Source organism: Parus major, chromosome 3, assembly GCF_001522545.3.
Source record: "Parus major isolate Abel chromosome 3, Parus_major1.1, whole genome shotgun sequence".
NCBI classification, from domain to species: Eukaryota; Metazoa; Chordata; class Aves; order Passeriformes; family Paridae; genus Parus; species Parus major.
Window position 1 is genome coordinate 57,866,147 of NC_031770.1, and position 207,355 is coordinate 58,073,501.

General features: G+C 38.2%; 1 protein-coding gene across 10 annotated transcripts; it reads right to left on the reverse strand.

Moving 5' to 3' along the window:
* Positions 1-10,260: 10,260 nt before the first annotated feature.
* On the reverse strand, positions 10,261-155,366 carry EYA4 (EYA transcriptional coactivator and phosphatase 4). 10 transcript variants are annotated; one of them, XM_019006195.1, is made up of 20 exons: positions 155,057-155,366; positions 137,444-137,545; positions 79,030-79,079; positions 58,350-58,474; positions 57,151-57,219; positions 52,105-52,197; positions 46,350-46,416; positions 44,289-44,431; positions 43,986-44,108; positions 43,042-43,121; positions 42,466-42,646; positions 36,938-37,074; positions 35,647-35,730; positions 27,736-27,825; positions 21,588-21,646; positions 21,319-21,479; positions 19,078-19,192; positions 17,189-17,310; positions 15,902-16,002; positions 10,261-14,276 (listed from the first exon to the last, which is right to left on the reverse strand). In XM_019006195.1, the coding sequence occupies exons 2-20, from the start codon at positions 137,474-137,476 to the stop codon at positions 14,196-14,198; spliced, it is 1,914 nt and encodes a 637-aa protein (XP_018861740.1). In that variant the 5' UTR covers positions 137,477-137,545; positions 155,057-155,366; the 3' UTR covers positions 10,261-14,195. The 10 variants fall into 10 exon arrangements, with proteins under 10 accessions (XP_018861740.1, XP_018861738.1, XP_018861739.1 ...); XM_019006193.1 differs by having other exon boundaries at positions 42,484-42,646; positions 43,986-44,129; XM_019006194.1 differs by lacking the exon at positions 15,902-16,002 and adding an exon at positions 16,042-16,142 and having other exon boundaries at positions 42,484-42,646; positions 43,986-44,129.
* Between the last annotated feature and the right edge of the window lie 51,989 nt (positions 155,367-207,355).

Consider the following 207,355-nt stretch of genomic DNA (forward strand, 5'->3'; position numbering starts at 1 on the left):
CCCATGCCCATGCCCATGCCCATCCCCATCCCCACGCCCACGCCCATGCCCATGCCCAGGGGAGGCGGGCGCAGGGAGCTCCATCAGCCGGAGTGCGGCGTCGGGAGATGGCAGTGTCTGCCCGGGGCCAGCAGCTCACACGGCTGAGGCAGCACAAACCACAGCCACCGCGGGGATCGGCTCCTCCTGCCCAGAGACACCCTCAGCTCCAGCTGAGTCGCGGCGATCAGCCTGTGCTTTGTCCCGCACTGGAGCATCTCTCCCGCTTCTCCAGCAGTCAGACTGCCTGCCCACCCCCTGCTCCTCACACCTCGGGGTCAGGACCTACACCGGCCACAGAGAAGTTACTGAAATTACTCCTTCTGAGCTCTGTGCTGGTGACACGGAGGACTGAAAAGCTGACTCAAAGCAGAAGTACATGCCTGGGAGCAACCTGTATGAAAAATAAAAAAAAATAGGGGAAATAGACTGCAAACACTCATAGGCTTCACTATTTTAGGCAAGAACAATCACACTGCTGTTCACCTGTCACCCATGATGGTCCATCTCTGCTACCAGGGGCTGAATGACAGGAGAAATAACTCATGTTTTTCTGGGGGGGTTCAGTGTGAAGCACGAAGGGAGGCTGACATTGTCCATCTCAGCACTAGCCCATGGCTGGAGAAGACAACTGCTTTCAAGCATCACAGAAGTTCAGAAACTAATACCCAAAGTATTCAGCTTATACCCCAAGGGCTACTGCAAAAAAAAAGGCTATGTGGATCTCAAACCTTGACCTGCACCTGCCCCAGCTCCACTCTGTGCTTTTCCCATCCCAGTTTCATCCCCACAGCTGTACACCTGATTCAATTTGGCAGTAAGGAGGGGCTACACTTCCCAAACTCTTCTCCCTCATTATCTGGTCCCATGTCACATCTCCCACACCCTCAAGTCCCAGGGACTCATAGGGTGAAAGGGGGTGTGTCCCTGGGACCCTCTAGTTTAGCTTTCCTTGAAGAACAATAACAATAACAACAACACATTTTTGCCAAGGTTTTTCCTTTCTTCCTGAAATTATGTTTCAAAAGCAAGAAATTAATCTCTGGATTTGCCTTCTACTGTCAGTTCCTTCACTCCTCTTAAACAGCTCTGGACTCAGCTTAGTTGGTCAGAGCATGGTGTTGACAATGCCAAGGTTGTAAGTTTGATCCTTGTATGGGCCATTCACTGGAAAGCTGGATTCAGTGATCCTTCTGGTTCCCACCCAACTCAGAATATTCTGTGATTCCACAGATAGTCCAAGTCATCTCTGAGAAACAGAACTGGCATTTTTCTGACCGATACCAGTCTACTAGTGTGCCCAGAAGGTGAGTGGATGCATTAGTGTGTGCTTGCACTGTTATTTGTTTGATGTCTGAGCTGGCAAAGCATTTCAAAAAGTTCTGCGCTGAAACATTATGACAATAAGCATCACAACAATCAATTCTTCTTCCACAACAAAAAGTTGTAATCTGTTTTCCATTTGTGTCAATGTGTTTGTGTCTGAGACTGCACAGTGGTGAGGCCAGAGGATCTAGGGACTTATAAAACATTTATCCAAAACTTGTATGGATGTCTTCCATTGAGACAGTTGCTCAAAAATGTGTTATATCCTATGAGTACAAATTCTATTCACTGTTTCAGAACACCTAGGTATCTGCTACTACCAATAATTTTTAGTCATCTTCCAGAATAAAATGGGAAATGAAAAAACATTGTAACAACTGTGAATTTTGTAAAGTAACCCCAGAAGTGTTGAAACACTGCAGCTGACATTGGTTTGCTGTTCTTTCCACCAGTTTTACCAAAGTGCTGAGTAGGAAAGGCTTCAAGAAGTCACTATAGCTAGAAACCTCTGGAGAAAGGAGGCATTCAGTGCTATCCTATTTTTCATGAAAAAACTGAATATATCTGGCCTCCCATCTCTCTTCAGCCCAACAGATGCTCTTGATCAGTTGAACTAAAGTTTGCTGAAAGATGCACTAGCACTATCAAAGTCTTTTGGAGACCATCAATTGCTGTGAATAATGCTATGACCAGGCCTATTTAAACAGCTGAGGTCCAAGGAATTTGTGAATACCAGATAGCTATGAGATTGTCCTACCAGCTCCATTTCACTTGTTTCTTCTAGAATGAATCAATACAGAGCAAATTTTCCACCCCAAACAGGTGTATAAAAAAAGACAGGGCCACAGCTTGCTTGAGGTTGCTTACAATGTTTTGCACAAAGTCTCTCTGCAGGAAGAGCATGGGAATGCTGGCTCTTTTTGTTAAGCTGGGGAGAATGTAAGAACGTTTTGCAGATAGCTGAATGACCCACTCTCAATATGCTATGACCTCAGTAGAAAAGAAACTCATTCATGGAAAATACTGTGTTTTAATTTTGGCTTCTTTGAAAATCCGGTCCTGGCTCCAGGGAGCTTATGGAATGTCTCCTGGCATTGTCTCTATGGCCAACTCATTGCTCGTCAAGCACAGGGTGGTAAAGTTGCAGAGATCCCAATCTGTCCATTTATCTCTGCCTGTTCTAATGTTGAGAACTGGAAAAGCCACACACACTGCACTGCAAACTCCTTGGACCACACTCCTGCCATCTCTGAAGGCTCTCTTCTGTAGGCAACAATAGTTCTGGTTTGCTGATAAATTATGCAATTTATCTGAGACATAAATTTGGCTTACAGTGGAAGCATTTGCCTGGCTGAGAGGCATACTGTATCAACAAATGCACTTTTTGGATTGTCTGCCATCACTGAAGTCATCATCTTGCAGCTCAGGCCAAATGTTACAGTGCACGTCTTCCCTCATCCCTCAAACAAATCACAAGACTGCTTACACAACTCTGAGAAACTTTCACTGCAGACAGCATGCTGTGGAGCTGACACTTGGGTAATGTTACACATGCATAATCTCAGTTTATTGGATGACCATCAGCTTTAGAGATAGCAATTCCAGGAGGTTTTCTCAAATAACTCTCAGACACTTGCTACCTCTCAATTAATGGGGTCAAGCGGCACAATCTTTTCAAATGGCCTCCAAAACATTATTGCCACATTCTAGGTGATGTCTGAGTAGTCCTAAAGGTGTGCTAATCCTGAGACAGAATGGATCTTTAATCCCCTGCCATGGTTTTACCCCAGCTGAGCCCCATGCTCACTCCTCCACCAGCTGGACTGGGGAGAGAATCAGAAGGGTTAAAGCTGGAGAACTCATGGTTCAGATAAAGACAGGCTAATAGGATAAGCAAAAGCCATGCACACAAGCAAAGCAAAAGAAGGCACTAATTCCCTACTTCCCATGGGCAGGGAGGTGTTTGGCCACCTCCAGGAGACAGAATTCCAGCCCCATCACCTGCGAAGATTACTTGGGAAGACAAAGTCCATCCGTCCAAATATCCCTTCCTTACTCCTCCTCATATATTATATACTGAGCATGATGTGATATGGTCGGGAATATCCCTGTGGTCAGTCAGGGTCACCTGTCCTGGCTGTGTCTATTCCCAATTTCCCATATACCCCCAGCCCCCTTGCTAGTGTGGCATTAGAAAAGGAGAAGCAAAAGGCCATGGCTCTGTGTGAGCCCTGCAATAGCAAACACATCTCTATGCTATCAACCCTATATTCAGCACAAAGCCAAAACACAGCCCCACACCTGCCACCGTTAAAAAAATCACCCCAGCCAAAACCAGCCCATCTCTTAACCACTAAATTTGCTAAATCATTATTAAAAGGTTATTCTTTGGCATCCCTCAATCTCAGACTGCAAGGGCCATCATAAAACAGCTGAAAATCTGTCTAAATAACTGGATCCAATGTTCTGTGTTGACTGGAAGCAGCTAACACACTCATCAATAGAATGAAATGTCTAACATTGGTTTTAAAAGAAAAACAATAATCCTGACATAATGCAAATGCTTGATTATAATTAAGATATTTTTTAATGCACGATAGTTATAAAGCAGACTAGGAAGTGCATTAGGAACTAGTCTGAAAATAAACTGTAAAAATGCTGTATGAACAGAGATACTCCATCAGTAAATGTCAAGAAAGGGTGAAATATCTAAATGTTTATTTCAGCTATCCCAGGCATCTTTGCTGACTGCAGAGCTATGCACTACAGAATATTCAAGAAAATAAATCTCATGAAAGGTGGGAGGAGGAAGAAGGGATCAGGAAAAATGCACTACCATTGCCAAGTACAATTACCCTGTTCTGACATGCCACTTGATATAAGTAGGCAGACTAGATCTCCTGGATAGTTGGTCTAATCAGACCTGATATGGACAAATGCAGGGGAAATAGGTTTATCTGGAGAAATGATTGCAAGCAGGCAAGTGGAGAGTAACCTTTCACACAGCTACAGCTTTGGAACTCCTGATGGTGCTCCAAGCATCTGCTCACATCTGTAGAAAATAAGGCAGTAGTCTCTTTTTTGGTCAGCCTTATTACACTGAAGAAGCCAAACATAAATGACAGTAGGTGGGTTTTCCAAACCAGGCATCAGTGTTACATAAAACTAAGCTGCTGTGAAAAGGGAAGTAGCTGATCAGCTATGGAATTGTAAGCTGGACCATGAGAAAACCTCTGCATCGGGGAGTAATCTACACACTGAAAACCACCGAGGAACTCTGGATTAAGTACAAAGGTGGAGAAACAGGAAAGAAACGTATCAGCCAGGATTACACTAGAGAGTCTGCTGTGTTATTCAGTTTGATGTTCCCAACAAAGCAAATATCAACACATTTGTTTTGTATTTTATTGTTTTAATAAATGCAACACTGTGACAAGAGTTCTGGCTTCTTCTATTCATTATGTTATCCTGAAATCCACAATGATAAAAACTCTGAAAACACCAACTCTCCAGATGACAGAACATTTTGGAGACAGATTGCCAGTTTACTGCTGTGAGAGTCAAGAAAGACTTCCAGTTACAAGGCTGGGAGTATAATGTGATGATTTATCATGACAATATTTTTCTTGTAATGCATCCCAATATTGAAATCCATGGTTACCAGAGATAAAGAGGTTCACCCTCTTTTAATTCAGAAATATGCCAAAACAATGTCATCCACTTCTTTATGCACCTCATCTTCTTAAAACCATTTAAAAGGAACTATTGTCCCAGAGCCCAGTGGCTGCTTTCTATAGCCAGATGTTTTGTTCTGTGGTGTTATTGTATCACCACAGAGGTCACTGTTATTGCATCACTGCAGAGATCACTACCACAGTCTTCATAGCAGAGACAAGATTCCTTTACTAACCCCAGTGGTCAATTTGACTGCTGAGTGTCTGTAGATTTGCATACTCGAATGAAGTATGAAGACCTGCTGGCTCTGATATCTACAGGTGCAAGACAAAATATTTAAACTCACAACTACCACTGGAATTACAAGGAAAATTGAAAATCAGTGAAGACAGCCAGCTGAAGAAAGTAAGGAACATGTTCTCCAGATATTTTCCAGCATAAAACCACAGAGTGGAGTCCAATTGTTGTTCAGCAGGGGTGGGGACAAGAGAAAGCTAGCAATTAAAGGTTTATATGTTCTACCAATCTCTGTGAAAGTGGTTGAAACATGAGATAGAAATTCAGTTTATCAGCTCATATGTAAAGGAGTGTTATTTCTTCTTAAGATTCAGAGCCCTTTCATTACAGATTTACACCAATCTCTGCAAATGGAGCAGAATGGAAAATTTCAACAACGATTAACAAAGTCTCATGGGGCCCTGGACAGAGAATAATAGGTACAGGATTTATCAACAGGTAAGGGCAAAGAGTTGAGATTAATTTCAGGTGTGATTCATATCCTGCCATGACGTGTCAAAAAAACCCCACTTAGTGCCTCAATTACCCGTGTGTTAGAACAAAGTAACAGCATCTCTCCTCTCACCAGGGAAGAAGGAAACTGTGCCTGTCTCCCCGAGAGCTCTCACCCAGGCTTGCTCAGTGGTAGAACACTGCAGCTCTTGGTGGGATGTAGTGGGACAAGCAGCATGAATGGGATTTACCTGAGAAGCAGAAGGGGGATGTAGCAGCAGAACCTGCCTGCCACTGGGTTTCATTTGCTCCATCCTCACTGCCACATGCCCAGGGAATGACTCTTTCCCTAGCAGCAGCTGCCAACAGCCAAGGGGGAGGCCGCTGCAATACGTGATTTATGGTGAATTTGCACTTACTATTGCATGGCATTGAAGCACACAGACTCCACAGCATTTTGTGTGGAGATTGCTGGGTGATGAATAGGCTGAGAAAGGCCAGGCAAACAGTATTATTGTAACACTACATAAATACAGGTTTTTTTCCTTTAACATTAAAACACCTGATTTCCTTTAGCATTGTAAACACGTCACTTTATTAGGTCTGGGAGAGCTGATGAATTTAAAGTCATTTTCAGCAAACAAGTGGCAGCCTTTCTGCTTTTTAGATGGAGGTGAAGGAAAGCAATGTTTATCCTGAAAACATATGAAGCAACAAAAGGGACAGGAGAAAGCTGTTGCCTGCACTGAATTTTCTTATAGACAAGAGCCACCCAGGTGGTATTAGTGCAAAACTGTTAGAAAACAGGAGAATGACAGGACATAATCTCTTGAAACAGCTGGCACTGTCTCAATGTTTCGTAGCTAATAAATTTAGCTTTCAGGAGGAAGTTCAAATAAGCTGCATTCACTAGTTTTTTGAGAATGAAAATGAATACATTAATTGTGTACAATGTTACCGTCTGCTAAATGTGGTAATTTTGGCGAGGGATTGGCAATTTCTTTGCAGACACAAAGTTTAACCCAAGTCTTTTCAACCATAAAATTACTGCCCTGTAAAAGGACAGATAAATGTCTAAGCAAGTGCCTCATTACTGTCAAAGCAATGATTTATTGTTTCATTTTACTGTTGTGTTTTCCTGGCTATTAGAATGAAAGTTGAGTCAGCCTTTCCATTACAAGTAAACTTCCTTTAAGGAACTGAAGTTTGACCAGAGAAGAAAACTCACTTGTAAGCATTTAGGTAAAGAGGAAAAATAAAAACACTGGCAAGTGCTTGGATACCTTTTGGGGTGAGCAGTTCTTGACCTCTTGAGGACCCAAAATAGCTGTTTGTTTTCCTCTGTGAATAGATGCCTCCCAGCTAGGATACCTGCTCCACCGAGAACCGGCTCAGTTTAAGGAGGACATAAAAGCAACTCAGAGAGAATCAGCAAAGCACTGGGAGCTGCAGCCCTTGCTCGCTGGGAGCTACACCCAGATGTGATGCAGCCTGCATCATTACCTCTCCCCAGTGGAATGGTGGCAGGCAAGGTTGTGGTGGGCAAGGTGAGGGTCCAGGTGAGTGGGGTGACTTCTCCCCTTGAGAAGGGATCTGTGCAGAATTGGCTCTTTCCCCTTTCAACTGGTCGTGGGGGCCAGGTGCCTGCACTGCATCTACTTCAGCCACCAGGCAGTTCCATGTTGAACATGACTATGTTCCTCATCAAGACTATTCAGAGCTTGTAATAAATTCATTTTAGCTCCCAGTGAGTAACTGGGGAGGTTGGGCTTCGCTAATTACCCTACCTCCATCAGCTGCCATACGTCAGTGGTCTGTGGTGATTATTGAGAACAGGACTGCATTTCATAAATCAGTGTGTATGTGCCATTTGACTGGAGCAGCCCTCTGCACTTGGCACCATTTTTCTCTCTCTCCCATTTTTTCCCCTCCCTGTTTTGTTTTACATTTTCATTTTAAACATGAGTGATCATGAGGCACAGATCTCATTAAGGGCTTCTGGTTTGCATGAGCTGCAGAGGTATAACACATGCTCCAGTCATGCCTTGCGCCATAAAACCAAATCAAACTAAAAGCTTTCCATGTGAGAAAGATAGCATTTGAGGCTAATGCACCCTTATAAAAATAACACTATAGGCTGTTCATAGGATATGCTGGTGACATACAGGCAGAGGCCTCCCCTGGCACCAAACATCCCCTGCACAGAGCAGTCCCTTAGAGTGGTTGGGTGGGAATCTGGCTGCCAGCCACAGCTATCCCAGCACCACCCAAAAAAAAACTTGTGAAGAAGTCCTCCTGCTAAGTGCCAGGTGTGTGCTCCACTATTCAGGAGGTTCACAATAATAGACATGATCTCCTTATGCTTTTTTATTTTCCTTTTCTCCACTTATCTTTCCTTATTTTTTTTTTCCTGATTTTAGAAACATTACTCTTCACAATTGGACCAAATTAGTACCATTTTGAGACAGAAAGCTAAAAAGCCAAGACCCTAATCCAGACAAGTTGAAAGGAAAGAACAGGGGCATGATATGTCAGCTGGGAACCACAGTCATCAGACTCCTGCAATGGCTCAGACTGTTTTTCTGGCTGATGTGGTGGGCCCTTGATTCACTCTTTCTCTAAATAGGACTAGAAATGTTCCGTTCATTGACATTGGTGTGTGCACTCCCAAAACACATTTTGGTTTAGATGAGTCAACAATTTCTAATATTTTCCAAATAGCTCCAGTTGTTTTTGTTTTTTTCATGTAGAAAAAGTGTGTGCTTCCTGGTGAAGGGCACAGTAGATTGTATAGCAGTGTAGGAAACATGAATCACTTTCCATTTGCCTCTCTGCTGCACTCCATTCTCCCAGACACTATGAGCAAGGCAGAAAAATTCAAGCTCCATTCTAGCCTGACTCCTTCATGTAATTCCTACAAATCCTCTCCTTCTTACTTATCTGCTCTCTTGCTATATGTTACTGAAACCTAACTCATCCAGAACATTTGAGAAATGTTTTTTTGTGTGCCAAAGGAGTTTCTTTGCTTGTCCACTTAAAAGATCAACTTTTGAAACTTTCTGGTGTTTTCTTCTTTTCTATCCTGACTTCCCAACCAGAAAAACAAATTCTTCATTTATTTTTTTTTTTCCATTAGTTATTTCAAGCTAATAAAATAATGAATATTTTCATTCCTTTGAAAATCAGACCTAGAAATTTTTAGAAAAACTGACACGGAAAAACAAACTTGTTATGTTTTGACTTTCTCAGAATTCCTTCTACTGTCTGGGCTTTTGGAAAATCAAAAAAGTTCTCCCAAACTTATAAACATTTCCAAAATACTTCAAAATCCATTATTTATTTGGGAAAAAAAAGAAAACTAATCAAACAAGTCAACCCTAAAGTGCATTTTTCTGGAGGAGTTTTATAGGTAATGAATAATGACAAAGAAGCATTTTTGCACCCAAATGAGGAAGAGTCCACCCATAAATGTTCTCAGTATGATATTTCTGCTTTAGTTCACCACTGTGAATATTATGTGCAAGGCACAATGTGAGCCATTTAGAGAACTGAGTTTCTCAGAAACTCATTTTCATTTAATGAGAAATAAAGTTAATGTTGTTCTATCACCCATTTTCTGGCTACCTTTTATCTCACTCTTCTGAAATGTTACTGAGTGGCTCTCCTCTGGAGTCACACACAAGCCCAGTTGGGAGACACACTGTAAAACTGTTTACTTCGGATTTGTCTGCTCAGTAGATGAGATTTCTTTGTATTCTGACCACTTGATTTTTGATAATCTTCCTTTTTGTTCCTAAAACTAAGACAGCAGATGTACTTACAGAACAGCTGTGTTTGTGAGACATGCTTTAATCCCTCCCCTTGCAAAGAAGCCCACTACTCACAAGCTGCTTCTTGTGGCTGAATCACTGTGCCGACCAAGGCTCTTCCACTCACCATGTTGTTCCCAAGATCATAATGTCACATCTAAGTGTGCTGACAATTCTGTGATCCCTCTCTGGCCTCTGCTAGCAGACTGGAGTGACTGCCTCCTCTAAACAAAATTCAGAAAATGAAGTACTGCTCCCAAAAACATTTAGAGTTTCATGAGGGTGATCTTCAACTGGAAAGGCTACTTTTTCCTCAGGAACCCAGTCTGTCTCCTGAACAACCCATGGCCTTAAAGGTATTAGCATAACATCAGTGAGTAAACTTGCACAGGGATTTAAATACGTGTACTGTGTGTCTACATCATCTAATTGTTTTTTTCTGTACTTTGTCTCAAGGAGACTGCAAAAAAGCTGCTAATTGTCTCAGTCTGCATCTGGAGCAAGGCACAGTTGACAGGTGAGCCAGTGTCTACCAGACCACTCAGGGCTTCTCCAGAAGCTCAGGGCTTCTCCAGGCATGAGCGACAAGGGCAGTGTGGACGTCACTCACAGCTCACACTCGGCTCCTGTAAGATACACTCTGTGTCCTTAAACCACAAACCAAACGACTTACAACATTGTATAGTGCAGAAAATGACACTTCCAAGTGTATTTATTGAGAAATAGTAACGATGTACATAATTTTACAAGCTTTTAATTTTAATTTACATTTTTCTTAAATTAGGTAGGCCCTAATAAACTATAATCTGCTAATACATGACAGAGACCCTTGGCTTTACATCTCCAAATGCTGCTACTGCTGGGATTTTGGCTAATGTCACTTCAGCTCCTCTTCAGAGATACTAAATACCATATTCATTTACAGCATATGCCTGGTGTCAATCCTATAAAGCAGAGATGACTTTTGAACTGAAACCCTGGATCTGGATACAACTTCACTGCTAAAACCTAGTCATCCTATTGTGGGTCAAGTCTATATTCTCCACAAACTCTGCAGTTCCAAAGGGATGTAAGATTTCATCTGCCCCAAGAGGAAGAGTACTTATAGAGTACTTATAGAATAATTATTGAGGACTTTGATTTGGCCTCATCTCCCTTGTCAATGCTTACACTGGAATACACCCTGCATCTGTTTCAGATGCAAACACTGCTGCTCACACTGGATTCGAATGGGAACAGATCTGGGAGCTAGCTGCTACCTCTATCTTTGTGCACAATCTCCACAGGCATCTAAAAATAAGCGTAATTTTTAGGTTTTATCTGCCCTCTTTCACTGAATTGCACAGTTATGTCTGAGGTACTATACCATGACTGCGATCACACAATATTTGTATTTTGCAAGCTGACCACTCAAATGCCTGATGAAGGTTCTATACTGAGAACTGCTAGAATATCAGCAAAAGGCATTTTATTCTATATTTCATTTGCCTAAAATACTTGCAAATGGGACCTTGTGCTCAATCTTGGTTGTTGAGGAGAGGCTGAAGGGAAGGTTGTTTCTGATTAAAATGCTTCTGAATTAAAATGCACTCAATGTCAAAGTGACCAACCTTCAGCTTCATCTTCTTAGACCCATCTGGAACAGTCTGGCATGACTGCCTCTGCCTTGGTTATTTCCTCCTCTATATTGTTCATGCAGGAAAATATATCAGACTAATTTCTCTCTACAAGGCAGGCATGTACTACACAATTTTATTTAAAGATATATAGCAATTTTTGCTTAGCAAGAGAGTATTCATGCTCTGAAATTTTCTTTTAGAGTTTTAATATTGTGAAGCCTTTTGAGCTACATCCTTGAGTTTTCTTTGGATACATGTTTGTGTGGATTACTTGTTTTAACAATTAACTTTCACTATGGTAGCACACAGAACCATGCCATGCTCTGTAAAACTTCCCTCCTTTTGCCTCCTCTCTAGAAGTCCATATATTAATTGAGCCATATCTGCCACAGAAAGCTAAGCACAACTCCAATGAAGGCACTGCAAACCTTTAATAAGAACCAACGGCTGTTGCTGGGCTACTTTTTGTTCTTACATCTGATTAGGAAAAGAACACTGAAAAGATGAACAAATAACTTGAGAAATAATATTACTTCATGCATTTAAATAACACCATGACATGTCAAAAAAAAAAAGAAAAAAAAGAAAAGAAGAGAAAAAAGCTAGTTAACCATACAAATTTTTTATCATGTCTTTTACATTGAGATTTTTATGCAATGCTGGAACTTGAGAAGGTTTCAAAGTTCTTTCCAATTCCACTAGAAACTCCTTTTTTCCCCACCTGAAAAACTACAAAAAAAGCTGTACTACAGGTTTTTATGACACGTATTTCCAGGTACTGAAAATATAAGGAAGGTATGCATAATTTTTTTTTTTGTTTTGGACACAGAAATCTATCACCCAAATATCTACCTAGTCTACAGTGATTTCATATGTAGTGAGTCTCATGTGGTGGCTTTAAACTGCCCAGTGATAAAAAATTACTGTTGTGTGGTGACTCGTATATCCAATTCCAACACAGCAAAGAAATCTATTTTTTTGAATTTATAGAGGAGTTTCACCTCGGACTTGTAGAGGCTCCAGGCTTTCACCTACCAAGCAACTTTATTAAAACCTCAACAAAGTTTAAATGAGCAAAGTTACTACCTGGTAACTATGGCAGATGATGGCTTTAGAGCACAAAGAGGGAAGATTTTCACCTCAGTACTGTGCTTGTGCAGACATCCTGGATTTGCCTTTAGCATCTTCTCTTGCAAACACCTCTTCACACAGTCAGTGCACATGCAGCCCCAGGTGTCTCCACATACAGTGTTAAAAACTGAAAAAATAGTTTCCATCTTCTGCCATGAGAGACGAAGCACTTGCTGTTGTTTCAGAGTGCTCAAGGTGCACATGGAATATTAAGGGCCCTGTGTGCAATGTGGATTTTGCTCATTTTCCATAGCTGAAAAGTAGCATGTTCAAAACTTGCAAGATGGATTGTTGTATGGACCGTAACTTTTAACAGAAAATATGGAAGTTAAGGTGATACATTTCTCAAAGCTTCTTCATGAAAATCGCTTCCTTATCCTCTCCTCAGATGCCTGACATGCTACGGAAATTTCTGATTCAAAAACATTTAGGGTTGTCCCTGTGTAATTTTGCTGAGCAATCAAAAATAGATGTGAAAAGTCATGCTGACCCAAAACAAAACACATGAAAAAGTGGAACAGAATGGAAAAGCTACCAAAATGCTGTTTTCTTTACCAAAGTGGACTGTTCTCCTGAAACGGACAATGTCATCAAGCCAGCAATTTCAGCAGCTTGTTTTGATCCTGAATACGCTAAATGTAGCATCATTTCCAAATCTGACTGATGAGAGCTTCTTTAGTAATTTTTCATTCCCAATGAACTTGTGTTTTACTCCCCATCTGGGATTAACTCCAAGTTTTCACTTTCTAGTAATGCCACCTGAACACCTTGTCTGCTGGGTGTACTGTTATACACAGCAGATGTACATATGTTGTATGGCTTTCAGTGGACATGGTAATGAATGAATATGGCTCTTAGTTCTCTTGCTGGAGAATCAAGAAATGATGTTGAAGATGTTAAACACTGTTTCTTCTTTTACCTTTCCAGGTAGCGGTCCCCAGTATCAACCTCCCAGTACATTCTTAACCTTTCTCAAAAAATTAGTGGAATTATTCAGAATCCAAATAAAAACACAAACTTTCCTTTATTATTTTTTCTCACTGCAACAAATACTTAAATTCTTTGGTGCAGCCCTGCTCTTTGATTTCTTTGAATTTCAAATTTGGTCATGTCAAAAATTATCACAAAGGTTTTTTTGTTTATCTACATAGTTTTTAACCAAAATTACATTATAACACACAAACACAGTCTTCTCTTTAAGGCACAACACATCATATGCACATTCTGTTTGCCAAACTTATAAAAGAGACAATATTATATAGCCCTTTCCCTCCCCTGCCCGCCCCCCGCAAAAAAAAAATGAAAGAAAAATTGCATCCACTTCCAAAATCAGCTGCTAATAAAGTCACAGTAAATTATTTTCATCAATAATTTACACAAATTACAGGTCTAGACAGGATTGTCATTATACAGTCTGAGTGCATTCCAATTCAGATTTTTTGGGTTAGGTAGGCTAAAGTCTGGTTCAAACCTCAGTGCTGAGAATATATCCCATTTTGAGGAATGTTGTTGAACACCACCTTGTTGGCTGGAAAATGCGCTTTGGTGCTTTGCCAGTTTGAGTCCTTTGTTCACTCCTGTCAGGGCTCACTTGGTGTGTACCAGCAACCTCCACAGTTTTAATTCATTTAAAAACGTTGCATATATAAGACCATAGAGCTTTCTTACGTAGCACTAATGTTTTAACTTCATTCAGCAATCTGAATTCTTCAATTTGGAATTTTTAATTCCAAGTATTTCTTCCCTTCTTAAGACAATTCATATGTGTAAAGCCAGAGGCATTGAATCACACATAAAAATTCAGTGTACTTGAAATATATATATATATTTATATATATATAAAAGGATCACCAGCTTTAGAACACAGTTACAAATACTCTAGTTCCAGTGCTTGATGGAGAGCCAAGAGGTCCGAATGACTGGATATCCTCCAGAAAGGCATGTTGTGCTGTGTTTGTTAGAGGAGGGAAAAGGTCAGGAAAGGTGAACACGGTGACGCGGGGCGGCATACGACACACCACGAGAGTTAGAGATTACCAGCACCTAATTTACGCCACTGTGCTTCTGGATTGATTTTTGTTATTCAAGTACTGACAAAAATCAGGCCAAAACAGATCTGAGCTTAGTAGCTCAACTGAAGTTAAAATAGTTAGATGACAGCCTTTCTTAAGAGTTTCTTTGGAAAATGCCAGTTACTTATTAAGAGCTACTTGCTTATTGTTAGCATGCAAGCCCATACAAAGGAGCATTAATAGGAAATACTTTGATGCTCCCCTTATTTGACTGCAAAATACTGAATCATCATTTAAAGAACTGTAGGACTTCCATGAAAAGATGCTTCTCACTCAACACATCAAGACAGAGCTAATTACACTTTTCTCCATCCAGGCAGAAAAAGAAATCTCTTTGGATAAGAAAATAACACATTTCTAGTTTAAAAAAAGATAATTTGTGCTGCAGAAAACATCAGCATCTGTGAGAGATGCAGGTATATGAACTATTCCCCTTCAATAATTCATTAAAATGGAAAAAAAAAACAAACACCCCATACTTCCATGTCGTGCTTAGATCTATTTGAAATGTGCTATATTCATCCATATCTCTGAATTCTACATCTATCCATGCAATATAGCCAATGTTAAGGTAAAAGCATGCCCAACCAGAAAGCACACAATCCAACCACCACTGTTTAGCAAAAATTATAAAGGACCCATCACCAGTACTGCACCTATATTAAGGAACCATTTGGAATGAGCATTTTGGTTATTTCCATTTTGTTTCCACTCCAACTACAATACTAAGAGAGTGCTTTATTTTGCTCTTCCTAGCACAGCAAGATTTACATAACTGGTCCTGTACAGACATTGTGAGGCAATATTTTCAATTTCTGCACACTTCCAGGGGTTATACTGGGAAGCATGGCACAAATTACTCATTTGATCTGTTTCTGAACATTAAAAACTTCTCTCCTGAAATTAGACTTGAATTATCATGATAATGAGGAAAATAGGAAACAGTTCTTTTTTGGAAACATAGATTTGGTGCACAATCTCTGCATTGTGTTCTTTTTCCTTTAGCAGATATGTCTTTCTTGAAGCATTTTTTTCCCCATATTTCCTCCAGTAAACTATGGATCTTTGTCTTAGCAAAAAATATTGCACAGTTCTTAGATGTTTTCCACATTATCTATAACACCTCTATTGAAACATCCCCAATTTCAGCATTTTAAGAAAAAGACCACCCAATCATTGTATCATAACTCTTTCTAGCTCTTCTGCTTATCTTTTAATTTGCTTGAAGTTTGTCAGACATTTTTGCTGCATTTTTTTTCCATCTGTTTTAAAAATAATTTTCTGGGGTTTTTTTGTTATTTTTTTTTTCAGAGTGAAGTGAATCAAATGCTAGAATCCAAATGGTTCATTTTAATCTAAGTGTTGATCTCATTATGCTCTCATTGGCTTGCATCTGTGGACTGAAATTATTTGTCATTTTGTGCAGCAGTGACAGAAATGCAAACAGGAAGGCTTGCATTAGTAGCTATGTATCACACCAACATTTCAGAAGACAGGTTACCTTTTTTGCTGCCTGTTCTTCTTCTACACCATCCCCAATTACAACATATACTACTTTTCTGCCAAACCTTTGCATTATTCGTTCAAAGCAACTTTCTTTTCCTGGAAGATAAATGAGATAAGAGTTCAGAGTGAAGTTACCTGATTAGCTGCATGTTCCTCATCTCGGCCATCTCCAATCACAACATAAGTTATGTTAGTGCCAAATCTGGACACTATACGCTCAAAACAGCTCTCTTTGCCTGAAAAACAATGCACTATTAATTCAACCTATCACGTGAGTTATGGTGAAGCCTTAGAGAGGAATTTTACAGTGGTAAGACATTGCTACTATTGCTTTTATGATGTTTTGGGATTTAGAGCCCCATTTGGTAAGAAGCAATGGGCTCCCCCAGTAACACTAAAATGTTTCAGGCAAAACTTGATCTCTCAGGAAAGCCGCTAAGATAAGAAATTAGCAGCACTGCAAAAATGAATAGGTTAGTGAATGAATAATTGAATTTAAATATTTCCCTATGATTGCAGTAATATTCTTACAAGGAGAGTAGAAATTTTAATTCTAATGCATCTTCAAAAATGAGTGATGTAGTGATGAAAAGACTTAATTAAACAATGACTGAGATAGTAGTTTTGCCTGACACTGTTGAATATGCACCACTTTTTTCCCTTGTGAAAATAATTTAGGAAACATATTGCAGTGCCTTTGTCAGTGAAGCGACACATTCCATGCTATAAAGGTTGTTGTAGGCATAGAAATGAAGCATTCCTGAATTGATGATTGGTAAAATCTGCAAAACTATCAGTCATTGCATCTGCATCTGCTGCATCACATTTCACTGGCATGACAGCTTCTCTTGGTTTACAGTTTTGGATGCAATTTCCAGAAACCATACATTCCCAAACTGTAAGGCACAAAAGGCACAGGGTTGTGAACAGAATGGGGCAGTGCCCTTTTGTTACCCAGCAACACAGGTTCTGATAATAACAGCTGTCATTCCCATCACTGACATACAATGCCTCAGGAAAAGGTTTGTGAAGCTGTGGCCTGGCTTGCATAGAGCTGAGGGTCAGAGCAGAGGCTAATTTAACACAATTTCTGCTCAGATTTGAATTCACAAAAAACTTTTCTTCATTCTTTTCTGCAAGTTTTTTGCTATCTGCACCATACTGAAGAGTTTCTGAGGCTTTTAATCAGCATCTCTATTTGGAATACGTCCGTTACTGGGGAAAAAAATAAAAAATTGGTAATGCTGTGCAGTCAGAATGGATGAAAGAATAATTTTCTTACCTATTTTGGTTGCACTGTATATATTTTCAATGGGAAAAGCTCCTCCTAAACTGTATAGTAGAACTTTTGCAAGTGCTGGGATAAGCTGGGTTGTTGTTACCAACACGTTTACACAATTACTCCTAAAATGAGAGAAATAGTTTAAGTTTAAATAGTTTTAAAACAGTACCCAAATGTTGATGAGGTGAACCAGATGTGGAGAACACATTAAGGATCCCTCAACCTTTACTTTCACTCCCACAGTACAGCTGCTCAGCACCGTCACTTACAGAAAATGTACATAAAACCCCATGTGAAATCCTTAAAAAATATACAGGACTGATTTGTAGAAAATATTCCACAATGGCTTATGAAAACCAGGTCCTTGAAGATGGGTCTAGTAAAATATAGACATTTAAGACAACCAACAATCTCCAAAACAAAGTATTTGAATGCTTTGAAAACATAATTTTCACACTGGCAATTAACTGTCAGTAGCTACCAGCAAAATAAAAGTTAAGAGAATGCAAAAACATAATTTGTTACTCTTTTATCTATTTTTTATCTACTCTTTTATCTACACATTTCTCTTTGGAATGGAATCGCTTTCCTCATATTTCAAGAGTAAGAGTATCTCTGAAGAGAGGGAGAGATTAGAATGATCATGTTAACAAGCTAGCATTGAATGGTGAGGATGAAAACTTGAATGGAGAAGCTGTGCAGGCCAGAGAACTCAGAGCTGAGCTACTTTAGCACTCATAGGCTGGAACATGAGCATGACCATGATGTGGACATGGAGTTGAAAGTAAATACTTGTCAGTTTTCCCTCTGGCATTTTCACAAATTCCAAGCAAGGCTGCTATTTTCACCTTTATGTATCTCAATTTCCTGTTAGTAACGTATCAGTAATGTTTAGTTGACTCACAAGTAGCTTCTGAAGGTTTATAGTTGAAGTATTCTTTGAAGACATGACAAAAGACTATTATTTAACAATCCTGAGTGGAGGGTAACAGTTTTCCAGACTCATACACCAATGCTCAACCAGCCTTCATAACCAAAAATCTCTCTGAAGACTAACAATTCAGAAAGAAATGCAGAGGTAAACAAAACAGCTTGCACAAATTTGTTATTTTGTTTCTCCTGAAGTGTTTTACACATTGTTAAATAAACAATTAAGAGATAAGCATATTACAAAACTTATGTTGAAAATAAGTGCCATTTTGTGCCATTCCAAGTTTGTTCTTTCCACTTGACACTGAGACTCTTCCCAGACATGTTCAGAAAACAAGATGACTTAATGTTGTTTTTTTGTGGTTTAGAAACAAATTTTAGGTTTTTTTAGGATTTCTGGAAAGATACATATTGCATGGCTTCCAAAGTAACAGCAGGCTTCACAGTTTTATTGTTTCAGAGGAACAATACATTTTATGTCTCAGTATTGGGAATTCAGACTTTTAACTCAGTTAAAAGAGATTCTTCCTCTTCTGAGAACTCAAGACTTATACCAAGATATGCTGGTTTGCTTGGAAGGACAGAAGAAAAATGCCCTTATGTTCTGGTACCTATACAGTATTTAGTATACACATTGTGAATAGGCACAAACATTGAAGGACAGAACAGAGAGCTGTGGAGTTCAGAGAATGCTGTTCACAAGGTAATAAATTAAAAGCTCAGAATTCTACAATACCCTTTCCATGTACACACATTTGAGAAGACATTTCATACTATCTTTAGTAAATGCTGGAATGAGGATAAACGAAACCACTTTCCAATTTTCCTGTGTCCTATTCAAAAGTCATAGGTAGACCTGTCCTGTTCTTTAAAAGTGCTAATTTATTGTAATCTAAAATGTAAAAAAATATCCATTACATGTCTAGAAACTCTTTTTTACAGCAGACTCAGATACATACCTTGTGCTGATAATCGATAATGATTTAAGTGCATTTGTTAGCCAGGAGTCTGTCAGAGCTTCAATCTCTGCTCTTAATTGCAACCATGCATCTCTTTTAGCGGGACCCAGGAGTCCTTATATGTAAGAGAAGTGAGAAAAATAGAATTAAATTCTGTATCAGATAGAGTTTATGGTCATTGTTTCTATTTTAAATTTCACTACAGCTTGAAAAAAATATCAAAGAGAAAATCTGTTATCTTCAACAATCAGGAAATCCCAGGTTTTATTTGTTCTTCACTGTATCAAGGAATGTCAGATAGTATTTCAGATAATAGTAATAATTTGAATTTCTTTATTATCAGGCTGTATTTCAAAATATTCCTTTCAGAAACACGTATTTTTTAAACCAGCTCCTCCCACATACATTATTCTCAAATTATCAGTGGCAGTGACAAGGAGATCCATGTGATCAGTGGCAGTGACAAGGGATCAGAGGTGAAGATGGTCACAAAAGAAGATAATGTAGAATAAACTGGCCTTTGCAGTACCTGCTTTTGCTTAAAACTGCCCTACTTATGACTCTGCATATAGTGTATATAACCTCAGGTTATACATACAGAAATGTATTTGCTTGCTGATGGCTTGCTCTTCATGTCCTGTCATAGTTGGTTCCTTTTACAGCATTTACAGCCTGAAATGGCTGCACATCTTATATTCTCATATCTTAGTTAGTCCTTACCAGTTAGTCCTCAAAATCTCTTTTTGGGTATAAATTATTAGACATTTAAAATACCCAGCCTATTGAATGCTGAGACATGAATTTGTTGGAATCAAGGTATTATAAATGTAGACTTGGTCATGGAAGAGAAGGGAAGGAAATAGGCTTCCTGACCTTTAGTATCCCTCTTCTCTTTCACACCCTATGCTGCCAACAAGTGACGATGACTGTCTTCAAAAACTCAAAATAACCTATACATATACATGGATTAATCTTGCCTTCTGATACTTTCTAGCAGCTCTTTAGAAATAAACAGATACATAATGAGCTAGGAAAATTATTAAAAAGGCTAAGATGTGGAGGACAAATGAATAAACCTTTCCATTAAGGATGGCTTATTTTTCAGATGCAGGATATATGGGAGACAATAAAAACCTTAATCCAGTGCACCATATATCTTCACTCTTTTTTGCAATGTTTTGCTCCTCTCAGTGTGTTTCCCTCTGCTATGCTCTTGGACATGTTCTCTTATAGTGTTAAAGGTTTTATGAAATGCAGCAACTTTAGAATCTTAGATGCATTAGGAGATATCAGAAAAAACAGTAAACTTTTAGTTAACCCTGTTCCAAGAATTATTAATACATAAAAGCTCTATTGACACCAATGAAGGGCAAAGTAGGGCAAGTGAAAGTCAGCCCTCTACTACCACCCTTTGGTCCTATTGCTTCATCCTGTGGTAAGGAAAGACTGAACTACTAAGAGAGAAAATAGGTGACTGTAGCAATTATTGTAGACTGCTAAGTATTCCCTGTCCTCACAGTCTATTGTTGAGGGTGTCAGTTGACACATTCCCCTCCTCAGAAGAAGGCTGGCTGTCTCTGAAAGTCACACAGGACTCTCCAGAACAGATTCTTTTGGCTCTTCTGCTTGATTGCCTACAATCTGCTGGTGCAGATATAAGGGAGTGCATGAATTAAAACTGTAACAGCAAAATTCTTGTCCCAGATGAGATTTAGACTTATTGGAGAAAAAACTGTAAGCTACAGAGTCAACAAAAGTGGCTACTGGCATGGGAGTAATAGAATTTTCTTGCATCCACTGGTGAAAACAGACTAGCAGGTACCCAGCAGAAAGTTCAGGTGACAGTGTTGTTACTGACCAGATCATGAAAATATATGATGGAAATGGCCATCCACAGAAAATTTGTGCTGTGAAATGATACAATATGTTTCCTGGAAAAACACAAGATCTGAGGGAGAATAAGTGGTTCAACAAATAAGTAAGGTAAGACTAGCTGGCTCTGAAGGAAGAGAACGGAATCTGTGGAAGCTAAATGGAAGCTTGCTCGGTTTTCCTCACTGCATTTCCCTTGCACAATGGCATGTGCTTTGCCATTACAGTCAGTAGCTTTCAACAGCCCATGGTTCAGTCACATCACTCTCCATTCCCCCTGTGGCTTCCCAGGCTCCTTCCCTGGGTGGCAGCTCATCACCGTGCAGCTTAGAGTGATCAGCATTCAAAGTCTCTGGCAATTGAACTCACCTCCGATGTTGTTCTTGTAAGTATTATACAACTCTTTTACTCTTCTGTAACGGAAAGCCAGCTTCCTCATCCAGTCAACCCCTCCTCTTACACCTGTTGGCAGACAAAGGTTTGCACTACTTGCAGCTGCATGGAAGCCATCAGTTGCAAAACTGTAGGTACTGCAAACACCCAAAATACAGTAAAAATAAATACAATGTATTCCTGTAAATGCTCAAATTATTTCATCTTAAAAAAAAGAAAAAAAGAAAAGAAATTGTGTATCTTACCTTAGGTCTTGTCCATTATCATCAGACGAAACATCATCTATATGAACTTGATCACATTCCTGTTAGAAAGAAGAAAAATGACCCAAATGACAAATTTATCTCACAAGAGAGGGCAATCACCATTCCTGGAAGTGTCCAAAAGGCATGTGGATGTGGCATTTGGGGATGCGGTTCATTGGCGAGCACGACGGGCTGGGCTAATGGTTGGACTGGGTGATGTTAGAGGTATTTTCCAACCCAAATGACTCTGTGCTCACCACAGCCTTAATACAGACGAAAAAGTGACAGGTGCAGACCACTGACTGCACCAGAAGATGGCAGCCTGTGCACACCCACAGTTTCCTACTGCCATTAACATCTTAAAAAAAAGTGTAATCTTCAACTCCTACATAGTCTAAATCACTAGTTAAAATAGACCTTTAGAAAAGTAATATGCAATTTTGGTGTGATTTTGGGGAGTAAAATGATTTTAACTGTAAAGCCACAAAAACTGCAAATCTCATTCACAGTCTCCCTAGTATACCAATACTTGAAAATCCTATAAACCTTTTTTTCTCACTCAGTAAAAGCAATTGACGGTGAACCTTAACAAAACTTATGTTAACATAACTTATGTTAAGACACCCATCAGGTTCTTCTATTAATTCATGTGAGTGCCTTTGGCTGGAAAATCACATATAATCAGGAATCCTACAGAACATGATTATTTCCTGGCTTTGGAAGGGATGGAAGCAACTCGAGGGAGCTGAGGCACACTGGAAAAATTAATTCCCCTCCAGGATGATTTTATAATTGGGCAGCTATCAAATATCCTTATCTGCACAGTGGTTACAGCACAAAGATAAGAAATTGTGGTGAACACAAAAGTAAATATCTAAATCAAGGCATCATGCATCATATAATTGTTTTCTGTAGTTACTTGAACTAACATCTTAACCCAAAGACACATCTGAAATTCAGTGTCCATTTAAGACAGCACTTAATTCAAGCTCTCTGTGACGTGCAGGGGTATGTTGCTCTAAGTTTCCAATCTTTGTCTCACAACAGTGGTAAATTGCACAGATAAAGGATAAATCTGAACAGAGGAGCAATTTCCAAATGTGTAAGTCACAAGTTTCTAGAGTGTGAATTTAGGGAATTATCATTTCATCTTTCTCCTTTGTTTGCTTTGCAGTGAACAAAAACTTAAGAGACTTTTACTTGCATGAACCAAGTTGTTAAAAAAAAGGGTAATTTTGTATAAAACAAATACATTTCATTTAATATTCAAATACATGATTTCATTGCATCACACAAGCAATCATAATTTAAAATATCAGGTCAAAGCAAAAAAGAAAAGAGTTGCCAAGCTCTGCTCATGTGGCTTAATCCAGTAAGACAGGATAATAGAGCTGTGTTCAAGGAACAGGAATGAAGCATTCTTCCTCTCACTGGAGAAATAATTTTTTTTTAGTTCTATTTGAGGAGATTATCTCTAGCTGTAGAGTATTTTAAAGAAGCTACTTTTGGATCTAAATAGCAGGTGAAGAGAGAAAGTAAAGGGAATGTAGCAGCTGAAATAAAAGATTAGTTTCTTTATTCATCATTTACATGCCAGAAAAAGATACAACTATGCTTCACCCAGTGAAGCAGGAACTCAAAAATCAGACAAAAAGCCCTACTGGGGAAAATCCTGACTCTCTATTTTGCAATACCTGGACAATATCTAGCTTCCTAATCATCTTCACAGATTTCCCTGGAACAGGTGGAAGTGTTAAATTAAAAAATTTGAAAACCATTCCTGTGGATATGAAGATGTACTCATTAAATGAAGGGCATACAAAAGCCTTGATGGATATGGAATGTCTGCTGCTGTTTGGGTTTTGTTAAGCCTTTCAGCTTCATTGTTCCAGCCTTGAAAACTCTAAGTTACTGTTCTGCTGATACTTTCATTATTAAGTTAAATATGAGCGGGCGGCAAAGGCTCAGCCGTTTAATTTTTTCTGTCACACAGTTCATTCACTGTGATTCTGTGATTGACTCCAGAAACAGGATGAGGGGACCATGCAGTTTTCTGATTACTCACCCCCTTGTCCCTGCAAGAAGGTTGTTAACTAAACAGGAGATCAAACCCCAACAGCACTCTCCAATTTCCTCCTTTTCCCCTTTCTCTTCTCCTCTGGATCTATGGCTCCTCTCCTCTCTACATGCTGGCAATACATTTTCTGACCAACAAACAAGCTCAGGTGCCCATCACCCCTTGTCTTCTTTTACTTTGTTGTCTTGTTTACTCATCTACTTCAACTAAGACATTTACCTTTTACGAACTCACTTACATGGTGTGGAAAAACTTGCCATAAACAAAGCAGGGAGTTTGAGCAGATTTGACATAGTTCTCCACTTTTCTCAAAAGAAACAGGAAACTGCTGGCACAACACTGCATCTGAGTTTGCTTGTAAATGATGCCAAACAGTTATAGGAAAGAAGGAAAGAAAGCAAGCTCTCTGTCAATTTAAATATTAAGGTAAAGTACTTTTCACATCAGCTACAGTACTGGTTAAGCTCAAGTCACAGTGGCTGTCAGTGCAATGCCAAAACTAAGAAACATAAAAATACACTTTGTATTAGAGCAAACACAGGAAAGGAATCAAGGTATAATATCTAGCTTTTGCTTGAAGCAATGCTAATTTAAATTATATCTAAGTGCAGTCAATTCTTTGCAGCAATTTTTAGAGCCTGAAAATTTGAGAGTAAAGAATCAACACATCATCCATAACACTTATCATCCTGGACTGGACAGTAATTTCATTATTCAGTAAAAACACTGACTTACCACGCTGAACACAAAACTATTATTAATGAATATGAATGCATATTCAGCACTATGCTTTCTTAGGCTATACAGAAAACCCCTTTTAATACATATGACTCAGTCTCAGTTAAAACTAGTTTTACCTGCCTACAAACTTCTGAGACTTAGCTAAATCCTTTTTTAAATTTATCATTTCTATTTCTAATGAGAAAAAAAGGGAAAAAATCTCTTTAAATATGGTAGAATAATGATAAAAATGGAAATATAACTCACTTTGTTTGAAATGAATACTCTTTTTTTTTTCTTCATTGACCTGAGAGTGGAGTGGAATAATGGAGTTGGAAGATTCATGTCTGAATTACTATTTGCAATTTCCATAAATTTTTCTTGGTGTGCATAATAGGCCTTACCAACATTTCTAAATACTGTCTTAATACTGAGTTATGAAAAAAGCCTCGATTTTATTCCTCACCTGGTTGAAAAAAGAATGCCTCAGTTTGGCAATTATTATAAACCTGAGTCCCATCTCTAAGCATTGTTTAGGCACGTGAAACTTCTGGAACACCAGACTCCTATTTTCATGGCAAAACACCAACTGCCCTCCCAAGCAATACTTCTCAAGCTAACTAAAATTTATACCCTGAGAATGCAATAGCTGGAGAACAGCCTAGCCTGAAATAAAAGTGCAGCTTGGCTGATTAGAACATGGGTTACTGGGTCAGCAGGGAACGTCTCAGCAGATCGGAATTTCTGCATCAGCAGTCCTTGCAGTGAGACAGATTTGCATAGAGGAAGGAAAACTTTATTTTTGTATGTGATAACTTCAACAACTTGGTTATTATTCCTAGAACCCACTATGTGATGTTTGTAACCAAGAAAGACAGGGGAAAAAAAGGAAGTTTAGAGGATGTAGCGACTGGAGTACATATAACAGGAGTACTGGTTCAGGAGTACTTAACAGCTGTCTTGTCCAGAGCCACGAGGTTTACTGTGGGCTGAAGATGAAAGCAAGTCAGAAGGTACAGGACCTGTGGGATCACCACCAAAAAAGTGACATGATGAGCAGATAAGCAATCTACCTGCCTAGAGAATAAAGGCCTGTCTCACTCCCTCCAGTGAGAACTGAAGGTCTGCTGTCTTGATGGCCATGCTCATCAGCAGCCCAGCACTCATTTCTGCTCCTCTGGGGGAGGACAGAAAGAGGAGGACAGAGGAAGAGAGATGGGGAGAGGAGGGGAGGTCCCAAGTCAGACTCTGGGAATTCTCAGAATTCATTATACATTCATCATGCAGATGCAGTGTAATATTCAGTAATGGCCATGTTTCTCTGCAAACAGATTTAAACAGACAGGTTTATTCATCAGCACGTTAAAGGATGTCTCTACATACCTGGGCACTTTATCCTACTTGCTAAGAACATAGAAAATTGCTGGTCTTTTCACACATACCGAAATGTATGCATGTAACTCATTTCAGCACATGAACTTTGGAATTTTGGTAATTTTGTCCAAGAGTTTTGAGACTAAGATGAATTCTGGGCCATAAAATACTAAATTTCTTGTAGAAATTCTGGCTATTAAACACATATATAAATTGCTTTTAATCAAATCAAACTGATTGATTTATGAGACTCTCTAAGACTGCTCCCAAGTAGTATTTTTTGATTTATATAAAACTGGGAACTGTTCAAGCTCTGGAATGAGCTGGCATGTCAGTTTTTGGACAGTGTATTAAAACCATCCTATGAAGATTAACCAAAATATAATGATCCACCTATGACAGCTGAACTTGTGGTCTAGAGACAAAATAAGTAATGAAAGGAATGAAGTTTTGTGGCCATAAACAAGAATAAAGAGTCATGGAAAGAGGGCAAAGCTCCATTTTGCTGAACTCTTCCATCTGAACTCAGCACAACATTGAAGAGCAGATTCTACAGAATGTCTTAAATTTTATTCATGCCACATAAAATCTGAATATGCAGGGGGCAAAGGTCTGCTAAAAAAAATAAATTAAGAAATGCTTTGAAAAATTTATTTGGAATCTCTCCCTGGTACAGGACACCAGGAGACATTCACTGAATTTACTTGCATTGTCAAGAGATGCCTCACTAGGACTGCAATAAAGCAAACACTGGGAAAGGCATGTCCAGGGCTTTACCTTCTTAAGTTTCTGCTGCTGCAAGGACGAAGTGCAGTTCAGATGTGGGGTTAAGTAGATTCCAGTTTCTTGACTTAAAAAGAGCTAAGAATAAATGAGTTCTGCAAGGGATGACTAAGACAACCACAGACTGGTATCTTCTGCTTTTCTTACTGATGAAAGAACTACTTCATGAAGGAACAAAAGACAAAATCAACATCCCAGTGGATAGAAAAAATTTCACTTATCTTTATTTTGTCTCTTCACTCACCAGAGACCTTTCTCTGGGATTCTAAACAAAACCTCAAAGTCCTCCAGCTCCCATTCATGGCAAGCATCTGTCCATGGAGGGAAGTTTTGTATCTACTCTGAGTAAGAAAACAACCAGCAGAAGGTCTGAAAAGCCCCTAGGTTAATTTCAAAACTGTTTTTCTACCCCATGTCTTGACACACACCGTTGTAGGCTGTCACTGTCCATGTTAACAGATTCGGACTCTAAGAGTGAAATAAAAAGCCTGTGAAGCCCAGCTGACAAGCCTGGTTCCCAGACCACTGTCCCTGTGAGAGTCCATCCATTCTGACAGGTGAGCTGCCCACAGAGGGCACTTCCTAGGAAGAGGTCTCTCTCTTTTCTGACCAATTGCCAAATTATATTCCCTGGGTATATTGTGACAGCACATTGGCTGCCTGGTTACCTTGGGAAGAGACATCACTGATCAGGACACCTATCACAGTCCCAGCTCTCTGGTGTTGCATTCCTTGAGGTAAATGAAGAATATTCTACATTTGAATGAGTAATAGGGGCCTGTAGCCAAAAGGCTGCTCAGGTATATCAAGAGAAGAACAGCCCCTTCTGGTCAGATGAGGGCACCCACTGAAAGCAAATGAATATAGAGAACTTCAAGGGAAGAATACAAGGCATGTATGTTACCACCCTGGAGATGACAGCACACAGCTTTACACACATGGAAACCAAAAAAGATGTCTACAGGACAAAGAAAGGAATGAGTAGTTTACAGATTCTCTCTCTCACTGAGTTTCACAGAAGGACTCTGGTGCTGCTGGAAGTCAATGCCACCTGGCTAACCTCTCTCTGCTTAGAGTATGACAAACCCAAAGACCACACAGGCAGAAATGTCACACAAAATAAACACTAATGCACAACAAAGCCACTAAGTTAAAAATCAGGAATACCAGTGCTAGCATTCCTTTGACTCTTACCTCTAAATCATTAAAAAATAAATGTGTGTCAGCAAGATTAAAAATCATTTCTTCCATTCGCAGTCCAAGGGTCACTGCCATGGGTGGATCCTTAAAAAAACAAAAAACAAGGTTAGCCAATTACATATCTCTAACTTATATTAGAATTACTTTAAAAATTGAGGTAAAAAAAGTGTTTGTAAACAAAAATCAACACTGTAGGGAATTTCTCTGAAATCCAGTATTAAGCTATTTTAATATAATTCTATAAGAAGACACTGCTGAACCTCTGTTTGTGAAAAAATTCTGAGAGCTGTGGATGTTGAAAATTTTTTTTTTTTTTAAAGCTGAGCAATTTGCAACCTGGCTGAACTGACAAGAAGAAACCCAGTGGCTATAAACATATACATGAATATAAACATAAACAATTATAAAGACTGAAAATAGGGACAGCGCTTTTCATAAAAGATGTATGCAGGAACATACACTCCTGTGGAAAGCATGTATAAGTTTGTTGTTTGCTACAGATCATCCCTTCATTGCTGATGAAACACAGGAATCCTGTCCCTGGATAAGATAAATTCAAAATGTTGCATTTGTTTGTGGGTTGTCTTTCACACTATCAAATTGCTCTGCCTCAGCAAGACCCCACAAACCTAGCAATCTGCAATAACACTGTCTGAGATCATTAAGCTAAGGCAAGATAATTAATTTAACTTTTCTAGGTCTGCTAGGAGACAGGTAAAGCAGATTTGTGTTTCCTTACATTTGGTTTAGAGTAACGGTCTCTTGATGCTTTGCCTTCCCACCAAAAAGCATGAAAAAAAATTTAAAAATTGATAATTTAAATTCTGATTGACAAGAACAAGTTTTCAGAAATCCTTTTTTAAATACCTTGAGATTTAAAGTCTAAATATTTACCAGCATGTAGCAACAAAATTTCACAAAACCTCAAATGACCATTTGTTTGCATTAGGATGAAAGGCTTCCCAACCAGGATCAGACACTCACTACTCCAGGGCTTTGCAATGACAGAATAAAAGATGGTTTTTGCATTCAAGCACTTAATAACTAATGGTAAAATCTGAAACACTGACCTACTTTGACTCTTGCTCATGAAAAAGTCATACTTGAAGGGGAGAACGTTATTCAAGAAGTTGTAATGATCCAAAGTTAAACCCAATTCTCTGGCAGTGAAAGGAAATATTTTTATGCTGACCCTTGAACTGGCCTAGACTACCTTTCAGATTCAAAAAACAAATGCAGTGCCCATGAACAGGATTTTATCCATTCTGTCCTCTGTAGTGTGTTCACTGGATTTGAAAGTCACAGGGCTGGAGGCAGCACCAAGTGCAAAGGTCAGATTTCCAAGAGGATGATTAAGGAACATCACTGACAAATTAGAAAAACTCACGTTAGGCACCGAGAACATGAATCACCAAAATACCCTGGACTCATGAGATTCCTAATCAAGCCATAACGCTTTTATCAAAACGTCATCACATATAAACACGTGTTTGTATCTTTCATTTGTGTTTCTTTTCTGTGTATTGTAAACTATAAACCTCTTCTCCCTAGATACAGTATAACAGAGAGTATTTGCAATATGTGTTTTTACCTCAGTTCTATGAACACAAAGGCATGTGCATAATTTTATGCACAAGTGGTAACTCATTATTATTTAAATAAGTTATTTGCTGGAGTACTTCCAAAACTGGAATCTCAGACTTAATTCTCAGCCTCTCTTTTACCCCTTTCTAGGCAGAAGCAGACTTGAACACAGAAATTTCCTATAATGTTTCTGTTATAATTCAATTTGTTTTTACAGAAACTACCAACTATGCATGAAAATTTCCTGCCTTACTTAGTATAGTTGAAAGATGTAAATGTGACAAAGCTCTTACGATTTTCTTATTAATAGTAGTTTTGTAACCAATTATGCCTATTACTATTAAAATTGTATTTCCTACATTCCTGTTTTGACAAAGGCATGAGAAGGCTATTGCTAGGCACAGTACACAAAATAAAATAAAGCAAAGCAAAGGGAATTAATTTCAGTGTAGCATAAAATCACTATGGGATCTCCCTGTAACAACTTCTGCTAGGGAGAATTGCTGGAATTGAATTCTCAAGATATGAACAATTCTTCCCTTAACAAATTGGTCAAAACTTTGCACTGCAACTGTTTAACAAGAATTAAATATCATGTTCCATCCAGCTCTTGCCAAGTTCTTTCCTTCACATACAAAAATAGACAAGAAAGCAGATTTGTAAGGGTCGTGTCTTGTGGTTTTCTAGTGTTTGCACAATATGGAGGAACATGACAATCACCATTTTACTGTCTTGGAAAGCCTTGTTTCTAGCCTGAAACAGAAGTTACAGACTGATTCAAGTGGCACAAAGGACTGGGTATTGAAAAGAAAAGAAACTTACACTTGATACAGATCTTAGCACAGCAAATTGAAAAACTTAGTAAGAGGCAGACTGAACTTCTGGCAAAATTGTATTTTGCGCTACTCTGCACAAGCACACACAACAGAGGGAAAAATGATTAAAAAAATATCTGGAAGTTTTCCCCAGATAATTCACAGAACAAAGAACAACTCTTTGGCCTGCAGAGGTATGATGTTAGCCAGATATCATTAGTATGCAGAAGAATCAAGACCAGCTACAACACTTCTGTACACCTAAATACAAATTACTTAAGTTATGTTAGGATGAAGGCACTAAACTGGAGCCAGACTGTCTGTCTGTGGACTTCTGTACCAGACTGGTCCATCCATTGGAATGCCTTCTGGGAGACTAGATAAAAATATCCTGGGAGGACCAATACTTAAATGTTTTGATCAAGAGGAGAGTAACTGGAATAAAGCCCGAAAAGCTGAGTGTCCATTAGTGGAAGAAATCTATTTAATACTGTCTTGGAATGTCAGGTTTCAGCACATGTTCAAAATAATTTCATTTCTTGGGAAAAAAACGGCAAACTCCAAACTGACTTTAATAAAACCTTGCAAAACAAAGAGATAAATAGACTGACAGGTAGATTCATTGTGAAAGGAATTTGCATGCGTGAAGCCCTAAAAATAAGAGAGAAAACAAGCAAAGTTTTAAGAAGCGATTTTCAACAGGTGGCTGTCTTGAACAGATTTAAATCAAAACTGACTTGGGAAAAAGTGGAAATGCTCAAGTTGAGTACCAGTAATTTAGCTTAAAGAGACTTCTCTATATTTTGCAGGAGTCTCAGATTTAAGTTCAGCCCTCACTCTCACTTGACCCAGGAGAAATTCATATGGGTGGCAATGGAGGAAGAGAACACATCTCTTCTTAATAACCATAGCTGGTGGCTGATGAAGGAAAACTCACGTACTCCATAGGGAGTTTCTGTTCCACGCTCTCTAGAAGGCAGTAGGAAAATCAACTCAGAGGTCTCAGACAAGGAGGGAGTGAATGGAGAGGACAACTGGAGGTGATGAGAGATACACTATTAATACAGGTGGACAAGAGAATATTTATGAGTGAATTTGGGAATGTCATCATGGCTGTTAATGGTGACAAAGTTTTTCTATTTAATGACCAGACAAGCAGACAGTGAGCAGTAAAAAGCTTCTGAGCCATTTCCAGAGAAGAGCACAAGGTTAATGAGGCTTCCCTGACAATCTTCTGTCATTTGCAATGTTAAAAAAATGGCAAAATATGATCATCAAATGTGGATTTCTTTTAATATTTGCACATGGAAATCACATTCTCTGTCTTCCAAGCTCGCAAAGGAACTCTATTCTTTTTTTTTAAATGGTTGCGCTTTGAGTCACAGCATTTATCTGGGAATCCTTGCCCTCTGGATTGACCTGGGAGAAATGAATGAAATATAAGCGCTTGGAGCTAGACAAAAGTCCAGCTTAATCATCCTTCAAACAGAAAGTATAACTGGAATGCAATGGAACAAAGAATACACACTGTTCACAGGGACTAAGAGTGTACCTCATAAACTTTTAAGAGTTGATGACATCTCCTAACACATGTCCTGTCACATCAACAAATGCTCACTTAAGAGCTCAGCATTGTACAAAACCATATCTGTCAACTGGTGCTCAGCTGCAAAAACCATCATCATCCACACAAGTCATAATATAACAGCTCCAATGCCAATGTTCACAATTTGCTACCGCAGTAAATAATTAAAAATAGAAGTGTACTGGTTTCATGAAGTACAATGCAGATGATCAAATGAGCTGAAAAGTGAGAGGTGATCTTACTGGAAGGCTGCACAGTTTCTCTGAAACCTAACACAGGTGTAGTGTAGTTTTTATTCTCTTTCTATGTTAGCCCAGTAGAATAACCAATATGCCAGAGAGAAACAGCCATGGGTAGAAAACAGCATGGAATATTCTTCTGGGAAAGCTTTATGTTTTAAATGTAGAAGTTTAAATGTAGAGATTTGGCCAGAATTTACTCTGGCCAAATTCTGGCCAAATCTCTCCCAGTTCAGTTGGGTTTAAAGATATACTCTATTTGGACCCAGATACGCAGAAGCAATTTCCCCCATTTTTAAATGAGATACTTACAGCTGTATCCTTCAGCAAATCATTAATTCTGTTTTAACATGGCTATTACAAAATTTTGACATCAAATAATTTCCTAGAAAATTTTGACATGAAATAATTATCATACCATGTGAAGTGCTGACCAAGTACATATCTAGGAGAGTGTCTATTCTCAGCTTCATAAATCCTTAGGCATAAATCAGAAATCTGCTCTTCTCTCGACAAATACACAACCTGAAACTTGACTAGTGGATCCAGACCTTCCAAATATCTCTGCCAATGGAAGCCTCCTTGCCTAAGGAGATGCTGGTTTGACTTTCCTTTTTCTCTTCTACTCCAACCACTTGTGAAACTGTAGAAATCTTTTGAAAGTGTTTATTTCTGGATACAACTGCAGCTCTCAAGTGCTCCTGCACTCACATGTGGATCCCTATGCCAGGCCATAATATGCTGCACCTCCTCTCACTGCATCCCTCTGCAGCCTGAACTGCAGCAGAACAGAAGGATTAGAAGATTGATTTCTGGGTTTTTTTAGACGGGTACTCAAAGAAACAGGAAAAAGCTGGAGAAAACAAAGAATGAAAGTACTCATATCCACAAGTACATGGGAAAGAACTGAATGTTACTTGCTTGTTTGTATATTCCCACTAGCTCTAAATTCAGCATCTCACTCCTTCTAAGTATAAAGTGAGAACACTTGGTATGAGAACTTGCCTTCCCTTAAAGCAGTTTTTGCTTTGAAGACACACTATTCTCATGCAGAAAATTAAAAATGAAAGGGAAAATTCTGCTTGTCCTGCAAGGTTTGGTTTTTTTTGTTTTATTTTTATGGTTTCTTTTTTTGTGATTTTTCTTGATTATATTATACAAAATGGGCTCATGAAATGTATGTGGAAGAACTAGGTACTCACAGCTGAGCATCTGTGTGACATTAGGTGCTTTTGCTTTCTAAAATTAGAGAGCAAATTACCACAGTTAAATAATTTATTATCTCCACTATATTTAGGTTTTTTCTTCATTGTTAGGCAACTATTTTATACTACCTTTCCAAGACAAACAGCTCTCTCAGTAATTTTGAAAGACATATGCGCTAACAAGACTTCTGTTGACAACCTCACAATTCTTGAAGCATTTACTCTCATAGCAACTTAATTCTCGTAACAATCCAATCTTCAGTCTGGATTAAGACCATGTACAAAGGAAATCATATGCATAAAAGATAGGGACCATATGTGCCAAACATGTCATGTATCAGAGACTGAGTGAATTCTATCTGTGGGAGTCTTCACTTCTCCCATTTCTAACCTCTTAGGCACTTATGCTGAGACATATCCCACCTTCAATTTAGGCAGCACTACAATGACATGCAAAAGTTAAAGCCTACCCATTATAAGCTCTTCCTGTATTCCCTGCTCTAGCTTCCTTGCAGTCAACAATATTTATATTTGACTTTCACTGATGATAATAACTCATCACAAATGTTCTAGGTAAATGTGGCAATGACAGTCACTGCAGGAAGGAAAAAGTCTACTATTTTTATTTTACAGGGTCTGGAGATGAATACCTTTCTCTACTTGTGTGGATAGAGAGAAAATACAAAAGAAAAAAGATGGTTTTACTTAAGAACTTTGTAATTCCTTTCACTGAAGCACTTTTTGCTTCATTGTCATCCATGATATTTGTTTACTGTCTCAGCAGTATAACTACATTAATTTCACTAACCCTTGAGACACTTTTAGTTTATATAAGATTTTATCTGCTATCAGTACTACTGTGTGTAAATATGCCATTACTAATATACCAAGAGAAATGACATTTCTGTTACCGTTTCCAAGACAGTTTTCAAAGTTATCCACAGATATTTTTTGAGTTACAAAATGTGATCTGACTTTTAAAACTATGTGTTACAGTTGATTCATAAAACATCCAAAGGGCACAATCAAAAAAGAATGAAAGGAATAACTTTATCACTCTGACAATTCAGCAAGTCCTGTGGTAGTCTACAGGTCACTCTCAGAGTGATACAAAAGTTATGTTTCTCTCTTGTTTTGATAACTATTAGCTAGAAATGGTTCTGACAAAGTCACTGTTGTTACAATGTCTGAAAAACAGCAGAAGAGGATTTCTTGACAGAGTACTGAAAAGTGCACACATCTGTGAAGCTGCAAAGCAAGGAAGGCTGTTTTTTACAAGAGTACCTATCCTTATCTTATCGTTCCAGAAATTCAGATTTTGCACTTGGCCTGTGACTTTTCCTATTAACTTTCTTTTTTAATAACCACAAAAGGTTGATTTCATGAAAGACTGGCTCATCTCCAGTTATATTCCACAGGCTCTGGCTTTGGACTTTTCTAACCCACTGGTAGAGGAGGGAATTGTGAAAAGCATTTATATAATATACTGTTTCTCACATCCTTTTTTCAAGCATCTGATTCTGGCTGGAATAAAGATGCTGAAAACATGCTAAACAAGCCCCTTATCTGAGACAATATGGTTATGTTCTTAAAAAGAAGCACCTTTGCATTAATTTCACTTGAATAGCACAGCACAGAGAAAACGACGTATGTATGTGCCAACATCTCCTTTATCCATTTTCCTCCTTCCTTGTTTTGATTTTTTTGTTTTATCCAGGCCTTTACCTCTCCCATTGGTCTGCTCCTGTTGCTCCACACCAGACCCCTCTCACCTTGTCCAAGCAGCCATTCCCTGGACTGCCAGCACCAGCCCTAGAGCTCCTGCTCCTGCAGTCTGCCACTGCCTCGCTTTGCCTCCCTCACTCTTCTTCCTGCTCTCCCACTCACTGCTCTGTGACCTGAACTCCTTTTGGACTCATTGGAGGAGAGAGGATGCTTAAAACCACCTGGGAGAGGGTTTCACTCTCAACATTACTCACCCCAGAGCCAGCCAAGGGAACCAAAAATTCAGTGAAGAGGGTGGGGAGTCAAAGAACAACATCTGCAGCTGGCATTGAAGTAAGTTCAGACTCTTACCCATCCTATTCATACATTTCCTGGTAAATTCACACACCAGCCCAGTTTGTTCCTTCTTTCTTTGCTCTTCCAGATACTGCCAGTTATTTCCACTTCGGCACTTCATCTATTATCTCCCTGCTATGTCTCTTCCAACACACATCAGGAACCTCATCCTTGTTCCTCTATAAATTCTCCTCTCATTTGCAGCATTTGCTTCAACCCTGCCTCCTGCATTGTACTTAGGGTCTGTGTCTCATTTCTCTCCTTGACTTCTTCACCATGAAACCCTCTGAAAATGGGGTTTACTGTACACTTTAACTTCACCCATTAAAGCTATAAAGAACACAGAGGTGAAAAACACATTCACAGTCAGGCCAGATAGGTGCAGTGAATTGACACAAAATTCACAGCTCACATACCTTGCCATACTTCTGTGCATACGATCCTGTAAGCAGCGAATGAAAAACTATGATTGTTTCATCCAAATCCCAAACAAATACACGCTGAAAAAGGAATTGAGGAAAATATTATTGAACAAATAACATCACAGTCCCACCACCCCACCACCCCCATTAAGGCTAAAAGTCAACTGAGTCTTAAAAGTCTAACCAAGTACTTATGAACTGAGCAGATTTTCTCTGAAAATCAGCAATAGTAGTGTATCATGCATGATAAAAAGCCAAAAAGCAATAAAAAAAGGTAAAAAGTAACTTTTTAAACTCTTCAACTATTTCTTACTTGTTCTATAGAAAGCTTTTCACAGAAGCTCTGTAATACAGATTTCAGAATGTAATGGGTCAAATAATTGTAATGGATAATCAGTACTTTCAGATACTTCTCTGCAAGTCTTAGTGATTCAAGATTCTTTTTATATCTACCATTTAACTAAAATCTTGGGTAAAAGTGCTATATGCCACTGCCATGTAGAATTTAAATAATACTGTAGGACAAAATCAATTATTTTAACTCAGTTTCTTTCATTAAATTTCACTCATTTTGATTATCACTGGAAAAATAATAAAAAAACAAAACCCAAGCAACCAAAAGAAATGCTGAAATTTAAGAAGTTAGTTTCTTCACTGGAAAAATGAAATCCTTTGAAAAAAAAAAAAAAAAAAAAAGGTATGTTTCTGTATAAAAGCAGTGGCATTTACAATAATTTCTTAGCCCTGCAGAACACCCTGCTACCCCAGGAGGGGCCATGTGGTCAGCCAAGTTCCAGCACCAATTTTGTGTTCTGCTGTAGCCAGGGCTGGTCAGTGAAGGCAGGGCAGTGGGGCAGGCCAGGGCTGCTGGCTCTCTGCGCTGCTCTGGTGGCAGCAGGGGACACACAGCATGGGCAGGCAGCACAGCTGGTGCCACAGCTGGAGTGTGACACACACAGGCACTCTGCTTCCTCCTGCTGCTCCTGCCACTGCAAGGCACCGCGTGGCCAACACGACTCTGCTGCCAAAAGTCACCTCTGATCACACTTTTGAGTGCAGATTTGTGGTTCTATTGCACAAGATAGACACGTAATGCAGAACGGTAAAGTCTCGTTGTGCATTTGGATTAAAACAGCTACTGCTCTCTGTTACATTCAGATAGTGAGACTGAGCCCATGATGTCTTCTAAAATGCTTTAAGCTATTTTCACAGCTGCAGTATTCAGAATTTACACTTCATCAGAGGAAACCTCCACATTAACATTGATCAATTACCACAGACATACCTCCAAGTCACTGTCCGGAGGGGGTGATGGATTATTCTTCCGCCCTCTACCCCGAGACTTTGACCCAGAACTCCTACATGTTCTCTCATCAAGATCTTTGATTGGCGTGGAGGGGCTCTGCACTGTGTCAAACTCCCCTGTAGAGTCAACCATTCATGTAAAAATTAGTGCTGGACTTTTAAATAATTAACTTATTTTTCCTCAAGGTTCAACACGTCTGTATGCAAACATAATGACAGGAGACATGTAAAAACGTTGTATAAAAAGAATGTGGTTTGTCTTATGTAGATGGAATCAGTAGATGTCACACACACTTCTGACTTTACCAATGAAACACTATAAACCTTAGCAGAATAAGAAAAAATTAAAATGACACATATACATGTGCACATGCACAAATACACACCAGCCCAGGCAAAATATCAATATAGGCAAGAAAGATGTATTTCAGAAGTCACACTAATGGATTCTCAAAACATGAAGTGCTTTATAATTAAAGTAGTCAATTCCCCATGTTTTCAGTTCAGCTACACTTATTTCCAAATCCTGCTTTACTTTTACCAGAATTCACTTGGGCACTCATCCATGATCCAGAACAGCCTGGCAGCTTCCACCTTCATGTTCTCCTCCCATGTCACACATCTTTACTAAAGTTCACTTTTTTTTTCTTCACCATACCTCAGCCCACAAGTTGTCAGAGGAAAGTCATAATATTAAATGCAATATTCTGGTTAGTACCTGAAAGGGGATGAAGTTGTACTTGCTGTGTTCTGATTGCCTTTCTCTAGGTCTGAGGCATTGTGGGCTGTCACAGAGATGTGCTGGAAGGGCCTTTGATCTGGTATGGCAGAGCTGGTCTTAACCACACTCCAGCCCATCCCTGACTTACCCATTTAAGCTTAGCATCTTTAGCTTTCAAAACTCCTAGCAGTAAAAGCAGTTTGGCTAGGTTCCCAAGTGATAAAAGACAAAAAAAGCCCAACCCTCCTACATCATTTATCCTATTAATAATGGCTTGTTTTTTCTCCACTAAAGGAGGAGAGGGTACAGCTTTGATCTGACATCTACTACAGATTTTGATTCAAGTTAAGTCCTTGAGCTGTCTGTGAGCATTTCTGGGCCATGGGTAATAATTGTTAGAAGAGCTCATGATGGCAAATATGCAGAATAAATTAACACTTGTTACAAACATTTCCCAAAAATCATCTATGATGCATCTGATTTTGAGTTTGAATATGATTTTTTTTTCATTTTTGCTACAGAGCATCGCTGAGTGTCCAGCAGATGAAGGAAATTGATTTTTTTGCTCTGTTCTGAACTTGCAAGACCACATCTGAAAAAACACGCAAGTCCCCAAGCAGAAGAGAGATATTGTCCAACTGGAGTTAGTCCAGGTGAGGGAGGCTAAGTGACTTTTCATGGATGTATGCAGAGAAAGGAGAAGACACACAGGCAGACATCCCTACAGAATGGGGAGAGAGACAGTTCTTGTTGACTCATCATTTCTATTCCCAGCATGGTGTTGATGTCAGCAAGGTCACAGCAGGCAGTGAAGCAATCAATAAGGATCACATTATCTTGGCTCCTTCCCCATAAGAACAGCAAAATGTACTTGGGTAATTTCAAATGTAAAGAAGCATCCAAATCAGAATCCTTATGCAGCAAAAACCTACAATGGCTTTGAAATAAGTTCTGAGTGTGCAAGAGCTCTTTGCAAAAATTATTTCCTAGATTTTTCTGTTGGATGGAAAAATTGTCCCAGACCAAACCCCCAGAAAGAAAAGGCAAAAACTAAGAAAGTGAAAATGAATGTTTAAATTCTTACCACAGAAGTCTTATTTATAACACTGCAACGTATTACAACAAAATCAAGACTAATTTTCACAGTAATGTATTAAAACATCTGTTCTCAATGACTGTGTTTATTCTAATCTACCAAAAATAAAATATAACCCCCTGCCCCCCTCCCCCTCCCCACCCTGTTCTAAATCTTCTCTGGAATTGCCCAACAACTGAAGTAAATAACTCCAGTTTTCATTTAGCATTAGCCATTACCAGTTGCTCTAGGCTTCTGCTTGGGCCAATGCTGTACATGATGGCATAATTATCTATTAATCAGTACTGTAACTAATCGCTGTTCCTTGTAAAATCTAGATAGTTAAAGCCAACTTTATTTCATTACACTAATCTCTAAATCAGAATGAGCAGCTGTCTCTTACTTGAGTGCAAGGTATGCATCTATTTTAGAACTGCAGAAGTCAGTGGTGCTTGTTTTTTAAACAACTGTAGGCTTAACTGCTTGATTTGCTTTTTACCAACAGCAGCCTAAAGGAGAAACTGCACTTTCCTTATCCTCTGTGTTTTTGAAATGAGGTCAATGCTGATAAAATGAAAACTTATTAAAAATTCAGCCCTGCAACATAAAAGAATGTGAGAAATTCTATTACCAATGAGTACTGAAAACATTACAATCATGAAAAGCTCCTACTGCAGCTCCGAATAGACAGAAATTTTAATTACAATATTTGAATTTTTTTAGCTTTTTCAATAATCAACACATGCCTAATAAATATACCTCATAGCCTCTTCACACTGGGACTGTGATCAGTGCCAGTGATCCAAGTAAACAGGAAGAAAATGTTAAAACCAGAATATAGAATGACCTATTTTTCACAGATGTTCTTACACATACACTTGAATATGAAGCTTTTCATGCTTTTCATGCTGTGGAGACCTTGCAGCAGCTTCAGCTAGAGGACAGGGAATTACAGAACCAAATTACAAAGGGAATTACAGCACCCCATTACAAATGGAGGTGGTCTTTCATATCTAGGACATTGTTTTCCACCTCTAGTTCAAAGATGTGAACATCCCCTCCTCCTTGTTAAAACACAGTTCTACAACTTAAGAAGGAAAAAAAAGAGTTTGTACAGTCTGAATATAAACCTAATGCTATCTCCCAGAAAAGCTGCACAGGGTGACTTCATTGTGGGTACCAAATTAAGCTTTGCTGCATCCCAGTAATGGAACAGGAGCTAATATCCTACAGTGATTTGCCTCCCCTAGCCCTGGATATATAACAGCAAGGTGCCTTCACATGAAGCTTTTATTCAGGCCTATATTCTCTGCTAGAGTTTTATTTGTTCCAGATTAAATGTACTCATGTATTCATCAAATATACTCAAGTCTATCTTATCTGCTGAGACCACACCTCCCAGTCCGTCTGAATTATCCCTGTCTGAGATGAAGTGCCCTTAGAGATACCCATTTATCTCACAAATACTCTGTGGTAATGAGCGTATTTTGAAAAATCTTAATATAAGTCAGGCTTTCAATGCAAACTCTGAAGAGAAGTTCCTGAAGGAGCTGAGCATTACACAGCTGAGCATTACACAGATGTGGAATGGATTAATTTCTGAGCCACTTCATATCTTCCTTATGGATTGACTTTTGCAACATATCCTTACCAGACAGAGCAGCCAGAAGACAGCTTCAACATTACAAGCCTGCTTTTTTTTCCTGACTTGTAGTTATGCTTGTCATGAATAGTAGAAAGAGTAAGGTCTATTTAATTTTCATCTCATTTTCTTTACATGGTCAATAAATAAGGCTTTAGGTGATAGTGACTCTTGAGCTGATGGAGCTTTATTATGAAAATGAGAAATCCTGTATGTGCAGATACTATTAGAGGCTTTGATTAGATATATGAATTAACAGCCAGTACAGATGTCAGGAGAATGAAGCGCCTTGCTGTGTTTAGTCTTAGGATTTTGCTGGAGTAAGTCTTAAGGACTTGTTTGACAGCAAGTGAACATGGTGAGTGCTAAAGAACTGCAGTTTGATCTGTGATATCTGAAATTATCTCCAAGACGCTGTTCCTCACCAATGGAAATTTATTTTTACCGTGACACAGAAGGGCACAGGCATGTCATGCATTCACTAAGTGGGTGTTTCACTCTCAGCAGAGGGTCGCATGATCACCGCAACGCTTCACAGAAGTAAGGAGCAGATGGGGGCAGATTTGTTAAACTCAGAAGCACAACCCAATTCTATTCAATACTAAGGGTACTTATAATAATACATGATACGTTTACACAGCATTTCTAGGAAACAAATACCTAGGGGAGAAACAACATGGGAAACTGTCTGATTTTCTCAAATAAGAATATGAAGGAATAACAAAGCAGAAAGTAAAAGTACACAGTTATCAAAACATAACTTGTAACTTGTGAGTACACTCTATTCTCGTTTAAAAATTCTTTACATATGATTTGTGTCTGTCATAGATATCCTCCACCTGTTGAAATTTCACTTGATTTCACATTACCTTTACGTTTTTCCTGGACTTGCATTCTGAGACTACTGAATGACATTACACTTTTCATCAAAAATCAAGATAATATGTATCTCTCTAACACCATTCCATATCCATATCCATATCCATATCTATATCCATATCCATATCCATATCCATATCGCACCCCAAACACACACCCACAAACACATGCACTGTTACACTTTAAAAATCAGCTTGAGGAAAACATCTGGGTAGGAAAAATTTCAACCAATTTAGTTAAAGTTCCAGTATTTTTAGCAAATTTGAGCAGATTATATTATGTCTGAGTCCCTGCTTATGCTTTTCTACACAGTGTTACCTTTCCTTTGTACAAATTCATGACAACAATACGTTAGTCTTTCTACTGTATTTTTCAGTAAGATGGTGCATTTATTAGGAAGATTTATGCAGTAAGGTGATTTTGTGACTAAAGCATTAACTCCTCCCTATTCAGAGCCGAACCCAAAATCCAGTTTGTTAGTCTTTTAATGCTCACAGTCTGTGGGTGTGGTAGACACTGCCCACACTGGCTGAGTGAAGCTGGTGACCCTGAAAGAGATGGCTCTTAAGACAAAGAAAAATGCTGAAGAAAAACGAAGAACTGCCACTACCCTCCAGGGATGTTCTAGGAATACAAGCAGCAGGCCACTGTGCTGTGGTGGCTGTGCACAAGAGGGCAGGGCTGGGCAGGCAAAGGGAGCCTCCTCATGTCTCCTTTTAATGCTCTTCTTGCAAATTCAACTAGTTCAATATAATTTTTTTTTTTTTTTATGGTGCTAGCAACTTATTTCTCTAGTCTTGGTTACTTAAATTAGTGAACTAGAGAGCATGGCTTGTAAACATTTGAATAAAGCTCAAGGGCTCTTTCCAGCATGGCAGAGGCATAATTAAATTAAAAATGGTATCTTGTTTTAAATTCTTTACAGCAATACCTCAGAATGTGTAGGTGGAAACAGCACTGTTCCACTGCCAGTGATACTGACAATCATCTCAGTCTGCAAAAAGTTTTCTTTAGTTAGCAAACAAACTGGACAGGTTTCCTAACTAAACAGTAAAAAAAGCTTATTTTGGGCAGTTTACATCACAAAGTTTTCTGAAAGGCACAAACTTAAAATATCAATATCCATGTAAGCTGAATATGGAAATCTTGTCTTTATAAAAACAGCAAATAAAATACAAAAATTGTTTTCACCTGAATGTAGATCTGTACCTGGTTGACTAGTCAAGCCAGGGAGAGAGTCCTGTAATTGGTAGGTTGATGATGATGAAGTGCCATCAGCCGTGTTGTTTGAGGTCATATATGCACCATATGTTGATGCTGAGTAATACTGTGCATACTGATTTTGGCCAAAAGCTGTGTATGATGGATAATCCTGAAACAGCAGATGCAGCAGAGCACCCAATTAATACAGTAATGAGTGACTTTTTCCCAATTAAATATTTCTAAGTGTACAATCATATGACTTTTGCTAGTGTTTTGAAGGCTTGGTTTAGTTTTGTGTTTTTTTGTTTTTTTTAAATTTAAGAATAGTTACTGTTTTTAATTTAAAGGTATTTACTAAAAAAACTACAGGGAAGCTGCTGAAATATTTAAGTGCTAAAATATGTAACTAGGCTTCCAGTAAGATTTTGATAATTTTCCACAGAAAATAGCATTGAACCACAGTAAGTCTCACTCAACATAACAGATCTAAATTAAAATAACATGCTATCTCTGGTTTATATAAGTTCTTTTGTAACTGGCAAATAAAAATGGCAATATTCATACCTGTTGTGAACTACTGAAGTTTGTAGAATTTGAAACAGAATTGTTTGAATAAATAGTGGACGATGGTGTGAAACTAGAACCTAAAATTAAGAAATACAATTAACTGTGAGAACTTGTTTGTGAATCAAAATTCTAATTAGAATATTCCATGTTAAGATGCAGATAAATCAGAACAAAAAAGCAACTTTTATTTTCCATTAGAAGCATAAAACATTGTAATGAAACTTTAAAAGAAATTAAAAGCTACTTCCACGCATAAGAGCATACATTCCTCTTCACACCATGCAAGGAAGATATCAGCAGTAAGTCATCTCACCAATTTAGAAAGTGTTTTTCAGTTTATTGCATTCTCACCTCTCCTCAAACACAGTTTTTTCTCTTTTGCCTTCATTTTTAATACCTTAGTGTTACATTTGCGAAACAAAAACCTTTTCGAAAGACTATATCCGGGTGTTTTTAATCAATCTGTAATGAGGCATGTCCTTGTTTTCAGCATAAATCAGATGATTCACATTGTAGCTTGTAATATGCAGAAGATTAACCATTGTATAAGAAGCTTAAAAATTATCCAAATAAAATAGGTTATCGATGATCAGAGGGTAATCAAGGAATTATTAACTGACTAGTAAATGAAAGAATATCAAATAAGGAGAAATTCTAAAACATTATGTTCATCCAAGGAGAAACAAGTATCAAATTATGTCATACTCAGGAACACAGAAACAAAGAGTCTTGTATATATTAGTAAATATAACAAATGCTTCCAATCCTGTCATTGAAAAAATTAGTGGATTTCACTCTACTAAAAAATCCAAAAGAAGGTGCAATTAGGGACTGCATTCCATGACCAGATCTAAACTAACAGAGAATCAAAATGAATATGCATACTCCTATTAGCACTGGAAAGAAATACTTAGCTTTAAATTTTAGAGGTGGCTACTCACCTGGCATCTGGTAAGAGTAGGGTGTTTGGCCTGGCTGTGGGGTGGAAAACCCTGGGCTGTAACTGAGGCACCCGCTCTGCAGTGGAGATTGGGTCTGCGAGAGCCCACTTTCCGTCTTGATGCCTGGCAACATTACACCCAAATCTGTATAAGAAATTAATTTTCAACTGATTCTTTAAAATATTTTGTTACAGTTGGGAAAAACAAAAGAGAAAGCAAAAAAAAAAAAACAACCAAAAAACACCATTCCAGTCGGCATTGCTTTTAGTTCTACGTAAAGTGAAGTAAGAAGTGGTCAAATACCGTAAGTGGGTAAGCTGTAGGGCTGTCCTGTCTGGGAATAGGCTGTATAGACCGCTGGCTGCTGCATTCCTGAATACTGGGTTTGTCCGGCATAGGCAGACATTGTTTGAGCTGCTGGTGTAGAAAGAATGTGCGGATAGGGCCTAAATATCAGGAAAAATAGCATTACTGTGGCAACAAATACTTTGTATGTTGATTCAAGCAATAAAGTAAAGAAAAAGGTTTAAAGATGTCCAAAGGCAGTTCATTATTCTGCCAACTGCTCCTCTTCTGGGATTTATTCCATCCCCCACTGAAATAAGCTGAAAGACACTCTGTCCCACATTCCCCAAGGCACAGTGAATATTTTATGTTGTCCCATCACTACAATTTAATTCTTAAGCTACTGTGTCCACTTTGAGGTGGGCTGTGCCACTGCTGCATGCCTTTATATGGATTTAACCTCTTTCAGCTGAGATCAGAATGCTTCAATTAGAAAAGCCCCCACACTTTTTTAATCCAGTGGAGTGAAACTTGGACTAGAAGAATAGAGGAAACACAGAGGCGAATGCTGAATCTAGTACATTATGTCATCTGTGTAGGTTCTGCTTCAACAGACATGTAGCTTCAATGGGAGATGGATCCTACCCATCGAGAGCAGCATGAAAAATACTGACAGCAATACTTCAGTAACCAGATGGGCTTTAAATGTTCGGAAAATATGGGCTAGGAAAATAGAATGGAAATAAAAATGGTCTTTTATTTATGAATACTGAGGTTTTATAGAGAGATTGAATAAAATCAAGTTTAAATTTTTTGCCCTCCAGAGTTGCAAAAATATACAGAGAAACATTTTTCTTGGATTGTTTTGTAAGTCAAATAAGACTTTATGGACCAAAAGTTGAATAAACACACTCTGCAGAATTACGCTAACTGAAACCTAGCCATTAAAAGCCATGACTAAATTTCAGATTCCAATTTTTAATTTTTTTTTCTTTCTAATTAATTCAGTACAGTTGGCAGCATTTACTATCAGAAAAGGATTACTCATTAATTTAGGTGCCAAAAAATTGTAACAGTAGATTAAAGATTCTATTAAACCTTGTAATGTATTTGGCTGAAGGTATGTAATATAGTTTGCCAAAACCTGTTTTAAGTGGAATGATTGCTCTTACTTCAGGCACCTACTTTCTGTATTAATAAATTTTGGCTAATATCAGATGATTGCAAATTTGTTAAAAAAAAACAACTTGAAAGAGCCTAATTGGCTCTTGAATCTTTAGATTTCTCTGTACCAAAGTCACACCGATAGCTGTATCAAATACATGGAAACAACATACTGGAATCAAGAACCCTTGTACACAACACTGATCACAGGAGAAGCAAACTAATATACTGCCAACTGCAGCAGTTTCATACAACACCTTTGGTGTTTCTTCCTAAAGTTCCCACTCCTGGATTTGTGTGATTGCCCAAGAGTCAATTTCCCCCCCAACAAAAAAAAAAAAAAAAAAAAAAGGCATGAAAAAATTTTCTATTTCTAACAACATCCGTTGGCTTAAAAATAATAAGATTAAAAGCTAATCCAATTTATTTGATTTTTAAATCTTATGATATCAGAGAGGGACAAGGAAAGGGTGGTTCATGATTGAGGAATGTTTGGAAGCGTTTGGCTATGCTAGCCGTGGAAGGGTCAGGGACAGGGTTACCCCCTCAGTATGCAACTTGTGCATGCAATTGTGAGTTCTATATATAAACTGACTTCTTCAAAATATATCTGTATATATTCCCCGCACATGCTGTTAATATGCTGATGTCTGAGAATGCAATAGTCTGATTATTTTACTTGTGTGCTGATATGCAAGGGTATTTCGTGTGCAGCAATACTGCACAAAGCAGGATCTTACTCTGTAGACACACGAGGAAAAAAAAGTTGGAGAAGGAGCCAGTACTTGAGTCAGTACCATGGCTTAAGAATTTTCCTTTTTCTCTGTTTCTCCTGCTGAACACTTGTTTGCAACAAACCACAAAACTGCCCACAGCCAAGGTCTATAAAAGAGTAGAAGAGGTGCAGACACTAACTTGGAGGGATATATCTGTGGAGAGTACTGGTGCGCTGATCTGGGACTGTAGCCACTACTTGTTATTACTGCAAAACAGAAAACAAGAGCACAGCAGTTAGAAACACCAGGAGACCTACACAGGCACACAGTGTGAACTAAAGCAGCAACATTAACAGAGAAGCCCATTGAAATGGACAGTTTTCAAGGAGGCAGACGTCACCAGAACTGCAACATGTTAAAAAAATTTTTAAAAACTCCCAAACTTTTTACTGTTGTACAGAACTCTTTAGTTAGCATGGGTGTGTCACGCTTCCTCAACTTGACTGTACACTGCAGAGGCATGTATTTCATACATTACCTGAAATCCACACACTGTGGATCTTTCAAATTTGCAAGTTGTATTAAAAAAGGTAGTTAAAAAAGAATCTTGTGATTTAACATATTTCATGGGATTGAAATAACATACACATACCTTCATAGTCTCACATTAACAAGAACTTAGATTTTAACACTGGATAGGAAAAGCATGTTTTATATGGTTGTGACTAATTTTAGTTAGGTTAGGTGATGGAAGATACTGGATTGAGCACTAGAAAGCAACTAACTTCCATTATAAACAGGCCAAATAGAATATAATCCCTAACAACAGCATTTTTATTTTAAAGTATGCATAAACAGTCCCGTTCAGTAGCCATCCAAATTGTGTGTATCTATATACTATTCACAGCTGCATTCTTCCAAGTAAGCTAACAGAACAATAGTCATAACCCATTAAAATTTCATCCAGAAGCAGTGCTCACACTGGATTAATTCCAAGTGTTTGGAAGTTTCCCTTTCCTTTAGCCATCTGTCTTGACTAAGACAGATGTATTCCAAATATATGTACTCTAAAGTGTTGAACCAATCCCTTCAGAGCAAATCCATACTGGGCAAACATACAGAGTGTCTTTATTAGGCCATCTGCTGTTCATTCACTTCTCAAAAGATTAAAGAAGTACACAATGAAGCACTGGAATTTCTTTAGTCTAATCAATCATAGTTGTACTTCAAAGTGTACCCTCTTCCTGAGTTATTCATAATGGTAGTAGAAATGAACATTTAGAACTTTATAAGTGACAAATAGGTTTAGGTTTCTAACTATTTTATGAAACATGATACATTTCTACATCCAGCCCCAATTAACATCTCTCAGATCTATTGCTTTGAACATACACAGAACTTCATATTTTTAGAGATAGTTTAAATGCATTTAGAATGTGCAGGACTTAAAAGGAAAATACAGTAGAAGAAAAACAATTAACTTCTTTTTAAAATGTGCAGTTAAGTATGGTTTGAAAGTAGAGAAGAATTGGATAATAACTTTTAAAACATGTGCCATTAGATTTTATAAAACAGTTTCTGTTTGAAAAGATACTGAGGGTTTGCCTGTGATGGAAATCTGCTAAATTTAATTTTGTGTGGATATCGTTTTTGAGGGTTTTTTTGAGAATACCTTTCTGTGGTTTGCTCCACAGAGCAATCCGCTACGTGTGCAGGCAGCTATTCCCAGACAAACCTATAGCTGTTTCTATCAACATAACTGGTTCACACAACTCTAAATAATGCTCTTGGTTATTTAAGGCTTGATGAGTAATTAGCCTTCCCTGTTGTAGCTCTGTGACCTTTCTAAAGACAAGCAATAGCAGCAGAGTGACCTTGGTGGTTCTCAGGGCAAGGAACTTTTGGGATCCATTATCGGCTTATCAGACCCTTTTTGCTATACTGCTTTACTTTTTGTATGCTCATTTGCTGGATGAGAGCTCAGTCAATTAATCAATTTGGTTAAAGCACATTTACCATGCCACTCTACCTTACATAAACTACAAAAAAATTAATGACTATTCATTTCAATCACTTGAGCTATCAAAACCTAACACTTTTCAGCAAAAACTATCCTGCCTGCCTTTTAATTCTTTCTGCATATGCCTTATTTTTTAAAATTCAGACAAGAAAATAAAATACTTTTGGAATGTGTCTGGTTTTAAATTTCCTTGGTTTCATCCCAAATTTTCCTTGATAATACTACCAGGAAGAGGAAGAGGCAAGAGCAAAAAGTCCATTCTATTCACTGTTTCTCTGTAGCTTTTTCCAGCAATTTGTCCACTACATTTGAGACTGTGAGATGTTTGAGAAACACAGGTGTAAGGCCTAGCATAAGAGAACATTATGACTGAGTGGAGCTTGTGGACCACACCTGTATCTCACAGATGAAACTACTAATTTTAAGGGTCATCAAACTTTTAACAGCTTTGGCTGCTGGATAGCCAAACATCTCCTAACATCTCCCTTCTCTCAGGACTGCTGGCAGTGGAGGAGATGGTGGAGGCAGGCTGCTGTGGGTTTTGTGGCACTTTATACAGGCATTATATAAACGGGGCTAAATGCTCTTTTGTGTTGCTAAAAAACTGTTAAGAAAACCCCAAAACTGTTTATTCTCTGAAAAATTCAAATATTCCTAAGACTTCACCACTTGAAATTACTGGAGGAATGCCCTTCAGGGCAGGTATAAGACCCTTGATCTCTCCAGTCCCAATTAATGTTATTTCACAGAGGGGGCAAGCTGACAGCCAGCTCTTACTCTCTTAGTTCAAGTTACTCTCTTAGTTCAACTGGCCAAGGTGATTGTGGAGGGTTTAAATGGCCATTAACTGTTTTAATTGCATGTTCAGTATATTAAAGTGGGCTGGAGTTTTGCATTTTTTCATTACACATCTGTAAAATTCTGTGCAAAAAGGTTAGGTTAAAAGGACCTCATTTAAGTACCATCATAATCTCTATGCATTAGGGAGGTTATGTAGGTTAAACAGCAGTGACATTCCCTAGCTTCACCTTTATGGCCTTCAGAAATTGTTTCCTATATCTAAAAACTGTATTCTATAACATGTGTGTAATAAATGCTAAATAAAAACGATTAGAACATCACATACCTCTCTCTCCACTCCACTAAAATGATAAAACTGTTCTCAAATTAATCCACTATTGTAAGCAATATATACACACTATTACAGTACAGCAGCTTCAACGAATTCACAGTGCATGAAAATCTCAGTAGAGGGCTGTGTGCCTCTCCCAGGCCTGTGAATGCCCAGCCCAGTGAGAGTGTGCTGCAGAATCACAGAGCTACAAACTGAGGACACTAATTACCAACATTTCCTCCTTGAAGGAGGAGGAAGGGGGATGCACAGTGTGACTCCTCACCTGCCCAGAGGCACAGATTCTGCTGGGGCAGCTCTGCAGCACAGGGGAACCGGGGCCCTCAGCATGAGCTGCAACACATGGGCTGCAGCCCTGAATAGGATCCTGCCAATCCCAGTAGCCAGGGCAAGGCCACCAGGGCAACTGCCACTCTAAATTCAAGAGAACTACGTGCTTTATCCTCTTAGCTTTTCAACCAGTAGTTCACCAAATCACAGTTTTCTGTGAAGTCTAATCCGTCTCTCCTGCCCTATTCCTCACACAATCTGTTTGACCATCACTTACAGCTGGTCATTAGGGCCAGAGATGACTATTTTACACCCCACAGGGCTTGTTGAGCCTTCTGCTCAGTTCCAGGGTAGGTCATGTGTTTTGATTGCCCTTGGAGCAGGGAAATCAATTTTAATGGGCAGAGTGTTTGAAGGAGAGGATTTCTGCATGGCAGGCTCTCAAATGCATCTCAGCACCAGCTCTCTTTTCACCCATATCTCATTTCATAATACACAGAAAAGTGCTGGCATCATGACTTTGCCATAGTTGGGAGGAACACATATATGTCCCTCATTTTCAGGAAAACACAAACTGTTTTCAGGAAAAAACAAACTGTTCAGTGTTGGGCCTTGTTACGCATTTTTTCAGTCGCAGGTGGCTCATCTGAAATGACATCTGTCTACTACTCAGCATTTACTGTCTTTGGCAGTACTAAACTTCCCAACTAGCCAGTTAGGCTAAAAACTCAGAGAAATCCTGGTTTTGCTGAGTTTTTGCTGCTCTTTAGCACTTTTCCCATAAAATTAGAGCAAAAAAACATTGTCTGATTTGGGAGTACAAGTAAAAGACAAACGCTGAAGTAACATCTTCAATCTTTATGAAAGGCTGAGTGTGTTGTCAGGGCAGCTCTGTGTCCCACTCTGATGATGAAGACTGCACGTCACCTAGACAGGCAGACTATTGATTTCCCACTGAGAATGACTGCACTCATTTAATACTTCAGTTTGTGTACTAAATTGAGAACCAGGTTTGTATTTCCATTGAATACACAGGTGGCTAACAGGCGAAAAAGGATTATGCAAGGCTCAAATTCCTGCCTTTTTTTTTCTTTTTTTTTTTTTTTTTTTTTTGAGGCACCAACTTTCCAAACATCTAAAGTGTAGAGATTTCAAAACTTCTTTTGAAGTCAGTGGAAGCTGACGGGTGAGTGGCACCTGGGGAAATCAAGCTGTTACTTGGTTGTCTAAACCTGAGCTGAAGGCTACAATTCTTGGCACTCCAATGTTGCCTTAGAATACAACTCAGCTGCCTTAAATACAGGGCAGAAGCTGATAAAATTACAGCAACAATGAAAAAAATAATATAAAATGTTGGATATTTTATGATTTGTAATCATTAGTAATGAATTTTTAGCACTGAGTAAAAACAGAGTGAAAGACTAAATTTTAGGCCAGACTATTTAATATTTTATGGAACTTTTTAGCCTTTAATCTGAGGAGCCTCTCAGTATAATTATAATGAGGAAAATGTTTTCCTTTTTCTGATTAGAAACAGCAAACACTCTAAAGCTCACAAACTACCTTTTCTTCAGGAATGAAATTAGTTATGAATACCTTTCTGAATAATCAACTTCTAGATTTAACTGATGGCTAAAATACAATTCCAAAACCCAATTTTTTTTTAAAAAAAATAATTACACAGGAACATTCTGATTTCCAAAATATTTTAAATAGGGCTTGACAACCTAACTCTACCAAATTAATAGCAGCATCAGTGTGTACTGGTGACTTGTGACTTTGGTGACATTTCAGTCAGACCATTACTGAACTGGTATTTCCAGCTGCAAAGCTTATTCTTCCTCCACTCCTTTTTAATATTATTATTAGCAGGATTCAACTTAATGATTTGAAGGCTGATTATCTGTACTTTTCCACAGTTCATCACATTTTAATAATTTATAGGATCTACTTAAACCACTGTTTGTTTGAATTTTTGAGAAGTAATTGAAGCTTGTGATTATTTAAAACAAAACTATTTTATTGGAAAGGAAGTAGCTCATCCCAGTGGAAAGAGACCAACACAGCAAACTGGTCAGTGTTTAAACTAACACAATGCTAACAGGAGTAAAAGGATTAGCACTGAGGTATAAACCTTAATATTTGAAACTGTTCAAATTAGCTTGGCTGTTACAAATACAATCTCATTTTTTTATTTCTAAATAAAATATCATACAAGACTAACACTCAGAAAAAACATCTACAGTACCATCATAACAGTATCATTTTTAAGACTTTTGCAGACAGCAGTGGTCTTAGGCATCATTATTAGGTATGCTTTAAGATCACACATCATGTAAATTTCTGAGTTGCATTTACAAAAATGAAAAAGCTATTATTTCTATTACGATTATTATTATTATTAGGTACAAAATACTATAATATTTTATAGTAACTTTGCAGAGATTGCTTCCATGCAAATGTTCATTAGTGAGGGTTATAAATGCCGCATTAATGTGCATCTAACAAAATGTCATTTTATTATGGCTTTACCTGACCCAGTAAAAGTGTCAAGCGATGCATCTCCAGTTGTTGTTGTTGTTTCACTGTTGTTCATGGGTTCTGTTTTGACTGCAAGAAGAGACACTACATAGAAGAATAAGTAGACATGAGATTTTACTTTTAGATTTGTACTGGAGCACTCATACCAGTCTCACTAGTGGCAGTCCAGCTCAAACAAGCACACATGCAACCTCTTCAACCTTCTCTCTAGCACCATACTGAGACAATCGACAGGAATCTGACAGGAATGCCCATTTATCTGCACAGCTCTGCATCTGTACATTCATCCAGCTATTGGTTTTAGCAACTGGAATATCTTCTGGGGAGATTTCAACCTAAATCTTATTGATTCTAACAATTTCCTAAGAGTAGCACAGAGGAAGGAAACATTAGCTGTCAAGGGATATAACACATAACAAAAATAGTTCTGCCTGACATGTAAAACTATTATAATATGGTTTCATGCTAATACAGAAGCAAATTACTTTCACAGTGCCAGCATGTTGCCCTTCCCTTTCCCCTTTTATAGGGTCTGTGGGGGCCTTTTTGAGCTGGGTCACCAGCAAGCAGTTTTCCATAACTGAAGAGAGAAGTTGGAAAGAAAAAAAAGACAAAGAGCTGGAGTAAGACACAAATGATAAGTCAGCTTCTTACTCAGAGGTTACAAAACAGTTTGGTCTAGTCCAAACTCAAATTTATTTCTTAGGGCTCGTCATGCACTCTCTTACCATCCAAGCTGTAATTGAAAGCACAAAAAGCACCACAGAGGCAATACAGATTTTGTAATTTAATATGTTACCTGGACAGAACATTCGGCATGGACTTTTGTAGTGAAATTTGGGAACCGCCCATCCAATTGATGTGGTAAAAACAGCAGTAGGGAATAAACTGCAGCTCCAGTTAGCTATCTGACTGGCAAATGCAGAAGCCTCAGCATATTAATGCAATTTCCTCATGAAGGTCAGTTAGGGCTGGGCATGGACAGTCATCACATGCTTACAGATATCACAGGTTGGTGCCCAGCAGCACAGATTGAAGGGGCAATGAAGACCTGCACAAGCAACGACCACAGCTGCATGTCAGGCATCCAGATTGTGAGGGCACAGCCTGGGATTTGTGAAGAAGCCTTTGATGTGACAGCCAGCCTGGCAGAGCCCCCCAGCAGGTCTAACACATGCCAAGGAAAGGCATTCTCTGCCAGCTGGTTACCTGACGCCTCTGAGAGGCCTCAGCTAAGCTGTCCAAAGCTCCCATCTGTCAACATCACTGCATCCACATTTGACTGCACTGGCAACAGTATGGGAAAGGGAGGAATTTCATGTTTCTGAGCTGGCAATGTATTTAAAAACTGTGGCTCAGATTCAAGTCACCTAAATCAAGAGTATAAAAGGTGCCTACTAGTCTCCCTTTATGTCTAGATGAGATAGAGAGGCACTCCCAGAGGCTGATTCAGTCCAAGGACAGCCTGAGCTGCCCTCTAGCTCACTCATACAGACTGCAGAGGAAAAGGCAGTGCATGAGGTAAATAAAGGATTTAGTTTCCTCATTGCAAAAATGTCCAGAAAACTCCTACAGACCCATTCTGCTATTCTTCCCTGTGGCTGTGAGCACTGCGATTTGTTGATCAGAAATTGCACCAGTAAAGCTGCCTGTGACAAACCCTCTGTGAGTTACCTCTCCTACAAAACCACATCCCATTTCCACTCACATACTGCCTAATGCATCTTACTTCAGGAAGTCACATGGGATGCTGCTGATGTCAACAACTGTACAAGTGACCTGCACTGAATTCAGAGGGACACCAGTTTGGATCAAGCAGGAGAAATGGGGATGCATTTATCTCTGTGACTAGTAGAGTGCCCTCCAGCATTACTGGTGCACCAGTGCCAAACAAACCAAGTAACACCTTCTGGTTTCAGTTACATAGCTGTACCTTTCCATTTACTGTCTGAGAGTAAAAAAATTTTGAATGTAAACCTCTTTTCATTATTGCTTCTGTTTCATTAAACTACCATGTAGTCTCCCTGCAAGCAGCAGGATATTATTTCAATATGGAATCATTAGGGAAGAATTTTAGCCACATTTTTTCAAGTTGTGTATTCCTCATTTTGCTAGCTACTACCTTTTCATTAAAAAGAAAAAAAAAAACAACAAAAAAACTGGGACAAAACCAACCCAAAATGAAAAAAGTCATTCTCAAGAGTATTAGAGTAATCAGTCATTCCCATTTCTAGAATTATTTGAGAAGGATGTGATTTTATTTTCATCATATCAATAAAACATATCAAGAAAGAGTTCATGGGTCGTTTGTCACAAAATGATGGCCTCCAATAAACTTCTCAGTCACGTGGAACATGTGTTGTTGCACAAAGTACCAAAAAGTACCAAAAATATCTACATTAATTTATTTGCTGATTACTGCATATGGATGCCTCTGTGTACTTCTGTAAAGTCTGGGCATCTACCTACATGAAAAAAAGTACTTTTTAGTACCTTTATCTCTTTCTGTTCAAGAAGGTATTTCACTATTCTCCATAGTGAGCTACAAATGTTCAGTTTTGCATCCAAGAAGACAGTATGTGTTTAACTGTGTTTAACAAAAACTTCAGTCATGAATTGAAATGTTTACTTTAGAATTGTGTCTAGATCTGGTTAATGCCAGCTGCACTGCACTGCCATCAGCACGAATAGACACCATCTCTTTTCTTTCCCTGTCAAGCAAATAATCTAAAACAAAAGAAACTCTCCTGTACTTGAGGAAAAACATTTTATTGGCACTGAGTTTTGTTGGAAAATACCTATAGAAAGTGTTGTATATATGTGCTTGATTTTAAACAGTTCTACATTTCTGCATTCAGATTTTATGACAGTAAGGAATTCCTCAAGGTCCTTCTTCAGTGTAGCTAGAGATTTTCACAAGTACCTATTTTTCTTTATGTTGTATGTCATTAAATGAAGAGGGGGAAAAAAGCACAAAGCTAACAGGAAAAACAAAATGTTCTAACCTCAGTTCAAGAGAGCTGTTTTTTGTTGCTGTTTAACATATTGAAAGAGTGAAAATAAAATGAAAAACAATCTCTAACTGGAAATACATTTGAGTGCTGCTACCAGTGAAGACTTCCCCTGTTCTGCTTTCAGCTGGGACAGAGCAAGCAGCTGTGTGCTGCTTAGTTGCCAGCTGGCCTTAGACCATGACAACACAGTGAGAGAGCAGAGCTACCAACACCATCAGGTGCTGAGGTACACGATGTACAAGGAGACACAAGAAGCTGGGCTTGTTCTGTCCTAGGAAGAGGAGGCTGAGGGGAGAGCTCGCTGCTGCCCACAGCTATCTGATGGGAAGGTGCAAAGATGACAAAGAACAAAGGCACACACGTCAAAAGGTGCCCTGGGAAACAACAGGTGGGAACAGACACAAGCTGCACTAAGGGAAAAAAACCAATTAGATGTAGGAGGAAAATTCAGTGCAAGGCCTTGAGTGACATGATCTAACAGCAAAGTTGGCTCTGCTCTGAGCACTGCTTGGCCCAAATGACCTCCAGGGATCTTGTCCAACTTCATTATTTTAAGGCTAACTCAGAATACAGCTCCCAACAAGCAACAGCCTCTACAATATACCTTGATAAAAGGATTTAGCAGATCAAAATGACTGCTGCTCTTCTGACCCCTTTTTTATTTTCTCTAAAGTATTCCTCTATGTTAAGGACTGAAAATGAATGCAGAGTTTTAGGGGCAAGAGGTGCTAATACTATGCATGAAGGAAGACAAGCAAGTGCAACAGAAGTTACAGCAAACAAATTTGATTTTAAAAGCTCGTGTAAATCAAAAAACCCCACAGCTTGTCATAGGAATGATTTTCCTCTTTCTTTTAGCAAGCCTTTAGAGTTTTCCTGGGAATATACTCAACCAGAAGCACAGTTCTAAGCATTCTACTGCCTATGGAAAGTCATATTTAATACAAGTAACACACTGTATTTCCTCATTACTAATAATTAGTACTTAAATTGTTACCTTCCATGTTTACCTGAACGTGCTGAAATGAGGTGCAGACCAAGTTACCTCAGTCTTTCTTAAACTTAAAATCTTGTAACTGAGGAGAAGCATTCACATGGAATGTCCTATTCTAGTGCAAATGATCTTTTGTGCTCATCAACTTTTTTAGTTTTTTCCTTTCTCTCTCTCTTTTTCTTTCTTTTTTTTTTTTTAAATTTTCTTTGCATATATATGTTTTACAAATGACAAGCTAATTCTGAGGCATTTCTTAAAAGGGCAAGTTTTTGAAATCTTCCTAACTTTAGTCCAAGCCTGCACAATTTAAGCACCTTTGTAAAGACTTGCAGAGAAACATAGTGATGCATGTTTGCACCTATGATTAATCCTATATGTACTGCAATAATGTCACATATAGAATTATTATTAATCCTTAAAACATATGACAATTAATAATACGTGTCAGGAAACTCATAAATGAAAACAACAGCTTGGAAAATTTGGCCAAAATTTCATAAAGTGGCAAGTTACATGTGGCAGCACATTAGACATAAGGTTTGACTAATAATGAAAGCCTCAGTAGGAGTAAGAACAATACTGTCAGCCTTGACTTGTGCTCAGGTAATCATGCAGTGCTCTACTTAAAAACAAATGAAAAGCAAATGGGCATTCTGTCAAAATTCCATCTGTCTGATTTCCACCAATGCTGACTCCTGGCAATTCCCAGCAATGCTGAACACCACGAGACAATCCCAGTCACTCAGAGCATGTAGACAGCTAAGCTAATTATAAGCGGGTTAAATTCTCCTTGCTCATCAAATGACTTTCAAAGCATCGTAAGATAACTACTTGTTGCAACTTCCTAACAGTTTTCTGCTTGTGGGAAAAGCCTTTGAGAAAGGGTAGGAAAAAACTGCTTGGGGTGAGGGGGAGCCCCCTGAGAACTCAAACTGCATGAAAAAAGACGGGAGCAAACGCAAAGAGATGTCACACAGCAGTCATGGGGACACACCACACACGCATGCACTGTACCAGGGTCTCTCATACTTGTTGCAGAGGAGGGAGTACTGCAACTCAGCAACCAGTCTGCAGTGTTTAACACAGTCATGTTGTCTCCTGAGAACAGGAATGGTAACAACAGTTCATTCTCCCAATGTCTGTTCAGTGTAAATGAATAGTCTTCAAGGCAAATCAGTGTTTTGGCACTCTAAGTCAAGCCTTTTAACATAATTGTATTGGTTTTATGGGTATTATTTTAACTGGCTTATTTATGCACATTGTATAATATAGTGGCATCCAGTTACTAGTGTTCTTTAAAAGCATGCTTTAAGTTTTCTCTTTATTCTGGAATAAGGATTCTGTTTAAAAATATGGTTCAGCCCTTCTTTGCAGAGCTCAGTTACCCTCCCAGGCACATCCACTTTTTATTGACATTGACAGACTCTATTTAAATAGAGTAAATGAATAAAATACTCTACCTTGTGGCCAGAAAGAGCAAACCAAAAAAATTTTCTTAGTACCAACTGTTAAAATATACACTGATGTATGAACTCTAAAAAAAAACCTCTAGTTTGACTCATATCCATGGTGTAACTTTCATGGACTGCACCTCAGAATGTGGCACCCTGCCTCCCACTATGGCAGAATTGGTTATCTGAAAGCATTGGAATAAAAAATGAAATCTGTATTGTGGTTGCATGTCCCTACAATATCACCTCTGGCAGTGAGAACCAGCTACTGCTGAGGAAAATCTAACAATCTCTTCATTAGAAACTTTCATTACCTCCCAAGAATTGAAATTCCTCAGGAAAAAAAATAAATAAATTACCCAAGCCTAATTTTGATGCACTTCTCGATAGTAATTTTAATTTAACAGAAATGCATGTAAGTCAGGGTATAAGAGTAAATTATAACTCATCAAGGAAGTATGACACAGGAAAATACAGTTTATTTTTTAAGTTACCAACTTAAGGTATAAGCAAACATTTAACACCATATTCAAATCAACCATTCAAAAATTTTCCTTATTTCACTATAGTACCTTGTTTCAGTTCTGCCTCTTATTTCAGTTGGTGCAAATAAAAGAAACGATGTTGGAATTAGAAATGTACACTTGTATGATTGCCAATTTTTTATAACTCTTGTTGGATTTTATAAATATAGTCATTCTTGAAATTATGGTAAAAAATGCATAAGACTAAAAACTAGCCAAAACTTTCTGTGTGCCAGCTGTGTCTTATACTTACCTCCTGTTCCATTTGTTGTGACTGATGTGCTACTGAGATTAGATTTATCCAGCTTGGAACTACCTGGTGCATCACTGCTTCCAACAAGATTATGAGGACTGGCTAGATCCTGCATTTCCATAGACCTGTTAAAAAACAAGGTGACAGAATTAATGCACTGTGATACTATCTAAAATAATCTGCTTTTTCTATAATATTTTTATTTATTTATTTATTTTTTGATATGGAGAGTTTGCAATTCATCCAGGTTAACAAATCAGCACAGGTTCCTTTGACATCTTTGCATTTTGCCAAACCTAGGAAAACAGGTAGGAGCAACAATGCCACTATTTTCCCCTTTTCCTTTAGGTATTATGAAGTGACACAGGCCTATGAAACTGCCACTGAAACACACTACAGAGTTTGTGCATAAGGTAGTGCACATATATGGATGGGCAGATAAATGAACAAATTCAGGTATACAGATATTTCTGAGGAAAATAGAGAAATTAGGTGAAAAGTCAAGCGTTACACAGAAAGCTAGAACAGGAACTTCTGCCTCTCATTATGAACCACCAGCAGTTACTGCACCCACACTAAATTACAGGAACAGACCATACAAGTGAATGAACAGAACTTTCATGTACATCTGGAAAATTCTTCACTCCTACAAATGTGTATATTCTTCTTGGATCACTTGATATTTGTTTTCTTCTCTGTAATTTCTGGGAAGCTTGCAAAATTTCAAGTGGATTCAGACTGCAATGAATTCCAGCATCACAATTACACTGAGGGCCTGTAGATGGCTTTCATGCAGCGACAACAGATCTGCCTTTCTCAGACAAAGACAGAGCAGAAAAGGAACATTTCTTGTTAGACCTGTAATTGCAATCCAATTTGCAGTGTGTGCTCTCGCCTATTCCTTGCTTCATTTATATATTAATTACACAGATTTTTCTGCCCCCAGAGAAACAATTTTGCTATATATAAGCAAAGTTGCCAGCCCATCTGTAACAAGAGAATGATTTACCATATGTATACTCCAAAGACCAACAGAAAGATTGTCTTACAGAGGATGTAAAAGCCCAATTAGATTGTAGAAGGCTGAGATGGAGAGGAAAGAGACGAGCAGTTGGAATGGTTCAGTAAAAACAGCTCCCAGGTATTCATATTCTGACCAGGACAATCAATGGAAAATCGTTAAGGGCAACACCCAACATCTTAAAAATTTGTTTCAAGTTTCACTTTGAAATTGCCTGTCTTCTGTGCTCCACACATCCTCTTCTCTGCAAAAACAAACAAATAAAACCCCACTACCTTTCCATCAAATAAGGGTCTGCTGACTGAATCTGGTGTTTTTACACCTCAAGAAAATGAAATTATCTGGCTTCTGTGCTCCTAGTTCTGCTGATCTGCTGGATGATTTACTCCCTCACATTACCTGCATTTAATCCAAGATAGCGATTCAGAGCTTTCATGTCTTGAATATATTTGAGAAAATGTAGCAAATACTCTATCTCAACTGGCAAAATAAATGAAAGCTTTACCTGAAGCCATATGAAGCCAAGAATCCCACTTACTCAAGTATATGCCTGAGTCAACAATGAGATGCACTGGCTACGCTGCTGGCAGGATAGCCTGCCCAGCAGCACTCTGGATGAGCAGGAAAAAACTGCAGGCTAAACATCAGCAGGTGAGAATTCTACAGCCATATTCAAGGAAATACAAAGGCATAAACTGAGATTTGAACTGCACTGAGCCCAATTTCTTCATCTAATTGTGTATGCATTTCTACACATCTGTCAGCAGTGCATTATATTTATTGTCTACTGGAAATGTGATCAGTGTTAGATGAAATAAAATGAACTCAGGTTGTTTACAAGTCTGCCAGGTTTTGTTTAGTACTTTCTGTACAAGTATAGCAGCTAAAGGTTAAAAAAAGTCTAAGATTTTCCATCTTGTATGTATTTAAGGGAGCAGAAGAATGCTACACAAAATAAACACTGCGTAGTTCATTGCATATACAGTGTAATGCTCCCCACGTGTTCACTTGGCAGTTTTAAATATCAGGACTTCCTGTTGAAGTACGATCAACACACAGATACCTAATGGGCAGTTCCAGCTTAGAAAGTTCACATGTGGATTTTTCCTCTTGGTTTGTGTGAAAGTTACAATAATTTTTTTTCAGGCAACCACATATCGCTGCCACAGGTGCAAATATTTCAGCGGCATTTTAGAAGCAAAATCACTCATTCACCTACCCGGTCTTTTTAAGAAGTATCCATTTTAACCACTTTCCACAGTCAAATGAATCACATTTTCTTAATCAAATAATTATTTTTTTTAAATCAGAAAACTAAGTCCACTAACTCTTATTTTCTTGGCAAAGAATATAAACAACCAAATTTTGGTAAAATTAATACTTTTTGTTCCAAACTAGCATGAAAACTTCTATGCAGAGAAGTATTTTTATTGTCCTAATTTATTTTCTGTAACAAATGGCATCCCATCCACAGACATGGCAAGTTAATTAGCTAAAACTATTTTTAAAGTAGTGCCTTCAAAAATAGACTTTTTTTCTGCATGAGTAAAAGACATCTTGTACTTGTTGGTAGTCTATGAAGAATAAAAAAGGATATCCAAACCAATAAAAAGTTTCACAAAACCATGTGTATACATTGTATTATCCTGGGTGCTCCATCCTGTGTGAACAAGCAGAGGGATTACTTTAATATATCCCTATGTGATTTATTTACAGAAATGCTCATGTTACCTTCTGTGTAGTGTATATAATTCAATTCACTTTTCTGGATGCATTTAGTTTACCTTTAGCTAAAAAATTCTCAGGAAGATGTAACAGACTTACTAAAATCTTATCTTCAACTGAATGGAGGATTCAGGAAAAATGTTTAGTAAAATGGGCAAAATAATTCCAACATCTTGAATTCATTTTGTCAAACTAAATGTTTATCACAGTCCTGCTTTCACTGACTTAATCAGAAGCAGGTTCAGGTTCAGTATGTGCTTTCCTGCACTAAAAAAAGTTTCAAAGAAATCTCTGAAGGAGTAATTAATACTTCTAAGTTTATGCAGCTATTTATTAAGACCCCTTTCTACTAAATGCAGTATGTTCCAATTCCAGATGGAATAAAGTTTATTGTTAAAGGTGCTTAAAAAAAACTACACTGTACAATTTTATTTTACGTATTTCATTTCTCTGCCAGGTACATAAGTGAGCTTTAGTTCTCCCCCTCCTTTGTCTCCAACTGCTTTTTAGAATAATTAAGTAAAATTCTACATTATATAAAAAGATACATTTTGTCAGGAAATGGATTGTTTGCTAAGAAGATTTTTTATTTATCTTTTGACTGTTTGAAGAAGGTTTGCATTATTTTCAGCTTCCGAGCAAAAAACAGAAACCTGGCAAGACATATTTGTCTTTTATTCTGCTTTGGCTGGGCTTAAATTCTTTGAAAGTTGGTATTTGCACATGCTTAGTGGATCATTTCAGAGGCTTACTGGAAAAGTCTCTAAAACATCCCATTTCACAGAACAGTCTCCCAGATCTCAGTGCTCCAAGCACTCCAAGCTGTGGACAACCTTACCCAACTGAAGAAGGTTTGAATCAAAAATATGTCTGTGGGGGACTCTGGGCCCTGCCCATTAGAGCATATTCTGTTCCCCAGCTTGAAGTTACATCTTTTCAAGGGTTAGCCTATGCTCAGAAGTGCATGAAGGAACAGCATCCAAAGAGACAAATTCCTCCCTCTCCACATCTTTACAAGTGTGGATGAGCAGAACTTGTGCCCCACCCCAGACCACCAGAGTGCAGAGCCCAGCACCATAACTCAACCTGGCAGAGGAAGGTGCAAGTAGGATTAATTATGATTGCCCCATTTGACAACCTCATCTCTCTATTTCTGTACAGCTTTCATTTCTGTTGTTTTAAAGGTAAAAAGCTCAAGCCTTGCTTCTACATAATTTTAAAATTCCTCTTCCCCCTGCCCCTTCATTACAATCACATATTTATTTTTTCACTGCTTTCCTTCAGCAGACATAAAATTTATTTTCAGAAAATCTGGGTTGCTATAACTGTGTTATCCATCTGCATTTACAGTTTAACTATTATTAAGGTGGACTAAGAGCTGGGTCCTTCCACAGCTTGTAACTCCATTGATTATTTATGAGTTCTACAAGTAGAACATATTTACATAACTTTCTTGAAAGAGACTATTTTAAAACCTAAGACATAGTTTTAAAACGTAAACTTTTTGCTTCATAATCCAGTTAAAACTTTTTTTACCAACAAGATTGAAAGTATGAAATAATTTAACAAAGATTTATAAAAGAATAAATATTCTAACATGAAAACAAAGTACTTCAAATCCCAGCCTAACCAGAACATTTTACAAATACCAATTCCTTTGTGCAGAATTTGAAGTAAATCCAAATTACAGAAGAACTGAAAGAAGAATTACATAGAGGCTACTGAAAATTAAAAAATTTAATTTAGCTTGTAAATAATCATAACAAAAATTTTTAAAGTATTTACAATTCTTTGATAGGTAATTCACCACATACATTTCTTTAGCAGAATCTCACTAAACTTCACTGAGGCAAAAAATGCACATAAGAATTATAATGATAATGATGTTATTGTTATTGTTATTATTATTGTTATTGTTACTACTACTATTATTATTGTTATTTTAGTTTCTCCCCTGCTTTTCTAGTATCCCTCCTGTTGTAACACCAATTCTTGAAAACATTCTGTAGTTTCTCACAGAATCCTGGAATCTTGTCCATTTAAGTTACCAGCTACCCTGGAGGTTCTGAAACTAAGCAAACAGGGACTTTCACTTTATTTCTTTAAATTAACTTAAACTAACTTTATAACTTAAATTAATTTTAAGTGCAATAGGAAAGTTGGATAACAGAACTGTTCAAACTTGGCTAAATCTGTTTCCTACTGGTATCAGCTCAGCTCTCAGACCAGCTACACTGTTGTTTTAAAGACAAGTGGATTCATTTTTTTTCTTTTTCCCACATAAATTTTTTTAGGCAGATCTTTCAGCAATGTTCTGAACAGGACAAGTGAGCTCACCTGTCTTTCACATGCAGTCTGAACTAGTTCATACAAGCCTTTATTCTGACAAAAACAATCAGAATGGATGCACATACACAAATGTCATTCTCCAATCTTCATAAAGTCTGCAATAAAGTTTAAATCAATCAATAATTTAGATAACACCACAATTATAAAGTGGTGGGTTTTTTTTGGTGTTTTGGGGTTTTGTTTTTAGGTTTGTTTTTTTTAAAAAAAATTACATTCATAGTTATACCAGATATTTTCATGTTTACTTGCACCCACAAGAACAGTAATTCAATTAAAAAGAAGTTACACCAGCCCTTCAAAGGCTACAGTGGGCAGCAAGAAAGAGGGTGAAGAGAGATAGATTCTGGATGATGGACAGTTTTCCAGGGAATATACTGTTGTATACAACATGTACACTAACACACAGATACATCCAATCTTATAATAATTCTTTGGTGCTCAGTATACACAAAAACACGTGTTTAAGTGTATACACAACGAAAAACTTCCCACCTCCTTTCCAGGGAAGATTTCCATCAACAGTGCAACAAAACACACAGCCAAAAAAAGCTCCTCAAATACATAACATTTCCAATTATTTTGTTAACTCCAAAACACAAGTTAATATTTTCTTTTCCATGTGTTTTACACTGTTTATTGCAGCCTTTGTCATTTTTTTGTCACTGTAAAAGTTAAGGAAGGAAGAGCACAACCAATGAGATAAATTTGGTCCGTTGAGACAATTACTCCTCTTGTTTTCCCCAGCTCATCAAGCCCTCCTCTAGATCTTCTTAATCTTAGTAGATGGCCAAAATAGCAGAACTTTTGCTATTCTAGGCACAATGTCCCAATAGCTGCTCCTCCAACACACAAGATCTGGCAGCTTGCCAGATTTAAAATCAAATAATAGCACTGGACGCTTCCCATTCTCTGTGAGGCCTCCTTTCTTAACTTGTAAAGCAATACAGTGTTAAGAAGCAATAAAATAATGTCATGTTATATCAATAAAACCAGAAAATGCTCCTCAGTTTTATTTTTATTACTTTTTTTCTTCTTTTTAGCAATACAGAAATCGAGTGCTAAACTTTTTGCCATCATTTGGGGACAGAAGAAAGATTATATCTGTGTAATTTCTGCTTCTTTTGTAAGTACAGTGTCAACATTCATATTAAAAAAAGTAATGGGAAGAGGCAAAAGTAAAGTCACATTGATATTCCAAGAATAAAAATACTTCCATCAATCTACAACCACTGTCAGACAGAGGGTATCAAAGAGAGGCACCCTTAGTGAAACAAAGAATTAAAACATCCAGGTTTTTCTACCGTGTTAAGAAATACCACATAGGTAATAAAAAAATAAAAATTATCACAAAGTTGAGCTTTGCAAAACTGTAAATATAAAGTAAGGGCTGTACTAGACTCCCCTATCCATTATTCATTACAAGCTTGAGTATCCCCATGCAGCTTCCCAGCACATGAGTCCAAGCTCACAGGAAAAGCACCCATACCCAGATATTGCAATAAATGCACTCTGGGGAGGGTCCTTCTAGTACAACAAAACAATAATTTGAGGAAAATTCAAAAGTGCCTGAATTTGTTTAATAGCTTTTTCCATCCCAAATAAACTGCTTGTCTTACAGAGGATGGGACTCCTTAGGTAAATCTTTGGGGCATGAAGGAGCACAAGCTGTGATTGTATCTCAGTTTTGCTTTCCTGCCTATTGTTCTTCACTTGGCTATTCAAGCCTAATACCAGGAGAAAAAACCCTCATGCAGACAGTATTACTTTACAGGAGCTGTCTGACAGGCAGACAGTGTCAGTGCCTGGGATGCACTTGATGCAGAGGGCTCAGCTGAGAAGGCGGGCGAGCAGGTTTGGTGACAAAGGCCGGCATTGTAGCTTGGCCCCTTACTCCATTCACTTCCAGAGAAAAAGACATTTCTTTTAACAGCACTGCAGCTTCTCCCAACCCCCATTCCCATTTCCCCAGTTAAGCTTTTGCTATCACACTCCCTTTTTTTGACCCTGTGCCACCTTGAGCTTTTCTGTGCTTCCTAACAATTAGGTGTCAGACATTTTTTGGCTTTATTAAACCTATGCTTCCCTCTTTTCTCACTGCAGAACAACTGCCAAAGGCTGAAGCTTTTGTTGATCTAGTATATGACTACTGCTTTAGTAATCAGCTGATATTAATTTCTCTTACTGAAAAGGATATATGTATTTGCTCTTTGTGACTCTAGTGTGAGGATAAGACTAAATACTGTGGAAGATAATTGCTTTAAAAATCAAGTTTATTTTTGTCAGAAAAGAAAATCTGGTATTTTCTTCTTGTGCATAAAGGAAAGTTTAGTTTTGCTCTTACAATGATTAAACACACCAATGAATTTAGACGGCTTGGATTGTTGTGCTATATAATTGCTGAAAACCATTATTTGCTTAAAAGTCAGTAACTCTACGGTTTCCCTTGTTTCTGATTGACTGAGACATTTTATTTCAGTTTAATGTCATTTAATGTGGTTTCCAGAAAACCACAGAAAACTGTCTATTCTAGTGCAGTTCAGTCAGCCACAAATCCACATTACAATAATTTTTCACCACTTTCTGACTTTTATTGGGGATGAATGTCATTTACCTGTCACAATTAAAATGTAAAATGTATTTAAATGTAAAATTAATTTGGATTTAAACACTTTTGAATAAAACTTAGAATACCTAGGAGCCATTTCTTGATTCTCCTGTTAGACACGTAGCCGACTTGTCCAAAGCCAACAAGGATTGAAATAAAGAAATAAAAATCAAGACAAATCAGGAGAAGTGGAACATACTGAGTTATTCACCTCAGCACAGACTTCCAGCTCACCCCCTCTACGCTCACGAGATTGTTCAATTACAGAACACAGATTCAGAGTAGGGAAATAGGCAGGCTGACACTGAAAAAGTAAGTAATGGGAGGTGCTTTTTTTCCATATGCTCCTCTTCCACATCATCTCTCCACTCTGAAGTTTATAATTGGTTTGAGCTGATGAAAGCAAATGATAATTTCATATAGGAAACTGTTCCATTCTGATATGATAGACTGATGCACACACAAAAGGCAAAGCTGTGCAGAACAATACCTTCTGGCCAGCTGGATCCCAGCCTTTGGGATCTCTTTTCTGGGCTACCCTAATGTGACAGCCACAGTTTTGATGGGATGCAATTTTAGCTCGGGGTTTACACTCCATGCACTGGAGGAAGTATCCTCAAAGAGGTAACAGGGTGTCTGAACAGACAATTCCCATCTTCTCAAGGAAAAAGGCAGTTGGTTCCAGGAGAAACGACTCCAGGAGCCAGAGAGAGAATATCTAAACTAGTGAGTGTCAAGGACTAGGGACTGAAGGAATAGCAGAAAGAGGGACTGAGTGCTCAGTTCTTTTACTCCACGTAGACACCAGCCCATCCCAAGCCTGGACATGTGAACAGAAAGCACATAAAGGTACACAGGCACCTGCTACTTAACAAAATACAAACAACAAACCCACAAGCAAACAAACAAACAAAACAAAATACTAAAGCAGGTTCTGAAGTCCTTATGTGAGTATTGAAGTAAATCAAAAGTGATAATAACAGCACATTTCCACAGGGAGCTGTCAAGTATCCAACTTACATGAAATATAAACTACCAGCTTACAGATACATAAAATCTAAATGCAAGTCTTTGGATCACAGGGACACATTTTCAAAGAGTACTTCACCCAACAGCTTCTGATCGCTTCCAGATGTGACGGGCACTTGCAGATGCTGTGGTTCTGACAACATGATGTGCTGTGTCATAAACAAATAACAAACACTTCTGTGGAGATGGCTGGAATGCAAACAGCAAGTCTGTGGCCTTCCCCCCTCTATGCCACAGCTTCTGCAGAACAACTGTTCAGAGTCACATCTGAAAAATCTGCTGGAAATTTCAGAGTCTCCTCTATATCTCTGAGAGGTGACCTGGTTGGACATATGGAACAGGCAACAAACCCAGTGACTGAAGGATCTCACAGTCTTTCTTTGGTGGTTTTGAGTCTGATTTGTGCAACAAAGACTGTTTCTCATATACACAGAGGAATGTGGAGATGATCAGCTCTGCCAATTACCATTGGTATTATTGCTAATCTGCCCTTTGAAAAACACAGCCTTCAAAATGACACTGCTCACTGCAGTGATAACACTATGAATTTAAATATAATAATGTCAACTGTATTCATGTTAGACAATATTTAAGCAAGTATAAAATTGGAAAATCAGGGATAAAAGGCTCTGATTTTTGTTGTTGGCTTCAGTTCAACCTGGAAGGCATGATTTAATAGTGAACTCATAGTTTCATTAAAAAAAGAGCAACGGGTGGGTTGTGTCTGACTCATCCTAAATTGAGATGTCTGTTATATTTCAAACTATTTATTGTAACATGGTTCTTCTTCACAAGGGAATGTCCAAAGCAAAAGAAGATCTTTCAGGTGTGCTGTATTAAGAGTGACCATACCCCATTTCAATGCAATTTCTTTAGCCACCAGTACAGGGGCCTTACAAGAACTTCATCAGCTTCCAGAAAGGATGACTTACGATGACAGACTAGGGAGAATACAGGAGTTGCCAAAAACTTGTAGCTTTCAGGCTCTAGTCATATTTTAATGCAAACATTCTGAAACTTCTCTTGGTAAATACAATATACAGAGAGTTACTGGCAAGCACTCTTAACGTGGGAAACATTAACACATCTCACTTTTAACAGTGAAGTTCCCACTATAAGTTAAATCTGATCTGAATCTTGGCTCCCAAGACAAATATTCTGTAGTTTACCTCATGTGGAGCACATTATATTTGGCTCCAAAACAGTTTGTGTCAAAAGCAATTATTTCTGTTCTCTAATAGCAGTCCCAACAATGAGTTTGGTTTTAGAATATAAAACAAAATATATACAACTTGCTGACTGCCTGATGCCTTAACTGCTCCAGCATCTGATCACTGCAAGGTGTAGCTGGGCACAGCCATTTGGGATGGCAAGGTACACTAGGTATGCTGCACACATCCCTTGTCATTTTTCCCAGGATGACTTTATTGCCTGGCAGAATCTATAAGAACTTTGCATTACTGATTATACTCAAAACAAATTCCATTTTTCTGAGCAAGAGAGAGAATGATGCTCTGATAAATCCAGCGATTCTGGCTGTTCTTTACAACTGATATAAAATGACTACACTTCATTTTGCTTTGCTGTTTGATTTCCCAAAGTTATTTTATAATTTGAAACTTAAAGCATACACACCTTTTTCATTTGGGGTGAAGTAGGTGATTTTTCTAAGAGTTAATAAATACGTGCCGCTGAGAACTCTGGGGCACAGTTCCCCTCCCCTGAATTATCCCCTTGGGCCACAAGAAGGGGCAGGTAGCAGCTGCAAATCTGTAACACCTCCATTTCCAGCTCAGCCTGTATGCTGATAACCCAACCCCCAGGCCAGGGCATCCCTGCCTACCTGGCCAGAGCCACAGGAGCAGAGCCAGCACTCCAGCCCTCACTGGCCCAGCACACACACAGCAGCCCTGGGAACCAGCCTTTCTGCTGGTTACCCTCCTTTGTATCTCCCTCTGGTCAAAACACAGCTTACACCGAATGGTTGGATCTCACCAGGACTTCTGACATAATGCTTAGCCTTTAAAAATCATTAAATATCCATTCTGTCCAAGTACTGAGGGAAAAACAAGGTAGCGGGGAACAAGCCCTACTGTGCCATTGGCTTTTATGTCTACCCACGTCCACATTGCAGATGCAAGAGTGGAACTTTCCTGCATTTAGCACAGGTTCCCCACTAGGTCCCCAAAAACCTGGTTTGTGAGAAGTGGCGGGGTGCAGGATGTTCATAACAACATGATTTGCTTTTTATAATACATTTATTCTTGGTTCTCAGCTAATGTTAAAATATTGCTGTTGGGAAACATGGTATAATAATGAAATGCTAAGAGGGATGAATGTGCTCCTCTGGTACTATTTTGAGAAAGTCGTGAAAAGCACTACAACTTGGAGAGCACAGGGGTTTATTTTCTATTTAATTTAATCTACATAATTAGAAGGAAAATAAGACATAAGCCTGAAATAACATAGGAATAAAACATGATCTTATGTCTAGTCACCTGCCAATTATTTCTACACTGAAAAGCAAATAAAATCCCAAAACCCTTAAAAATTAAAGTGACAGAGATTTAGTTGTAAATTGAAACAGAACTTAAACGGAATTCACCAAACAGGATGTTCTCCCTCTCTGCCCTCTTCTGCACTCATGCCACACAATAAATAATTCTGTTAAAAAGTTGATCCATGGAATTGCTTTATTTATTTGGGCACTGCATACGCCTTTCTCCATAGGTCTGCCAAACATACCTTCCCAGAGACTTGCTGCTTCAGTCCTGGGCCTCTCTTAAATGGCAGACACAAATCCCCTATGAATTAGATTGAGACCATCGTGCTAATTTTCACGTTTAACCAAAACCAGATTTAAACTTATGTTTTCAAAGGTGGATGGCTAGTGGAAGGCAAGTACATTTCATGTTTTAAGGGGAGGTAAAATTACTTCTGCTCTACAAATGACATTAAGAAATTCCCAAAGAAATTTGACGATGATACGAACTCAGATCACAGTAAATTATATCACTTGGCAGCTAAACTGGAGAACTAAGTCCAGAATTGCCAACAAAAGTCAAGACACACGTTTAGATATATGGAAAGCTTTGAGATGACTAACAGAAAGGAGCCTGCACAGGCATCTTGTGAGACCCATAAAGAACCTTATCAATTTGTGGGGTTTTTTTTAAATAAAAGTGTTCAAAAGGAGAAGATAGAACAGCCAGACCATCTGCAATGTAACCACATAAAAGACCCCTGGGCAAATCCAAACCCATTAGCAGAAGTGCTTGACAAATCTGCCAAAGAACCAGATGCTGCTTATGGAGGAGCCTCTTTCCCTCCTCGTCATCTGGATCCTCTGACTTTGTTCCCAGAGGAGAACACTGACTAGTGCTTAGACTAAGCTGTGTGTGGAGGGAGCTGAGGTACAGAACTGCTCTCTGATAACACTGCCTAACATAAGCAGGGGAGGCAAAGCCTAAAATACTACAGCAGGCTTAACACACATTTGTGTAATGTGTGGAAGATGTACATGGTAGAAAAAAGGAAAGCAAACTTGCAATTACCTTATTTACATGTGGTCTTACCTTATTTGCATATGGTCTCTTTTTATCCAGATATTTTTTGTTCATTCTTGTCCTTTGCTGTGATAGAGTTAATTTATTCTCAGTAGCTGTCACAGTGCTGTTTTGGATTCAGCATGAGAATGTTTTTGTTTTGGTAAGTCCTGTTTATCCTAAGTCAGGGACCTTTTTCTTTTGTGTCTCATGCTCTGCCAGTGAGGAGGTATGCAGAAAAGGCTGGGAGGGAGCATAGCTGGGACAGGTGACCTGAATGAATGGGCCAAAGGAATATTCCATATCATGGAATATCATGCCCAGTTTATGAACTGGAAGAGTTACCCAGAAATGGAGATTATCTGGGGTCTGGGATGGGGTCTGGCATTAATCAGCAAACAGTGAGAAATTCTATTATGCATCACTTGTTTGTACTTTTTTTTTCTTTTTATAATCATTATTATTATTATTTACTATGATTAGATATTCTACTTTGTTTCAATTATTACACAGTTTTATCTCAAGCTACAAGTTTTATTTTGATTCTTCTCCCCATTCCACTGGGGTGGGTGTGTGGAGGGTGAAGTTGTGTGGTGGTTTATAGGCATAAACCATGACAATTCTATTTTTATTTTCTGCTTTCTACTTTTTCTATAATGACTGATCAGAGCCAAGTAGAATGGTAAAGAGATGAAATCTGGTATGTTAAATATGAGCACAGCACAATAAAAGCATGCAGTTGCATGGTGCTAGCTAAATGCTTACTGAGTACATAGGACTGACTGACCACATTTAAAATGTGAAACATCTAGCCAAGAAATTACACTTAAATGTATTTGAGGGGAAATGTGATTCACATAAATAGCAAACCAATCTCAGAACAGGTGATTTGGATCTCAATGGCCATTTTCTTTTTATTGTCTACATTCTTCTCAGAACTTTTTCAGGAATATTTGAAATGCAAAGTAGCTGGAATCAAATACTTCTACTATTCAGGCTCACCAATGCTAAAATATATTTAGAGTATACAAGAGGTCAAAGAAGCTGGAATGGTGTCTGAATTAGTTCCGTGTACTGCTGTAATGTGATATGACAGAGCGAAAAATAGACCACAGGAGAAAGAAACAGAGCTCCTTCTCATTGTGATTACATGTGCTGAACGTGTAAGAAGGACAAATACTGTTATTTTTATGTCTCAAAATCCAGTTAAAATTTTAGGATAAGGTTCTAAGAGACTACTGGATTAAGCAAAAACATTTGTAGGTGTAATCCTAGGTTATCTTCTTTCACTCAAAACCAGTATTTACCTTATCTAAGATATTACTGCATATTCAACAATTATAAGTTTGATGGATACATTAATTACTCCATAAATCCTGCTCTCTTTAGCAAACTCAAAAATCACAAGGCAGTTTGATCTCCAAAATCTCCAGATTACTTCCACTAAATCTTCTACTAACACTTCTTGTTTATCTATTTTTTTCAATGTGGTGATAAAAAAAAAATAAATTGTTCAAAACTTAGGTTTTATTGCTTTCATTCCAAAGTCTCACTCATCATCAACTCAGGTTAATGGAAGTCTTAACAGTGACATGATCTGGCTTTGGATCACAGGGATAAATTATTAATATCACAGAAAGTATGTTATGCCCAATATTAACAAAAAACCCCAGGAATTTTTAACACACATGAAATATAAAAAATAAATTACTTTTATTGTTATAAGCCATGGGGATCTGTTAATACAAACCATTAAAATACTTCCCTGTGATGTCATCAGTTACCATGTATTTGCACTCTAAATAGATTACTGTAATTTCTGTAAACATACCATATATATTTTTAGAACTTTTTGGGGGCTTGATCCAGAGCCAACAAAAACTGATGGGCAGACAGTGACCAGCTCCAATAGGCCTTGGGTAATCAGAAGACTGAATTTCTAAAATCAAAGCATGAGAACATCAGTGTTCAGAAGGCAGAGAGATACCAAACACACTGATCTAAAAAAAGGAGAGACTTTCATTGCCTGAAAAACCACCTGAAATTAAAATTCACATAGCAAGGCACTACTCCTTGTAGGATTGTCGTGCAAATGTCATGGTTGCTGTGTGTCACACAGTTACACTTATGTGAAGCATCATCTCCCAGCCATGTTACTTTGATTGATTCCAACTGCCTAAGTGGCATGCAGACTAATGCACCAAAACTTTAATAAGTACCAGATTTGTACAAAACATTCTCTGCAAGCTAAGTCTGTGTGTCCCAGAATGTAGTCTTTATGAGAAATCTTATTCCACAATGTAGTTAGTTCAAAATTGGAAAATTGTTGTATGTTTTTTGTCAGTCACTGTCTTGACTGAATAGTTTGGGCTTGATCCTGCCAAACATTTCTCTTAGGTAAAGTGCTTGTAACTGTAGTGGCCTCATTAACATGAATGCTATACTCTGGCATATACCATCCTTCTTGCTGATTAGTTTTTCTTCCAGTCTCCAAAATTACTTGTGACAATCTTTCAATTTAATTATTCTGTCTTTTCCTAGAAAATTTGTTTCACTGTGTCTGTTCCTCCTTATAGTCTGCCCCATGCCCAAAGGATACCAGAAGCCAGTCAAAAAGTTTTTTTTCCTGGCTAAAGATTAATCTTATATTTGCAGGTATTGTCTTCTGGAATTGATCAGTTTTGCAGAAAAGGTGAATCTGTAAAATTGAAATAAATATTTTCGTTGCCTTTGGTCATACTGCATGTCTAGTTGGTCTTACAATAAATCAGCTGAGTAAGAGGTGATTGTTGGTGGAGTCTGCATGGTTTCTCAGAAGAGGGGTACAGTAAGATGTCAGTAGAAAGAAGTTCAAATGAATGGCATTTCAGAGGTGTCTACCTTACACGTCTACTTCAGGATGAGAGAAATCTCACCTTCAAAGTCTAAATCAGAGTCCTCTCAATAACTCATTTCCTCAAATGAAGCCTAGTTATCATGTCATTGTGATCTACAGATTATTAAGTATGGGATACAGTGGAGCTACACTTCTGATTCAGGAAAGCATTATCCGCTGGTCAAGATAAACTACATATGGTTCACAAGACAACACATCCTGACCTTCTAAAAATCTTCTAAGATATGGATGAGAAGAAAACTAGGGAGCGTAATGTGTTTAAACAACACATATAGAAGCCAGGTAGACTAGTTTGCTCGTTTTTACTGTACAACCAATACTATTTATTTTTCTATTATAATTGCTGAAACTTTAATCACAATTTCCATACCTATTTCTGGCTTTTCTTGCTCAGCAGCTCAATTGCAAACTCCTCTTTACTATGTAATGCTGTCCATCTCTTGAATTGCAAATGAATGGGAAAGTACTGCTGATTCTACTCTACTAGGAGCGTGTATGCAGATGGACAACTGTTTCCAAAGTCATGGAAAAGGCATGAAAGCTTCATCACAGAATCTACCAGATGCCTGCAAAGCTTGGATTTGGGCTCGGGAGTTACAGTGTTAGATCTGGTAAATATGGGCCAGTCAATGCCTGACTGAAAGAATGAACCATCACTGTGATCATTCTGAGATAAGACTGTTATGGTCTTGTTGAGGGAATTAGCTGGTGGAAGAAATCTCAGGTGTATTATAGTGTATATATATATATATATATTTATCATTGAAACTGATGAGAATTAAACATGATGATTCAGTTGTCTGGAATAAGATACAGAAGATACATGTTACTTTTATTTTATTTTTTTTTTAAGTGTATGAATGGTCATGGAAACACTGTTTGGTAAAGCGTACATGCAGCATTAGCATAGCTCAGATACAGTGAACATAGTGAACATTGCATCCACAACAGTGTGCCCAAACTGCAGAAACAAACTTTGGTCAAGTGAAGTGAATCAGAAAACTGTGGCAGCTCTCACTGACATGCAGTACCATTTATTTACTTGTGAATGCATTAATGACTAATTGTCTCTGCATGTGTATGTGCACTCTGTATCCTGACCAATGAAAAACCATGAGTAGGTATCAAAATGAGACCAGTGAGAAAATGTGAAAGCTTACTTCTCATTCAAAAGTTTTAAGAGAGACTTTTAAGATGAAACAGAAACAGGAATTCATATCTTTTAAATCTTACTTTGTGGTGCACATGGAAGTGTGGGTGTTGAAGAACAGAACAGCAATCATCTGATGAACAGCTGCAATCTATGCTAAGAACCTCACTGAAACCCATATTAAGTTGAAATATTGGAGGCCTTTCTAAACACATAAAAAATCTCTGTGTGCTTTTTTGGATAACTGCTTTATCTGACAACTTGATCTGTGCATATGATTCAATATTTACCAGTGATCATCACCAGTGAATTTGTAGTTTGGTAACACATAGGGATGAACCCTATCTAACTGGTATCAATGCAGTAATTGTAGTGGCCCTGACTTACACTCTTCTTACAGCATCTGATAAAGTTTTAAATGGGAGGATTTATTTAAGACTGGCTCCATTTCCTTTTCCCTTTACTTTTAGAATTTTTTTTATAAAGTATGCAAAGGAAAAGTCAGGAAGAATGGATATTACTGGAAATATTGGATCCACAGGTTTGTAGTAAAAATCATGATATAAAATGGAGGGTTTCTTGTTCTACAGGGCTTAATTTTAACTTACTAATGGAAAGACTGCCCTTCAGCAAATACACAAGTAATGCATTTTTGACACTATGTATCATAAGTAATCCTAAATTGATTTGTCAGCTAACTTTTATCCCTAACTTACAAAACTACTCATCAAAACCTTCAAGATTTCCCTTTCTTCCCATACATAGCTTCATCACAACATAAATATCAGAGTTTAAAAAGGGAAATTATATTAAATATTCAGTCATTTTCCTTTACCCTTGCAGGAAAAAAAAAAGAAACTGTGTTAAAACTGTCAGAAAAATCTCTTCATCCTGCTGCAGTCTTCCATCCTCTCCAGACGGCAAAAAGAACATGATTTTTTTTTCCTATAATCAGTGAACTTTGAGGAAGCAGTAGAAGACCCTGCTAAATTTCCATCTGCAGTGACTTCTTCCTCCTCATTTCAGTTCTTTCCTCCCTATTTCATTTTATAGCCCAGAAAAAACAATAATTGCTCTCCTACCTCTGTTCCCGACATGATTTTGGTCTTACAGTGGAATCACTGGCAGGCCTGGTGGTATGAGAAGGAGAATTTGGGGGTAGGAGAGATGCATTCATCAAGCAGACTGCTATCTCAAAGAAAGATGCTGCCCTGGGATGTGTGGCCAAATAAAACATGCTGTTGCTGGGTGTGAGTAGGAACCTGGGACTTCTCATTCATCATTTTACCAGACTTCAGAATCATACATTTTCTAGCATTTCCCCAGGTCACATGGTATGAGGTTTTAAGTGTAGCCTACAGGTTTTAGAGCAACAAAATTCTTCCTTATTAGAATTAAAATGGCTTTTTTCTTATTTAAGTAAGAAGGAAGGTTGTTAATAAGTGCAAACAAGTTAACTTTCAAGCACTGCACTAGACTTCAGCAATTCTTGCATGACATTAAATTTCACGTAGGAGCTGTTCAGCACACTGGGGATTGATAACATTTTGAAGATACTTGTCATGTATGAAAAATAAGAGCAATGCATGTTTGTAGTCTCTGAACACAGGAACTTCTCTCCCATACCTTGCTAGTGAATTTGATACAAAGCCAGAATGTCAGAGCTGTCCACCACGCTGCTCCTGACTGCTCCAGACTCGTGGTGGAACAGCTGGCAAGTCCCAAGTATTCACTGCTTCTCTGTGACACACCAGCACTCCAAGAAAGCATTCTGCATGACTGGACAACTACCCAGGCTTGCAGGGTGAATATAATTTTTACTACATTTTACTATAGAGTTATGAAGAAATAAGATGGGTACAGCCACAATACCACCACTGTAAGGTACAATGCTATCACCTAGGTATAAAAGAAAGTATTCATAACCCCTTCACAGGGATCTGATAAAAAGAAACTCCCAACAAACTATGACAGAATTTGTAAGACAAAGTTTGTGAATCAAAATGTCTGTCAGTGACATTGAAGAGTCATATGTTTCCTTTTGTGCTGCTCACCGTAACTTTAATTCATAACTACAGATCCCTCTCCTTTTGTGCAATTTACCTGTTTGTTAAGACAACAATCACTTTAAATAAATGCTGGCAAGGTTGATTTTTACTGTATGTACAGCTGGTCACTTCTGAAAAGCATTTTTTATATGCTGCATAGGTTAGTACATCCCTTAAAAAAATTTAGTAGTCACATCTGCAGTTTGAATGTTTCTTTCTAAAAGACAAACCCAGGCCAAGCAAGACAAAGAATCTGCTGATACACACATGTCACTCCAAAAATTCTCCTGACAAAGTTCCCACACCCAATTTAATTACTTCCCTACTGTAAAAACACTTTCCATCTGCATTTATTGTAATAGTTTCAAATCCAAAACTAACAGACTATAAAGCTAGCTAAATAAATGAATGATATTGGCCTTAGGTCCCAAGCCAGGAGCTATTCTGTAAGGCTGTGTGTCTCCAGCATTCATTTTTATGCTGATGTTTCATTTTATGTGCAGTGTTTTCACTTAAGCCTTGTTTAGAGAAGAATTACCTTGCTCCAGGCTCTAAAGTGTGATGTGCCACACAGAGCCCTCTAGTGCTGTTCCAGACTGAGTTCTGTAAGAGATTCCCCTCCAAGACCAAAAGTCATATCGCAACCAAAAAATCCCACTTCAGGCTGTATACACAGCATTGCATATGCTCAGGCTAATTTCAACACTGCTAACTCTCCAACTGAGGCTGCAGAGCTCAAAATGAAAAGTGTTTCTGTTTTAAAATGCACTTCAAAAAATGAAACTACCTGATTGACTATTTGCAACATGGGCTCTCTTGCATGATCAGGAGAAAAAAAAAAGTATCTTACTCCTCAGACTCAGCATGAAGAATTCAACTACAGCTTGTAAGAAATTTCCTGATGTGCAGAGATAGTAAAAGTACATCGCACTCTGGGTCCTCAGGTTTGTTGCAGTTTGTTTTTATCACACTTTTATGAAATTACATCAGACTGGAATTCATTGTTTTTAAAGGCTGAGACACAATAGTCTCATTTGGGCAATCATGACACTTAAAACTACATACTTGTATATGAGTGTTATGCTAAGTTAGGATTCTCCGTGGTGTCAAAATACTCAGAAAGAATTTGAACTTTATAATAAATTTTAATCCAAAGCAGCAGCACAGCAGATAATTTTTTCATTTAGAAGTTACAAGTACTGAAGGGCAAAACATGTTTCCACTGAAGACCAGGTCAAAATTGCTACTGACTACACTGAAAGTATACTTGGACAAGAGAACTCTCTTTTCCCTTTTCAGTTCTTAGCAAACTAAATGAAAAAACATATTAATAACAGACATGAGTTAATCAGAGAAATTCAGATCGTGCACAGTGCAGCTCAAGCCACAGATAATAACAACCTTGGATATTGCAGGTGACCCCGAGAGGTTCCTGCTGCAATAATTAAGAAACATAGTAAGGATGGGTTTGGGGGCCAAACTTAGAATTATTTAACTTTTCTGAGTTTTTAGTGACAATGTTAGTGAAACGTCAAGTTTATTTTGTGGCTCTCCCCACACAATAAAAGCTTCTGAGTTTTTATGACACTGAAATAGTTTTCTATACAGAAGCAAGACAAAGACAAAAAGCACTCACTAAAAATTGAAGACAACTATCCACCAGTTTACTAACCACCAGGAAGACGTGCATCTAAAACAGCTACTACTTCACTAGCTCAAAATTATCCATACGCATACATACATGTGTGAAACATAGAAGTTAAATCCATTTACCTCTTCCCCATGTACATGAAATTACAAAATATTATGCTGGAAATGAATGTATGTCTTCTTCCCAGCTGATGAACATAGCATGCTTTTCACATGTGAAAACATAAATATTTTTGATAAGGGCAAGTTTTACCAAATAAACAATTAGTTTTTCACACTGGAAATAAACCATATTTTCAATAAACTGCAAGACTCAGTTATGCAGAAAATGGATAACTGAAGAAAATGAGGTCTGATCACACATGTTTCCCTACACTATTTAATAGTTGGGATTTTTTTTTTTAATTGAAGGTGACAATTTCATTGAATGTGACAATTCAGTGTTACAGCATCATCTAAACTCAACAACCCAGACCCTAGGTTGCATCTTTGACTGGGAAAAGGGAAAAAAACCACCTTTTCCAGAGTGAAAACCATTACAACCACTCATTCTTTGCAAAATGTGACTCCAGGGTTCTGATGCTACAAATCCACAGCACAGCTCAGCCTCACTCTCCACCACCATGCCACAGCCAGTCGGTGTGGGCTCCCCAGTACCGTACCTGGGATTCTGCGGCTCTGAACCATCGGACTCTGGACACGGCTTCTTTACCTGCAAAAGCAAAGCAGTGCTGGTTACTCTCACTTGAAACACCACTTCCTGTTGCTCCCCGTTCACGCACTTACAGCAGAACTTACAGCGGGTCCTGCTCTGCTCACCGTGATCTCTATAAAATATTTCCCGCACTTTACAGCAGCGGTTTGCAGTACTAAACAGTGTGTTTCATTATTATCCCATGAACAGCTGCCAACTGCACTTCCCCAGGCTCCATTAGTAGGTAAAATGTTCAGCTAAAATAGCTTGGGGAGTAGTCTTAACCAGGAACAAAGAAACCAAAGAACCAGGTTCCCCACTTTGAAATGAGAAAGCCATACTGTTCTCAGCTTGGCCAAGAAACGTTTCCCAAACTGATACTGCTTCTGTTTCCTGCTAAAGCTCAAAATAATAAACACCAGGTTCTGGGGCAAAGCACCCCGTTAGTTAAATAATTCATACGGTATTTTTAATTTTGTGAATCTGCTAACTGTATGTTAACTGTGTTTTCCTATTGCATCAATGAACACATGCACTGTTTTCACTCATATTTAAAATATATGAGTACGTCAAAGGAATGTTAGCTTCCAATTTGATCTCCACAATGCTGTAGGCTGATTGGAGGTCATAAAATCCATCACTGTAAAAAAAAAAAAATATATAAAACTGTTCTCTTGCAGACTTGGTATCTCCTTGGGATCTTCATGATTTCCAGCAAAAAATTTAATTGTACCTTCTGGTAATCTAAATTACGTGCATTTTCAGCAGAGGAAAAAACATTTTACTCACTAGCTCGCTAATGCAAAATCCAGGGCTCTGTGGGAGGTTTCAAAGCTCCAGTTTTAAAGCCACCTAGAAATATCACTCACTGAAGCTCACTTGGAGTGAGACACAATAAAAAATACATTCCCTTTACAACCAGTAAGTTCAACGACAAGTTTCAGGATACCTTGCATCAAGAAACTCTCCTATACTATTTTGCTACTCTAAAAGTATTTCAGAGGAAATAAAATTGTGACTTTGACTCACTTCTATTGAAGTTATTGACAAATGACAAAACACTCACCAGGCCCAACAGAAAAAAAGGATTAGACTAATGCTAAATATTATATATATATATATATATATATATATATATATAAAATCCCTCAGCTGAATGCCATGCAATGTCACTCATAGAGATGAGCCGCTCACAAAGCATGAGACACAGTCAGGGCTCACAGAAACCCAAACTTGACAGGCACTATTTCATAAACATTCAGGTGCAAACATCATTGCTATAGTTTTATGTTAATCACATTGTTTTTAAAGTAGCGTAACATCTGAAATACAATAAAATGCTTCAGATATATAAGCACATGACCATCTACCATGAAAAATGCCTTTGTGTGCATTATTCAGGAGTAGTTTGTCTCAACTGAGTCACAGAGGATTTGACAAAAAAAAAAAAAAATTCATTTCACATATAAAACATAAATTAAACTTATTGAAAATGTAACTTAGTTGGAGCTATAAAATACAATAACACATAATTAAATGAAATACATAATTAATTAAATACATAATTAAAATTAGTTAGAAAAATAAGTATATGTCTACTACCTATATAGTATGAACGGTAACAGAGCTGCTTTTTCCATGTCCCTTCAGCATATTTTTGCTCTCTCCTTGCTCTTAAATTTACTGGCATTCATACATTCCTTTCCAATTTCTTTGCTGTTCTGTGGTTGCCACCAGTAGCACCGTCTGTCACATTTGCACTGGGGCTCAGATCTCACTCCCCAGGTCAGGAAAGCTCAACCACTTTTAACCAGTTGAACCAGCTACTGGAGAGTCTGTCACCCAAACCTCCCAACATCCAGATTTTACAAAGTGATGGCATGTCCTGTGGTGGGTCACTACTACAGAAGCCCAGAGATAATGGCAGCACACATTAGCATAATCTGAGCACTTTTAATATACAAAATATATTAAGACCCCTGGTTTTCCTGGCCAGGGATGTGAGATGCACTAGATAGATACTCACAGACGAGTTTTCCTACCACAGCTCACACTACTACTGCATTTTGTTTTGACCGGCATTACAAAGCAATCAAAATATCTGAAAGATCATGCTTTACCTGTATAAATTAACATTAAACATTAAATTAATATTAAACATTAAAAAAAAACCAAAAAACCCAACTGATAAATTTTGATAAAAGTTGAAAGGTCACAGAAGAAAAGCCACTGACCAATTGTATCGAAGTGACTCATTTCCTGTGTGATGAAACAAACTTGGAGAGGAAAAAAGTGAATATTTTTTATTTAAGAATATTGCAATAAAAGCAAAATACTTTAAAATACTTAAAAAAGAATATGTCAGGTTTGCTGGTTGGCATATAGATGATGCAGTTCATCTATGATCATTATCTGAAGAAATGTACAGAAGCACAGAGTATAGATTTGTCTCTTCCTCTGAGACTAAATGTAAACTTTATTGTGTATCTTTAGGGTCCCTCTTTGAGAAAAGAGACTCAATAAATAAAAATGTTATTTCTTAAAGGACGAAGAGGCATGGGATTTTCTTTCAAGTGGTCATATGGAATGAACAACATTTCTCTTTAAGGCTACTCAAGTAGCAAAACAAATTCTGTTATTCATAAAATTATGCCACCCTTGAAGGTGAACAGAAAAATCACTGTGAAAATGTATGATCAAAGACTAAATATTGTTTCCTTTGTCTTCAGCTGCACTGTTTTACCTCTTAATCTGCCTTGCTGACTGTTTTCAAAATAATTAACTTTCACTAACACCACATTTATTTACATTCTCATGTGTTAAATGCTATAAAAAGAATCTTTTTCTTTACTCCTGCTCTGTTTTCCTTTTCCCCCCTCTCCTTTTCCTTTTCCCCCCTCTCCTTTTCCTTTTCCCCCCTCTCCTTTTCCTTTTCCCCCCTCTCTGTTTACACAGGCTTTCTCACCATTTTAGTTAAATGCATGTTGAGAATCATTCACAAGAGTAAGATTCCAGTTTCAGTTTGAATGCCGTTGAATTGCACTGAACTTTTCTACTCTGGTTGCCTGCTACAAAATGTTTGAAAAGTTTCAGCTAAAAACATTTAAATACAAATATTTCTGAGAACAGGCTGTTGTGCTCATGTTTTGAATGTCACGTCATTTTGCTGCTGATTGGCTTCAGTGCCTGAAAATTGGAGGCAAAATTCCAAAACTGAAAGGGGAGGGGGAGAGTTACCAGTACCCAGGAATTATAATTTCTGTGAAATAGTGCCCACATTTATTTCAGTTTGTAGGATTCTGAAAGGCCTGTTGTCACACTGTTGGTGAAGTCCTCTTGCAGTCTGGCTCCTGAATTTCTGAAGACCCTATCTGCATTGAATATTCCTCATCTCAAAAATGCCGGTGCTGAACACACTTTAGGATTACTTCTGACTGCCAGGAGAGCCCCCTGCCATCAGGAAATTTGACATTATCAAAATTGTCCCCCCCTTGCTTTGTCAGTTCCATCTCCCACTGCACAGTACCCAGGGTACAGGGTATCCAGGCAGTACCCTGAAAGAAAAAAACAACTCTGTAGACTCAAATGAAGGGAAGAAAACCAGAAAAAAATACAAGGAAAGAGAACAGAAATCAGGGGACAAAAGAAGAGTGGGATCTCCACAGCGGCAAAACTGCTCATACTGTGAAAAGCGCTCATACAAGTGAAAAGAATGTGACAGATGTAGGGGTGTGATGTGGACAGTAGAAGAATATTGGGACTGGCTGAGATGGAACACCACAGTTTGTTCCCCTCTCTTCTAGCTTTGGGACTAACACCACAAAAACAAGCCTAAGCTTCATCAGATACCTGTGAAACTCATTACAAAAGTCATTAGTGATGAGTCTGTCCAGAGCAATGGACTAGTTCTGCTTACTGCAGCTGTACTGAAGACCTAATCCTAAAAGGATCCAAGCTGGGAAACTACACTTTGTGTATAAATGTTACATTTATTTAAAAAGACAGAAGTCCCATTTTGCTTAAACTTTTGTTAAAAATAATCAGTTATATACAATTTCTACCTTCTCCTCTGACTTGGTTCATCAGAATTCAAATATGAACCCTGTCCAAAGTGTCTGATAATTTGAGGTCACAGTGAAAAAGAGATACATTTATTCGGCAGCAAAGAAGTGTAATATGATAAATATTTACATGATGAAGGATTTTATATTAATTGAGCTTTGAATGCTTCATGTTTAACCAGGATTTAGTGAGGAACATTAAAAGAAAAATCTAACTATGCATTCACTGAAAAAAAAAGAGACACCCCCTGGAAAGCCTAGGATGTCAGGTAATAAGATCTGTACCATAATGCGTAAGAGGCTGAATTTCCACAGGCCATATTAATTCTGGCATTTCCTTGCTTCTGATGTTTTTCTTTGCAACATTAACATCTTTTAACATGATTTTATTGGACCCCATTACACTAAATGTTAAACCATGAAATGGTCCTGCTCCATGAGGTGTTCTCACACGCACACACTGGTGGTATTAAACTTGTAATGCAACACAGGTGAGAAATCCCTTCTAACACTTACAGCTGAAAAATCTTGCCACATCAGCACTAAATTATTCTGGCAATGAATCTGCTGAGTTCCCTCATCTACTGACCAATTATGGCCTTGAGGATTCCTCTTAAATCAGTAGGGTTGCAACAATGTTGAGGAGAGCCTGCAATGCTTTGGGGAAGCAGCTGTGCATGGTGGAACTGTGGAGGCTCTAACATCAAGGAGAGAAGAATGAAGAATGAAAAGTACTTTTTGAAGACCTAAGGACAACCTCAAAGCACATCTTTGTGTTTGCTCTGCCTGTGTGGTTGCTCTGGAGTATGAGCAGAGCAAGAGCACTTCAGCTGCCTATATGACTCCCTACAGCAAATTACTCTGGAGAAAGCTGACCCATCTCTGCTTGCTGTCCAGGGAAGGGACTATGTCTGCAGAACAACTCCAGCAGAGGATGGAGCAGACAGGTGAACAATTTGGTGGAAATATCAGGTAGAAGAAAGAATATGACTCAGGATATTAGTGACACTACAATGAGAACGAATAGTAAAGAAAAGCAGCTCTCATCAAATATTTTTTAGATGTGATAGTTTAAAAACTGACTTTCATAGTTTTTACATGGAGTTTTATAACTATCTTGACAACAAAAAATCTTAGCAGAGACTGACTTTACAATGCCTTTGTATAGATCATTTGCCAAAGATTTCCTTTGCTGCCATGATGTCATTGATATGACAAAACACATAGTATCATTTGCCTGCCCAAAAATAAAGGGGCAAAGGCTTGCTTACAGATAGTGTTGGGATTTAGTCTCAAATTATAGCCAGGCAGAAAATATGCAGCCTTTTAATTTAATTTTAAAAAAACCAAAAACACAACAAAAATTATTGAAAATTAAGCAGTTTTTTGATGACTGAATTCAAATAATACTGCAACTCTGTATGTTCAATGAAGCTTCAACCAAATCTCAGTGAAGCTTCTGCAAAATCAAACATCTGAAAAGAATTCTAAATAATCCCAAATTCTGAACTAATTTTTTCACAGTAATTTACTATTCTGCCAAACTTCCATAAATCTCGTAAGGATTTCACTTAAACCTATTCGATGGTCTCTTCTGTTTTCTTAGTAATGAAATCATTATGCTGCCAACTACAATTGACAACTCTAATCAAAACAAGGTTGAGGTTTAAATACACTTTAAAAAAAAAAAAAAGTGAAAATTATTTGAAAGTTTTGAGTATGAAAGCAGACTGCCAATGCTGACCTTTGCATTTTATGTAGCACTGTAGAGGAGACTTCATATTCAAAGATATCAGATATGTTTCTGTGCCTCTAAGGGGTGAGAGCAAGGGACGGGAACAAGGAAAGTCACTGCTGTTCCACCATCACTTGTTTCCCATGCAAACCTTTCCTGAGACAGATTTTTCCCTCAATGAAATGCATCATTCCTGCCTCTCCTCCCTCTTGCCAGAGTAGTACAGCAGTAACTCTGGTCTGTACCACTGTGAGATGGACATCTAACTTGCAAGGAAAACTAATCCAGAAAGGAAATGTTTAGTATTAACTACCTATAGTTCAGGCATCTAAATCAGCCTAGGCTTGTCAGATAAGGCTTCCTTTACATCTAACAAAAAGATGCAGATGTACTTCACTGGTCCTAGAGTAGTCATCCATTTCAGACAGAAGGGAATTACACCAAATTACCTTTGAGTAATGGCTTCTACTCTCCACTTACCTGCTGAAATGCAGATGGTTGGGAAACACTGAGGAAATGGAATGGTGCTGCAAAAGAGAGAGGGACAAAGCCTGTGTGTCTCATGATGTCCTTCATGAAATCCTCTCTGTTGGTGGCACCGATTATAACAAAGGAGAGAGATGGCTCCCATGGAAGTTGCATGTTTTAGAGCCTCAGCTCCTTTGAACCAGTCACTGAACTTGATAATTTTAAGAAGGAGCTATGACTTTAAAAGTATAGTATAATCTCAAATTCTTCTACTTCTTGAGATGACAATTTTCACGACTTTCACAATGTTTTGGATTTTCTGTACAAATTGCTGCCAATAACAGTGTGGACAAACCAGGAACCAGTCCATGCACAGCCCAAAGAGCTGCAAAGAGGCATTGCATTTCCTTTAGGTCTTATTTCACCAGGCTGGAATGATGAGCAGTGACACACCAGAGCTCTTGCTGGTGTGCGCATTACATACACATTGAAATTAACGGGAATTTAATCAACCCAGGTAAATGCCTTTTTCATACTTCCAGTGAGACTATAACTGTTTCTTTTGGGCACACTGCAGTCTTACCATTGACACTAGCCTTTGTAAAACATAAATCAGAAAGCTATATCCAGTATAAAACTCTATTTCTATAGAGAGATTTTAGAGAATTAAGGTATCATAAAGATGACATGAACTGACAAAATCTGAGACAACTTTACCTCCTTAATTTTCTTATTCATATGCTATCATTGGGGACTAAACATTCCTTCCTTGGTAATTTCTTGCTAGTGGAACGTGTTTGTTTTTGCAACATGACTAATGGGTTCACACAGTTCAGAACTCTAAGCGTCTTTAAAATCTTTTATACCTGCAAACATTTTTAAAACACATTTTAAATTGCCTTTGGCACAAGCACACTAAAAATATCAGAGGGTGTAACAGTCAAGTCATAATTTAAGCAATTGGAACCTGTAAAGCACTAACTTCTACATTTCAAAAATAATTTATGCATGCACTGTGGGAAAAACTGGCATTCTTTTTTCTTTTTGTTTGTTTGTGTACAATGAAAGAAGGAAATATGCCTTCCCTTAACTGGTGGGTCAGGCAGGGCAAATGCCACACTACAATGGCACTTTTTGTTTCAGCCTGGGTTACCTAATAGCTCAGAGCTCACAGAACACTTTTTCCCTGCAGCTGGGGGGGATGGGCCTGGCTCCCTTTGAAAAAGAAAAAGAAAGAAAAAAGGGAAGGGAAAAGAAGGTAAGAGAAGAAGGAAGGAAGGTATTAGCTCCCTATGGATGCTAACTGTGAAGCAGGGAGCACGGTGAGTGTGGAAATTACAGGCCACACAACTTTCTCAGTCTCACTTGAGAAAGTGGCCTGGGAATTCATAAGGAGGAATTAAAGCAATCCTCAGAGACAGAAAACAACCTTGCGGGTGCTGTTTGTCTGTTCCTTGTTTTCTTGCAAGAGAAAGTCGAGGGGTGGTGTACCCCACTTACCAATGATAGTGATGTGTTAGTTTACTAACTGATAAGAGTTTTCTTTTATGTACTTTCACGTATTGTTCTATAAAAAGGCCCTGAAGTAATAAACGGAGAGAAATTCTCCTGATCGACTCCACAAGAGAGTCTGTGTCGTTCTTCTCACCGTTCCCAATCGAGCGACAGCTCCCCATTCAGATGCTCCAAAGGCCAAAGGTTTGGAAACTCCACCAGCCTGGAGCTCATTTATCAAAAAATTCAGATTCAGGAAAAAATACTAAAGCACTAACACTATTTTTCTCTCATTCTCTTTTCTTTTTCTTTCTCTCATGTTATTTTCCTAGCTCTCTCCCTTCCCCCCACCCCCACCATCTCTTAAGAAATGCCCACTCCAACCAAAACACAAACCTTTGGCTTTTTTCTGCCTTTTCAAATCAGCATTGCATCTCACTGAAGCTGAATCTGCAAGTTTACCCTTGGTGTCTTCGTGGTACCTCCAAACTGGCTGTCAGCTAGAAGACACCATTCTTAATCTAGAGATGGAAAAATGCTTACTGTTTTTACCCCAGTTATGTTCCCATAATCTCCTCCAGTTTTGTTGCAATCGCACCTTTTTTTTTAAGTGTTTGCTTTTTAAATATCAGCATTCCTAGATCACATTGATTAATTTTCAGGAAAAAACATACTGAAATGCAGGAAAACAGCTATGATGTGCATTGCTTTCTCTGTTTCATCTTGTGATTCTTCAGCTCCACAGAAATATTGTAAGCAAACTAGGTGTATCAGAACTGCTTTGGAGGTATCATTTAATACTCAAAGGAATACCAAGTCATCTCCTGTTATATGCATAAAATTCGGAGCCTCCTCAGAAAACTTGAACTTATTTTCTTTCCTTCTGCTTTTCAAAACCAACGAGGGCCAACAAATGCAAAGAAAAAAAGAGTAAACTTTGAAGCTGAAATTTAAAGCAATGAAAGTCAGGAAGTTCAAAAGTTAATGTTCCTATGGCTGTGTTAACTTGGCCATGTTGCAAATAGATCATGCAAATACTTCAAGCTATTTTGTTAAGGGCCTATAGTACTGTGCCATAAAGCATAATAAAACATGCTGTTTCCTTTTCATGTGGAAACCAATTTGTATGAGGAACAGTACAGTGTATTTCTACTGCTGATGCAGACTTCTCCACCACAAGTCAAGTATCTCTGCCCCAAGGCACTTCTCTGTTCTGACAATGCTGGTGTCTCATTGGAATCCAGCTTCCCCTTCTTTCGTTTAAGAGCTTACATGCTGACCCCCCTCCCCGCAGGAACAAAGGACAACTTCTCTCCTGACTCGTTTGCCTCATCAGAAAATAATCTGTCTTTCCCCTTGAGATCAAAGAACACTTGTCACAACGTTTCCATCCCTCACTTAGATGAAATTCAAACAAATGGCCTTGTCGATCATCTCTTCCTTTCTGTTCTTCACCATCCTGGTTTTTACCAAGAAGCATATTGATACCCCAGTGCAGTAGAAAACACAATCCTACATCTATTAAATAATCAAACACTCATCCTCACTACAGATGATGAAATACATACATGTAAAATATTCTGATTTAGCAAAGAATTTCTTTTACTCTCCTTGAACTTTTTGTTTGTCTTCTGTGTTTTTAATATACATATTGCCATGTGCTAATGTTAAAGGAGATCAGCCCCCAGAAAATGTGCCTTCTTCTTGGTTATATTTCTTAGCTCCACTGAGAGCTAACCCACCAAAGCTGGGTCAGTGTTAAGTAAGCAATGTCTGAAAAACCATCACTTTCACTATCCTCTCCGTCTTGGACAAGCATACTCATCAGTTGCATTCTTCAACTCAGAGCTAGGAGACTTTAAAGGCAAGGATTGTGGTTTTGAACTATATTCAAAAACCTCAGGAAAAGGAAAACAGCTCTAATGTGTTCACAATACCCTTACTTGATGTGACCTTTGTACTAATTAATTTTCAAGCACTAAAGTCTTCATAGAAGTACAACCTGCTTAAGAATGAATGAATACCTGACTCAGATCATGGTCTGACAGAATGGGATGGAATAGTTTGGATACACTGAAAGCATTGTATATGGATTCAGCTACATGACAACTTGATTTATTTGCAATCCAAAATAAGTTCCTAGGTTGAGGTTTGAATTATTCCAGACAACACAGTAAGCTCTTCCTACAAGCCCTTCCAAGTTTAGCCGCTTGTTCACTGGTGCCAATTTTGCTCAGACACTTTTCAGCCAACTTTTCTTCATTTTTGGTCTTACCCAAGCTGTATAAGCCAGATGTAATGGTAGGAGACCAGTTATTACCTGCAGCGTCTGCCAGCATAATCCACCCTGTGTGACCTGTCCATCACACATATGTCATACGGAATCAGAGGTAATGTTGCACACATCCTTCAGAAAGGGCGAGAAACTACTGCAGATGTTCAGTACACTTCTTAGTGTGCAGCTAGTAAGAAGGACTCAAGACACTTCTGTGTTTTTTGGATCCTTCTTCATCTCTCAGGAGAGACAACCATATTCGACTGACTGTTGTGAAGTCGAGTACCAGAAAGATGCGAAAACTTAACTGAGCATTATTCACAGATAATTAAGAACATATGGCATCTTCATTATCTAAATGTTGATAATTTTTGTCATTAAAAATACCAGTTATTCACTGCACTCCTTTACAAGCTTGAAAGGCAAGAGTATGTTTATGCTGAGTACGTGTATGGAAACCTGAGAATGTAAACAGGCTCTTTGTGACCAACTGTAATGACTGCAGAGTGAGATCCAGTTCTGCCAAATTCTGCATGGGCAAATTCTGCACAGCTGCCTGAGGTGATGCTGTATTCACTCCTCCAGCAAAGGGCATTCCCTGAGCAGAGGGGTTGTCAAGCTTGAGACAAGCCCACAGAGATTTAAGCTTAGGCCTAAATCGGATTGTGGTGGTTTGGCCGTTTACTGGCAATGCAACAATTCAGAATAATGAAGGTAAGTCTGAATATGCCTTTGTAGGACAGGAGGCTCAATTAATGCCAAGAAGCAACAGGTGGACAGAGCAATAAGACAGGTTGGAAGGAGATGAACACGGTAATATGAGCAGGTAATATGAACATGATTTTAGCCCAGCACCTGCCTACCTATTAACAGCTGGCAGAGTCCTGTAGGCATTGTGGAAGATGGGAATTATGCTAAAACAATACTAAAATAAAGTAAAACTAAAAGAACCCCACCATAAAGCCCCAGCAATAAAAACTCTTCTGCTATTCTTTTAGATAGCTTTTCTCCTGGTAGTAGATCAAAGGTATTCAGCTATAAATATCTGACTTTTCCACAGATAGTATCTATGAACCCGATCATGAACAAATAATTTGGTCTGTGAAAACAGCCCAAGCTGAAGTCATCAGCTAATTGTACAACACTAGTGTTTTTTGCACAATGGACTGAGGCCATTCCTGCTCAAAGTGTATACAAATGACTAATCTAAAATTATTTTTAAAAAGCATGTTCAAAACTTTTGAAAAAAGTGGAAGGAGAAGGTAATAAACAAGTGCACATCATAGTCTACCTAGAAAATTACCAATCAAATCTCCTGTACATTTACAGTGAACAGCTGTGCTTTTTTCTAGCTTCATACATTTCTGTTCTCCCACATTACTGAAGCTAATTTGTTTAGAATTTTAGCAACAATTTCTAGCAGCTGTTGTAACAATTATAAACTATATCAAATAACTAAGAACTTCAGCAACCTATTTCTCTCATAGTAAGGATGCAAAAGATTATTTGCCGTTCCAACTACTTGATAGTGAAAATGAAATAATCAGTTTTTTGTTGCCCAGATGTTATCCAACTTGTGAAAAAATAATTTGTTAGAGGTCAGATAAAAGGACACACAATGCTGAAGCGTAAAATCCCACAAACATTGGATATAAACTAAAGATCTATTCACATGCATTTGTATCATCATCAGGGAACCAAATCTACTTTGTTTATGGTTACTTTAATTTTCAGTGCCTTTTTTAAATGTCAGTAAAACTGAAGAAAATGCTGTTAGGGAATGAGTCTCCCTTTTTCTTTTTTTTTTTTTTTTTAGGGGTAAAGTTAGCAAAGGCAAACCACAGTAAAATTCTTTCAACTAAATACGTAATAAGCACCACAGGAACAAACTCCCATGTAGTGAGACTACTTTTTATACATATGATTTAGATTTGATTATTCAAATATTAATGAACATTTACAACACAACAATTATTAAAAACCCTGTTAATATTGTAGGGTTAAAATGTCATTCAGGGAAATTAATCATAAAAGGATAAATTATTGATAGTATCTATACACAGGAATACAGCATGCATTTGGTTGTATACTAGTAACAACAACAGCCACAATTAGAAATCACATTAAGAATATTTAATTTTAGTGTTGTCACTTGCATTATGCTGTAGTTTCAAGCGCTAGCCAGAATAGCTGTATTTACAGCATAAGGCATGTAAATAAATCTCAAACTATCAGCTAATAATATATTTTTCATTATTAGCCAAGAGGGACAACATCAGAGGCAATATAGCTCATAAAACACTGCTCCAAGAAAAGAACCATTTGACAGATCATATTTCAGCTCACATGTAGGCCAATTTTGTCTCTTTTTCAGGTTTGAAAATTTGACTGTTAATATCTCACTATAGATCTTTAGTATATCCAAAGAGATTTTCATTTTTTTTATTATTAATACTGCTATACTACAATGTATAATTTTAAAATATTTGAAAGTATGCTTTTATTTTAAAGGTGTTTTATATAGAAAATAGTTGAACTAGCTTTCCAGAAGCAATCAATTAATTTTGTCGGGCCTTGTTTTTCCAAATTCATACCATTTTGTTTATATTTGATGTCGTCCAGTAAATTCTTTAGCCAGCAGGCAATTACTTGGAAAAAGGAATTCTTCCAATTTATTTTGGATGGTTTTATATACCCATCTCAAGTATTAAAGAAAAAAAAAAAACCTTTAGTTTAGGAAAATATAACAACCAAGATTCCCTAAACTCTCGAAGCATCCAAAACAAAAATAAAGAGACAGCTTCATAGTGATGGATGAATTTCATGTACCCAGGGCAATGTCCAGGACTTACAATAAAGCATATTTTCAACACATCTGCAGCCATTTCTCCCACAAGAGTCTGCATATTTGCCCCTATTCCAGACAAGTGAGCAAGTGTCCTTTGTCTCCTGCTCAACATGCCAAATCTCCTGCATCTTTCGACTCTCCTCCCTTCTCTCCTGTCTCCCCAACCTGATCCTGGAATGTTTTGGCCACGAGGTTAAGAAAGATTCCCCCATTTATCACAACTGCCAAGCACAACAGGGTCACAGTCCCAGCCCCAGTGCTATCACTTAGCTAATCCAGCCCCAGCACAGGCATGAAACTTCAAAGATATTTTGCCACGGGCAAAAGTTAGTCCTTATTTGCTTTAAAATCCAAGTATCAATCAAGTTAAACTGTGCTTCAGTGGAGCTAACAGTCTGAATGTTCAGAGCAACATGGACATTTGGTTCTTAGCTTCGGCTCTAATTGAATGCAGAGCTCACCTGGGATAGCAGCACAAATATTTCAAGTACAGCAAAAATCTCATAATGGGACAATTCCTTTTATCCATGCAAACACCCTCGATAAAAAGAATTGTTCTTGTGTAAAAACACAAAAGAACGTTCTGGTGCATATGAGCAAATAAATACAGAATACACAGAGAAAATCTGTTTATGTTAAATCACTTCAGATTTTTTTACCTTCCTAAGGCTTTATTATGAGTTATACCAGATGAGCAGCCAAACTTATGTGATTGTAAAGGTTAATGACTTTTAAATATGCCTGAAATTAATGTGAAGAACAATTATGAATTTACTGTGAAAACAAGCAAAATACTTCTATTCAATATCTAGGAAATAAATAGTCAATTAACCCTAGATAAAATAATATGTAAATTTTACTATCCTGGGACTCTGCTTAGAGATTTCTGTTCAACCTAATGCAAACTTTGCAACAATTATGCTTTTTAAGTCAATCCAGGTTCTTAGTCAAAGTGTATTTTTAACTGCATCCTTCTAGAGCTAAAAAGGGATCCATCTTAATATCAGCTTTTAAGAAAATCTTCATCTTTTCTGCAGATATTTACTTATAATTGAATACTGTTTAGTTATGTATTAATTCAGAGCAATGACTGAGTGTTGCAAAGAGAAATAAACCACACAAATAATATCTTTCCTGTTAAGCTATTACTGAAATGTATATTATTTATTTTTTCCAGGAATATGATTGAAAATATCTTTAATAGAATAAAATATAAAAAGGAAGCAAGTAGCATATTAGCTACAGCATTAAATTCTGCAAACTGCTCACGTACCCTTTGTACATAAATTTAATACAGCCATGATCTGCTTTTATTTAAAAATACTGAAACATGTTAAATTTTTAATCTCTTGTGAATAAAATTCACTAAATAAGTTTTACAATTCAAAGTTTAAAACTGAACAAAGTGTGAATTATTTCCTCCAGTCTCCCAAAGTAGTAAATTCAATAAAATGACATATGACTCTTTGCAAGGACAACAACAGAAAAGAAAAAATAAAAATTATACGTAAGTAAGTGAACGAGACAGTATGCAGTGTGGTTTTTCATCTGCTTCTTCTATTTAACAGAATGTACAGACATTTTCACAAACCACATTCTGTTTAAGAAAATAACCTTGACTTCTAATTTCTGCAACAGATGAATTAGCTTCCTTGTATGCACACTCTAACACACACATATATATGTGCATGCATGATCACACAAACATACAAACATATCGATGTCTACCAAAGCCAAATTCAAGTTCTTTTGCTTGATATTATCTACATTCACACAAGGTTGCTGCTATTTGATTTGCTGTACAATTTAACAAGATATACTTTTACAGATCTCAAATTATCTTGGAAAAATGCTTTGGCAAGAACTGTTTTTTAATTCAGGAATTCAAAATACTACTAGGTTTATCCACTCTTTTCAAATTTACTTTAGAAAAAATTTTAACGGCACAAAAGTTACTGAGAAAGTCAAAAGCTGTTCAGCTGAAATGTATTTCAGAAAATAGTGAACAGACCAAGAAAAGAAACATGTAACTGGATCCTGCTGCTTGCTGCTTACCAGACCACAGGCACAAAATCGAAGAACTTACTGGCTGCAAGAATTTATCATACCTTTCTTCCAAAGATGTTCCCTACCTATTACAGATCCCTGTGGCTGTAAATGCCTGTTTACAGCTGGACCAAATTGCCTTGCACTTTCTTTCCTGGGACTTTGCTTGCTGCTCTAGGATAATAAAACAGCACTCCCAGAGCGAACCCCGGCTGAGTTTCCCTGAATGAAACAGACATTTAAGGAGCAGAAATCCCCATGCCAGCTCCCACCGTGGCCTCTGCACTGCTGCTCTTGCTGCTGTGCGGACCTCACGGCAGGGAACAGTGTCTGAGTACAACAGCAGCACATGCACATGGGTCCCCTGAAGAAAGCTTTAATCACAATATATTCACCAAAAAAAATGGTATATTCAATTGCAAAGTGCATTAAAAATAATAGATGGCATTACAGAGACAGTAAACGTTGGAGGAGGTAGGACAGATACTGTAGCATATTTGCACTTCGGCATGATTTTGTTCCAAATGCATGTCTAATCAACATAGGAATTAAATAAAAGAATTTGAATTAAGTACTAGAAAAAAAATTGGGTCCACAGTTTTTGTAGTTTAGGGATAATTAATTTGAATTCAGCTTATGTCTAGACACCTGTCTTAGCCCACTGGCCTTTAAGTGTCTCTTATAAATATGTTGTACTATGTATATGTATTATTGAATAATACACCAAGGAACTGCTCCCAGACATAATATTTGCAGCACATTATAGAATGACACATTTTATTTCTTACAGTGCAACGTCCTGTGGTAAACAAAAGCTGCTCCTGAAAGAACCTGATGGATGAATCCAGTCCTGTGATCTATCTAAACTCCTGCACTCTAGAGCCACCACAAAGACCTTCCTCCAAAACCAAGTTTGAAACTGCTATTACAGGAATTAAAATCAAATCTCCTTTTCAGAACATAATCTGAATGAGAATCAATACCCATCTATATTTCCCATTTTATCACAAAACAATACTAGCATCGATATTGCAAATTAAAATCTATCAAGACCTTACCTCAGTAGTCTCTGAAGAACAGAAACCAATTCCCCAGATATGCAAAGTCAGTTTCCAGGACAAAAAAAAAAGAAGAGAATATCTGTTATGTTTCACGCTAAATAACTTCCACTGCAGAGCAGCTAAGGTGTGCAAGCAGGTTTTCGGCACCAAAGAGCTTTTGTATCGGTCAGCTAGGTTTTTTTAAACTCGGGAAAACTGAAGACATTTTCTTCTCCCTTGAACTGTCACACCGAGCCTAGCACAGCCCAGTTACTTAAGTTAACTAGGAGGAGATCTAGATAGTAAACAAGCTTGGCTCTGTCCAATGGCTTTCCACACCCTCCTGTTTATAGTAAGATGACTTGCATTCAGAGGTCACCCCATCAACAGCTCCTGTCTTTCAGTGGGTATCTAATGTGCTGCATTTATCCCAAGGCTCTTTTAATGAAACCACCTTCCTGGTCCCTGCTCACCTCCTGTCGCTATGACACATCTGCTCCTTATTGTGTAAAGCCCTATTAAGTGTTAAAATATACAGAAAAGTCATACCTGGGCATATACTCTGCAAGTAATTCAGGTATTTATAAGTGCTTACCTTGTCTGTGAATATTAGCAACAGAAAGTCTTTTTCAAGATCAAAGAATTTTGCCAGCGACATTCATCTTGTGAATAAAAGAAATTCAAGAGGAAGGAAGATGGATGTCATTGTTTGATCTGGATTTAAAACTTTTACAAATACTCCCCAGAAGGATAATGCATGTGTCTGTGCCAGATAATATTTACTTGAATATGTTAACATGCTGGAAACAAGAGATGAGGAGTGTCCTCGAGCTCTGCTGTAAAATGATACAGAGCCAAGAAAAACAAGGGTCAAGTGCCAGGACCCCAGTGAAAACACCAAGTCAGTTCTGGGCTGAAAGAATACATGGAATTGATGGTTCTTACAAAACACAGTACAACCACAGCAGTGTAGAGCCTCCTAGCTATCATTTTTTAGGCAAACAAATGCTACTGGTTACAAGAGGTTTGTGATCCAACTGGCAGTTGTTGTTTTCTTCATTCAGCATTGCAAATCAAAAGAACAAACCACCTGCAAATTGCTTATCACAACAGATAGAGCTAAATTAGCTGTATCTTAAAATAGGGACAAGAAAATGGCGTTTAGTATTTTCCTTCAAAAGTCTTACAAAAATAAGAACTCCAAATTTCCACCAGTACTTTTCCTCACTCTTTAGCCATCGGGCAGTGCTAGGAAGTTCAGCCTTGTTTCAGTGGGGATATGAAACTGAAGATGGCACTCTCTCCCCATGCAAACACAAGCCTGACTACTGCTCAGAAATGCTCTTTGAGTGAAAGTTACACCTGTAGCACATTTTCAGCACCATTTTTTGTCACCGCTACAGCATCAAAATGACAGATAGCAGCTTGGCTCTGCTAAAGCTAATAAAACAAGATTGATGAACTGGGCTAGAAAGCCATGTCAGTTCAGATTAGGATATTTGTGCCATCATTTAACAGGTTCCATGCTTTATTATTAGAATGGAAAGTCAGGACTGTAAGGACCACAAATAAATGCATCAATCCAGATGCCAAAAAAAGGTACCTTTTTTTGGTACTTAAACCATCATTAAGACTTAATGAAGTTTAAATACAAAAGTTTTTCTCATGTGAAATCTCACTCTACTTTTAAAAAACACTTGCACTTAGAAATACAATATATTTCCTTAAACAGGTGCCTGTCAGATGCTATAATCTCATGCACTGAAATCCAAGCAATCCTCACTTTACTGCATTATGTGGTATAAATGAAGGTCCACCTCTTTGACAATGAAAACCCACTGAAGCATATTTAAAGTACTGAGGAGAACATAATCAGCTTTCAAATGTTGTTCTTGACATTAGCTTTGGGCATAACCTCATTCTTAATTGCTGAAACAACACGTCAGATGTGGAAGGTGGCTAAACAAGATTGGTTGGAGTTTTCAGTACCAAAAGAAAGGAAACAAAGGAAAAATCTATTGCAGAAAATGCTGCTGAAGACTGAAAACACCAGGGTGTACATGAACAGAGGGCCCCAAGGCTCTAATCCTATTCAATGAGTTGCAGAGAGTTCTCAGAGTAGTAGAGAGTCATCACAGTAGCAGAGAAAGAGCAAAATTTGTCTCTTCTCCCAGGCATCAGGCAGAGGAAAACCACCCTGGGCTTGGGCTCCACCAACAGTTAAGGAGCACACCACCTCTCCCTCCACTCAACCCTGTGTGCAGGAAGTCCTCACTCAGCAGCTTCAATCCAAAGCAGACTGTTTGCCACTCCCTGCCACCACTTCACCTCTATATTCCTGTCTTCTGTCGCACACAAACACTGAGAATGAAAGGACCAAAGAAACAACTACCAGCCATCCTCCTTTTCCCAGTTACACAAGACAACTTTATTGTTTCTCAGCTCTGGATGCCTGGAGGCAAAGTACAGTCCCACACGCTTGTCAAGGTGCTTATCATGTAGTGGCAATAAAAAATTTCTATGCCAGAATTTGGTGAACAAACTAGTAGTGTCAAGAGACTGAACCAGAGAAAATTATCACATCTACAGCATGTGCTCCTTTTTCAGACTGACTGTCAGGGAAACCACTGTCCCAACATCCCTGCAATGGATTAACTTCTCTGCAAACTGAGATTACTAAGGGGGAGATGTTAGTTATTGACACATAGATCAGAAACGTCTTCATGTTCTTATTTTTAACATCATTCTAAGGACACAAATGTAACAGAAAGGAAAACAGCAGACATGAGCAAAGAAAAACTGCAGTCATTTCAGAAAATATAAAAGCATGAAATGGTAAGTATTTTGAATTTCTCAATTAGTTCTGCAACCGAAATTGCTTGGTTTAGCGCCCACAGTAGTGAAAATTACTTACAATATTATTTTTTCCCATTCTAAACTTTGTATTAGATGCTGTTGCTCCCTGTTTGCCTGCAAAAAGGAGAATACCAAACCAAAAAAAAAAAACCTTATCAGCAAGCCTTTGCATTTTAAGCAATGTCACAAACTGATATTGCCGTGTTGCAAGTAAGCTGCTTTTTTACTATTCCCTCAGATTTCATCATAGGATATAAAGTACTTCTCAACATACATTGCAAGGAAAAAGACACACAGCAGCAGCACCTTTTATTGCCATCAAGCAGCCTTCTCTAATACATCCTGAGAACCACCACAACCACTTCATGTTTTGAGTCAGTATATTTTCCAAGCAATGCAATGATAAAAATAACAAAATGAATGTAAGTAGAGATAGTTATGGGGAAAGGGATGCCTGTGAGATTTTGGATTGGTCAACAGTTTCATAACTGAAGATCAAATTCACTGACAAGCAGGCATGTTCCTGAATTCTTAAGTGGATCCTGCATTCAGAGGGTTTGAAGATGATTTGATCAAGGGAACTGCACCACCCTCTGATTGTCCCCTCTTTGGGGTCTGTCCACATTTCCCTGGCTGGCAGGCTCTGGCAAGTCACCACAGGCCCCAGGGGTGGCAAATTCTAACCATAGAATGGATAATGGTATATTGGCACCTCCAACATGCCTAGCTTTTTCAGAAAAACTAACTCAACTGCTTTTACCTTTTCTTATTTGTATTTTCAGTTCAAAAATAAATTATAAACTCCTAGATCCAAACTACCATGCTTTTTCAAAAAATTTAAATTAGATTTAAATTTACAAGCCTCTCCAAGATGGGTTTGTTGACTTGTAACTTTTGTTTTGTTTATCTGAGGTGCATTTTTGGCAATTCATCAGACTTTATGAAAAGAAAAACTACCATTTGAATTTCATTTCATGAGTGCCTCCCACCTATTCCGGGACTTGTCTGTAAAATCAAGGAATCGAAATAAAACCATTCATATTCTAACAATTCTATCTATGCATGATGCTGTATTTATCAGACTCTCCAGCCATCACTAAAGCTGTGTTATGTTCTCCCTGGGCACGGACCAGCCTGAAGCTTCTAAGAGCAAAGTCTGTGGTTCCATCACAGTCCCCACCAGTTCCCTCTCCTTGTTCACCTCAGCCTTGCAGAGAGGCTCTTCTTGGATACAGAGAACAGTAACAAAACAGTGGATTTTGAGAACATGCACTTTTTTCACAGCTGAAACTGCTATCAAAAACTGAAAACTGAGTAAATCTCAGAAGAGACTGAAAACAGATGGAAAGAAAGATCTTGGATTCTGTGATTCTAAATCTCAGTAAAATAATTGGAAAACTGATGGAAGACAACTAAATTTTAAGTTCAGAGAAAAAAATAGACATCTGAGCAAATCAGATTTTCAATGGCAACTGAAAAAGTTTATAAGTATAAATAAGAATTACACATAGTAAACAAAAATTTGTAACAGCAACAAGCTGTACATATTTACAATAACATTCCTGAAAGAGCTTTAAACCACCACTTTTTTAAATAAAAGTTGAGGTCTTTCTATATTGTCATCAGTTTTCTCAGCACCTGCTATTTCTGATTTATTTCTGCAGTCTTGCAATTCAGCCTTAAAACGAAAATATCAAGCCTTTAACTTGAACCATTAATGACTAACATAATAAACTTGTTGTAACTGGCAACAAAGTATTTTGTCTCCATCTCAATTACTTCCACTGGTTTCATTGAGTCTCTTTCTAAAAATTCTTCATTTACTTGTCACTTACACCTGCCATTTTAAGTATCTGTGATAATAATTCTGATTTTAAATAAACAAATAAATAAATTCTGAGCTTTAAAAAAATGCATATCAATTTCAAGGTGCAAACTTCCTGAAAAATATTTTTCATACAATTTCTCCTTAGGGGAAGTTGATATATGACACCCTATCTGTCAAAGGCATGCAAGGTAAAAAAAAGGGTAAGAGTATTCATTCCAACCCCTGCTAATTATTATGTGTTTTATCACCACATTTTCTAGGGTTACAATCAAGATATTAAGTAATGAGTAATGAATTCAGTGATCAGTTCTAGGCACAAATATGATCTCAACCCTGAAATCTTAAAGTTAGTTTTATTTATGGCTCTAGAGTCAACTCTCATATAATCTTCCAAGTTTATTTTATGACCAAATAAAAAGTTTATTTAAGAGGAGAGACTGCATGTGAAAGTTCAGAAGGAGTTTCAGTTTTTGAAGTGGATCTCAAGAGCTGCAAGAGAAGGAAGAGGTTGAACCACTTAGAGTTTTTTGTCTTGAACTCCTTACCATCAGGCCCCATTTTCTACCCTTCTCACCGTTAAGTGTTCAAAGACATTCAGTGAGTGTCTGAGTATCTGGCTGCTCTCAGCCAAGCCTCCTGTTACAGGTAACATCCAGTCTGAGTCCACAAAGTGCAATCTGCATCTCTCATGTTTGCAGGTATGTACCATGCTCCTCACCACCTGCACCGAGCACATCTTTCAGATTTTGTTCTGCTTCTGTGACAGGACCAGCTCTCCTCCCTCCTCCCCCTCCCTCCGCGCACTACAGTGAACACAGCCCAAAATGATGGTCTGAGGAATGGCACGAGGGATTGATTTTTCATATAAAACAAGGGCTGGATCCTTGCTTTAACTTACTGCTTATTTTGAAAGCTGACTGGCACCTCCATAATTACCACAGACCTTCTCAGCAGAAAGCTGGAGCAGTATCAGGTTGGAGAGAACCAAAGCAGGGATTCCTATGCTGCGGTATGCAAACCACTTCAAGGTGGTACTTCTGTGCCGAGGCAGGGAAAAGTGGGAGCTGCAGCAATAGATCCCGACCTTCCTGGGCACAGTGCTAGGACTCACACAGTTTATTTGTGCCTGGAGCAAAATCTAGTGTGGTAGGGGAAGTGCTTTTTGCACGATGGAAAAGATGGTGTTTAGGTTCTGACTTGGGAGACATGGGAATTAAGGAATGGCTGACTTTGAAAAAGATCTGCTATATGACTCTTTCCTAGCAAATAAACTCTTCTTCAGTTTAAATGATTAATAAAGTCAGCAGTTTTTACTGAGGGCACTTCCTTTGATATGTAAGTATGGAAGAAAAATTCCATTTTCTTTTTTTGAAAAATATAAACTTTCAATGAAAGGTAAAATTTATGCATGCACTAAAACTAAACCAGTAAAAAAAAAAATACATTTAGAAAAAATAAATAAAATAAAAAACTCCAGTGTAGTAATTCCCTTAAACACAACCAGAGAAAAGTTCTCGTTGTGAGGGAATGAAACTTCGTAAAACTCAAAAATTTATTAATTTCATAAATTTAGGGAAGCCAGTCATATAAGAAATTATTTTTGCTGTATACAAAGCTTGAAAGGGACCCTTAAGTAAAAAGTAGCAGCAAATATGAGTTACATGGTGAGGATTCTTGGGTTTCTCCATTCCTCCCTGTGGACATTCCAGGAGGATATGCAGATTACTGGTCAGTTAACTCAGCCTTTACTCCAAACAGCTTTTCCCAGGGAATTAAGAAACAATGTCCTACCAATGTTCTTTAGCATTTTGAATGAAAGATATATCAAAAATAAGAAAAATAAATTTAACATTTTTTTGGTACAACGTTTTTATAGCTTTCATGCAATATGTTATGAATGTTTTAATAAAGAATCCATACTCTGAAAGTTCTGCTGAACTATTCTGCTGCTAACTATTGAGATCTCAGTTCTTTCATATAGAAGTCAATAGCTAGTTTAAAAAAAATTAAAAATATTCTCTGGTATCACAGCCATCTTTCTGCCAGAGCTACAAATGACACTGTAACTTTTAGGTTTGTTACTATTTTACATTTTTTAGATATATACCTGATACTAAAATAATTTCTTAAAAGTGTAATTCTAACAATCTTTTACCATAATTAATTAACAAATTTTCTATATTCTCTCTTGATTTGGGTAAGATGGTACTGACAAATTTGTTCCCTTGAATGTCTATGTCTTTTTATTCATCAAAAGAGGGCTTGGATGGAAGTTTCCATTTTTGCCTTTGTTTGTGTTAGCAACTTTACCAATGGGAATTACAAGGAATTTCACAGCCTGGCAAAGGCAGGAAGTGACATCTCTATACCCCCAAATTATCCAAGCTTTCAGCAGCTTGCTCCTTTTTCTGCTGTGCTAAACTATAGCCTTTTATTCCCTTCTCCTCCAGTGGCAGCATACTGCATAAGGAAAATACAATTCTCCCTCTCTTCAATTTTATTAAATTCACCCTTTGCTTTAAGCTGTTCCATACTGAAGCCTAAGTTAATTTCTTTATTCCTAAGAAGCACAGAATAACACAGGGTCATATTCTGTTCTTTAGAGGCATTCATCATTTTTTTGGTGGAATGCACCCCAGTAATCAGGAGCAGAATGTGGATAGTTTTGCCAAAGCATTGCATTAAACCGATCACTACAGTGTAGTGAGTAACTTAGTGCTACTAAACATTACATGTTTTTTAAATTTGTAAAACACCTAAGAATTCAACACTCCCTTAGTATTTTTCAAACATACAGATTGACAATTTGAAATACAGTGGTATTCATGTTCCCTTATGACAACACTCTCCTTTGAGTAATGTATCCATCTAAAACTATCCATCATACAGTAACAAAATTTGGGCCTTGCTCTGTATTTTTTTTACCTAGTATTTCTCTGTATAAAGAATTAAATTTCTGTGTATTAAGTTTTATTTCATTGCATCCACTTCTCATCTTTGCAATTCTGCTACAGTCAATGGGGTTGCACAGTTGTGAGAACAAAATCTGGATCAGGATACAGATTTCAACACCACCCTCCTCAAAAATATAGTGTTTCAGAGTTTTTACCACAACTTCAAAGGTGGATCATCTTACAAGTGACTAGAGCTGGAAAGCAAACATCCTCCATCATCATAACAAATCTCTCAGCATCAGCACAAGCATTTGGAAGAAGTACTTGTTTTACATCATCTCTATTTCTGGACACAAGTGCAGAAATGCAGATAAGCTGCTTTTATCTACTAGATAAATAGATACTGGATTTATATGTGCAATTAGAACTGCACCTATAAATGAAGAATAAAATATCACAAGTCATAGTATTTTGTAACATGATTCAGCAGTTTTAATGAAATCTGGTTTCTGTCACTGCCATGAGACCTTACTTACACAGTGCTTTAAACTAAAAAAATAAAAAATAAAAAAATCTCACAATGAGATTTTTTTTTTGTATACTTTAAAATTTATATTTTCCTAAAACAGATTTCTAAAAGTTGTCATTAAGGTCTAAACGGGGACTTTGAACTCTGCTTTTCCAACTGCACTTTTTATCATATCAAATAATATATTTTAAAAACTGAGAATAAAATGTAGAAACTTCAATGTTTTGGGTTTTTTTTTTTTTTATTTTGCAGAGAAAGAAGTGAACTGAAATGAAAGAATGAACACACAAGATTAAAGAATAAAACCTAGTAAATTTTGCATGCAAACCAAACTTCTGTCCAAACTGGGAGTCAAGCACTAAATCCAAATACAGGTAAAAACCATTGATGGTATTTCCTCGTAGTACCTGAAAGCAATTTCTCTGAACTTTGAAAGTAGTGTGGTGATTCTGGTCATTGGCCCTACAAGGAGAGCACAAATAAACCTTTAGACTACAAATAAACTTTTTTCTCTCTCTCAGACAGCTACAAGTGTATTTTGACAATTTTTAGGATACAAGGAAGTGGTTTGGAGATACACATTTAAGCAAAGGATTTTTTTCAAAGTATTATTTTCTATGCCAATACAAGTATTCACATAATCTATTAAAAAGCATATGCATGTGATTATTTCTTCACATGTGAGTTGTTTCACTGGCTTCAGTAAGTGTTTAATTCAGTGTATGGATTTAAGCATATGTGTAAATCACCACAAGAATGGAATCTGAATTGAAAAAGTGTTAAGTTTCTACCAGGGGTTTCAGTCTATTCTCCTACCCAGATTTGTAATACTTGTTTTCAACAAAAAAGACATGGCACTATAGTATGTGCAGTTAGAAATGAGACTTAACTGCTCACACTTATTTCTAGAGATGTACAAACACCTTGAGATATTACTAGAAAAAAGTATATAGTGGATGAAAATATTACTTCAGAGATTTGAAACATTTCAAGCACACATTTATTAATTCAAAATGAATCAGCTATAAATATCTTCAGTTTTAGCAAGAGTTCAAGGGAATATTAGAAAATACCAAGGAGTATTTTAAATAACTTAAGGTGCACAGCAGAGAGAGAAAATATGCAACTTGGCAACGAAAATATGTAGCTAAAATAAAGCAGAACTGTTCCACTACAAGAAAAATGGTATCACCTATTCAGAGTGGCTGACTGGGAAAAGCATGTATGCAAGGTTTATAGTGATTTGGCCCAAAGCTGTCGCATCTGGACAGAGCAGGGCACAACCCTAACCAGTACCCTGTTACTGGGTGTAACTGCAGTTCTGCTTTTTGTCTCTCCTGTAAATGCACAAATGCTGAATTAAAACAACTGAGAGATAAAAGGAAAATTGAAACAACCTCCCAAGTGCATTTAAAAAAAAATTATATGAATGCCTGGCTATGCCTGTACAAAAGGGCAGGGTAGGAAAACAGACAGTCCCAAATGCAGTTCTCCTGCCCAGAATTCCTGTGTGAGAGTAGAGCAGGAACCACTGCCAACAGAAAAGGAATAGACTTATTTTTCTTCCTCAGTGAGTGCTGAGCTCCAGAGCTGGCTGAGAGCTCAGTTTAGAAGATACCAACTGTGATATCTCTGCCTTCATTCTCTACTACGAATTAGATTACCAGATTAGATCTTTGGGTAATACAGGATACAATGACATATTTATGAAAGTGGATGTTACTGATGATTTTTTAAGTAGGTCCAAGGGTCATCCCCTGGCCTGGTGAAGTTATGAAACAATCTGCCAGGAAAAGAAGTTCAAACTTACCTATATGGATTTGTTGTTGTGAAATACAAATATTTTCATCTGACCATAACAAAACTATTTAATATTGGTGAATGTTTTATTTTTCATGAAATAATTTCAGGCATAGAGACATTCATGTTCTCTAGTGGCAGTGAATTCCAAATCTTTATTATGTGTTGGTAGAAAAATATTCCTTTTTATTAGGCAGAAATACATTACAGTTTCTCTTCATACTCCCTATATTGCATCACTTGACCCACTGTCTCTACCACAGTCATTATTGCTTACACATTACTGCACTCATCTGTCAACTGTATCTGTCACAGTCCATAAAGGAGGGTTGGGAGTTTGAATACCTTTATTAATTTCCATTTCCCATATCTGAATTCTGTAATTCTTCCAAATCTTTAGCATGTTGAGCAAATAGAACTGAAAACAAGGCACAGATTTCATTTTTTCTTCGCTGAAAAAGAAACCCAACACTGTGAACCTTGAGGCTGACACTTTAGTTTTTAGTTAAACAAAATCTAAATTTCTAGTTTCTATAATCATATTTACCATATAGACAAAAAGGGAGTGACAACCACAGATTACTATGTTAGTTTTTCAAGCTCAGAGGGACACATTGTCTCAGAGCTGGTTATTGAGAGAGGAACACAAATAGGACCTGGAGGTGCACCAAGTTTAAGAATAACCTAAGCACCAGCTCAGAGAGGAATTCTAGAGGGGGGGACAAGTAGGTTGAAACAGCTACCACCTCAGTGGAATGTAGGGAATCCAACAGAAATAAGAGCTGAAGTACTGTTTCAAAGAATACTAGTGAGAATGAACAGTCAACCTTGAGCATTTGGAAAACGTTAACTCATGCCTTCTATTTGACACGATCATACAGCTTCAAGATCCTACAGCTTCCTACTGCATGAAAAAAGCTCTGTGTCTTCCTTTCTCTGGATCTTTATCTATCACATGTACCCCCTCAGCACAGATAAAGATGAAATCAGGGGTCCTTAAAAGTTGAAGATGGAAAACTGAATTTTTCATTACATCTCTGTTTTTCTAATTATATATTACAGTTTTTTAGATCTCAGAATTTAATAGATAAATCAGCTGAGGAGTTCTTCATGAAAAATAAGTTAAACAGAAACCATTTTCTAAAGGCCAGAGAGCAAATTCAGATGGCTAAATCAACTCAAAGGGAATAAAAATGAGAATGAATATTAACAGGAGCTAACAGTAAAAATGTAGAAAATGGTTACTACAAAAAATGTTACAGTCTGGAAGATTTTTTTTAAACTTACCTAGGAACTTTGGGCACTAAAACACAGGTTTTTTGACTTAAAGTCACATTTCAGTCCCTAAAACAGAGTGTTCATAGTTGCTTCTTGGCTAAATAAAAGGACATACAACTAATTTAACTGACATGAAAGAATTAGAGCTGGAGAGTGACTTAAAAACCCCAAAGATGTCATATTTTCATAAAATACAACTAAAATTCACTAACTCTGAGCATAAATCAGGATAACCATTATCAAAGAATGGCTTGAGTTGTAGGAGACTCTAACAAACGTCTAGTCCCTAAACTGCTGCCACTGGCGGGTGGTATATTACGATATACAACAGGTTACAGAGAAGTATCTTTCAGATTTTCTCTTGATGTTTAAATTTCACAAGGTTGGAAGGTGATGAAGAGCTGATTCACAAGGTGATTCACATTCCCCTCCAGCTCTGAGCTGGTCTTAAAGGCTACCAGGGTAAGACTGAGGAGGAAAGGAGGTACCAATATCACACATGCAAACTATCCAAAGGGGTGGTGGATATGGCTATCTTACTGCCAGTCTGACTTGCTAAAGTGATAGCGAGTTCCTTCAAAGGGCTCTTAGAGTACCTGGAAAGGTAGCAGAAATAATGAAAGGTATCAAAACATTCTAAAAGACTTGTGTCTACTATATGCAAAAACTGTCAGAGAAGCCACACTTCAAAGTACAGGTATTTTCTACCATTTAAATATTTTGTATTAGCTTTCAAATATGTTAAGTTATATTTGTAATTACACAGTTCCATACCAACACCAAAACTTACTAAAAGTACTGTGTGAATAGAATTTTAAAAATAGTGTAAATGAGACATTATTAAACATATAAAAAAGTACTTCCATTTTTAATCTCAGACACAAATGGGAAGAAAAGTTTCTAAGTATACAACAAGATTAAACTACAAATCCAACTATACCCAATAGGTACTTGTTTTAAAATTTATAATGGATAAAAACTTGAAATTATTGGTTTTTCAGAAAAGTATTTTGTTGTCACCTGCACAGAAATTAGCTTTCCTAGATGCTTTTAATTTCAGCTTAAGACTTACAGGAAAGCAAGCAAAATACATTCCTTCTACCTCTAATGTAAAGTAATTCAATTAAAATATGCAAAAGCAGGAATTTTTTTCCTCTTCCAACACATAAAATGGACAAAAAAATTAGAAGCTGAGCTTTGCTACTCAAACTAATATTTTGAAGACTTCTGATATGTGGATCTTCAAAGGCATCTAAGCAGGAAAAAACCTAATTGTCAATTCAAACTCATTTTTTCAGAGGTCAGCAATTAATTTAATTTGTAACATATGAAAATCCTCCTGTATGTCTTTCAACACCTTTATGTATCCAGATGGCTTTGAAAATCTGTCTAATTATGATGATTAGTTCACTTAGTATCTGCCATTAATAATTCTCTTGTCTACTAAATCCTTTAGACTTCTTTAAAAAAAAATTTTGTTATATATTCAAACTATTTATGACTAGCTTATTTTAATAAAAGAAACTAAATATTGTTTTTCTGCATTTTTCTGGAAGTCTGATTTGCATCCAAACTCCAGGTTGATCGAAATAATTATTTAAAATTTAGATTTCTACAAAATAACAAGTATCCTTGTTTTTAACAATATTTAAACTGAGAATTAGAGGTTGAGTAAGACTGCAAAATTACTTCTTTTTCAAGAGGCATGTGAGACAGGTTCACATTTCATGAACATATTGTCAAGGAGAAGGTTTCTAAGAAAAATCCACTTTTAAAATACAAAAAGCAAGATAAAATCTTGATTGCTTTTTTTATTTTTTTTTTTTTTTTCTGATGGGTGGTTCAAACTGCAGTTAGAACTGTTGTTTAAAACACTTTGACTGAAACTAGGCAACCCTGGAAAGCTGAATGACTTGAGTTAATTCTACAAAGTCTTATACAAGAACAAGAAGACTAAAATTTTTAACATCTGATCTTCCACCACCGAAGTCAAGAGCAGATCTACCATGGATGTCATAGGCCAGATCCTGTCTTGACACTTGGGATGACAGAACAGGTCTTAAGACTGGTATGAGTGACTGTACAATCATCAAAAAGGCAAATTTATACCCATTCAAGGATTTTATATTTTTAATATTTTTAAATATTTTATAAATATTTTTCAATATTTATATAAATCATTCAAGTGTTGTAGATTACATCTTTATATGTATCATTTCTGAATTCAAGTTACTAAATATGTTTCATCTTATAAAAAAGTCGCTGATGCAGTGTAGGGTGAGGAGGAAGGATAAGCAGGTAATGCAACTAAAAGGAGCACACATTAATAAGTTAGTTATCCATTCCTATAGTAACTTACACCTTCTTCTGGCTCTTTGGTATGTAAATTAAAGTGACTGAAACCAATTTACATCCACATGTATACAGCAGAAACTGGGTGGAAATCTAGATTGGCTGAACTTACAAATTCCAATTTCTTGGCAAGTTAGATATCTCACCTAAAATCTCCTTATCCATTTATACATTAGGAAATGTGGACAAACCAATTATGGAACAGACACAGACCCCATGAGATCAAAAGCAGATCAGTATGCAAGGGTGATAAGCCTAATGAAAACATGGTTTCAAGTGGCATATTTTATACTCAGTAGGAGCCAACTGGGACTCCAGAACATGGAAAAAAAGGGAAACAGGTACAAGTCCAAATGGAGAGAGTTTAGGTCCACATCCTGTGGGGAGCAGGCACTCCTCAGCAGTTAAGGGAAGGCTAAGTTAACAGCATGGGGATTGTTTTGACTTTGAGCCAAGGTAATTTTAGGGGACTGCACAGCATTATGGCTGTCCTGCCCAAGAACACCAGAATGTTCTACAGAGCTGCACTCTTCCAAGTAGAAGGTGTCCCACTGGCCAGGGTTTAATTTTGCAACTTAACAATGATATTAAACATTTGTCCGGATCTCAGTATGTGCCTGACGAAAGAATAGGATAGAGTGTTAAATATATAAAGACCAGCCAGTATTACTCTCAAATCTGTCATCTACTGAATGCATCTGGGAGAAGCTGGACAGAAAACTACAACCTTTAAAATAAATCTACAGATCACTGAAATCTTGCAATAGTAGTTCTCTCTGGACACTGCAAATGAATTGGATCAGCAGACAACTTTGCAAACACAGACACACTGGGTGTGGGTGCACACCCACCCTCCAAACCAGATATTGCCAAGCTACCATGCCAGAAGTGAGTTTTCTCTCTTCTGACTGGACAATATTATTTTTATGTGCAGTCTGTTGAACAAAATAGTCTCCATAGCCCTTGGATAATGAATCCTTTGAACAAATCTAAGCTTGTGTGTGTGTGTGTGTGCGTGTGCATGTGTGAAACTGTGACTTTTCTTTGAACGTTCCCAGCCCTATATTATAATACTCGACTTGTTCCAAACCCTACAGCAGTCACTTGGAAGACTCCTCTAAGCAACAGTGAGCTTTGGATCAGTTTCTGGAAAACAAAGCCAATTTAAAGTTTGACTGCAATGCACACATGTATGCAGGAATCCACCAGATGCAGAATAATAAACCTGTCTGCTGACACACACAGTGGTACATCCTGCATTTCAACAGAACACAGTGACACAAGGGCCAACTGGCCACTGAGCTCAGTGGCTCAGAACCAAGAGAAATGAGCCCCTCTAATGAGGCACAAGGTATTCTGTTTGAAGGCACATGCAGATCCCAAATGGATTCACGCTGTGCTAGCAGAGTGAGTCACGCTGCATTCCTAGAACGTGTGATCTCCCTGCAGTCTGCTTGGGAGACTCTGCTATTGCACTATGCTCCACGAGCTTCTCAGACATTATCCAAATTGATGTAAATTTTTCTGCAGTCAACTGTCTGTTCAAGAACCTAAGAAGATATGTTCAAGATACCAAAAAAATGTGCATTGAACTGAACATCCTGGCTTCAGCAGATGCTGAAAATGTGTAAGAATAAGGAAATCACACAGTAATGCTTGCCCAAAATCCTCTAACCTCTCACCTTCAAATGTTAACTATTTAAACTGACCATTATGTCACCCAAATTCCTTGTTGTCACTTGTTTCCTAATCTTCAAATTAAAACTTTATCCATTTGAGAACCTACTCTCTCCTCCCAAGCCTGTCAAATGTCCTCAGCAAACAGTTCCATGTAGAACACTTCTCTACGCCTTTTGAAATTGCATTAGAAGCTGACCAGACAGATCTCCTTCTCCTGAGAGGATTCCAAAACATCAGTGAGGCGTGCAAACCCTCTCTTCTGTACAATTCCAAAAAAGAGGAATTGGGGGGTGAGAGGAGACCTAAAATTCTTACTGGGTGAAAAGTTCATTTTGAACTATTAATACCAAAGCATATGCTATATGTCACATATACTGAGAAAAATTTAAGATTTTAATTAAAAAAAAAACCAAAACAAAACAATCTTCTTGTAGTAAAAAAAATTAAAATAATTTCAGCAAAAGTTTGGCATTTTTCAAGTTTTTTATCAGAATTTTTAGGATTTACTTTTAAATGAGACAAATAACTCTTTTAGGCTGAGATATGTTTCTTTCTTTAATTTGTACCTTACAAAATTTTACTGAATCATACTGCATACTCTACTTATTTAAAGCATAATGTAATTATCATGTATAATATTTCTAATTACTCCTATCATATAGCATGGACTCTACAGAACAAACAGTCCAAATGTAACTGCATTATGTAAACCATTATGTCCCCTTAGAATCTATGGAAAGTTGACAAAAGAGTGAAAACTGTCCAAGATCCTTGGCCCTTGAGAATACTATGGAACACAGACAAGAAAATCTCTGGAATGCAAGCAATTCTTGTTACAAATAGTTTTCAACAGTCCTAAATGAGAGGAAGTAATTTCAGTCTATTATTTCTATCTATTTCTGCTCTTTCCATGGCTCGATGCAAGTGATAAGTCGTCATAAGGTCCAGCTGCTGTAATGGCGTATTTATGTGAGTTTGGGAGGGGTGAAGAAACAAAGCCTCCTCCTATCACATACCTAGCAGTGTAAAGAACTTGACTACAAATCCCTTCATCCCTTCTAAAAAGCCACATAGTTATCATGTGACTGTGCAGTTTTCTAGGAAGGAGAGGATACATAAAGGTGATACTAGAATTTGCTACCTTCTCCAGTCACCACTGCCAGCAAAGCTGGGAAATTCTTTGGGGACAAGTGCTGTGTGCCACTGAAGAATATGATAATTTCCTCGATGATCCTTGCAGGTCCCTTCCAACTGAGAAAAGTCTAGGATTCTGTATTTGCTCCTTCTCCCATCCAGTGAGGCCAAAATGTGGGTTGTGCTATCAGGTTAATAATGGTAAAGTACAAAAATTGCAATCAGGAGCTGCTCTGGGTGGCAGATTGTTACTGACAGTCCTCAGCATCAACAGCTCTTGTTCTAACTTTGGTCTTTTGATTCGTTCTGAAGCAAAATCATTTTCCAACAAGAGACAATGAAGGGAAACCAAATATTCATGAAATGCTGAAACTAAAATAAATGGCAGTTCCTTCAAAACAAATACAGACGGCAGGTGAGCCCAGTCCAGGAGACCAAAGGAAAAAGCAGTCTATGAGCAGCAAATAATCAGCTCTGGACTTGTGGAACCAGTTTGCAATTGACAAGTGAGTGAACAGTGGTGTTCTGCTTGTAAATGGAGATAAAGGCAAAGGAGTTCACTCCTCATGTAATATTTGTGGAGCATTTGTGGCTGGTACCCTTAAAGACCATTCCTCCTATGCCACCCATACCTCCTTGATAAACTTCTGTTATGGCCAAGCACAAAAGTCTTTATAAACAGCATTCATAATACAAACACTAATGCAGTCCACAAGAAGATGGACATTACAGAAGGTAATGGAAGCAGAAGGTGGGAGAATTTGCACAGGTGTGAGCACATGAATGCATACAAACATTAGGTGTACATGTAGGTGTGAAGCACAGACAGACTAGCCCAAAGTCTCACACATTTTGGGCAGAGCCTCAATAAACTATACCTACACTGCTTACCTCTAAAATGCAATAATTAAGTACAGAAATAAGAATTTATTTCTTGAAGAATGAGGGTGGCTGGTTATACAAGTATTGAATCAAATGAAAAATTAAAAGATCAGTTACTTAACAGAAAGAGGACTAATATACTGCCTTAAAATTTGAAACAGAAATCAAACTCAAAAAAATAAATATCATGATAGCAAAAAACCCTCATAACACAGCTTCATGAAAAGCACTGTTCTTCTAAACTAGGTCTTTTCTTAGAAACAGACCAGACGCAGCTCCCATTTATTATTTATGGTGCCTTGTGTCCATGTCAGCTCCTGATTAATAATTAAAATTAATCTCATTAAGGCAGATTTCATTACAGGATAATTTAATTAAATGATGAATTGGCTCCCAGATGTCACCATTTGTGCCATCTTTTAAAAGATGCTGCTGATGACACAGATTTATAAGGGTTTAGTCCTAACCTGAAAAGCTACATTATTTAACAGATTCATAGCAATTTTCCTAAGCAAAGCACACAACATGAAATGTAATTCACATAAGGTTAGACAGGCACTTCCAAGTATAAACAAAGGTATATGGCTGGCTCTATGTGGCACAAGGAGGTAAAAGAAGGTCAGCTTCAAGTTTGCTAATAGGAACTCTAACCTCAGTACTTGTGAGGATCCTACATATCAGTATTGTAAGCCACTTCTTCCTTATTGCACAAAGCATCTGAAAGAGCTGAAAAAAGTCTATTTCAGATAATTTAATAGAAAATTACTCTAAATTTACAAATTCAGTGTCTCAAGAACTGCAGCTAGCAGATTAATGTAAACAAGAATTGTCACTGGTAGCAGAGGAATATGAACCTGGCATTACCATACTTCCCACTACCCTTTCCATAATGCTATGCAGTTTTTATCTTGATAATTAACTGAAAGAAGAAAAAATAATCCTGTGGAATAGCAGCTGCTAGTGAATCAGCACAATCAGAAGAGGCCTGATAATGAAGGTGTTTCATAAACCACAGAGCAAACAAAACAAAGAGCAAGTAGTGACACCAAATGCAGTGATATGCAGGTTCAAAACAGTGGAAAGGTATTTTCTTTAATATTTTTCCCGTGTCCTGTATCTCACAGTGACAGTTTACATTCCAGAAAACCTCACAGAACTTTTTAAAAAGTCTTAGTGTAAAGAAAAATGAACAAGTATGGGGCTGAATTATTAGGGTGCACCACTCCAATACGTGCATTTGTGGGCTAGCAGCGCTACTTGTAGGCAACTGCATTTTCCTAAGACGTGGCCAGCAGTCTGCTCTCAATCTGCTACATATTACTACTCTACCAAAACACAATTTAGTATATGAAAAGCACCACATATGTTTAAGTTCATGATCACCAAAGAGTCTTTAAATATATCAGACAAAGAGAATAAGGCATAGAGAAGTCACAGTCAAAGTCTCCACTTGAAGCAATATTCTGTTCACGCCAGCGTGCTCCAAATAAAGGTGCAAGCTGTCCTTTAGAACTGAAACATTTTGGTACTGATACAAAACAACCCAAAATACTTTGAATGCAAAAGCTGTATTTCCCTTGGCTGTCCCTAACCCATTCAAACCATCTGAACTCTGCAACAGGACTGCTGTTAACAAAGCCCTCAATGGAAACACCACTGCTCCTGTTCCTTTTTGGGAATAAGCAATGTAGTAGTCACACACAGGTGATAGATCTGGTATCTGTTTTGAACACCAGACAATCTTACTGAAAAACATGCTGGCTGTTACCAAGACTGTAAACAAGAATTAAATCTAGAATATCAATTTTGGCTATTTCGATATATAGAATTAAGTAGAACCTTGAGTCCTAATTTACTTTTTGGGCTTCATCTACTATCCACAGAGGTAGAAAGGCAATGCCAAGGCAGTCAGCATGCTGTAGTCATCTACCTGCTGGGAAATACTGATCAGGTGAAATGAGCTTGATTGTTAACCTCCTAATTATCAGTTAAATCAGTGATCCAGTGCTCTGTGCCCTGGCTTCTCAGCTATAACCCACCCAGTCCAGTAAGCCTGGGGAAGACTGGCCTTCTCAGATGGACACACATGCAGATATATCCCCCAAGGGCTTTAACGCCCTATGCACTGTGAAATCATAGAATCATGAAATATGATTCAACACCAAGGATCATTGAGTTCAACTCCTGGCCATGCACAGAACCACACCAAGTGTGACACCATGTGCCTGAGAGCATTGTCCCAATGCTTCTTGAACTCTGTCAGGCTTTGTGCTGTGACCACTTCTCTGGGGAACCTGTTCCAGTGTCCAGCCATCCTCTGCAGGAAGAACCTTTTGCTAATATTCAACATAAACTTCCCCTGACACAGCTTCAGGCCATTTCCTCAGGTCCTGTCACTGGGCACCACAGAGGAGAGATCAGTGCCTGCCCCTCCTCTCCCCTTTGTGAGTAAGTTGTAACTGCAGTGAGGTGTCCCTTGACTCCTCTCCTCAGGCTGAACAGACCAAGGGACCTCAGCCACTCCTCATATGGCTTCCCTCAAGGCCCTTCACCATCCTCATGGCCCTCCTTTGAAGCCTCCTAATGGCTTTTATGCAAAAGTGAGAAAGGTAGTGAGTGGAGTAGAATGTGCCAACATCTAAAACTGCTCAAAACCCCTGCTTAATAGGTGTTATTCTTCTTGATGTTGTATCTCTTATTCTGCATGAAGCCAGAAATGTCTTATATTGAAAAACTGATAAAACTTTCTTGGTTTATCTCCATGAAGTATCATGGAGTGGTGCATCTTCAATATACCTGCAAATATCATAGATTCTGTTTTGTTCCTTAGCAAAATTATAGGAAACATACAACTGTTCCTCTTTATTAAAAAAAGATAAAAGAGGAAATTACAGTACTACTGTACAGCTTTGGAAACTGCTTTTATACATACATACATACATATATATATCATATATATGTATGTATATATATATATATATATACATAAAATCATAATATGATTTTATGTATAAAATCATAAAATATCTGTATGAAGTTTTAAAGCACTCACATAAAATATTTATTCAAAGATTACAGAAACAAATACCTATGTTCTACAAATCTGTTCTAACACTCTCTAACCATTTGCAAATTTCAGTCCTTTAAACACCCTTTGACTAGATTCTCAGCAACAAACTACCACCTAAGATGGGAAATACAGAAAATCATGTTTAATTTCATCAGTTCCATGGTTCTGCTGCATGTTGTACCATCTTATTTTCCTGTACCTACATTCTAGTTATTCTGAAGCACTGGCTTCACTTACACTTTCATTTAATATCTCATCATCAAAAATTATAATCTCTCTCAAATTTTAAGTAATATAATATAATATAATATAATATAATATAATATAATATAATATAATATAATATGTATCTTATCTATAATATGTATCTTATCTATAATATGTATCTTTATCTATCAAAATTACAATTTCTCTGCTGAAAACCCTACCAAAANTATAATATGTATCTTATCTATAATATGTATCTTATCTATAATATGTATCTTTATCTATCAAAATTACAATTTCTCTGCTGAAAACCCTACCAAAAAGAAAAAAAAGTGGGGGACAGATATGTCCTGACTTTCTGAAATTCCATTACTTTATTCCTCTGAAAAATGAGACGGGAAAAAAGCCCACTTAATTGTTCTTCTGGTTTCAATATTTTTACTGAAAATTTTATTAGCAGTTATTAGTAGTTTTATAGAAAAAACATAACGTTCAATTTCTGGGATTTTCACCACAATAAAAGTTGTTAAAGCAGTTAAAGCTGCTTCTTCATGTCTCCAGTTTCACACTCTATCTACCTTTCCACACATCTTACCAGGCAGGACTCAGCACTTTGCTTCCAGTCTTTTAACTAGCCCAGACACCGCTGTGTTCTCCTGCTTTGTACCACTGTGTGGTGTAGGCAGCTCTTTTCAAGGGGAAACTTCTTTAAGAAAGTGTCATTGCAAAGTAAAATAAAGGTAAAACAAAACTGACATTCTGGATGGACAGCAAACCCAGACAAAAAAATCTATTTACAGAGCAGTTCAAAATAAAGGTAGCGAACAGAGAAGTGATCTTCTACATCTTATTGTGCTTTTAAGGTAAGGTAGCAGTGAGCAGATGAAATTCTATTCTTTCTTCTCTTTCTTAAAGAAGCCTTTGGCAAAGTGCTTTTGTACTCACCAGATTACACACCTTCTGGTTTTCCTCTGGCACGGCAAGAAAAAGAAATGAGAATGTGATGTATAGCTGCGTGCTCAGAGCTATGTCATCCTATTTTCTTGAAGAATTAGAGTGCTCCCTGTGGCAGTCTTACGCTTAATTAAGGAAAACATTTTTAGGTATTATCGTGGAGTTTTAAAGATGATGATAATTAAACACCAATCTAACTACTGTACAGTTGGGGGAAAGTGGATTAATCCCATTTATTTGAGCCTGCATGAATCAATGGTGTGTTTTCCAGCCATCTCGAGAACTCTACTGGTGGTTAAAGAGAGCAGCAACTACTAATTCAGTCAATCCTACATTATTGTAGATCAAAATGGATGGACATTACTAGTATTATGGTGTATCAGAAATTAGCCTCTGGTCACTACACTAAGGAGGAGCAGAGCTGAATTTGTTTTCTCCCTTACATACCTCATTCACTCTTGATTCTGTCTCTATCTCTTGCATTTTTCTGATGGAAAAGCCATTTCTCCAGCAAGGAATGAGCACAACTGAACATAAGCAAAAAAACATAAAAAGACACAGGGAAAAGAACTACAGAGGCCACAGCCACCCTGCCTTCAAATAGGTAATTGCAATTGTTGCTGTCTCTTCCACAGAAACCATTTTATACTGATAATAGGAAAATTCAAAGGAATAGAGATGCCACATTTTATACAACACACCTGATGATTTATTGGACCAGTCAGACAAGGACAACAGAATTTATGCTTGGAACTTCAGGCTGCTTTACTTGAAAAGACTTAGGTTTGTTATGCATTCTCTGCCCTTATTCCCTTTAGAATCATGGAATTACAGAATGGTTTGGGTTGGAAGGGACCTTTCAGAACATCTAGTTCCAAATCCCCCACTACAGGACCTCCCACTGGCCCTTTGAGGCAAGAGAGCAATGCTCACCAGTGACATATAACAGTGCTCTCACAGAAATGAGATATAGAACTCTTTTCCACCAATGTGCTGCCAGAGCCATGAATTAGAAAGAAGGTGGAGGAGGAAGAGCAAAAAGACTGGAAAAGGAAGGGGATGCACTTGCTAGTGTAATTCCGCTCAGTCTCTCAAAGCTCTGTTTAGAAAATTAAAGCTTATCTCACCTCCTGGGAGCTGTCCATGTCCTATGGATATTGATTATGATTCCTTTAGATTTTGTCTCCCTGGGAATAATTTTTATACTATATATAATTATATATATAGTACAAATATATATATATATCATGACTAAAAATAGATTGCCTTACCAATTTTTCTTTGAATGACTTTCCTGAAGTTTAGCAATTCAGCAAATAAGTGAAATTATTTTAGCACAAGTTATATCTTCATAGAATTCAGCAGCAGACCAAGAAATTAGGTAGATATTTGTTTTGACATGCAGTCTTACAGACAGAACACAGCTCTGGATACAAAGTGAAACAATAATTCATTTATTTACATTTTGATGTAAATGTTTTCTCCTCAGGGTATTTTTTTCTTGCATCCATAGAATAGTAAAACCAGCATTTTCATTAACAGTCATTCTATTACTTATTTAGCAATGTTCTGTGAAGATTCAGAAAATTCATTATTAATGAAGAGCTGGAAGTATGTTAGGGTGACAAAATCTTGAAAAAATAAGGACTGATATTTTTATTTTATAATTTCCTTGTATAATATACATTGCCATAAATATGTCCTGCTTTCTAAGGATGAACTCACAGGAGTGACCACAAAAATTTAATTCAAGAAGCATTGTTCTGAATTATTTTTTTCTAAAAATATGGTTTTGAATCAGGTTCTTTCTATTAATCCCTTGCCCCTTTTACAGAAGTTAGGTGAATAGGAAAGGCTTTTTCCCATTTTCTGCGCAACTGGGAACTTAGGCAATGGTTCTCTATTACCACAGTCTCATTCTGAAGCTACTTTAATTCTTAATGCCTTAATCACTTGTGCTTATTAAATTATTTAAAATGTGCTCTGAACAACAAAGGAAAGAAGGACCTTCCTTTGCAGCTAATGAAGCAAAGGAAAGTTCTGGTTTCGCAAAACCCATCGGGTTGAATGGGCAGCTGAGGAAAGATGCCCTTGAAAGGTTGTTTTATGCCTTTTGCCTTATTTTTCTAGTTACAGAAGAGGGAAATAAAAAAAAAAAAAAATGGGTGAAACAGAAGCCGCAGAGGCGTCATCTTGTAATAAATTTCCTTCTGAGCAGAAATCATTATTTTTTGCTGGTTATGTTGACTAAAAATGTTTCATGGTCCTCTTCATATTTAGTAGCTCCTGCACCTCAAGGGTTACTAAAATGAGGCTACTGCTCCAGTGTGATCACAGCACCACATGCCCTAAAGGCTGTGTAAAGAATCTGTATCTTCTCTACTGATACCTCCTCCTAAAAAGCTGTAAAATGGGTAGCAGGTAGAAATACCATGGAAAGGGAGGAGTCCAAAGCTCCTTCCTTGCTATCAGGTACATGAGCTACAAACAGGGGTCTCTAGCAGAGGACAGGTTTGAATATGCAGCAAAAGGGGCAATAACCACATATGGGTGGCATGGCAGAGGACCAGTGACTGTGCAAAGCCTTTGAACAACCTGTGCTCCACAGGGCTGCAAAGCAGCGTCCAAACCCATACATTAACAACTGCTAACTAGGGGAAGCACATAATCCATCTCACCTGCCAAAAATTCTCTTTAATGGGACTAAACACAGAGGCGATAATGTTCAACCAGCAAGCACTACCAGCCTTCATGGAGAAAGTCCCACATTACCAACAGAGAACACCGGGACCTGGGAGGGTTGGTGTCATGGAGTTACTTTACCTTTAAGTAAAGTTGAAGTTTCTGGGAACTGCCTGGAGTCTTTTCTCCTGACCAATTATCGGTCATTGCTGAGAACTGAGAGCAGTTTAGGCCATTGAAAAGTGGGATCAACTTGTGAACCCTACCTTAAAGTGTAAAACCAGAGCTCTCTTGGTTCTCTTTGTTTCCTGGCTGTGAAGAGTGGCGGAGCTCCGGCCTCCTGTTCCCAGCCCAGGCCATGCGGCAGGGCGGGGACAGGGCTGGGCCTGCCGTGTCTCTCGGCCGGGAGATGCGGGCCCTGAGGAAGGTTTTCCCCGGGTTCTGGCCAGGCCAGGCCGAGCCGATCTCTGGCTCGGCTGCAGGGTTTTTGCTATAACTAAATTCACCAGAAACTGCTGAGTGAAGAAGGAGAGAGACTCTGGATCTGCAGCGGGCTGGGGCGGCGACTGCACTCTCCAGAGCAGCCATGAGGAACTTTCCATCACAGACGGCTCCAGTTCCTGCATCGGCAGAGGCCACAGAACTACCTACAACAGCCTGGGCAAGATTTTAACTCTTTTATTACCCAGATGAGACTTGCGGATTAATCTTTTATCCAGAGAGGAAAAAGAGAGTGATCAACATGAAAAGAGACTTTATAAACTACCAGTGACAGGAAAGAAAAGAAGCTTCAGAAAGGTAGAGAATTAAGATGATGCTTTAATTTAGCTGAAATATCTTTCTGTTAAAACTATGGAGATGGACAATGAAGTCCTGAAAAGAACTCCTTTAATTCATGATAAGTATGTAGGGAGGAATAAAGTGTTCAAAGTGTAAACTTGAGTAATTATGGTATAGTGAAGTGCTGGGAGATTTGAAGCCTTGAGAGGCAATGAGAAAACTGTTGTCTAGTGAAGCTCACAGAAACAGATGAAGACTTTTTTTGCCTTTGAATACTCATCCTTAAAAATGCTATCCCTAGACTCATGGCCCATAATACACACCTCAGAGTGATGTGAAAATGGGAGGGGTGGGCTCTGATAACAGCAGCTCTGGGCAGCTGACATCAGGGCAATGGAAAACTATAACAAAAATAGTTTTCTTGTGAGAAATTCCATAAATTAACAGGAAGAAACTTCTGTTTCTCTACAAAGACTGTGAAAAGACTGTAGCAAGAATTGTTTTAACCACCAAAGTTCCAAAGTTTTTGTCTCTGTTGTAATGTGAACAAAGGAATAGTGGGTAGATAGGGGATGAAAGGTTTTTTCTGGAAGTTTATTCTGGTGTTCTTATTATTGTAGTTTTGTTAATAAACTTTTTTTACTCCTTTTAAGTTTTATGCCTGTTTTGCTCTTGTTCTAATCCATATCTCACAGCAAGAAATAAGTAATTCTCTTAGTTATTGGTTTTAAACCACGACAGGTGGTTTGGTCACTCTCCTATTTGTAGTCTTCCCGTCTGCTCCCAGGCTAAGTTTCCCACCTAAGACAATCCCTTTAGCAAAGTTTATAAAGTATTCAACATTTTTCAAGTGAAAAGAAAAAATAAGCTTATAATGTTACGATGTATCTGTGCAAGCAATGCAATAGTTGTTAGCTATGCAACAGAAAGGCAGCTTGGAAGAAATGCTACAGCTATAAAGTGAGCAAAACCTCACCAAGATCGCAGAATGGCTTTACAAAATAAATAAATAAATAAAATATAAATTACTTCCCAAAATAAAAAGCCAGCATTGTTCCACTCACCTAAATATTCTTTTTGATATATGTATTTTGTAATATTCTATTACATTGCCAAGTATAAAGTGTATTTTGTCTTTCATGAAGACAGAGACAAATCTTCTTGATTATTTTGATTTTTTTTTCTATTAAATACTCAGCAGAGACCTCAAAGGAAACAGTGGAACCTACCAGAATTCTCAGAAGTGACAAGTAACATGCAAACTGCAGAGTTTATGTTATTTGAATAACCTCCCAAAACCAGACACCAAACAAATCTTGAAGCATATTTGAATTTCATGTATATACAACTACTTAAGTGTGGTAAATATAATAACATTTGTGATTTTGTGATTTGTGACCTTTTTTTTCCTTAGTAGAAAGGCAGCAACACTAAATCAGCAATACATTATTACTACACATTATAGAAATTATCAAGGGTGAAATCAAATTTATTGCAGCTGTAACACTTCCAAAAGAGAACAAGAATCTGGATCTGTGCCAAAGAACACACTTTGGGCAGTTGATCACATGATCTTCGAAATAACTAAATTAATTTTGTTGTTAAAAAAGCCTAAGCCATACTAAATACCAAAACCAAGGTTACGAAAGTGATTTCCAGATTGAGAAGGAAGCTTTCTTTAATTTATTTTAAGAGTATCCATGGCATTTAGCTTTCTAACATGAAATGCAAAAATCTATCAATTACAACCTGCATTTATTCAAAAAAAAGGGATTTAAATGATGAATACCATAAATACAATGCCTGATTCAGCTCACAGATTAATGCACTTTATCAAAAACTGAAATCATCTAGAGAAGGAGGAGAGTTCCAGAAAGCAGGAAAAGCATAAAAAACCTGGTTTGTCTTCTAATATCCACCCCCAGAATGTCCCAGGTGGCAGATTACAGCCCACATGCCAGTTACTCATGGGCTCCAATTCAGAAAAGCATACCTATTCAGGAAAGCACTTAATTAAGCACATGCTTATATGCTTTTCTGAATCAGGTCCATAGTACCATAGGAAATGGGTATAGCAGACATAAAATGCATGAGTAAAAGTAACTGAGAACTTAGCTACAGAGCATAAGCTTTCATTTATGTACCTTTATATTTTTAAGATATGATGCACTGCTTAAAACATAGAACAGCTGAGCATACTGCTCTGTAAAACGCAGCGTGAAAAGGAGACCTGAGTATAAGCAGATCCCAGCACCCATCTGGTATCTTCACATGCCTAACCCACTGCAGAAAAGTGCTGAAAAAGATGAAGAGCACCTTTTGTTCACATTATTCAATTTTCCACCAGATGGACATCCTTGGGCATATTGATATAATGGGGATAAATGGCTGGTGGCCAAAGAGCTGTTCAGCCACATGGTTTGATCTACTGATGCACACCCAGTCAGAGCCAGCACAAACAGGGAGGCAAGGAAGGAAACAACTCAAGCAACAGGGAGGTGGTCTTCAAGAAGGTCATTCCTTTTTCACTTGCAGAGGTACAGAGCAAAACCTCTGCATTTTCCCTTTCTCTCAACACTGCTTTTGGAGAAATGCAAAGCTGCAAAAGAAGGTGGCCAACATCAAGTGAAGTTGCTCAGCAGCTGCTCCAGGCAAAGCAGAAAGCTGACTGAGGACACACAAGGGGTCAGATGGATTAAGAGCCACTGTCAAGGTCTGAAAAATGCCAAGTTTAGACATGCTGTCATATCTGTGTGCAATTATAAACCGGCAGGAAAACCCTGCGGTCTGCACTGGGGAAACCCAAGTCTTAGAATGGTAATTATGCCTATGTATGGGAATACCAGACCTCTCATTTAGTTTCAAATAACTGTTTTTCTAAAAAAGGATACCTTTTTCACCTGGTTCACACTGACTTTCTATCACTAAAAAATAATTTCAAGCTGAATAAAAGTATGTAACAGCAGAACCATTCAAAACTTTACACTGAGAGCCACAAAGTTTCAAAATATGCTGCTGCCCATGAGAAATTTGATCAAAGAGGTAAAGGCTAGATTTGGAATCTCCTTTAATGCAAGGGAAATATAATTTTAATATATGCTGCAGTTTCATTCCTTGGAAATTTTTATTAACACTGAAAAACAGCAGAAATTTTATTAAGTTCTGTATACTCTAAACTTTGTATTTCACAAACCAGAAGGTACACTAAATCTCATAACATTATTAACATATTTTTGCAATCAGTCCATCTATTAAAATGCAGAGGGTTTTGTACAATTCAAGTGTTATTAAGCATACTTATTCAAATCAGTCTTGAAAGACTGAAAGCCACAGTAATGAGATATTATTTTTATTTACACTTACCAAATCATAACATCATGCAACTAAACCAACAGAACAGTTTTTGAATGGGCAGCCTTCATGAACTGAGATCCTGATGGCCATCCCAACCCTATGTACTGGAAAGGTATGTATAACCTGAGCAGAGTATCAGGGCTGCAGATGTACTTCAGAGAGAGAAGCAAGGTTCTTTTCAAGTCACAGCAACATGACAAGCAGGTAGGACAGAAACAGCAAGGGCTGCAAAGCCAGTGTACCAATTCATGCATTGCAGTAGTCTGACTTAGAGTTTCTGAAGGCTTTACTTATCATCATGCAACAATCACTGGAGGATCTCTAAAGGATCATATATCAAGACACACACCCATGCAATCGTGCAGCAGTTTCTCTACTGAGTGCTCTTAGTATGGCAAGTGAGGATGCAGAAGTTCCTCTTCTCTGAGTATGAAGACTATAGTCTAATAGCTTCTCTGTTTGAGGTTGTTTCCTTCTGTGGGCCTCAAAGCCCATCACATCCTGCAGCCATATTAATTACAAATACTCTGGGTTGGATTTTCATTTTTCCTCATGATTATCTTCAACTCATTCTTTGCACCAATTTGTCTTACTAGCCAAAATAAAGACACAGCAAGAATTTATAGAAACGTGCTGGGCACACATGCTATTGCAGTGCAAAAATGCTTGATTACATTTCCAAAAAATTGCCAAATTTTCTCTCATCCTTAGGTTGAATTTGCTCAAGTGACAAATATTTCCAGTATGAGCTACAAAACACTGGCACATAAAGTGCACATAACTGTTAATTCTACTGCATAATACAGTGAAGGATCTGCTGGGCTTACTTTGGTTACCATGAATTTTGTTTCTTTGTTTACTGTTATTTTGACAGTCAAGAATTTTCCATTGGATTAACAGATGTTTAGTGGCTTATCAAAATTCAGTATTTAAAATATGAACATACTTCATTATTTAAACAGTGCTTTTTTTTGGTGGAGATGTAACAGATGTTAAAACCAATTCACAAACTTCTACCTTCAAACCATTTCCACCAAATATTATTAATTAAAATATTTACACTGACAGCAAGTGTGAAAAGTGTGTTTCTTTATATGGTATGGAGGTAGATAGGGATAGAAAGATGGTTGGGTGGAGCAAATCTGTGTTCTCCATGATTTATTATTTCACCCAAACAAGAACCCTTTAATGCTAATTGTGCCACAATGATTTCTACTTCTTTGCACCCAAAAGGCACATCTTTTCTGCTACACATCCCTTGTGTGGGTACTGAGTAGAGAAAACACAGCAGTAATCTCCTGTGATCTAATAAATGCTGTCATTAGAATAGTGAGTGTTAGTAGCTCTCTTCAGGCACCCAAGTACAAAAATGCAGAAAAAAGTTGAAGGGTGGTTGCAAGCCCACATGACATCTACCCAGTTATATATCCCTTTGGTGAATAAAAGCACCAAATACTAAACATTGCACAATACCATTATTGCACTTCTTGTGTCCATTTTTTATTAATGCAGAATAGTCCTGTCTGCTCCAGGAATGCAAGAATGATTTATTCCATTATTTGTTTTCCATGTGGAAGGCAGCTAGAGCTTCTCTTCATTTCTAAGATGGATCTTTTCTCCTTTTTCCCCTTTAATCTGACATCATTAAGGCTCTGACTTACAGGGCATTACACCTTCATAGTATGTACTATATGATGTTAAATGGGAATAAAGGCCTGGGAATAAAGCCAAGTTCCAGTGGAGTTCATGTATTCAAGCTCACAAGCATAGCTTAGTCTGGAATTGGGTAAGTCACTTATTGGGCTTCTCTAATTTGGATGGAAGCATTTTCTTCTGGAAAAGTGGAAAAATCATACATGCAAACTTAGCAGGTGACATTACTAACATTTATAGATGAGAAGACAGTGTAGTCTTTTCCCCCAGCTGGACAAAGCTTACTGTAGACCAAGGAGTGGAAGACAATGGCAGGAAATTTTTTGGTCTTCACATGACAGTAACCTCTCTATGTAGCCAAATACAAAGGCCTCATCTCTGTAGCAGTATTCATAGCAGAGAAAAGATTACTGCAGAGGTCTTTTATCACCATCATAAAACACCCTTTTTTACACAAATTTACACACAAACCCTCGCTGCCTGTTTTCCACTGAGGCATCTGTTGAAGACAGTTTTCTGACCCCAAATTTCAAGGTAACTGTTCATGCTCCCCTGAGAGAGGCACAGGGAAAGACATGGAAAAAAAAAAAAACAACAAAAACACCCAACCTGAAATAAAGATAAAGCAGCTGGAGATTTTCTCTGCATATACTAACACATCTGTGCCTCTAATGAGCTTCAAGACTTTTATAAAGGACTGATTGTCTGAGACACATTTTTCGTTAAGATTAAGCTCAAAAGCTACCACTGAGGAGCAGCAGGATAGCAGGGACTGATTCTCCCATTCTCTCCCAGCAACTAGTAGTAAAGGATAACTGAATACAAGGAACAAAGTTAGCTCCAAACATCAGACAATGATCCAATGGCCTCCCCTAGATGACAAATATTTCATTTTTAAAGTATTACTCAGCCATGGCACTTTGATGTTTTGCTACAGCAGAAGCACTGAAAAGTATAAAAAATGAAAAGTAAACACAATGGATTAGTGAACCCAAGAGCCAAGGAGCCCTGTCTGTATTCACCCCAGCAGGCAGCATTGCTACATTTCACTTTTTTACATTACTGTATATACCTGGTCAATGTATCCTCACAGTCATCATTTACACTGTTACTTTTTTCCCCATGGATGTAATTTTCCGTCTTTAGCTTTCTTTCAGCACTGAAAATTTGCAGGACAATCACCCATAACCCATGCATTCCTATGTATACTCTCCATTGATGATTTCCTCTGTGAAAATGTAAATTTTCCAAAGGAACTGAGGTAAGTATTACAGGTGTTGATATTTTTTTCTTATTTTTTTCCAATAAATAAATAAAGAAACCAAGCTATCAGCAAGTATGATTTCTGAGAACTGTGAAGCACTCAGCTGAAAATTTCAGATGTTTTGAAATGTTACAGTATTAACACTGGTTAGGCACTGCATCACATACTCATTCAAGGCCCCAAGAATGTCTCTTGAGACTGCTGGAAATCAGAGGACAGCTAGTTGGTCAGCTCCTGCTCTTGGCATATGCCAGATGGATTTCTGTAACTGGTGATTTTAAAGAAGCTGGGCTGCAGCCTTTTCACAACCATCTGACATCCTTCCTCTTCATTGCACATCATGTTAGGTCAAAGCAGACAGCAAGGAACGTCACTGGGATAATTACATCTATTTCTCAGCTCCATACTCTTCCAGGTAAGCTTGCTGAATTTTGCAGCATGATTTGAAGATCCACAATCAGGTCTATTATCTATCAGTACCTGCAGTACTGACTGAATATTGTTCCAAGACCAGTTACAAATGGAACTCAATGCAGACATAAAATCTTACAGAGGTCTTTTTGACCTGCACAGTAGTCTTGAGAAATTCATTCATCCATTAAGGAGCATGTAGTACAAGCTTCCTGACCATTACAGTCTGGTTTTTATCATTATATATTTTAGCATGTTGATGACATCAAGATTTCCTTGTCTCAAAAAATACACAATTTCCCATACACCACAGAACATGAAACTAGTGATTAGCACAATCTAAACATACTTCTTTTTTTTTTCTCCTACTCTTTATATGTGCTGACATAAGCTTTTTGGACGGTAGCTCTGCTTGATACCCTACTGATGGGCTTTCAACAATAGCTCAATTTTACAGCTGCATAACTACATTGGAATCAGGCTCTAGATTTGCACTCAGTTTTTGTAGATGTAACTGGTTAACTACAATTGCATTGCTACAAAATTTTCCAAATGCCTATGTTCTAAGCAATGCTAAGTCTTCTTTCATCAATACATAAGTATTTAGACAAAAAATACAAAGCAGATCTCTAGACTATCAACTAGAAACAAGTAACTTCTTCAAATCTGTTGTATATCACGTTATGCAATTATTCAGTCTTATTTATCACAGCTCAGCATCAGGACTTTGAAGAGAACTCTTTATATGGTTAATGTCCAAAACAGAAGACATCCAGCAGCATCAGAAAAGCAGATAAAGTGTATGATTATTGCAATACATCTGCTTCCATAGACATGTTTTAAAATACAGTTTAATTGCATGAACTGAAGAGATTTTCAGTAAATAGCTCAGTATAAAGTTCTCAAAATGTTAGCTAATTCTGCCCTGTTTAATCTAAAATTAGGTATTATTTTAACCTGGGAAGTTCAGGTCAATGTTAAGTCTTCATAAGTTTGCTTTTATCAAAACTGAGTACTGTTGAACCCTTTTACTAAGAAGAAAGAACGAAAGAGTTTATGAACAATCAGCCAATGGTGCATCACATAACTGCCCTTGAGAGTTTCAGACAGGGACTATTTCCTCTACTTCTACTTTGTATTTGCAGTTATCTTCAGATTAAATTTATTATCTTGTGGATTCCTTGACTTAAAATCAAGTTATGCATGAAATGCAGTATGGTATCAGCTTCTTGAAACCCTGTAAATTCCATCTGTGATCCCCAAGGAGTATGATTTAAATTATCATTTACTGCAGTTATTAATAAGCATTCTATTTGAAATGACAAACTCACTCTTGCACCTTCAAAGCCGTGGGATGAGGGGATAAAATTAGTTTCATTTTAATGAAACTTCCAGATGCAGGTGCCACAGTACAGAGGCTACAGGTTAATCATCGGTTTTACACTGATGCGGTAAAATCCCATGAAAACTGATTATCAAAGCTGTTTAACCTGGGCAATGAATTTGAGAACATGGCAGACAAACAGTTAGATTACAGGATAAACAGCAAGGATATCTGCATGTCCATAGCCCACCAGAGCTCCAGCACCACCACAACCATTATTAGTGCAAGGAAGGAAAAGTACACACAGAAAGACATAAACAAATACAGCTCTTAAGATTATTTAGCCCAAGCTGAACTTGTGAATGTTCTAATGGCTTGAGCTTAGCCTGAGTAACTAATCTCTTGAAAAGCAGATAATAGATAGATAATAGAAGCTGATAACCAGTAGCTCAGTGTGTGTATTAGAAACTGATTAAATGTATGTAAAGGGAAACTGTAGCTGGATTCAAGCTCCTGAACACTTGTGCCCCTGTATACAGCATCTGACTGACTGTGCACAGCATTCACTCTTCCTGTGTGCTGGACTTCCCTGAGAACAGAGGCTCCTGTGTCCAGTGCAGTGAAGGCTGAGTGAATCGGGTTCATTAAATTAAAAGCATCCTGGAATGGTCCATGGCAACCAGGGTTAGCAGGATAAAGCAAGTGAAACTCAGATGCCTGAAATGCATCAGGGCCCATCAGGGTCAGGCTGTTTACATAAATGCAGTTTATAGTGCCTGAAATAAAACAGAGGATACCAATATAGCTAACCATTATCTACAAAACACATTGCTCCCTCTGATGGTAAAACCCACTGAATGCTAGAAGCACTCCACATATTTCCTTAATTTCACCATTTCAAAAATTGTCATACTATCAAGTTTATCTCACAACTGAAAGAAAGCAAACTAAAAAGGAGGAAAGGAAATGACAGCCCGTTCCACTCAAGCACAGGCTTGAACTGCTGGGAAAGCAATGTACTGCACTTACAGGCCCCTGGAACAATTTTTACAGAGTAAAAATCTTTGAATGGATGGAAAAAAGAGCAGTAAGAGGTTTTACTAACTGCTCCAGAGACACTATAAGGATCACCACTTAGTGAGCAAGTTTTTTCTCACACTTGATCCTATCTGGGTAGGTATATGCACAAATCCTATTTGCACAGAGTCATTTATAAGGTTCCCTGAAAAACAGTTAAAGCACAGATTACTGGATTTTGAGCTACAAGCATAGTTTGACTTTTTAAAGGATGGAATTTATTATCTACACTGCCATGTCCAGCAACACAAGGCTCCCATACTTTGGGCTGTTACTTTGTAAATCCCCAAAATGATCAGGTGGCAGCCCAACACATTTCAGTGCAAGCCATGAGTAGTCCCACAGGGAAGGGGACTGCATGACAAATTTAAACTTGAAAACCTGTATAATATTTTAATAGCATTGCTAACTAAAATAAGAAAACCATTTTTTTTCATTTCAGAAATAGGTGATGTTTGCTTTAGCTCCTTCTCTTGTACACTTTGACTGAATCACATAAAGAAAAATTGCATATGGCCCAGGACCAAAGACTAAAAATTTAAATCCCAGTAAGGTTTCACAAAAACAGGAACAACCAAATGCCTGCACTATAAAAGATGTTCTTTTTCATGACAGAAATCTCATTAGTCACTGCTTCCAGTACCAAAACAAAAAAATAACCAAAAAATCATGGTCAGCTAACATTCATTCCTCTGCTGTTAACCTACATAAAAAAAGAATGGGAGAGATACAATAAACTAGATTTGCTGACACATTTAAGAAGAAGTTTGTTCAGTCTTCGCTTAAACACACCTAGTTTCTTAGTTTCTCAGCTAAATCTTGCCTTTACAAGAGTAACACTCCAACAAAAATCTCCAGGTCTCTCAGATGCAAGCTGCTTCATATTTGGGCTGGTGACTTCTTTGACTAAAGCACAATCACTGTTGAAGTCCAAGTGCTGACACAAGGCAAAGGATGCTGCCATGACAATATTCCCATAGAGCATCAGGGATTACTTTCAAGAGCATGGAGGAGTATGAACAAATCTTAGAATTAATTAACTAATAAATAAATAAATGAACAAACAACATGAGTTTCACATTGTCACCCCAATGGGATCCTCTGAGAAAAATTTTCCCGTAAGTTATATTATGGCAAAACTATTTCCATTTGCTGTAGCCAACACATTTCAATGCTTTTAACATCCTCTTCACATTGCTTAAGATTTAACCAAATATAAAAGGATGTGAGAGTGGTTTAATGGATCTACATGTGCCCAATTCGTTTAAGATACACTTTATAAAATAAGAAATTAGATTACTTGTCTAGTGTCATTTTATTATTTAAAACTTATTTAATATTTCTCCCTGTCATTCTTCTCTTTTTTAATACAAGTTGACTTGCAAGTCAACCACTTGGATATGGAGGTAGAGCTCAGATAAATGCTACTATAAGGAGAAGAAAGAAACCATGACTGCTACATGATGCTGAATAAATATTAGCCACAGTCACAAATCATTCAGATGCATTTGCTAGTAAAATATTTCTGAAATTATTGCTTTTATTTTGTTCTGCATTTCCAAGTCTTTTCCAGAAAAGTGTTTAAGCACATGCCTAACTTAAAGCACATGAAAAATCCCATTGATTTAGGGGGCTTAACCACATCCCCTAAGTCTCACATATTCTTCAGCACTCTGCTGCATCTGGACTTTTTAAAATAATCAAATGAGTAAAAACCAAATGTATGTTCAGTGTAAACCATGCTTTTCATGTGAAAATGAAGACTTAGTTATTTAATAGGCATGAAGGCACTGGGCATTTAGCCTTGCAAAATGAAAAAGCTAGAGAAGATTGATTTACTGTCATGTTGTTGAATATTTTGTTTTCATTACAAAACTCTGACCCCTTTTTACTGAAGAAGAGAGTATTTCTGAACATGTTAACTTCACCTGGACACTGTCAAAATCAGAAGCCTAAGCTGATGTACAATCCCTGTGCTAAGGAAACTTGTATTTTCATTTTGCATTCACAAACAGGACAGGCGTGGACACCTTTGGAAATTTGGTAAGTAATCCTAAGTTAAATTTCTATATTAAAATCAACTAGAAGTATAGCATTTATAAATTTGGTATTTTAAATGCTTGAACAAGTATCATACACAAGCAAAATTCATCTGGAGCTTTGAATGTGTCTGTCAGATTCTGATGATTTATTCTACAAAAGCACCATTTATAGAGAGAGGTAATACTTTTATTAGACTGGCTCATATGTAAATCTTAAGTATGCATGCATAGATACAAACGTCCTCTTAGGTGAGCAGGTCGTTGTGGAGGACTCAAAGAAGGTCTAAGCTGGCACAGCTTTCAGGCCTTGAAGACCATTTGTTCCACCTCCAAATTTTTGCTATTATTTTTTCTAGTGATGTCATCTGTTACAATACAGTAGAAGTCACCTCTGATATCCACATCACATCAGGGCTGTAACATCACTAGTAATAGCAAATTTCATGTTCCAGGAACCCTGGTAACCCCTGTGCAGAAGATGGCATCTACCTTGAGGAAAGTTCATGTAGCTGATGGCAGTGGCAATTTTCCCAAGCAGTTTTATCCCTAAAATTCTAGTCTGAGGCCTCTCTGGAGCCAGAAATACCAGCTATAACAAACTATATAGTAGCTATGTGTCAGTCCTTGTCAGCAGTCCAAGGACAGTGTGTGACAGCAGAACATTTTCTTTTATTGGATTTCCTTGTTATTAAATAAAGCCCATACAGTGTCTTTCCATTTAAACCTCTGATACTGACATGGTAACATCTTCCAGGAGACAGGCAGAGAGCTGAACCAGAGCAAACACAACAGTGACAATGGCAGGAGCATTTCTGTTTGTTTGCCAACCTCTCCTCTCATCCCATCTTGCAAGTTTACAAGCCATGGATATTATTCTGTAGAATTATCTTGGATACATTTTTAAGAGCTTGCCTACTAAGTTTTTAAAAAATCGTACTTTTAAATTAGAATTTTAATAAACTCAGAAAAAATGCACATTTCTATTACATGTATGTCAACAGCGAAGAGCTGTATCCATCTTCCATGCCAAACTGTTTCTCCAATGATATGCAATTTATATGACACACAAGTCAACTCAGTCTATTCTGCAAGTCAAAATACATTAATTGTTTCTGAGTTCTGTCTCATTTGGTCTGGCTCATTCGGTAAATGACAGAAATAAAATATATATGTAAAACCAATGGAGTTTGAAAAAAGTGCCTTCAAATTTAACAGTGGTGGATCATTGTACAGAAATTACAGAATGCTGAAATGGTAGAGGACAAAGGAAAGAGCAAAAAAAAGTGTGTGCTCACAGAAGCTGTTATGTCATATGTGAGGAAGAACAGTGATGTTTCTACCTCAAATTCCTATTAGATGAGAGACAAGGAATTATGATATTACTCTTTATTCTTGGTCTACTGTAAGTCAAAATGGGTGATAATTTGGGATCCTTTATGGCAAGCTACCTCTCTGTGACAGTTACTGTCTCTCTAGAAAGGAAGTAGTAAAATACCTAAGCAATTCTCAAAAATACTTTGAAATAAACCTTCAAAAAGACAGGCTGGTTTTCTATTATTTTCTATAACAGCTGACTTGAAGTAATGACATTTTTCTTCAATGATTGATTTTAACTAAAAGCAAATAATCACTCATGAATGAAACTAATTTTTTTTCTTACTAAATCCATAATTTCTTTACTTACCTATCCCAATTGTTCTTTACTTTCATAACTGAAGTACTTGTGCATACTGCCAGCTTTTCATGACCAGAAGCCAGAACAGATAACTTCCAGATATCTCTTTTAAGCAACATCACTAACCTGAGAAGACGAATTGCCTGTAATATTCCAAGTCCTACAAACACTGATACAACAGAGATAAGAACCACAACTTGCTATGCTGCAGCGCAGAACAGTGAAACAAAGCATTTTAAAATTCAGTTGAAGAGTTTAAACTAATTTTCATTTCTCTGCAATCAGCTCCAGCCAAAGTGCTAGCAGGCTGCCCACCCCAGAGGTGGGGAAGATTAAGTGCTGCAGGCACAGGGCTCAGGCAACAGAGAAGTAGCTGCAGCTGAAAACTGATCTGCAAAGGGATCACATCTGACAGCTTTACACATTAAAACAAAACAAAAATGGGGAAACAACACTGTCCAAAAAAGGTTGCCAAGATCATCCATCTGCAAGGGGGCCATAGACACAAGTAACAGATAAAACAGTCTGTACGATCTGATAAAAAAACAAGTAACTTACCCAGGGCACAAGGGGGATGATTGTCCAAATGTCACAAAAATAAAAACCTGTTCATTCAGGTTTAGCTTCACATCTGCTAGTGTCTTGTCCTACAGCACTGCAATCTATTGTTTAATTCTAGGTTAAAATGAAGTAATCTAAATATGCAGGCTGTTATATAAAAAGGCCAGGGGATGAAATTACACCAGTTTCTAATAAGGCCCTTTGAAACCCTAAACTAGCAAGTTAGCAGCCAAATTGTTCTTCTGCTACTAATACAGACTGAACAGACAGTGATGACTAAAAGAGACAAATAAAGAGTGTAAACCTGAAGTTATCAAAATCCTAAGTGTCTCTGCCATACCAAAGCACACCAGAGAATATTTAGCTGCTAAAAATCATCGTTTTATTTACCATCTCCAAGACCAGTCTTGAAAAACTTTTGTCTCCCTATTGCTAGACTCTTCATAAGCACAAGATCAGTAAAATTTCCTTCTCTTCCATTTCAAAATCAATAGAACTTTTAACATAGCTTCATCTGTCCATGTAAGACAAATTTACATGGCTTTAAGTACTCTTTCACTTGGTAAGTAGCAGCCTGCACCTGGTGACAGACCTCACACCAGAACATCAAAAGGACCATTTGATTATTTTCTTCTATCTGTGCAATATGTCTTACTATTTTCCTCTTTTTTTTCACTCAGAATACTATTAACTGAGTGTTCACATAAACTAAAAGAAAATCCCACACACGGATGTGCAAATATATTCAGCATCTGAATTGAAAAGAAAAAGGAAGTTGTGAGCTTTTTTTGACACATACCCACCCTGGAAAGTACAGTAGCATGACAGGCCCTATCCCAGACTGCTCCATGCCAGCTGCAACTGGATCCACTGGATCTCAACTGCACCTGATGGATCCCAGCTCACCTCTGCATCAGTAATGGCATCATTAAATGTAGTAAATGGCATCATTAAATGTAGTAAATGGCATCATTTTTTATGCTGGTCTTCAAAATAGAGCTATTCACCTATCCAGTTGTGAGTAAAGACATAATATAATAAACCCTGTTCTGATTCTGACTCTTTTTCTTGCTGCATGATCTTGTTTAAGACTTGATTCCCCTACCTCTGCCATTCAGCAGAAGAAAAACGAAAGGAGAAACAAGAGGTTTCCCAGTACAGAGGCTCTAGAGCATGACAATTAGGCAAGTAGACTGACTTCTGGTCAAAAATAGGAAGAACAAATTACTGACATAATGTAATAAATGGCATATATATATGTGTGTGTGTGTGTATATATATATATATATATATATTAGATCTAATCAAGCTGGCATCTCAGAAAACAAGCTGTTCTATTCAGTCAGGCACAACTCTTCAGAGGTTCTGAGAACAGGGGAGCACAGATTTCAGAAGTAGTGTGTGGACACGCAGTCAGTCATTGCTCTGAGTCAGCATTGAGACAAAAGGAAAATAATTTATTTCTCATATAACAACAGGGATGCTGTGAAATTGCTCACAGGTATGATCATGTAAGTTTCATCTAATTGATACACTTTCAGGAAAGGAATCACAGAACTAATAATTTCTTATTGGTGTATTTCTTTGAGTTAAAATAATAATAGTAATCTCAAACTTACAGAGAAGACTGTCAGAATAAAAGCTACACTACAGTATATGATGCTTCAGGAGGATGAACTACTCTTAAAAGCTACAATAATTTCCTTTCTTTAAATAAAAACTTGAAAATTAATCTTGTTCACTGTGGAACTTGTTCACCAGTGAACTGTGCCTGACTTCTTTTCCCAAGGATGAAAGATTCTTCAACAGAGTGCCCAGGTAATCTAATAAAGGGATCTTTCTCTTCAGAAACTCAATTGTCTAACAAAAACACCATGCAAGAGAAAACACCTTCTAACCCATCTCAGCTGCAGAGAAAGTCAGTCTCTAAAGTAACCAAGGACTTGACTATTTGAAGCCAAGGTACCAACACAAGTTTGAGCACAGTCTTGCACACATGCTTATTGACACAATTTAATACGCACGCAACAGAGGCTCAATCCTTATGCTCCATGAATTTTCACAATCTAAATGTTATGCATTTAGCTCCCCAAAGAAATTTTGAGGCTAGAAAGAAGTACTTATGCTCCCTGAGCATGTCAAGAATTAGAAATCCTGCCTGATGGACAGAAACTGCCCAGAGCTAACCAGTATAAAACACATTAACCAGTATGAAATACCACATCTACACCTTAAGCAGATGCATCTGATACCTTCTTAGAGTTCAAACCACCAAAGCCTCCTGCTTCCTGGGATCTCTAGCCCACAGACATAGCCTAGAGATGCTATTTTCTTTTTGAAAATTGGTTGAGAGAGTTTTACCATGATATAAGAGTGAAATGGCTTTTGAAGTTGGGAAATGAAGGCTTAGTGGCTGCTCTAGGCAGACAGGCCTCACATAATTCCTTTTCCCAGGACAGTGCCAAGTTCTTGGTTAGATTTTAGTGTCAGTGCCCACCTGGATAAAGGGAGTGATGAAATGGCTCTCCCACCCATTACCTTTATGTTCTGACACTGTTAGTGAAGAGTAAGAAGGACAAATTTGTCTTGAATCATGATTTTCTGTGTCATTAGCATAAAGACAGCAAATCCTACCTTCGTATGCAACACAGCACAGGTTTCACCTCAATTTGCAATCTGAAGACCATTTTCACATGTAGCATAAAGCTATGTAGAAATTATGAGCAGTACTACAGAGATTATACTATCCGATGGGGTAGTAAAATTGCTTCTAAAATATGCATTTATCAGGCATCCAGTGTTGCAAAAACATTTTACCTACTATGGAAAGATGTTTTTTCAGTAAGCTAAACTGGCTCATCTACTTGCTATTAATAAACACACCATGAATACTCCATAGAAAATTTTTTTCACAGACTGCAAGAGATGAACTTCTGCCTAATCTTTTATGACCTTTATAAAACTTTATTAAATTATGAAGCCACGTAGCTTTTACAGGCTCTAAAGTTTTGCTTGGGAACACTTTAAATGCATAAATATGTGCAGCTGTCCCAGGTAGTGCCACCATGGGGACTTAAGACACTGTTAAGACTTTCCAGTCCTGTACCATTTAAAATCAGTAATAAAACTCTAGTCCAAGGTAAAGTCTCAGATAGGAGCTACCCAGCCAGGAGCAAAGTAGTCCTTTTAAAGAAAATTACTGACATTTTAGAAATACAACTCTTCACAATTCCTTGAACTTGTGTTACCCACAAAAATCCCTAAATTCAAACTAGTTTATTGCATGGATAACTCCCTTCAGCATATCAGAAACAGAAATACTAAATCCCTTCGTTCTTCTTTAGTACACTAAGGCCAAGCTGAGAATCATAAGGATCATGGTACTGGCAAAACAGGTCCCTGTGGTGACCAGTAAGAAACAGCAGAAAATTAAGATGCTAAGCAGCCAAATACATTGGATGACATGCCCAGATAGCTTTGAATTTACTGTCTCCTCAGAACTGCAGTCTGCTGGAGAGGAGGTCTGGAGAAGAAGTCCTTAAAGGCAAGGGAAAATAAGAAAGGAAAAAGGAGAAGAAATGTCCACCCCATTTTTCCCAGAAATGTCATCAGTGCCAGGAGGAATTTCCCTCTGATGAGGAACAGGGGATAGATTACTGATTTTCACAATCCCCTTGAAATCCAAGAGAATCCTGAAAAAAATTAATGTATGTCATCTGCCACAGTCTAACCATTTGAAATATTTTGTTTCTCTTTTTGGTAACCCTTGATTTGGAAGACCTTGCAGACCACTATGGATACACATTTTAATGCAATTATTTGAACAAGGCAAATAATTGCCTTGAAACTGTGCATTTTTCTAACATTTTATTATTCCAGTGTAGCTTAATTATATCCCTCCAACAATTGGAGCTCTGCAAAATCTTATAAAACAAAGATCTTGCTTCTTTCAGCAGGGAAAAAAATATTAAAACCACTCATTTAATGTACAATTTAAAAGGTTTAAAACTAGGAGCTCGAAAGATTTCCACAGATCTTAGTATAATTTTCAAATCCAAAATCCTTTCACACAACTTAGTTGAACAGAGTTCAATTTATTACATTCAATTTAGCAACATTTGTACTTACTGACTGTTCACTTAAATCCTGAGAGTCTTCCATTGAGGTTGTTCACCCTTCTTTTCCTCCACAAGCAGAAATTATCTTCCTTTCAATTTACAGCTCAGTAGTCTAAATTAAAAGAGATTAAAAAATTACATGTTAGTCTATGGTCCTCACTTCTAAGGCAAATCTGCTATAAAAAAACACCCTAACTGATGTTGCAGTTTCACTAAAACCTCACACAAAGTTCCCATGTGAAGACTAATTTCATGTAAAGCACTTCAACACCTTCAGTATTCTTTTGGGAACTATCTAAAACACACCAAAAGAAACAGGAACTTTTCTTTGTGTCCTTCAAGAGAAAAATATCTCTAAAAACAAACCAATAAAGAAGCAAAAATGTTGAATAAACTGTTTAAGTAGTCAACAAATTATAACACTTGAGAGAACATCTTAGAAAGACAGTTATAGAAGAGAACTGCTTAACACACATTTAACGATAACCTCTTAGCCATTAAGTGTCTGGCAGAAAAATGGGTTATTATGCAATTATCAGCATGAAGTCCCTTCTCCAAGGTTCATTAAATTCCTTTAGGATTAAATTAAATACACAAAGTGGTTTATAACAAGCAGCTCCCTGCAAAGTGCTAAATGACAGACATTATCCTAATTATCTGCTATGTCTATGCCTTCTCTGATAGAGTGAATCATTCTCATCAAATATGGAGATCTTCAACAGGGAAATTCTATTTTCCAGGAGTTCTGCCTGTGAATGATCATGGTGACACTAACTATACACACGATTATATTACAATCTCCATTCTCAGAAAAGATACATTTTGGAGTCATACAAATTTGCACAATTTAGAAAAAAAAAAGAAAAATGTGACAGGGATATTTCATATATGCAATAATCATATTATTAATCAAAGCTCATGTTACATTAAAAAAAAATCCACAAAAACAATGCATAAACACACATGCTAAGGAACTCAAACATCCTGGGTTTGCTTATCAATACTACATAGATTTGTTTATCAAGAAGGCACCACAAGGAATTACCTGGGACCATGCTCAAAATTAGGATCTCTGTTTTAAATTCTGACCAGCAAGCACTAATAAACACAACCCAGGGTAAAACATATACAACTGCATTGGCACTTGCAGATACATATGAAAGGAACCAGAGCCATGGAACCTATGTGGAACTCATGGCACTCACATATTCTCACCCACTGTCCTGTATCTCCCTGTGAATACCTCCTCTTTTCATCTCAAGTGCCGCTTACTTGCCATACTTCCACTTACACCTCAAAACATAACTCCCAAAAATTCATTTTGTTTTGCATTGGATATTTTCTAGAACACAAACACACAGCCCCAGACTACTTTGCTTTCGAGTTTCAGCTAAATTTTTCCTGCCACCAAATTACACCCTCCTGTGTCTTTCTTCCCTCTTGCCCAAGCTTCAAAATTGTTTTCATTCACATTTCATTAATTTTTGCCATAATGTTACATAAGGAAAAGACAAATTGCAAGAAAATCGTGTTGCATGTATTTCACCACATCATTCAGCTGAAAATAATTCCTGTTTTTTAAAATAGTTTTAATCTCTTCTCAATTTCAGAGTGATCCACAATATAGATGTCTTCCCCCACAATGCCTTCACCAAAACTGTAATCACTTCACATTTTTTGGTTAATGTGAAGCCCACACTCCTGTATTTGTAAATATCTTTTCTAGTCTTTGTTCAATGAAGCTAAAAGGGGAATTGAAGGGCTTATTTAAAACACCCACTACAGGCAAATTTCAGAAAGAAGCCTGCCATGGACAATGGGTATTTTAAGAGAAAGCAGCTCTACATGGCATTGCCTGCACAGTCCCAATCAAAGAAAGCAATTGCAAACACGGAGATGAATTTTTATGACTGATACTAAAATGTTCCACTAATAACTTAAACATAAAATCTGCTTTGATTTAATTAAAAGTTTGTAGTGTGACCATGTTATTGCGCTGGTAAGATTGCCTGCAGAGAAAAATGCAAAATTTGTAACAATTTTTTTGACTAGTTTCTAAGTATACTGACTGAAAAGTCAGTACCTGGCTTGCATTCAAACAGTAAATGCTCTGTCACTCGGTCACTGAAGGTGGCAGATACTTCACTTTCTGTATAAAATTCAACTACGGAACTATACCAGAACAGACAGACCCATATTTCTTTTCCTACTGATGGATGCTTGATCAAAGCACATGAGATCAACAGATTGATGTCACATTTTTCAAAAAAAAAAACAGTCTATCAAAATTTTAAATATATCCTGATGACACAAATCCAATAGGAGCTTTACTACCAAGAACTGCCAATGATTCACCCACAGTATGTGTTGTGTTCCAAAATTCAAGTGGGTGTATTCACTGGAACACATCATTAAATATGCCACTTTTATTAGTTGCCTTCTAAAAAAGACTAACTTTTATGAATTTTCAAAGTCACTTCACTGAATTGCAAGACAAAGACAAGCTTTTAAAAATCTTTGCAGAAACACACAGTATGTTAAATAGATCGTTTGTGCTAACATGCTAAATTATAAGTTTCCAGGGCACTGCTGTTGATCTTCACATTGCCTCAAAATTCAGAAGTTCTTACTGGAAATGGAGCTTTTTAAAATAAAATTCAGAAATAATATTTCATCAGTATTATTCTACCTATCAACAGCTAAATCCTGCCGCATTCTGAGCCCAGTTAGAGTGGCTGATTATAACCAACTGCTAACACAAAGATTTTTATAATGGCAGTTATGCCAATTGCACTTAGACCAAATCCTTTAGGGTTTAGTTTTATAAATTTGTAAAAGGGGAGAAAAACCATTAGAGAAGTCAGTGATTTAAATAAGACCAACATTACTCCCTAATAAAGATATAAAATTAAAGGATAATAGTAACCTCGTGCTGTTTTATGAGGCAATAATCCAGTTACCAATTCAACCTTGTAGTTTATTCCATCAAGAGAACCAGATTAAAAACAGAGGGAGGGAGCGCATTCTTATCCCTATTATATTGCAAGTGTTTCTAACTGGGCTTAAATATTTTTAAAACTGTTGTTAAAAGTCTTAAATTCACAGACAAGCCAGAATGAAGAAAAATGCCTGTTTCTCCTCTTTATCCACTCTTTGCAGATGTGGCTTTAAAACTGATGAAGTGTTTTATGCTCCCAGATAAAAATTTTACCTTTCTAAGAAATGTCTTAATTAGGAGGATTCCTGACTTTCCTCATCAACAAATGCATTTAAATCTAATTTTTTATTTATTTGTTTTTATCTGGGGGAATAAAACACTTCATCAAATTTAAACTGCAACTTCCAGGACTTGACCATGAGGAGAACCATGTGTTTCCTTCCAGAGATATACACATAAGTTAAAGAAAATAAACTACTTCAGGATCTGCTGCGCACTGCTTCATAAATGACTGAAAGTGTAACACAAGTGCATTTTCTATGGGATGTCCAATCTGATCCTGCATGCTGCTGCAACTTCCACAAGCTCAAGACAGAATGTGAAGGTTGGGGACCCCCAGGTAAAAACCAGCCTTAAAGCACTTGACGTTTACCAGGAGTATCCCAGAGGCTGCTTCAGGCCCTCCAGCTGGCCAGACGGGGATATGGATCTCCAAGAAAAATCCATCATCTGGAAGAAGAGTTTGGCCACCAGACCAAAAAATCTGCCCTATCTCACTTGAACACAAAAGCTTGGGAAGAAAGTCCTCTCTCCGGCCACTAGGATTTGGTCTTCAGAAATGAAATTCAGGGACAGGGGGAGCATTATCCTCAGTTTCTACCACTTTTTTTTTTTCACATTATAATCATCTTGGGCACATTTTCATATCCTTTTTATTCTGTTTTACCTAAAGAATACCTACTTCTACTGAGATTATATCATGTGATGCTCCCTAGCTCTTCCAATGTTGTATCATGTGATGCTCTGGCAATAGAGTTCAGGAATTTCATGATCCAAAATATACTATATTGTTTTACACATATGACAAATATACTATATTGTTTTACACTTTTTGAAACATGGTGGTAACAAGCCCAGTAGAAGGATGCTTCTGTGGTTCACACAATTCATTCAGCCACAAAAGAAATCATTTCTTTCACAGCCACAGGTTGGTAGTCAAAATGTTGAGAGACAAGTGCTCACAAATAGAGCAATTTCTCATTTTCTAGTGCTCTACTTCAGAAACCTGTGATAGCACTAGTACTTAGTGCTGATTGCTGCCACTGAATTAACGCAGGACATGAACCAGTGAGGACATGCTCCAGGGCTCAAATTCTCAGTCTCAGGCAAGTCTCACTTTGGGTTTGCACCACTCCTACAGAACTTCTGAGTAGAATAAAGCACATTTAAGGCACTGTGAAAGATTATGCAAAGCAGGTAATGAGAAAATTGCTTTAGAACCAGAACAAGAAATTAGTGCTTAGCACTGCAATCTCATAAAATTAGAATATTTCATGCTATTTTTTTCCCATTAAACCCATTTTTTTGAAGGAACAGGGGAAAGGGTATGGGCAATAACAAACAGGTACTGCCTAATATTTAGTAATTTCCTACCTAAGAAAACATCCTTCTGGTTGTCTGTATGCCCATCACAGGAAGTTTCATGTGAAAAAGATAAAATGTAACCTAAATTAAAAGGAAACCAAATGCTGATTTATCAGCATTTCACCTTGTCAGGGGCATGTGCTCTTTCCTGAGGAAAACTGTCAGGCAAACAGAAATATATTCAGAATTTCTAAATTATTTTAATTCCCATATTTTTTCCTCTCTCATTCCAGAAGCATTCTTGATGAAAGCAGAAATGGCTCAGGAATTTTGCATGTGTATTTAGGTTTAGATGAGGCCCTTTCCTTAGCTGGTGTCTACTATCTGATATAAATATGAGTGAAATGAGCCTCCTGAAAACCACCTATTTCCTTATAGAAACAAATCTTGCTCCACAGACTAGAGAATTAATGGGAATATAGTCTTCTTCTTTTAATACTCTTTTTTCCCTTCCTTGGGCCCTCTTCTGTAGAGGGTTAAATATGGATGTCTTTGGTTCAGTTTGATTTCAGTCCACTTTTAGCTTGCTGAGGGTGAGAATTTTACTCTCAGAGACAGCATTCTGGAACCCTTCATAGCACGTCCAGTTCTCACTTCTATATTAGTGACTTCCAAAAAACTGAGCTCCTTCCTCACCCTGAGCCCTTGGTATGCGGTGGAGAGAACAGCAAGCCATAACGTCATGTACCACCCATTTTAGCTCCAGGCATTTCCAGCAAGCCCTGATGGAATGAAATAGTCTTCCCTGGGTTTTGTGTTCTGCTGAGCACCTGCCTACATCGATTTGCATTTGCAGATGCATTGCTTAAATAGAGAAGATAGATTGCTCCTTATTTTGAATAATCTTAATTATGCTGGGATTTCACAGAACAACTCACGAAACTTAACACAGATGAATACCCTATTTTAGCCACATACACCGTTGCTAACAGGGAAGGAATACAGGAGGAATTTCCAGGATGAGCTGAAAAGCAAATGGACCCACCCAGCTGCTTTCTCTACAAATAGCCCTCATTTTCACAGTAAATACTTGGGTGACAGTGTACTGGTTACTTGGAGGGGGCTGTGCAGGGCACCCTTTAGGACTCATTCAGCATCCTCATCTCATGGACGTGCATAAGAATATGTATACGTCTAAACTGGCTGTATGGTATATATTCTGATGTCTATAGAAACTGTGCTTCTGAAATTAATAAGTTTCAAGGTGAGATGTCTGACATTACCTGATTTAGTCTTGCTACGATCCCTGCTGGAGGTGAAATAGTATTTGTTCCTCCTAACACATTTATTTTCAGATCTTGGGTTGGGATGCATGTTAACAACAGGCATGGGGTCTTCAACATCCACCACACATTTACAGTTCTGAGCTCATCTAGTTTCCTTCTACCTTCTCCCTCGACTGAAGAAAAACACATCTCTAACTGTGACATAATTTGTTATTTCCTTCTTCCTTTCTCAGTGCATGAATTCATGCCAAACATTAAATACAGTAATCAAAACAGACACGATTCATGCCACCAAACTGCAATACACTGAAAACTCCTCAAAATTCAAATCAAATTATTGACTTTCATGCAAGTCGCTATTCATTTGTTAGACACAGTCTTACAAATTCTGTGGGGTCTTCAATGAGTATTTGTATAATTGTCAGTTTAGTGTAATTTGCTTTCTTGAACTGAGTTTGCTGAAGAGTAGCATTGCTTATGTAGCATTTGTGGACATTTTATTCACGAAAAATTAAGATGGTATTGCGACTCTGCATCAGGTACTTCGGACTTAGCAACAAGTCACAGCACCACAAAACCATTTGGAACCAGTCAAAAGCAGTCACCAAGACAAAAAAGCAGAGCAACACAGTCCATGATGTCCCTGCACCAGTTAGGTACGTAAACCAGGTAAGAAACAGAAAGGGTCTGTGACACACCTGCCTGCTGATACTACCATCATAAACAAAAAAATGGGGAAAACAGAAAGACTTCCTGACAAATGCCAAACAACTGCAAGCACTGGATCTCATTTACTTTAGTTTTGTAAAAGAACACACTGGTGCAACACTTATCTTTTGCATCTCTGGGTACCAACTTTACAGGCACCCAAACATGACTAAAACTGATTCCCCTACTCTTCCTACCCCTGCCACCTGTGTAACAAAGAAGGATTAACTTTGAGAATTTCAGGATACAGAATTATAAACTCAGCAATACATCCCTTATCCTAGCAATGCACATCACACTGTGAAATTGCTAAAATTGAGACCAGAGCTACAAATCAACTAAGGCTTGGGGGCCTCCCTGGGAGAGACCTCTTCACTCATGCTTAGATAAGGCATGTAGCTACACAGACTTCATCTATCTCATTCCAAATTAATCAATTACAAAATTTTCCTGATAGAAATTAGTAAAACAAATGCTGATACTGTTTCTGGCCTCAATTTATAAACAAATCTAATCTAGAATCCCACAGTGTTCCCCTAAAAATAAAGATAAAAGAGAAAAGAAAGGTGGTTCCCATGGGAAAGAAATAAAACCCAAACAAGTAATGCAAAAATGCCACAGATAGAACCACACTCTTTAAAATATTTTAATTAAGATTTTTGTTTTATTTTCCTGCAAGCTGGCCATTTCAACGTTTGAAACAACTAGATTTTCTTAGGGAGAAGGATTTTGATTTTTACTACACAGTGTATTTTGGCTAACTTCTCAGACAACTTTTTTCTCTTTTTTGTAGAAAATGGCTGCGAACAAATCAAGAAAACATTTCATTTATTTATAAATAAGCCATTGAAAACAGAGAGGAAAAGGCTAAACTTAGTTAGTCAGATTATTTAAAGGTACACTGTCAACTTGAAAATATTAATTATTTCCTATTCCCTCTCCCCAAAAACATGTCAAGTTTACCTTTTACACATAAAAACCCCCTCTAAAACCTTGTGACACAAAATAAGCATAAATTAAAAATAAAGATTATTTCTAAAACAGAAACATTTTAGAATCAAGGAGAACCTAAAAACGAGCATATCCACAAGGTAAAAGTAAACAGCAGTTTTACAAGGCTGAAAAACTTAGTGCAAAGAATCCAGCCTCATGGTCTCATGAAAGCTGTAACATACCTATTCATCCTACCTGCTTCAAAAATCATGCTGCAGCTTGAAGAGAGTATTCAGCAGTATGAGGATGTAATGAGAGCTACTGTAAAAGTTCAAACACACACTAGGCTTACTAGAAACATCCTGGTGAAGGAGGAAGTTTGCAGCAGCCCATCCTTTTTAGGTGTGAGAGTCATTGCTCAGCAGCTGCTATTCCTGTTACTGCCAAGTGTCTCACATGAAATTCTTGAACGGAACATTTTGAAATGTCAGAAAGAAATAAAAAGTAAACTCATCAAAAAGAAACCTGGGTCCTTGGGTTACAGCTTGGTAGAAGAAATGTTTTTCTTAACCAAAGTTGACAGTAACCCCTAAATAATGCATTTTAGAAACTGTTATTTTTTAATTCCATGAATGATGGGAAGCAAAAAGTGTGAATGCAGAACTGTCCCAGAATACAGAACCCCTTCTGGTGCCATCATGAAGCTTGGGCGCTTTCTGACAGAACAGAATGACAATTATTACTCACCAAAACTAACACTGCTTCACCCCAGCCATCAAGTCAAACTGAAACCATCAGAACACAATGACTGAAAGCAGAAAATTTTCTATGTTCCACCTTTGTCCAGCACAAAGAACATTTAAAACCCCATACCAGATGTCCTGTGTAATCTACATTTTTATGCTGCTGATCCTCACATGAGCTGTCTGCACTCATTTCGGCTCCTGGCCCATCAGCAGTCCCCACAGGCAACTGAAATGTTTTGACATCCGTGGAACAGCTTGCAATCCTACAGGAAAATCTCTTTTACTGTGAGCCAGCAGTAAGTGTGCCACACAAAGTAATTGTGAAAAACAGGTATTCTAGATTATATAGTCATAGATTTTAACTAAAACAACTGCTTTGACAATGCATCCTTTACCACATTTCCTTTTCCTCATTTAGATATTTATTAGCTGTGATCAAACTATGTTACATTCTCCTTTGGTCAACTAAAATTTGTTAATCCCCTGGAAGAAATATTTTCCAAAGTTTAATTACTCCTCTGGTCTTAAATCTGAAACCTCCAATATTTTAAAGCTTCCTTTCCAAAGCTAAGAAAGGGTACAACTTTGCTGTAGTAGCTGCACCCATACTACACAGCTAACTCCTCTTACTGTGCTGAGTACTTAAACTTACTACTCCTTTCTTTGGCTATGATACCATCATTATCCTTTGCCATGGCCTCCTTTTTTTTATTTTCTTTTTTTTCTTAAATAAACTGCTGGCTTGTAGTGAAGTATATTGTTTGCTTGCTCTGTTTGCTCAATGAGCCAGACTGCTCTCATCAATCTGCTCCCCTCATTATTTACCTCGGTCTTTGTAGTAGCAGTACTTCAGGCATTAGTCTAACATTAGTCTAACAAAGGAAGTATAAGGAAGTTTGTAAGAAGAAGAATATCTTTTATTAGGTCAGCAATTGTTCTAATCAAGGGTATTACTTCTTGTAGAACTTACTAATTTTGGTGTCACTGGTAAAATAATAAATAGGTTTTGATTTGATGATTGCCCCCTGAAAAACCCTTTGTAATAGCATGGTTTTTAAAGACTTGTTAACAAGTAACTATTTGTGAAATCTATGTTTCGCTTTGCTGTTTAATCCGTTTCACTTGTGCCAAGTTGATTTTGTATCCTTCAACTTTTAATCAAAAAGTCATGTCAACTCAAGACAGACTTACAGAACTTTATTACATCACTACACTTATCTTTGGAAATCAAACTTGTACTCACATCAAAAATAATACCTCTGGTTTGGCTTGCTTGAGTGTTCATAAACCCGTGATGCGGTATAGTACGCATATTTCAGTGTTATATGGGAACAACATTAAAAAAAGGCATTTGGAACGTCATAGCCTGTAAGTTAATACTTTGTGACAGTGGAGTCTAATAAAAAATAGTTCCCATAAATTAAGCACTTGTCTACAGTGACAGCTATGTAATGGCCACTTCTGAGAAATTATTGCACTTCTTTCCCCAGGAATAGTGATAAAAGAATGCAGCCTGTCACGAGCGCTGCAGCCCTTGGCAGTGACGTCCTACTTCTAGCGGAGTTATGCTCCGCCTGTTCCCTGCAAGCCCAGCTTTTGGACAGCAGTGCAAAGATCTGGAAAAGTTCTGTCATCTGGTATCACGTCTGAACTCCTGCCTTCCTTCAAGAAAATCACATCTGTCCCCTCCAAAGGCCCCAGTACTTTCCCTATTGTTTTAACTTGCACACGTATCTGCAAATTATTTGCTGCTACTTCGATTTTAGTCGAAAACCCCTGCATCAACACGACCTTTTGATTAAAGATCAGGGGATCATTTTTGTAGACAATGTTTTCATTCTGAAAAATTCCACCTATCCCACAGACTTGACCCTGCACTTCAGTTAATCGAGGTGGCAGATTAGGTAACGGAGACTGTGGTTCTGCAGCTATTTCTGCAGCACCGCTGCCAGGCTCAGCAGCACGGGTGCTGCCACTCATTCCGACCTTTGCCTGGCTGCCAGCACAGCTGTTTGTGAACCACAGCAAGAACAGATCCAACTTAAACGAGTGGCCCGCAGAGGTGGGTAAAGGGGCCGCTTTAGAAGAGCTGCCACCAAATGTGAAACCATGGCTTCGTGCTTATCTGTTCTCTACCACAGGAAACAGACGAAGTAGGACTTTAGGTAGGGTTAGCCACACATGAGGTTACTGCTATTGATGTGTATATGAACCAATATCCCTAGATAATGATGTAAAAACAGAGCAAAATGCTGGATCTCTTCCTACAGACCTTACTATCAAACTATTTCAGATTTAGTCCTGATTTGACAGCATCTCGCAAGCTGCTGTTCCGATCCTGGACTTCCTTCAAAAAGCTGGGCACTTTCACAACTATCAGGGAGCAAACCCTTCTATTTAATTTGTTTTATGCCAAAAATTTGACTGCTCATCTAGCCCTTGGAGGAATCAGACTATCATTTAGCCATAAAACTGGAAAACAAGCTGAATCATAGCTAACTAGATACCAGAAAGACTAGGAAACACATCATCTAGCCATTTTCAGCTGAAAGACCTCATGTTGCAGGTAACTTCCAGACATACTGCTGCACAGTGTGAGCTCAGGATTCAGATGGTGCTTTGAACACAAAAATTGCTTCTCTGAAGGTGCAATTAACTGAAAAAAAAATAATTTTAACATTATACTAGATCCTTCTACCACACCAGATTAGAATAAACATAATAGGTGGCTGAGTGGAAAAGTACTTTCATCTTTCCATTTGGAAAACCTACCACAGTTTAAATCTTGCTTTGGGGTAATAAGAAATGTTATTTGCAAGACCCTTTCCCAGAATATAATCACTGCATTTGTAGAAACCTCTATATCCATTCAGCCCTATTAGTTCTCAACTTCCCAGCTCTCTGTGCTAAGAAGACCAGAACAGAAACACTAGGTTGAGTCTGAGTTGCACTGCTAGAATTTGGCAGAGGAAATGTGCATAATCTCCCTGTGCTGTGCCTGGTTTAGTGAGACCATGTCTATGCTGGGACACTCGGGAGAGCCAGAAGAAAGACCTCACATACAGCATGATGTCAGGATGCACAAACTGAAGTGTCCAGAGGTTGGTTTAGCTGCTCTCTCGTGGGAGTAAGGTAAACTTCATTTTCTGTGATGTTCTGGGAGTATACTACAGTCAATGAAAATAAATATCCAAATGGGATTTAACATGGACTTCATGCCTTTCATTGAATAGGCTTGGCATTCATTAAATGTCCCTGAATAAGCACAACCCAATTTCTCATTTCTTTAAGCAACAAAGTTGCCGTAACAGAATTAAAAGAATACACACAATTAGCAATATTTCTAACTGCACCATTTTCAAAAATACAGTTACTGTCAAGGGCATTTCTGTGGTCATTTATAAAACACTACAAAAAAAAAAGTTCAAACACAGGAGTATGAAAATGCCGTAAAATGAAAGAAAAAAAATGGACATTTATATTTAACTCTATTTTTTTGTTGTTGTTGTTCTTAAGTATTGCAGGATCACTTCTCTGTGCATGTGATCTCACGCATATAATGTATATTGCAATACCCCACCAAAAAAGCAAACTGAACTAAGAATAGAGGACTAGATACTCATCCAGCATAATGTGAGACCACTCCAGTAATTTCAGCATTCCTACTCCAATTTGCAACAGCTAAGGATCTGGCACAAAACATCAAGTTAAGTTTCCAATTACATCATGCACCAGCATTGATTTCAATAGTTATATACACATAGTCATAGAGGAGAATTATTTGAAAAATTGCAAACTCAGCTCTGTGTTTCTTTTACTTTTATGGTCTAAATCAAACCCTTCATGGTATTTTAATGTAAGTTTTTGTGGTTTAATTGTGTATATGTCAAGAGCAGACCAGCTACTCACTGACCTACCCAATTTAAAAAAAAAAAAGGCAGCAGTAATTTTTTACACTGCTGAGAATGTGAGCTTATACTGGGTCACATCACAATAGTATTTAATTTTAATGCTGCCAAAAAATCTAGTGCATACTGACTTAAATACGTAAGTTAACACCTATGCAAAAATCAGTCTTTGTGTGAGTATTTTTCAGGTTACCTTTGGAGGTCTTTTTTGTAATTTTCTGCTACAAACTGGTCAAATTGTATAGCCCTGCACAGCCCTAGTGCAAAGAGATATTCAGTCAGCCCAGGCAGACTGAGTTCACCAGAGACAGAATTTAAATTACATCCAACTGAACTGCCCTCCACTGTAGTTCTACAGAGAGCTGCTTAATGAAAAGTCACTGTAACAGTATTTAGTTAGTTAGTTCTAGTTTCTAGGAAAAAGACATAGATCTCCAAATTAATTTGTGCATAGAAATCCTCCAAACTACTTCTTTTCAAATCCATGGCAGCCTGAATCAAACTTTAGTGTATAGCTTAACAGTCTAAAATCAAAAAAGTCTCATTGGCTTATGGAGTAAGAAGCTCTGAAGATAATCACTAGTCATTGTAATCTTCCCCTGGAGAAATAAGGACATTTTTAACAAATTGAAAATAAAATGCTTAAACTTTAGTATTCCTCAGACGTCCATTAGCATTTGACATTTTGCTCAAAATCCTGATAACAAGCCTATACAAACCTGTGACTGAGACTGCCCAGTGATACATTTCAATATAGGATAATCAATCATCAAAGTAATTTTCACTGTTTAACGTTAAAGCAAAAAGACAGCCAGCTCTTTGACACACTTCCCAGCTTAGAGATAAAATGAAGAAAATGCTTTAAAATAGCTTTTGCCTTTAAGGTCCTACATTACAGCCATCCCAAAGGCAATCCTTTTGGCAGCGTTGCAAACTACAATGTAGACTAAAAATGTGACTTTTACTGCCTTTTCAAGTAGATTTTATTACTTATTTGACATATAAGTACTCTTCTTATCTGAGCTTTTGCACTGCAAATTGCATCCAAGTTCCTTTAACCACTTCTGATTTAATGACAGATTTAAAAACACTGCAACACAGAAGTGTGGAATTGGCCAAAATTATTTCATAAAAATCTGATTTCTGTACAGCAATGTCTAAAATGTCACCTAATACATACAAGTAAATCAGAAAGTTTTTAATGTATATTGTAAAGTCTGATGCTTTGATAGGTAAAACATGGACTGACTTTAAAAGACCATAATTTATTTTTAATAACCATTTTTATTTAATTTTTCAAAGAGTACACTTTATGCTTTCAATAGAACCATGCCCTGAAATCTCAGGGGTGATAAAAGGGCCATGCCAAAGCTGAAAGGTTTCAAATATCAAACTATACTATTATGTCAGGGTCAGCAAGATCAATTAGCGCTTTTCAATGACAGAAAAAGGTTAAGTTGGACACACATTTACACAATATTTAAATCTAAAAAAGAAAAATAGCACTTATTAGGCGTACTTATAAGTCTCTCGATCAATGACTGAGTATCAACACTCTTCTTCCAGTTGCATACCATAAATACGGGGATTTTTTAACGCAAAATGTCAAGAAGGTTACAGATATATTAGATAGCAGAAATACTACTGGATTCTCAAGTACAAAGACAAAAGCAAAGACATCTGAGTGTTGCTGCTACCAGACTTGGTTTAGTGTTGAACTTCCAAAAAGCTTTAAAAATACTCAACCAATTTGACATATATCTGTCAGTCTGATGTCCCAGTTGTTTGCATTTTTCCTGCAAACTCTGACAGTACCAAAAAAGAAAGCTAGTGAGAAAATAAACCTATTCCTATGCTTAATTAAAAAAACAAACCTAACCCCATCCCTCAATTTGAAAATACCAATCTGTAAATTATCTCATCCAAAATCTGGAAAAAAAGCAAGTGTACCCCTTCTGCAGCTAACAGCCAGAAACACGCACACCAGGAAGCGAGGAAACTTATATTTCAGTTCTTAGTATCACAAGAATACTCATTGGAAATACAGGTATGTTAGAAGTTAATTTGACACCTGTTAATTCAAGCGTTGCCGTCGTAAACATAGCTTGAACAAAGTAGCTGGTTATGGTATCAAATAAAGGCAGCATAAAATCACAATAAAAATCCAGGAGATTAAGAAAACCTAAGGAAAAAGTACACTGTGTTGAAATCAGTGATTTAGATTGGTATTGCACAGAGTCAAAGCAATGCAAGATTACTTTTCCTCAATGATATATTTCAAAATGTCTCTTTTTTAAGCCCATTTCTTCAAGGAGTGATTTGAAATATTTACTACCAGACAGTACCTAATTTTAGGTTTTAAGTGCTTTAACAGCTCTATGAAATATGATCAGCAGCTGCAATATAGAAGTATGCTGAATAAACGCTCCTTATAAAAAAGGGAGACCTGCTTTACCCTGAGTTCGTAAAATCTGTACCTTCGAGAAGGAAAAAGATAACACTGAAAAAAAAAATTAATAGCTGTGTCCTAGAGCATTTAACAGAAATTCCAGGAATTTCTTTTTTCTTTCTGTAGTAACTTTCGTATTGAAGAGAGTAAAATGCTGTTTAAATTTTAACACTGGAGGATTGTGCACATCATCATCCAATACCACCAGTTCATCAGGGAAATAGACAGGTACCTTTCCCTCACCAAATGCCAATGTTTAATATTAATTCTAGGACTTGCATAAAGTTTAAAGAGCTAAACTTTAACACTTGCATCAGATGCTAAAAATATGCCACATGATACTATCTATAGCTGTATTTCTACAGTTGCCTTGTCTGAAATATTTTAACTGGGAACTGCAATTAACTGAGAACCCACCAGTGCCCCACTCAATACATTGCTTGTTTAGGATTTATTTACTCCATTGACATTATCCATACAGAATGAATTTATACTGCAAATTGTTGTGAGGCCATTAAAAAATGCAGATCCAGCAAGAGTAACTAATTCACTAACTAATTAGTAACTTCAACTAGATTTATTATCTGTACCACCATATACATGTAACAATTAAGAATTGCATAAAATTATCTGAACAAAGAGACATAAAAGATTCGTCAACATACTCCACTTTCATTTCTATTAAATTTGGCTAAATAACGTTTGGTAACATAAATACCACCACAATTTAAAAAAAAAACACAAAAAAAAACAAACCAAAAAGCTGTTTCAGACATACACCAGCTAATGTTAGATGTCAAACAGAGAAAGAATCACTGGGAAGAGAGAGAAATGTCAGTCTGTATTTCCACTTTACTCACAGTATGATATATACTGCAAGTATGCAAGCATTCGGCAGTATTTTCAGAAATACTAGGGGAAGAGTCAAACCCACAGCAATTTTGCGAAACTTTTCTTTTGAGTGTTAAGGAAATGAAACAAAGATATGGCCTGGGATTTATTGCAAAGTACATGCTTCTAACATTAAACTCCGCGGTCAGACCAGAAAATCTATTTGCCAAACAGAAAAGATGACTTCTCTGTATAACTCCCTCTAAATCTAAACTGCTGATTAGTTTATCTTAGATACGCTTTCTAGTCTCCGCAAATGAAACACGTAAAACAAAACTCAGAAAACTGTAAATACTGGTTCCTTACTGTTCCAGCATGACTTCATACTTAAACTGGAACCGGCCAAGTCGCTCCCTTGTCCGGTACAGCGTGCGTCCCAGGATTTTTGTAAATACCAGCTATTTCACACCGCCACGCGCGACCCGAGCGCGTCCCTCCGTGCGCTCGGCTGCCAGCCCTGCCCGCGGCTCCGGAGCCGGCAGCACCGCGCCTGCTTGGCTCCGAGCGGCACTTTCATAAATGTAAATGAAACTTTAGATGCCAACTACCGATTGGCAGCGGCGATGCCGCGGGATCCCGCTCTCCCTTCCCGGCGGAAAGCGCGGCGGGGCTGTTCCCCGGGCAGCCCCGCGTCCGGCCGGGCAGGGCGCGGAACCCCCGCGGCTCGGGGAGAAGCGCCGTGTGAAACGCCGCTGGCGGCTCTCCGCGGGTATCTGACTTTGGAAGTGTCTGTAATGACAGCAGGAGAAAGAGATTAATGGCTAAGAGCCCGCTGGGTTTGAACACGGAGAATCCTGTTACCTCCTCACGGATCAAGTACGCGCACGCACCCGCACACACACACACACACACACACATACGCACATACGCACACAAGGCTTACCCACGTGGAAACGCTTTCTAACCAAAACACAAGTCCCCGCATCGCCGCTGGAAAAGGCGGCGGGACCCCCGCGCCGGGGCTTCCCCGTGCCCCGTCCGCCGGCGCAGCGGGGACCGCGGCGGGGGCGGGGGCGCGGTGGGACGACCCGAAAATTCAACGTTCTGTCTTTAAACCACAAGAAAAACAAGCCGGGGCGGGGGAGGGGAAGGGCAAGAGACATCCCTCAGGGAGAGGAAACGGAGAGGAACAAAAACAACGGGCGGCTCTGTCCCCGCTCCCTTCGGACACTGGGAAGAGCGGCTGCCGGAGCCCCGCGGCGGCTGCCGGCCAGGACGCAGCGGGAGGCAGCGTGCCCTGTCCGCCGGCACCCGAGCGCGGCACGCCCGCAGCGCTCCGCCCCGGGCCAGGCGGGCAGCGGAGACCCCCGAGCGCCGGGGCACGGCGGGGCCGAGGGCGGCGGAACCGACCGACTCCTCTGCCGCTGCCCCCACGTCCCGGCCGGGCTGCCTCGCCCCCGCGCTGCCCGGATCCTCGCCGAAGGAGCGGGGGTTTCGGGAAGGGACTACCACCCCCGCGTGTTTTCATGCCGCTCCGTCCGGAGGGGACCCCGCCGCCCCCAAAAAAGTTGTTTCCCCACAGCCTCCCTCCAAGCTGCCGCTGGTCCCGCCGCCAGCCCTCTCAGGGACAGGCGGTCGGCAGAGCGACCTGGCGGTCAGCAGAGCCCCGTCGGCCGCCGCAGGCGGGCCGGCAGCCCCCGGCTGCTCTCGGGGCGCAGCCAGGGCCCCCCGTTTCCGCCGCACCGGGAGTGGGCGGGAGGCGCAAGCGGGGAACAGTGCGACGGCAGCCGTCGCGGCTTGCTCCTTGTCTTGGGGCTTACCCCAGCAGCCCCGGGAACACCCAGCCGAAGAGCGGTGAGGGCAAAACGGCAGGGAATATCACCTGGACAGAGGCAGAAAGTCCGGCTGGGCGTGGAAAAAGTCACCCCGTCGGCACGGAAAACCAATTTGGTTTTTTTGCAGTTAAACTCGCGTGGGGCCGGGATAAAAGCTCGTCTCTACCCCGCGATGGACGGCCCGGCTGCTCCCTCCCATCACATTTGTTTTACAGCAACTTTGTTGTTGTTGTTGTTGTTGCTGCTGTCATCGAACCGACACGAAAATAAACGCTAAATAAACGCTAAATACGAGCAGACGCACACACCCCCTCCACGGACACATGCACATGCGGCAGGGAACCCGTTTCTTCCACCTCCGAGCAGAAGGGGTGGGAGGAAGACGCGGGGAACTGAGGCACTCACCTTCTCGCTGCCGGGATATGCCGCTACCTTTATTTTAAGGCCGCTCCTTATTTATTTACTCTGGTACTTTCTCCGAGCCGAGGCTCCCTTTTTGCACTGTTCCTCTGGCAAAAACAGAACATCCCCCCTACAAGTCGTCCCCCCCACCCCTTTCTGCACACACAAACAAAGCGCAACTCGGAGCAAAACGGGAGGGGAAATTCGGGGCGGGGGGGATAGATGGAGGAGGAGGAGGCTGGTACGGGAGAAGCCAAACACTCCTCGCACTTCACTGAGTGCAACTAGTTGCCTCTCACGCACAGGAACGTAAAAAAAGTTTCCCCGGCAAGGGACGGGACTTCCCTAAGAAAAGGTAACCCCCTCCCGCCCTCCCGCCCAAAAAGGCCGTCCCGGGAGCACGGAGGTGAGGGGCGAGGAGCCGGGAGGCAGCGCAGCCCCGGGGCGCCGCTCCGCACTTGTGCCGGGAGCTGCCGCAGGGGCTGCTCCCCGTGCCGGCCCCTCTCGGCACGGCAGCCCCGCTGTCCACCCGCCGCTGCCCCGCTCAGCCCGCCGGCACTGCCCTGCCCCGGGCTCGGAACACCGCGGTGGGCACGGACCGCCGGCTGACCCGGCCACCAGGCAGCTCCAAAGTGTCCCTCCCGCCGCCCTCGGCCTCGCAGCCCGGGGCCTGGACCTTGTGCCTTCGCTACTCCCTGACATCTGCAGTTAGTAGTGATGGGAGCAAAGGAGGGGGCCCTGAAGGGTAGGGGTTGATTAATGCCAATCCACTGGAGTACAGGTAGTGAAGTCCACACGTTTTCTGGAAGAAAACAGCACTATAAAGTAATCCTGAGTTTGAACAATCAAGTGTAATGAAGTGCTACACGCCAGTACTGGTCGGTGTACCCTTTTACAGGATACATTCATCTGCTTTCTCTCAAGCTGGTCAGTGTGGATGAAGGCAAAGTCCTCTCCTGCTCTGAAACTGAACACCCTTCTCTGCAAGAAATTCAGCAGCTGCATTTGGTCCTCTTTGCTCCTTTGTGTGGAGAAGCGGAAGAAAATCCCAAATTGCTTAGTCACATTTCATACTCTTACCCTTCACCTTGTATTATCTTCTGACTATAGTTTCACTGAGTGGATTGAGCGGCTCTTGTTCAACCAGCTGCATCACCCTCTTTCTGTCAAGTTAACTTCACTCTCCAAAGGGTCTAGGTAAAAGATTTAACAGAGGAGGCAAAAGCTGGGCCTATATTTGGAGAGAGATGTGAGAGAAAAGTCTTGGGCTTCAGAAGTCATGAATGTTAGAAGCTTCATGTGACTTGAGGTCAGCAAGTCACATGAAAGAAGGGGGAAAAAAGTCTGGATTTGTGAAAATTTCTTCCTACCTGCTTTCTCTTTTCTCACTTTGCATTTGGTGATACTATTAAAAGCTATTTAACTTTACTCAAGCCTTTGAATTTCATAATTTGCATTCAATGAACTACAGTAACACGGTCATCTTTCTTCTAAGCAATTTCAGATGACTTAATCATGAAAACAAGTCTATAAAAACCCTGTATTTGCTGTCTTGGGAGACTCGCCACTCAGAAAGAGAACAGATTTGGAAAACTCTTTTGACCTACACAAATAAAGCTAAAAAAACTTTTAAACTAAAAAAGCCTTCTAAAGCCAGCCTTCAAATTGACATAGTGTAGGTTGAGCCAGAACTAGGAAATTAATTTTGAAAATGAGAGTTTAGAGAGTAACTGGAAGGGGAGAAAACTCAGATTTGTAGGAATAATGATGATTGACAACCCTGCCACAGACTAAGTTGTGACCAATGCCAGCACCCATCTTGCTAACAAACTCCTTCTACAGGGAAACATGTTAACAACTCCTTCCTTTCGAGGGGACTTTGGTGAGTGGCAGCGCGGCGGTCTAGTGTGAGGTGCTCAAACATGGTAATGAAGGTTTTGTGAAGTCTGGTTTCCTTCCACTGCTATGAAGCAAATTCCTGGTATGGGGAACAGTCCTGCAGTAACTTTGGTTGTTTTAATAGACATATCATTTCAAAGCAAGCTCTTAACTGTTTGTTGCGCTCTATATTAAAATGTACAGCGGACTTGAAAAGATTATCTATATCCTTGTTCAGTGTAACTTGCTTCAAATTGAGGTGTGGGAGGCCTGCCCTGCTGGTACATGGTATGGTCCCCAGACAAATCTCCCCATAAGGAGCCTGATCTTGATGCCATTGAACCATGCTGCTGTTTTGCTGTTGATTTTGGTGAGGATGGGCAGGGTCATGCTGAAACTGAGCATCACATGTACTGAAGGGAAGTCCTACAGAAACTGATCTGATAATCAGACAATTTTTTGCAGAGATTTATTTTAAGTATGACTTTCACAGGCAGTAATTAAATTGTGATATTGGTTAAATCAATGTCCTTAGGCTGAAGCAAATTCCCATGAGCTAAGCGGACGTGATTTCAGAAGGCGGCAAATCCAAAATGTAGTACAATGCACTGGTTCACATAAGTGGCTCGGTGTGACCATGGAGAAGGTCATGCTAGAAATAGTTCTAACAGAACCCAAGGAAGGGCAGCAGGATTCACTTTTACACCAGAATAGAAGAATAATGCCTTATCCATTTAAAGCAACATGGGAATGTAAGTAGGCAGGATGTAATTATCTGGACTGGTATTTGGCCAGGCACTCCTACACTGGCAAAAACTGCCGTAGAGTGTTTAATGCCCACAAGTGCTCAGTATCCTTGGTTTTACCTCTTAATTAAAGACAGCACTTGTGAGCATATTCTTTCTGCTGGTTCAGTACTGCGTCAGCAGAAGAATGCCACCCTGTACAAATACTATTTCATAGAGTAACCTGGAATTTCCTTGGAAGTCTTCCATGCAAATGCTACAGGCCCAACCCTACTCACCTTGTGAAATCTAGTGAGGTTACAGCCATAAGTAGTGTGGCTCTGGAGAATTGTGTTTGCATATGTGGCTAAAAAACAATATGTTGTTTGGAATATTAATAAATAATTTTAAAATTAAACCAATATTCTTGTGCATTGCATCTCAGTGACAATGAGGTTGTGTTGCTGTTTAAGCAAAGGGATTATAGTAAAGTTATTCTGAGAAAAGCTAATGACAGAGAGACAATATTTTGGCAATGGATCATTATTAAGATTTATTTAAGTGCCTACCATGTCCTGCATCCAGATAAGGTACCTGTTGCAAATTTTGTTTTGCAAAAACAGAGCTTTGAAATATGGTTTCTTATTTTCAGATTCAAGTATGAAATCCAAAAGCATGTTAATTAGGCAAAGAGTGTTGATCTATACACTTAAGGTTATTATTGGTGCTTCATGGCTTTATAGTCATAAAAAGAAAGAATGAATGGGGGTTCTTTTGACCTGGTTATCAGATTTCAGGTTTAAAAAGAAGGTGACCCACCCTTTTCAGTAATTCGACATGCAGAGTTCAGCTGTGGGTTCAAAAACAGGTTACAACTGGCTAGTCATTGTGATCTTGAAATGCCAACTGTGCCTTTAAGTATGTTATATAACCTATTTTTTTGGTTTCAGTTTTCAAGTATGCCATCATTTCAGTGTTACTTAGATTTCCATATATTTTTTAATCCAAACAAATCTGACCTCAATCATAAGGTTCCATGGCTCCAAATAGCTGAGCTTTCTAATATTTTATTTTGAGTGCCTACGTTCAATACTTCATCACAGAGATATGTGCTGCAGGCAGTGCCAAATACGGTGCCAGGGATGTCCTCAATTATCTTCAGTGCTTACCAGGAGAGGGCTCTGTTCTGCATACCGTACACAGACAAAGGTCCCACTGAAATTACTGCAAGTTTTGTCTCTAAAGCTTGCTTAAAACGAAGCTGGCTAAGTGCAAAAGAAAACCTGCATTGTTTCAGCTGCCTGTGGGGACAGAATGAGGTGCGCTTGATAATCTTAATTTGTATCCTGCCATTTCACCAGGATTTTTTTCTTTCCTGGGAGAGACACACTCTGCTTCCTGCAATATACCTTTCCATCATGTTTCATGGAAGTTTCATGAAGTTTCATTTAAGTAATCTATGGAGCTGACCCAAAGAAAATGTTACGACATAAATTTTTGTTTGATAATCCATGTGTTCCCTTGATCACTGTGGGCTACAAAACCTGTGTCTGCACTGATCAGGTCTAGCACGCAGATCTGTTAGCTTACTTCTTGTATTAGTTTTGTTCTCACCAGTTAGCATTCTCCAAAGACATGCCCTGGTCCTGTTCAGATTGTGGTATAGGTAAAGGACCATTCCTGGTTCTTTGTCTAGTCCAGGCATCCATCCTGTGCTGGAGAATGAGAGAGCTGATAATGAAAATTTTGGCTTTACAGAAACACTGCTCTAACAGATGGCCTTAGGTCAGAAGAAAAATCTTTAGAAAATTTCCTTTCTTTCCTTTCTTTCCTTCCTTTCTTTCTTTCTTTCTTTCTTTGCTTTCTTTCCTTTACATCCTGCAGATGTAGCCTGAAAGTCACTGTCAGACGTGTTCCAGAGACAACATTGGGTCAGGTTGTTGGGGAGGCAGGAGAAACGTCAGGGCTGGCATTACCTCACCTCCAGAGCCTCTGGCACTGCGGGAGGACTGAGGGTGTGCCCCACATCCATCCGTGTTTATTCTGGCTGTAGAAACTTGTTTCAGATTTCATTTCATTACAAATAAAATAAAGAGCAATCCTTGGATGATTTATAAAAATGTGAACATTTTAAGCTGCACCATTAAATGTTTGTGCTGCTGCTTAGTGTAATTCCCTTGAATTTGCTTTTTAAATCAGTTTTATGTTAGATGTACTTTCCTCACGGAATTTCCTAGAGGTATTTTCCTCTAGGAATTTCCACCATCCTATAAAACTCCTCTCTGGTTATTCTTATCAATTTAAAAGATTTTTTAATGGAATAACTCTGAGATGGCCACCATAATGTTACCAAAAATCTATTTAAAGCAGATTCAAAATCTGTGAGATGTAAAACTAGACGTTTTGAAAATGGTTTTTGATTACATATATAGATAGCATAAACCAGAGACTTCATTTTACTGTCATTGATCAGAAATGGTCTGGGTAAGTCAGTATCTGTGTGTGTTAGTCAACTTCCAGGCATGTTGAGGTTTCTAGTGAAACCAATAGTGAAGCATTCATCAGTGTCCTTGTCAGCAGGGTAGAGCTTGTTATGCAATAAACTCAAATACAGATTCATACCAAGATCTTTTTACTACACTGTAACATCATGTTGTTGCTGTATTGCATTATAATATAATAATATCTAGTCAGCAAGGAATGATTCACTATAAGTTTTTTAGCATGTTTTATAGAAGTAAAAATGCAATTGCCAAATGGCAGTACAAATGACATTATATATTACCATTACACTAAAAATAACTCTGTTACTTCCAGAAGCATGATTGAATTCAATTCTCCTAGTAGCATAAGATTAAATGAAGCTCAGGCAATTTTACTCATTTATTTGCAGGTGGTGTGCAATAGAGAAAGGAAACAGAGAAAAACTATAAAATGAAAAGCAGAGATTCAAAAAAAATATGTCAAAGTGTATTTTCAGAAAACCTGTTTTATTTCAAAGTACAAGCTCCTTTCTCCTGTTAAAATGTTCTGTTCAAAGACTTCAGACATTTCTGAACATGTAAGTTAAAGCTCCAGTATAATCTATAAGCATTTATGGATTTAAACTGCTGGTTTATTTGCAGCACTGTCAGAATGGTAGTAGGCAGAAAGCCAGGCATAGCATTTAGGGGCAATTACCCTTCTTTTATAGCAAGTATTGCAATGTTGTCTTGCATTGGGATACTCCTGATCAGTCTCTTTAGGTGTTGGTTTCTGTGAGGACCTCATTCTGAATCTCAGAGATATAAACTGAAAATAAAGTAGTTAAGTTATTTTAAGGGCATTTAAACAGCAGTTGTAGAGGTCTGTTTTGTACATGTCTGTTAGCTGATTCTGAGGTTACACTTCTTATTAAGTCATTCTTTATGCATTGAAATCTTGAGATATCCAGCAAGAGGCAAGTTTGTTTTGTCTTGGCTGTGAAGTAATGAGTGTACTCTTAATGAATGAGTAATGCTCATGGTTTCTGCATTCATCCAATGGGTCTAGACTGTTTATGTAATATATTAGTAGTTATTAATGTAGTTATTATATTTACATTTGGTTACTTATTAACATTTACTCATAATTTTTACATTCTGCTGGAAGGTCCTTGCTGCACTTGGTAGATGCAGAGGGAGGCACAGCTCCAGGGATCTTACCAGCTAGCCCCATGTAAAACACAGAAAAGAAGTTACTAAAATAATTTCCTCTGGCATGGTAATCCACTGATTGAAGTTGATGTAAAGAAGAACTTTGGTTCTAGTGTTAACTGGAACATGCCTTGATGTATATCTGTAGGTTTTGTGGGGGCATTTTTACTGCAACTACTGGACTGCATAGATGACAGAACAGACTTTCAGCAGAGAAGTGGCTAATTTTCTGAAACCACCAGCTCCTAATTAAGATAAAAAGATACTTATGTGAAATTACATAAAGCCATTTGTTTCAGATAACCTAACAATGTTGATACATCAAGAGCTATGAGAGCTACCTGAGCAGCACTTTGCTGATTTTCCCAAATTGGACAAGTGGAGATTAAGTGCCTTAATGCACTTAATGCAGTTTTTGGGGCAGAGGAACTTGTCAGACAGGTGGCTGTGTGTGATCAAGTATTGATGCAATGGTATATGCACATTTTTCTCACATTAGTTTGCTTTTGGGAAACAGCTGTTGTGGGATGGGAAAAGGATGCTTTTGACAACAATCTCCAAAGCAGTCCTGAGTAGTTTAAAACAGGGGGCCGAGGTTCATCGAGGCAAATATGCTGTCTTGGACCTTTATCCTTCCTCACCCTTCCCATTATATTCTTTTCCTAGTAACAAATACTTAGCATATTTTTTAAGCAATTAAAACCAAAGGTGTAGGTTTTGCCATGGCTCCGAAGTTGTTCTGAGACCTACAAGTGGCTACTTCAGCCCTGGTTTCAGAACATCTTTGCTACTACAGAGAGAGAGAGTGGAGGAAATGGACACTAGGGCACCTCAGATGAGAACAAAGCAGTTAGTGTAAATCTCCACTCCTTGCCCTATAGCACACCACTTCATTAAAAGGCATACAAAGTTCTCTTCCTCACCTTTTCCATTAGCCGACTACGCTTGGGACTGGCTCTGAATGTGAGTGCCCTATTAGCATTTGAATGGCCTGTACTCCTGTGTAAATGCCACTGAAGATCGAACTTCATGGTAAAAAAACAAAACAAAAACCGCAAAACATCCTAAAAGGCCTGTGTTTCATTTTCACTGCCCCATATCCTGTTCTGAGAAAACTTTTCTTCTGATTTCATAAAAGCATATACACATCCTGAGATTTTTTTTTAAATACGCGTTTTCATTTTTCACACTTTTGAAGCTCTGAGAGAGAAGTTATGTTCTGGAAACAATTATATTTGCTGGGAACTATTGATGAGGTGATTACCTAAGAATTTGGTAGGAAATTGAAGAGGAGGCAATTTCTGAGTTTTGAAAGATCATCAATAACAAGTAAAAACAAGTCAGGTTTCTCCATGGATTGTTTACACAAGAGTAGTTGTTGATAAATGAACTTCTGATTTGATATTAGAGGTACGTAGTGAGCGAAGTGTAATAACAGTTTTACTGCTCAGAGCTTGTGAAGACTGGATAATTTATAGGCAATTTACTCAACCTTAGTGGACAAATAGTAAAATCCTTATTGTGGTCCTCTTTATCATGTATCCTATTAATATTATTATTATTATTATTATTATTTTTAATGTATCAATTTACCCTAAGTTTTTGTTTTGAAAACGGGCAACAACTTTTAAGATAATTGCACTGTATTATGAATGGAATTTAATATTACTAACTTGGGGGTGGGAATGAATAAATAAATACTTTCATGTCTTAGGTAACATAAACCACAGTTACTATGCCCATGGCTTTGCTCTAAGAATGTAGGAGTTAAGACATGGCATTACCATAGTTGGCAGCAAGAGAAGCTGCTTTTTCAGTTGTGCAAACATGCAGTTAGCTGTGCAAAGTCAGAGGTGAACTGACTTTGATGAGCTGGGAAGGAGGAGCTGCTGGAGCCCTTTCTTCGACCACCCCAGGTTCCAGATGATGGGACTGAGAGGCTTTGTCTCATTCCTTCCTGGAACCTTCACTTCTGAAGATGAAAGATAACAGCATCCATATCAGAGCATCAGGAGAAAATCAGGAATGTTCTTGTATCAGGTTTGCTTTCACCTGTCTGAAAGTTTAAAAAAATCTTGTTGTGATGAAAGATTTCCTGGAGGAACAGATTAAGAGAGGGCAAGTGAGGTAGTAAGCTTGCTCAGGTATCCAGGACCCTTCTTACTTGTCCTGTTTGGTATCATGCATATGGCTCTAAATGAAACATAATGGGAAACAGGATTTCTAGAAGTGAGCAGTACTGCTGAAGTAATTAATACTTTCTTAAAGGAAGGATTTATTACAAAAAGGGGTTAATTTCGGCAATTATTCTCAAGTAGAACAATCTGGAAAAGCAAAGCAATCTTGCCCTGACATACCTGCTAGTTCCCTATAGAGGGGGTAGATTTCCTCCATCAGAAAAAAAGAATTTTCTCAGTCTCTGTAAGTAGAAATGTGATAAGAGTTTTCCCCCCTATTATCACTAATATTTGGATGAAAATTAGAGTAAGAAAAAAGGGGTCTCTGGAATTTTAATTTTGGGAAATACTTGGCAATTTACATTCTTGCAGATTTTAATGATGGAGAAACAGGCCTAATGAAGAACATTAAAATAAATATTTGGCGGGACAGAATACGTGCTCTGAATTCTGCTGAGGTTCTGTAGTATTTGCAGCCTGTATTACTATCTGCAAGAAATGCCCATGGAAGAAGGAATTACAGTCTTATAGCAGCTGAGTTTGGTGAAATTTATAATGCTGACATAGCAAGGTGTTGACATTGGCCCATACTTATTCCCCTTGTAATCGCCTTCTTTTTGAAGTGACTCAATATGTATCATGTTTGTTTTGCAAATATCACACCTGTAGTTTGTACACAAATGCTTGACAGATTTATAGACCATATTATATTTAATTCTCTAAATTATATTTGTATTTCAGTTAAATTAGAACTTTATGTCAGTTTAGCAAGGTTATTAGATAGCCGAGTAATACTTCACTTTTAGTAGAATTTCCTCTGAGATTAAGGCACCATTCTTTATGCCCTAATTGAGTCTCTTGAGTACAGCCAGTTCATCTTCTGTCTTTTTTGTCTGATTTTTTTTTCATTTCAGTTTTTGGCATCTTCCAATCATATTGTAACATAATTCAATTAGTATTGTCAAAATGTAGAAGCTGCATTTGATTAACGGAATACTTAACAGTTTTTAGATATTTCACTGACAATACATTGGTGATGCAAAGTGTACCCCTTGTAACATGCATAAATATTTCTATCATTATTTTATGGAAAACAAGGAAATAAGGCAAGAATGATTATTTTCAGGAAACTACAAAATCGGAGTTTGCAGACCTTGCAGAGGTCCAGAGCTTTGGTTACCCAGGTACTGCATGTCATAAGGCTGTAAACAAATCCCCTGTTTACAGAAGAGACAGGTGGCGAATGCTGTCAACAAGACTTCTTACACCTTCATGGGAATCCTAAGTTAGCAATTGCCCTAGTTCATGGGCAAGTGGTAAATAGTAAGGGTTTGAGAAAAATGTCAAAAGTCAGAAAAGAGAAAAAAGAAAGCCACGGATATGTAAAAAAATAAATCTTACAGATATCAACAGGTTTAGTGGCTATTTCATTCTACATGTTTATTATAGTTACACTAAAATTGCTGAAAGAAGTTTGCAGCACCAGAAGTCTTAATTTGAAAACCCTTCCATCAACTGCAGTATTGGCTTCATGACCTCGGGAGGTTATCTGCTGACAGTGTGAGTCTGGAAACCAGAAATTGACTGCTGCCCTTCAGGTCCCATCTCATATGCCCTGGGATGGGGAAACCTGGGGGAAGAATGTACTGCTGTCACTCAGCAGTGGTATTTCTGGCTAATTGGAGAGAAGGACTGATGAGCTCTGAAAAGAACCCAGTCAGCCCCCACCAAATAGAACAATGTCATATATTACGTGGGTGTGGAGGAAAAGCTTTTAAATAAAAGAAAGAAAGAAAAATAAAAGATGGGCAAGTAAAGTCCCCCACAGGGTTAATGAGATGATCTTTCAGAGGCAGATAAAGGGATGCTAAACACAGTCTGTTTGTCCCTAGCTTCTGTATCAAAATTCCCATATATGTCACAGAGATTTTTATTCTACTGAAATGAATACTGCTGTGAGATAACAATAGAGAATTCCAGATTTATTCTTGCTTTGGGAAATAAAATACATATCAGCCTCTAGGGTGGGGCTCTTGTTGTTGGATGTTAAATTGCAATCTAATGAAAATGAAAGAACCTTCCTGCAGAACTTCAGACTTAAGGGTGCAGGAAAACAAACATAGAGTAATTAAAGTGAAACAATTCCTCAATACTATTAGTTGAAGCAGAAACCATGCCTCCTGTCAGACCATATTGTCCCTGTGGTATTATACATTCTAAACACAGGAAGTATAAGAATTTTCATTCTCAAATTATTAGGGTTTTTTCCCTAATTTTCAGAGTTACAGAATAAATTGTATTCCACTCTTCCAAAATGTAGAATTATCTTCTGTTTTGCATTGCCTGTTGAAGTGTCATGGCCCTTTAGGCTTCATTCCTGTTGCAATTACTGTTAACTATTAGCATGAATAGACTGCACAAGACTATGCTTAGTGTAGGATAAAACAAGGACTACTTGTTATATTAGCATTTCAGCTCTGTTAAAATAAATAAAACATAATCATGTTAGTGAGCAAAATGAATCAGCAGCGTCACGTACCTTTTTGCTGCAAGTAGCCTTGTAAATATGTGTTAACTGATTAAAAAAAATCACAAGGATAAAAAAATAGTGATTGACATAGATGAACATGCCAGCCCTAGATGACTTGAGCCACGTGCTGCAGTATACTTCAGTGTTAAGAGAGTTGAATTGTTCCTGCTATAGATCTCCATTTCTGCTCAAAGCATTTAACTAAAGAAAACACCACAAATATTGAAAGGCATACTTGCCTTACCTAGCTGGAAGATTTTTTTTCAGTATAATCTAGACTCATGCCTCTGGGATTACTGTGAAATAACTTTTCTACACAGCTTGTCTAAGTAGCTGCTTCTACTAAAAATCTTGCCAGGAGTCCTTAGCTACAGTCTTAAGGACCTACCTCCCTGTTATTGCTGGTGCCGTATTATTTTGTTTTAATATGGAGGTTTCTGATTAGAAACAAATCTTGTAAAACAAGTTCTTAAAGTCTATATTACATTGAGAATGGCTATATTTGTTTTCTATATGTAGGATAGGTATGTTCAGTACATCGTCTAATATTCTTACTAAAGCTGAGAATTTTCTCCATTAGAGTTGCCTTCAACAGACTGATTAAAAAACATTTTAAAACCAGCAACTGCTAATTTTTGAGGAAATGCTCTTGAAAACATACACTTCAAATTCTTTTTTGTCTGTTAAAATAATCATTTGTAATTTTATGAAAACCAGAGTTCCAAGGTGCTTTTCAGCCTCCATGAAATTCTTGATTTTGTTTTTATAAAATGTAGAAAAGTTGTTTTACTACTGTTCAGCCTTCTGTTTTCTTTCTATTTCCATCACCACCGCATCTCTATTTTGCCCATCATCACAAAAAGCTGTTTAATTTCCATCCATGCACTGAAAAGTTCAGCTGGAAAAGATTTTTATAAATTCTTGTGCTTAACTTTCTTTTTTTCCCCTTCAAAGTCAGAGATTTAAAAAGTACAACTAGTAAAGTCATCATGAATTGTTGATGACTAAAATATGAATAAACTCCATTTCTCTCATTAAATTTCTCTTATATGTAGAAAGTGTGTGCCATCCTTAAACAACTGAGTTCAAAAGTGTTGCTTGTCACTGTCAAGTGTGTAAAGAGCTGTAAATGTACACAAGCTTGAAGTGTGTAAAGAGCTCCTGTGGAAGCCTAAAGAGCATACACTAGCCAAAGTCTTCTATTTAACAGCCTCTGGTAATGTTTTTATGTATATAAACTCACTATTAACTTCATGTTTTGCTATTGTTTCTCAGAAAAAACAGATGGAACATTTAGGCTCGTGCAAGAAAAGGAGGTGATCTGAGATAACCAGCAACAACCAGCACAGCCTCACTTGTGGACAAATCACGCCTACCCACAGGGGCTGGCGTTGGACTAGATGGTCTTTAATGCCATTCTAGGATTTATGATACTAAAGACAAAAGATTTGTCTGATAAGGAAAAACGATGGAGACAGGCTCTCTAAAGTAATAGTATAGAAGAAATTACACTGTGGCTCTGGAAGTGCTTTGATATTAAACTGTATCTCAATCCCTTCTACAATGTAGAAGAGAGTGGTCCTTTTATTAGATTGAATATGAGTATCAACAAAAAGTGCGTGGGATTAAATAATGGGATTATCCAAAGAATTTTTCTAAGATATTTTTCTTCACCTGCTAAGCGACTGGGTAAAAATGCTGCATAAGCAGTGCCCTCAGTGTTAAGTTGTCCTGAAATTAGGCCATTTTTATCTCATATGGCAAAGGTCCTTGTGTGAGAACCTGATGTTAGCTTTCTGTCCCTGATGGCAGCCACTACCACCAGGCCCCAAGATTCAAGAGAGGTATTTTTAGTAGAAGTTTCAGCAAAACCAGGAGATCTGAAAAGGTCTGATACCTTTTTTTTGTAGTGAGGCACACAGCTACAGCCACAGTAGTAGTAGTACTACCATAACAAGATGGCCAGTCATCTTTTGCCAGCTGTTTGGAGATGAGGGTACTCAGGACTTAAAAACCAACAGAGAAGTATACCATTGGAAGATGAGCAAACACTGATCAGTAAGACAGTCTGATATACTACCCAAACTCAGGCCAGACAATTCAATAGTTTTAGCTACATTAGCTCTCATTACGTAAATAGTCCCCTAGATTTAAGTAGATCTCTTCAGACTGTCTTACAGAAGCAAAGCAGAACCTGGCACAGGAGAGAATTTCTTTTAAATCTCCACTTTATTGCTAAACTCTTTTCTTCTTGAAGTATGTTAACACCATAGGACTACATTTATATTAAAGGAAACTTTATGCCATGATGGAACTGTGAAAACAAACTTCAAAGGCGTATCTTTAATGTTGGAAATGTTCGGCACGGATGGGCTGCTCTTCTCTCTTTCTAATAAACAAGTCTAAAACTGCTTTGAGTTCTGAAAGGAGATAGATTTCACATTGTAAAGAAACCCTGAAAATATGAGGACAAGTGCTAGAGATGTTTGGCAATTTCATGAGCATGTACTTGCAGAAGGAGAATAGTATGTCCTAGCACAGAAGGAAGAAACACTTCATAAAACACTTATTTTCTAAGTTTTCCTAATACTGATGAAACCTGAATTAGTGGGAGAAGCTAATACTTTAAACAGTGGGATTTTCCCCACTGCATATGATCCATAACACTTGGAAATTAAACAACCAAAGCAAGAACCACTTATCAGCAACCATCCAAAAAAAGAAATTAGTGTAACTTAGAGCTCTGAAGAAAGAAATCAAAACCTCACAGGAAACACGGGATAGGAAGTCCTGGGCCACTTGATAAAAAATCAAAGGCAGAATTACCATTGACTTGAAATTCTGCTGGATCAGAATTTCACTCAGCATGAACTTAGATTAAGCAAAGCTAAATGATGTATATGCTAGGTAGGCCAAGATACTGTAATTTACACTTATGAAAGTGCCATGCCATTGATGCATCGGCATATGTACAGTGCAAATTCCATTTGTATTTTAGTTAACAGAGGTCCCTCCATAAATTATATCAATAGTCAAATTGAAGGCAAGTGCAACTAAAGATAAAACTGTAGCCAAACAACTGCATGAATAATTTCTGCGGTCTAGGTTTTTTTTCTGTCAGATACAAACAGGTTATACTCACAGAGATCTTAGCATAAATTCTGTGTTCTCCAGAGAAGTGCAGAACTGCTGTACACATGTGGCATTTGCATAATGCTGAACTGAGGAATTTCATCTTCCTTTGTTTGTGTTTACAATCTCAATAGTAAGAGACATATCAAAGTCCATCATTATAGTGATCTATCTTAAATATAACTCCATGGCAGGAGAAGTGTAGACAGACCACTTGGGGGATCAAAAAAAAATAAAAAAATATCATCTCTCAGAAAAGAGGAAGAAACAGCTCAGTTTTGTCATCCCAAAGGAAACCTCCTTGAGGAAGATCTCCTTACAAAAAGGATCTCCATTTTGCCAGTCTTGGAAGGGTACTTAAGATAGTCCAGAGAAGCTACTAGTTTTGTAAGAAGAGCAAGTGGTAAAAGTGGGTAACAGCTTAACCTAAGATCTCCACTTGGCAGCTGTCAGTTCTGCCATTCCTATTCAAGGAAAAACTATTTTCACAGGGCTAGAAAAAATATAAGGGCATAAGAAGCCTTAGGCATAAATAAAGTATTGTAACATGGTAATGTCTTAGCATTCATTAACACTGAAACTATGAAATCATTTGCTATGTTGCTCAGAAATCCACCATCTATATAAAAATCCACTCCATATATAAAATGGGGTTTGAACACACTACTGTATAAATAAACCTATTAATACAACATGTTTGCTACAAGTTTATATACTATGACCAACAGACAAGTGACAGAAGAATGGAATTAATAAAAATGTGCCCGTTTACTTCTTTTCCCCTCCTACTTTTTCCAGCTTTTACCTACATTTAATCTGCTTGCAGAGCTGTACTGCAAATATTTTCTGCATGAGTAGTTGCAAATTGTCAGGATTTGCAGGCTAAGAAGTTTTGGCTAAGAACTGTTGGCAGGGGTAGGCTTGGCTTTGGATCCCATGAGCTATACCATGCAATCTTTTGGCTTAATATATATCTAAAGCTCTGAGACTTCCTGTTTTCTCCACAGATCTGCCTATCCTGCTCTCTAACATTTGCTTCTCTAGTGTAAATACATCATGTAAGCGCACTCTGTGTTAGCCTGTGAATTTATGGAGCAAAAATCAGAAAGAGGGGGGTTTTAAAAAAACAAAATCACCATGAAGTCCTTACCATCTATTAGAGAAACGCACATGGTGAACATTCCACTGTACTCCAGCACGACTATTACGTCTTGAAAACAATCACACTAATAGGAAACCCCGTTAAAATATTTTCCCACCACACAACCCTCCAGCCGGAGACTGTTTCAGACAATGGTTTCACTTTTTAGTAATGATATTCTTAGCAGTCCCATTGTTCTAAACTAGTCCCACAGATATCTAATTTTTAGTAGGATAACACACACTCTTATAACATATCAGAATTTTTAACCAGAAAATTTCCCTCCAGCTTTACAGACTTAAGGGCGCTATGTCACCATATGTGGTTTCTTGCATATTTCTGACTACTGTATTCTAGAACTAAACAAACTTTGTCACACCAGCCGTATCCATGACAGATTTCCACTGCCTGGGGGTGTTTATGGACAAGAAATAAGCAGTCTGTTTTAACTCATCAGAAAGTCAGCCTAATGAATATGCTTAAAGCCTCATCTGTTTACTAGTATTTTATTATTTGTTAAACTGTCTCATGGTCAGTGCCATTCTCACCACTGTACTTAGCTAATAGCCTGTCAACATTTCCATTAGAAACTCTTTTTGAGAAGTCAGTGGCTTAGCTGAAAATTTACAATAGTGGTGCTGACCTAGAATACTAGTTCCCAGATGTGGTTTGAATATTTTTATTAGAATTTTAATATGAATGCATGCATATGAATGCTAGTAAGGAATGTTAATGGTCTTACTTAAGCCAGACAGTCATTGTACAAATTTCAACTCCCTATGATTTAGCCAGTGCACCTTGGGTTTCAGAGGCAACCTGTATTATTTCAGTTTCCATGTTCTTTGAAACAGTGAAGTGCCTTAAATCAAAAGCCAGGGTTGTGCTATCTGCTTGAAACTGGGCTCAAGTAAGCTCAAAAGGTCCATGAACACTGCAGTGGGCCAGTTCAGACTGCACTGCCAAATTCGCAGCCGTTTGGGACTTCCTGATGTTTGTTAGTCCTATTCCAGTGTCATGCGGTGTGCAACATGAGCTGCTTCTTGCTGAGTGCAAACTCCAAAGTGGCGTCATGAGCCCTCTGGGGAACACAGACATCATCCTTTTTATTAAGGACCTGGCTGGGACCCATCATACATTCTGCCCACTTCTTATTTAAGAAGAAATATCTATGAGCTCTTTCCTTGCCTCTTCCTTGAAAATTAAGTACCGTCATCACTTCTGAATGCTTTTCTCCAACTACCAAAACCAGAGCCTATCAGGGAACTTCTTCAACTTTTATAGGCTCAGAAATATTTAGGAAAATAATGAACTGCAGCCATAATGGTCCAGTCTGACTGGAGGGCTGTACAGGCCTATAACAGCACATCCATCACAAAGCAGAGGCGTCTTATGCTAACAGGACCCTTTGACATCCCTTCCCCAGGATGATCTGCATCTACTGAATTTTCAGTATGAACAAATGGTTTTGAAATTAGTTTCCATGAAGCTACTGGAAAAGCAACTGTCCTATAAATACCATGATTTACTCACCAAGCATGCCCTGACACAATCCAAGCATGAGCTAACATAGGTCCAGCAAAGATTAACATGGCCCATGAAGGGTCTAGAAAACATGTGTATGAGGAGAGCTGAGGGAGCTAGATTTGTTTCGTCTCAAGAAGAGGAAGCTCGGGGGGACCTCATTGCTCTCCACAACTCCCTGAAAGGAGTTTGCAGGGGTCAGGCACTGGAATAGGTTGCCCAGCTGGAGGAGCTTCAGAAGTGTCTGGATCTGTCTCTGGGTGATGTGGTTTAGTGGTTTAGGAGTTATGGCAGCAGTGCTGGGTTGACAGTTGGACTGGATGACCTTAAAGGTCTCTTTCAACTTGATGATTCTATGATGCTATGATTTTCCTGATTCTCAATATGTGGCTTTTGCTAATGTGAGGATTGCAGAATGAATAGTTAATTTCATTCCTTATTTAACTAGAAAAACAATGTCTTAGTAAAACAGTGTTCCTACAAAGGTTCAGTGACACCTCAAACTTTTTTCTTTTGAAAGCAGTAGCATTAGTAAGGCCACTGCTTAATTTTATAATATTTTTAATTTATAATGAGGCCTGATTCTGGTTCCAAGATCTAAAAGAGATGACAAAAGGTTAGGCAGGAGTAAGGTAGCATCAGGTGATGTTAGAAACAAGAGCCACATGGGGATTCTTCAGGTATTCCTTGTTGCATCAAATTAAAGGGGGGACCTATGACGCTGTTTTGGAATTTACCTTTCTCAAGACCTCTGTAAGTACAGGGTCTAATCTAGGCAGTGTGCCTCTATGGCACAGCCTTTAATCTTTGCCATGGCCCTATTTCCCAAATGCAAATAGGAAGCAAAGCATAGATGAAAGCCAGACAAGGATGTCAGGAACATGGGTCTTGAAGCTGGAGGGATTCTCTCATGTTGCTCTGTGTCTACCTGGTATACAGATGATTCAAAAAGTAGAAGCTGTTATACAACCCAACAAAACAAAAGTCTGTACTGGAAGGAAACTAAAGGAAATTAAAGAAAAAGAGGATCAGTTTAAAAGGCTAACTGAATAAATATAGATATCATGTTTCTAGAATAAAATAACTGCAGAGTTAGACCTTCAACTTTAGCTCTCAGAAGATGAGAGAATTTGAAGTGCTATATTATACCAGGCTTGCTTGGACACCTTTGCTGTTTGGGGCAGCCACAGAGGAGCAGTTGCATTCTTACCCAGAAAAGCAGGACAACCACATGCTCTATGTGAGACTGTTGCGCAATACTCCAACAGCAAGCGTTGGGAGCCCATCCGAGTTATGGGCCCATATTTTGTCATCCTGGTTCACAGGCTATAAATAAACCTGTAACTGATCCCTCTTCACAGAACAAACTAGATGCCTTCTGGTGTCAGCTTGAAGTTAGGAATAAATTTCTCATTTTCTTTGCAAATATTCAAGAGTACTTGACCAATTTCAGTTAGTAAAGGCAACACCATTTATTTCTTTACTAACAAATGGCTAATGGAGCTAAATAATGATTTCACAGGCTCTTTTGCAGTACTTTTCTAATCTTTATCTTTACTTATTAATGAACTCAAGGTATTAATTCCTATTTAGTTGCGGCTTTTCAAGTCTTAGACCTTTTTTGTTGCCCTTGATTTCATGCAAGGCATTTTCTGCAAGAGCCTTGGACTTTGGCAGTCTAAACTAGGTGGAAACAGATCTCCTTCCAGGAGTACATCAGAAAATCCAGTTTGTTTTAAACATTTGTGGAGACCACTAGTGATCTGCTTGCTTCATGTTGTTGATGTTCACTGATGTTTGGTGATGTTCAGAGTAAAAAATACCTACTAAATACCTACTGCATATGGTTGGAAAAAGAATTAGGAAGAACAAATGTGTAAAATTTAAAAGCATTGAAGTTGAAACTCACATATTTTTTTATATATTTATATATATATTTTATATAAGGGATATTTTTCATTGGAGCAAACTCCCTGTACAAAGATACATCTCTGTATCTTTCTAAACAAGTCACAATACTGTAGTGAAAAGCATTGTTTTGCTCATGAATTACAGCTATACATAATTATATAATTTTTTTCCTTTTGGGATCATTGACAATCATTTCCCCTTTTAGATTTAAAGTCTGTAAATCTTCCACATTTGTGATAATATGGATGATTAAATAATTTGATGTTTTAGTGAATGGTTAGATTCCTGTGAGAACAAAAAAATTAATAATACTGAGGGATTTAGTTTTGTTTTGTTTCATTTTATTTGAGGCAGCACTTTATCTTATTAAACTTGCTGACGTAAAATAAATAGGGTGCATTTTTAAATGCTTTTATGCTAGTTATTCAGCTAGCATTTCTCCACAACTTTCCAAGTAGGTTGAACATAATTTAGACTGAAAGATAGTGAATTACTGGGTAAGGAATATGCCAAACAGACTTTTTCTATAGAGGAGGGGAGGCTTTGCATCTGGGTTTGTACCACAAGGATTTCAGACATGCAGTGCAACTACACTGAAATACTGGTGGGAGTTGCAATGTAAGTTGAAGTTCTGAGCCCAAACAGAGCTCTGAACAATCAGAGAATGTTCTAAATAAGATTTCCATGGCAGATCTGAAGATCAATCCCCAACACAATACCTCTCAATGGACAAGGCATGCATAAAATAGGTAGAAAATGGAGTGTTCTTCTCCCTCTACAAAAAGAATGGGAGCCTTGTTTCAGAATATATGGGAGTTCAGTCACGAGCTTTGAGCAGAATCCACTCCATGCCTTAACAACAACCCTGTTAACCAGCATTTTTGCTTCTCTTTTTGTTATTGCAAACAATTATAGCAGGTCTGGAAAGAAAAGTAAGGGAAAACAAACAATCAAGTTTATCAGTCTGTTTTATTTTATCTATTTCAGTATAATTGCTACTACAATGTACATACTCTGAGCAGTATATAAAATGTTTTAATGACCAGGACAGAGAATTACTAGCTGAAGGACAATTAAGTGGTTACCTCCTAAGTTGCCTGTTAGACATTTACATCTGGAGGGAAATTGTACTCTAAAGGCTAAGTCTGCAAAGGGCTCCTTGGCAGCACAGGGTGGTGCTCTGCCTAATCTCAAGCATCCTGGGGCCAAAACATAAAAAGAAACTTTGGCCTTGTAATTCTTTCCATGGCAGTGCCCGCCTGCCTCAGGGCCTGGAGGAATTTACAGCAGGTGGCACAATGAGCAGGGACCATCGTGTCTCATAGGTGTCAGGACTTTTTAGGGCACAGATGCTTTACCCTGGCTGCAGGGCATCAGGATTAGTGGTGTCCCCTCCTGGAGTGAGGTACCTGGAAAAGGTATCTTTCTTTTTTTGACAACAAAGGATTAGTTTAATCCTTCCTGAAGCCTTCATAGGAGAAGGTGCTGTTGCTCTTTATGTTTCAGGAATCCCCAATCTGGTAATATATGGGAAAGCACAAGAAACAGGATGTTTTCCCTCTGAGCTGTGTTTGTGTAGCTATGCTTATTTTTTGCATCTGTTGCTGTCACTGGTGAGGTGCCCCCAAAGGCTTTGCACAGCCACACTCACAGGCTGCGTGCAGCAGAATCTGCAGTGCAGAATTTGCTCGACAAAACACATATGCAGAGGACCACAATATGCATTGTTTAGCACACCAGAAGCTTCTCAGATATTTCAGAATGTGTATTAATCTTTGTGCAGTGCAATAGTTTGAGGCTGAAATCAAAATGCAACAGAGTGAAGTGACAGTCCTGATGGAACATTTACACTGAGTGGATGGCTGTGAAGAGGAAGAGAAAAGGACAAGCACCCAGAACTTGATGCTGAAGTATTTCTGTGAAACTTCACTATCTTGCTCCTTAATCAAGTACACACTGTAAAAATGATATGTGAAATAAATGCCTCTAAAGAGGCATTTCTATAAGTACAGTCTCAGAGCTGATGACTATCATGCATTTAATTCCTTCTTTATCATTAGTCACCCAGTGGCTTCAGCCCTTCCCACTCTGGGTTCAGTATTTTCTTTTTCATCTTCAAGAAAATGTTACAACAGCCAGTCTAGAGGCTATACTGGGAGAAGAAAATAGATATTTTAATATACTGGCCTAAATAAAAGAAAAGTTTGGGTACAATCAGACATGCATCTCATGGCAGACCACCTGAGATAGGAAAGGAAACCCTGGTTTCCAGTATTACTACTGGTGATGGCATCGTTTGAAAACCTGGAGTTGTTGTAAGAGAAGATTCATATTCCAGGACAGACAGCAGCTTTGTATATGAAACAGGCAAATAAAGGATAGAACCAAAGTTGCATAAATATTATAACCACTACTAATCTCTTTGGTGGTCATATGTTTTCTGGGCTTGAATATTTAAGCATGTTAAAGAACTGGCTACCAGAGCAAATCTCATTTGAGAACTCAGTGAGGCTATGACTAACTTGCAAATCCCATTATGCTTCATGACTGAGAAAATTAGCAACCTGCTTAGATCTGTAAGAAAAGGTTTCTGGGCATATCCAACAGCAGATTTTTTTGTCTGTTTAGAAATTTTAAAATGAAACATTTAAATAAATTGGGCAAAAACTGAGAAAGAGGTTAAAAATCTCTCTGACAGACAGGTTCTTCATGACTGTAGCTCTGAAGTGGATCTATTCATCACCTATGAATTTCTCACATCTATGCTTGGACCTGAAAGCTGGGCATATTTAGATCTGAGTTTTTCACTGAATAAAAATGGTAAGTTCCAAGCTTCCCTACCCATTCCAAATAAAATGAGGAGAGTTTTGAATGCATTAATTCTGTTTAGCAAATAGCTTACTAGTTCTGTGCATTGAAAAATCCGATTCAAAAAATATCACAAAAGTTCCTTTAGAAACCCTAACAAGTAATGGAATCTTTTCATTGCCTGTTTGTTCCTGAAGGTGTTTCTCCCAGCATTTAATATCTACTTAGTTTGCACCAGAAAACTCTTGGTGAAGAGGAGCTGGAAACTCGTGTTATTTATTTAAAAAAAAAATAAAAATAATCCTGTCAAATATGCATGATATTAGGGCTTAGGGTTCCTGGAAGAACTATTTGAATATGGTACAAATAGGAAAGCAGACCTATATTTTGTGTCTTAAAGGTTAACTCACTCTCATGGGAAAACAGAAGGATGCTATGAAAGCAGGTAGAATTGGTGTTGCTGTGCTGGGGAAATATAGAAAAAAAACTTATCTTGATCCCAGATGGAAGAAATACCCCTGGATCAGACAAGAAGGTTTTCTCTCAAGACAATTGCTTTTCTCTCTTTCTTTAACTCTGGGATAGACCAACTGTTTTCACAGGCAGGGGATTGCACAGAACTGCCTGTCTTCAGTTCCTTAACCAGGTGTCATCTGAGGGTAGGAATACATATCCTAGGAAGCTCCTTGAGCTGCTTCCTCACTCACATCGAGGCTCCGCAGTATCCTAAATCAGCCAAAACCTGCAAGGTACAAGCTGGCCTTGAGTGTTGTATTTCAAATAACACACAGCAGTATTCTTTCAGAAGGGACATCCTCCCTTCTGTAACTGTGTCATTCCTTCTGCTATTAATGGGAGCCGCTAAAGAGGGAGGATAAACCTCAGAAAACAGTGACTACTGCGTGACGCATGTCCTTACTGAAGCAGTTAGCAAACTAAGTCTGCTTTTTCTCTCTTCAAGGGCCACAGAACAGCTGAGGGATATTATTATTTCCCAGGGCAATCAGAAGTGAATCCAGAGGTCCAACAAATATTTTGTTTTCACTCTATACTTGTTTCACTACCCAACTCCAGTGAACTTTTAGTTCAGTGCCTCTAAGAAACAGAAAGGAAAAGTACTCCTGCCATTATTGCTATTACAAATTGCCAGTGATATGAAGTCAAAATGTAGGCCATACTGGAAGTTGTAAGCATCATGAATTTTCACTTGTCATAAAAGAATAAAAAAAAAAAAAAGAATTTTTTTTAAGTTTCAGGGAACAAATGAGAATTTTTCAAAAGTTTATATTTTTTACCTTACAGGAAAATATGCAGGGGAATGGAAACTCTCAACTGGAACAGCAGTTCAGTACAATTGTCTCTTTTATGCATCTTAAGCATCCAAAACTGCAATGACAAGTCACATTCGATTGGCTTTTCCTTTACACAATGTTACAAATAAAACTTCAGAGAATCTTGAATTCATGACAGGAACATTTATAAAAGCTGTACAAGTTTAATGGTGTAAGAACCATGTTTCCTTCCCAACTCTATGGCAGGTGTTTCATTTTTAAATTAAAAATTTATTGCAGCATGATAATCTGCAGTATGGAATTTTTTCCCAATACTAAACCCAAAGATTTCCTACCCAAAAAAAAAACCAAAAAAAAAAAATAAAAAAAACCCACCAAAAAAACTAAATGCGCCTTATCAGAAACCAGGATGGTCATAATTATGATTGTCAGTATCCTCAAAATTAATTACAATTTCAAGCTGTGACAGAGCCTAAAATAGCAAGAGCTGTTGGTGATCCAAAAATCACTCACAGCATGTCCAAGCTAGTATTTGGCAGAGAGCATATGCAACTTAAAAAAAGAACATAACCCTTTAGGCCCATGCAAGCAATTAAGCTTTTTGTGGAAATGTCAGGCCATAAGTATGAAAAGACCTTTCAATTGTTTATGCCCAACTTTCCTCTAATTAATGAGAAGCGATTTTAGTTTTTGCCCCTTCATTTTTCAGATAAGACCAGATGGGCTTAAATTTGGAGAGCAGCTGTTCTGCTCAAAACAAAATAAAGAAAAAAAAGGAGATGATTCTTGCCAAGTCAGACTCCATGATTCTTACAGTGAGGAGGTACAAGTAAATGCCAATCAGCTTAGCAGCATTGAGAGATACGTAAGGAACTTAGCCTGAGAGCTCTGCTGACGACGTAAAACAAGAAGACATTTCCAGAAGTGTCTGTCAAACAAAGTATAAAAATAATCAGAGGCTGTTGGCACAAGTTACTGTGACTCTAGCTGATGTTCAAGTGGATGAAATTTAACAGCACTTTGATAACTTTAATTTCATTTTTGCAGTGCTTCTTGCTAATGTTCTAAATGCAGTGATTAGTGAGGTAAAAATAAATGATATGATCATGTTCTATCAGAGCTACCTTGAAAAACTAATGGGAAGGATTTTTCTTCCATTGCACAAGCTGTTAAATCACTGCTGTCATATTAACCTGTGCTTTCTCTGTCACTCTTCACAGTTCTGTCTTTCATGTAAAAGACAGTGACTTGTTCCTCCTCTGTCTCCATCAAGTTTTCCTGAATCTCTGAGCCTAAAACAACACACTTTAAGTCTTGAAAGTGATGACCCCAACTACAAAGTAGGTCAGTAGAATGCAAAGCTAATGTCACCTACTGAGTAGGCAAAACCACACGTTGTTCCTGGAATCTTTCCTTGGCTTGAATTTTCTAGAAGAATGCTAAGCTAGTCTCCTGACTTTCTAGGCTTCAATATGTAAATTGAGATCAATATTTATGCAAGCACTGGAGAATGAGGAGGTAGCACTAAATGGTAGTTGTTTAAAATCCTTGGGTAAGAGACCACTTATGTAAATCCTATGACATCGACAATCCATTTATAAGAGGAAATACATAACACAATGTCTTTCAAACATCTTTATGCTGTTCTGCTGAAAGAGCCAAAATGTAGGATCTCATTTAGATTTTTTGGTGATGTGTCATCAAATGTTATTGTGTTATTTGGAGCTCTTTCTAGAATTTATAAGAGTTATCTTGTTCACTCTGCCTCTGTTTTCCCTTACATCTCTGGTTTGTCTTATCTCTTTGAATTAGAAGCTCCTTGCAGCAAGGACTATTGCAAGGTGTCTGTGGTACCTAATGAGTTAATAATATTTTGGCCTTGTTGGCTCTGCCTTAACACATAGTGCTAAAAATTAATCAATTTAGTGCTTAGATTTACAACTGCAGTTTGATGGAAAGTTAGAGTCCAGGAGACAAGTGATATCCTCTTACACTGGCAGAGCCTGCAGAAAATTGTTCCTCTCAGTAGGTCAAAGCAAGAAAAAAAAAGGAGTGAGGGAATGTGTGTGATGTCAGTGCTCCTGCAATATAAAGCTCAGACAGAAGCATACATCTCCATGAAACAAGTAATAAAAGAGAACTAAGAATATCAAACAGGTCCCCTTGGTTCCATGTGTTGATTGCAGTCTTTTGAACGTAGCCTCTAAGTGTTACCTTTCTCTTCAACTTGCACTGAATTTGGTTCCTTTTTCTGATTTCTTCCTATCACCTGGTGTATTTTTATCTTTATGTATGAAATATATAAAGAAAAGCTGAACATTAAAAGCAACCCAGGGCACATATACCAGTATTTGGCTGATGACACAAAAGGAGGGAAATACTGAGTTTTTGTTCATATCAAGACTAAAATTGCAAAATGATGGGATTATCAGGATTCTCCCTGCAACGTGGCAGCTGGGGATGGGTTATGCTACAAGGCATCTGATGAAACTGGAATGTCAGGATGATAAACTCCTTAGTCCTGTGAGAACTAACTGCAATGATATCCAGCACTCACATTGGCACAGAGGATGATTTGATCTCGGAGGTCATTAATTTGCCCTAAAAATCCAAAGAAATACAGGTTCATAACAACGATGAGAAACTGGCCAGTTGAAGAAGTAAATTGGTTGTTGTCTTGGATGGAAGAATCGATGGCAGGGCTGTGTTTGAAATACCACAGCCAATACAATAGCTCAGAGTAAAAGCATGACTCGTGTTTGTAGCAGATGGATATAGCTGTGAGTACTGTCTGGAGAGCCTCTTCATTCATACTTACATTTAAAGTATAGGAGGCAGTAGCACAAGCTGGGATCCATTCTCCCAGCTTCATCACAAGGAGTTTGGATCTGCTCTGGAAATCATGTCTCACCAAATTCTTAGGAAGGTGTTAAAGCATTGGCTGTGGAGCATCTTTGCTCTGCCTGGTAAGGGTCTAGGAAAGAAGGAGTATTCATCTGCCTTCCTCCTTGGCTTGTCTGCAGAACCTTCAAAGGAAGGGTGCACGAACAAAGTCCATTTCACACATATTGCTGAGCAGCAACTGGATGGCAACAACTTCACCTCCTTAACACCCGTCCAGCCTGAGTCTGACCCGGCAAGCCCAAAACAGAAATCTCTGTATCTCATTACCAAAACTCTGAACCATCCAACTCATTTGACTTCTCATTGTGTAGACTATAAATAACTTGATTCCAGACATTGCCAGGTGGTGCAACAGGGCGAAGGCCGCCACAGGGGAGCATGTGCTCTAATCAAAGCCTGTATGTGAAAGCTTGCTTTCAACTTGTATGTCCAGTGGTTTACATTGAAGGTCACCTGCCAGAGGTGGTATTTGGCTGTCTTTTCAGTGGATGTTGGCTGCTTTTTGGCTAGGGAACTGTGTTTCCCTCAGGCTTCAGAGGGAAAATATGGTTCACCATCCCCAGGATTAGGAAAGCCAGGGGGCTAAGCAATAGCATACAAATGCCAAGGAGCTGACTTTGATGTAGTGGTTAAGGCTCCACAGGAATTCCAAGGCCAAATCCCATGGATCCTGCTGTTGGCACGCAGAGGAAGCTTTCCCTCTGGCTTCCTCACTGCTCTCAACCTCTTTTGCAGAGGCAGCACAGGCAGCGAGGTTGTGGGGCTGCCCTTGGCTCCTGGCCAGCACCTGCATACTGAGCCCTGGGCAGGAGGTGACCGACTGCAAACTGCTCACTAAAGCTGCTCCCAGCAGAACTAACAAAGTCCTCACAGTGAGCTTTCACTCCCAGGACAGCAGTGGTGTCACTGCTTAGTGCATTTGTTTATTATCTTCTCGCTTAGTGCGTTTGTTTATCATCTTCTCACCAGCAGCCTCCACCTTCAGCATGTCCTACACCCCTGCCATGGCAGGAGCAGTTTATCTAGTTTGCCCTGCTTATTACATTGTCTGTAGTTATGGCTAAGGCAATGGTTGCTGGTGAGGGATATCTCCTAAAGCCATCTTTCCTTTTTGCAAAACCTGCAGTCTTTCCAAGGCACGTTTCTTTGTAATTTCCTTCATAGCAAGCTTACATCAAATTTGCCACCATGGGGTTCGATATCCTGTGCTCTCAGCATGCAACAGAATGGCTTGAGACACTGCTTTCTTTGTTGGAATCAAGAAGAATTGCATTTTATTTTGTATTATATCCATGCAGCAATGGAAACAAATGTTGCTGCAGTGGTTTGGATCATTTACATGATCGCATCATTCCAATGGAAGCTGCCTAGGTGCACAGTAAAGACAGAGGGATTCAGGAACCCCGTGAGTAATGGCTAAATTATAGCAATGGTCCATTGTGGACCAAATTGTGCCTGCTTTCTGTCCCAGTAGTAAGGTACCTAGAGGACATGACTAAGATTAGAAGATGAGAAAAAAGTCATACAGACAATTAATAGAGACACACCTAAAGAATTGTAGTATTAGCAGAGCAAGTCCTGCTTAGGAACGCTTCTAACAATTATCAACAATTCTTTAGAAAAGAGCCACAGTTTACATGTGCAGTCAGTTGCTTTCTAATTGCTACAGCAGGCTACCACTGGGAAGAACAAAGGAAATATTTAGCACATCGTAAATTCTTCTGCAGCCCTGCCGAGTGGCTGGAGTTCAGATTACAAGTTTATAACCAACATTTGAGAGCAATTTCTCCTCCACTTTGAGAAAGTGGGTGGGGAAGCTGTTCGACACTTTCTTCAGATGCCTGAAGTAATGTGTGTCTGAAAGAAATGAGGGTTCAACATTCTCTTCCACTTGTCTTTTGATTCAGGCTTGTAATGTACTGTTATATATATATAAATGCTAAAAAAAATCCCTTTGCTAAAAACCAGATGAATGTGTCATTGTTCCTGTTGCTATAACTATTATCTTCCAACTTCAGTGCTATTGTGGGTGATTTGCTGGAATCTTTCTGATCAGTATTTGCTCCTGTCAATGGGATCTCGCACACAAGGGGACTGGAGGGAAGGCATTAAGCTCCTTGAGTAGGTACTTAATCATGTCCTTGTCTTGTGAATGAGGTGTTGAGGTTCTGATAATTGCAAAGATTTCATGATCTAGCAGAAAATAAACTGGTGCTCTAGCCAAGACAGCCCACCCCCCCTTTAATTTGAATGATAGGTGAATTCAGACGGTGCTTAAGTTTCTCTTAGCTTCACAGGGATAGAATATTCTCCATTTATTATTAGTAATGAGAAATATTACTGTCTACACAGCAGCTGCCAGTAACGTAGAAGAGGTGTAAGCAAGAGAATCTGCTGTGCTTTTCCGCTTGGAGAGGTTTCAGTGTTAACCCTCTTCAGTTTTTTGAACTTCTCTTAAAAAAAAATTGTCCAGAACTTAAGTCATGTTAGATGTTTGGATGCTTGTCTATCTACATCATCTACTTTGATATACTTGGGTGGGGTTTTTGTTGTTTTTGGGTTTTTTTGTGGGGTTTGTCAATACTTCAGTATGTCAGCCAGCATTACAACCCATGCATATTTGCTTCCCCCTTCCCCAGTTGACTTAAAAATGCAGCACACTTCGAGCTGAAAAATTCAGACTCCCACACGCCTCTCTGTAGCCAAATTAGAAAAGAAATTAAAAAATGAGGGATTAAGTGTAGCCCTCAAAAATCACTATGTAGTGCTCTGCACCTTGCTACATGTAGTGTATCTACATGTAATGTATTTTCTACATTGCTAGCCTGACAAAAAGTTCAGTAAACATTCAGACATTCTATCTCAACAACTTCATAGTGATACAACAGAGACATTGTCAGGATCTTACTGAAAGCAGAAAAATACACTTTTCCATTGGAAATCCTCCACCAACCTCTGAGTTTAGAACTCTAAAAAAATACTGTATTTATGAAGCCAACTCTCCGTCACAGCTTTCTGGGGATGTATTCCTATGAGAATGAGAGCTGTTGACAGTCTAATCACACTCAACTCTACAGAAGATATAGAAAAAGATATAGAAGCCACTGGTTTAGTGTGGTCTGGCACTATTACTGTTACTCCATAACAAATAAGATTAGATAAACTTTTAAAAATTGTTTAGCAGCAGGAGATACGGCAAGTTTGTGTCATTAGAGGAAAAATCCCAGGGCTTGGCCACTGTGTGGAGACTTAAAAGCTTGAAGCAGCAACACAATGGAATGGCTGAGGTGCTCTGTAGAAGTCTGTTTCTATTTATGTCTTTCTATCATCAGCTTTGCACTCTCCACCCCCACACACATTACTCCTCTTCCACTGAATAAATTGAATATTTCACCCATGAATAACAATCTTCTTTCACTAACCTAAAAGTGCTACACAATGCCTTCACACCTGCAGCATTTACAAACTGCAGGTCCTGTGGTCAGGAAAGGAACTTAATAAGCACTTCACAGCTGAGATGGCTGTAGGTTAGAAGCAAAATGTTTGGCTGAAACCTGAATTTTATCATTGCAAACCATGTAATTTTGCCAGCCTTTTGCTCCTACAGCCCGTGGTCACAGCAAAACTATTTCCGTGACAGTAAAGCTATCTAGAGGGCATATTGTAAATGCATTTACTTTTATAGTTTGTTGCCAGTTTGGTAATCCCTGTTTAAAAGAAATTGAGGAAGTGATTTTAAAGGTTAAAGAAATATGCAGACTACAGGACTGGACATGGAGAGGCTGCCCCCACCTTCTGCTGTTAAATGAAATGACAGATGGGTGAGACCTTATATCATGAACATAAATGGTTCTTCAACAATTGATGTTATTGCCACTCTTTTTTCCATTCATGCTTCATCACAAATTTTTCTCTCCTTTCCTATCTCTCCTCAATGTTTACCTGTTTTGAAGCACTTGAGTCTCCAGTGGGACACTGAAGCCTGCAAGCACTTAATGTATGGGGAATAATGGGGTTTTACTATGTGTTAACATCATGGTATCTACTTGCCCTAGTAAGGCAAGCAAATTCAGTCTGTGTTGATGACCTGCTTTTGCTGGTCTTGTCAATCCTACCATTTTCACCTGAATTTAATGTAAAGCAAAGTGTGAGTCTCATGAAAAAACAAGATAACATTGGCTCCTTAAATTACTTTCAAGCGGTGACACAGGACAGCAGCAGAGCCACTCAAAGGCTCATAGATCTCTTTGCTTCATCTTCTCAGATGACCCTAAATTTCTTCTTAGTGTATTCCAGCCTTTGTAGCTGTGGCCATATTTTGCAGGGTTGTAAGGTGTATGGGTGAGGGGCAGGGAGCCTTAGAGAGGAAAAGATGAGTCTGCATTAAGAGATGTCAAACACTCTTGGGGGCTCTGTGTCTGTGTCAAACATCATCCCCCATTACAAATAGGAATTGGGGCCCAACAGATTAAAACTGAACAGGGAAAAATGTGCAAATAACATGGGCTGGCTCTGCAAGTGTGTGAACATATGCAGGGGCACACAAAATGGAGAATACATATAAGAAATAATTGATAGAATACATATCCTTAAGTGTTTGGATTTATATCCATAGCCACACAATATTTAAGTCTGTGTAAAATGCACATTGCATTTGGAAAATAATTGTGTGCTTGTGTGATTTCTGGCACACTATGCTCACTAACTATTGTAGGCACCAGCAGCCCTTGAGCTTTTCCTCTGAGGAGGTGCAGTACAAAGCCAGTAACAGACACAAAACCAGTTAATTTATGCAAAGAGATGAAGCACAGCCCACTGAGAGTTGCAAAAGACTTGTGCAGGAAGGGAGTTTACCCTCCTTTGGGCTGTAGCAGAGCTTGCAAAGGTACATCTGCTGATGAGAGTCTGGGAAAGTCTTGCAGCTGGTTAGTAGGTCAGATGTTTTCATGTCACACGGGACTTTTTGAAACACTGGATCTTGAGTGATCATGTAGCTTTCAGAAGCTTGAAGTCACCACTGTCTGCATGTCAGCTCACTTTTGCTGTTGCCATTGCTCCAAAACAAAGCTCATATTAAATGCTTTGAGTCTTGGCATAACACAGATCCCCCAAACCACATTTATCCCATGACCAGTGATGAGTGTGCAGTTCTATTGTTAGAAGCAAACCACTTCAAAACACCAAAACATATGTTTTACACATATTTTCAACTCTTTTCTTTGTGAACAGCAAAATATTTTTTAAACTTATTTTTTTCAAGTTTTTAAGATCTTCACAGTGAGATCTTGATTAGTTTTTGTCTTAGACATGAGTATCTTTTACACAAGTGTGTTTTGACATCAGCTCTTTTTCTTGCCAGGCCTAGAAGTTTTGGGTGCAATGTGCTACCTGAATTAGTTATGATGTCACTAACACCTAAAACCAGGCATTTTTCTGTCCTGATTTAGGTGTTAATGACATCATCATCTGCTACAGTGGAAACAAACACCTAAAATTTATGCCTGGGTATGTAAATCGAGGAGTAGCTGGTTTTTGAAATACTTTGCTTTAATATGTAGTATTTAGTCTAGACACAGATTCTGTTAATGATTTGGGATCACAAATGTTCCATGTACAGAAGAATTGCAGTTAACCTTTAAGAGAAAAGAAAAAAATATTCGAGGTTATAAAATGTTTTTACATACCTGAGAACAAGAACTGCTCCTCAAATAAATAGGAATATAGTTAACTGACTCATAGGGCATAGTAATCTGATCTGCTTTATTAAAGTTTATCAAGAAAATATGAATCAAAATCACCTGAGAATCTTTAAATTTTTAACTGTGACCTCTGAAACAAATGGAGTTATGGCAAGAGAAAAAGCAAGAAAAAAGAATAATTGGCTTGTGTTTCCAAAATACTCAGGTAAAGTTTAACCCATTCTTCCACTTTGATCTGGGTGAACATAGTAGCTTTGGAAACATCTTAAACTGATTTTAAAAATCATCATATTAACAATGAGGCAACTTGTCAAATTTATGAAGAAAATTAAAGCTATGTGTTTGGCACAATTGTTCGCAGATTTTTTTAAAAAAATACTTCAGTCATTTTCAGTTCATCTGAATTTCAGTTCATTGTGCTAGGCCAAATCCAGTACCAACTCATCCCTATAAAAAGCCCAAAACAGCTAGATGATGCCAGTTCAAGGGAAGACCACCTCTGCAGCTCTTGTTGCCAAAGGAACAAGTAGCCTTCATCAAAATCAGGATTCTAGAGTGGAAAAGCAGCAGTTTTATCAGGGGAAAGCCAAACTGTACAACCCAAACACTTTTTATTCTCAGATTACCTAAATAGGATTACAGTGGTTTAAGTGCAAAAATCTGGGCTTTCATTTCATGTGATAAGGCTATTATGTCTACTTTGATCATAGATTTCTGAACGTATTTTTAAGGAGATTAAAGGCAGTTCCACAATTTACAGTAGAACACACAGTGAATTAGGTACTGTCCTTACAGGGATGCTGCTTTTGCCTATCTATTGATTCCTCTGCTGAGTTTGCTGACTTATCCAAGAACAGTTTAATGCCATATACATACACAAACCTCTCTCAGGATGGAAGCCAGCAACCTGATGTATAAAGAGTCAGGAAGTGGTAAACGGGAGTTAAAATCCTCTGAGATATAGCCAGGAAGTGAACCTTGGTCACACATCTCTTTGGTCAGAGCTCAGACCACAGTATTACAGTTTTAAGGGAGCATAAGCGTGGTTGGAATCCTCCCCCAGCTATTCTAAAGAACTTCAGAAAGTGCTACTATGTTTTATGGGTTACTGTTCCTTACTGCCATGTTTTAGGGGTGACTTTGTGCAATGTATTTTAATGAGCCCCTCAAGGAATTTAGCAGAGTTCCTGGATGCCAGGCAGGCTGAAGTGTGAAGGTGGAAGTGAGCAGCTCAGTTTTGTTTGCTAAAAATGAGACATTTTCTGCATTTAGAATGGTTTTCAAATTGCTGAACCACCTTTCATGTTAGCATCTCTGATGTCTCAAGGGTTAGCTCAGAGAGTTTTCAGTAGCCTCACATTGTATGCAGTTCTCTGCATTTTTGCCTAAGTCCCTGTTTAAGTCTCCAAGCCCTTATGTGGGTAAGCACAGATTGAGAAAATACCACTGGTTGAACATAAACCTCTTTTTGATAGTGCTTATTTTACCTTGGTGCAAAGTGACACCTACTGTCCCTTTACATTTGTATTATTATCTGGAATTTATTTGTGATGGGTTTATTTTTGTCTAACAGTAGAGCCTAAAATTGTAGAGAAGCATCTTGAAAATAAAAAAAATAAAGACAAGACCATCTCAAAAAACATCTGTGTACATTAGCCATTAGTATTACTATTGTTCTTGGATATCCTCACAGCAACTGCATGCCTTAAAGGTTCTGGAAATTGATTGATTGTTCCCAACCTACTACATAGTTTTAGTTGATTAACCACATATATTTTTTTGCCAATATGTCTGGCTACCTTTTAGAAGTTACTGCATTGCTGGCCATATTACAGAAACAGATTTTTTAGGGATTGGAATCAGTTTTGGCAGCAAAGGATTCAGTTGCAAATTCATAGGTGATCTTAAAATTTAATTTGACATGAAAGAGAACTCTTTGCAATGGAAAAATAAGAGCCTGGATTCTATTTAAAATGACATCTCCACTTGTAATTTTATTTATTTTTTTTAAGCTTTAGCATAAGCTCTCTTAGGGACAGTGCTCACTGAAATTTTTGGTATTTTTCCTGATCATTTGAGATCATCTTCCTAGGAACAATGTAACATCCTGTCTTTTGAAAAGCAGAAAAATATCTGTTCAAAACGGCTTCACATTAAAAGGTCTTTTGTCCTTTTCTCTGTCTTTTTCAGTCTTTAACAAGTTTTTTATATATCTTAATGGTTTGAAAAGACAGATGTATTTTATGTAATCTTCCATGTAAGTTTTTTTCATTTCACTTATAAACTACTTTACCATATTTTAAGATGCAGTCATGCCTTCATGGAAAAATCACGGAAAAAATGCGAGCAGTCCTTTGTTGCCCACCATGAACTTCCAGATAAAGTGTGTATAAATTGCAGTAGGTAATAAAATCCCAACTTATAAATAAGCCACAATTTTATTGTAGAAATAGCAATTAAAACTGTGTTGTTCTGTTTTATTTTTACTCTAAGACTGTAATATATGAGTTTCATTTGGGTAACAGTTAAATAGTTAACAGCACACTCTCTGTTTTGCTCCAAGGGCAGCTCTATGTATGAAGTTGGAGACCCCAGACTGCTTAGAGATATAATGATGAACGGCCCCCTTGTAGGGAAGGGCTTCCAGAGCCTACCAGGAACGGCTGTAACCCAGGCATTACAAACTTGTAAGGAACAATGAAAGGCAGAGATGCCAAAACTGTCAACCTTGTAACAGATTAAATAATTTAGGCCAGATGCCAGGCTCTATGATTTCATGGATTTCTTCTTTCTGAAGCAGACCTTGACCAAAATGATGTCCCATATTTTCATCTTGGTAAGCCTTTCCTCAGTTTACTGTCAGATATGCTTTTAATTCTTATAGTCCTGACATGGTTTGGGCACAGAGCTTTAGCTACATTTTGAGCCTTAGTCTGCAAGCAACAAAAGACAAAACAATTGGTTTGGTGGTTTGAACAGATGTGAAAACGTGTGCCTTGTCTGTTGACTTGGAGCACCAATAAATTTTACATCTGTTTGACCTGTGGCAGAGATCCCAAATGTGACTTGAAAATCACCAGTGTTACTTGGCATTTCTTCTCTGAAACAAGCATTTCATACCAGAGAAGGATCTGTGTTGTTTTGACTTGAAATGGAAGTGGTATCCATAAATATCCTAAGTATATGCTTAAAAAACTCAATGTATACCAACTCCTGGTTGGGAAAAATCAAAGTCTGGTGTCTGTAAATCTCCCAAGGCAAAACACAAAGCAAACCAAGGAATACAAACTTGTTGTTTGCATTCTCCCTGGTGGCTGTGGTTAGAAGTTGTGAGTTGCTTCCAATTTTGCTGACTCTTCCCCTGTTCAAAACCTGCTCTACCTTGCATTATTTTTTATTTTTTTTTTCAATTGGAAGTATTCAAATCACCCAGCCATAACTGACAGGCTTCTGTCTGCATTGGGCTCATGTACTGTTTAAATTTCATCATCATCCTCTAGGCCTGCATGGGATGGGAGGGGAAGGGAAGGGAATGGAAAAGGGAAAAGGGAAAAGAGAAAAGGGAAAAGGGAAAAGGGAAAAGGGAAAAAGGAAAAGGGAAAAGGGAAAAGCAAAAAGCAAAAAGCAGTATTGATTATCTAATTAGGAGCTTGATTTATCCTAGTGTTATTTTTTATATAATATAAAAATTATATATAATTTTCTGGAAACTCTTCACAATTATCCCATTGTGTTGATTTCAATACAGTTGTATGAAAGGGCTGAAATTTGTACTGTATTCTACATTATCCAGCAGATACTACAAAAGCAGAACTAATCTGAAAACAAATAAATTAAGGAAGTCTACAGTTGATATATATTTATAGAAGCATTCTTCTTTATTTAGCAAAATTGTTTTCAGTTAGAACAACTCTCTCCTGCTTATGTTTTGTGGAAGTAATCCCAAGTTTTCAAACCATCACCTAGACATAAGGAAGCTGTTGAGAAAAAGAGCCAGGCAATGACACTGTAGAGAGATAAATTCTAAAATCAACACCACATTATAAAAGTATCTAATGAAAACATCACATAGTATGCAGTCAAAAGATCACTTTGATTCTCTGGCACATGTATTAAAAGATATATTGGTATGCTATAAAATGCTACATGAAATACCTTGTACAGTTCTATCCTTTAAACATATAAAGATATTTTATAATTCAAAGCATGTTGACCACATATGACATTTCACATAGATACTACTAAATTAGCAAAGTGCTATTGTTTTAATGTGTACTTACTGCATAATTTTTCTTGACTAGGAGATGCAGAGATGAGATTCTGCTTTTGACTCTGGTTTTTCCATGGTCACCAATATATTAGTGTAGCTTAAGAAGAAGGTCTTACTTCTCTGTGTGCTGGGGATAATGAAAACTGCTCATGAAATTTCAAGTAAAATAAAATAAAGCATAAAAGACATGGTCTTTTCTTTATTTCTACCATAATTGTGAGAAATGGGTAAATTTAATAAAAGCAGTCCTGCAGAAAAGTAGTTTGCAGCTTCATGATGAAATTTTCAGTTTTCTTCACTCTAGTTTAAAGTTATTGTAAAAATAAAAATATCTGTTTAATACTAAAATATGACTTCATTCAATGAAGTTTTCCCCAGGGCTAACCTTGGATGTTCAATATGGATCTGGGGGAGAGAATCCCACCTGGAGGAAACTGGGCAAGCTTCCCTAGCACAGATTGGAACTCTGGAATATAGCAAGGCCACACATTATGTTCACATCCCTTAATTGACACGTAGTTCCATAAGGCTGTGATAGAGAATAAAAGCAGAAGTACAGCTTCTTTTACTTGTCATCTCTTCACAGACATGAGATAGCAGCGAGTTTCTCAGATTCTAATCTTAATGTGATCATCCAAATGTGATCCTACACTTGTCCTGAAGCCACACATTCATGACAGTGATGCATGGTGCCTGAAGTGGGAACCTCTGCCACAGCCTGTAATGAGAGGATGAATTGTAGACATGATGCAGAACTGGAAAGGGTAACCATTTCTTTTTGCTCATCCATCACTATGGAAATATCTGAACTATTTTGGCTTTCTTTACAAGAAAATATTAAATGATTGCTTGCTTGTTTGATGTCTTAATGACAGAGTCAAAATTTGTGACTGGGGATTCTTTTTGTGGTGGTAGGGTTGTTGCCTATGGGGATCTGAGGAACAAAGCTGAAAAAGCAACAAACCATGACTTCCAGAAGATTTGAAAACAAAATTAGGAGAGGCATTGCAATAAAAATGAGAATTATGCTGCAAAAAAGTGAATCCATTATTCTTTTTAAACATAGAAGATTCAGGAAAAATCTTAGAGACTACTAGAGCTGTAGAATTGTATCAGGGTATGTTATTGACTGCTATTGCCTGCTATACTTGGTCACATGCTAATCAGACTATGTGTGATTTAAAGCCCATTTATAGTTTAATTTATGACAAATTGCACTACTTTTGTGGTATTTTAAGGTGTCACAGACAGTTTGGATGTATTCCAAAAAGCAAGCAATGTTTTCTTCTTTCTGTAAGAATCAAGCAATGCACTTTTCTTTCCTTGATGAAAGATCCTGGCTCAGCAGACTGAGCTGCCTCACAAAATATATATATGTCTGAAATATAAGAAGCTTGCACTGACAAAGAAAAAGCCAAAAATAAAATAAAGGCAGCTAGCTTGATGACAAGCTGGCATGTTCAAATTTGAGGCTCAAATTCAATGTGAATCACAACCATGTGAATCTTACTCTGTTTCAGAATTGAAGCAGAACTCAGATCCTGCAAACAGAACTATGCTGCCTTGATTTACACATGTGTGTGGAGACCTGCTCCAGTCCATGGGGTCACTTGCTCATGTGCAGAGCTACATGTGGACTGGATTATCTAGGTAATGCCATGGAAAAGCTTTCTGATTTTCTTTTTTTCCCCCCGCTTCTGATGACTTACCATTGTGACACTTTTCCTTCTTTTGGAAAGGCTACCAACAGGAAGGACTGTCGGATATTGTAAAAAAAAGTTCCTATGAAAATAAAAGCTGGACAGATTTTTAAGCAATACTACGAGAACTATATCTGCAGGCTTTTAAAAATGCATGATTGTTTCTAAAGATGTGAGAGAAGGTTGTCAGTAGAAACAGGTCATCCGTAGTTTCCATGTCTGACTGCACTGGGAGCTGGGGGGAGTAGACACAAGGAGAGGGAGAGGTAGAAACAGATTGTAATAATAAAGCCACACAATAGTATTACACATAGAATTTAACATTAAATAAAGATTGCCCAAATTCCTACCTGCAAATGCTTAGCCTGGTGTTTGTTACACTTCCAAGTGTGAAAGAAAAGCCACAAACATTTATCATGATTGTCAGTAAGGGCCCCTTCCACACCTCTCCCATGCTCTCCACTCCTTTCTCTGCTTTTCAGAGCTGTCAACATGCATGCTTGCTCAGGCCTCCATTTTTAGCCATTAGTGTGTTACAGGATTGTTTTACATGGACTGCCTACGAAGAAACTGCTTGATTTGAGTAGAGAGGGAAGAGCTTTTAGGAGCTGGGAGCAGTCTGAGCCCTGGCAGCATTCACGACATCCTCCCTGAGCTGATACCCATTGAATTCCCACAGCACACACCGAGCCCTTCAGGTGCAGCAGCCTCCACTAAGCACTGCCACCTCAGGGAATGCCACACTCCAGTGGCCAAGAGTGTGCTGAAATGGTCCTGAGCTGCTGAAGTTCCTCTGCACTGAATTCAAAGATCCCTTTTTCTCCTAACTGAGAAATGTGAGAAAGGTCTCTTACCACTTAATTTTTTATATGATAATTCCATATTCATGACTTCGTACCACAGTCTTTGCTCTTTTTTTCTTGTGATTCAGTCCCTTTTCACTGTCCTATTTTATCCCTCTTACAGGTTATCAAGGTTTGTTCAGCGACCACTCTTATGTTTTCCTGCATTTTATCATATACTCAAATACAAATATACTTAAATACAGTTCTCTCAGAGTCCATCAGCAGGGGGAGTGCTTTAGGAAACAAATTATTAATCCTCATTATTTTTAACCCAAATTCCAGGCACTTATGTAAACAAAGAGCCTTCTAGGCATCTGAAAATGTTGCACTAGTGAAGGTAGGTTTTTATGTCATGTGATCACAGTGGTGAGACAAACTCTGGACGGAAAGGGGAGGCATGTGGAAAGGATTTTAGGACCATGCAGGGATGATGAGGACTCACTCAAATCCTGTCTCATTGAAAGGAAATGCAAAAGAAACCCAGCAGTGAAGGTGAATTTGTCTTCTCTGTTATTTCTGTGGGGTGTCCAGGTGACCCACACTCAGACCCACAGTCATGCTGTGGCAGCTGGAGCTCCCCCTGGGGCCAGGCCCCCTCCAGGGCCACCCTGTCCCACCCTGCTGCACACACCCTAATGGGGGTCCTGCAGCCATGGAACCCAGCCAAAATCAGGTCTCCAGCATAATGAAGCTCAACCCCAGCCCCTGGTGAGTGAAGAAGCCTCTGCCAGCAACACCATGTACTGGGGATATGGTATTGCCATAAAATCTCCTACATAAATCCCACAGATCTTTAGGGGACCTTCTAGTCTTTCCTGAAACGTTGCAGTGCAGTGCCACTATTATAGTAACTCCAACTTATGTATTTCAGTTTTCAGCTCCATCAGTTCAATAAAAATGCAACGTGGGTGCTACTTTGAGATGGAATTCTTTGTAGCACTGTGAATGAAGGAAGAAGGTAATTAGTGCTTAACCTGGTTGGGATTTTTGTGATGGAGCTAAGAGAGGAAGCATGTGGTTAGGATTATAAAGGGCTAATGACATGACAATCTTCAGTTGCTGCCAAACTGAGCTCCATTTGCAGCTAAGCATAAAGTGATTTCTTTTGTTTTAAACACAAGGAATCTCTGTCTCCAATCAATTTTTAATTATTAATAGATGATTTGACTTGCAGTCCCCATTCTTCTATTTGCCACTCCTGGTATTTAATTTATGCTGCTTCACTGCCATTGACTTTGTCTGGCAATTGCACAAATAAAAAGTGCACCTTCATCCTCCTGTGTGCTTTGTGTCATCACTGCACAATAGCAGGCACTGTCCACATTTTGAAGAAGGTCTAATGCAAAAATTGGCTTTAAGAGTAGCCAGTATTTCAGTGACTGAAATGGATATCTCCTTCATGCACAAAGACAACTAAATGAGCTATCCTAGAGTGAAGTTGTTTTTTTGTAGCTGTCAATGACTTATCTGTTTAGGATTCAGACAGTCAACCCTGACCTTTCTTGTGGTTTTCTTTCAATATCTGACCTTGGATTTCATTACTATTGGTGCTTTTATATTTGATAGTTGCCTCATTTTCTTTTACTAACAGTGTAGACATTCTTCCACATATACAAATATGTGCCTAAATTGTTAATAGTTATAATTTATTTTCCGCCTCTGCTCAGATTTCTGTAACATTTTATAGTGTATTCTAGTATTAAGTTAAGTATTTTCAATAGGCCCTTAAACTATGCAGATAAGCATGAAATGTCTACATGTTACCTCCAGCTCTGACTCTGACTTTACTGTGGTCTCACAGAAAAACTGCTAGTTATAGACTACACTCTTTATTTTTCAGGGAGGACTCACAGGTATCTATGCATTTATACTTCTTCACTGCTAGTATTACACAGTAGGGGAATTTTTACCATCATTTCCCTTCCCATGCTGGGAATTTGTGGGTGTTGTCTCCTGTCTATCTTCATATGACCTCAGCGAAGAAAGAAAATTCAAAATGTCAGTCAACACAAACTCATAAAGAAATCTACTACAGAACTGCCAGCCCAGTTGGTTCAGATTAAATGGAATCATTTTATACATATCTGTCTATTGCAAAACATTCCCAGGTGCCATAAAAAGGTGTCACAGTGCTTCTGATTCTGAGCTTATGAAGAAGAGTTTTACCATTTTGCACACAGATTTATGGAGGACAGCTACTGGGGCTTCTCCTTAATTCCTATTCATACAGATAGATCATGTGCTTTTCTGGGATTCTGATCCTTATTTCCTTCTAGAGACTACTTGTATTGAGTAGGACTAAATGTGTAGGAACTTAAGGTATAGTAGGTTTGATAATCAGAAGTTTATGTTGGATGGGTGAAATAATTTTTTGTTTCACCTTCCTTCCCTCTAAACAGAATCCAAGGCTACCCAAGACTGCATATTCAAAGGAAATGGAGAGTGAGACAGACACAAGTCTCTACTTAATTTCTAATCCTCTGAAAAGTTGAGTCCTGGAGAGACTGCTCTGATGGCTGTGTCAACACACATTGACACTGGTGTGGCATAAAAATGTACACATTTAGAAGTGTTTTGGAAATCACTCCTTTGGACTTCCTGTTCCTTATTTTCTTTCTAGATTCATTTTATCATGTTTGTATTTTGCTCCTAATGCGGTATTTCTTCTCCTCTGTATTTTCCACAATGCCCCACCCTGCTCTGGGAGATCACAGAACAAAGAGAAATTGGTAAAGGAAGGCCTGAATTTTTCATGTTGTTTTCAAAAGCATTTCAGTCATTTGCTTCACTGCTGCTGAAAGCTCAGGATTAAAGAAAAAAAAAAAAAAAAGAAAAAAAAAGAAAAAAAAGGAAAATAAATAGTCTAAGAGAACAAAACCTCCTTCCCTTTTACACAAGGTAGACAATATGAGGTGGCCAGCCATAGTGATACCACACTGCTGTAATTATCTGTGTGGAGGCTAAATAAGAATACAGAAGTGATTTTGAAATCGGGTGTACCCTTAGTGAAGTTGTGTAGGCATGAAATCATAGAATTAACTATGACAATATTCAGAACCCAATTTTAACATAAAATGCATGGGGAGGCCACTTAAGATGCAGCCAGTCCAGCAAAGCTAGGGGTCAGCAGTCATGTCTGGAAGCCTGGGGCCGCAGGCTGGGGGTGTGGGTCTGTCTCTTGGTTCTTTGTCACAGAGTTAACTTTGCCCAAGCAAGCCTGGTGATTTTCATTCCCCTGCAGGAATATTGAATATTGTCAGTTTAAACATGGTTTTATGGTTACTAAGTATTCTTCACGCTGGTGGTGGGGCCCCCCAGGGCCTAACAAAGATCATTCTTTGTTTTGTAAGAATCTCATAAAGGTAGATTGGCCATTCTGATCACATAGACAGATGTGCGCCATCCAAGCGCTGCCTACCCCCTGCAGACTGCAGCATGCACTTGAGGAATCCAATAATATGAAGCTCACTGATCACCAGGCTGTCACTTCAGGTCACACTGCTGCTGCTGATCGAGGCATCCCCACAGTAGGTGCACACAGAGGTGCAACTGAGCTGCTCTGCACAGTGGAGGCAGAAAGCCAACCCTGAAATACTCTGTGCATTTTAGGGCAGCTGTGAGGGAACCTGCACAACTCCAAGGATGACACCCTTTACTCCTATTCACTTTGTCCCCCTTACCTGAAATGTTCAAATTAACTGCTCAGTTTAGAAGTGTTTTCTTTCACTTTTAATTTGTGCTGTTTAGAAAAGTGTTAAGTTTTCAGGGCAAAACTTGCCAGGGTTCTGGAAATTAGATGTAATGTGTTTAGGCATCAAATAGCCCAGAAACCTCTACATAAGTGGAGCACAACACTGCATTTTTCCCATCTTGCTATAATTCCACTAAGTCTCTGCTCTGAGACTCCCTTGTTTCACTTTTCCAGTCTTTGCAGTTAAAAATTTCCCAGTGTCAAAACTGCTGAATCCCTCCATCATCTCTTCCAGCTCTTCACTGCCTCAATCTTCCCCACTGAGATAATTGATTCACCAGCTACAAAAATCTTCTGTTAAGCCTTTGCATACAAGCATCCAGGTTCTTCTTTGTCTGCCTGACAAACCTGACGCTTCTCATTCCTCTAAAAATACATCTTCCCTCTTAGATCTAAATTACTCAGGAATACTCTTCCCTTTTCCCAGATCTTCAATCCAGCTTTGCCCAGCCACAGAGAACTGGCCCTTTCTCTTTGCTCTCTATTTGATTACCTTTTGTTTTCAGAGCCCTAAGAAGATTTCTGTAGACAGAAGTTCTTTTTCTGCTATTCTTGCCATCAGCTCGCATATTAACTTTCCTCTTCCAGCAATCTTCACAAGAAGCATGGCCAGTGACAAGTGGACCTTGGTTGGTATTTTAAAAAAATCTCAGAAAATACTTCACAGAAGTAACTCTTTCAGTCATTTGGCTTACTTTTGAATGGCTGCTTTTGAGCTGAGGTGTGTACAAGACAGTCCTTTTATTGTTTGCTGTAATACTTTATAAGGAATTGTTATGCAGCTTGGAAAGTGGTGACACTAAATCCTTTTGTAATGCACCAAGGCAAGGAATGCTCTGCTCACTGTTAGGCAGACACATGGGTTGAACTCAACAAGACATTTGGCTAAAAAAGCTCACTGCTGACACATCTGCTTTATCCATCTATTGTGGAGGGAAGAGCAGGCAGAAGGAGTTGTGGAGAAGATAAGTTATAGAAAAACCCCAACACCTCAAATTATTATTTTAAATTATTTGCATTGATGTGAGTGTAGAAGAAGATTAGCTGACTTTCTGGAATTACAGCACCAAAATGACAGTGATATATAAGATGAAAAATGTTTCCTAATACACAGAGACACTCTATTCCTTCTGCTGCTCTGCTGTATGCAACAGAGATGCATCCAAGATTTGGCTTATAAAGATGAGACAGAAAGTACTTTATTTTTTACTCTTTCACTGCTTAGGCAGGCAATGGAGTATTTGCTCCAACCTGGACCTCATTTGAAAACAGACAGAGCTATCTTTTTGTATTGCATGTCACTTCAGATGTCTAAAAATATCTCTTTCAAATGTAGTGCTCTTAAACATAAACCATTCTATTTAAAAGCAATAAAGAAGTTTTAAATTCACGTGCTTAAAAATCACTAGAAAGGCAGTGTTAGAAATAGATGTTTTTTTCTGACTTGAAGACAAAATACATCTTAAAGGCAAACCAGAGTAAATTATTTTGACTTACATTTAGAGCAAAGAAATGAGACATATTTGCCATGTGCCATCTTACTTCTGAGAGTTCTCACAGATTTTGTTCAATTCACACTTTATAAAAGGCTCACTGTATGATGCTGTTGACAAGAGCAGTGATTTGTTCCACTAAGAGCTCACATGATAGGAAATATACAGTATAAAGTGGAGTAGACAAGGATGTCACTACATTTTGGCAGCTAGGAAATTTGATTAAAACTCTTGTTGATCAAATGTCCCAGTATCTTTCCCTTAAGAATTTCACCTACATGAGAGGCTCTATAAGGCAAAGCTTTAGGAAGTTCATGAAAATTTGCTCTCAAGCCTATTAAAGCCAGGTGGGTTTCCACAGGTTTTGGATGAGCCAGTCCACTGGGTAGAAGGGATGTAAGGGAATAGTGGATGATTTTATGGTTGGTCAGGACCTCGACCTGACTACCAAACCTCATAGTGCTAGATCACATGGCCATGCTGGTTCCTTTGGACACCTCCAGCTCTAGTGACAGCTCACATTTTCCTATTTGATCCACCAAACAGGTGGCCATAGGTGGTCCACCAAATGGGTGTGTCAAATAGAAAAGAAGAAATGGGAAGAAGAAAATAAATTACTTATGCAAATCCTTAGGCAACTTTATATTGAAAGTTTGTTTGGGACTGTGCTGGTTTTGGCTGGGGTAAACTTTCTTCACAGTGGTGAGTATGGGGCTGTATTTTGGATTTGTGCTGAACACAGGGTTGAAGATATATTTTTGTTATTGCTGAACAGGGCTTACACAGAGCCAAGGCATTTGTTGTTTTTGGGACTGCCACACTGGCAAGGGGGTGGGGGGTGCACAGGAGGCTGGGAGGAGACGCAGCAGGTGACCCAAACTGACCAAAGGGATATTCCAGACCATAAGGAATGTTCAGTATATAAAGTGAGGGGAAGAAGGAGGAAGGAGGGACTTTGGAATGATGGTGTTTGTATTCCCAAGTCACTGTTATGTGGGATGCTGCCCTGCTCTCCTGGAGATGACTGAACACCTGCCTGCCCATGGGAAGCAGGGAATGAATGCCTTGTTTTGCTCTGCTTGTGTGAGTGGCTTTTGCTTTCTTCATTGAGCTGTTTTTATCTGAACCCAAAAGTTTTCCAGCTTTTACCCTTCTGATCCTGTCCCCAATCCAGGAATGATCCAGGTGAAGGAGTGATAAAGTGGCTGCATGACTCTTGGAGTGTCAAGAGGTGGCAAGAGGTTAGAGCTGGACACCATTAAAACACCTTCTATGTGAGCAGAAGCTCCACTTGTTGGCTGAAGCTGAAGGTGCTGAAAATCTGGGAAAGAAAAAAGGCTAACCTTAACACATCAATCTATAGATGTTTTACAAAGAAGGATGATAGGTACCCTATCCTTCTAAGTGCATATGTAGCCTTTGCTATCCACTTTCTTTCTTTTATCTGCTTGTGGGAGGAATTTACCATGATTTCAGAACACATAGCTTAGTTTTATCCTGTCTAAAATGACTTTGTGATATACTCTTCTCACTCAATTCTATATTTTCCTTTTGAAGCCTATTTCAATTTTCACTTGTTTTGTTAAAATCCACCTTGATTAACTTTTTGCTTTATTCAAGTCTTTATTTCAAAAATAAAACACTTTCACTTAACTCATTTTTTCCTAAAGAACTCTTTTTGTGACAATTCTGAGGAAGAAAGTACTATTTTCACTGTTTCATTTTAATGTTTCATTTGCCTTATTGTGGAAAACCCAATCTTTCAGAATACATTAACATAATTTTCTCTAAGAAACTAAAGACTGTAAAGTAAAAATCTGAATGTTGGTGCTTTGTCATTTTTACATTTGACTCTTGTCAGTGGAAGAAGTGTTAGGGGTAAAGGCAGTGTGTTTCATCACATGTTTTTTACCATGAGCACAGTAATATTTTACAAGTTATCCTTCAGAGCAATGGGGAAATAGAGCACCAGCTCTACTCCCATGGAACAAAGTAGTAGTAAAACTTTTCTTTTTAGTGTTGGAAGAATCAACCCTTTTCTTGTTTGGCTACTTTTAATTCACAGTATGTCTCCTTGTGTTGTACCATCTTGAGAATAGATATATAGGTTTTCCTGATTTACTTCTCTTCTGCATTCATTACTTCATAAATTTTCAGTGTGATTCCTATTAAGCAGTCGCATACTTTTAGTCTCCTGTTATGCAAAACTGTTTCCATACCTGTATTTATCTTTGCTTGCCATTTATAGCCATTGTCTGCTTGTTGTTAAATCATTTTTGAAGTGGTATGCCCAGCACTGACCATGATTTTTAAAACAATTTTAGAAACTTAATGACTGTGCCAAAGTTCAAAAAAGACTAATCTGAGCAAGAGTTTCCTTCTGTGTTATCTTACAAGCTGGGTAAAAGTGTCACATATTAAAAGTGTAATCTAAGGGTGCTGGGAAGAATGCTGCAGCAACATGCTAGGGGCCTGTGTAATTTGGTATTAGCCCCAACCCTCTAAGTGTATCCTCCTGAGGGATCTTCTTCCCTCTCTTGAACATTAGAGCTCAGTGATAGGAGCTCAGAGCTGTTGTGCTGCCAACAGAACAGGGCAGTCCATTTCCATGGCCTGTACATCTTTGTGAGGCCCAAGAGCTGTTGTTTGGACAGCCTAATGATACATGGTTGTGGTACAGGTTTCCTCATGGTGTGACACAACAAAGGCATACAGGAAATTTATCAAATACCTGTGTGACATCCTTTGGGCTTTGTTGTATTGACAGGTATGACACATGCAAAAGTCTACCTCAATTTTAGGAAAAAAATAGCCTTTGTTTGTTGAGACCTGGCACTGTGAAGCCATACATCCAGAGACCCTTCATTAGCCAGCCATCTGATCTGGTCTGACAGATCTTCTAAAAATTACTAAACTACTTTCATATGCAAAGGGAATCCAAGTTGCTCTTCTCATAATGCTTCTGCAAACAATGATGCCACTTCAGCTAAAGATTATTCACAAGGTAGTGAAAAAAAACAACAATAAGACTGGATATTTAGATACACTGGAAACCTTATTTTATTAGTTGTTTGGGCCTTTTCGTATCAAATGGTTAATAATTTTGAAGCAATAGAGAGTGACAACTTTTCAGTCCTAAAAATCATTATTGATCTCAGTCGAAAAAACCCAGGTCATATGTCACCAGCCTTGCTTCAACCTATTCAAATCTTTACCCTTGGAAGAGTATCTTTTTCTCACTCTTTGAGCCTTATCTTCAGGAAATGTTAATTCATTTGCATTTACACAGACTCTCCTTTCAGTAAAATCACTGGGGAACTCTTTGTCCAGTTGCAATTACTGTCATTCCTACCGCTTTTTGGATTTCAGTATCGTGGCCACAGAGCTGAGAGTAAATGGTTTCCATGGGTTCCCTTTTTGAAGTCCTGCAGGCTGTGCAGTTTGGCCTGATTGAATGACTATAGCATGGACATCAGCTTGATATGCAACCTTGAAATTATCTGCAATCTCAGTTTGCACAGGCATGTATGGAATATATTTCTGCTCTTACAGTGAAAAAGGCTGTACCCACAGCAGTGCAGCCTGTTTACCTGCTGGCCACACATCTAAATTAGAGCATTGATTCTCTCTGCACTGGGGTTTAGTTCAATATGGATCTCTTGAACAGTACAGAAACAAGAACAATAGCATGTGATGACCTGATGATGATCATAATCACTGATGATGATCATAATCATTGTTATTGCCTTTCATCAAAACTAAATTTTTCCAAAATCAAATGCAATATGATCCAGTTTGCATCCTGGTTAAGCTATGCACATTACAGGTCCATTTTGAGAGCATTCAGATGGGTATAATTTCTATGTGTTATTTTTTTTCACCCTAAAGTTAAATATCTAAGTAAATTTCAGAACAGACATGTTTCCCCATGCTGTCCATTTTCCTGCAGGCATTGTTTGGTAAAGGATCACATGTCTTCAGACTGGATGGTCTATTTCTGACCCACAAACAGGTGTTTTGATAACCTCCAAACACTTGCAATTCCTCATTAAAGCATTGAGAATGGCATATGTGAACATTAAGGCAGCCTTTGCCAGTTTTTAGGCAGCTCTCATTCCTTGAAATCATTTCCTAAGTGAGGATTTTATTTTTAAAATTCACCTTCAGTGTGTGTAATGTAGCCAACCTAGTAAATAATTTATAAATAAAAAAGAGGCATGATCATATTTATGGTTATGTGGCCTGCCCAAAACTATTTCGAATGAATGTATTTTTTTTTTTCTGGCTTTAAATTGCTTTTATTAAGGAAATAATGATGAGTGCATTCACAGTATATCTGTGAATATACTATGAATTTCATTGCCTCATTGAAAATAACTTTGCACATTTATCATCAGACTTAATACATGTGAGCTTTAAAAATGTGTGTTCTCTAAAAATAGGAAGGGGATTTGGGACAGGGTCAGGAGGAACAATCACAGCTGCAACAAACTGCAACATCCTTGGTGAACTCAGAAATAAGTTGTTTCTGCCCACATCCAGTTCATCTTGTAGCAAGGCAACAGCAGAATCAGATCAGAAAACAATCTAAAGAAAACCCCCTATTTCTTCTTGTCTACATGAGATGACTTCTATAAGAAGATTTACTTGTTTCAGAACATCAAATTTCATAGATATCATGCATTTTTGTCATAACAATAATAAATAATAGTAAGAATAATAATAGTAATAGTAATGATGATAATATTTGAAATTGTGTCTTGATTGACTCAATTTGTACTGACATATCTTTTTAAATGAGGGCCTGCTTAATATTGCAGACTGTGTCTGACCAGCAGGGTATGTAGAATTTGCCTAACTTGAAGCAGTTATTCGGATTTTTGAAAGGGATCTTTTCTTCTTTACATTGAGTACAAAAAAGTACAAATCTGCTGAGATTGTTTTATTGAATTTCTTTCACCCTGGCCACTTTGGAGGCATATATTTAGACTTCTTTAGTTTGAAGTTTAGTTTCTTTAGTATGAGTTCTTAGCTCATAAGAAAGATTTTGTAGAAACAGAGATTTGTTGATTGAATATAGATTCAGGCATTATAAAAATTGATGACAGGGCCTTTTTATGGAAATGGCACTCTTCTTACCTTAAAATATTCATCTTGGAACAGTTGTTAAGAAAAAACAAAATCATGGATAGAAATGACGTTCTTTCCCCCTCCATGCTGCAGCTGCAGTCCCATTTTGCTTCAGGTGAGAAGCAGATGCTGACAATATAGCCTTACTCCATAGATGTGTGCAGGAAAGTACCATATGAATACACAGCAAACTCAGAAAATCAGGGGAAAGAGAGGAGAAGAATGACCCATCTTACCATTCTCCTCTCTGCTTTGGTGCTATGTTTCATAGCTACTAAATGAAAGCAACTGGAGGATATGTTAACAGGCATGCAGCTGTAACCCCCACGGAGGTTTAAAACATGCTGCATCAGAGCAACTTAACTTTATTTTGGGAGGTTATGGGATAAGTCAGAACCTGATCTCCATTACAGCTAGATTCCAGAGATATGATCTATTTCAGCAAGGGCTCAGAGTGGCCATATTATTGGAAGTGGGTGAAAATCCACCTGGATTTGGCGCTTCAGACATGCCTAATTAGAATTCTTTAAAATCTGTAATGATTTTTAGAGGACTGCTCGAGAGACACTAATAGTGTCTTGATTCTGTAGTATGTTTGCTCCTGGAAACTGCATATGAGTTCTTCTTTACATGCTCTATATGCTTCTCAATTTCAGAAGAACAATTAAGAAAATCCAAAGTAAAAACAGAAAAGACTGCACTAAATTGCTGAATTTCTTTGGAAAATGATACGAAAGAACCTATAGATATTCATAGTGGAGGATCATTGGTAGCAAAAAGTCTATCTTGCCAGACTGGAATTTGGAAAATATAGTTCAGGTTTGTTTCTGACCTGGATCTTCAATGTAGTTGCAGGTTTTATTTCTGCCCTGGATCTTCTGAGCAATTGACTGTCTTAAGCAAGACATCAGGGTCCAGATAAATCTCCCTGACTTTGTCATCTAGAATGGTGCTGTGGTTGAAGCCCAATCAGCAACCAAGCCCCACACAGCTGCTCACTCATACCTTCATCAGCTGGACTGGGGACAGGATCAGAAGGGTAAAAGCTGGAAAAATTTTGGGTTCAGATAAAGACAGGTTAATGAAGAAAGCAAAAGCCACTCACACAAGCAGAGCAAAACAAGGCATTCATTCCCTGCTTCCCATGGGCAGGCAGGTGTTCAGTCATCTCCAGGAGAGCAGGGCAGTATCCCACGTAACAGTGACTTGGGAATACAAACACCATCATTCCAAAGTCCCTCCTTCCTCCTTCTTCCCCTCACTTTATACACTGAGTATTCCTTATGGTCTGGAATATCCCTTTGGTCAGTTTGGGTCACCTGCTGCATCTCCTCCCAGCCTCTCAAGCATTAGTACAAAGAGCAGCAAATGCCTTGGCTCTGTGTAAGTCCTGCTCAGCAATAACAAAAACATTTCTACGTTATCAACCATGTATTCAGGACAAATCCAAAGCACAGCCCCATACTGTGAAGAAAATTAACTCTACTCTGGCCAAAACCAGCACAAAAGGGAATTTCTTCCCCAAGTTAGTTATTGTACTTACTCATACAGTCTGTTTTACAGAAGACATAGAAGACATTTCACTGCCCTTTCTAGATTCTGCATGGAGTGTATTTCATCTAGCTGTATGCCTTTGATATTCTGTGTAGGTGCTAATTTTCTCCCAGTGTCCTTCCCAGACAAACTCTGAGCATGAATGAGGGGGGAGCTTTGCCTCAGGATCTGCTCCATGCAGATGCCAACCAGCAGCCTCTGCTATTTCTGTAGAGACATGATCACAAAAGAGCTGTCTTAGACTGAAGATCCAAATTTGAAACAGCTGATAGTAGACATGAATAATTCTAACACTGCATCTCTACATGCTTCTCACACTGTCAAATAGGACTAAAAATAAATTTTTGTCTGCCTCAAATTATTAGCATTTGACTCTGACCTTTTAGTGCTCCTGTGTTAGAAATGTGTGGTTCTATGTAAACACATTAATACTAATTTACATATATGAATCATAGAATGGTTTGGAAGGCACTTCTGAATGTGACCTGGTCCAACTCCTCTGCTCAAACAGGGCCACCTGCAGCTGGCTGCCCAGCACCCTGTCCAGATGGGCTTTGAACAGAGCCACTGCTATCAATTTTCCATTACTGGTTAAACACCATGATTTATATTTAATACACATTTACTATAAATAAATTTAATAGAAATAAATATAATAGAAATAAATAAAATGTTTAAGCTACCACAATTAAAAAAAAAAGGTAGAACAACTTAAGCTAAGAATGTTCATTTTTGATGGAAAAAAGTACTTTTTTTGCTAAACACAGCAAATAGAGAGTTAGTTGGGGTATAGATAACAGATTTGAAATCTATTATGATATTGCTTTGCCAGCTCCTTCATTAGTCGTTAGAATCTCTTCATGTGTCCTAATTTCTTTCATATACACAGCCTTTTGCTGTTTTGTAGTGCAGTGCAGTGGATTAGCCTTTCTCTGACAGTGCTTTGACAATATTTTCAGGATGGCTGATGTGGGATAAAAGAGCTATGAGAACTAACACAAATTTAGGCTGCAGTTTGCTGGTACCCTTCTAAGTGTGCTCATGAGTGTTCTCACAGCACACTGGTTTCTGTTGTGGTTAAATGCAGTACAAACCATTCTCCACAGGTCATTGCAGGGACAGGTGTTGAAGACACCGTGGTGATTAAATGCCACTGATATCTCTGGGAAGCTGTGTGCTTCTGGTTACTGAAATGATTAACGCAGGGAAATGTACAGGAATCCTCACACATTTTGTGAGATGAGCAGAAACCTCATTAGCAAAGCACTGATTTCCCATGAGAGTTGGTGGGTGAGAGATGCATTGAACAACTGGCAGTTTTATTTTTCGGAAGATCATATTTTTCTCAATGTGGTTCAGCATCTAAAGGACAGTTGCATAGTTTTATTCCCCTGAAATCTACCAAATCTGGGAATCTGGAGCTACTTACGTGTCTCTTTCTGGGCTTTTGAGTAGATCATATCTGCAAACACAGAATTAATATAACACTTCTTGTAGGGCAGTCAAAAAAGAGTGGAGCAAAAAAAAGGAAAAGTGGCATACCAACACCACCATCATCTCTTCACTGCTCTCCCAAGATTCAGATTCCTGTTTGGCCAGAGTAGAAATTGATAGCACTGCAGGAGGAATGTGGGAATAATAGGCTATGGGCATTGTGAATGAATTATGCACTGCAGGCACGGGGCTCCTCAGAGCATCACTGTCCGAAATTTTATTTTTATGTGACACATATTTAGAAAATTGAGAAGGGCCTTGGAAAGTTGGGACAGCTGGTGAGCGCGTGCGGGGTGCTTGGGGAATGCCGGGGCTCTGCCAAGCTGATCTCCACTGTGCCTGCCAGCCCACCACCCCAGGAGCAGCCCCCTGCCGCCGCCAGGGCCAGACAGATGCTATGAAAAGGCTGGCATTAAGTGCCTTTTACAGGATATTAAACCAGCATCCTAATTAGTAGAAAAAATGAATTGTCACTGACATTCTGTCGGCCCACTTGGAGCCCCTTCTGCTACTTTCTGCAGTCTGGTAACCATTATGTACAAGAGATCAATATTCTTCTCGGTGCTGGAATTTAGGTAGTGATTTCCAATAAAACCTATTTCAGACTGTTCTGGCTAGAGGACAAGCTGCAAAAGATAATGCAAGTAAAGCCTTTATTTTCATCCTTTATTTT

Excerpts from the sequence above, each read along its gene's own strand:
- EYA4 (XM_015623361.2), bottom strand. The coding sequence starts at position 137,476 with ATGGAAGACTCTCAGGATTTAAGTGAACAGTCA. Across the intron at positions 44,130-44,288 it reads CTACAGCTTACCCACTTACG|ATTTGGGTGTAATGTTGCCA; the intron begins GTATTTGACCAC and ends TTTCTTATACAG. Across the intron at positions 35,731-36,937 it reads CTCCGGACAGTGACTTGGAG|CGTGTATTTGTTTGGGATTT; the intron begins GTATGTCTGTGG and ends TTCCTTTTTCAG.